The 275045-nt window shown below is 41.9% G+C and overlaps 6 protein-coding genes and 1 non-coding gene across 8 annotated transcripts; 4 read left to right on the forward strand and 3 right to left on the reverse strand.

Annotated features, from left to right (window-relative positions):
• Nucleotides 1–10203: 10203 nt before the first annotated feature.
• Nucleotides 10204–10367, reverse strand: LOC140543456 (U1 spliceosomal RNA). Its single transcript, XR_011978181.1, has one exon. It is a non-coding gene; the product is annotated as a U1 spliceosomal RNA (small nuclear RNA).
• A 2305-nt stretch (nucleotides 10368–12672) lies between these two features.
• On the forward strand, nucleotides 12673–32252 carry nucks1a (nuclear casein kinase and cyclin-dependent kinase substrate 1a). The gene is made up of 8 exons (XM_072666201.1): nucleotides 12673–12981; nucleotides 16703–16752; nucleotides 18860–18953; nucleotides 19236–19282; nucleotides 19391–19540; nucleotides 21889–22041; nucleotides 24388–24540; nucleotides 25024–32252. The coding sequence occupies exons 1-8, from the start codon at nucleotides 12965–12967 to the stop codon at nucleotides 25263–25265; spliced, it is 906 nt and encodes a 301-aa protein (XP_072522302.1). The 5' UTR covers nucleotides 12673–12964; the 3' UTR covers nucleotides 25266–32252.
• A 6258-nt stretch (nucleotides 32253–38510) lies between these two features.
• slc45a3 (solute carrier family 45 member 3) lies at nucleotides 38511–54224 on the forward strand. The gene is made up of 5 exons (XM_072666143.1): nucleotides 38511–38679; nucleotides 45736–46056; nucleotides 49704–50516; nucleotides 52156–52421; nucleotides 53762–54224. The coding sequence occupies exons 2-5, from the start codon at nucleotides 45915–45917 to the stop codon at nucleotides 54215–54217; spliced, it is 1677 nt and encodes a 558-aa protein (XP_072522244.1). The 5' UTR covers nucleotides 38511–38679; nucleotides 45736–45914; the 3' UTR covers nucleotides 54218–54224.
• Nucleotides 54225–59546: 5322 nt separating this feature from the next.
• Nucleotides 59547–67758, forward strand: LOC140543259 (Krueppel-like factor 15). Its single transcript, XM_072666318.1, has 3 exons — nucleotides 59547–59670; nucleotides 61166–62216; nucleotides 63469–67758. Exons 2-3 carry the CDS (start codon nucleotides 61252–61254, stop codon nucleotides 63635–63637), a joined length of 1134 nt encoding a protein of 377 aa, XP_072522419.1. The 5' UTR covers nucleotides 59547–59670; nucleotides 61166–61251; the 3' UTR covers nucleotides 63638–67758.
• Nucleotides 67759–69698: 1940 nt separating this feature from the next.
• elk4 (ETS transcription factor ELK4) lies at nucleotides 69699–110835 on the forward strand. Of its 2 annotated transcripts, XM_072665730.1 has the most exons (7): nucleotides 69699–69833; nucleotides 92942–93156; nucleotides 96668–97375; nucleotides 98073–98282; nucleotides 102989–103105; nucleotides 103243–103368; nucleotides 108714–110835. In XM_072665730.1, exons 2-6 carry the CDS (start codon nucleotides 92950–92952, stop codon nucleotides 103342–103344), a joined length of 1344 nt encoding a protein of 447 aa, XP_072521831.1. In that variant the 5' UTR covers nucleotides 69699–69833; nucleotides 92942–92949; the 3' UTR covers nucleotides 103345–103368; nucleotides 108714–110835. The 2 variants fall into 2 exon arrangements, with proteins under 2 accessions (XP_072521831.1, XP_072521830.1); XM_072665729.1 differs by having other exon boundaries at nucleotides 103243–110835.
• A 1458-nt stretch (nucleotides 110836–112293) lies between these two features.
• Nucleotides 112294–132803, reverse strand: mfsd4aa (major facilitator superfamily domain containing 4Aa). Its single transcript, XM_072666009.1, has 10 exons — nucleotides 132462–132803; nucleotides 129099–129297; nucleotides 128548–128787; nucleotides 123961–124132; nucleotides 121777–121892; nucleotides 121494–121667; nucleotides 117803–117950; nucleotides 114059–114129; nucleotides 113866–113986; nucleotides 112294–113771 (listed from the first exon to the last, which is right to left on the reverse strand). The coding sequence occupies exons 1-10, from the start codon at nucleotides 132731–132733 to the stop codon at nucleotides 113713–113715; spliced, it is 1572 nt and encodes a 523-aa protein (XP_072522110.1). The 5' UTR covers nucleotides 132734–132803; the 3' UTR covers nucleotides 112294–113712.
• A 5660-nt stretch (nucleotides 132804–138463) lies between these two features.
• On the reverse strand, nucleotides 138464–207043 carry cdk18 (cyclin dependent kinase 18). Its single transcript, XM_072665668.1, has 16 exons — nucleotides 206651–207043; nucleotides 176297–176433; nucleotides 158720–158853; nucleotides 157252–157377; nucleotides 156005–156061; nucleotides 154282–154396; nucleotides 152298–152392; nucleotides 152073–152135; nucleotides 151795–151918; nucleotides 151457–151577; nucleotides 150122–150219; nucleotides 149305–149410; nucleotides 149043–149085; nucleotides 141830–141920; nucleotides 141659–141736; nucleotides 138464–140701 (listed from the first exon to the last, which is right to left on the reverse strand). The coding sequence occupies exons 2-16, from the start codon at nucleotides 176412–176414 to the stop codon at nucleotides 140667–140669; spliced, it is 1404 nt and encodes a 467-aa protein (XP_072521769.1). The 5' UTR covers nucleotides 176415–176433; nucleotides 206651–207043; the 3' UTR covers nucleotides 138464–140666.
• Between the last annotated feature and the right edge of the window lie 68002 nt (nucleotides 207044–275045).

The raw sequence follows: 275045 nt of genomic DNA on the forward strand, positions 1-275045 counted from the left end.
ACACCTTTTGAAAGCAACTCCATGGTTTTAAGACAATCTGTCGTGATCAGTCATTTTTACATTTGGGACAGAGTTAACTGCAGCTCAGTCATTTGGATTCAACTATAGATTCTTTATAAACAGGGTCTGCATGTCAGTAAATTATATAGATGTGAAAGACACATACAAAAGTGTCATACAACGTACAGTTAGTTTGTTAAATGTGGATTGAAAAAAACACACCATTCTCAAACAGAATCAGTGGTTAATACTAGATGATAAAACGAAGTGTACATTAATAAGTTGCATAAGAAAGTCTGTGAACCCGTGGTTAAGGACTGTATTTCCTTCATAGAGCTGTCTAACGCTGGCTTAAGCAGTGCTGTAGTGACCTCTTATGGCCATCAAGTGCTACTGAAGTTAATACTGTTCCTCTATATGCATGTCGCATCACATTTTACTTCCAATTCATTAAAATATACTCAGAAAATGTTTAAACTAATGAAATGAGGTGAGCCATTAAGCAGAGGGCAAACTCTGACCTCAGAGGAGTTATAAGATCTATATGATGAAAAAACTAAATTCTCATCACTTTACTAAAATAAGATACACTACAACATGCTGCTGATACACTAAACGTACTATTTAGTCCATATGCCCCTATATTGCCCCTTTGTCGAACAGTGCGCAACACATGACAGCCAATCAGAACAGAGCTAATTTACATACACTATATGTTCAAAAGTTTGTAGACACCTGCTCGTCCAGCATTTATTTTAGGGTTTCTTCAAGGGTATGAAAAGGAGACTCCCTGCCTTTTCTTTTGGGAAGGCTTTACAATAGATGACTGTAAGAATCTGATTGTAATCAGCTACTGGTGAGGTCAGGTATTGGTGTTTTATGACTAGGTCTGGATCACAAACATCACTCAAAACCTCATAAACATCACTGATCAAACATAACTCATTCCAAAATTATTGGATGGCGCTCCATCACTCGAGAGAAGTGATCCATACAAGCTGTGGGGCACCCGTATCAGCAATGGGGGCCCTAACAGGTTCTGAATGTACTCATTAGAGGGAGCACTTCTGTGACTGTGAATGTGAGATATGAGTTCCAAATCTGAAAGTATGAGAACTAAGTTTTGTACTTCAGAGTTGGTAGAAGAATGAGCCTAGTTTCTTATAAAGTAGTTATTCTACAGATTTCTAATTTAAAAAACAGTGTAACTGTGTTACCACCCTGTTATGCACATTATTGAGCATTATTGATTTATTACCAATACGTGTTATTCGTCTGTAATTGGCAGCAGTTTGATTCATTGTGGGTTTTATGTAGTTTAAAGTGTATTGCTTTATGTGAGTTCATTGTGGAGTTAAATAGATATGAATCCAAAAGGATTTAAAATACTTATCACTGAGTAGAGACTAAAAAGCACTAAATACGTATTTAATGAGTCAATTTGTGACACACTTTCAGCATCTAATTATGTCCCTTTTTTAAGTTTATCAGTATTTGGTGGTCAAATATGGTCTAAAATTAACATCTGCCCAGTTTGCAGGGTGAGTAATAGATATTTGAGGTGCTATGGGTTATCCTCATCACTAATGACTGGCAAAACAGCACTAAATAACTTGCATAACAGGGTGATAAACAAAGTGTTTATTGTGCGTTATTGCAACTAATAACCAAAAAAATTGTGTTTTTCACACAACAAACTGATTTAAGCTTTACTGAACTGTAAACAACTGATTTATTTAGAACTAGACCTTAATAAGCTTAACATTTGTATTACCCAAAATTTAACATAGGCCTCTATTCATTATAATTAACATTATAATAAAACATTAACCTTATTATAGTTAGAATAAAATCTATATCTAGAATGCTTTGTGTTTCCAAAGTAATGATCTAATGTCGAGGCAGAAAACTTGACAAGTGACCATTAAAATGTAATGTGCATAAATGTATACAGTTGCACTGTAAATTATTCAACCCCCAGTGCAAATTAGATTTAATAGCACACATTCATTCAGATGATTGCAATACAACCAATCAAACAATTGTTTGTTGATAGCTCAACACAGCTAATAACAATGCCATTTTAATGACAACTGCAGTCTCAGACTAATTCACCCCTGAACAGAATCGCTAATAAAACCACACATTTTCAAATCAGGTGGGAAATCAAGTTGCATCAGGTGTGCTTGAGATAAAACACTTGAAATACCTGGACTGGCTGGGGGTTTGCTGACTTTGACGTTTAACTGCATGTTAGAAGTGCTGTCACCAGAGTTGTCCAAAATGTTCAGAGAAGAGATAACTTCCATCACAAACAAGGAAAAGGATACAAAAAGAGAGCAAAGGCACTAAATGTTCCTAGAGATACAGCTGGAAGCATAGTTCACAAGCTCAAAGTTGAAGGGACACTGGCTATGCTATTTGGATGTAGCAGAAAGAGGAAGCTATCACCAGCTGCCAACAGATTCCTGAAGAGCCATGTGTCCAAAAGCATACGCTAAAAAAGAGCACCCTGCCTACAGTGAAGCATGGCGGAGGCTTGTGATGTTTTGGGGCTGCTATGCTTCCTCTGGCACTGGAAACTTGCAGTGTGCGGAGAGCAAGATGGACTGAAGCTTGGGCGTGATTGGAACGTTCAACAGTACAATGATCCCAAGCGTACCTCTAAGTCCACCAAAGCTTGGCTTCAGAAGAAGTCCTGGAAGAATATGGATTCGCCTTCACAGTCACCTGATTTGAACTCCACAGAAAACCTTTGGTGGGATTTGAAGAAGGTGTCTGCAGCACGCAATCCCAAAAATATTAGTGAATTGGAGGCCACTGCCCATGAGGGGAATAGGCTGCCAGAAGCTGGTGTCTGGCTATGAGTCACGTTTGTCATAACAGGTCCTAACAGCTAAAGGGTGCTTTACTAAGTACTAAGAATGCTTGTCATGAAAGGGTCGAATAATTCAACAGTCAACTGCAGTCGTCATTAGAAATGGCATTTCATGTTGAATTTGGAGAAAGCACTTGTTCTATTAGTTGTATTAAGCTATTTCAATTGGTTTACTGCAAACTGTGCTAATAAGCCTACTTCGCCAATCTTCTGGTGAATAGTTTATCATACTTATATATATATTGTGCCCGTTTTAATGTGTACTCAAGAAAAAAGTATTAATACAGCAACCGATTCCATACTTTTGAACAGAACACTTGAACTGGTTGCACTGGTTCTAAAGGTTATTTGACTTATAACAATAGCAGAACCCTATTTTGGAGTCTGTAAGGAATTGTTCTATTGTTCTTAAAAGAGCTGGATACAATAAATGTGGCATTCATCTCAAGCATGAGTTTTATTGAAGGCTTACATACGTTACATACTGCCTACTGCATCATATGACACCCTGAGTTGGTTAGAGGATGTTCATTTCATCCCGTATCAGATTTCTAATTTCCCTTGACTGTCTTCTGCTCAAACTGTTTAGAGCCACCATGCTCTCTTGGAGTATAATTACCTGTGGACGAAGAGCTGTCGCAAAGCATTATTGAGGGGGTCTGATGTCCAGCGCTGGTGTACAGATGCTGTCCTCCATGTTTCTAGGTGCTAAAGAACAAATAACACAGAACACAGTTCTGACCTCCATGTCCAAGACAATGAATTAAAGGCAAGGGCTCATCTCAATCAGTACAGTATGTATATGCAAGCTAAGCTGCCAAAGCTGACTGTACACCACCCCACTGGATGAAACAATATATGTGAAGACTTTTAGCTTCAATTCAATTAAAGAATTACAGCCATTATATAGACCCTCCATTTCTACAGGCTCTAAAGGAATGGGAGAAACCAACAATTATAAATATAAGGATTTATATTATGAGTTGTACTTGGATGCAAATCATCTGCATTCACTGACTGCCTGATGTCTAGAACCCATGGGCATCAAATTATGCTCAGTTTCCTCCCTTGAGATGCTTTGCCAGACATTTCCTGCAGCCACTTTCATTGGCTGCTTGTTTGTGGATCTTCATGCCTTTAGTCTGTCTTCAGTAAGTGAAAAGCTGCTCAGTAATGTTGAAGTAAGGTGACTGACTCCATTTAAAAACACTGCAATTCACTGCAATTTAAAGAGGCTTTTGGGGACTTCTATCTGCAGTCATATCAACAATCAACACACATGATCCAGTTCCACTGGCAGCCATACATGCCCATGCCATAACACTGCCTCCACCATGTTTGCCAGATGATCAGATGGTACGGTTTAGATCATGAGTAGTTTCTTTCTATCTCTCTACTCTTCTCTTCCTAAGCTAATCTTGGTTTAGTCGAAAGATACTTTCTAACAAAGTCTGGTCTGGCCTTTCAGTTCTCGAGTGTACCAGTGGTATTACCAGAGGTTAACCCGTCGTATTGACATTCCCAACGAAGGCATCTCCAGGTTGTAGACATTGACAATTACATGCCTACCGCCCTCTCTGCCCTCTCTGATTGGTTTGCTTTGTATTTTCAATCTAATGATGGCCTTCTTCATTTGCATTAATGTCTCTTTGGACCACCTATTGCCCTGTTCCCATGAACAGCTACAGAATGCAAATTTAATACTTGGAATCAGGTGGGCCCCACCACCCCACTGCCCCAGTCCATGCCAACCCTGAAACGTAACAATGTGCATACAGTGGACTTCACTATCTAATGCAACAGTGCACTAGTGGATAACTTCTAAAAGAGTGAAATCAACTTGTATATGTGGCAAAGTCTAAAGTAGCTAGATCGCACCTTACAACACTCAAGAGGCTCTAGATGTTTTTTTTTATTTAAACATTTTTTAAATAGTTGTAATGTTTTAAATAAAATATTATATAAATAATGAAAGTTTAAACAGTTTAATACAGTGTGTGCAGAATTATTAGGTAAGTTGTATTTGAGAGGATTCTTTTTATTATTGAACAACAACTATGTTCTCAATCAACCCAAAAGACTCAAAGCTTAATATTTTTGGAAGTTGGAGTGGGTTTTTTGGCTTGGCTATCTTGGGAGAATATCTGTATGTGCAGGTAACTATTACTGTGCAGAATTATTAGGCAACTTAATAAAAACTAATATATACCCATCTCACTTGTTCATTTTCACCAGGTAAACCAATATAACACCACAAAATTTAGAAATAAACATTTCTGACATTCAAAAACAAAACCAAAAACAAATCAGTGACCAATATAGCCATCTTTCTTTACGATGACACTCAAAAGCCTTCCATCCATAGATTCTGTTGCTTGATCTGTTTACGATCAACATTGCGTGCAGCAGACACCACAGCCTCCCAGACACTGTTCAGAGAGGTGTACTGTTTTCCCTCCCTGTAGATCTCACATTTTATGAGGGACCAAAGGTTTTCTATGGGGTTCAGATCAGGTGAACAAGGGGGCCATGTCATCATTTATTACTGGCCAGCCACACTGTGGAGTATTTGGATGCATGTGATGGAGCATTGTCCTGCATGAAAATCATGTTTTTCTTGAACGATACCAACTTCTTTCTGTACCACTGCTTGAAGAAGGCGTCTTCCAGAAACTGGCAGTAGGTCTGGGAGTTGAGCTTCACTCCATCCTCAACCCGAAAAGGTCCCACAAGTTCATCTTTGATGATACCAGCCCATACCAGTACCCCACCTCCACCTTGCTGGCGTCTGAGTCGGAGTGGAGCTCTCTGCCCTTTACTGATCCAGCCTCGGGCCCATCCATCTGGCCCTTCAAGAGTCACTCGCATTTCATCAGTCCATAAAACCTTAGAAAAATCAGTCTTAAGATATTTCTTGGCCCAGTCTTGACGTTTTATCTTATGTTTCTTGTTCAAAGGTGGTCGTTTTTCAGCCTTCCTTACCATGGCCATGTCCCTGAGCATCACACACCTTGTGCTTTTTGATACTCCAGTAACGTTGCAGCTCTGAAATATGGCAAAACTGGTGGCAAATGGCATCTTGGCAGCTTCACGCTTGATTTTCCTCAATTCATGGGCAATTATTTTACGCCTTTTTTTTTTCAATGCGTTTCTTGCGACCCTGTTGGCTATTTGCCATGAAACGCTTGATTGTTTGGTGATCACGCTTCAAAAGTTTGGCAATTTCAAGATTGCTGCATCCCTCTGCAAGACATCTCACAATTTTTGACTTTTCAGAGTCCGTCAAATCTCTCTTTTGACCCATTTTGCCAAAGGATAGGAAGTTGCCTAATAATTAAGCACACCATTGATTGTTGATGTCATTAGACCACACCCCTTCTCATTACGGAGATGCACTGATTTACTTGATTGGTAGTTGGCTTTCAAGCCTATAGAGCTTGGAGCAGGACAACATGTATAAAAAGGATCATGTGATCAAAACACTCATTTGCCTAATAATTCTGCACACAGTGTATTGAATGTTTTTAAATATTCTAACACATTTTAGGGCTTGTCAGTCACAGGCCCTTATAATCGTCCCCCAATTTGACAGGAAATTTTATTTCCTTAAGTTGCTATGAAAAACCAAGGCAACAGGTCACACTTGCCCATGAAACTGCTTATTGGAGGCCATATCCAAAAAATGGCTTTGATTCCTAAACAATAAATGCAATATTTTTGTTAAACCCCTTGAATCAAAGCTGGATGTCTAGACTTCAATCACCTCATTTCATGTTAAAAAAAAGCCTCATTTGAAATCCAATGAGGTGGTGTACAGAAGCAAAATTACAAACACTGTGTCACTGTCCAAATACTTATGGACCTAACTGTATATATACTCTTATATTACCACTTGCATTAAATGTATAAGGAGCCTTTCAACCTAGACTGCTCTTTAAATGAGGTACAGTACACGACAGCCAATCAGGACACACATTGTCCTGAAAAAAGAAAAAAAAAGGTAATAATATTTGTTATTTGATTATATTATTTCTTCCAGCCAAAATGACAGCACTCCCAACACACATTCCTGCGTTCCTGCAAATGTCATAAGTGGACCTCAGGCAAAAACTAAAATGCAAGAAAAATCCAAGATACGGCCCCTTTGTTAAAGGAACGATTCGCTGATGAGACTGTTGACAGTCTACTGTCATTGTATGTCATTGTATGTCATTGTATGTTATCTAACCAAACATGTCTTGTTTGTGTTAAGTGACTTAAGCGAGTTTGGAAAATCATTGATTTTGGGGGGAAATACCATACAAGAATGATAATATAGGAAAAATATAGGATATGGCCCCTTTAACAACCAGGACAGGCTGTGTAACTGACACGACATGGAAATTCTAGTTCTCAGGTGTAGTGGAAACACCAGTTTCCACTGCCTGTTAGCCTTCGTCTTACCATCTCAAAATTCAAGAATTTATTGTCATTTGAAGATTTTGCTGATGTTCTCAATCAGTACAAATGATGAAGTCTCAGTTCGATGTGGTGTGACACTGAGCACAGCTTCGCCAAATATTCTCTGCTTGAACCGCAAACAGCAAGCAGCCACAGTGGAAAGGCTTCAAGAGAACATCGCCAAAGGTGTCTTTCACCAAGCCCCAGGAATATAAATATCACTTCAATGAGCGAAATTGAATTCACTGTGAAATCTACTGTGCCTGTAGATTGAGTTAGGGCAGGATGTTCATATTCCCAACCTCCTGCTCCCGTGACACTACGGGTCTTAGTGGTCAGTGTGAAGCATGTGTAGTCTTTAGAAGCCTACGATTTCCTAGCCGTAGATCTGCAGCAATGCTCTGTTTGAAGGTTATGGAAGGTTAAAGAAATGCAAACAACACACAGATTGAAAAAGAAAATAGGAGAGAGGCAGGCAGGGATGGAGGGAGAGAGGGAGAGAGAGAGAGATTGAGCACTGCCTCACCTGGTTGCCATAGAGACGTTCCCTCTCCTCACTTCAATACCCGCAAAGCAAAGTGGGTTCCCCAGCCTGAGAGAATCTGAGAGCCTAGCAGCGACGAGAAACATCAATTTTTAGCCCTGCCCCGGTGGTATGCTGAAAGAATGAAGGGGGGAAAAATACCAAGCTGAAAAACAATGTAAATGCAAGAATCTGATCAATGAAAGTACACAAAAACAGTAAACACCCCTCACTGCCCTCCATTCACATGAAACATAGGTTTCCAATCCAGATTCGCCTAGATCTGACTCTGTCAAGCTGATTTCTCCCTTATAAGATCCAGAGAATTCGGTCTTTCCTATCTAGAGAGGCAACCCAGGTGCATCTTAAAAGTTCAGCCATGTTCAACTCCTCTGCTGCGTTCTCTTCACTAGCTTCCTGTAGCTGCTGCCTGCATCAGATTCCCTGACGTTGGCCTACAAAGCCAAGACTGGACCAGCCCCTCCGTACTTGATGGCACTGGTCAAAAATCGATCTGCACCAAGAGGCCTTCGAGCTTCAAGTACGGCTCGGCTCGACCCGCCATCCTTTAAGATCCACAGAGGACAAGCGTCCAGACTGTTTTCTGTCCTGGGAATGAACTTCCCCCGGGTGTCCAAACAGCAGAGTCGCTCGCTGTCTTTAAACGGCGTCTGAAGACCCACCTCTTCCGAGAGTACTTGGGTGAATTGCAGTGTAGAGTATCATGGTCTCCATACTGACTTTTGTGTTTAGTAGTATGGAAGCTTAGAGGGATCTTTTGGATTCTAGTATTTTCTGAGTGAACAATAAAGCATTTTGGGAAGTCGCTCTACAGAAGAACGTATGCTAAATGCCTTCAATTTAAATGCATCAGAAGGTAATCTATGACTGCAGGCATGGTCTGCTCCATTAGCATCAAGCTAACAGTGGTGAATTTAGCTGGTTTATTGCTAAATGACCTGATCTACAGCTATTTTTACACAGAAACCTTGTACTTCACTTCAAAAACAGCTTCCATCTTATAGCCTATATCCTTACTAGCCTGGTTTGCCTGTTGCACTGGCATCAAACTTAATCAAAGTTTTCCATTTTAGAGTAACTCTAGCAGATATCTGTGGGGAAAAAAAGACATAGGGCCCTATTTTAGCAATCTTTAGGCGAGCCGTCAATGGCGCCGCTTGATTTAGGGCATCAGTGTGTCTTTGCCATCATAATGACGGGAAAAAAAAGTACACCTTGCGCTGCTCCAAACGCTCAAAAGGCCTGTACTAAGTCTCTTAATTAATCATTGGTGTGTTTTGGGTGTAACTTGCAGTAAACCAATCAGCGTGTTACTTGCCAATTCTCTTTAAGAGCCAGGTGCTGTCTGATTTTGGTGGATTGCTATTTCAATGGCGCATCGCGCACGGTCTGGGAGGGCGTGCTGACGTGGTGGAGCACCTCGCCTCCAGAAAAATTCAATTCAATTCTGTATTCTGTTTATTATTGATGTAAAACTGGCACACGCTATGGGTTTTTACACTGCTGCGTGTCCATGTGTACGTGGCCACGCAATTCACTGTCAAGATAGCAATGAACTGACTTTTGACGTCTGCCTAGGGTGTTTTCAGTCGGTGGCGCTACTGTGGCGAAATTGACCTGAACACACTTCATTTCGAGACCACCACACCCATCGGGAGAATAGACTGTTAGGGGGGTATGTGGTAGCAATGAGCTTTATGACATGGCTTGCGCAGGGTGTAAGATAGGGGGCATATTCTTTAGTGGTAACAGTTTTGAAGCACTGTACCTTGAGTGCAGATTTAAACTCTGTCTCTGAATATTACTACAGTCTGTTAGCTAGCTAGCTTAGCTGCATGCCCAACTTACTACGGACAGAATATGGTCCAATCGTCCCTCAGGCAGCCTTTTAGCGTCAACGACAAAGAATCTCCCAAATCCTAAATGAGTATTTACACAGAAATGTAATGTTTGTGATTTGCCTGTAGAACTGCATGTCTTTTGTGAATTGGAAATCTGCCAAAATGGCAATATTTTTTCAGATACTACAACAATATTCTGAGATTCTATGACAAATAAAGGTAAAGGTGCACATATTTGTCACTGTACAGCGAAATGTGTCCTCCGCATTTAACCCATCTGTGGTAGTGAACGCACACACACACACACACACTAGTGAACTAGGGGCAGTGAGTACACACACACACACCCAGAGCGGTGGGCAGCCAACTCCAGCGCCCGGGGAGCAGAGAGGGTAAAGGGCTTTGCTAAAAGGCCCAACAGTGGCAGCTTCGAACCCACAACCCTGTTATCGATAGCCCGGTGCTCTAACCGCTGAGCCACCACTGTCCCACTAAAAAATCAGGGGAGAGCGTGAATGTAGTCCCCCATTACCAGAAATTATGCAGTCGAGATTCCCACATTTGGGGAATTCGCAGGGGTCAGCACAACCGGAGTGCAATGGCTGAGCCTCACCCTGGGTGAACCACCTTCTTGATCATGGTATCTCCCCTGCCAGGTAAGTAATACTGTATTTGACTATAAAAATTCATTCTTTTTTTTCTTCACAGTTTTGAATAATTAAGTTGGTCATACCAGTGGCTTCAACTAGACGCTTCGTATGAATTCACGAGCTAAATGTAAGACTTTCTGATAACTGTGGCTTTTTATATAGAGCTTTAGGAAATAGGTCAAAGAAAGTTCAATTATGTCCTCAGTGTGTTTTTGATTACACCAGTGACACGGCTTCAGGGGACCACGTCTATTATGACATTAATATCATATATTTGATAGTCGTTTCTAACCTCACAATATGGCACTTGAACTCTACACATGTCTATGAGGACTGTGGGGAGAATTTTATTGAATTAATTAAAAAACAAATATTGCCAAACTAAAGGCTGAATAGAGTATAATTGTTTAAATCACATGGTTTATATAATATATATTTTTGTGTAACTCTAAATAGTTTTTAAGTGGTATGTTTTCAGGATCTGGAGCCGTTGAACACCAGTGCTACAAGTCCCCTTCTACCTCAGCTGTAACCTAGCCTTTGGGACGGAGCTAGTGTTTAGGCTATTTAGGCCATCTCTGTTTTGTATCTCCAAAATAGTAATTTTACAGAGAATAAAACACAGTTAACTTGCAATAAAAGTCAATGTAACAAGATCTTTTCCCAAGTGCTACACTCAGGAAAAACATCCAAAGAGACATTAGCATGTATTTATGGCACTGGAAGTGCTTTTTTGTGCCACTGATCCATTAGGTTCTTTTACCTTGCCAATGTATGCTGATAAATAATACACCCGTTTAGAACAGCAGATTCAATAATCAATCAGAATGAACGATCAATAAACCACCAAGCTAGCAGTGGTTTATATTTGATAGCAGTCTCTCTACTGTTGGAGCTGATCTGCCTATTAGCTGCCTGCCAGGTTATCAACCTGTTCCATTGATGGCAGAAAATATTCAGTTACAAAGAAACGTACAGAACATGTAGGACAATTCAAAAGCATGATAAAGTAGAGGACATATAACCTCGCTTCATTCGCAGGTGTCAAACTCAGATTAGATCAGATCAATTCAGTTGACAGGGTGTTTGGGGCGTGCAACTGTGGACACTTGGCCTAAGTCGGACTGCATGCTTTTAAGAGCCCATAGCAGACGAATGATGGCTTGAACGCCCGCGCACACACCTTTAAGATATATCCCCAGACAATTTGCTAGATTTGCTACCTCTGATAAGGAAAGTCAGTCATTCCACTTCTGTTGGCAAAGTTCACAGGCGTCTTTGCAAGGTCAAATGACTGGAAAGGGCCTATGGCGTGGTGCTTCCATTCATCGATATGTTATCATGATATGTGAATACAATGTAAAGAGTAACTGGAGTTTTCCAATTATGTGAATAAGCAAGAAAGTGTAGATACAGGGTTAATTTGTGAATGTGCACCAGCCAGCTTCTTTCGCCCACTGTGGCATCACAGCAAAAACCGTGGATTTGTGCTCTCCGTCTGAACAGAGCCATAATGTTCAACAGGACACGTGTGGATGTTGACGCCCTTCTGCATAACATATATATGGATATTTAGTCTTAGCTTTGTCATAAAGACCTAACCTGTAGTGTCTCTATGGTTAATTGTGGCCATGTGTTAAGCTCTGCAACAAAAAGTCCCCAGGATGATGGGAAAACATGAACAGGCTGATACTGTGGGGAATTCAAGCTGCACCCATGAACAAAAATGCCTCTCTGTAATAAAAACAAAGCTTTTTATATAAAAGGTAAAAGAGCCAGACTCCTAGCTGTTGGGTGTCTTTTGTTACAGTAAGACTTAGGTGGGGTTAGGTGTAGCAGCAGCACAGCAGCGTTTAGCTTTAGTAAGACACGTCCCACCAAGACAGGAATACAAGCATGTGTGTGTCTGTGTGTGTGGCCTTCTACATATGACCTGTTCAAACAAGCTATGGCTGCTGGGTCTTTGGCCACCATTTTTAGGCGGAACACATTGCAAAATAAAACAAAAAGCTTCACTGAATAGCCTTTCAGCCCAGCAGATGACTAAAATGAACAACTGTGCCTAATCTTACCAGAAAAAAATGTCATTTTTGCCCGTAAACTGGGCCACTTCGCCTCCACTCAGGGCCTCTTTTTGTTTTCTAAGCAGTGACTCCTCAACCTACCCGCCTAAAGGGGGGAGGGGGGAGGACGAGAATCGCTTTAACGGACAGAGAAGTTGACCAATCGGAAAGCAAAACGCGCGTTCAAACCGCCCAACCGCGTGCTGCCGATGGCAAGAGTGGGCGGTGCTTTGGCCCAAAGCCTCGCCCACTGGCCGACGGGGTTTGGTTGCGCGAGGGCTGCAGTTTCAGTTTGTTTTATTCACCATTTTGAGTAGCTGAAGGTAAAAAAATAAATTAAATTAACGCCAAATCCTTCAGCAGCACGGAGACATTTTACTCTTTTAGTTTTACGACTGGGAGAGGGGGTCGGTTTTTTAAAAAAAGCGACGTCGCATTGAGGTTGCCCGTTTGCTGAAAACCCCCTTTTTTGCTTTTTATTTTCTTGATTATTTTGCTCTTTTAGCTACCGATTTAAGCTTCACAGTGTTCCTGCAAAAAAGCAAAAAATGTCAAGACCAGTGAGGTACGTGTGTTTCATCTGTCCTCCTCCCTGAGGGGCTGCATTGCATGCAACTCTTTTGAGTTTGTTTGGCTTCACGCGTGTGTGCATTATGCTCAGCTTTTTTTTCCTCCCTTCCTGCACAATAACCTGCATGTTATTTCAGTGGTCCTACACGTTCAATCCTTTGTGCATTTTTGCATGCAGTAAGTTCTCTCTTTCCCCCCTCTGTGGTGGTCGCCAGGTTTCTGGATGCGTTTTGAAAAATCGGTTGTGCTTTTTAAGGCATTTTTGCGCGCGCTTCTTATCTCGCGTCGCCGCGTGCAATCTGTTGTCCCGCTTTGTGGGCCGTTCAGCACCCCTTGCACCCTAAACACGATGCACATGTGTGTGGAAATGCATGTAGATGTATAAACGTCGGGCAATTAAACGTAATCCGCTTCAGTGTTTCGCTCAGTGGCGAAATCAAGTAAGAGAATATGGCCTCCCCATTCATCCTGGCAAGGCGGTGATAGAAAACCCACGGCTGGAGCTGCTTCCCCATTGGCTCGCCGATGGGACTTATTTATTTATTTATTTATTACGGCTATATTTATTTATTTCTTTATTTTTGGGGGGCCTGTATCACAATGTGCTTGCAAAATGCCCACCCAGGCGTGTGCACAGGCGCTCTCGCTGCGTTTTTCGATGCTATAGCAGAAACAATGGAGTGTGTGCTGATCAACGGGGGCCGGCTAGGGTTTTTTTTTTAACCCCCTTTTGCTTACAACAAAAAACGCGTTGGAGAAAATCTCTGCTGCGTCTTCTACGTTAACATTCGCGGCGTGACGTCAGAGGGGGCGGGACAGCGACATAAGGTGCCACACCCCCTTTTTTTTTTTTGCATTCGCATCTTTTAAAGACTTCAGCAGAGAAGAATAGCGCGAGGTTCGGTTTCAGTGGGTGGATAAAGCTCCAGGTCCGGTCAGCTGTAGATGACTTAACAAGATGTTACAGAAAAGCAGGAGGTCGCTCCATCGAGAAGCAGTGGTCACCAGCCCCCTGCCTGGAGATCTGCCGTCCTGCAGGCTTCACCTCCAACCCCAATGGAACCCCTCAGACCTTCCAGGCTGGATCAGGGTGGGCTTGATTAGGGGTGAAGCTATAGACTGACTGCAGGACAGTAGATCTCCATGTGTAGAGGTGTTGGTGACCACTCTGAATTTTATGTAGGGGTAGCAATTATTATGGTCATATTGGTCATCATGGCAAGGTATATAATTTAATAATGGTTTGCATCAGATGGATGTTTAGAATGTCCAGGCAATGTTGGACCACTGCACTAAGCATCTGGTATTAATTTAACATTGTGATGTTAAATCTATGCCATACCACACCATGTCAGAAATAGTCAATTCATCTGATTGGGCAGACAGTAATCTGCTGCTGGTATATTTGGGTTATTTTTAGTTTTGTTTTGTGTTTTCCTTTAAAAAAAATATTATAAATGATTTTCATATGCACTACACTAAATTCAGCCACTCCTTAATTTTGCTGTTTTGAAACATGTCTCAAATCCGCACCCCGCTGTTCCATACTTAACTAAATTATGAATTTTTGTATGTTACACCTTTAACATACATTTATTTAAAGTGTAACGGCTAAAGTGTAAATTTACTCCTGTGCGGTAGAAAAACCAGTAAAAAAAAACAGTAAAAAATCTAATATATAATATAGATTCTAATCATTATAATATAGATATTTTAGTGTAGTAACCCAGCATTGCCTTGACATTCTGCTCTGTTCATTAAACACATTTGAAATATCAGTCAAATCTAAGCATCTGTCCGATTTTGTAAATTTGTAAAGCATAATTGAAAGATTGGTGCATTAATCATTAGTAATTTTTCACATATTTACTATATTAAAAATATAGAATTGAGACATTACGGAAAACTGGATTTTGAAATTTGAGTCTATAGTATATTGTTGAGTTTATATTGAGCTTTTCTTACATCCTTATAAAATATATCCTAAAATTAGCGGTTTGTCATTAAATGTAACATTTATTTGTATGCATGTTTCAATTTGCGATGCCTACGTCCAATTCCACTCTTTTTTTTATTTATTTATTTGATTGTTGTTGGGGTTTTTTGGGGGCCTAAATCCACCGGATCAACATACAGAGAAGTTTAACGCTTTTGTTAAGGGTTAAAATACAATCAAGTGAATAAATGCAGATATTTCACCACAGTGGCCCATGTCACCTATATCTAAACATCTCCCAGTTTAGTCATTTTAAGCGGTTGTCGGATAATAACCGTTCATATTACATAGATTTTTATTTAAAATTAGCTACACTCCTCTCAGTCAAACAGGACTAATCAGCTTTTTGTAATGCACCCTAAAGATATCCACAAGAAAAAGCACCTTATGTATGATCAAATTGATCACAATACCATATAATCAGTCATATTGCCCACCCCTAATGCCTAACTAGTGTTCCATTCACCTGTAGACAGTACAGTAATAGTAAAAAATGCATGTAATCATCTCTAAACCTGACGATTCTTTATGCATTTTTATGGCCAGAATGGGACCGGTGGGCCTAGAGAAAATCTTTTCTTGGGGACGATTGGTGAATGAGGCCAAATGCATTCAACGCAGGTCATTTTTTGGCAGCACCCGTTCACTCAATGCGAGTCCCATTGCGCTGCTCTTTCTCCAGCTGGGATTTCGCGTCTCACATCGTTTTTACATCAACAAGGCAGAAACAAACCGTGTAGTGGTGTTGCCCGAGGAGATCACAGTGGAAGAGGACAGTGGCACCAGTGGCACTATCCTTTTTCTTTTTCCTGTAATATAACCCCCAACCCCCTCCTTGTTAAAGGGTTTTATTGCGGCGGCTCCGCTAACATTTCACCTTTATTAGGCCGGACGTGGCGCGACTTAATTACTCCAGCAAGGCCAAAGCAGTTGCGGTCAGATGCTTAGCACTCGCTCTTTATCTCGATACATGTGCTCCGGTGGCCCAAGGAATTGGACGGAACAAGGAAAACCGAGGACTCTGGCAATGATCAGGAGGGCAACATCCCTCAGTTTGCTTAAACAGGGCGCGTAGTTTAGGTTACAGCTAGCCGGCTCCTGTGTTGTCTACTGTAAATGAAGCAGATTTTATTCGTCCATATAAGCACATGTAGTGACGAGACCTGGAAATTAAGAAAATGTTTCTTTTTTTTTTTTTCAGTGAGTTGGTAATCTATTTGTTTGAAAATGTGGGAAAGCAGGTCTGAATAAGGCGCAACCCCCCACCCCCGGTATCCCATCAGGAATGTAGTTGTTCAGGGGAGGGGGAAGGATTTCGTAAACAAATGTTAGAAAGCTCCGATAATGTTTGTTCCCTGGGACTTGATTCGTTAATGGTTCTGATTGAATTCTGGCCCACAGTTCCTCTGACTTTCTCCTTCAAGGCCTAATATCTCTCCTGCCTAAGTAGCTTGTGTCTAATCGTGCATGTTGAAAGGCCTTGTTTGGCAAGAACGGCTAAATAGGGCACAGCTTAACTTTTAATGAAACCCCATTGAAATGGTAATTGAAGAGCTTGTTTTGATAGTCATTAATTAAGCTAATGGTACGTAGGTATGTTAAATGGTCTCTTGTAGTCTTGACAGGGTGCTGCTGTACTACTTCATTGACTTGTGAGCTCTGAGCTACCATTGCTTCCAGTTTACTGGTCTAACCGTGGTCCATTTTGTTTACTCCACAGGAACCGGAAGGTGGTGAATTATTCACAGTTCAATGAATCTGATGATGGAGGTAATGTCCCATTTGAGACTTCATTTCTTAAGATTGAGACAGATCTTGGGCGACTCTGTCCTGCTTTAAAACAGGAATGTTTGTAGCACTGAGTTAACTGGAATTAAAGGCCCAATATCATGGGGAAATAGTGTGTAAATGCTGTTAAATGATCAAAGAGACATTTACACCTAGACCATCCAGGTCAAGCTGTAAAACATGCCTTTTTGAATTCGCTGGTGTTGTGACGTCATGAAATCCAGTGCATTTACATGTCTCCTGCAGTTTAGCCCCACCCGTTCATGTTACCATTATAAAGGGTGTTCAAGCTCTTTTTAAATGAGGCGTGATACTGGGTAGGCCTTAAGAATAGAGCTCATTTGCACATATCTGCCTTAAAGGTGCAGCAGTAACAAAAACAGCATGTTTAATTAAGATATTGAATTATTGTAATTACATAAATAAAATATTAAGAAAATGTAAGTAAATTTAGATACTGGCATAATAGGATGACATTCAGTCAGATACTTGTTACTATACAGACTATGGGGTTTCTATACCATTAGGGGGGGAAAGGGGGTCCAGACATTTTTAACAGATCGGTGATTGGTTTTTAAAGCCTGATCCACTCCCGTTTCTTGATTTGGTTGTAGCAGAGCGCCCTCTGTCGTCTTCTAGGCGCCATTAATGGACACGATTCTTAGCAGCAGCAGTGAGGAACACCCTAAACGTTTATTTATGACCTTATTTTAGCAAACAAAACAAAAATATATATTAGCTGATAAGTGCTGCGACATTACTAGTTAGCAGCCAAAACAAGGCTGAATTTGTCCTCTAACTCAAATTTGCGTTCCACCTTAAGTAACGCAGTGAATAATAATAATAAATGTCTGCTGTTAAAATGGAATGGAGAGTTAAAAAAGCGCACCACTTATCAGTCAAAGTAAAGCTCTGGCTTTTGTTTTGTTTACCAAAGTTTAGGGTAGTTTTTTGGCAAGGTGGAACGGAAAGTTTGGGTAAAACTTTAGCTTAGCTCTGAGTCTTGTTGTAAACAGGATGCAGCAGCAGATTTGACTGCAGTGTTTGAAATGAACTGGGAGCTGAATGGTCAGGTAGTTTGGCCAAACTGGGTAACAAAACATTATACACACAAGTTTAAAACGGTCAATTAAAAAGTTGCTACCAAGCAAAATTAATGAGTTTAGAATCTCATTATAGAAACTTAAATATTAACAATATTGATTTTACTGGTGATTAGTAGTGTTTATTAACAGCACATCTTAACTAAGTTGTAGGGCTGTGTTATTTATAGAAACCCAAAGATCAGATCTGATCAATATCGGCTGACCGTCAGCATAAAGGTTACTCTGAACAGAGCGGAGGCAGTAAAACATAATCGGGACATCCCCGTACACTTTAAGCAAGAAAGGGTTTATATAGTACATGGACTCATTACAGTGGAACACCTTTGGCTGCTATAAAGAACCATCTACAAGAGGATTTACCTGGATTTGAAGCTGTAGGTATGTAAATGGTTCTTTGGGTTGTCATGTTTCTGAACAGAACCATTGCATTTACTAAAGAATCAAATTGTTGTAATTGGTCTAAATCTGTCAAGTTTTGTGATTAATAAATTGAGAACTTACTGATGGAGTACTTACTAAAAAAAAAGGGAGGGGGGATTCTTGAGTGGTTCTTTAGTAAAGGCAGTGGTTCTGTAGAGAACCATGCAGTTATTTAATTTATTTTTGTTTAATTGACAGTTTTGATCATGTACAAGGAAAGCCTCTTGTAGATGGTTCTATATAGCACCTAAAGGGGTTCTGTTATTGTTAGTGGTCAGCAAATTCTTTTTCAGTGCTCAGACTGTACAAAAATACTGACAATGCCCATGGTATACTCAGTGTACCTAATGTAATTCATCATGATGATTTTTATTCCTCCCACTTAAGAGCGTTTCAGACCCTACCTAGCTTGTACTGCAGTCTCTGAATAGTAGTTGATTGCAACAAGCTTTGGTCCAGTAAGAGAGACTCATTTAACAGATTAATGAGGAGCTGAGCTTCTCAGGTTTGGTCATGTGTCTTTTGCAGATTCAAGTTAAACGTTTTCCTTGTCTATCTTCCAGAGGAGTACGAGAGAGGCTCTGAAAAGCCCAAGAAGGTGCGTGCACCACCACGTGAAATCAAGCACAAGAAGACCAAGAACTCCAAGGAAGAGAGGTAGCGCCCCCCCCCCCTTTCCTCTTAATACCGTGGTATTTACTGATAATGGTGCTTAAGCCCATCATTTTAATTGTTCCCTCATTATGGGAGTAGTTTAATGCCTGCTTGAGCAGACCGTATTGCCAGTGCTAATTCTGTTAATGGAGTGCAGGATTATGAGTGTTTAAAATCCACATCCTGCATCTGACCCACATAAGTGGTTGCTAATTCGAACTGTACAGTCTGCACAAGTTTTTGTTCATTCGTTACTCTACACGCCTAAGGATTTTTCTTTTTCAGTGAGGACTCAGATGAAAAACTGTCCAAATCCAAAAATGATTCAGCCGGTAAGTTTTTTTTTTTTGTTTGTTTGTTTGTTTTTTAAAATATGTATATAGCTTTGGTTTTAAATCTGCTGTGCAGTAACTGCAGTTTTCTTGTCTGCTGCCTGTCAGATGACTTTGGTAGTGATGAAGACAATGACTTTGGAGAAGAGGAGGAAGAAGATGGCGGAAGCGATTATGAAGCTAAAAAGGGCAAAAAGGGAAAGAAAGGCAAGGTGGAGAAGCCCGGCAAAAGATCACTGAAGAGGAAACGAGACTCTGGTAGGTGCCTGATGTGTCCTTTATGGTCTTTCAGGAACCCTGAAAGGGTACTATTAACATAGGTTTATACATCAAATGACACAATATATACAGTTGCAAGCAAAAGTTTGGGCACCCCTGGTCAAATGTTGTTGTTATGAACAGCTAAGTAAGTAGAAGATGAACTGATTTCCAAAAGACAGAGTTAAACATGACAAAAAAACACAGATTTTTAACATGTTAACAGTTGTTTTTCTTTTTTGTAAAACTCCATCATACTCCACCATACACATCTGGGCACCCCAACAACTCGAAAATGACTTTTTACAAGGTCTTGGGCCTTATTCTGATAGGACAGTCTGTTAGGACTGTGGCTTGTCATGAAAAATCATTGTTGGGAAAAGCCAAATGCAGATGCAAGTTTCAAAGCTTTATAAATAGCAAGCCGCAGCCATGGCCTCCTAATCAGCTGGCGAGCAGTCTGAACATTACAATAGCTGATTTTATTTATTTATTTTTTTAGGTAGCTTTTTTTCAGTTTATAATGTTAAGAAACGTGTTTTAACAGGGATGCTAATAGTCACGTTGAGATCTGGAACACCAAGAAAACTTTGAGAAGACTGCTCCTTAACAGAGAACCTTTAGAAATATTTAGCAGACTCTGGAGTGGTGGTGCACTATTCTACTGTTCAGCAATGCCTGCACAAGTATGACCTGCATGGAATAATCATCCATCCTAACCACAAAGGAATATCTATGCAAGCATTTTTGCTTTTGGATGAAGCAAAAGTATGAAGCAGAATTTAATGAAAAGGGCATCTGTTAAACACAGCATGGACAGATTGTGCTTTGGGGTTATGTTGCAGCCAGTTGCACTGGGCAAACATATCACTGATGGAATGGATTCAGTTGAATACAAACAAATTCTGGAAGTGAAAAAAGGCAGACAATGGCTTCTGCAGCAAGATAATGTTACTAAACCCACCTCAGAATCCACAATGATATACCATAAGAGGTGCAAACTGAGGGTTTTACCATGACCTTTACAGTCCTCTAACCTAAACAAAAATCCATGCATAGACCTCAGAAGAACAGTGTCCATAAGATGGCCCAAAAGCTCTCAAAACTAGGACCCTTTGGAAGGAAGAATGGGTCAGAATCTTCCAGTTTTATGTGTCAGGAAATAACATCTGGTCCTCAGAAGGTCTTGAAATTGGTTAAATACAAGCTCAATTCCACGGTCATTATTTATTTAACACAAATGTAGCCAAAATGGAAAATCTGTGTGTGGAAAACTAAGTACACCCCATGAATCAATAACCTCTCAATTACCCCTTAACCACCATTCTTAAAAGTTGGTATGAGGTCTTTGTGCTGATATGTTGTTTGTTTTTTGCCAAACGTGGTGCATTTCTGCAAACGTAAGCCATTCTGTCATGTTCTTTCTATAAAGAAGAGGCTATCTCCTGACATGCCTTCCAAACAAACCATACATGTTCAGTCTTTTTCTAATTGTACTGTCACAAATTTGAACATTTAACATAACTCGGGCCTATAGTGTCTAAGATGTAGCTTTTGGGTTGTTGCAGTTTCTCTGAGCTTTGCACGGCCTGACCTCTGGGTGAATTTGGTGGGCCAAAACTTCTGCTTTTATAAAGTGCTCACACTTGCTGCAGATCGGTTGATCAGGGGCATTAAATTAGCAGCACATTGCCTAGAAAGGATGTACTTAGTTTTTCACATGGCTTTTCCCATTTTGGCTTTATTTTTGTTGAATAAATAATATGGCATCATTTTTGGTGTTGTGTAGTGGGGTTCAACTGTGGTTGTATTTACCTCATTTTAAGACCTGCTAAAGACCCGATGTTCATGTCCTGATACATGAAACCATAGAATTCAAAGAGGATGTACTTTCTTTTTCCCATGGCTATATATGGAACTTCCATCTGGATTATACTTAATATTTCATTAGCTTTAGTATTTTACATTATGCCATAATTGGACATGTGCACTCATTTTAAGACGTACACGTATTAACAGTAAGTTGCATTTAATGACCTGTGCATTGACACTTGTGTTATTTACTGCACTGTGAAGCTGGATTGTTGCAAATACTGTAGCTTATTGAAACGACACAGATTGGAAGTGATTAGGGATGCACCAATATGGGGAGTGTGGGCTGATTCTGATTATACATATACATTTGCAGATACTAATTTACTAATACAGTTTACTCGTTAGGCTGAATAGGATTTTAGCAGTTGGACAAAAAGGCATTTGTGGGCAAAGCACATGTTTAAATACAGTAGAAAATGCCAGTAGAAACTTGAAGACCCTTGACCATGCGTTTGTGTATTTGCCCTACACAGATGACAGTGATGAGGACAAAGGGGTGAGCAGGAAGCCAAGACAGGTGAGGCAAGCTGCCTCTAAGGCTGCATCCAAACAGAGAGAGATCCTGCTGGGAGGTGGAGGAAGTGAGGATGAGGAAAAGGACGAAGAGGAGCAGGCCTTCATGGACCGTAAGTTTGCCATGTTAATGATGTGAGGTGGCATGGGTGACTTTCTCTGGCATTGAGCATTGATGGCCAACTCTAACCTGGAGCCAGTAGAGACAACACTCTGCTACTGGACCAGTCTGTTAATTTTCTACACATTTGGCAGGATGTTGGGAGGGGTTTCCACACTGATAAAACGCTGACAATGAAACACGATCCAAGAACACACTCTTAAAAACAACAGTGCAGTAAAAGGTCTTTTGCATAATGCCATAGAAGAACCACTTTTGGTTCTATAGGAAACCAGGTTTGTGAAAGAGGTGAAGGTTCACCTTCACTTAATGTCAAGTGTCTGTACCAATTTAAAGGTTCTGCACACTTTCCGTCAAACCTATAGTTGAAGTGTTTGTTTTTCATCAGCGCTTCATGTGTTTAAAACTAGCGTTTTGGAGTAGCGGGAACACTGCTCTGTTGGGTGAAAAACTAGTTTAAGTGGAAGAATAACAACTCGAACCTTTTTCTGTGTTGCTACTGGAGTAAGAGTGTTTGGAGTCCAAATATTGAGAATGTGTGAATGTGTGATTCATTGGCGTGAACAGGAGCTGTCAGTATTTGCTTTACACATGCAATTCCCTTCATTCTGGCAGGCTTTTCTGTTCAGCTTTCCAAAATTACTGCAGCGTAATGATCATGATGAAATGGAGAGAGTTTACATAGCAGTGCTGTGAAGATTCATTGTGCTGTAACGGTTTGGAAACCTGGCGCTTACTGTTCCCGTCTCCTTTCTGAGACTGAGTGAAGTGGCTCCGTTCATAAAACCATATGCCAAATTTACTCAAAGTGTCCTATAATGCCAGTAATAATCATAATAAATCATTTTAAAAGAGGGAGGCTTCCTCTCCTTGCCATGTTCTTTTACAGTATTAGCCTTTATTGAAAACAAATAAGAATCTGTTGGGACTTAATGTGGGAGCAGATCAGTGAAGGCTTCATGATAATTTTTTTACTCTACAGTAGACATTCTAACTAATGTATATTAACTATTCATTCAGTTTTTTTCATCCCGTAGCTTGATTAATTGTCTTGAAACCACCTGCATCTCTGTGTCAAGGTTAAACTAGTCATGTACATTTAAAATTTATTTACAAGCTGCTTTTATATTTATATATATTTTTTGTAGTATGACAATCTCGTCCACAGTAAGTAGATATTTAAGACATTTAGTTAGTTAAAAGTAAAAGTGAGAGGTTTTCCAATTCTTGTAGTTGAATTAAAATGAAAATGTCCTACTTTGTTTGGAACATGACATACTCATATGTCTCTTCTATGCTGTATCAGCCAAGTAACTGCTTAGCAAAAAGCAGGTGGCTGCAGATGTTCGTTTAACTGGTCTAGGTGTTCAATATAGGCCAAAGAGTGGATTTTTTATTATTTTTCAAAAATGTGTTAATGGGTTTCCATGTGTCCTGAAAATTCTTGTTCCAGTTATGAAGACACCTGGAAAAGTTTGAGTGTGGTCATGTATGAAAGGCATGGGAAACCTTTTTTTTTTTTTTTTGTTCACAATTTGTAATATTTTGCCAACAAAGACTCAGCTGCTCAAGTTCAGTCTCAAAAATCATTAAAAGGCTGCCCAAAAAAAATACATCCCCAGCTGGGCAGTAATGTCCCTTAAAACGCAGATTCAAATATGCCTGGGCAAAGATTTAGTACTGAGCTGTACTGTGCTGAAGGGAAAAGTAGTACCGCTTACTCAAAATACCTGCCTTGCCTTCAGCTTCGTTCAGCTTCATTTTTGTGTTCATAGACTGAAGTATGTCATATTGTGTTCAAAACCAAAGAGATGTGTCTGTACCTAAGACACAGGCTGTAGTTTAGAATCATTACAGGGGTGTCTGCAGTAAGAGATCATCAGAATAATTGCATGGTTTTTGCTGTTCTCTTAATATAAATCCTTCTAATTTAATTGTTTGTTTACTTGAAATTTGCATTTCTTAAACTCGGACAACTGACAGTCAGTTTATCAGCTACCCCTTAATTAGTATTGTTATCCCCCCCCCCCCCCACACACACACACAGGAAAGTGCTTTTTGGTTGCATTATTCTCATGCCAAAAATTCTGATGACCCTTTTTTGTTATTTTAGTGAAGGTTGTGTTTCATGTTCAACACTTGTTTGGCTCCTAAGGGATGTGACCATCTATCTTTCTATATACAACATCAGCAGGAGATTGTGAGTTTGAATTTCAGCAATGGCACGACAAAAAAGTTGTAAGACCGCTGTTGTATTGGCCTCAGAACAGAAACAGACATGGGGGCCCTAAGGAGACATGCTTGCCGTTTACCAAGACACTTCTCTTTCATTTTGCAGAAGAATCTGGCAGCGATGAAGATTTCATGGTGGATGATGACGATGACAGCGACTACGGCCGTTCCAAAAAGAAGGGCAAGAAGGTGGCCCCAAGAGGGAGGAAAGTGGAGAAGAAGGAGAAAAAGTCCCCCAAGCCCAGGCTAAAGGCTACAGGTAGACATTAATTTTTGTTATAGACCTGTAATTGTGGAGTGGTGGTGAAGGGTTTTTGCTCATTAGCTTGTAGTTTGGTTGTCGTTTCACCAGTTTTGGCCACTTAGAAAATTGTAAAATTAAAACTTTTTTAAAGCAGTAATAGTAGCTTATGTCCACCAGGTGGTGGTAAAGAAACTGGACAAAATTCAGGGTTAGTTTTTAATGCGATAGTGAGGTCAGGTAGTGATGTTGGGTGATTACTTCTGGATTACTAACGTATTGGATGAAGCTTCATCGCTCCAGAAAACACAGTCTGATCTCCCCACAGCCCAAATACTAAGAGCTTTATACCTTTCTAGCTGACGCTTGGCCTTGGGCATGGTGACCTTAGGCTCATGTGTGGCTTCTCTTGAGCATCCCATTCTTTTTGGTGGGACAGTGTATTTTGACTTTGCTCCCTTGATCCATTAAAATTCCTCTAACCTTCCTATATTCTCCCAGTCACCCCAAGTCCCATGAAGGGCAAGGGCAAGGGTCGCCCGAGCGCGGCTAAGGCCCTTGAGAAATCCTCGCCCAAAGAAGAGGAGGAGCCCGAGAGCCCTGTGGAGGACGAAGAGGAGGACGAGGTGGAGAAGAAGGACTCTCCGCCCCCCGCCAAGAAGAAGGACGACGCCCCCGACGATGAGGAAGATGATGAAGAGGAGGACGGTTCAGAAGAAGATGCTCCGTCTGGGGAAGACTAGCCAGGTTCTGAATGGCAGCCCCACATCTCACTTTTCTCTCTTCTCCTCTTTCCCTCATCTCTCTTTCTCACTCTCTCTCTCTCTCTCTCGTTCTCCCCCACCCTTGTCTTTCTTTCTCTCTTTCTCTTTCTTGTTATCTCTCTCTTCTCCTCCCTCCTTTTTCTGTTGCTTTATTCTCTTCTTCTGAGGGTTTTGTTTTCGGAGTCTGTGGTGACCTGGCTCAATGGTTTGAACTGTTGAATTGTTTGTTTTTTGTTGTTTTTTTTTTAACCTATAAATTCCATATCACAAACTGCATTGTCCCAGGATGCATTAGACTTAACGGCATTTATGTATGTGCAGGAGAATGTGACTGAATTGGTTTTATTTATCCATGTAAAACTGAGGATTCCCCCACGTTTCAGCTAATACACTTAAGATTATGATGATTTGCTGCTTAAGAAGGTTATTTTGCTTACGGTTACAATTCTTACGGTTTTCTACTAAAGTACGACCCCTTTACACATGCTCAGCCTTACTAGGGTCTGCCCCCACATTCACTACAGTGAATTTCTCAGTCTTGGTTTCGGAGTAACCACCGGATTTTTCATTGTTTTCCTTGACCTGGCCGTTAAAGGGGAAAAATTACTGCCAATCCCTACCCCCAGCACCCTCCGCCCCCAATTTCTGCTGGTTTCAATTGTTGCAATGTAAATAAAATCGTGCCGAGTGGGTTGATGTAAAATTGTTCGTCGTGGGGAAACTTTACATTTCTTTACACTGGTGGTGCTGAGAACCAGGGTTTGCTAATGTAGTCCTTGTTGCTTTCTATCCGGGTTGACCAGCCAACCCACACAGCTTTCTTTGGGGACTATTTTGCCTTAGAACACCATGCATGTATCTCCTCACCCTGAACGTTTTTCTTGCTTTAAAAATACATTTTACATCCTAAACTATTCTTGAAACTAGCGCAAAGCAATGTCTCGAGCGTCAGTCAGCAAATCCACAACCCTTTTATGTAATAATAACTAGCTGCAGGGGAGCTTTTAGAAGCTATTGCCGCTTTAGACCTCTGGTTCCCATCACTACCATTTGTGTTCTTTCTTCGAACTTTTCAGAAAAAAACAGAGCTTTTCTCATTAGACCATTCTGAATATGACTCTTTATACCTTAGTTATGCCATTGTGCAGGGATTTTGTCTTGGGTGGAATTCCCCTTTAAATCCAGTAGATTAGCAGGGAAAACACTTACAGTATGAGGGAACATGAAGGTCAGCATTAGGAAACATTGGTGAGGCTCATTTGGTTGTGAAGTGACCTCTGGAGAACTCACAGTTATTACACACACACTATCTTAGCTTTATTCCTTGTTTTGTTTTCGTTTTATTGTTATTTTGACCATATGATCAGTGACAGAATTTCTTAGATCAGTGACTCATGTTATTGACCTATTTCTTAGTCAGTCAACCCCCTATGTCCGATTAGTTTCTGATAATACAGCAAGCCTGGGTCTCGTTCTCCTCACAGGTGAGGTTTTGGATTGTTCTTGTGTTGAGGTTGCTTATGGCAAGGTACTGTCGCTTTAGTCCCTCCTCAAAGGCTTTTTTTTATTTTACAATTTTTTTTTATTATTATTTTTTTTTTTTAAGAAAACTGTCACTTTTTTTTTTTAAATAAACTGAACTGTTTAAGGTTTTAACTGAAAATGTCAATGAATTCCTTTTGTCATTTCTTAATTATTATTATTTTTTTCATTATTCCCCCCCATCCACCAAGTCATCTAATGTTGGGACTGCAGTATAAAGTTCTGATGTGCATCGCATGAGTGCGTTTGTGTGTTTGTGCGCGCTCGGACAGAGCCTTAAGCAGTGAACTATATGGGAAGCATTTAAATGAAGGTTTTATGCGCCGTGCTTGCCTTGCAAAGACTTGTTTGTTTCTGTTTTTGTTTATTTGGGAGTATTGCCATGCTGAATGGAGCCCGTGCAAGCTTTGCCATGTCCTGGTTTGAGCCGGAGTTGATAAATGGTGATAAACGGTTGTGAAAGTTGACACTCAAGCAAAGTACACTAGAACTGAAGGTAGATAGGCCTGAATTGACATCATACGTGTCTAGAACGCTAAACAAATGGCAATTCCCGAATGAATACATCAAAGGTTCTCTACCGCTAGCATCAACCAGTTTGGAAAGTTTATGGAGCTTGATGTCCCTGTGGATGTGTATCATGCATCAGTAGAGTTTTGCATTCGGATTCGAGTTACTTAACTATGTGTTGTTCATTTCTTTGGTGTGTTCACTCCTGGATCTTTCCATTAGCTGCTTTGTCCAGCTTCAGTGGGTGCTTTAGGATTGCCTACATGTTTGTGTGAGGAGTTCCTGATTTCACTGAAGTGTACTGGACGCACAGGGCTTCGCTTTTCATATGCATGAACAAACACCTTAAGGCAAAACTAGAAAACTAGCATCCTGACATGGTTCAGTCTTTTGTGCCAGGCATCATAAGTTACCCCCCCCCCCCCTTTTTCTCCCAGTGTGTTGTCTCTATTGGTTTTGAATCCACAAATGGTGTAACAAAAAAAAAAAGTTTGTTTTTTTGGTTTTGTTTTTTGTCATTCTCCTCAGATTTTTTTGTAATTTGTTTTTTAAGAAAAGAAATAAAAATGTATCTTGATTTTAAAGAGAAAATGAACTTATCTATGTCTTTTACTGGTACAAAAAAACAATTTAACAAGGTGATTTGAGTGCCTCTTATACCCCAGCTGAATTCAGTAGCCCTCATTTATATAACTCTTAGCATCGGAAGTGGTCCCACTGTGGCGTATCACTGATTGTACGTTATTGTAGGTCTCGTTTCAGCTTTAGAAGCGGCCGATAATGTTCATATTTAAAAGGCCACTTCTTTCGATTGGTGTACCAATCTCTGTCTTGAGCTAATAAGCTTCTAAGTTTTATTTTCTTTTTTTTCTTTTTTGGCAACTGCTTGTCTGATTTATTTATAAATATTAGGGATGCATCAATATGGGAATTATGGGCCGATACTAATATTCAAAATTTTATGTATACATCTGCTGATGCCACTACGTCAGTACAGTAGTGTAGTGGAGCATTTACGCAAGTCTATAAGCATTTGACTTGCCCTAAACCCATGTAAACGTAAAGTCAGAGATGGGCCTTTTATTATTTTGCGCTTGATTATGATTTAGATTTTGAGCATGAAGAGCAAAGACGTTCCATTGGTCCAGTCACGAGTAGCAGAGCCAGCTCACCTTTAGTACTTTAGAGATTGTGTCTCGTCTGGTGGCCGTCTGAATCCACATGCTAGTCAGCTCTTCTAATAAGTCCATGAGGTGAAGATCTGGTATAAGCACAAAAAGCAGACCGGAGAAGTGGGTTCCATGTTAGCTTCTAGATACAGATGTTCTGCTGTGGTTCTTTTTCATAACATGCTAAACAGCCTCAGATGATACTCTGTAATGTAATGCTGGCTAGCTAACATGGAGGTCGGGTCCCTGGAAGCCACGGCATACCCACTTATCCAGATATCTCTACACAAATGCATAAGCATTAAACATTCATTTAAATGTAGGAATGGGGCTTAATGTACCTGGTTTAGAACAATATAGAAATGTGATGTTTATTTCTATTAAGCAACATGCTGTAAAAAGAGTAAAACATGCAGTTTACCTGGTGGTGTGCTCACAGCCACTGAGAACGCTGAGAAATATAGCTAGCTTTAGCGAACACTTGCTAGGTTGAAGGTGCCCTAGAATGCATTTATTCAGTGTTAAGTTATTTAATGTGTAAATATTAGCCAAGTATACTTTCACGTTAGGATTCGCAAGCATATTTACATCCATTAATTTGGTCTTTGATTAAAACTCACTTTTTAAAATTTTTTATGGTGAGCTACAGGTCGTAGTAGCCTCATAGGCTAGCTTAGCCTAGCCTAGTTTAGCACTGTAGCTGACGAGAACAAATAAACGTTTTAGTATGGAGTTCCGAGTCTTCCTGAAGACCGTTTCTGTCCTCTTGGTGTCCTCTCGGCGTGGTGTGGGATTAGTGCTAGCTAGCTGAAGAGCTTGTAGTCAGTCAGCTGAGTTGCAGTTTTAGCTGCTCCCTCAACTTTTTCCAGTCAGCCTAGCGTTAGCTTTTAGCCTTTCCCCCCTCATTCTCAAGTAGTTGTTGCGTTTAGTCTCAAAAGGTTTTTACCTCTAGACATCATTGTTAAATAACACATATGGGGTTTTGGAATTGTCTGCTTTGGCTGTGCTGGGTTTTCTTTAGCGTTTGAGGTTCATGGTTTATCACTTCCGTGTACCAAACTTTCCCCTCCACTTTTTTCCCCAGCAATGTCAAGATAAGTAGTTAGCTAGCACTAGCTAATGTAGCTGGGTTAAAGGTGCCATAGAATGCATTTATTCAGTATTTGTAGTATTTGATGTGTAAATAGTAGCTAAGTATACTTTCACTTTAGGATTTACGAGCCTATTTACATCTATTTATTTTGCCTCAGAATAAAACTCTACAGATACAGATCATAGTAACCTCATAGTACAGCTTAGCCTAGCCTAGCACTGTAGCTAACAAGAACAAATAACCTTTGGTATTTCGTCTTGAGTCTTACTGAAGACTGTTGCTGTGGTGTGGGGTTTTAATACTAGCTAGCTGAAGAGGTTGTAGCTAGTGAGTCAGCTGAGTTAGCTAACTGCTCCCTCAACATTTAACGTTTTTAGATGCGCTAGATTACAGCGTTGTTAGCGATGTTTGTTTAAATATTGGGTTCAGATTTGATTTTTTTTTTGCAAGAACAATTAAAGTTAAAATGCCTTTAAGGTGGGAGCCTTACTTTTTAGAGTTTTTTAGAGAGCGGGCGAAAATCTGCAATACGCGGAAATGGGCGATATTGGGGCGGCCATTGTTAACAGCTAGCTAGCACTAGCTAGGCTAGGTTGAAGGTGCCGTTGAATGCATTTATTCAGTATTTTAAGTTACAAATAACTTAACTGTACTCTTAGTGTCCTCTTAGCATGGTGTGGGATTAGTATTCGCTAGTTTAAGAGCTTGTAGCCAGCCAGTTGGCTGAGTTAGCCCTTTTAGCTGCCTCCCTTCAACGTTTTCCAGTCGCCTAGCGTTAGCTTTTAGCCTTTTTTCCCCCAGCCTTTTCTATAGTTTCCAGAAGCAGCTGTTGCATTTAGTCTCAAAAGGTCTTTACCACTAGTAAAGAAGTTCACCGTTTATCACTTCCATGTAACGAACTCTTTTGTTAAATATATATATATGTAAAGTTCACAAAATAAAGTTGCTGATGTTGGGGAAGGCCGTTGTTAGGGGACTAACTGCTATCTAGCGCTAGCTAAGTAACTGAAGTTTTCCATTCTAGGGCACTTTTAACACATCATTTGAATCTGTGGAATAAAGACAGCAATGACTTTGACTCCTTTTCAGTCCAGCAATTCTGATTTCAGATCGTTCTTTAATTATTTGGAAAACCTTTACATTAGAAACACTTAGAATATCTTTTACTGTATTGTTTATGTTGACATGCTGTATATAGACAAGACTGTAGGTCCCCAGATTTAGAACTCAAGGCGCAGCCAGACACCAATACACCACTGCTACATCCACAACATCCTACATTTATGTGAGAATTAAATGTCGTAAAATGAATAAAATAATTTCACCACCTAAACATCTGTGGGTCAAAACTATACATCCGTCTGATGCGGTTATGTTTGTTTGTTTTTCGGGTTTTTATTGAGTAATTATTAGCCGATTCTGATATGATTCCGATATCATCATGCATCCCTAATAAACATATATATGTAGAAGCCATATAAAGGTTGAAAGAAATGTGTGTGTGTGTCTGTGTGTGTATATATATATATACATATATATATTGCAGGTAGGTGTCCAAAGTAAAGGCCTAGATTAACCAGACTTTACTGGTACCATATGTTTGTTTGAATTTAGCCCAGTAGTTACTAGCTCTTGAGTTCCAATTTGATAACGACAATGGATTTTTGTGGACGTGTACGTTTGAGTATCTTTAATGTTAAGAGTTAAATGACTGCAGTGTGTAAAGTAATTGTTGTGGTTGGAAAGCCGATTCTACCAGCTGCACTGCGCTGTTGCAACTTTGAACTGCTCCTCAAACGCCGGCCGTTTGGTCAGAATCGTGAAAAGAAATGTAGTCTGTGGAGCATTTTTTTGTTGTTACAGTTCGGCCTATTGTGTTCTCTGTTCACTTCGTCTGAATGGCAAACCGCGGTCTTTCCGTTTTTTTTGTAGTCCTCTGCAGCTCTGCAGGGTCAGCTCTCGAACAGGACCGAAGATATGGCTACAACTTCTTGTACATTTTATATTAAGAAGCGAGGCGAAGATTTTTAAATCGCTGGGTTACACCGTTATTGATCGTGATGACAAAAAAAACGGCTGAGGGCCCATCAGCTTCACGAAGCCATTTCTCCTCAGCAGCGCCGTCTGACTGGGACTGTACATAAAACAATGTTTTTAAACTACTCATTTTCTTTTTTCTTTAAAAGCATTTTAAATGGACGCATGCGCATCAAGTGGACATCCTCTGGAGAATTTTCACTGTATATTACTTAATGGCTATTTTCTTTTTTTTCCCTTTTTTTTTATATTGTCCAAACCTGGTGAATCCAGTATGCTAATGTGAGTCTTGGGCTAAGTCTGTGTCTGTGTGGATAGAAAAAAAAATGGCTAGCTTGTCACAGTTCATTTTTCTTTTCTGGTTTCTTTCTTTTGTTCACTCTGTTCACTTTCAGTCGAATCCTGGAGTCGCCCATAGGACGCGTTGCAGTAGGAAATGTACATACGAATAAGAAAATGTCCCTGTTGGTTAAAGCTGAGAGCCTTTGTCAACAGAAGGGCTGTGCATGCTGGGAACTCAAATGTATGACAGCGGCAATAACGTGATCTGTACACTGAAGTGACAAAGATGAAGAGTATGATTCCTGGTCTGTAATAAAAGCAACATCATTTTTATACCGTTTTAACTAGTTGTTTGTGATTCTCAATTGTGTATGCTGTTAAAAGAGACCGCCCCCCAGAATAAGGCACTATGACCAGAGGATCGCCGGTTCGAATCCCCGGTCATGCTGCTAGCAATGGGCAGCCAGGGCCCGAGACAGCACATTTGGTCTTGCTTTTGCTCTCTCCAGGGTGGGTAGATGGCGCTCTCTCCCCACATCACTCCAGTGCGGTGCGTTTGCTGGCGCCGGTGTCATGACACATCCTATCCCCCGACTGCTCCATTGGTTAAAATCGTGCATGTGATCACTTGCCCTTAAATTTGAATATGTGCCGGATTAAAATTGATCTAAAGATAAGTACTAATCCTGACTGAGAAGTTTTTATCTCAATAAAGCATTGCTATTTAACTATGAGTCACATATTAGCAAGTTCAACAATATAATATTGTTGTTGCTACGCTGGCATATAAAGCTGATACCAACAGGTAAAGCTAGTTATCGTGCACTTGCTATCCGCTATCGAGCTAACTTTGTGCAAGATCAGCAGATAATTGAGATCCAAATAAAATAATAAAAAATAATCGGCTGGCTAATCAGTAGCATGCTAGTCTAGCTAATACAATCGAAAGGGGATCAGCTTGACTGACTAACTAGTAGTATGATACCTAATACAGTCGAGGGAGTGGATCAGCATGCTATCTACATTGGCTGGCTAACGTATCGGGTCCTAAATGGTCCTTCTGTAAGATGACGTCAGAGGGGATAGGACACCAGGTCATGACACCGGGTAATGTGGCACTGCCCTCCAGGCATGTTGGATGCCCGGTGATGTTGCATCGGCGGCCTGTTCAAAAAAGAGGCGTCGCCTAGCACACATGTCTATAAGGGGCGAGTGTCGGGAGCACCGCATGCGACAGGGGGCTGGGTAATGGGCTAGTTAGCGGCAAGTAAACCGCCCAACATTCAACATTTGTTAGCCTCATAGCTGCAGCACTGAAGCAAACCTCAGACACCAAACATGACTTAGCAGTGTAAATTTGTGTGTAAATATGATTTTTGGCCAGTCCATGGCTTTAAAATTTGGTAACACTGGAATCAGCTAAACTAATTTACTTAAGTTGGCCAAAATTGTTACGTTTGGTAACACTGGAATACGTGAGTGACGCTCTTAAAGAACAAGTTTGGAGATCATTTGCCAACAGCGTATCAACTCACACAAGCGTCCACTTCCTAATACACTAATTCACTGCATTACTTTCAGCTCAAGCTGTTGTAGACTGTACCTATCATGTTCAATGCACATGCCTTATTTTCCTTCCAGTGGAGAATAACAGCAGGCATCTGATAAAGCTTTCAACATATTTGACCACCTTATACCTTGTCATATACAATAAACTTGAATCCCTGACTGGTCATTCACAACACACTGGCCTGCATGTCCAAATGTCTGTAGACGCATGTTCGTCCAACATTTCTTCTAAAATCAAGGTTATTAATTACTTTTACTTTAGCTACTTTAGCAAGTAGCACCTTGGCCAGACGTGTTTGGCAGCCAACAATCTTCTGGCAGAATTGGTTGGATATTTGACCGCTCTTCTGTGCAGGATTGGTTCATTTAAGTCAATTAGTTGGTTTTCTGGTAGGTTTCCTGGTTGGTTTCCTGACTTTCCTGATCTTTTTAATAGGGCTGAGATGAGGACTATGAGAAGGCCATCCAGAAAGCTTAATGCTAGCCTGCTTTATTCATTCCACAACCACCTTCGATGTGTTCTGGAGGTTAATGCTCTGTTGAAACACCCAGCTGTGTCCAAGTTGCAACCATCTAGCTGATGGTTTGAGATTTTGCTGGTGGATTCTGAGGTATACAGCCGTAAATAAAGCTTGGGTACGTATCTCTCCAGTGAAAGATTTCACAGCAGTCTGAATGACTTTATTTTTTAATCAGTGATTAAATTCTGCAGCTATTTAGAGAGGTAAAATGTCAGAATTCCTCTTAAAGACATAAGACCTTTGGGTTCTTCTGGAAGGTAGCTTTGTCATGCTGTCTGAGCTAATCCCAGTAACTTAACAGTAGTAAATACAGTGGAACTAAACTGACCAAAATGATTTACATTAAACAGAAGAAGGTTGTAATGGCCTAAAATTAATGTGAGGAAAATGTAGATTCTTCCAAAATATACACGACCTGAGCAGAAGTACCATAATTCAAATGTAACATTAATTGTGTAAGTAACATTAATTCCACCTGTCTAATACTGAGAGGGTCCCCCTTGTGCCATCACAACAGATCTGACCATTCAAGGCATGGACTCCACAAGACCTCTGAAGGTGTCCTGTGGAATCTGGCACCAAGACGTTAGCAGCAGATACATTAAGTCCTGTAGGTTGTGAGGTGGGGCCTCCATGGATCACATCAGTCCATGACCCTGTTGTTGCTTCACTGGTTGTGGTTGTCTGTTCTTAATCCACTTTTGGTAGGTACTGACCACTGCATGCCAGAAAAACTTCACAAGATCTGCCTGGTGTTTTGGAGATGTTCTGACCCTGTCGTCTTTAGGGGCTCAGATTTTTATGCTTGTCCATTTTATTTCTGCTTTTCAGACAGTGCCACAGATTCTGGACTGGATGAAGATCTGCACTTGAACTTTAACCAAGAACATGCACCTTTGCCTTGTTGTCCTCTCGTCTTGTGTCTCGTGTCAGAATATTATTGTCCTGCTGACAGGTTTTCTCCCAAGCTTTAGTTTTAAGCAGACGAAAGCAGGTTGTATTGCTGTATCCCCTATTTAGCTAGATTCCTCCTAAATATACACTACCTGAGCAGAGGTACCATAATTCAAATGTATTCAGGAAAGTACTAATCCAACCACAGGTAGGTAGAGTAGCCAGACGGGTTCAAGCATTTAACACCAGCAAACACTATTACCCAACAGCTCACATACTGCTATCTTACACATGGAATGTTTTAACACATATCTCACTTTTTTCTCCACGGTTTTCACAGCAGATAACTTTGTATTTGACCATTTCTTTGCAGAAAGAAACATATCCAATCAGACTTTGCTTTGCAACATGTTTTTTTTTTCCAGCTTCCCCATCCTTTGTTAAATATGTCACATCTGACTCCTTTACACCTCAAAACGATTGTGAAACTCAAAGAAGAAAAGGCTGTACTGCTGAACTCGCTCACACTGTGTAAAGTGTTTATTCATACAGTATTTTACAGTAATACCACCCCCTTAGTTTTTCTTAAAGGGAAAATGTTTCCATTTAGACCCAGCTAACATGCTTTTGTGGGGCTCACATGGGTAAAATGTGGCGTTTGAGGCGGGAATGGGCTTTGAGTGGGTTTGAGTGGAATTTACAGTCTTGTTCTGGTCTTGTGTTGGATATCATTGTCCTGCTGAAAGGTAACGTTTCTCTCAAGCTTTAGTTTTTAGCAGACTGGAACAGGTGCTTCATTGTTGGGGTGGTATTTTCACAGGTAAAGACCATTCTAACCAGTTGCGTCCATTCAATATCAATATCTTTCATCTGTGTAAACTTGGAGCTTTCACAGCACAGAGACTGAAGTTATTTTTTGACTCACTTTTCTTTCCAGAACGTCTTTAATTCAGATATATTTAAAGGCTTCCAGTCTATATTTGTTTGAGGCCCTGTCACAACACCTCTATTGAATTCAAATAGAAGGAGTAAAGGCAATCTCATTATAACCTGAGAGTTTAGACGACGTAGGAACTAACGTAACAGATGTTCATTCACAGCAGAATTACCAGGACATCATGTTTCCTTTTATGATGAATTACAACACCTACCAGGATGTCTGTCTGGGTTTAACTGCATCTGTATTGACCAACGCCAATCTGCTGACTGTGAACAACGTCATCTTATAAAGGCGAGGTGGCTTTAACATGGGATTAACTCGTTGATGTGTCTCAAGCTACTTTTTCTTGTAGGCTTTGGTCTCGCTGTGTTTAGACACAATGTCAAACAAGACTGGCTACACTGTTATTCATTTAAATATAATTTCTAAATATACATTTTATTCTATTGCAGAGCAAAACTACAGGATCCGGCCACATTAGCTACAGGTTCTGCATTTCCCATAATGCCCACAGGCCTTTCCAGACGCTTTCACTCAGAGCTTTATTTCGTTTTTTTGAGCAGTTTAGTTTTCTTTAATAAAAGAAAGTCAGTCACAGAGCAGACAAGGTAATGATAGCCCATAGCTATATGTTATAGTTAAGGCCACTTATAACCTTATAACCTACAGAAATACATATTAGGCCACTAAAGTGAAGGCATCAGTGATGTTAGCATAGGCTTTATTTATGCTAGCTAGCTGGTAACAGGGGCATCATAACACAAGCTTGCAAATGAGCATCGAAATATAGCCAATATAACTAACCTGTGAGTTCTAGCTATAGTTCACATATAGTTATATGCAGCAAAGGAAATATTTCATGCATGTGTGTGACACTACTATTACTAATATAATATAATTATTAGTAGTAATATTTATTATTATTATTAATTATCATAATAATATAATAATAATAGTAATAATAATAATAACAACTAATATGTCTACTATTATGGTTACTAATTATGTCATTATTATTATTAGTAGTAGTAGTAGTATTAATATTATTATTATTTGGCCAACAGTTCAGTAGAGTTGTGCCCCTCTAAATACTAAGTGTACCCCAGTACAACAAGTAGTCCTTGGTTCTTTGGTCGAGGCACTAGTACGTGGTAACCGGTGGTTGGTGTGGCGCAACAGATAACACCACTACCTGCCACTGAGCTCAAACTCCATGTGGGAGATTGGGGTTCAATTCCCGCTCTGGGTGACTTTGCTGCGCCACACCAATAAGAGTCTTTGGGCCAGACTCCTAACACTACACTGACCCCCCTCTGTAATACGAGTAACCCTGAAAGTCACTCTGGATAAGAGCGTCAGCTAAATGCCCTAAATGTAAATGGTAACCGCTCACTGTGGGTCCGAAGCCTACCAGGAGTCACTGAGGCAGGAATACCCTCCTGGACAGGGCACCAGTCCATTTAAGTCCAACGCTTAGGCAGTTGTGCCACTTTTAAACAAATCATTTTAAATAAATCTGCCTGTTATTAAATAAAATTTCTACTTAGTAAATTTTTTTTTGTGGCTGACCTGAAGTTTTTCATTTAATGAAATATTAAATAAGTTATTTCATTTTAAAATATTGATGGCCACAGACATTTAAGTAACATGGCCCCCCAAGTGGCACAACTGCCTAAGCGTTTACCCCATCATCAGGAGATTGGTGAGTACAAACCCCAGGGATACCTGAGCCAGCAGAGAGGTTCAAAGATGACTAAATATTCTACATTATTTAGATCTGGTTATAGAAGAACAGTTTTTGGGAGGAGGAACATGCCTGAAGCCCCTCCTCCCTAATCTAGCGTCTTATAAATTGCATCTCTACTTTGATCACCTGTCTACGACAGGTCTGCACAACCCATCACCTCCCTTTTAACCCTGTCATCTATCACATCTGGCTCCACATATATTGGGGGAGGGGGACTGGCTTCCTACCACACAGCAGAAGCCAACCGAGCTCAAGCTCAAAACTTTTGAATCCCAAACCCCACCCCACCCCACCCTCCCCTCTCTCTTACAGTCTTCTCCCAAATATCATAATCTGAAGGCATGGTCCGAACAAGCTGAATGTGAGCTAGTTTTGACCAAAGAAGTTCCAGTTGAGTAAACTGGTGCCCTCAAGTTGAGGGAACTAAGGCAATCTGTGGTGCCAGTCCTTGGCACTGCCATTTGAGGGTGAAAACTGAGCATATTACCATGACGGAAAGGAAAGGGAACTGCTCTGTGTTCTTTACCCACCCTTGTTTTTTCCTCCTCATCCTTTAGGGATTGTTTTTTGTTTGTTTGTTTGTTTAAATACGTGAAGACTTGTGGTCATTATGGTAGAGCCCCAGTGTGATCAATGCTCACATGTGTCTTCTGAGAGACTCCGATTTCCCCCTTATCTGCTGAAACCTTCACCAATTCACTTCACCTCAGGCTTTAAGCATATAACACTAAACAAACTACTGGAGGAATTCCAAGCCCAACGTGATGAAAGAGGGGAGGAACACAGCCTTCCTGCTGATGTGTGAGGTTTTGGGACTGGTTTGTGTGACGTGTGGTCGTGGCGTAACTGCTGCACGCACTAATACAGCTGAATATCAAGTTCTGGAGTGAGTGGTTTCCCTGCAGTCGTGAGTCGTCTCATTACAGGTCCTCTCATTTCCTGCTTCTTCAGACTCCTCCTATCTGGCTTGATTCTTGCCATGCAGTTTGTACTCACAGTTGCGTGGGGATAGGTACAGCTGTCTTTTACGAGGAGGACTGGAGACAAGGGGAACATCACAGACCAGCCAGCCAGCCAGGAACCTGCAATGTAGGTATCTTCAGGTTTGTCCACTCTTACCCAAAGTGGAGTTACTGAATATTGGTATTTTTTGAGAACTTTGAGAAGCAGTTTAAAAGTAATGATGATAAAGTATATTTAATGCCTCAACACTCCAAGGCTTCTTACACCTTTAAGGCTTACTACTCAGTAACTACAGGGACTTCTGTACAAACTGATAGGGCTATTCTTTGGTAACAGAACACTGTAATAACTTTAGGCCCGCCAGTGATCCATTGGTTGTTTTAAGAGTTACTGAATAGCTTCTATTACAGAAACTTGATAAATGTTCACATCAATATATTGTTTTTCAATACGTTTGGTCTAAATACAAAATTTCATTGACACAGACTGGTTCAATGCCTACTTTTTTTTGCTCAGTGTGTTTAATGTACATAAATAAGCCTTGATCTATGAAAATAACAGTGTGTATACACATTTAGGAAGATTTATGAAGGTTTTAGCATAACATTGCCATTAGAATAACAACAAGCATACATTTTCATTGTAACATCTGTAATATTAGTGCACACATCATAAGACTACAATGACATTACATTATAACAACACATTTCCCCTGCAGGAAATGTCATTAGCGCCCCATGTGCTGACTCTAAAGTTACATGTCAAAACCAGCCTCAGATTTGAAGGCCTCTCCATGTCAGCGCTGTTGTTTTCACACTTAGCCCAGTTAATATTTACGCTTATTTAATGAGGGTAAGCCTGAGGTTACATGTTCAGCTCTCCGCCAAATGAAAGAGTGTCACGCCTAGCTTTGCAAATAGACTATAAAACACAGCTGTCCTGCACCGTATCACTTTCAGACCTCTTAGCAACATGCTTTAATTTCTATCCGCACAGCCTTTACCCTACTTGTGTAGTTTGGAGGCTTGGATCGAATAACCACATGGCGCAAACGAAGGAGAGAACTAGCCGATTCAATAAAATCACCATACTTTATAGGAAGGCCTGAAAACCAGTGGGACCAAAGGCCAACTGGACATTTTGGGAATTGACCACCCTACGCTGCACCCACTGACAAAAATCCTATTCAACCCAATAAGAGAATGTTGCACACTTTACTTCACTACTACTTTTAACCCCTTAAACAGACTATGGCCCAAAGTGTTATTACAGTGTTCTATTACTAAAGAACTGTCCCATTAGTTTGTACAGAAGTCCCTGTAGTTTCTGAGTAATACGCCTTAGTTTGTAATAAGTCTTGGAGTGTTAAAGGGTTAAGTGCTACACTATTGAGCTAGACAACAGCCCATAAAGACCACACATGAGGGTGGTGCACGTAAGCCCTTAGTGCACACTTTGACAAGGACTGTTTTTAGTGCATATTAAGTTACTCTGCTTTCAAGTGGTCTTAGTTTTATTGGACAAAACAAGCAAAAAAAGGGTTCCACTCTCAAATAACCTGTGTTGCTTAGAGTGTACAATTAACCCACATTTTATTTAGATTTTGTTTGTGTTCAAAACACCAGTAAAGTAGGTCAAAGCCAACAGAGGCCTGCTAGCTAATAAACTTAAAAAAAAAAAAAAAACATTAACATTTCTCATCGGACAAGACTACAGTCCAGCTTACACTTGAAAGCACGGAGGCCCACTGGTGCCATCCCTTCTTTATAGAAAGGAAGCAGCAGACATTCATTAAAGGTGCACGTATTTGTCACTGTACAGTGTACACTGTACAGCGAAATGTGTCCTCCGCATTTAACCCACACACACCCAGAGCGGTGGGCAGCCAACTCCAGCGCCCGGGGAGCAGAGAGGGTAAAGGGCCTTGCCCAAGGGCCCAACAGTGGCAGCTTGCCGAGCCCGGGTATCGAACCCACAACCCTGTTATCAATAGCCCGGCACTCTAACTGCTGAGCCACCACTGCCTCTTTATTCTTTATTCTTTTTATTAATTAATCTAAAAAAAGTAGGTTCTGCAATGGCCACTGGCTCAAAATTTCAAACGCAAGCAGACTGGGTGGGTTTGTTTACAATGGTCTGCTTGAGTGTACAGCAGTTTACCTGAATAGTTAGCACCCTTTAGAAGGTGACCAGGCATTGAGTTTTAGCAATGAGGCTAAGAAGATACTGAAGTGAGGCTCATAATAAACATCTTTAATAATTTACCTTTCCATTGAGGGTCATTAATATTTAATGCATGTCATCTGGACTGGGCCACTGAAAATCAACTAGGTAACAGCCGGTTTATCCTCATAATGGGATCTTTCAAATGCACACATTTACATTTTGCATGGCATTCATGGCATTTAGCTGGCGCTCTAATCCAGAGCCACTTCCAAGGCTACTCATTATTTCATTCATTATCTGCATTTAGCTGACGATCTTATCCAGAGCGACTTACAAGGTTATTGGTATTACAGAGTCTTGCCCAAGGACTCTTATTGGTGTAGCGCAGCACAGCCATCCAGACTGGGAACCGAAACCCAGTCTCCCACGTGATGTGAAAGCTCAGTGGCAGGTAGTGGTGTTATCTGTTGCGCCACACCAACCACCCCACACCAGCTACTCGTATTATGGAGGTGGGCTAATGTAGTGTAGCACAGCACCCAGACCGGGAGTCGCTCATTAGCTCTCTGACAGCCAACCACACTAAAAATATCACTTTAATTTAAACGTGGAAGCACAGTGATATCGGAATCACAAAAAAAAACTTGGTATTAAAGTGTATGTGACTTTGGTTGGGGTGAAAAATGCTCAGATGCGGCTTAACAAGCCCCTTTACAACCCTGTTATTTTGCCTCAGATTGAAACGCTGATTTTTCTTTTATAGTGGGGGTATAAAAAATAGCTGATTTTTATAGCTTTTATATATCTGCTTTTATTAGCTGGTTTATGTAACTGCAACAGATCCCCGTAGATACATCATCCCACAGCATAGCCTGGCCTAGCCTAGATTAAACTGTAAAAAAAAAATATATATATATATATTTTTGGTAAATATTCCATACAGGACAACCGGACAATGTTGCTGTCCTCTCCGTGTCCTCACAGCATGGTGCATGGTCAGCTATCTGAAGAGATTAGTGTTAGCTTTTAGCTGTTTAGCCTTTTTCACCACTTTTTTAAGCCTTTTTAGCTGCTTCCCTGGGTTCCACTGTGAAGCAGTCCAACAGCTTCTGGATACCTATCAGTTTTCCCTTTCCCAGATGGCCTAGCATCATCGTTTAGCCTTTTTGGCCTAGCTTTCATATTCTCCCAAAGAAGACGCTGTGTTTAGCCTCAAAAGCCTAAACTTTAGAATTGACTGAACTCAGAAAATGCTGAAGTGCAGACTGTTTAGCTGTCGCTAGGCTACTGCACTGAAATACCCACAGAAATAAATGTTACAATGACTAAAGTCAGTTTGTCATTAGGGCTGAAGGACATTTTCAGGGTTCTGTGATGACTTTATTTGTGCATGGAGTAACATTCTGCTATTCTGTTGTAAAATTCTAGTTCACAAACCACACATATCTAGATGATGGTAGCTGGTTTCTAAGTGGTCTAAGCTGGTCTTTGATGGTAAAAGCTTGGTCATCCAGGGAAAAAGATTCCCTGCCAGCTGGATGACCAGCTTTAATTGGAAAATCTTGGCTGTAGCTGGTTTCCAGTGGTCTAATTCTTGACTGGCTGGTAACTGGTTTCCAGTGGTCTAATTCTTGACTGGCTGGTAACTGGTTTCCAGTGGTCTAATTCTTGACTGGCTGGTAACTGGTTTCCAATGGTCCTAATTCTTGACTGGCTGGTAGCTGGTTTCCAGTGGTCTAAGTCTTGACTGGCTGGTAACTGGTTTCCAGTGGTCTAAGTCTTGACTGGCTGGTAACTGGTTTCCAGTGGTCTTATTCTTGACTGGCTGGTAGCTGGTTTCCAGTGGTCTAAGTCTTGACTGGCTGGTAACTGGTTTCCAGTGGTCCAAGTCTTGACTGGCTGGTAACTGGTTTCCAGTGGTCTTATTCTTGACTGGTTGGTAGCTGGTTTCCAGTGGTCTTATTCTTGACTTGCTGGTAGCTGGTTTCCAGTGGTCTAATTCTTGACTGGCTGGTAGCTGGTTTCCAGTGGTCTAATGCTTGACTGGCTGGTAACTGGTTTCCAGTGGGCCAAATTCTTGACTGGCTGGAAGCTGGTTTCCAGTGGTCTAAGTCTTGGCTGGCTGGTAGCTGGTTTCCAGTGGTCCAAATTCTTGACTGGCTGGTAGCTGGTTTCCAGTGGTCTAATTCTTGACTGGCTGGTAGCTGGTTTCCAATTGTCTAAGTCTTGGCTGGCTGATAACTGGTTTCCAGTGGTCTAATTCTTAACTGGCTGGTAGCTGGTTTCCAGTGGTCTAATTCTTGACTGGCTGGTAACTGGTTTCCAGTGGTCTAATTCTTGACTGGCTGGTAGCTGGTTTCCAGTTGTCTAAGTCTTGACTGGGTGGTAAATGGTTTCCAGTAAATGTAAACAGCTGTCAGATCTTCTAATACAGAGATATAATGATGTATCCTTAAGACATATAATTTGTGCTGGTTATGTTTATAGTTCTGGTAGACTAACTGGAATGAAACAGACCAGTCCAAACAGAGGTAAATGTCTCATCAGTATCTTTTGAGCAATATGTACATTGCCTCTTTCATGATGGTCCACACTCTTTGGTGTGTGTGTGTGTTAGCTGCAGTGTTTGCACAGTGTGTACACGTGTGACTTGGCCAGCCGCAGCAAGTTGACTAAATGGGTGGCGAAGTTATCTGTGGCAGTTATACACTTCAGCTTCCTGCTTTTTGCCCTTTTTCTTGAAGCCTAGTGTGGATTTTGTAGTCTTAACAAAATATTTCCAGTATTCCCCACCCCCTGTTTTTGTGCTGGAGCTATGAGGCTAATTTAACAAGTAATGGAAACTCACATCTCACCACTTACCGTTGTGTAATCACCTGAAATTGCAGTGAGTTGTGAAATATTAATGGGTGGTTTCTGACACTGCAAAACTGTTATCTACAAAAAATTGGCTAAAGGTTTGAGATGCTGTTCCTGACGCTAGCGTTTTTAGCTGGGCAACATACTTTTGTCTGTTTAAAGATAGACAAAGTGTGAGACACAGTGTGAGAAAAAACTTAAGCATGTCTATTTTAGATCACTCAGCAACTCGAGGCAAGTGTGATGAATCAGGCCTCCAGTTTGCACAATGCTAATTAATGAGTAGAAACACCCATTGCTTGTTAGCAACTGAAGAAGCAATGAGACACAGACACCCAACATGTCTCGACTGACTGTAATTGGGGTAAGGAGCAAGGTTAAGAACATTGCATTTTTGCCAAGCTATCACTGTCAGTCTGTAAGTTACCACGCTTCCATTCAGAGCTAGTTTTAGATTTCATTTGCCTGAGGGGACTTTATTTACAAATTTTATTCACTTAATCCACCTGGGCTGGGTTTCCCAAACAACACTGGTATAAAAATCATCCTTCAAGGGCCAAACAAGAATCATACTGAATATTAAAAGGTCTGTACTCTCAAATTTGATCATAAAATGAATGTATGCAAATTCCACCAACAGTTTTGTAATTTATTTATCTTCTTTGAGAAAAATTGTGTATTTGTACACCTAAACTCTTGTCTGGTTAGAGTGTAAATGTTAGCTTTACAAAACTTAAAAATGCTTGATTTTCAGTCAAATAACCAATATTATTAACAATATAAGAAAAAATGTATCCAAAAAATATAAAATTAAAATAATTTCTGCTAAAAAAAAAAAAAAAAAAAAAAAAACTCAGCTAGCAAAAAACATCATGGAAATGTTTAGTAATGTTTTTAAAAGGTTCCTGAAAGGTTAGCCTGTAATGTTACAGGAATTATTAGAACATTATTAGAATGTTTTTCATATTTAGAACATTCCCACTTGGACCAAAATTATTATCATTATAGAAAAAAACTAAAATATGAATATATAGAAAACTAAAAATACAAAAAATAAAATACAACACAAACACTGATCAAACAGATACATAATTGATGCCAAACAGATGTTAATAGTTACAATAGTTAATGAATGTGTCATAAAAGTTTTTTTTTAAATGTAAGAATTGAACATTTATTTAAACATTGAGCATTTTTTAAATTCATTTTAATTCACACTGCTAACAAAAATTGTAAAAGATGAACTTGCATTACATTTTGGAAAAATACCTAAAAAAAATCCATATTCAATTGTGAAAATAAATGCATAAACATAAAAAAGTTGTTAACCTGGTAGATTTAACGTTAGGAGAACCAGTATGTATCACGTATTATGTTCTACAAACCAAAAAAATCTACATTAATAAAGCTTGGTAATTCAGGTGAAGACATTCCCTGCCAGCTGGGTGACCATCCTGATTCTTGACTTGCTGGTAGCTGGTTGCCAATGGTCTAAGCTGGTCTTTCATGGTGAAAAAGCTGGTCATCCAGGTAACAGCTGGTTAAGCTGGTTGACCAGCTGGTTGAGCATCTTAACTCTTGACCAGCATAGCTAATGGTTTCATCTGAGTTTGTTGGACTAGCTGGTGTATCTGCATAACCAACTTGACCACAAATGCTAAACACAGGTTACTTACTGCAGTATGCAGCTTAGTATTTTAACGGACAGGTCTAAATTAACTCAGCCTTACATGAGCTGATGTGAATCAGGTGTGTTAAATGAGGTCAAAAATCTGACCCTAGAGTTGGAGGTTCGAACATTATCTGGGCCCTCGCCTGGATACGGACTCCTAAATTTGTAGAAGATCATTAGAAATAATTTTGCAGATAAAAATAGATGTGCAATTATTAGTCAGTGTCAGCAAGCAAGCAGGAAAGGTTAATTAATCACATGTGTGACAAGTCCAAAGCTAAAGATTCTAAAGATCCAGCTTTTGGAGACTTGAGGGGAGAGCGGAGATGAAGATAAATTGACAGCCATGAGCTATCCTGCATAATTAAAGGATAATATTGAGGAAAATAATCAGCGTCTCTCAGTTCTTCCCTCCACGCCTCTCTACACAGAGTTACATGTTTAGAAATGGATCATAACTGCTGTTCCTTTTGTTGTTCCTCCAGGCAACATGAAGCAAACATGGTAGAGGACGAACTTCTCAAGCCTTCAGTTCTTCTGCCAGCTTCTCAAATCAGCATTCGCAAGAGTCTTCTCTTGTAGTATAGCCAAAGAATCAGGTTCAGAGAAGCAGCATTAATTCAAGCAGGAGGGAGGGAGAAGTGGAAGAGTTGAGGTTCTGGACATGCGTAGCAGGCTCTCTGACCTGTTCCTGGTCAATGTACTGACATGTGGGCTGGAGATATGCATGGCAACCGGGACCATCTACATTCCTTCTATGCTGCTGGAGGCCGGAGTGCAGGAGCACTTCATGACCATGGTGCTGGGTGAGCAAGTTCTCGTAGCGTAAGGAATGATCTTGGTAATCATGCAGCTTTGGTAGTTCGCAAAGCAGGAGCTAGTTGTTGGGTGGAAAATCCCACTAGCCCGAATGGAGTCGAGCAGCCAGAACAATGAATAACGAGGCTAGAGGAGCTAACAAGCAATGGAAGCTTAAAGCACACCAGTTAGCATTGTGCAAACTGCAGGCTTACACCATCACACACTTCATTCACAACATGTTAAGGTGTAATTTTAGATTTCTGAGTATCATTTAATACTTTTTGTCCATGTACCACTTGTGTGGATAATTAATTGTCACATGATCATTTTCCAACCTTTCTTTATTTATTCAATAATTTGTCAGTTTTGCTCCACTTAGTTCTGCCAATTAACCCACCCCTTCGTAGCTCCCCTAGCACTAGCAACCCCTCCGATACCTGCAAAGCTAGCCACTGCCTCTTTTAGAACTCCTCTGTCAGTCCAGGCCAACATCGCTTTTAAGAGTGATTAGGGCGAGAGAGCGCCATCTACCCACCCGGAGAGAGCGTGGCCAATTGTGCTTTCTCAGACTCTGGCTGCTGATGGCAAAGCGGCATGACTCGTGATTCGAGCTCGTGCCCCCCAGGCCATAGTGGAAGCTAATATAACTGCTGAGCCACTGCTGGAGCTCCCTTCTAACCCTTCTTTAACTACTTAAATTAAACAGTACAGTTTTTACTGTGGTTTTAAGCCCAAATTTATGTAATTGACATCATTTGATTGCCTGTACCAAAAGTATATGCACCCCAGGTCAAATTATGTGTTGTTTTGAGACAGACATGCATGTATGCAGTGCTCTTAATTGTGTAGTAAGTGTTTAGGATTTGTTTGCTTGCAATATGTTCACTTCGACAAACAACAGACCGACAGACAATGGCCAAACTTTTGAATATGATTTGAAATGCATTCATGACATACAAAAACATACAAAACACAATGAATTTGTTACTTTGCATCTTATTTTTTTGTGTTTTTGTTTCCAAAATAAATCGGCGCTGTCATGCAAAAAACACATATCTCCAAAACAGCAACTTTTACAGGAGAAGGATAAAAGCATCTTTATTTTTAATGGAAGTCAATGTAAAAATATTGGATTCTAAGGTCTTTTTAGAGCATTTCTATTGGTCCATTCATCATGCTATTTCCATACGATGTCAGAAACAACTGCCAGATTAAAAAATACATAAATAAAATAATATAAAATAATAAAGAAAAAACATCCAGTGAACAAGGTCACCAGAGAACGGCCAGACTGGTACGAGTGGACAGAAAGTCCACAGTTGCTCTGATAACCGCTGTGTACAACTGTGGTGAGAAGCAAAGCATCTCAGAATGGACAACACATCCAACATTGAGGTGGATGGGCTACAACAGCAGAAGTCCACGCCAAAGAATGGAGGCTATTGTGAGAGCAAATGGAGGTCCTGCCCAGTATTAGTATAGTGTTCCTAACAAAGTACTCGATGAGTGTATAAGTGAGCCGGTACATAAACAGCCCCTCCTCTTACCAGGACACTGTTGTTGACTTGTAATGTTTACTTGAAAACTTGCTGGAAATTCAAGCCGTTCAATAATACGTGAACCGGAAAGAAAGGTCTGTAGTGTGTGTGTGTAATTGTAACTGCTGTTTGTTAGCATCTGGGGCTGTGACTGGTCCAGTGTACTACAACACTGCCTTAGGGGGCAGTGGTGGTTAGAGCACCAGGCAATTGATGACAGGGTTGTGGGTTTGACAGCCGGGCTCAAAGCCCTTCACTTTCCCTGCTCCCCAAGCACCATGTGTGTGTTTGATCACTAGTGTGTATGTATGTTTGTGTTCACTGCACAAATGGGGGCCAAATTCAATCTGTGTCCAACACTAAACTAGTCTTGTCACTATAATTTGAGAATCGCTGGTTCGAATCTCGGGTCGTTCTGCTTGCCAGCCAGCATCACAGAGCAAGGCCAGTCGTGCTCTCTATGGCTCCGGCTGCATGACTGTGATCCTTGGGTCACAGCACCTTAGTCCCCTGGACCACTTCGGGGGGGTGGGGGGCTGAGGGGGGCCCTCAGCACAATGATATTATTCAACATCGCCACACTATGTCCAATTAAACTAGACTGATTACCCTCCTTGTACTAAATTGTGTAGCTGCTCATGGTTATTTAAGGAATGACAAAACTTTGCCTAAATTTGCTGCCATGACAAAATGTATCATAACCATAATAATAAAATATCATCACATTGCCCAGCTCTATAGTGTCGGGTAGAAGCATTAGACTCGGATGTTAAATGTTTAAATATTATACTGGACATTCAGATGTCTTATTGGTATTGGTATGACAATACGCACTGTGCTGTCATCCGCATAATATTTACGTGTCTTATTTACTGCACATTATGTTTATGTATCTGTACATATATACACATCTGTTTATGTATCTGTACATATATGGGAGGATCTTTTGCTTTTTACTGTGCTTTGTTCTTGTTTGCTTTTCACTGTACTTCTGTAATTCTGCACTTCTATCTGTCTAGACACTTTAGACATCTGGCATCACCACCACTGTGACAGTTCTGACAACAGTTCTGAATGTCTCTGCACTGACACATTTCACATAAAACCATTTGCAATGACTATGAATGTTCTTAATCTCAGTTTAAATGTAAAGATCTACACTTTTAAAAATGAAGGTGCTTCAAATAGTACTTTGAGGGATGCCATAGAAGAGCACCTTTGGTTCCATAGAGAAGCATGTTTGTAAAAGAGATGTGTGAGTGTGAAGAACCTTTTATAGAAAGGTTTGTTGACCTGGTCTTTGACATATTTTCTTTGAACTCATACTCTACTACTACAAACTACATTCTATATAATAATAGTAAGCAGAAGATGATGAAGAAGAAGTTGTTCAGCTTATACAGTGCCTCTCACAAACCCAGGGACGCTTGACTTAGGGAAAAAAAGACTACAAGGGATAAAGAGCAGAAAAAAGAATTCAAGTTTTGAACAGAGATTTGAATGCAGACAGTATGAGGAAGAGAGCAGTGTGAAAGATCAGCGCCACCCATAGTAGAATGTCGGACTGAAGGAATAGTAAGGAGTCCAGAGTTAGAAGATGTTACGATCAGAGAGACCTGAAGGAGCTGGACCATGCTCCAGGACGTTTCTACGTTTGGACCTATAGGAAGTACCTATAGGAAGCCAGTGTAATTGCTGGAGAACAGGAGTAATGTGAGCTGAGCGCCTGGCTGCTGAGTTTTGGATGGACTGGAGAAGATTGAGCGTTTTGACAGGTAGACCATGGAAAAGTGAGTTACAGTTGTCAATATGAGAGAAGATAAAAGCGCTAATCAACAATTTAGACTCACTATCACTATGCATATTACATAACTATGACATGTTATGCAGATAATGAAACACACTTTTGGTGACTGACTTAACAGTAGGCTCAAACGCGAGTGATGAGCCAAGGACATGGACTGGCTTGATTAAACCAATAATTCTTCTATGGCGTCACTCAAAGAACCAGTTGTAGAACCTTAATATATAAGAAGTTTCCACAGGTAACAAGTAACATTTCCTTCCATGATAACCACCGAACAATAATTCATACTTTTTGACTTGCCTTACAGGTGTGGGGCCTGTACTGGGGTTACTCTTCGTCCCACCTCTTGGCTCAGCGAGCGACGGCTGGAGTAGCCGCTATGGACGCCGGCGTCCTTTCATCTGGGCCTTGTGTGTTGGTGTGATGCTGGGACTTGTGGTCATCCCCCACACTCCTCAGATCGCTGCTCTTTTCTCTAAACAGCACCACCAATGGCTGGAGGTCCCTCTGTTGGTCATAGCCATCTGCCTCATGCAGTTCTGCGGGCAGGCCTGCTTCACCCCTCTGGAGGCCCTGGTGTCGGACCTCTACCCCGGAGAAGAGGAGAGCCGTAGGGCGTTCTCCGTCTACTCCCTGATGCTCAGCCTGGGCGGCTGCGTGGGCTACCTGCTGCCTGCGGTAGACTGGAGCACCCTGGGTGCCACTGCCTACTTGGGAGGCCAAGAGGCCTTTATTTATACTCTCCTTATCGTTATTTTCCTCATCTGCCTGATGACCACAGCCTTCATCTCCGAGGAACAGACCGCAGGACTGGGAGGAAGTGGACTAGAGGGTTCCAGGAGAGTTCAAACTTTGTCCTGCAGTTGGCCACACGGATTGTTCTCAGTGAGTCAAGTCCTGCAGCGGACCCTGGCCAGCCTCCTGTCGGTGGTAATAAGGCTGTATTCGCTGTGCAGCAGCATGCCCAAGGTCATTAGCAGGCTGTTCGTGGCTGAGCTGTGCAGCTGGATGGCTCTTATGACTTTTGTGCTGTTTTATACTGACTTTGTCGGCGAGGGCTTGTATGGTGGGGTGCCGAATGCCAAGCCGGGGTCCCTGGAGAGGCTCCGCTATGAAGAAGGTATCAGCTCATGCTCTTTTTCAGTATTATGGTGATATTGTACCAGGGTTTCTCAGCCCACTCCTCTGGTCTACCAGATAGTCTGACACGTCTACATTTAAATTATTTTTTTTTATATTAAATATTCCCAACAAAATGTTCAACATGAAGGAAGTCTCTTCCTTTTGGCAAAGTTCCTCATTGTTGTCCTCTTGTGCTGTATGAGTCAGTGCTATATAGGTTCCTTTTTGCTTGGAGCAAGGGTGGGCAACGGGTCCAGCACAGTGTCCCAATTTCCCTGCTCTAACAGACCTACTAATGCTACCAATTAGCAGGTGAGTTGAATCAGGTGTGCTTGAGCAGGAAAAACAAAAAACTGTGCCGTAATCCGGCCCTCCAGGCCCTCAATTTGTTGCTATCGTAACAGCCCTAGCTCCTACGGTGGCCCTTTTGCAGCAACTGTATACCTACGGAATGCACCTACAGTCAGGTCCATACAAACTTAGACAGTGACAGAATTTTTGACATTTTGCCAACTGTACACAACCTCAGTGGATAAAGCAAATCAAGGTGTGATTGAAGAGTAAAAAAAACTCTTCGCAACATCACACAAGCCAAGTCATGAATAATGTTAAGAAGAGTATTCACTGGCATATCACTGTGGAAGCCTGTCTAAGCTTGCGGATGAAGAGGGAGATAAAGGTTCTGTAATTGGAAGCATATTACATTGTCTGTCAAACATGGTGGAGGCACTGTTCTGGCATGGGCATGTATGGCTGCCTATAGAACTAGCTCACTGGTGTTTATTGATGATGTGACCGCTGATAGAAGGAGCAGGATGAATTCTGAAGTCTATAGAGCAGTACTGTCTGCTATGATTTAGTCAAATAATGCAAAATGGATAGGATGTCACTTAACAGTACACATGGATAATGACCCACAAATGACTTGGGCGAATAGCAGAGTGGTCACCTTATTGACTTGTGTTTAGTAGTGTCTTAACTTGGAGGTATCTTTGAATTTTAGCCTATTCAAACTAGTTGAGGTTATTCTTAAGTAAATAGCAAAGCACTTTTGTAAGTCGTCGCTCTGGATAAGCTAAAGTCTGCTAAATGCTGTAAATGTAAATGTAAATGACCCAGACATGCCATGAAAGCAACCTAAAAGCTACTAAAGTCAGGGAAATTGAAAGTTCTTAAATCACCAACCAGAAAGTCTCTCAAACAGTCAGCAACTCTGAAGGCGGCTGCAGTAAAGGCCTGACAAAGCATCTCGATAAAGGAAACTTAGCATTTAGTAGGGCCAGGGGTTCCAGACCTCAGCACATTTTTGTTAATTGTCTTAAATTAAAGCCATTAAATTAAATCAGTTTTGGTACTGTACTTTCTAAAACATCCTTAATTCTCATATGATGTGGCCAATGACAAATTGTAATACCCTCCCGGAAGTATAGGGGGCGATATGGCTTTATATGGTTCGTTGCACCAAAATAATAAATTGCAGAAATTGACCAACTGAATGATGGCAGTGCTGTGTGGAAACTAAAGAAGCCAAACCTTCTGGATTAATTATTATTAGTTGATAGATTAATAAGTTATAATAGTTACTTGCAGCATGAATCACTGCAGACCCTTTGTGCTCTTATTGCTGTCACCCCCAGGTGTACGGATGGCCAGTCTAGGCCTGTTCCTACAGTGCGTGGCGTCAGTGGGCTTCTCTCTGCTGATGGAGCGCATGGTGGCATGTGTGGGTGCGCGGGCGCTCTACATGAGCAGTGTGGCACTGCTTGCGATGACCACGGCAGTGATGACCATGTCTCATAACATTGTTCTGGTCACCATGATGGCTGCTGCCACAGGATTCACCTTCTGCACTCTACAAGTCCTGCCTTACACACTCACCTGCCTCTACCACTCCGACAAGCAGGTCAATTACGGGTTTATTTTGTCTTCTTTTTAAAGTCAACCTTATATAGAAATTAAAAATCATATTTCAAAAGTATTGAAAAGTAAAATTAACATGTCAAAGAACTCTCTTTCAGTACGTGAATACATAGATCCCTTTTAGGCGGCACTGTATATACGGATTTTGGATACCGTACAGTGATTTGATGTATATTGGTCCTTGCATAGTAGTGACACTGTGTCCAAAACCTATGTCTTGCATAGACAGTAAAGGAACTCTAATAAATAGATGGACGGATATCTAAAACTTTCGATTCTGAAAGAAATAATCTGATCCTCTGGATTCTGATCCTTCTGGAGATCAACCTTCCTCCATGTTTCAACTCCAACCCAAACCTCATCCACCTAATTTAGCTACTCAAAGACTTCTGAAGGCCGTTTCTAGTTGAGGTGATCAGTTGAGGCTGATCAGGGTCGGATCCAAAGTCTGCAGAAGCAGGGTTGGAGACCATTGATCAAATACAGGGTTGCACAACTGCAGTTCTGGAAGGCTGGTCTCAAGCAGGTAGTTTCCCTACTCAAACACACCTGATTGAATTCATTAGTTAATTACCAAGCAAAAGGGGGTGTGTTTGAGTACCAAACTTAGGCAACTACCAAACTTTGATTGAGAATGGCACCTCCAGGACTGGAGGTTTACACCCTGATCTAATCTGTTTACATTAGAACTGCAGTTTAGTGCAGGATGAGGTTGAAATTTTGAGCACTTTTGAAAAATTAAGAATTCTGGCTATTCATTTTTTATCCAACTCTGATCCTGGAGAGCCAGATTCCATTGATAAAATACTCTTGATTCACCTTAAAGGATAACTGGCAGCAAATTTCGGGATTGTTGCTGACCGGTGATCTAGGACTAGGGATCTAGGAGTTTGGGCAGCTAAGTTCTATACAAGTGTATAAGTTCTGTACATCAATCTGGACATAAAATGTCATTATCAAAGCTTCATACTAATAATCTGAAACCTGAAAACGGAAAACGGAACAGCTGAATTATTTTCATTAATATTGAAAACATTTGATTCTACCTAGGACCCTATTACATGATGCTACCAGCCCTCGAAAGAATGAAGGCTAGCATGTTCTTGTCCGCTGCCAATACAGCTTCATTGTTCAGGAGAGCAGCAACTGTCTGTTACGTTACGTCAGCTGGCATTGTGGAAGTGCCTGGAAGGCCACTAGTGCTCTCTGGAACTCTCAATTACGTATGGCTGTGGCATCCCTAGGGATCAACGCTAAGATCTCCTGATGATAATGTAAAGCATGTTTAAAATTGTGTCTTAACACTTGACTCTCTTTTTGTAGGTGTTCTTCTCCAGCAGTAGAGTCAAGCTCCCATCCAGCTGGGATGAGCAGGAAGTAATGAAGTCATCTCAAATGCAGTCGTCCACCAAGTACCGAAGCACTAATGGGTTTGTCAATGGACACTCTGTAAATATAGGCCTATCTAGTAGCAAACCTACTCTAAACAAACCTGCTGTTTCAACATCACCTAATCTCCATGTGTCTCTTCCTGTGGACACACCCACTGCATCCTCCCCGCCACCCAGGGGCATGTGCCTGGACATAGCCATACTGGACAGTGCCTATCTGCTCTCACAAGTGGTGCCTTCTCTTTTCATGGGATCCATAGTGCAGCTCTTCCACAGTGTGACCTCCTACATGGCCTGCGCGTCGGTCCTCAGCCTGCTGGCTGTGTATTTCTCAAGCAAGATTGTCTTTGACAGGGCAGACATGGAGATTCTGAAGTCTGGACGCTAGAGGTGTGGCTGATGGAGATTAGATCGAAAAATGCTTGAGTTTCTAAGAGTTTATAGGAGCCTGCAGATACCAATTCTGGGTATGGGGGCAGAATTTGTTGAAGGTTTTTCAATATTTTTTATAAAAAATATGTTTGTCAAATATATTTGAAGTGTCATAACTGTGAAAAACAAGCTGGCGTTTGTAAGAGCAAAAGAGGAAGGACAAAAGATGGACTAGAGTGGAAAACTAGCCTAAATAAGGGGCAGTGGTGACTCAGCAGTAGCGCTCCGGGCTATTGATGACAAGGTTGTGGGCTCGATACCCGGGCTTGGCAAGCTGCCAACTGTAACGCTATTTGTTGATAATAATAAAAAATACTGATTATGAGGCACTGTGGGGTGAAGACGAAAAGGAAATTCTCACTAGTGATGAGCTTCTTCATCACATGCTCCAGTGTTTGCTAGAAATGGGATGTAAAATTGTCTTTTGGACCAATTATTATTATTAATAATATCATTTTCCCATTTATCTGAAAGAAAATAGGCCTAATGTGGGACTTTCTATCTTTCAATCAAATCAACATTATGCTGCATAAGAAAGATCAGTCAAATGAAGAGTATGTTTATCAAATATACCACATCATAAGCAAAATTTCATACAACCTGGAGGTTGAGGAGAATGTTAAAAAGGTATTTAACATTTTATTTGTAAATGCTTGTCCGATTATGGTTCAGTAGGTCTCAGTAAGCTACCCTGGAAACCACTACACTGGAAACATTTTTGAAAATAATAATCAAAAATAAATAAAGGAAATGTAATGCTTATCATTTTAGAATGTACAGATTGTTTATGGGAAAAATGTCAACAACCCTGTTATTTATTGGTTGTGCAGTTGTAACACTGCCTTACTGATATGTGATTTTCTCTATTTTCTGTTTAAATTTATTTGCATGTTATTTATTTGTTTATTTGGTCTTCTGTTCCATGTTCGACTGTGGTTCTTCAGTCACTAAAGTCACTACAGTCACTACAGTCACCAAGTCAATGTGTCTTGATCCAAAGATCTACCCAGATGTTAACACTGTAATGTATATTATCAATGAACTGTGATGGTTCTGGGTTTCTGTGCCTGTGTCTGTCTGTTAACATTTTCTGATTTATGGCAGAAAGTTGTTTAATGAGATTTACACAGACTCATCATGGACAACACTATCATGGCAATATTGGACATTCAATGATTTATTTGAACTGTTCGATTCTGGGGCAGAATGAGTTGGAAACCTACATCTATAATAGAAACAAACAAGAATTTGGTGCCCAGGTTTTCATTTTGGGGTTGGGTTGGCGGTGGAGAGGTTCAGGGTCAGTAAAATACTTATATACGTTAGTAAAATATTAATAGGCCAAAGAGAAGGGTCTGGCCAAGGGAATGGGGATAGACTGTGAGATGTGGGTATATAAAGGGGTTGAAGACCTGAAGGAAGGGTTAAGGGTGTGGTCCTTCTCTCACATGATAAGGGATCATTATTGACTACAGCTGGCAGATTCTTTGGTGTCCACATAAAAAAGGTTTGTTTGGAATCACTCATATTATTGACCAGCACACAGTACAATGAGAAAGTCGAAGGAACAGTGCAGATCTGAGAAGATCTGATTTCTACAAGTTATTGGAGGATGTGACCACTTTGCTGAGGTCTGGAAGAAGACCCAAACGGTCACCCTCAGCTGAGCGGAACCTGGCTCATAGTCGTGGTCATGAACAACCAAAGAGCTGCCAAGACACAGGCCAGCCTTGAACTGGAGGCTGCTGGAACACAGGGCCTGTCAATCCACCAGAGAGTGAAGGCTAGGATCTGCTGCTACTGTATTGGTGCCAGATACCACAGCGTTCCTTCAGAGGTTTTGTGAAGTCCAAGCATATATATATATATATATATATATATATATATATATATATATATATATATATATATATATATATATATATAATTAGAGGTGTGTATCTGTATATAGTGGCTTTTGTGGCTTAAATAAGATAAGATAAGATAAGATAAGATAGTCCTTTATTAGTCCCGCAGTGGGGAAATTCACAGTGTAACAGCAGAAAGGGATAGCAGGACACTCAGTTACAAAAATTTAGATAAATAAATAATTTACACTATATACACACAATATAGATAAGAATTTAAAAAAGCAATAAACAATATTATTTACAGTAAAAGACTCTTAATTGCACATGGGGGTGGGATATTGAACATAGTATACCCTGAACATGAACATGTGTGTGTAGTTAAGTGTGTGTGTATGTGGTTAAGTGTGTGTGTATGTGGTCCGCTGGGAGCAGTGCTGGTTGTGTAGTCTGACGGCAGCAGGAAGGAAGGACCTGCGATACCGCTCCTTCACACACTTGGGGTGAAGCAGCCTGTCGCTAAAGGAGCTGCCCAGTGCTGCTAGAGTCTCATGCATGGGGTGGGAGCTGTTCTCCAGCATGGATGCCAGCTTGGTTGTCATCCTCCTGTCTCCCACCACCTGCACTGGGTCTAAGAAGCACCCCAGGACAGAGCCGGCCCTCTTTATAAGTTTGTCCAGTCTCTTCTTATCTGCCGTCGAGATGCTACTGCCCCAGCAGACCACTCCATAAAAGATGGCAGATGCCACCACTGTGTCGAAGAACGTCCTCAGGAGCGCTCCCTGCACTCCAAAGGACCTCAATCTCCTCAGCAGGTAGAGTCTGCTCTGGCCTTTCTTGTAGAGAGCTGCAGTGTTGACTGACCAGTCCAGTTTGTTGTTCAGATGAACACCCAGGTATTTATAAGAGTCCACACTCTCAATGTTCATACCGCGGATGTTCACTGATGGAGAGGGGTGTCTGCACCTGCGGAAATCCACCACCAGTTCTTTGGTTTTTCCAGCGTTTATCTGCAGATGGTTCTGCAGACACCAGTCCACAAAGTCCTGAATAAGTTCTCTGTACTCGCTGTCCTCCTCATTGGATATGAGGCCGACGATCGCTGAGTCATCAGAGAACTTCTGGAGGTGACAGGTCGGTGAGCTGTACATGAAATCAGCAGTGTACAGGGTGAAGAGGAACGGTGCCAAGACCTTGAGGGGCTCCTGTGCTGCTGACCACCAAGTCAGAGACACAGTCCCGTGCCCTCACATACTGGGGTCGGTTGGTGAGGTAGTCCAGTATCCAGTTTGACAGGTGACTGTCCACTCCACAATGTCCCAACTTGTCCTTTAGAAGCCCTGGCTGTATGGTGTTAAAAGCACTGGAGAAATCGAAGAAGGTGATCCTCACAGTGCTGCCGGGCTTCTCCAGGTGAGAAAGAGCTCTGTGTAGAAGATAGATGACAGCATCATCCACCCCGACACCAGGCTGGTAGGCGAACTGAAGAGGGTCCATGGATGGGCTCACCAGAGGGCGGATGTGGTTGAGGACCAGCCTCTCCAGTGACTTCATCAGATGGGAAGTCAGTGCCACCGGCCTGTAGCTGTTTAGGTCCTTTGGGTGCTGTGTTTTGGGCACAGGTACCACACAAGATGTTTTCCACAGCTGTGGTACTCTTCCCAGTTTCAGGCTCAGGTTGAACATATGCTCAACTACCCTGCACAGCTGATCAGCGCAGGACTTGAGGAGCCTGGCACTGATTCCATCAGGACCTGTAGCTTTCTTAGGCTTGGGAGTTGGACTTTGTGTGGCCAGAGATGGTTTGAAGGCCTTTCCACACTCCCCTGATGTTGTTCTGCTGCAACTGTTCCTCCAGCTTCCTCTTGTAGCTGGCTTTCCCCTCCCTGATCTTCCTTCTCAGTTCCCTCTGCACAGCTTTCAGCTCATCCTTGTCACCAGATCTGAAGGCCCTCTTTTTCGCTTTTAGGAGAGCCTTTATATCTGGATTAATCCATGGCTTGTTGTTGGAGAAACACCGAACAGTCTTGGTGGGCACGGTGTTATCCACACAGAAGTTGACGTAGTCCGTAATGCAGTGAGTGAGATTTTCAATGTCCTCCCCATTAGGATCATACAGTTCTTCCCACACCGTTGTTTCGAAGCAGTCCTTCAGAGCCTCCTCAGACTCCTTAGACCATTTCTTCACTGTACGGGTGACAGCTGGTTCCCTATGTACAATGGGTTTGTACACAGGCAGAAGATGAACCAGACAGTGATCAGATCTTCCAAGGGGAGGGAGAGGTGATGAGTTGTATGCCTCCTTTGTGTTGGCAAAAAACAGGTCCAGTGTTTTCATGTCTCTGGTGTGGCAGGTTACATACTGGGTGAAGGTGGACAGAGTGGAGGATGGAGAAGCATGGTTGAAGTCTCCGGAGATAAGGAGGAGGGCCTGCGGGTGCTGTGTCTGCAGCCTGCACACAGCTGAGTGCAGGACATCACAGGCCGAGTCAGCGTTAGCAGAGGGGGGGAATGTTTAATGTTTAAAAAGTAGCCCTACTTTTTGCAGTAAAAAAAAAAAAAAAGTAAAATAAATATAGAACTATAGAAAACAAAATTGCATTAGTAAAGTGAAATCTTGAAACCCTGATAGGCCTAAACGGTCATAAAAACCCTCCCCTAACCTGTCCAGCAGTTTGCTAGCACTCAACAATGGGTTCTTCTAAGCATCTGGCTGCGGATCTGAAGATCAGGCTAACTATAAGACTATAAAAGACATCTAACTGCTTCCAGAAATGGCAGTTAAGGGGAGCTGTGGAAGTCCAGGCAAGATCTGGAGGATCAGAAAGCCAAGCAAAACCCACACACGCCAGCAAAGGAGATGCTCGACGCTTTGTACGGTTCTCTGCAGCCACTTCTGTTCTACTGCCACCTGCAGGTGCGTGTGTGCATGTGCAGTCAACTTGGGCCGCTGTAAAGCAGATGAACAGGTGGAACCACTAGGGGTCTCATATCACTCCGCCACTCGTTTGATCTCTCTGAATGAACTCATATTTTCACTTTTCTGTCTGTAACCTCCTTTAAGAACTCGAACAGTGCGCGTGCGAACATCACACCGCTCTTTACCTAGCTCGCTTCCTCTCTACGCGACGACTTCATGGCTGTAGTGTTTGTTTCTAGACCACCGAGATAATGTTTCCACCGAGCTGTTTGGCACAGAAAGCTCCTTTTGTCGCTCTGCTCTCTCCATGTGGCGCTCTCTCTCTCCCAGCGAGGGAGGGCAGGGGAAGAAGAGACAGGCTGCTCAACATAAATAATTCACGAGCCGTGGCGGGCCAGCCAATCCGAGCAGCGCTTTTAGGTCGAGCCTCCGTGCGGGCAGCCAATCAGCGCGCAGGAATCGGATCCCCTGCCTTGGCGTGCATTGCAATGCGCGTCATGTGATGGGGCCTCCGAGAAAACGCCAACATGGAGCCGAGGCGAGGAGGGCACCGTCCCAGACAATAACACGAAAAAAGAGCCGTGGGGAGAGGCCACTTACCGCGCATCCACCCGCGGGGAGTTTAATCAGCCCGGATTGAAGGTAATGTGATATAATCTGTCATGTTTCGGGGCGTTTGGCGCAGCACGCCGCCGCTGGGAAAGGGCAGCCTGTGGATGACCCTGCTATCAGCACTCGAGGATAGTGGGGCAGATCGGAGGCTTTATTTACCTGACATGTGCTCTGCCACGAGACACGTGTAGTTTGACGCTGGGGAAAGGTTAAAACGCTGGGGTGGAAGTGGGGTGTCGGGTGGGAGCAGGTAGCAGAGCTGCACAGGCCTGCTGCTCTTTAGTGTTGACGCACTTTTCAATAACATGGCAACGTTACTGTGGCAGCTTTAGGCGTGCGAGCCACGGGACCTACTGAACCCGTTTCGGGCAGCGTGGACGTGACGAAGACGTCGCTTCTGTTTACATGTTTACATCACCAAAAAAGCCCTGAAAATACAGCTGATTTCCATTAAATTTAAATAAAATAAAAAAAAGAATATATACACTAGTGTTCAAAAGTTGTGTTCCATTATTATTATTATTATTATTATTGTTATTATTATTGTTATTGTTATTGTTGTTGTTATTATTATAGTTAAGTGTGGACTATTTTCCAAAACCCGTTTTTACATTAAATATTTTAATACTTTAAATAATAATAATTTTAGTATTTACAATTATTATACTAAAAATAATAGTTTTTTTTCAGTTAGGGTTAGGTTAGGGGTTAGGTTAGGGTTAGGGGTTAGGTTAGGGTTTAGGGTTAGGGTTTAGGGTTAGGGGTTAGGGTTAGGTTAGGGGTTAGGTGTTAGGGTTAGGGTTTAGGGTTAGGTTGGGGGTTAGGTTAGGTGTTAGGGTTTAGGGTTAAGTTAGGGGTTAGGGTTAGGTTGGGGGTTAGGGTTAGGTTAGGGTTTAGGGTTAGGTTAGGGTTAGGGTTTAGGGTTAGGGTTAGCTGTGTTTTCTGCCTAAGATGGTGTTACTAAGTACTGAATTGTATCATATCCAAACCTTTGCACAGGCAAAAAGCTTTTTAAAATATTGTTATAATATAATTTATTATAATAATTTAGACAATAATAAGACAGTAGTTCTGCTACGTCTAAAAAGAAGGAAAAAAAGTGTAATTTGGCAAATTTGCATAAGACTGATATATACTATGATACTATTATTATCTTTAATACTATTATACTATGAAACTGTTATTTTATGGATCTTTTTAATGTATTTGATGTGTTTTTATGCTACAAGTTTTCCAAAAAATTGATGAAAAAATGCAATATATCGCTTGGCTTACAGTATCATAATATCGCAATATTTTGAATAATTCTGAATCAATGTTTTGAAGCTAGTTATTAGAAAATGGGCTTAGTGAGCTAGTTTTCCTCAGTGCCCCAGCCAGCACAGCGAGTTGTTCAGATGTCTATATGTTTAGGTATTTTAAAGCATTTTCTATTGTTTTTTGTTTCCACAATTGGCTTTATTATATATGTTATTCTAAGCCTTTCTGTTTTTTTTTTTTTAACCTTTCTCTTCCCCCCTTTCAGTGGTATCAAACTGTGGCCTTGTGGTGATCCACTTTCCTGCTTCCTCAACCCACCTTAAAAAAAAAAAAAAATCTGGACAGCAATAAATGGTCTCCATAAGTGATAAAGCAGTGACCACTGCTAATGATTCACTTGCGGACCAGGTGATGGCCACCTTGCCTTTTATCGACGTAGGGGGCAGCGAAGGAAGCAGCTCAGCCTCCTGCTCCAGCCCGGAAATGGGGGACGCTGGCACTTACCTTGGCTGCAGCACGGGGGAGGAAGAGGAGGAGGAAGATTTGAACTCTGCTCTGGGTGCTGAGGAGGCTCTGGGTGCTGAGGAGGCTCTGGGTGCAGCACAGCATCCCAGGTTGCCTGATTTTATCTCTCCAGTTTCTAGCACCTTCTCCCCGACTCTTGAGGACATCGAGGAGTTCCTGATGGAGAAGATGGAGCTGTTCCAGGAGGGTCACATGAGTCTTGAGGAGAAGTCTGTGGAGGTTGTTTCTAAAGAGCAGCCATCTTCCCCAAGTGAGCTAAGCAATACGGAAGCCAAGTCTTCCACAGTGACCCCTGTGGGCCAGAATAATAATGCTGCAGCTAGCTCTGCTCCAGTGCTGGTTGGTGCTCCGCTGGTTCTGCAGATTCAGCCCATGCAGCTCAGCGATCCACTTCCCCAACCCAACCCCCAGGCTGGGCCGGGCAATGGGCTACGGGTGGCCCACCTGGTGCTGGGCGTCCAGGGTGGGCAGAACATCACCCTCCTTTCACCACAGGTGCCCTCTGCAACCCTCCTACCCATCTTAGGTGAGGCAGGTGGCCAAGATCAAAAATATGTGAAAATTGCCCCTTTGCCAATCACAGTAAGGGCAGTCGGCATAACGGGCACCAGCTTGGTCAAAGCAATCCCTCCACGCCCACCCAGACCCTCCACAGAGACTCTGCGGGTGCACAAATGCTCTCATCCAGGGTGTGAGAAGATGTACACCAAAAGCAGCCACCTGAAAGCCCACTTTCGTAGACACACGGGCGAGAAGCCATACTTGTGCAGCTGGCCGGACTGCGGCTGGAGGTAAAATTATTTATTTATTTATTTATTTATTTATTTATTTAAGCATTGCTTGCAAGTCATCATAAGGCATCATAGATCGTGTTATTACTCTCAATTTTATATTGACAGGTTCACGCCTTCAATGCTTGTTTAGAGTTCAAGAAATGATAGAGATTTTCCCCAAAAAATAAAAATGATTTAAATTAAAATTAAAAAGTAAGTTTAACACAATTTAAACTTTAGTCTGCGCAACAAATAATTGTTTCTAATATGGGGCATTAAAACAATCTAAGCTATAGCGCCCCCCCTACACTTCCTGTAGTATATTGCAATTTGTCAGAACACTGAAGTCCTCAATTATTCTGTAGTCTGTGTCATGCTCATATTAGAAACTTCAGGTCTAATGGGGAAAAATGCATGGCGTTTTCATAAATCACAACTATTACACCTTGTGCTAAACAGAAATGTTCTAAAATGGATATGTATGTTTGGGTTTACATCCATATCCTTGCTGACATAAAAACCTTTACCATCACCAAAACGACAACTTTGCAGGAGAGGGAAAAACCTTCTGAACTTTCAATGGAAGTCAAAGTAAAAGGTCACTTTTAAAGGTCACAAATTTTGATAAGTTACCCTGCATGTTAGCTATCACTGACATCATAAGCTTGATAGCCTCACCGAAATACCCCGCATAAGCTGCCCAATGTTGTCAGGTGTGGTGGCTAAGTTGCTTTGGCAGTAATAAAGAACAGTTTCAATAGCTGGAGTTTGTGCTTATTTATTTCCTCCCCAATTTAGTAAATCCCAATTTCCTTAAAACCAGGAGCCCTTGCTGACAGGGTCATTTTTAGGGCTGAAATTTGTCATTTGTCATAAGCGTTAGCTTGCCATGTAGCATGTGTATAACCGTATTTATTTTTGAAAGCTAAGTGGCCTCATAATTCAGAAGATTCAGTGGCATTCAATTGGAAATTGTACACAGGACAAAACCCCTATATTTAGTTTGGAATATTTTTGCTCACCAAAATGACATTCATTCAGATAGAGAGAAAACCAGCTTCAATCTGCAGTTTCTCATGACGCCGGCTACAGGATGGTGTATGAGTGTGTATGAGTGTGTCATTTCAATACAGTCATTTTAATGTTCAAGTAATCCACTTTAATCAACTTTAATGTTTAGCTACAAATTTAAACAACCGATTTTTCCAAGGTTTTCATAGATTAAGTGCTTATGTCATTATCTTCTTGTCTCACTGCCATAAAACTGTAGGTTCTCGCGTTCAGACGAACTGTCCCGCCACCGTCGGTCTCACTCTGGAGTCAAGCCTTACGAGTGCACAATGTGCGACAAGAAGTTCGCCAGGAGCGACCACTTATCCAAACACACCAAGGTGCACAGGAGCCCGCGCACAAGCAGACTAATCAGAACCAACTTCTAAAGCGCCAGGACCCCACAACCCCCCCCCCAACAGCACACCCATCCATCTACCCACACCAAACCTGGAGCTTGGAGGCTAACAGGCAGAGTTAGAAAATCTATACAGACTGCAGTCTTCCTTCATTTTCCTTTGCTCCACCTCCTCCTCCCTTTTTTTTAATAGTTTATCCAGATGTTTGCTTTTCTTGGTGCTACACTAAGCTAACTCGAATCTCAGGGATGTGATTGTTCAGCTCAAAGCAGATTTCTGCTGATCCGCTGGGCTCAGTCCCAACCTCAGCCCAGCTGATTGCTCCATTCTCCTTTCAGTGGTGTAAAACTGTAGCTTTTGTAATGGAAGCTAATGTAGGTCAGCTGAGATTTGTTTTGTCTTGACTTTCAGCTCAAGTTCAAGAGAGATTAGGAGGGTTTGGAAGGCACTCCAATGCAAAATCAAATGAGAGCATGAGTACGGTGCTAAATGTCTGTATTTTGTGAGTAGTCCCTTGTAGGTCTAATTTAGATGGGGGAAGTATATAAAGTAGGTAAAGTCTCATTTATGGTTTATGTAGCCAGAGGCTTTTGGGCTCGTCTCAAGGCTGAACAAAGTGTTTGCCAGCTGGTAGAAAGAGATGTTTCCCGCTGAAGCCAGGATGATCCCTGTTCTTTTAAATTGTGGCAATATGCACTAATTATGTGAACTTCGAAAATGCAAAAATATCTCGACTGTCATTGAATAGTATCAGTTTCTTAGCACTTAGCGTACTCTTCAGAGTACCGCCCTCTGAAGTTCAATCAAGACAAGGTCCAGAGTGATCGTTTTTACTGCTGTGTGTTACTTAACAGCAGGTTCCTCTCATTGACTTTTTGTACAGAAGTAGGATGTACCTGAAAAATGCTACTAATCTAATGTAACAGTCAGGTATTTTCTTTCTTGGCCCAATCACATCCCTGATTGAACCAGAAGATATTTTCATGTTAAGTATCTTCCAACCTTTTTTCCTGTGCCTCATATTTACACACACACACACACACACACACACATATAAAATGTGTGTGTGTGTGTATGTCTCTCAGTCGGTTGAGAGAGGCTATGCCAAACTAACCAGAGCTCCCTTATTATCTCTGGGACTTTGGGTGACTTCACTACGTTCATGGACGTAACTGCTCATATACACACGTACTGTATTACAAACCTATAAGCTAGAAGCAGTTTCTTTTACTCCATGTAAAGTATCGTTTCCTTTGAAGAAAGCTGCTTCCTTACGTTATTATAGTGTGCTTTGCTTCTGATCAATGCATTACTTCATACATGGTGCACTTGATGTGTAATAAGCTATGTTCACGAGGACAGCTGGACAGTTTGGATTCAGAAGGGGGCAGCTGATTGTTTCTTGTCGATATGAAGCTATTGGTCACGATGTAAGAAGATGAATCATCATAGACTTGTACTCTTTATCCAGATGACTGTCCTTGAGTTTTCCTTCGGTGGGGGAGGGCTTGTTCATTCAGAAAGTAGGAGCGTGGTTAATGGTTTGTGCAGCTGAATGATTTGTACTCCTGTCCTTCTTTTTTCTCTTTGAAAGATTTCTGCCATCATGCCTTTTTTGTTTTGTTTTATAGCTGGGTTTATCTACGTAAAGCTTCTCAGAGTGGAGGTACTGATCTAGGATTTCAGTCCCTTTATTTCCAATTGGGACTAGGACTCCTGATCACATTCAAGAGAGATTAGGAGGCAAAATGAAATGAGAGCATTTACTGATACATGGGAGGTCAGCCAAGGCCAATGCAGCATTACTAGGCAGCCATTGGCCTCGGAGGAAAGCGCCGGATCCCCACAGGTGTCAGCCAGCATCTAAATGGCAGTGATGAGTGGAGAGAGCTCACACATCCATTCTCCCAGAGAGAGCGTGGCCAGTTGGGCTCTCTCCAGCACTGGCTGCTGATGGCGAAGCAGCATGACCCGGGTTTCGCCAGTGTCAGCATTTGTCCTTTCTTACTCACAGTAATATGTAGGTTCAGCACCTATGTGCTCAAGTGTAAAGAAGGAAATTCAACCTATTGTGTTAATACACAGTAACTGTATTGGCTTCCAGTTTTAAAGTCTCATAGTTGAATCAACTTGTTAGACCGAACACTCAGCAACCATTGGCTCCTCTAAGCAGGATCTGTAAATGAAGATGACTGGTGCCACTACATCAGCCCGCAATTTCCACCGTCCAAACTGTCAAGAAGACATTGCACTTAATAAGAGTGACTGCAAAGTTAGAGGCAGGACCAAGGAAACTCCCAGATAGAGATTAGAAAGACAGCCCAAAGACCTGAGTGATGGTTTAGCTGAAACAGGAGTGGTTGTGCACATTTCTACTGTATAGCATTGGAGGAGGTGCCAGAAGAAAACCTTCCCTGCGACCTTCTCATAAAAGTCAGGGTCTGAAGGAGACAAAACATCTAGCTTGGCCACCTCACCAGCTAACAGACGCCTGTGCCGGCCAACATCGCGTAATACAAGAGTAATAGGGGGAGAGAGCACGACCAGTTGTGCTCTCTTTGACTCTGGCTGCTGATGGCAAAGCGACATTGTTTAGGGTTTTAAACTCATGATTGCTCTTTGACTCAATCAGTAACAGTAGCAAAAACATATTGGTGCTATGTATAACACAATTTTAAGGTTCGGAGGACATCAACATTTACACAGACTGCTTAACCAGGCAAAGAACCATTCAAGAATTCCACAGTTTGTTTGTTTTTTGAGTCTTTAAATGTCTTTTCCAAGGAACCCTTGAAAGAGTGTGCTACAAGTCGCTCAAACTGTGGCATGCCAATTTAGAATGACCTTCACAGTCCCCTGACTTCAACATCAGTGAAAAATCTGTGGGTGGACATTACAACGTGCTGTGCTGCACGACGGCCTAAAAATACTGAGGAACTGTAAGCGTTCGGCAAGGACGCGTGGGTGAAACGTCCTAGAACAAGGACAGCGTTGTTACAAAGTACTGACTTGGAGCATCTAAACCTTTGCAGATGCCACAGTATTCATATACAGCTCTGGAAATAATTAAGAGACCACTTCATTTTTTTTCTTAAATATGCATGTCTGTGTATGGCAGCAATTTTATTCCAAATATTTCATCAAACAAAGCTGAGTGACCTGAATTTGCAGACTGTGAATGGCATAAAGTCGCTCAACAACAATGTGAAAGACTAGTGGAGAGCCTGCCAAGACATGAACGCTGTGATTGGCAGTCGAGGTTATTTCACCGTAGTGATTTTTGAATGCTCTCAAAGTTTAAATATTAGTACTGTGTTTAAATTATTAACTTCTTTGCATTAGAATTATGATAATAATGTCTTTGCATTATTTGAGCAGTAGTTTTTGAGCAGTTGTCAATTCTGCATATAAATGCTCTAAATAGTAATATTTGTATTTGGAATTTAGGGGAAATGTTGTCCATAGTTTATGAAATACAACGCAAATGTTCATTTCCCCTAAACACATTGCCTAGAAATGGTAAAACCAGAGAAACTGATCATGTAGGGTGGCCTCTTCAAATTTTTTTTTTCCAGAGCTGTATTGTCATAAAAGTTTGATGCAGACGTTACAACTGTACCTGACTATGACTTAACTGTCAAGATCCCATATCAGCATTCACACTCTGAGAAGCTTACGGAACAACGGCCCTTGTCTTAAACTGTACCTTTTCTTTTTGACAATTCAGTCACTCTGGATCTGTGGAAAAACGCTGTTCCCCCTCCTTGTTCTTTCGCCAACTTCACCTGTTACATGGGAACCGGCATATGAAGTGGGTCATCTGTCACAAGGTGTCACAACACTGATGTAAAGGTGCTTATGTTGGTCTCAATGTGCCTCCCCCCCCCCCCCCCCTCCTTGTTTTCTCTTCTTTTTGGAAGATATGTGTGCTGAACAGAGATTCATCTTCAAGACCCCCTTGCCCCCCCTCCGCCCTTCCCCAGCATAATTTGCCTTACCAGAAACCCATTAACATATTAATACTTTTCAATTTTTCGAAGCCATCCAGTGTAGCTGCTCAACTGTATAGCTGGAGACGTGTAGGTTATATTTTTGAATAACTGAGAAAATAAAATGCTATTTTCCTATGTACAATAAAACAAGTAAAACAACTGGCTGAGAAGCTAACTTGGCATCCATGATCTTGTTTTGACAAACCTAAAGGCATCGCAAATCTCATCTTTCACACAACCCCAGCATTGTTCCACGGATGAACAGGTTTTTGTCACCGAACCGAGACGGCAAGCATGAGCTAATTTTAAGAAAAATACAGTCCCCAGTTTACAAGCCTACGCTGGGTTTGGTCCGCCTCTGTTGTTTAGGAGGCCTTCCTGAAGTGCAGGGTCAGAAATGTGGGTATGAAGCATGTGGGAAAAGGAATCTTAGCATGGCTTATTGAATGTGGGCCGCCTGTACGACAGGAATGTCTGGCTCTCTGTGGTGGATTTTTGAGTACTGGCGAGGGTTTGGAAGGCGTGTCGGGAGTATAACTGGCAGGTTGGGAATTCAGAGGTTACAGGAGAATGCGTTAAAGGAGCGGTCTTTCATTTTTCCACAAAAAAACTGAAAGTGAAAGAAAAAAAAATGCCATTTGAAACTCTACACTGTAAATTAAATGCTACATGAGTTTTCATTAAAAAGAAAACCTCACCTCACTTTTTTTCTAACTGATGTTAGCTTTAGGTAGAAGTTACTTCTTGTACTCTATAAATTCTAATGTTCAGAATCAAACGTTAATATTTCTAAATTTGCTTAATCATTGAATGTTTTTGGAAATGTATATTAGATGAAATTAGTTCATTTAGGAATAAGAAAAGTCAAAGCTGCCACATAATGTATTTATTCAGTATTTTAACTTAAGTTGATGTATATGTGCAAAAAAACTGCCCAGGCGCAGTTTTACAAGCCTATTTACAACCCTGTTATCTTACCTCAAATTGAAATGTGCTGTTTTTCAAAGCAAAGCCTAGTCTGGCGCTAGTCTAAAAACGTTTTGTAGTTATTCCCAAGTTTTACCGGATAGTGTATCAATCCACTCTGGGTCCAGCAGGCACGGTGTGCCTCCAGCCCTGTCTCTAGCTGAAGAGATCGTTATAGGGTCTGGTAGGGGTAGCTTTTAGCCTAGTACTAAACGTAGGTGACTTAAATTAGTACAGCTAGCAAGACCCTTAGTGCTCACCTGCTCCACAGGTGCCGCAGCGATGGCTGCCCATTGCTCTTGGGGGTCATGCCCTTGAGCAAGGCCATTCACCCTACACCTGCTTCACCGGTGCCGCAGCGATTGCTGCCTGCCCACAGTATCTACTATCACTGTATTGTATGTGTTTGATCACTAGTATGTATATATATATATATATATATATATATAGAGAGAGAGAGAGAGAGAGGTTTTCTTTAGCCAACTCTAGTCTTTCTCTGCTGGTGTTTTAGGATCACTGGAGACTTGCGGTCTCTCCTGGGCTGAACTTGCTAGGATGACCTGACCTGACCATGTTGGCAGTTCGTTCACTTGTACATTATTTCAGGGACATTGGAACGCCTGATTTCTCATTGTTCTGACATCTTTTTCAAGCCTCACCCAGACTCATCTGCACCTACAGCCTTCTTTCTGAAGGCCTTATAGAGCTCTGTGGATCTGGCCATGGCGAGCGTCACCACTCACTTCGACAATCAAGAGCAAACCAGACGAAAGGGTTAAATGTGCTGCATCTGATTCTAACTTGGGGAATTTCATGTAGTAATAAATGTAAATTATTATATTATCAATATTGTTAAAATGAAGATCAAATGAAAATGCACCATGTTTAATGGGGTGTACAGCTTTGACATCCCTTGACTGTACGTACACCCACTGAGCCTTCATATTTAACCCAAATTAGTGCTTTTGTTGCCCAGCTCTCTATGCAAATATGCCAATTTTTTCATAGAATATTTATAAGAAGGCTGACAATAAGGGTCTACAGGGCCCCAAACCCCCCAATCAACTAAAGCAGAGTAACGTGGATTACAGCAGACACACGGGCAGACAGTTTAACTTCCTGTTTTGCAGCCCAAAACATTGGGGTGGGATTAGCAACAACTCTCCTCGTTTCGAGTGCTGTTGTCCAGTCTACATGACTGACCAGCTCCTTTTTGACGCGTCGAGGCGCGAAAAGTTAGGTTTTTGTGGATGGATCTAATCTGGAAGGTAAGCCTGTATGACTGACCGCAATATTGCCAACTACCGCACTGCTAGCTGGATAGCAAGGTGGCTAGCGGTAGCTAGCAAGCAAGCAAGCTAGCTAGCTAACCTTCTTTCGAAATGGTGTAGCTAGTTTGCTTGTTGGGTTTTTTTTTTTGTGCTGGTTTTGTTCGAAATGTCTTCAGGGTTCTGCCTTTAAAAACATAGCCAGACAATCAGGTACGTTGACGCAGATGAGCAAACGAGCGTATAGTTGGTAGCTAATGGCCAGTGGTGGCACAGTCAGGTCCGGAGAGTCAAAATCCGCTCCGGGATTTGGTTCCAACTGCCGGGGCGGCTGTGCTGCAGCTGAGCTGTCCGTGCAGTGGGTGGGAAATCCTGGAGTGGATTCTTACTTTTCTGAACCCTGGATTTGGCATCAGTAAAGTAATAGCTGGGCTTGTAGCTATCTAGCTATCTAGCTAGCCAGGGTTTGCTGCTTTCTATAGAATGGAGTTGTCGGTTGGCTAAGCTGGCTAAAAATGTCGACACGGAAATGTGAGTTTATTGGACTTTCGGTGCTTGATTCTGTACATTTATTTAGTCTGCATTGAGTCGGTATTATTGCTAAATATTTTTGCAACATATTTTTTTTAAACATCACATTCTCCTCCAGGTGTGTCTGTTAGTGTAAAAACTGCAGGTAGGAAAGGTTAAAAAAAATAAATAAATAATAAAATAAAAAAAAAAATCCCCTAGTCAAGACAAGTGTTTCACACCTCCAGTCCTCCTGCACTTGTGGCCCATCATTCTCAGACTATGAAGACCCCCTGGAGCGGGATGAAGTGCGCTCAGGCAGGACAACACGACCCTGTGCAGAGTAGGAGGACATGCAGGGGCTGGGAACAGTGGTGTAGCTGTCCCTTGCTTTTAGGGTTTAGTCAAAATGAAAGGACTCCAAGTGTCTGCTTTCACTAAGCCTGTACAGACAGCTAGTGAACTTTGGTCTGCTGGCACATTTTGTCACAGCAGTCTGCCTGGACTGAGGACGTGTGTGTGTGTGTGTGTGTGTGTGTGTGTATGTGTATGTATATATATATATATATATATATATATATATATATATATATATATATATCTCCATCCATCTGCTCTGTCGGAGGGAAGGGGAAGGAGATACTACCCTCCTTTCTGCTGCCTGGATAGAATTTCAGATCAGTCATATTTAGGATTTACATGCATTTTCGTCTTTGATGAAATCCACCAATGTCATTGGAAGTTTGTCAGAAGCTGCAGATCTACAGATTCCACGTTTACCGATACCACGTTTTCCTTTCCGATATCGATACTAGATTTTGAGGTATCTGCCGATACTGGGACCAACTCCGACTTAAACACTCGATTAGATTCCTATAAATTCAGATATTTAGTGTTCAACTTTTTATAGATTGTGTTTTTTTTATATTGTATCCCAACCATGTTATAATAAGTTGAAAGAACAGCATTTACTGCACAAACTTTCAGAGCTATGGAAAAATAAAAATTGCATTAACATTGCAAGTATAATCTGGACTAACCAGCCTTTTAATTGGTGTTTTAAAATGTCAAATCTGAGCAGTAAAAAACTCCTTTCACATTCAGGAACACGCCTCGATGTAAAAAGGTTCTAAACTTCAATGTGGCCTATAAACAAGTTGCTTAAGCTCTGAAACCTTAATAATAATGAAGTAAGTAATTTAATAATACTTAATAATAAGTAATAACTATTTATGACTGACTTTTAAAAAACTTTCAAAACTGTGACGTTGGCCTACAAAGCCAAGACTGGACCAGCCCCTCCGTACTCGATGGCACTGGTCAAAAGCTGATCTGCAGGCTTTAGGCACGGCTCGACCCGATCCGCCATCCTGTAAGGTCCACGGAAGACAAGCGTCCAGGCTTTTTTCTGTCCTGCACCGAAGTGGTGGAATGAACTTCCCCTGAGAGTCCCTAACTGTCTTCAAACAGCGTCTGAAGACCCACCTTTTTCTTCGTTTGCAGATGATGGCTTTCACTGTGGTTCCCTGAAATCCCAGAGCCTTAGCAATGTCTTCGCAACCCTTTCCAGACTGGCCTTTGTTTCGCATCTGTATTCGAGTCTCTTCAGACTGTGGCACCATGTGCTGCTTTTGTAGACTTTCTGGCCTGGTTCCCGTTGCCAGACAGGTTTTTAGGAATCCAACTGTATTAAAATTGGTAGGTAACAAGGCAATGGCTTTGATATGATAGTCAAAGGTTTTTAATTAATTTTCAATAGTAAATAATCATTGTACTAGTGTTGCCTTTACTGTATATTAAAGTGAGCTGGATGATCTGAAACATTTATATGTTACTAAAAGTGTAGTGTTGAGTATTGTGGTCTCTTTATACTGACTGTTGTGTTTAGTAGTATCTTATCTATCTATAAGCTTGACGGGATCTTTTAGATCTTAGTCTATACTAACTAACTAAGAGTATTTTCTGAGTAAACAGTGAAGCGACTGGATAAGAGCTTCTGCTGAAAGCCTTAAATGTAAATGTGGGTTATTAAACGTCTGGTTTCATAAGGTATGCAAACAAAAATGTTTGACGTAAGGAGAAAAAAAAGTAGGTCAACAGTAAGCTTTATGGTATTGGTGCTCTCTATACTGCCAATACCGATATTGTGTGTGTGTGTGTGTGTGTGTGTGTGTGTGTGTGTGTGTGTGTGTGTGTGTGGGTGTAACACTCCTATTCAGCTACAGCGGATAAGAGTATTTCTCATGCAAAACCGTTTCTATTCTTTTTCTACTAGTTTCTGTTATTTTTGCGAAATAAAACAAGATCAAATTAAAAACATCAAAAATGTTTTTGATAATTTTCATTATCAACTGATACAAACTAAAAATTAAGATATAATAAGTAAGAGGAGAAAAACATAATAATAATAAATTAATAGGCATAAATGACATAAATAAAACCAAAACTAATGGGAACGGGTAAAATCAGCTATAGAATCAATAGGTTTATGTAGGTTTTGAAACAACCAAACAAAATAACAAATCTAGTTTGATAAATGTTATGAAATTAGCTATTCAATGTCATTAAAACGATTCACCAAATGGTCTTGGTGTTGCTAAGGCAGTAGCACAGGTTGCTGGGTGGTACCGTAGACATTTTTGTAATTAAAGTAACTAATTAAATGTTACTTTATAGCTGTCCCAGTGTTCAGTACGTTGTCGGACGATGTTGGATTTGTGTCGGTATCACAAGATGATTCTTTAAAAAAATTGTACCAGACAGAGGCTTAGATTTGGCTGCTATTTTTAAACAAAAGTTTGATATTTAATGAAACATTTATCCACATGGTGTTCGTTTACTGCTTACAGATATTAATGTTTGCCAAACTTTCGCCATGCTAATCCAGGTGGATGTTCCCAATCCCAGTTTCTGCTTTTTGTAACTGTTTATTTGTGGGCAGTGGCAGATACAGTGCTGTGAACATGTATTTTAAGTAGCTGGTGTGGTGGATGACCTTATTATGGTGGAATGTGGTGTTTGCTCTATGCCAGATGTAACAAGACCCACGTCCACCAAGACATTCCTCCGTTGACTCGTCAATCCGCAGAACAGATGTGCAATGGTTTGCACCTTGCAACTCTCCCGTAGATGCTGATTTTGCAGGGTGTTCTTCTTAATGTGTAATCATGTACATTCACTTTAACCGAGCCGAGTGAGGCCTGCAGTTCTTTAGATGTCCGTCTGGGTTCTTTTGTGACCTCCTGGACGCGTCGTCGATGCACTTTCGGTGAAATTTTGGCTCTCTGGCCACTTCTGGGAAGGTTTGCCACACTTCCATGTTTCTTCATTTGCAGATGATGGCTTTCACTGTGGTTCGCTGGAGTCCCTGAGCCTTAGCAGTGGCTTTGTAACTCTTTCCAGACTGGCCTTTGTTTCGCATCTGTATTTGAATCTCTTCAGACCGTGGCACCGTGTGCTGCTTTTTGAGACTTTCTGGCCAGGTTCCCGTTGCCAGACAGGTTGTATGTACAGGTCTGGCAGTGATCATGCCTGGGTGTGGCTGGTGAAATTGAACCCAACTGTCTATTGAATTTGGTAGCTAAGGAGGCAATGGCTTTGACATGAGTGATAGTTTTCAACAGTAAATAATACATTTATTAATGTTGCCTTTACTGTATATTAAAATGAGCTGGATGATCTGAAAATAGAACACTGTCAGAATACTTGGGAATAATCACCTCTGTAATACAAGTAACCATGTACGTCGCTCTGGATAAGAGCATCAGCCAAATGCATGAAATGTAAATGTAAAATGACCAAACAAAATTATGAAATTTTAAACAAATGAAATGTGATGTAATTCTTAATTAATGGACATTAAAATCATTAATTAAACAGGCTTGGTGTTGCTAAGGTAGTATTAAAGGTCCCTGGGCGGTACAGTATATGGATTTAAAAAAAAAAAAGATATATAAAATCTTATATATAATTTGCTTTATAGCTGTCCTGATGTTCAATCCACAGACAGTGTTTAGGGTTGTGTCTGTATCTCCAGATAATTCTTTTTTTCTTTTTTAAATGGTACCACACAGATGCTTAGATTTGATTGGTAAAAATGCTAAAAGAAATTGGGAATATTATTTTTTGACAGTATCATACATACATATAAGACTTCTGCATTCGTCTCAGTGCCTCCCTATTGCTCAGTATCTCACTGGTGTTCAGTAGAGGGTTATATTTTGGGACCATTCTGTCAGCTTTCCACCTCAGTCGTGTACTGTTGTGTCTCAGGCTCAGCATTGCTATTTTTATGTGTTATATCTCCGTCAGACTGTGTGTGGGAGACTTTATCTTTTTGTGTGCGGCTTCCAGCTGAGCGTATGGGACGAGTCCAGGCCGATTTTGTTTTCATTTAAGCCGCTTACTCGCACAGACATGGCAACAAGGCTGCGAGCCTCCACCGCATCCACAGGATTTGGCTGAAGTCAATACAGTTTGGGATTTTAATGTGGCATGGAGTTCTTATTCTTTGTACAGCAGGTCAGTTTGGATACAAACCCTTCTTTTTAACATGTTGGACTGATCAGAGCGGGCCTGCACTTAGTTAGTTCGGTTGTTTAGCCTCTATCTCACTTTGCCTTCATTATTCTGGCATCAGGGTGCTCGTTTTTAGTAGGCCGTAGCTGAGTGATGGGACTTGATGGGAATGATGCGTTTTTGTGATGTTCAGCAGACACTTTTATCCAGACAAATTTAATCATGTTCCAGGGGTTGAGGAATGTAGCTTTGGGAGTCTTGCTAAGACACAGCTATTGGTACAGCTTTGTGTGCTTGTTTGGTCAGAAAACCGGACATGACGAGAGCTCAGACTGACTTGGGATCAGGGGCTGATCCAGGCATTTTCAATTCTGAATTCTGATCCACTTTCGATTCTTAGGTTTGCTGTAGCTGTGCCATCTCATGTCTATAAGTGGCGCTTGGAGAACATGATCTTCAGGTGCTGCAGACGATTTTCTCCAGTTTTAGCTGTGCACCAACGACAGATATTTTATACCGTTATCTGCATTTGGGAAGATCTAACCTTCCTCCCGTCCACTCTTTACTCTTGAATTCCACCTGGTTAGAAACCAAAAGCTATAGTGGAAATGCTCTGTTCTACCAGTGAGAGAACCACAATCCTTTCTTTGGTTCTAAACCAACTCAGAACTGTGCGTTCATAATCAAAGAGGATGCGAATGCTAATGCACACACACTAAGTGATTAGACTGCAGAGATGTAACGGAACTGGGAGATGAGTGGTCTGGTAGGTCAGTCAGACTGGACTGTATGATATTAAACACTATAGAGTTTAAAACAGTCGTTTAAAAAGTTGCTCCAAACAAAGTCAATCCGATTAGAATTTAGTCTGATTATAGAAACTGTTACTAAAAATTGTGAATTTACTGCTGTTTACTGCTGTTTTGTGTATTAGCACATCTTAACCAACAGAGAGAGATATAGGAGGCACTTTTCATCAAACTAGTTTTGACAGGTCGTCTCGACCAATCAGATCATGCCACGTCATCAAGCCACGCCCCCTGCATGTCCCTCCCTCGACCAATCAGAAGCGTGCATTTTCACCGGAAGTCCCGCCTTCTGGATATCCCTCCTTCCGGAAGTCCCGCCTATTGTGTTGCCGTCCAATGGGATAGCTGGGCACTTTTCATCAAACTTTTTTGACAGGTCTGTTATCTATTCTCACATACCAATGCCTAGCCGGGGTCAAAAGGTCTGAACGAACCTAGACCCTGATTCATTATCTGTACTTATCTGACTTATGAGTAACTCATCTGTTACTCAAACACCCCACCCCACCCCACACCTGTGCCCATGTGTATGTGTATGTGTTTGTGTGTAAACAAGGGAAGCCTAGCCGGTGTCAAAAGGTCCGAACGAACCTAGACCCTGATTCATTATCTGAACTTATCTGAGTTATGAGTAACTCATCTGTTACTCAAGCACCCCACCCCACCCCACACCTGTGCCCATGCCCATGTGTATGTGTTTGTGTATGTGTGTGTGTGTGTGTGTGTGTGTGTGTGTGTGTAAACAAGGGAAGCCTAGCCGGGGTCAAAAGGTCCGAACGAACCTAGACCCTGATTCAGCAAAATATAGATATCCCTTCGGACATCTGTTACCCATTGCCAAACCCATCCTGTGCCACGTGAGAGAGACGGAGAGAGAGTTGATCAGAGATCTATAGACTTTTATTTACGAGTCAATTACGTATTACACGCAATGATTCGGTAACATCATTTAAAAAAGGCGCCCAATCAGGTGACCGAGATACATACGATCGAGCAAATCAGAGTATGCAACGTCATAAGTCTCCACCCATTCATTCAACAGGCCCTGTAGGCCGAAGGATTTAAAGGGTCAGTGTTTGTGCGGCGGTTAGGGTTAGAAGATAGCCGTAATAATCATGGCTTCTGTCACAGATGCACCCAAAAAAATACGCCCGATCTTAGCAAGAACAAAAATGCGCTTGAAAGACACAGACACGATTCATGCGTGGCGTTTGTCTAAAGGTGGTTATTTCGGGTTCTATTTTGATCAAGAAAATGACAGAGTTGTGTTGTACAGCGGGCCGACATCAAGTTTTGCGGATGCCTCTGAACTTTTTTCCTTGCATCGCTATGACTGGGGTAATTTCAAGAAGCGCACCGTTGAATTGAACAATTTTGTGAAAAACGGACCTAAGGGTTCTAATCCTGTATTTAAAATACTCATAACACCCTGGAAACCATCAGACCAAGCATCGTCGTACACTTTTGGCTTACAAGCTTTCGGCGATGATGACGGATCCAACGTCATATGTCTGTCTACCTTGCACAACCGCAAGCGCTCAGCGAGCGGCGTTTTGCTTGAAAAAAAAAACTACCACGTGACGGTACAGTGGGATGACTGGAAAGAGATATATGAAGATTTTGTCGGAAACGTCGAACAATTGTTTAATGAGCTGGAACGAATCAAAGGTATGGAGAGATTAAAAATGAGACTGAATGATCATTTTGATTCCGACATCAGCTATCCGTTTGTAAAGGTTCACGATCTGGAAATCGATCGTGTGTTTGTGAAAGAGGTTGGGGGTGGAGTCAGAGTTGTGACTCACACCCCAGAACGCAGAGTATAAAGTCAGATCCTTGTACCGGTCATCAAGGAGTCACAAGGTTTTCATTTTTCCCTACACACAGTGACGGGGCCTCATTGGCAATGGCTCAAGAACTCTTAAACTTGTATTCCTACGTTCCTAACACGGAAAACATTTCCTCTGATTTACCCCAGACTGAAACGATGGTAGAAATCGACGGTTGTGTAAGTTCGGCTGTGCTTTCCATCATCCGTGCTGTGACGGGTGATCTGATGGACAAAATCATTGAAAGTGATATGCGTGAAAACTGCAACGGATGCGCCATCGACCATCCCAGCCAATTACAACACACCTGCTTGTTTGAGCCTGAAGATCTGTACCTACACTTTAACGCTAAAAGGCTGTTGAAAAAACTTTTTAGGCCTTGGCTGAAATACACCTTAGCCAGGGCTCTAAAGTTGTGCGGAATCTCGAACGTGCCGACTTTGGAAAAACTCCAAGCTGTTGCTGAAACGGTCGTGTGCGAATTACGAGATGAACGTGACTTCAAGACATCTCTGCAAGAGATCAAGGACAAAACTGTATCTGTTTACAACGATGGAGTGAAAGAAGATATTATCGACTATTGGAATTTTCATTGCTCTCTGGAACCCCTTGAGCCGTCTCTGACATGGGTAACATCGTCTCTTCCGCAAAATCCTTCTCCAAGAAATGCCTGAGGAACCGGGGTGAATCTCTCCTCCGCAAAATGATTGAACTGAGAGTCGATGAAGAAACATGCCTGAGACAGATATCCGCGGGTGACGCTTTATCAAAATTATACAGAAAAATGGAAGTAGTGCGATCTTCATCCTCGAATTGGAACAGTTTAATTTCTGTTGCGGCAAATAGTTCATACCCCTTACACGAATATATGCATCACGTTTTGTCTCATATGTTTGAAATATTGACCGAATATAACTCCGGTCACTTACTATGTATCTTTACCTATGTAACCGACGTGTGTGTTTTGAAAATGTTAAACAAGGAAAATGTTGATGTTGAAAAAACAATTGACTCTTTGTTATCTTTTTTAACGGAACATAATGTAAATATCTTTCATATTGCGAGACTTTTGTAAGAATAAATGTTGATTACACAATCGTTTTTGACCATTATTGCAGAGACACGGCGATATGTCTGAGAGGTTGTTGAAGAATATATATTATAATCCCTCAAATCCAGGGTCTTATGGAGGGATTGAGAGTTTACAAAGAGCCGTTGTTGAAAAACTAGGTAAAAGGGCAAACGACAACGATGTTAAAAATTGGTTAGCGTCTCAGGATGCGTATACTCTTCACAAACCCATTTCTGTGAAATTTAAAAGAAACAGAGTTTTTGTGAAAGATGTTGATGAACAATGGCAAGCCGATTTAGTGGATATGACGAATGTGTCGGATAGTAACGACGGTATGAAATTTATGTTGACGTGTATCGATATTTTATCTAAATATGCTTGGGTACGTGTATTACGAAACAAGACCGGAGCTGAGGTGAGCAAAGCTTTTGATTCCATTCTAAAGGAAGGGCGAGTTCCGAGAAAACTACAAACCGATCAAGGAAAGGAGTTTTTTAACAAAATCTTTCAAGGCTTAATGAAAAAGCACAACATTACTCACTTTGCTACGGGTACAGGACTGAAAGCTTCCGTCTGCGAGCGGTTTAACAAGACGCTCAGGAATAAAATGTGGAAATATTTTACGGCCTTTAATACAAGAAAATACTCTGATGTAGTTCAGGATTTGGTTGACGCCTACAACCACAACTACCACAGCAGTATAAAAATGAAACCCACAGAGGTCAATGAAACAAACTCTTTCAAAGTATTTAAAACCTTGTACGGATTGTTTCCTTCAAGAGCAAAGAAACTACGGTTTAAGTTTAAGGTCGGTGACGTTGTTAGGATTTCACGTTTAAAAAGTCAGTTTGAAAAAGGTTACGAGCAAAACTACACGGATGAATATTTCACAATTTCCGAACAGATACCGAGAGAGCCTCCGGTATACAAACTGCAAGACGCCGATGGTGAAAAGATAGAGGGTACGTTTTATGAACAAGAACTGCAAAAGATTATAGTCGGAAAAGATAAATCATTTAAAATTGAAAAAATATTGGATGAAAAGGTACAAAATGGTAAAAAGATGTGTTTAGTGAAATGGTTGGGGTGGCCCGATAAATTTAACTCTTGGATTCCGTCCAAGGATATTGTTAAAGTTTAAATCGTTGGGGCGATATACGAATGAAAATCATAATCGGTGCACCATGGAAGAGAGTGGGTTCTTTGTGACTCTACCGAGCAACTCATCCATCGACGTTTATCCTAACAATAAGATTTCGAATTACACTACTAAATTTGCTAAACCCATCGAGTTGGTTGGCGATTGGGAGGTGGCACTTACAGAAGTGCAATATCCCCATACATGGTACTCTTTGAGGAATTGGGAAAGTCTATTTTTTGTACGTTATGACAACGGCGTTACCATAGATTATCATACCTGTCAAATGAGCCAGGGGTATTACCGTGACCTGGAAGAATTGGTTAACGAAATGAACAGGGTTTTAAAACTTTTAGGCCTTGAGGTAAGAATTAAATACAACCCCCAGACCAACAAAATCCGTTTGGACACAAAGAAGTCCTATTCCCTAAGTACATACGGAAAACTGGCGCATGTGCTGGGTCTGGAAGAAAAAAAAGAACTCACGCGTGAAAACCCAGAGGCTCCCTATCCTTCCGACATTTACGGGGGATTTTACACAATGTTTGTGTATACAGATATTATTCATTATCAAAGAGTAGGGGATAGTTTTGTACCTTTGTTGAGGTGTGTACATATAAGCGGTAAAAACAACGAAATTGTCACATTAACCTACAACAAGCCACACTACGTACCTGTGAGTAAGAATCTGATAAGCGATATAATCATCGAAGTCAAAACTGACCAAGATCTGCATGTTCCTTTTCTCTACGGGAAATTTGTGGCTAAACTTCACTTTAGACCCGCAAAACATTCTTTTCGTGATTAAACGATGATTCGCCCAAGGTACGCGGACCCTCAGGTCTACGTGGACTACTATCAGCAGCAAGCCGGACATGGTCTACCGGGGTATCACGGAAGTCCGACCATGTATGGGTCGGGGTTAGGCGGAATCTTTAAAGCGCTTTTTAGGATGGCCGTTCCTATTATAAAAAGGGGATTCACTATCGCAAAACCTCATTTAAAATCCGCAGCAAAAGGAATCGTAAGCGATGTGGTGAGTAACATCGTCACAAACAGAACTGAAAAACAGGAGGGATCAGGACTCGCTACGATAGCCTACAAAAACGCTAGGTGGCCTCCTGGAAGGAGGTACGTCATTCCGAATAAAAAACGCAAGATCACGCAAGGTAAAGTCAGAGTAAAAAAGACCAAACGAAGAGGAAACAAGCGTTCTACCTCATCATCATCATCATCCGTCAAACAGAGAAAGGTGAACATTTTTTAAAGCCATGGCTTTCTTGCACAGTCTATCGTCAGAATGCACCAAGTCGGAATTAGATATTTTTACGCTACCGTACACCCAAACGAGCATTGAAAAGTACGTTTACATCGAAATACCGCCGCTTTCAGCCGTAACGGATAACGGACCCTTGGAGTTTTTCGTGGCGGGCAATGGTGAAGACTATCTAGACTTGAACAACACTTTTTTACATCTCCGGTGTAAAATCACAAACACAGACGGCACCGACATAGCTAACGATGCTAAGGTCGGAGTAGTTAACTACCCTATAGCGTCTCTCTTTTCTCAAGTAGACGTTATGTTGGGAGATCGTCTCATAAGTCAGTCGAGTAATACGTACCCCTACAGAGCAATTATGGAATTGATTTTAAATTTTAGCAAAACTGCTTTGGAAACGCAATATTCTGCGGGTCTATTTTACAAAGACACCGCCGGACATATGGACGTGACGGACCCACAAGGCCGTAACAACGGATTCAGAAACAGAGCCCTTTTTAGTTCCGAAAGCAAAACCTTTGACTTGATCGGTCATATTCACTCCGATATATTTTTTCAGGATAAACTGTTACTGAACGGTGTTGATTTAAAAATTAAAATGGTTCGAAGTAAAGATGAATTTTGTCTCATGAAAGAAGGAGTCAGGGATTACAATCTTAAATTACTTTCGGCGTCTCTGTTTGTGAAAAAAGTAACGGTGTCTCCGGCTGTAAAGTTGGGACACGCGCAGGCGTTACTCAACTCCACAGCCAAATACCCGATCGAAAGAGTAAGCATGAAGACCTTCAGTCTACCGGCAGGGAGCCGTATATGCACCCAAGAGAATCTATTCCTGGGGCCTCTCCCTAAAACCGTCATTTTCGGAATGGTTGACAACGATGCTTTCAGCGGAGTGACGGATAAGAACCCCTTCCATTTTAAACATTACGATACAGAATTTGTTGCTCTTTACGTTGACGGAACACAGTATCCGGCAAAACCATTTCAGCCTAATTTTGAATCAGGAAACGTCGTTCGTGAATTTCATTCGTTAATTTTAGCGTCCGGAAAACATCTTAAGGATCAAGGGTTGTCGATAAACAGACAAGATTATGCGCAAGGCTACACCCTGATCGCGTTCAATCTGAGTCCCGATGATGACTGCGGACAACATCTATCGTTAATAAAGTCTGGAAATATGAGACTGGAGCTAAGATTTCGAAACCCTCTTCCGAGAACCGTTAACCTAATCGTTTACGCTAGTTTTGATTCGATTCTGGAAATCAATAATCGGCGAAACATTCTCATCGATTATCAGTAAACATGGATACCGGAGAACTTTTGGGTGTGATGAGAAGTTGCCCCGCTGTAAAAAAGATATTCAGAGGCGTCTTTGCCTGCGATGAACTACCCGAGAACACCGTGACACAATTTCCTGCGCTTTTCATCGTAAACACTCACCCGAGTTACATGCCAGGGGAACACTGGTTGGCTTTAAGCCTAAATGACGAAGCCTCCGGAGAATTTTTTGACTCGTACGGAAACCCACCGACTTATGAACTCTTTCCTAAATCTATTTATTCATTTTTAAAAAAGAACTGCTTTAAAATAAGTCACAACTCAAAGCAAGTTCAGAGGTTTGAATCGGTTTGTTGCGGACAACACTGTATATTCTTTTTATGTCACAGAGCTAAAGGATATTCATTTAATCATATTATGTCTATGTATACCGGTGATTTGAAAAGAAACGATAATGCGGTTGTATCTTTCGTCAAACAAATGTATCCTAGAGTAAATAAAACTTGCCTCATGAAATGTGTTCAATGCGTTGACTGCGGTGAAAAATTTAGAATGTAATGCATAGTGAAATAACGCAGGAAACGAGAAAAAAATGTATGCACCGTTTATTCAAATAAAGAACAACTTACAAGATTATACAACTTTACATCGTCTCATCATTTATTTATATCAACACGACAATACACGTCATTAAAAATTTATCCAGCTTGACGAAGTAAAACTGGGGGATTTTAAAACAGGTTCAAGGGTACCGTGACTAGATGAGTCAGAATCGCTTCTTTTATGATCCGAGCTGTTTGAAACTACCCGAGAATACAATGACTTGGTTTTCTTCACATCGGATATTTTACGCCGAACCCCAGCGTTAGAAATGGTTGATAAGGGAATGTTTAAGTCGGCTACGGTTTGTAGCATTTCGGACCATCCTAGGGGTCTCCGGTCATCGGATACTTTTAGAGGCGCAGTTAGATTTTTAACCAAGTCCAACATGTGCGATCCTTTGATCGCTTTACCTTTGAAAATAAACTCTCCTTTGTCGTTCCATGAAGCAACGCCGCTAGACTTTGAGATTTTCTCCATGATGTAGGAAGCATTTTTTCTGGTTCTGGACGGTACATTATCAATGACCTCTTTGACAATTTCATCTTCGGTCAAACTACCGTCCTCTTCCGAACCGGTAACTGTTTTATTTTGAGATTCAAGGGGAAGCGAAAGCGTTAGTTGAGCGGTTTCTTCATCCCCTCTTTTGACTAGGTTTAGAAATCTTTGCAAGGTAACGGCGTAAAGTTTTGCCTTTTCATAAGGATTCAAGTCGGTCCTAGTCAGAATATGACGCATCTCTTCATCTATACCGTTTTCTACAGTCTTTCTAACATTTTCTTGACCGCTCAAGTTTTTAAGTTTTTCGAGTTGGTGGTGAGGTACCAAATACATTTTTTCGGCAGTTTCCATGTTATTTCTGACGCGATGCTATTAAACTACTTATGAAGGGTACAGCAACGCTTAACAAAGGTAAAAGAAACCCCCCGGTTTGTTTAATAGACTTTCTTTTAGCTTCCACAGACTTTCGTTTATCTGCAAAAAGTTTAATCGATTTTTTCCGTTTTTTCAGTTGCTGATACTGATGAGTCGTTAAAGGAATGCGTCCTCTCAGTAGATTTAGAGCTATTTCGCAGATGGCGAGTATGAGATCCTCAGGGGCGTTACATAATATAAGCTTCCTTTCTCGAGGAGTAGCTTGATATAGAGCCCTTAACACGTGTAAATTTCTCTTGAGTCGGGCAGATGTCATTTCAGTTTTTGTTTTGGTTTTTTCGGTACATACACTACCGGATTCTCCCAGGAAAACAGTCCTGACCTGAGACGAAGTTCTTCTGGCGTTGATGCTTTCAAGTCTACAAATAAATATCCGTAAGGCCTAGAGGTAGCGTCCTGGAAACTTTCTAAAAAGTACTTGCTGTTACCCGGATACATTTGACGTGCCAGCACGCTAATCTGTAACTTGTCCCTAGGATTTTTAAAAAGAACCATGTAGTTGGTGTTTAAGTTGATGGTTCTGCTGCTTCTCCCTTGAAAAAACAGATTTTGAACCAGATAGATAACGCTCAGATTTCTATGATGAGTATATTTTGTAAAGGCTTTTTCTACTTCCTCATTCTTGCTAGCCGTTTCCATTAAATCGTCAATCACCAATAAATTAGTTTTGTGGGGAGGAAATAGTTCATCATCACACAAAGAGTCGGGTATACCTTCAACAAATCGAACGTTTATATTTTTCATCAGATCATCGTACATAGGCTGCCAACAGGTATAACACCAAACAATCTGATCTGGAATTTTTGACATGACATTCTTACAATTTTCAAGCAACATTTTGATAAAAAAAGATTTCCCGCTATTGCTGGGACCACAAACGATGCAAGAAAAAGGGAGCTGAAGCCTAGCATCAAACCATTTTTTACCGTCCATTATTTTTTTTATTTGTTGACAAATGAAAACTCGATTAATACCCGTAAGGTAAGGTTGTAAAGTCCGGGAATAGAACGCGTTTATCGTACACGACTCTGAACCTTTTCATCTGAGCTTTGTTTTTCAAGTGAAAGCCTCTTTTATCTCTGACAATTTGATTGTGGGAGGTCATTATTTCATCGTTATGATAGGGGGTTTTCACACTTTTGTCAACCAGTTCTGTCAAGGATTCCAAATTTACAACTTTAGTATTAGCATAGTTTAAAGTAATGCCTTTGACTTTCATCGTAGTCTTACCCTTGAAAGTTCTGTAACCGTAGGTTTTTGGTCCGCCACTTACAAATTCTACAATATGATCACCCGGGTCCAGTTCACTTGTGAGACAACCCAAGTAATCACCCAGAGGCGGCATCCAGTCACCCGGTTTACTTTTGAAGATGACGCTGTCGGTATCTGTGTACAAACACCTCTGTTGCAGACGATCAACAACGCTGTACAGTTCGAGTCTAGCATAGGCCGTAGTGAAAATACCGATAAAGACATTAGCTTTACCCGGTTTAAGAAACATATCGTCCGCGTACCTCCACTGCACCATAGCTACCTCATCGTTTAAAAATGAGAAATGACTCACGTCGTACATATCTGAGAACATGTATTGTAAAAACTCACTAGGGTCTTTGATTAGGGAAGTGTTTGACCTGTCGGGTCTCTGACACATCTTACCCCACAAAGAATTTAAAGCCAGTTTAGCCACAGATCTCTTGGCCGGATTTACGGCGATGCGAGATTCGTCTAGCTTGACCCCTTCGTTCTCCAGATACTTTTCAACGTATTCCCTTTTACCAAACTCATCAACTGCCCAGGAGGGATAACCTGAGCTCTCCTGTTTCGTCTTAAGAAACATTTTGATGTAGTCTGCAAACAACTCATTTGTCTGATTGGGGAAATGCCAGATTTCAAACACCTTCATTACTCTGTACCCCTTCTCGAGGGCTTTCATCACCTCCACGCTACACCAGGTACCCGTCAGAGCCCTCTCCTCCTCCCCGTGGTTGCAACTTTTCAGTTGCAGGTCTGCGCATGTTCGACATAAAGGAAACACAAGCTTGTTTTTCACCCGATAGGGAAGGACGGGAGCCCATAACCCCCTAGGAGGCAGAATTTTTATTCTGACGAGACCAAAGTAATTTTCCAAAGGTTTAAAATTGCGAAAGATGATGGTGGGGTGTCCCACCGGATAGCTCTTTGTCTTGTTCACGTACGGGTAGAGAGATGTGAAATCATAGTAATCTATTCTCTCACCTGGTTGAGCTACGTAGTGAAGGTGTAAAGCGTTTGTCCGACCGCCGAACAAAGCGTCTCGCGGTTTCAAACGTTCTGGAAAGTCAAAGCGATCAAGAAACCGTTTCACATCCTGATTTGATCTTTTCATCTCGTTCCACACATGTTCCCACATCGTTGTTACATGCAAGTTGTGGGTGCTTCGTAATACCTGAATTTTTTCCAAACTCTGTTGGCGAATGTCACCAAAGGAATGTGATTCCTTACTCAGAGGATGGATCATGTTTGAAGGATAGCATTTATCACATCCGTGATAAAAACATCCTAAAAACTCGAAAGCTTTTCTGACGCTACAGTCTTCAAAGTATCCGTCTACATAGTAGTTTCCGAACTTGACTTCGCCTTCATTAAGGGCGTGTCGAATGGGAATCTTGTCTCTTTCAGAGATGTACTCTAACCATTGAATGGCGGGTGTGGAAAACGATTTCTGTCTGTTGATGTAATTATCTAAAGGCGGGATAGCTAGTGTGTTTTCAGGAAGAAAGTTGGTTCTGAAAATTTTCAAACAAACGCTCGCGATGGTAATACACTTGAAGGGGTCTACCCCTGTGCTGTTTAGTATTTCACTCCTGAATGCCAGACACCCCATCCTCAGAATACGAACGTCATTTTCACAGTATTCAGCCATCTCTTTCCTAAAGTCAAACACCTTTCCTGCGAGTGTGCTGTACCAATCAAAAAATTCATCTCTCTCTTTGCTCATCATGGTGTCTACACCATAGAACTTTGGTTGAGGATAAGGCCCTACGTAGTTTTGATTTTCAAGGGTATTCCAGAAATGTGGAAAATAACCTTTCTTTTCCGACGTGAACCCCATAGCCTTTGGAATTGCACTGAGTCTCATAGGAAGAAAAGAAAGGCTGTCGATGTATCTCTGATTACATTTTTCATCTTCAAAACACAAGATTTTACCGCCTTGTGCTATGATTCTAGGAGTGATTCCTTCCTTTACCAAATGGTTCAACAAAATGTAGGAATCATACCCCCGGGCATTGTGCGCTATGAAAGTATAGCCTTTGTATTTCTTCCTGCGAAACCGGTTAAAAAATGCCGCTACACATTCAACGCCTTCCGCAGACCACACATTACCTTTAAAATCCATGCAACATACATAATTTGCCAAATGAAAACCTGTCTTCTGATTTGTCTCAAAATCATAAAAGATGTACTTTTCATCTGCCCGCTCTATTTTTAATGGTTCCATAACGCATTCGTGCTCAATTTCAGAATTAACTTTGACGCCGCAGTGTTTACAGAGACTTTTTTTATGACAACGATGCTTTTTGGATCCTTTAATTCTATCTTGCATAGTGTTACACTCAGGACAGTAGTACCTTAAATTACACGGTGGGCAACTTCTACCTTCTTTAGATTTATGTTTTGCGTAGCAATATGCCGATCTACAAATCCTTAGGCAATCTTTACATTGCACAGATTCTTTAGGATGACCGGGGCATTCACTGTCAAGACAAACGTTGCAATGGAAATCACAATTATGATGATTCATATTGTTAAATCCTGCGTAGCAGTAAGGGCATACGTAGGACGTGCCTAATAGAGCTTTGAGGTTTTTCACACCGTAATAATGATTTTCGTGTAGGAACAAGAACAAGGTTTTGTCATGCGGCATCTTGCTATTTTGAAAATAAGAGTACCCGTTTTTGTTTCCGTCACAGGACATCACTACAATTTTACAGTTCAGCAGCTGTTCAAAATGCGCTACGTCAGCCAGACTGACTGCATCATTTACAGATAATCCCGCATTGTGTTGCAATTGTGTCGCGAGTTGTTTGATTTCAAAATCATTTTTGTCAGGGTTCAATAATCGGGAAACGCATAAGGCAAAACACAGGTTATCTTTGTTTTGAAAAACATACAAGTGTTTCATCTTTTTCTGAACAATGTCCGAGTTGAACAAGTGTGATAGCTTAATACGTCCTCCACCACGGGGTGCGTGTACGATTCGAATCACCAGTTGCAAAGTTTCGTCGGAAAGTATTTCAAATTTACTCTGAACAGCGTTTTCAATCATCTTTAGAATTGATTCTAAATCTACAACCCCGTTTCTTACCTGAACAGGGGATGAAACATTCAGAGTATTACCTTGAATTTCAACGTGAACAACGTCACGTGGGCCCACTACCTCATTAGCGACAGTGAGCATTTGATTTATGAGTTCTAGTACATAATTGTAAAACTCTGCAAAACTGTCAACATTTCCTAATGATGCAAAGTTTACCCGCCTTCTAATTTCTGTGGTATGGAATCTTTTAAGACGATTGATTACAATATTCGGATCTATGCCATATCCCATTTGATCATCGTCACTGTCGGACGAAAGGTTAATAGAATCTTCCAAAGGGAAATTATTTGGGTTATGTGTTGGGTTACTTGTTTCATTATTGTGAACAGAACTGTTTGACGAAATGTGTGATGCCTGACTTAAATTTTCCAGATTATCGTTTAATCTCGATAGACTTTCAATCAGATCAGAGAAAAAATCTTGAGGAGTTGGGTCATACGCTTCGCTATTGTCGGGAGATGATACAGAATCTATATGAGAATTGTGATCGCAGGGTTGCGACAAAGATTCATTGAGTCGATTCACCGCTTCTAACAGGAAAGGGTTTATTGCGGTAATCGGATCTTGTTCGTTCAGCACATTTTGCAATCTTGACAGACTTTGGTTTAGTTCATTAAAGACGTGTTGAACGTCTGATGGGTTTTCTGAGTTAATGACTGAGTGTGACAACTGTGTATTTGGGTTATGTTCCTGAGAGAAAGATACACTTTGATTAAGATTATTCACAGCTTCTAAGAGGAAAGGGTTCAGAGCCGCACACGTATCGTGTTCATTTAGAGTATTTTGCAATCTTGACAGACATTGGTTTAGTTCGGTCAAAAAATCCTGAGGTGTTTCATTCGCTACATTAATTTCGGGAGATGATACAGAATCTATATCGGGATTGTGTTCACAGGGTTGAGCCAATCTTTGGTTAAGCTCATTTATAGCATCTGTTAAAAATGGGGTGATGTTAGGCTTCTTAGCATCAATGTTTAGAGGATCACTGTTGGGGCGTTTCTGAGACATGACTAAACAGAATATTACAATGAGTAATAAGAAGATTCACTCTGGTTTTAAATGTGGAAAAAGCGGATGCAATATCGCTACTTGACCCGTGCGTAGTCATAAACTCCAGTCGTCGATGAGATATTTCCACCGCTCTTGACAGATATCGGAAGTCGTAGAGATGATCCAATGTTTCGTCCCGATATATATCGACGCCAGAATCTGAAACAATCAAATAAAATAAATAAAAATTAATAATAATTAAAATAAATAAATGTATATATATATACATTCTATAAATTACTCAAAATCTACACACCGAATGGATGGGTGTCAGAGAAGCGGTCTGCTGATCCTTCATCTATTTGAGGTCCTATTAAAGGTATTAAATATGTAATTAAGTAAAGAAATATAAATAATTTTCGGACAAAATAAATGTGTTTAACATCACTTACTTGGAGAAGTTGGTTGATAGAGATGATCGGATTGGTTGTCGAAATCTGAAAGCGAGGGATCTTATAAATAAGTATAACTTGTATTTAAATAATGTATTTACTTTAAATGAAATATAATTAACTGACCGGATGGTGTGTTAGATCTCTGATCGCTATTTTCCTCTAGAAAATCACTCTCTTCAGATTTGTAACCTAAACAAATAATACAATAAGTAAATGCATTCATTCTAAAAACTGAATGAAAACTGGATGAAAAAAACATTGTTGTATTCAATTGACTTACTTGGTGGATTGTATTGTTGAACAAATATAACGTCGTCAGATTGTTCATACGAATCCTGATCTATGAATAAAATATATAATTTTATGTCACAAGGTTATATCGCACAGAATACTAATCATCATCATTTTAGCTAAAAAGTTACTTACTTGATGCGTTTGACAATGTTCTTCCGGAAGCTGATCAAATAAAAAAAAAAAAAACTATTACAAATTCTGCGTATCTTAATTTGTGTTTAAAATTACTTCATAATTCTCATTTGTAGATCACCAGGAAGCATGCAATACATATAACTTTAAAATATTACTTACATTACTTGTGATCAAAAGTGTATTAAACCTTAAGAAGATAGATAAAAACATGCATTGACTTCATTTCTAACGTTATACTTTACCTATTTTCTAATAAATGCATCGTATGTAGTAAAAGACAAAGTTTTCTTACCTTGAGAGTATTCCATTTTGCTGAGGATTTCTCCAAAAAGAGAGACGCTTTCAAAATGAACTTCCAATTCGACCAAGCTGTTGCTTAAATGCAGTTTTGAAACAAAGGGGTTTGGGATAGTGGTCGTAAAAGGTAATACCCCCCAATTTCCTAAGGGGCCATCAGGCAAGGAATCGGTGCCGCATAGTTTTGTCTTCAAGAGTTTTAAGGAATGAAATATGCAATGGTCGATTTTATATGTATATATGTGACAGTGTAAAGAATTATTACAAAAATAAATTCCAAAAAGAAATGATAAAAAAAAAATAATAATAAAATAAAAAAAAAGATTCTGAAGTCACTCTTGTTTTCTATGTTTTTACACTACTGAATGCGCCGTCAATTTTTGCAAAATATTCGAGAATCATCTTTTGAAAATCTTTCCATGTAAAGACAATCTGAAAGTCTTTTTCATCAGATTCTTCCTCAAACGCGCAACATCTGATCATGTAAATTATGGTGAGACATACTTCAAACTTTTCTTCACTCCTTTTCGGACAGAGACTGAATGTTCGCAGCGACTTGCAAGGTTTCCATGTTAGATTAAAAATCTCGTCGTATTCTTCTTTGCAATCCGAATATCTAAATTTAATATAAGTATACATACAACCAAAATGTCTTTTGAAAGTATGCCATTCATCGCGTTGCAAGGAAAAAAGTTCAGAGGCATCCGCAAAACTTGATGTCGGCCCGCTGTACAACACAACTCTGTCATTTTCTTGATCAAAATAGAACCCGAAATAATAGCCGTTAGACAAACGCCACGCATAAATCGTGTCTGTGTCTTTCAAGCGCAATCGTCTTTTAGCCAGAGTCAGTTTCATCTTTTTGGGAGTATCGGACGCCATGATTATTACGGCTATCTTCTAACCCTAACCGCCGCACAAACACTGACCCTTTAAATCCTTCGGCCTACAGGGCCTGTTGAATGAATGGGTGGAGACTTATGACGTTGCATACTCTGATTTGCTCGATCGTATGTATCTCGGTCACCTGATTGGGCGCCTTTTTTAAATGATGTTACCGAATCATTGCGTGTAATACGTAATTGACTCGTAAATAAAAGTCTATAGATCTCTGATCAACTCTCTCTCCGTCTCTCTCACGTGGCACAGGATGGGTTTGGCAATGGGTAACAGATGTCCGAAGGGATATCTATATTTTGCTGAATCAGGGTCTAGGTTCGTTCGGACCTTTTGACCCCGGCTAGGCTTCCCTTGTTTACACACACACACACACACACACACACACACACACATACACAAACACATACACATGGGCATGGGCACAGGTGTGGGGTGGGGTGGGGTGCTTGAGTAACAGATGAGTTACTCATAACTCAGATAAGTTCAGATAATGAATCAGGGTCTAGGTTCGTTCGGACCTTTTGACACCGGCTAGGCTTCCCTTGTTTACACACAAACACATACACATGGGCACAGGTGTGGGGTGGGGTGGAGTGGGGTGTTTGAGTAACAGATGAGTTACTCATAAGTCAGATAAGTTCAGATAATGAATCAGGGTCTAGGTTCGTTCAGACCTTTTGACCCCGGCTAGGCATTGGTATGTGAGAATAGATAACAGACCTGTCAAAAAAGTTTGATGAAAAGTGCCCAGCTATCCCATTGGACGGCAACACAATAGGCGGGACTTCCGGAAGGAGGGATATCCAGAAGGCGGGACTTCCGGTGATAATGCACGCTTCTGATTGGTCGAGGGAGGGACATGCAGGGGGCGTGGCTTAATGACGTGGCATGATCTGATTGGTCGAAACGACCTGTCAAAACTAGTTTGATGAAAAGTGCCTCCTATATCTCTCTCTACCAACTTGCGGGGCTCTGTTATTTATAGAAACGCACAGATCGACCAACGACCCACGGTATCGACCAATAGTCAGCATTAAGAGCCTCTGGGGTAAAAAATAAACGCTACTTGGGACATCCCTAGTTGTCCATGTAAAGTACAAAAAATAAAACAGGACTTGTTGGACCACAAATTCTTCTACCATATTTACAATGTCCAGTTGCAGCGGCTGTATCTCCATTGTTGATGCTTCCGATGGTGGACAGGGGTTAGAATGGGTACTCTGGTCTGGTAGTGTTTGTTGGTATACTGTCTGTATCCTGTACTAATGTAACACGTCAACATTGGCTTATAGCCATAGACTCTACAAGACCTATGAAGGTGCCATCTGTGTTATCAGACATCAAGACGTTCCAGCAGATCCTTTGAAAGTCCTGTAAGTTGCGGGGTGGGGCTGCCACAGGTTGGACCTGTTCCAGCACATTCCACAAGTAAACAGCACACACGTACCTGAATGTCCTCGTTGGACCACACAACTTTCTTCCAACACCCCAAGGTCCAGTTTCAACTCATTAGAGATGAGTGTGTCCATTGTATGTGATTTGATGGTTGACAGGGGTGAGCATGGGCACATCGTCATGCCTGCCCTTTTCTCAAACATCCACGAAGGTGTTGAATGCAAGAACTAACTGCTCAGTTACGAGGTAATCAACCTTATAGTGATCATGTTTTGGCTCCTTGTGTAATGCAGTGTTTTTCTTTTGGGTCTTCTAGAGGAGAGCATGGACAGCTCAGTGACCCTGTGGCAGTTCCTGCTGCAACTCCTCTTGGACCCCAGCAACGACCAGCTCATCTGCTGGACCAATGAGGATGGGGAGTTCAAGCTGCTGCAGGCGGAGGAGGTGGCCAAGCTGTGGGGCGCTCGCAAAAACAAACCCAGCATGAACTATGACAAACTGAGCCGGGCCCTGCGCTACTACTATGACAAGGTTGGCCTTTTGTTATGGGTCTATATCCTGTACTAGCACTACACGCTGATGCTAGGTTCTAGCCATAGCAGTGTTGATGAAAGTTATAGTTTTATTAGCATGAATATTTGTTAATAGCACAAATAACACACATGGGCACTTTATTAGGAAGGCATTTCATCTACTCATTCATGCAGTTATTTAATCAACTAATCATGTGGCAGCAGTGGAATGCGAAAAGTCATGCGGATATGGACCAGCGGCTTCAGATAGTGTTCACATCAACCATCAAAATGGGGGAAAATGTGATCTTTGGGGGGGGGGGGGGGGGGGGGAGAAAGAGAGAAAGACAGTAGCTCAGATAACCACTCTGAATTATGGTGGGCAGAAAAGCTACAACAGCAGAAGACCTAATAAAGCGCTTAGTGAGGTATAAGCAAGAGTCTGATAGTCACTTAACTTTAAAAAATAATAATAAAATAAAAACTAAAAAAGATTAGCACCGTAGGCCTAGATCTTTTTATTTGGCAATGGTGTGTACCTGTTTTTTGGCAGTTTTCCAACTCTGTTTTATGTAGCCGTACCGTGAAGTTAAATGGTTTTTTGTTTTATTTTGTTTTGTGTTTCTTCTTTACATTTGAGAGCAGCTTAACAGCTACAGTACAGTAAGAACACTCTTCACGGGTTATTTTTCAGTCAGAGGGGCCATACTGAGTGTAGGTTATTTCTGATGAGATTCTGAGAAGTTGATCTACATGCATTAGTCCAAAAAAAAAATAATTAAACACTGTAAGTAAGATGATACTGATTGATGGTTATGGGAAAAAATAGTGAAATGTTAAACCGGGAACTCTTTCTCCACATATATATACAAATACAGTAATTCTCTTCACATTTCACCTGAAGCCAGTGATCCAACATGTTATGATATTAATAATGCACTCCATGTATCAAAGACTGGAGTAAAATAAATGCTATTGGGCAGATATAATAAGATATGTCATGGAGAAGGAGAGCAGTGCATATCAAGTCTCACCCCAGATAGCGAGCATATATCAGTCCACTTGCTTGATAAGGTCGGCACCCCGCTGACCATTTGCCACTGCTGGTCCACCATGGGACATGTGTACAGAATCTAACTGGTTTTTAATCTTCACAAACCGATATTAAATTCACAGAGACTTTCATTTTAGAAAGTATAACAAAAGGAAGAACTGAGGGGAAAACTGCATTAAAAAGTAAATTGGACTGTTGATGGAAAAGTGGCATTTTGTCTAATACTCTGCTTAACTACTGGTGGGTGGCCCTGAAAACGCTAAGCAAAACGCCAGTGGACCGCCAGCTTTGCTGTTAGCGGACCAACAGTGGCTTACACAACTCGACACTCGTTATCAATCACTATGGATTACATGGGCGACTGCTGAAAACATTAATGCACTGTGTGTGTGTGTTTAGTGTACATCCCCCATGCTCTGGTGAAAGTCTGAGCATCATTAAGTAGCTACTGGCACCGCTGTTTGTGGTTTGCAGTGGTAAGTAGATGGTGTTTGAGAGAGTGCTGTGTTGGAGGAGACAGTTTTTGTCCTCTGTCATTTTGCTAAGGTAATTAAATGTATTCTTTAGATGTGAGAAGGGGTAATTGCCCCCTCTAGTAAACAACTTAATTATAGGGATAATTAAGAGACAGCTGTTGGTCTACTTCAGTAATCAGGTGCAATTTGGATCAGTTCTGCTCTGTTCAAGTTTGACTTTGTCTCTTATCTTTTGGAGTTTGCAATTTGGAGGAACGTCTTGCTTGAACAATGAACTTCTGAGAGGGAGATTAGAATGAGTTCAGCAGTCCACACCACACCGTAGAACATCTCGAATGCTGAAGGCATAAAAAACAAGGGTTTCGATTTGAAACCTGGGAATTAAAGCAGCATTATGTGAAGATTGTGTTTCTAAAGGATGTGCATTACATGCATTTCTGGACAAGCCGAGAGTTACAGAACTGGTAACATAAGTGCGTACACATGCTTTTTTCAGGGTTATCTGAGGAATCTAAGACACACTGACGAGAACCAAACTGTGGTGGCTGGGCGAGAGGGTCAGAGCACATCTAAAACATGGTTTTGTTTTCCTGTATGCAGTGGTCAGTACCTACCAAAAGTGATCCAAGGAAGGACAACCACTGAACTGGGTGACAGGGTCATGGACGAAGTTCTACATCACAATATTTAGGACCGCAGTGACCAAGTTAGATTATATAACACGTGCGCAGTTTAAGAGTTATCCAATGAAAACGGCAGTAGCGTAGTGTTGTACTCGGCCATGCCAAATTATTTCCCACTCTACTAAAAGTGCCCAAACTATATCATTATTATTGTTATTATTTATTATTTTATGGAAAAAGTGTCCCTTGAACCTAACTGACCAATCAAGTTAGATTATATAACACATACACAGTTTAAGAGTGATCCAATGAACAATGGCAGTAGCGTAGTGTTGTACTCGGCCATGCCAAATTACTTTCCACTCTACTAAAAGTGGCAAAACTCATTCCTGACCAGCTCAGAACCTACTGTCATTAACAACTGGCCTGTGAAACATAAACAAGATTACTTTCACTCCCAGAGTTGTGTGTAAAACACGACCCTCAATACTACAAAGGTTTTTTAGGTTAAGGTGACTGTTCTTATAGTATGTGATTCATGGCTTGCCCCAAATGCAGCCGATCAGCAAAGACATGTCTGATATCTGACGTGATTTTTTTTTAGTTTACAATTTCTAGACTAGACAAATGCTAGACCAAAAAAAAAAAAAAACAAGACTTGGACTGTCCCCAGTCTTGTTCAGGTTTATTTTTTTTTTTTTTTCGGGTACTACTACCACCACCACTCTTGACTCCGCTAAACCTTTCTTAAGGGCCCTGGCAGTCATGTAGGAGCTTTGATTCTGCTTTTGTATGGGCATATCAGCAGTTGTGGGAGTTTTTGTTGTAGTTCAGATCTCGGCTTGACTTCCACATTTCCCCTGAACGGTCAGTTCTTAATAATAATAGTTCACACTATTGAAACCATGAGCTGAAAATGTGTGGATGTTTCTTATAGCCTTCCCCTGCCTTGTTGGAATCCATTACTAGTTATGTTATTAGTTACCAGATCTTTAGACATTCAAGTGCAGACGGTTAACTAGTAAAACCAACTTCACTCAGCTGACTGTTCCTAAATCCTAACGGTCACATGCCTCAAGCTACTTGCTAATCAAGCGCTATGAAATCAGGGCCTTTGCAATGCTTTTGGTGTCCAAACTTGAACAGGCCGCACTGATTTTGCATTTATTAATTTATTTATTTATTATTATTTTAGATACATTTAGGATTTCATGTTGTTGACTTCTCAGTTGAAAAAAGGAGGTCATTTGGGTGCTTATACTTTTGCATATGACTGTGTAAGCATCAGTCTGCCAGATTTTATGAATTAATGAATCAAACAGCTATAGTGATTCTTTAGTGATGACTCTGATGAATCTGTGTCTCTTTTGTTCCCAGAACATCATTAAGAAAGTAAATGGCCAGAAGTTTGTGTACCGCTTTGTCTCCTACCCTGACATTCTAAAAGGCGACATCATGGCTAAGGCAGATGGGGCTGGTGAGGGGGGCATGGGGAGCTCCTCCCTCCCACTGCCCGACAAAGCCACCAGCACCATGAGGGACAACAAAGACAGCAAAGCAGCAGGAGAGCGAGGCAACGGAGCTCTTGTCCAGGCAAAACCATCTAGTCGAAATGATTACATCCACTCAGGTCTGTACACCTCCTTCACCCTGACCTCTCTGCAGTCCGGAACACAGCTCTTCAAGTCCATCAAGATGGAAAATCCCGGAGAGAAGCTGGCCGAGAAGAAAGCTGGCCAGGAGGCTTTTCCCCAGCCGCCCTCCGTCATCAAATTCGGCACTGCTCCTCCAAGTAGACTCCTTCAGCAAGCCTCAGAGAAGCCGTCCCTGCTCATGCATCCCCTTCAAGCCCCGTTCCCGACGTCCGAGTCTGAGAACAAGCAGTCGGCCGGCCAGCACGTGCTGTGTTCGCTCGAGGTGGTCGCTGGAACGGAGGCGGCCCCGGCAGCTCTCCGCCTTTCAGGGATCTCCCCTCCGCTGCTCTGCCGCTCGCCTTCTCCCAGCACGCCGGCAGACTCGCAGGAGCTGGTGATTGACACTGACATCGAGTCCATCTCCTCCCAGCCCTCTGAGCTTCGGCTGCAGGTGAAAACTGAAAGCAGTCATTCACAGCAGAAAAGGAAACGTTGGGCCTTCTTCACAAACCAGCCATTCTTTAAAACATTCACACACGTCTTAACTGGGATTTGCTGAGTTTATGAGGACAGTGGGATTCATCCTTGTAAGAGCAGAGCTGTGAACAATTCTGCACTTTAAAGTCACATGATGGATTTTTTTTTTCCAAACATGTAAGACAGTTCTTAGAACGATATTGATGAGTAAGGCCCATTGTTCAAAACGCACTTGCTTTCTTCACTATTTTGGCAAGTAAAAAAAAATATATATATTGGTCCCTTGGCAGTTAATTTAGCTTAAGAGAGACGACTCTTGAAACTAACTAAATGATTTGCTAGAAAACAAGACAATTTCAGTAGTATAAATAAAAAAAAGTATAAAAATCTGTCTATAAATAAATATATAATATAAATAATCATAATATTTCTAAAACATTTTTAGATATATTGACTAGAATTAATCAGTAATTCTTGTTCAGCTGAGATTCTGTCATCCGGCTAATTGCATTTATATATTTATGCATTTTCACATTGGTTGATATTTCTGTAAAAAATATTTCTGCAAAATACCAATTAATCAACTTCTTATTGAAAATATTAGTAGAACAGTCAAATACCTAGGCTGGAGCTCTGAGTGCTAACCTTAATCTGAATGTTTCTGTGCTCAGGTCCAGCCCTCCTCAGTGTCTAGCGACACTATTCAGACCTCGGAGTCAGAGATGTCACTGTCTCCAGCCCGCAGCCAGAGCGGCAAGTCGAAAAAGCCCAAAGTCCTGGAGCTGATGCCCACACTGCTGGTGACCAGCTCGGACATGAGCCCCCTCAACCTGTCTAGTCCCTCGCTGCCCACAGCCTCCCTCACCCCAGCCTTCCTTCAGGTCAGTATGCTCGTTCTGTCCCAGCCAGGGCTTTTCCACTATATACAAATGTAACTTTAGCATATACTTCATTGTAAGCACTGAATAATTTATAGTAGTTACTGAATAAAAAGTGGGAACTATTAGCCTGCAGTTTAAGGGGTTGGTTCAGTCTGGATTGTAGATGTTGAGGAACACCTGTGCTTTAATGAGGCGTTTAGTTTTATGGCGGAGTCATCATGTCTTCAGACACTAGATGGCAGTAACGTACCAGCTATGGAATTTTGTTTTGCTTCTGGATTTGAAAGCCCCCTGTGGATGGGTACTTACATAGATGGGGTCATATGATGAAATTTGGCTGAATGTAACTTTGATGGATGACCTCATTAAGGCCGAATAATGCCTGCTTTTATGAGCAGCTATACGCTCAGCTACGGAGGATGATCCTCGGCTGTCTTTCAGCCATTTCTCCAGTTCGATGACGGATGAGGGACTGTATTGTCTTTGATTTTTGCATTGTCATGATGCGAGGCGTCCTTAACTTTGAGAAGAGCTTGTGTAGACTTTCTGTTCTTCAAAACTTGTTCACTAATCATTATCTTAACGCTTTTGTTTTGTGTCTTTTTCTTTTGTTTCTTGTTTGTGGTCATATATTACGTTCCCTGCTAAGAGGTATAAGAACTGACAGCTTTGAATAAATAGGTTTATGCTCTTATGTCAGTTTCTAGAGAGCAGGAAATGAGGAATAGTTGTTATTGTTATTATTATTATTATATGGCAGTCATATTTTCTTAATGTGACTAGTATGTTTGCTTGGGTCTAACAAATGAGCTTGTTAGATCAGGACAATCCAAAGAACAACTTTTGTCTCAAACACTGTACTTATAATGTTGAATGCCTATTAATCTGTTCATGGAAGCAATAGCATTAGATTTGTTTTCAGTCACTCCTTATCACAGCTGTATTGAAGACTTCATGGTACACGATACAATATAGTGTTTGATGAAGCCATTGGCTAATGCAACAACAATATCCTAGTCTCTCAAGTAGTATCACAGTCCTTCTAGGAAAGCCTGTTCACTTGGCAGCAATCTTTGCAACTCCACCAGGCCGTTATTTCCAGTCACATGAGACCAGCCTTCCATCTCTTGGAATAGGGAAAGCCCAAAATACTGGAAGATTTATTTTAAATTAAAGATGATACAAATCTGACTAAAAGCCCATGAGTAGGTTATAGGGTCTGCTTAATAAAGCACAAAAACGTGATCATTTTTTATATATGTCTGTATAATATTATGATATATTTATTTTAGCTACTACCCTTGTGCATATCTCAACATAGAGGGAAACTTTCCACCATAAAACTAAACGCCTCATTAAAGCACAGGTGTTCCTCAACACCTACAATCCAGACTGAACTAATCCCTTAAACTACAGGCTAATAGTTCCTACTTTTTATTCAGTAACTACTATAAATTATTCAGTGCTTACAATGAAGTATATGCTAAAGTTATATTTGTCTATATAATATTATTATATATTTATTTTATTTGTTCTAGCTACTGCCCTTGTGCATATCTCAGCATCGAGGGAAACTTTTCCCCATTAGCTCGTCAACCCTCCTCTGCTCGTGGCATAGACAGCAAGCTGATTGGCTCTTTTTGTTGAAGTGAGCCTTTATTCATTATAAGAGACGCCATGTTGAGTGTTCTGAGAATTCCCATTCATATTTCAACCAGTGACACCGGTGTCATTATAACATTATAAATGAGGAGCCCTCAGGTTTGCTCGGTTATAACATGTCTGGTAATGTTTAAATAGTGTCTCAGAATGGATAACTTGTTTCCTTTTAAGACCTAAATTGAAGGAAAACACAAGCAATTTTGAACAAAAGAACACAGTCAGCGCTAAATATCTTTATATATATCACATACATACATACCTTACCTAGACGCCGCGTTGTCTGGTGTTCTCTATCTGAGGCAATACGTCTGCAAATACATGTGTGCTTGGATGTGATGAGTTCTCATGATTAAATCGGTTTTCACCACAATTATTTTGTTAGTCCTCAGACATGTTGTTGATTTATTTCTGCATATGATTTATAAACATATATTTCAGGCTTATATGAATCGTCAAAGCTGAAATAGATTAAAACAGCATTGATGACAGCTATATACAACATGGCTGGGTAAGCTACATATTTAGAATTACACACATTTAAAAGAAGTAAAATACAACCCTAAGCCTCATACAGTGGACAAAGGCCTGCTGGCTACCTTTGGTACATTTATCTTTATATGAATAAATAAACAACAACTGTTGGGTGCTCTATCAAGCACGAGGTAAAAATCTATATACAAAACAAATCACAAACAAATATTAATCACTACATGCTGCTGGTTACAAGTTGCAGTCGAAATGATTCAACCCTCACTGCAAATTAGATTTGTTATAGCAAATTCTACAAACATTCATCAGTTTGCAATAAATAGCTCAGTACAACATGTCTGCAAACCTCTCCTCGGGTACTAGTTGAGCCAGAAGTTGCACGGTTTTGTGGCATTGTACAATCAGAAGTCAGCACTTCAATCTGCACATCCTTAAAAGTTCAAGATGGCCATCCTAAGATGCCGGTGCTGTTGACCTGCCTTGCAGGACCAAACACGCCAGCTAGGTATGTATATCTGTGTGTAAGACGAGCTACGACTAAGCTAGGGTCAATGGTTGAGCAAAGGATAGATGTAAACAAGGGCAAAATATCGTAGCTTGATTTGTCACCAATGTCACCAATTACCCCTTAATTTATATGGCATGTAGTTGTCATCTATACCGCTGTCGTATCAAATGGAATCATTAATTGTGTGGAAATGGCAAACTCCTATACCAAACTCCTATACCAGTTGTTATTGATGATCTGCGGATCACAGTAATTTCAGCCAGTAAAGTGCAGGTTCAAACTTTTGGAAGTTAAATTTTGACCATGTTGAATGATATCAGCAAATAATATCCGTTATCCAAATTTTTTTAGCTCCTTAATCCTTAGAGCCCCGAGCCATTCCCAGGCTTATTTTTTTTCTCCCTTCACATTTAAACTGACAGCAGTGGCGGTGTTGCACGTCTGGGGAATTGGCAGAATCTAAACTAGATGCCAGAGAAGGGAGCATAGACACTTTGTGCAGCGGTATAAGACAGTGTTTGGAGGCAGAATGTAAGAACAAACACAAACTGATTCATACTATTACAAAACACAAGCTTTGTTCAGCTTCAGACACAGCATGTAAAAGTACCAACAGTGCTTATGAAGGCCTGACATGAAGGCCTGAGCTTACAGATGTCAGACATTTTCCAGGTTATGTGTATGTTTTAGTATACTCCTCATAGCGTCTCTAGTAGGGCTGGGCGATATGGTAAAAATACTATATCACAATATTTTATTTAATATTTTATTTTATTTGACATTTTTCACAATACATGTTATTTATCACAATGTATGTAATCACAGACTAAATACTTCAGTAGTAGAGCTGGGTAATATGACTATTTTATCGTATCGTGATTAAATTTTGTTGTCGTGGTACACAATATGCTTTTATGAGTGTATTGTGGATATCATCAGTGCTTAAAGAGGACTGATTATCTGCACTGTTTCCTTACAAAGAGTGTTGTGGGTCTTATTTAATTCAATGGAGTGAAGCATATTTTTTTGTAAAAATCACAGTACTCAGTATGTAAGAGTATTTGGATACCAGCTTTTTTGTTTGTTTTTTATTTACGCTGTTACAGCATTTTGTCTACATGAAAATTTATTTTGTAAAAAAATGTATTTAAATATCATGATATTTTTTCCCATATCTAATCAGTAGGGGCAGATTCCTAAAAGCTATTTAGATACTCTCCCGTACTAAATACAGTGATTTATTTTTTTCAACATCTGCTGCGCTTCATCTTATTAAAGCAGTCTAATTACACTGTTTGTAATGAAACCTGCAACTGATTAGTGTTTATTAAGCACTAACATTATCTTCTATATGCTTAGAAAAGCATATTGTGTATCACGATGACACAATTTATCACAATATGATAAAATATTGTGATATTGCCCATCCCTAGTCTGTAAGCCTTCCAGTTTTCCATCTGACGTACAACCAGACTTTCTATAAAGCCATTACTTCACTTTTTACCAAAAATAACACTAGTCTGTCCATCCCCACGGGTCTCTCTGAAACCAGTGCACCTTATATTTTGGAAATCATTCAAGGATTTACTGAGGGATGTGCATCTTATGCCAGGCTTATACTGCACTGCCTTCAGAGTGGGCAGATCGTTGTACTTTTCACACTACACAAGCTGCTGTCTTGTTTTTGGGAATGTTTTAGTTGTGTAATATTTTGGTTGGGGTTTGCACAACAGAGCCAATCAGCTTGCTGTCTTACACTGATTAGCGACACGGGGTCATGAATTACCAGATCTTTTACCAAGAGGAGCCTGCAATGTATCTGTCTGCTATCCAGCAACATGTTTTGTCACAAAAACACATGAGCATGCTGATTTGCATGCTTGTTGAGGTATAGCTCCACCCTCTGCTTTCTCCTCTCTGTGTTTTGCTCCTATCATTAAATTCTGATATTCTGGAATATGTTTGCTTATAAAGGGTGGGGAAACCCTGAGTACACCTTAGTATTGACCAGAATAACTGATCTGAAGGTGTGTTCTTTTCCTCCTAGACACCCCTGCTGCTCACGCCCAGCCCTCTTCTCTCCAACATTCACTTCTGGAGCACGCTCAGTCCTGTCGCCCCTCTCAGCCCTGCCCGTCGCCAGGGGGCACACACCCTCTTTCAGGTGAGTTCATTCTTATTATTCTTCTGAGTGCCAATCTGCTGTCTTCCTCTTCCACCCACCCCCTTCCTCCGTGTCATTGATCATCTGTTTTTATGTCCTCTTATCTCATTGTGGATTTTTGTTTTCCTTTTTTTCAGTTCCCCTCTGTCCTGAGCTCCACCCAGATATCCATGCCAGTCCACAGTCTAGACGGCACCAACACGCCAGGCCCTCTGTCTCCAGACCCACAGAAAACCTAGAAGAAAAAAAGACTGCTGGTGTTGGTGGGTTTGCCTCTACACAAACCGAACGTGTATCCTTCGTCCCCAGCCCCATGTTCTTCTACATTAAGGTGCAGATGCCACCTTAGCCTTTTGACCAAATTTGCCCCGCTTGTGGTAAGAAGGACAAGTACTCAAGATGTTCATTGGCACCATTGGTGGGTGGTTCTACAGATGGAAGGTTCTTCTGTGTCCGGGGCGGACATATATATTTTCACAGCATCCTCAAAAGACTATCAAAATATCAAGCGTCATTTGGAGACATGCCATCCAAGGGATTACCATGACCGCCGTCTGTCTTGTGTGGTTGTGTTTGGTTGAGGTATCTTCACGAGAGCCGAGTTTGGCTTTCAGGGAATCGCCTGAATCACTAACTGGCTGATCACGTTGTGTTGTAGTTGAGATACTTTATAAGACTTTATGGTTCCTTTTTACTTTCTCTCTTTCTAATAAGGGTATTCGCCAAGCCTCATTGTTCAAAGACATTGCAACGCTGAATCGGGATACTGACAGAATATCCTCATTGTGGCGGAAGGCAGTTATTCGTATGTATTATACTGATTCACTGATTCATGACCATGGTAGTTTTACATGATGAGGTATCGAGGGGGTAAAAACTAGGTTTAATCTCTTATCTGTTCCAGCCATTTAACCAATTTTCGTCGTGTCTTTTGCCAAGCCAACCCTCTCCTCCTTTGCCTTCTTACTTCGGGTGAATGTGAACAAACCTTTCCTTACGTCGGACCCGTTGCCATATATTTATAAGCACCTTGACATTTCTGCCAGAGAGCTCGGATCAGTCAGGCGAAGACGCACATAGACACAAAATAGCTGCACTAACATCATCTCAAGGACTCTTAGAAATCTCTCCAGAATGCCTAGAGATTATAGCCTGTAGTTTAGATGTGGGGGGGTGGGGGAAGAGGCCATGATGACTCTAAAGGTTTAGATGCTTATTTTTATATCTTCAGAAGTGCTTTCAAGACTGTTCAAATGGAATATATATATATAGGAATCATGAAACTCTTAGGATTAACAAGCTAAATGAATGTGGGCATCCAAAGTGGAAAAATGGATAACAGACAAAAAAAACAAACAAAAAAAAAAACATAAAAACTGTTAGTAATTTAAACTACAGAATTAAAACAGAAAGGAAAACAAAGCCTTACTATGTAAAATGTTAAATACCTAAATCTACAGAACGTTTGTTTGGTGCTTTTACTAGAACACATCAAGAACAACATGCTTTTTTTGTTTGTTTAGCAGCTTGCAGCAGATCAGCTGCATCTGTTTAGCTAAGATTAGTGCAGTGTTGTTGTTCTTTTGCTAAAATAATTATTTTCCAGTTGGTAAGCAAGCAAATGCCATTCATTATACTCCTCTGGCATATGATCAAGTACAGGAAATTGATATGTAGTTGTTGCACAATGCAAAGTCCTACCTCTGAAACTCGCAATTAGGATCTCAGCAAGCCATGATTAAAACTGACAGCACTTACTACCAAATGCAGAACTGGATAAAGGCTACAAACAGCCATGACAAAACACCAGTGTTGTTCATTAGTTTGCAGAAAAGCAGCACTTAGGGAGAGGCTCAACTTGCCGCAGTCCTCCGTTGTTGTATGGCTTACAGTGCAGTGGCGAATGCGGGAAGGAAAGAGGAGTGGAAATCATTCAGCATCTCAACGACTGGTCTCAGGTATTTTAAATGCTTTGCCATTGCACTTAGCTAAGCTATAGGGCCTGTGGGGCAGTTTTAGACTTTTGAACCCTGGTGTTTTTGCCTTCTTAGTTTGGCTGGGCAGGTGCGAACACATTGAGGCACGAATCGAAATGTGGGCCGTGTCTCAAATTGACCCCTATTTAGTTCCCATGTCTGGAAGACAAGTGAGTGACTACAATAGGGAGATTAGACATACTGGGCTGCTGGGAAAAGCCTGTGTTGTATGTTTGGTAGTCGACTGACCGCATGTTGTCAAAATTGAGATGAACTTTTTAATGAAGATGGAATATCATCCATTATTATCAAATTTCGGGCTAATACAGATTTTGATATTGAAGAAGAAAAAAACATCAAATCTAGCCTGAAGCAGCACTTTGTATTTGTAACCCTCTACAAATAAGTGATAGTGTTTCTCTTAAATGATGATAATTAAGGTGGATTTACATTTTACAAATATTAATGTAGCCACATCAGTGCCGACATCAGCTCACAATTGATGCATCAATGCATCCCGAGTTTGAGGCACGCCCATGGTCTCAGAGATGCTTCCCCAGCTGTATTTAAAAGTGTGAACTGCACTTTCATGAAGTAGCATTACAGAAAGCAAGACGTAGTGGTGAGAAGGTGGATCTGGCAACTCATTTTATGTGCTACACTTGGGCTGCGCTCAGACGGTGCGTTCTACAAGTGATCCTTGTCTAAGATGTGAGCGTTCTGTCAAGTTTTCAAGGTACAGAGAGGAGAGAGGATCAACATCACCTATTAAACTATCAAACTTTATCAAACTAAATGAATAGATAAAAAAAGAAATTCAGCATCTATTACCCTGTTTTTGGAGAAGAAAGTAGAGCAGTTAGAGCAATGCAGGTAATTATCTGAACTGAATATTATTAACTGAATATTAATATTCAGTATATTAATATAGTTATATCAGAATGTTAACTTAGAAATAATGTGAGCAAAACTAGACTGTTCGATGGACATCATATTTTCTCGTATTTTCTCATTCACCATTATCTCATGATCACATTTTTTTTCTCATAATTTTGAGATAATAAGGTGATTTGTAAGGTGATACTACATACATGTGGTTATTTGTTTCTTTAAGATTACCTGTTTTTGCAATCACAACAACACAACAGCAATCTTCTCATCATCCCGAGAAAACAACATTACTATCTTAAGAAAACACCTATTTGTTATACCAACAAATCAGTTTCTTATCTTGAGATTAGGGGAAAAACAAATTGAGCTCATTAGAAACCTATGACCTTCCTGGATTTCTGTAGGACGTTCCTTATCCTGGGCCTGCCTGTTAAATTTTACCCTGCTTCCTTATTTGATTGGCCTCCTCATGAAACGTGCCGGTGATGAGGGCAGCAGAGCCTGTAGACATAGTGCCACTTGAGTGGAAAGTTCTCCACCGTCTGAACGTAGCCTTAAGCCAGAGTGTGCCCACTTTGCGCCATAAATCTTTTCTTTTATCCTCTTCCCGTTAAAGAGCCTGAAAAAGGCCTGTATTTAGCACATTGTGTGGGTTGATTTCTAACCAAAACTCAAACTAGGTCTGAAAATGCCCTTATACCAGGCTTCCGCTGTACAAATGGACATTCGGATGGATGTCCACCATCGCGTTGGACAGTTTGGCTTTGCAAATGCATATTGTATAGTTTAGGATAAGCATTAACATTAATCAACACAGAACTAAGAGCCATGCAGATTTTTTTTTTTTTTTTAAAGACTAGATATTGGAAACTACCTTCCTGGAAATGTTGTATTAATGTGGTTAAATTATCCAAGACAACTTTTTGTAAGTAATAACTTCAGACACTCTTATAAAGCACTTTTTTTGTAAATTTCAAATGCAGCTAAAAGTGAAGAAAAGACTTTTTATAACAAAGAATGGTCAGACACAATGAAAGGAAAAAATACATACATGTAATTCTAAAGCATAAAAAAAGTCATAAAAAAGAAAAGTGAATGGAAAAAAACTAAGAAAAGCCAGAACAAATCACCCAAGCAGAAAATCCTACAGAACTAATAAAGAAAATATTGAGCTTCTCTTGAAAACGTTTGTGAGGGAATGTGTGTAAAGGAAGCGGGTCCCAAGTGGTGTCTTGTTCGACTTTCTGAAGTCTGAAACTCTCAACCATGCGAATGTGGTGCCTTAACTGAATCAGCTTTTTGCTGCCAAATAAAGTCAGGCGAGGGAAAGTAACGTAAAGACGGTTTCTTGGCCTTGGTGTTCACGAGAGCCAAGAACTAAAATACATAGTTGCATGCAAAAGTTTGGGCACCTCAGTTCTAATGACCTGTTTTATTTATTTCTTTTTAAATCCTATATGGAAAATAAATGAATGTGGCAGTGACCTAAAATGGGCCATAACCTTTGCCACACATGCCACAGCTGGTTATTTAATTAAATGTGCTGTATTATGCATTTCTATAGTATTTTTAATTGTTCTATGATGTCTGCATACACTATATGGACCAAATGCTGGGACACCCACACATTACACCTACAGTAGCATTTATGACATCCCATTTTCTAAATCCAAATCCAAGAGTTGGCCTCCATATTAACTAGTGTCAGCGTTGGAGGCTTTTATGCACTACGCTCCTGAGCGCTCAGCGACCCCGTTCCTAAAGACTTCCCCTTTTCAATAAATAATACCCCTCACAGTTGATGGTAAAATATCTAGGAGTACCATTCCTTCATTAATTTTATACACCTGAGTCAGTGAGACTGAATAAAACACCTGAATTCGGTGCTTAACAGGTGTGTCCCAATACTTTTGTCCATATGGTGTAGAAGCTAAGTGACTTTGGTCTCTAGAATGAAACAGTGATTTTGCTCTTATGATGGGCTTATGAAAAATCTGATGGGGCCAAAAGTGACCGTTAACCCTGCTAACCCTAGCAGACCCTACGCCAGTCTCTTCACCAAGTTAAGTATCCAGAGAGGACCGCAATACTATGCTATGTGGTTGTGGGTTGTTGCAGTAATGTAAACCAGCTTAAGAAAAGCAGAGAGAATCAGCCAATCAAAATCAGTGTTTAAAAATAAAAAATAAAAAAAATATAAAAAAAATTTAAAATAAAATAACAGGGTTGTAAATATGCTTGTAAAACCACAACTGAGCGCTGATCACCCCAGCCAAAGTCACCTGCTGCATGCTAAGTACAATTTAATATAGCCTTAACTTAAAACCACGCAGATCATTTGACCCGAGGGTGGCCAAACGTTTGTATGCGACTATGACGTGAACTGACCCGTAGAGTTGGAACATTGATGGACGTTTTGAACATACGCTAACTCTTCTGTTGAAGGTCGTCTGTGGATGAAGCAGGATGGTGAAAAATAGTCGTGTATTAAGTAACTTAATGCAGTTCTGGATTTTCAGTTTCAGGGTCATCAGAATCTGAAGTCCATATTTTGGTTGAAATCGGCACTTCTCCCGTTACGTTTACTTTGGGATATCTTTCTGCCTCCTTTTTGTTGTTGTTGTTGTTCATGTCTTTAGCTTTTATATAGAAACCGCATCGCGAGTGGACGTAGCACGTGACCATAGTCTAATATTAGCTGCACTCTCTCTCTGTCTCTCTCTCTCACTGATCTGCTCCAGTGTTCCAGAAGCCTGATCACAGAATAAGCATTCCTAAAGCAGCACCTCGTTCAGCACATGATGATGTCTGTGTGCAGGGCACCAAGTGCCGTTCTTCATGCAAATGTCAAGTTGCTCAGTGCCCTGTGAATGTTAACTATTTTTTGTGCCCGTGAGTGTGTGCGTGTGTGTGTGTGTGGTGTGCAGTGGGAAATGATCAGGGTATTTGCCTCTGTATTGCTGTTAACTGCTCAGCCAGCCACGTCATACTTTTGTGATAGAAAAAAATGACCCACCTTCTGTCAAAAAAAAAAAAAGGACAAAAATAAGTGGACAGCCCGTTCAACATGTTTACGTATTGTTTTTTTTCTACTCTTTTTGAAACTCACTAGTTAGTCATTTTGTCCTGTAAATAATTTTACTGTACTTTTGTTGCTCAGTGGTCTGATATTACATTCAGTCTTTCTGAACCCTCTTACCCCATCCCTTCCTTCCTTACATCTTTCTTTTTCCTGATTTAATCTGATTTAACTGACCTTTTGTAGCATTGCCAAATGTATGTCATTTTTGTGTTTGTAAAGCTTGATATTTTCGATGTTCTGTTTCCTCTAATAGCACTTATTTCTTTTTTGGAATCATTGAATTTATCAGCCTATTCCTATGTAAGACTGGATACCTCCATTTCCCGACTAGGACGAACCAATTAGGATAGTGGTTCTCAAACAAGTGCTCAGGGACCCCCAGACGGACCAGGTTTTTGTGACCAAGCGGTGCAAATCCAATTTCATTTGCCTTAAAGCAACATTATGTAGCATTTTTTACCTTTAAATACGAGCTACGAAATGATTGTGTTGCTTTACTAACTTGTAAGAAGGAGAATAGTGTTTCTCTCATTCCCACTCCAGGCTTGGCCCGCTTTTAACTGCACTATGTAACGTTTTTGACACACGTTTGTGTAATATCCTGTAATATTACCCTTTCAGTGACGGTTCTGTCTCTCTCAGCTCGTTCAGAAAAGCAAGTGTAAAGTGTGGCCTTTAGGGATGGCACAGAGCATCAATTGCACTTCCCAACTGTAGGGGAAGCCCAAGAGCAAGAAATATCCATTCTCCATAATGCTGCTTTAATGCGACTCATTTTCATTTTCTAGAGCTATGTGAACACACCAGTCTGATTATTCTTCTTCTTATATATATATATATATATATATATATTTTTTTTATAGCACGAGACCCTATTATATGTGGTCCTGGCCATGGGATAGCATGGATGTTGGCACCAATATCGAGTGTATTATGCGATTGTACCACTGGTCTGGTAGTACGCATATATTGATTCGATTTTCAGCAAGATTAACAAGCAAGTTTACTCCCATCCGGGAAGAAAAATAGATCCGATCAGTAAGCGAGCGCTACGGTCACCCATAGAGGGTAATAACCATGTTCTGATGAAAGATGTCTGCCATCACTTCAGTGTTTTTGTTGACAATCAAATCAAAAGACAGCAGATTACAGGGAGGAATATAGGGCTAGAGTAATAAACTGTGGAGCACCTGGGGGTCCATGAGGGCCGATTTTGAAAGCCACTGAGCCATTGCATTAGGAAACTATGCACCTAGTACTTTTACTGCACAGCTGAAAGATTTTACCAAGTGTTTTTTATATAGAGGAGGTGTTTTTTCAGAGATGTACCTATATTTTATGGTTCTTGTCTCCTAAAGCAAGTCAAAGTGTCTATTTTTCTCCTAAGAATGACATTTTATTCTTAATAAAATAGTTTTACAAGAATGCCCTATATTTTACTGCAGTAACGATACTGCCCCCTGATGGATGTGCAAGTTTAACAGGTTTAAATATAGTTGTGTTTTTTTTTTTGTTTTTTGGACTTAATAACTGCCTCTAGGACTAGGCCTAAACATATCACTTTAGAATAGGTTGGCCTGTATTAATATAAAACAAACAAAACAAGGTACATTAATTTGACACATACGCTTTTTTTCCCAGCTTATGTGTTTTGTCTAGCAGTCTAAAAATTGTGACTAGCCGCGCAAACGTTTACAAACTGTCGATTGGCATACCTGTTGTACATCTTGTGAATGTTGAAGAGGAGGAAAACTATTAAAGAAGAATCTCTCTCTCTCTTGCACCAGTGTCTGTGTTTCTGTATCCTCTCCTCGTTATTTTGTCTCAAACGTGACATTAAAAAAGGTCACCAAGCCGATTGTGTTAACGTTAGCAGCTTTCACACCTGTAAAAACCAGACCGGCCCGACCAAGCAGCCATATCATCTGAGACCGAGAGCCAAGATGAATCTGCTGACGCCGCAAAGTCCAGCTAGCGAGTTTGCCCAGCTCTGCTCCGTAGCCATGGGTCAAGGACGTGGACAGTGGGGGGGCGGTGGGGGTCAGTAGACCTGAAGCCCTGCAGCCCTGCAGCACAATGTGAGGAAGCTTTTTCAGGAAGCTAGTAGGATGTCTATTTTATGACCTCCTGCACTCCGCTCAAATGTGCTGTGAGGCCGCAGAATACCTGGGGGGGATTAGGGGAACTCTCCATTTTGTGTGGCGAGACTGGATGAGATGGGAGCTGCTCTTCGAGTACGCTGGCGGTCAGATGACACGCTGATGTTTAGCAAATGTGTCCTCCTTTCTAATGGAGAACCACAACACAATGCAAGGTGCTACACTTGCTAATCAAGGGATGGAGTGGGTTGAGGAGTGAGGAGAACTTGTGGGATTGTGCTGGAGAAATCCACTACATAACCACTATAGGAAGTTCTGTGGACCACTGTAGTTTAGATATTTAGATGATCATGAAGACCAGAGGTGGGCCAGAGTTGGACAACATACTGAAAGGTGACCACTGACACATGCTAGGTGAATTGGCTATGCTAAATTGATCGTGGATGTGAATGGCTGCATGTGTGGCACCCTGCAAAGGATTGGCCTCCTGTCCAGGGGGTATTCTTTCCTAGCGCCCAATGGTTCTGGGTAGGATCCAGTCCTGGCACGACCCTGGCCAGGAAGAAGCGAATAAGATGAATGAATTATTAAGCCAGTGAAAACAGCATCTGAAATAACAGACCAGCTTTTGCACACTGTAATGGGCTCTGAAGGATGCCCAACTTCCACAGTAGTAGTTCTTGGCTTGCGTACATGGTTCTATTGCAATGATAAAGATTCTTCAGTAGGTTCATCATGTTCTTGTCTTTCTTACAACACTGGAATCAGAACCATCCTGATGATCACTGCAATAATCCAACCACAGCCAGCTAGTCAGACAGTAATGGCACAAAGACATTGCTTACCTCAGCTTTTAGCGTTAGCTACAGCCAGTCAGCCAAAATAACATGGCTAGCATGCGTTTTTCAAATACTTACACTTCGTCCAGGCAACTGATCCTTCTTTTGGGAATAGTTTCACTGTCGGTCCTGCATTGCATTGACCCAGAGAGGTTAGCGAACTGTGTGTGGGGGACATTGCTAGCCATGCAGTCAGTGGATTGGAACACCAGAGGCTCAAAAACCAGAAAAATGTGGGACATGGGGCCTTAAAATGAGCGAGCAAGAATGAAGTAGATATGAGAGGTATACAGTTTGCACATATGAGAGTTTAATCACTGCACTGGTATGTGTTCATACTGATATTTGGGCTTTATAATGAATTATGAAAGTTTTTTTTTTGTTTTTTTGTTTTTTTAACAAGCAGCTGATATGATTTTACATCCATTTCTCAAACACACTGAAGTACAAAAATAAATATCTGGTGCAAAATCTCACTCAGAAAACTGTCCGTTGCTCCGTTCCTCGAGTGACACTCGTCCCGTGAGGGGTTTGAAAGAGCAAAGTGCAGACGCTTTTCAATTCAGACGCTCGTCAATGGTTAACATCAAATGAGCTTCCTTAAAGGAGTAGTTTGGCGAAAAGTCAGATTAACAAGATTCGTCAACGACCCCAAATGCAGCCAGTCAAACAGCCAAGACCTGTTTGGGATCTGAAGTTTGCTTCTTTGGATTTAAACAGGCAAGGGGAGGCTAACGTCGCGAAGAAACACTGGACTGAGACTGTCACCAATCTCAATTCTGCAAATACACGCCGACAAGCAGCTTAACACACTCAAAATATATCCGGATCTTAAACTGATGTGGTTTAGAACATGGTATGACTTATTTAACGCTCCTAAAAATGAAGGTGTGTGAACTGTTCTATGAGTGATGCTATAGAAGTCAGTTTTAAGAGTAGTCTAAAACTTCTCAGCAGGGCTCAATAGTGGGGCAATTCCAGTTTTACCTTAATTTAGTAAGACTTACTGAATAATTAATAGTTTTTAAAGCAAATAAATGAAGATTTTATCAAGTTTTTACAGAAACGCGATTGGTCATAGTCCAAGTCCAGTGTCTGTTAGCACCATTAGCATAGCAGCTCCTGTTAAAAGCTAAAGAAGCACACATCAGATGTTATGACTGATCGACTGCATCTGGGATCAGTAATCAACAACGTTCAACTGATGGTCACTAAACTATTCCTGTAACTGAAACATGATACTGTAGCTATACTGTCCAGTTGGCTCAAACCGGACCTTGCAAAGCTCTTAGTCGAGCCCAGCGCACTGACCTCGCCAAAACAGGACGAGTACAGTAGTGTCTTGTGGTTTAAATCAGTGAATGAATGAAAGCAAAGACCAAACAAGCAAAGCTGATCATGCAGGTCCAAAACACACGCTGGCTTTGCGTTGACCTCCCTGACAACAAGTCAGTGACAGAACGAGGATGCGAAAGCCTGAGGCAGACTTGAGCACAATCAGCGCGGAATGATTTTCGTTTGATCTGTTTCCTTTAAATAATTTCCCCAACGTTTGATCATTTTGACATCCGGGGCCTTGAGCACAGTCTCCTCACACGGGCCTCCAGCAAGCGATTCCAGTCATAGTCCCATCTACGTTCCTCCTCCCTCTGCAGAGCTGCAGTCTGCGAGGTTAGAATGACTTTGCTTCCTCTGGTCCAGCTTCAGCACCGTCCCACCATCAGTGCTTGGCCCCGTTAGCCCTGGGCTTCTCGGCTATTGAGGCTGTATTGGTGATCGCTGTTCAGAAACACAGATCCCCATTCAGAATGAGCTTTTTATTATTTTTTTTTTTTCACAGTGAAAGAATAACGTAGTTAATAAAGGCAAATACCTGTCATGTACTTTTTGTGTATATGGTAAACCACCAGCAGCACCAGAAAGATCGTGAAGCCCATGCAGCCAAAGATCATGCCACACACCAAGAAGCTATAGCTGCCATGAGAGTTGATGACCTGATGGACAGAGGAGTATTAGCTGTACGCATTAGGTTGCGGTCATGTTCTACACATGGGAACTTTCCTTACCGATCCTACGAGCAACTGCAGCAACATTTCCCCCATCCCAGCGAAGGTCACAAGCACCGTAGTGGCACAACCTGGGAGAGGGAAAAAATAAATAAAAATTTAACAATAGTTTCAATTTGTGTCGTTTAAAGAGTTTGTAAAACTGCAAAAAAAAAAAACATTTGAGAACCCTACATTTTTCATAGGCCACTGTTAGTGCTGCGAGTATAGCTGTGAGGATTTAATGCATTCAGTAAGAAGTGAGGGCAGGATGCTAGATGATCACCACCCCACCCCATCTCCAACTCCCCAACTCATCCCAAAAGTATTGGATGGAGCACCACCTTTCATTCCAGAGAACACAGTAGCTCCACTGCTCCACAGCTCAATGCTGGGGGGCTTTATACCCCTCTAGCCCACGCCTTGCATTAGACATGGTGCTCTTAGATTCAGGTTTATCTGCTCCAGAGAGTCCTATTCTATTTGCAGGGACTTCTCTACAGGGACCCGTCAGCAACAATGCATTCATTAGAAGCGGTGTCCACAAACATTTGGACATACAGTGACGACAAGATAAGACAAGACATCCATAGACACCATTTGTGACATTTTTTTGAGACACAGACAGACTTTGGCTTTGCTCAAGGGTCCGAAGGCAGCAGCTTAGTGGACCTGGGCATCGAATCCACAACCCTATGATCAAACCACTAAGCCACCATCCTCTTACACTCCAAGTGCTATCTAGAGTATCAGGGATCTACCAGACAGCCTAAAAAGAGACACAAGGACTCCAGAAACGAATGAAGGCTGCTGTGGCGTTACACAATGACATTCAGAAAGCCATCTGAGAACCAACTCTTTACGGCTATTACAAACACCCTCAGAGCACTGAATACATGAATGCACACGTATTATCTATAGTAATATAGAGATACAGGGCTAGGAAACTATGCTGCACATTCCTATTACGCAATTCCCAAAGATACATCTGAGCTGCTAGGACATGCTTTTATTGCTTCATTAGTTTTGCACTGGAGCTATAAGGACAAGCTACTATTCATATATGGGGTTAGTTCTACATGAAGAGAAGGAGTAATGTCATTATACCACATGTAATGTTTATTCACACGACATATGAAATCTCATATCAGTGACAGAGAAGGGAGCGGCTATTTGTTTTACGAAATGCTGCCACACCAAAACAAACGTAGAAATTGGCACTTTTGAGGACCTTGAGTTTGGGCAAAATTCTGTACTCTAAATTCCAAAGCAAACCTACTTATACAGGGTTCAAACACTTTAGCCAAAATCAATTTCAAGGACTTTCCAGGACTTTTCAAGTACCAAAAAACTAAACTCCAGGACCAAAAATGTTCCCATAATTTGTTTTCGGGAACGTTTAGCTTCAGGAAAGACTGTCCAGGCGAGCTTGTGTTTTATTATATTTTAATATTCAATGACAACAGGAGCTCATTACAATATTTTCCATGACTTGTAAGTACTTTTTTCAAATTTTGTTATTTTTCAGGGACTGGATTTTGGCATTTTCCTGGTTTTCCAGGACCCATATGAACCCTGTTATAGTAATAATACCTGGGGTTTGAGAATAAGCAGGGTACATGCTCATAATTACAGCCTTAAAAAGGGGGGGTGGGTTCTCTATAGAGTGGTTCTGTTCCTGGCTCACTATGATGGAGAACCTCTGGTAAACACTGATCAGCCATAACCTCAGCACCACCTGTCCAATACGGAGTAGGGTCCCCTTGTGCCACCACAATAGATCTGACCAATTAGCATGGACTTTACCATACCTCCTCAATATAAGGCCAGTGACCAGTGCTATCTGCCACCAAGATTTGCAGTAGAGCAGTTAGCAGTACATCCTTAAGTAATTTTGGGAGAAAGACTACGCCCGTAACCCCTCCTTATCTAGGTCTTCATCACTTTTATATACCCACACCTCACAGTCTATCCTCGTTTGAACAAACTTCACAACCACCACTCCAACAGTGGACCAGCCTTCACACACAGACCATGGCAAGCTGATCCAGACTCCTGGCCAAAAACAACAAACTCAAACACGCTCTCCCGTTTCACCTCAGATTTCTGATTGCTCAAAACCTGCAAGGTCTAATGAAAATGTAACAAATGTAGAGGGACCTCATGCCTCCATTTCCACCTGCCAAAACAACCACCACCACTACCAAGTGGTGCAGCCATCACCAAGGCAACGTTTACATAGCGTTTACATAACCACTGTAGACGGTGGGTGGTTGGCTAGTCATAAGCAGTGGCTACCACTGACCTGGCTGTAGCAGTGAAGTTAAAAAGGTTGTGCCTTAGACTAGGGCTGGACAATATGGTAAAAATACCAGATCACGATATTTAAAGGCTTTTTTTTCTCATCAGTAGCATCAGTAGCAACAGATCCTTAAAAATTACCAGACTAAATACAGTGATTTTTATTCCACATTTGCTGCAACATCTTCATATAATTAAACCAGTCTAATTACACTGAAACCTGCAGCTGATCAGAGTTTATTAATGGTAACGATAAATGCAATACAATACAACAGCATTTATCATGATACAATAAAATATTGTCATATTGCCCAGCTCTACCTTAGACTTCTATTCCTCGTGCTGTATAAGGTAGGACCCTGGTGAGTTTTTCTCTAGCATGCTGAATTGGTAGCTGATGAAGTCTCCAGGCATGTTAGTGTGAGGTCAGTAATTACATATTGTATAATTCAACTGTGGAAAATACAATGACGTAGGCCAGTTGGCTAGGTAGTGGTTATCACCTCACTATATTAATGCCTGTTGGACAAGTTCTCCCTAGCTTGCCTAGTCAACCTGTTTAAAAAATAAAAAAATAGGCAGAGGCCAAATTCCATCTCTGTCCAAAATACACAGCTGGTGCATATGGTTGTCTTGTCTTGTTTAATAGAAATGTGTGACTGTGAAGAACCTTTAAATTGGTAATGAATCATCACATCAAATGATGGTTCTTCAGCTCTCTAAAGGGTCCCTTACACATATGCGTTTCTATGGAATCAGATGTGGCTCTTCTATGGCATCCCTCAAAGAACCCTTAGAAGCACCTTCATTTTTAAGAGTGTGTCTGGAATACATGCACATATTTTAGTACCAGAACATTTCTAAGGGAGTGATTTAGGGTGACGTCATATTTAATAGAAGAGGACTTAGATTAATTGGACAAAGAGGGAGCGCGGTGTAGCCGTAGAGAATGAACTAATGCTGCTTTAATTTTTCTCCACCGGATCAGAGATTATTCAGCCACCCAGACTAATACGGCTTGCATTTGGCAGGTCCAGTAATATCATTCAAAATTTAGCAGCGCAGAACCCTCCTAATTCTTCAGACGTCTGATGAGATCAATTATCACCCGCTTGAATACTGATTGAGCGGCTGAGCTTGGAAGTGCCGTCCCCGTACGAGGACCGACTAGATGAATTGTGAATTAAAAGACCTGTCAGTCTCACCGCATGCTTAAGACCTGTCAGTCCAGGGCACTCACGCTGGGAGGCCAAATCTAAAGCAGTGAAGGTGTGATAGCACTTGGCAGGAGCGATCGGTTTCAGGGATCGACGTTCCAAATGAGGGCATTTCCTTTAACTGTATCCTTGACCTTAGTACTAAACCTCCAGCACACGCCGCTGTAATCACTCGCTGTCTGGCAATAACAGCAACCAGAGGCATTAATGAAAAAGGGCTTGTAGGGACAACTGCTGCTGTAAATACCTTTGTAGTCCAGGATGTCTTCGGTGAACGCCAGCATGCAGGGGTAGATACTGCTGATAAAGAGACCCAGAAAGCAGGTGCCAATGAACAGGAACACACTGTTTGTGTAGAGTATGAGCAGAAGGAACAGGGTGATTATCACACCGACCTGGAGGGAGAGGAAATCACAAAACAACAAAAAGGTTATAGTGCCAGGAAGCATCTTAAAATCATCAGAAAAAATGAATGCTGCTTTTTAAAGTAGTTCTTATTATTTTTATATATCAGTTGATGCCTCTAGAACACCACTAATGTTAATAATAATAATAATTATAGCAACTTTATAAATCAGCATTGTTACTAAGGCTTGTGGGTCACGAGTTCGAATCCCAAGCCATGCTGCTTTGCCATCAGCATCCGAAGTCAGAGAGAGCACAATTGGCCGTGCTTTCTCCGGGTGGGTAGATGGCATTCTCTCCCCTCATCACACACACATAGCTGTTAGCTGGTGTGGGGAAGCTAGGGACCTAGTTGGGTCCCAAGTGGGTCAGTTGCCCGGCAATGTCGCATTGGTAGAATCTCGAAAAAAGGTGTTACCTCCTCTCTTAAGCACCTGAGGCCGTCTGAAACTGCCCATTTCACCTAACATAGCAGAGCTGTGATCTGTGTTTCTTCCAAGACCTAAAACTGCTTAGTCAGACATCTGATCTTGTGGTCGTGTTCTTAGAATTTTCTTTGAAAATGTCGAAAGTACCATGTAGATATTTGTACAGGCATGATATTTGTCTGCAGCACCCGCACAGCTCAAAATCTGCATTTCTAAAAATAATCTAACCTCTTAGGTACAGTGAATGTTAATGCAGGTCATCAGTTCACCCAGCATGTCAAAGTCCAGTTATGTATTTGTGTGGGAATACTAATGCCTGCTTTGGTCTGCATTAAATAAATGAATACATAAATAAACGGCAGGTTTTAAACTGGTGGTAAATACATTTTTACCGCCACTGCTGGCTGTTACCACCATAACTTGGTTAAGCCTCATCTGGCCTGGTCTGGTCATTATTATAAGTTCTTTATAAATTCTCATCCATGGTAATTAAACATCAGAAAACATTCAGAGGCAGGGACACATCAGTTAAATCAGTAATAAAGATTACAAACGCTTTTAAATGACGTATCAGAAATCATGCTTAATAAGACTATGGCCATGAACTAATACAGTAAACAGTTCATTTTAATTTCATGTTTTTAAGTATAGGGCTGCAATTAAAAATACATCATTCAAAGGTTAATAATGGCTGACACTAAAGGTTTTAATATGGGAAAAGAAAAGGTGACATTCTAGCTCCAAACAAAAACTTATAGCTACCAGGTTAGCAATGCGCTCGCACACTTACACACTCACACACAGTGATCTAGTGACCCTAGTGATCAAACACACAGTGACTGAGCACACGTGCCCGGAGCGGTGGGCACCCCTTGTTGCAGCGCCCGGGAGCAGAGAGGGTAAAGGGCTTTGCTCAAGGGCCCCAAAAGTGGCAGCTTGCTGACTCCTGGGTATCGATCCCACAACCCTGTCATCGTATTTGGTCTCTATAGGATATAAATGGTTTTTTTTTGTTGTTTTTTTTATAAAAAAAAATAAATAAATACAAATGTATGACATGGCCTACAACAGCTAATAGTAACAGTAGCAGCCATCTATTGGTTGAAGACTGAATCTTATGCACACTTTTGTCATACAGAAGGTCATACAGTGTCCAACATAGGTCCACATTGGTTTAACAGTTGGATACAAGTGTGTGGTTATTTAGGCCTGCAGTTAGCACTGAGCTAACCTGGTTAGATTATGTATTAGCAGTCTGCACAATGTTAACTGGCACCAAAAGCTTCCATTACGGTGGGACTTACACAAAAACTATTCCTTAAACTATTTCTTAAAATGAAAGTTAAGTTTTTTGTTTACGCATAAATACTAAAACTACGTTGCGAGGTGAAAACCATGTCTGAGCTCCAACACATCAACCTTTTTTCCACCGTAACAGCAGTCAGAGCACAGTTGGCGTCCTTATTTCACTCATTCCGTCACCCCCAGACACAGTTTATGACCACGACACAGCGTTGGAGAAACAAGTAACACTGGTAAACTCTAGTCATTGCCTGTTCATTTGGCCCTGAACCAGTTAAGCCCCAGTCAGCCCTGCTGTGCACAAATGAACCAATCCCGGCCAAACCTGTGGTGTTACAAACATCTCAGCACAAACGATCCAATTAACACGGGCCTCGGCACTGTCAATATCGCATTCAGACATCTCCCATTTGCCAAGTGGTTGTGGCACAGCAGGAACAAGGATGTGTATTTTCAGTCCTGTCCTTTGTTCATTTATGGCTTGTTCTCTTTTATGGCTTGAATGACTTTGCAAACTGACCCATGTGAGCCGGTGTCACCCATTTGTTTCCAAACAAAAGTTACAGAGCCAGTAAAACGGAGTCGTGATATTTATTAGTAGAACAGTCTGGGGGAGTATATAAAAGTACATTGGATAAACATGGTCAGTTTGACAGAGCAAGTATTAGAACAAGGAAACTGTTGGATATTTTGATCATTTTTATTGTGTTATTTGTTGATGTTTTGTTGAGGCTTGCCATTAATATTACTGCTGCATTTACGAACTAAAATAATGAATGATAATAAAACAGTATTTCCTTCAAAGAAGCATAAAACAATTAGTGTCTAGTAAATCCAGAGAGTATACGGTAGAGAATGCGAAGGAGTTAGTAAATAAATAAATAAATAAATAAATAAAGGAAATATATCCCCCCATATCAGTGAAATCTAGTTAAACAGCTTAAAGCTAAACATTAGATTTGGATTAGATTTATGGCATTTAGCTGACGTTCTTATACAGAGCGACTTACAAGGTTACTCATATTACATAAGTGGGCTAAATGTACCTCTTTCCTCTCATTACTCTTAGAGCAATGTTGGTCGGCACAGGTGTTACGCCATCACCCCCCTCTCCAATCTCCACTACGCCCCGTTACGCCATCACCCCCCAAATCTCCACTACGCCCCGTTACGCCATCACCCCTCCTCCAATCTCCTCTACGCCCCGTTACGCCATCACCCCTCCTCCAATCTCCTCTACGCCCCGTTACGCCATCACCCCTCCTCCAATCTCCTCTACGCCCCGTTACGCCATCACCCCTCCTCCAATCTCCTCTACGCCCCGTTACGCCATCACCCCTCCTCCAATCTCCTCTACGCCCCGTTACGCCATCACCCCTCCTCCAATCTCCTCTACGCCCCGTTACGCCATCACCCCTCCTCCAATCACCTGAACGCCATTTTATGCCATCACCACCCCTCCAATCACCTGAACGCCCTTTTATGCCATCACCCCCCCCCTCCACTCACCTCAACGCCCTGTTACGCCATCACCCCCCTCTCCAATCTCCTCTACGCCCCTTCACGCCATCACCCCCCTCCTCCTATCACCTCAATGCCAGGTTACGCCATCACCCCCTAATCTCCTCAACACCATCACCCTCCCTCTCCAATCTCCTCTATGCCCCGTTACGCCATCACCCCCCCCCTCCAATCACCTCAACGCCCCGTTACGCCATCACCCACCAATATCCTCAACACCAGTATTCCCCCTGTTATACTGCTATGAGTTAAATTAGCTGTAGAACTGCTGACCACCCTTACCTGGTTGAACGTGAGCAGGCGAACAGGTTTGATGCGGTACGACAGGGGTATGGAGGCCAGACGTCCCACAGTGATAGACGCCCAGAAGACGCTAGTCAGGTAGCCGGCCATCTTGTGAGGCAGGCTCATGGGTGGAGCCACAGCGTAGGTGTAAACAAAGCCTGTGTATGACCCCTGAGGTGCACAGGAGAAAGATTCAGATGAGAAGCTCCTCAAGCATCCCACAATTATCTACAATTCAGTTTGTGAAGCGCTTCTAGCTAATATGGCTGGTCTCGCTTACCACAATGCCATCTGAAAAGAAAAGCACCATCCCTCCAAAAACATGGAGCCCAAAGAAGGAGAGAGGAAGTTCCTTTAGTTTGCTGAGGTGGCAGCAGTTCATCATGTTTGTGTGGCCTGTAGAGGAAACACAAAGGTTCTTGGTCACCCTTGAATTCAGTACAACTGGCTTTCTTTGCCATGTTGGCTGGACAAACCCTAGCAAATATAACAAGAGCTTACAGCTGGCTTTAGGCTCAAGTCATGACTAAGTGACTAAGACGGCAAGCCCATTTTTATTCCTGACACATGCAAAACTTCACTGTCAGGCAAAAACCTTGTATCTCCAACTGCCAACTTTACAGAAGAAGGAATAAAGTCATATTTCCATTTTAGAGCATTTCTATTGGTCCATTCATCATGAAGTTGCACCAAAATATAAAGAACAACTGCCAGGTTCATATTTGTTCATAGGACAAAAAGTCAAAAAATTGCAAAATATTGAGAATATGGAAGGTTTTAGTGTGACAGCAATGAGAAGTAATATCTTCAGGGCTTCTGCAGCCATGTTTAGCCATGGTACGCCTGTACTGTCCTTCCAATGTTTGTAGCCACCTTGCCTTCTCTAGAATTATTTGTTCTTCCCTATTACTCATGATTGTATTTCATGATTAATGTTCTTCTGGCTCAAAGGTGGTTTGAACACCTGGAAGGTTTGAGTGCAGACACCACAGCAAGGGGATAAAATGTGTGGGCTTTGGCTTTAATCTCAGGGAACAGGTTTTATCAGATGCTCCTGCAGTTCTGCAGTTTTTGCAAATAGAAATATCAAAATCCTAAAAGAACTATAAAAGACAGCACGGCAGGGTGAAAAATGAGTGAAACACGCCAGACATAATACGTGTCGCAGTTCACCAAGTATATACACAGACACAGACAGACACAGACTTAAAAATAAAAATGCTACAAAGGGTTTTTTAAGTAATGCCACAGAACCATGAAAGACTTGGTTTCATAGAAAAACATTTTTGGCAAAGAGAAGCAAGTGTAAAGAACCTTTTCAATTCTAAAAGAAGTCAAGGGTCTTGAAGGTTATTTACCAAATCCTTTATAAAATGGTATGTAATGAAACTGAAAATGGTTCTTCTATGGCAGTAATCCAGGGAACCATTTGTAGCATTATTTTTAATAATAAATAGTGTATGGTGACACTTTGACAAGGAGGGCAGGGAGGTTTCCTATTCGCTTGACTGTTGGACATACTAAAAGCAATACACACATCAAATGCTGACATTGCCAGTTAGACAAATCATCATTTTGGTTCTCTAAGGGTGACCACAGACAACTATGGAGGAGTTCAGGTTCAGTTCAAGTTCAGGTTGGTCTTATTTGAAGAACAATCCTACAAATACTGTGTCTGACCAAGCAATGGTCTGCACCAATGGCCATAGAAAACGTGGACACCGTGATTCCATTGTCTTCAATTCTATAGAAACGAAGCCAAAACTGAACAAAGGTGGAGCCAGATTCGTCTACTCATTTGACAGAGCCACCCCACATTTTCCCAAGCATGTCTCAGACCACCTTCTTTGAGTGTCCAGCGCAGAAGCAGAGTGGAAATCCCCCCCTGAATTTCCAGTTTGCCCAGTAAGTTGAATTATACAACAGTATAAGTACAGCCTATGCAAGTTCCACTACAACTCAGCTACTCCATGTAACGAACAGAAAGGGCGCCTTGCAGGTCCTGCAGAAAACCGGTCTCATCCAGCCAAAGCTGTCAAAGTATATCCTCGCCTTTTTACTATAAAGCAAAGTACATGTTTAAAAACTTCTAATTTCTGAGGGAATATAAAAAAATGGGCCAATATTAGCACAATGGAAACTGTTGGAATTAAGACGCTGGAGATGGAAGGACAGTTTAGAGGGGAAAAGTGATATTAAAACATGGGAAGGGGCGGAGCTACACATCATACTGCAACCAGCCAGCAGAGGCACTAGAGCTGTGGTTGCTTCACTTAGGAGACGTTGCGCTGTCCATGTTTTCTACAGTCATCTGTCTGCACTACTTCTAGCACCAAACGCTAATCTGCTAAATGTCTCCAAAACCACCAAGAGGTACTATGCATAAACCCTGTTCCAGGAACAAACAGTGCAATAGTGCATGAATGACAAAAGTAAGCAGACGTCGCTTCTGGTAGACTCTTGCCTGTCGGTTCAGGAGGTCCCTGTGAGGACACGTCCATCTGTTCGAAACCTCTCTGCGACTTCACCGTGCACATGCGTGTGTCCCCATCCAGGAGACGTGGACTGCGTTCAGAGCAGCAGGTCAGTACCCGCTCCCGATACATCAGAACCATCACAGCGATGGGCACAGGCAGCTAGACAGGACAGAAAGAGGCGATTACTGTTATTTAGGTCAAGTCAAGTCAAGCTTTATGGTCATTTCTTCACATCATAGCAATATGTTGAGCGAGAAAAGATATACACAGTTCCTCTTGGAAGCGGCCATGCCTTAAAAACAGCAGCAGATAAGAAGACAACAGCAGAGTCAATAAATACAATCAATGCATAAAATAAGTGACCTGGTACACCGTATAATGAAGTAAATAAATACAGTGCTCAGTACAGGACAACAGACAGAGAATCAAATGTTTAGCTCCTAAAGCAATCACTATTAGGACCCCCTATATATTAGATATGCTAAGGTGCAGGTGATTTTCTGCATGTGAACAGACCAAACCCAAGACACTTCTAATTCCTGCTTAAATGGTGTTCTCTAGACATTTAGAGGGACTATGTTGAGGGGCTCAGTGACAAAATCTAAAAGATTTGGGCCCCTTTTACTGAACAGCTCAGTAGTATTTTACCAGAATTTGGCTTTCGCTACACTAAATGAAAAATAAAAAAAAGTATTGGGACACCTGCTTATTCATGGTTTCAAAATCAAGGGTATTCACAAAAAAAGGGTGTTGGAGTGACTGTCTCTACTGTCCTAGATTTTCCTATAGCATTGCAGTGAAAATTTGATTGCATTCTGCAACAAGAGTGTTCCTCACATGTCAAGTAATGTAAAGTCATGTCATCCTGAGTATTGGATGGAGATCCATCAATCATTCCAGAGAACACAGTTCCACTGCTCCACAGCTCAATGCTGGCGGGCTTTATACCCCTCTAATCCACACCTGGCATTAGGCATGGGGCCAATAGGTTCATGTTTATCTGCTCCAGAGAGTCCTATTCTATCAGCAGTATAGTGCAAACAACTGAAACTGCTGTAGTGTGCTCAATTTGTTACCATATTAAATTCTAAGTGTCTCTAAGTATCTCAGTATCCTTATATCCCAACATTTATGATCTCAGATATTTAAATAAGAATTCATTTTTTGTAACAATAAAATAAAAATCTTCATATTGGTCAGGAACGTTGTTCCACAGCCAACACTGCCAACAGTGCAGCACATGTACAGTCTTGTGCACATGTACTGGTGACGGAACATGATTATGAATTGACTTAAGATTTAGTTCTCTCAAGTAAAGTGACCCGAGCCAAAGGCAGACTGCAATACATAACAATGAGGAGCAGGGTGGAGGTAGTAGCTCAGGCTGAAAGTGCTTCATTAAGCTTTTTGAAGCCCAAGTTACTTATACCCTTACTCCTGGGCTCCCATCGCACGGCCCGATTTAGTTGTTTTCTTTGCTCAAGGGCAGATTGAACACAACGGTTCGCTAGACAGGCTTCTATCTTAATTCTACATTCTAGTGCACCAACGCATGCCAGTCTAAACCCATTCCATTCAGTTTGAGGGCATACTGGTGAATGAGTGACAGACTAAGGGGGAAACATTTAAAAGAGTGGGACCAGCTCTATAAAACATGAGCACATGCTTCCCCTTCCCTTTCCAAACCAAACGCGCTGAAGCAAAACTGTTCAGGCAGAGCAGAAATGCCTCCTTTGTGTTTCCACTGACCTCCTGTTAGTCCCTTTATGAATTATTCTTTAATGCCCACCGTTACACCCCCCCAATAATCTCCCCAACTATACCCATCTCCTTAACCCCATTACCCCACCCCCAATCTCCTCAACCGCCCGTTACGCCGCCACCCCCATCTCTTCAAGCCCCTGTTACGCCACCCCAGTGATCTCCTCAACACCCCCTCACTCTACCCCCATTTCTTCAACCCTGTTACACCACCCCTCCATCTCTTCAACCCCATTATGCCACCCCTAATCGTCTTCTCAACACCCCCCTCTTCCTCAACCCCGTTACACCACCCCATCTCTTCAACCCCGTTACACCACCCCAATCGTCTCCAACACTGTTATGCCACCCCCATCTTTTCAACCCCCTGTTATGCCACCTCATCATCTTCTCAACACCCCCTCACTCCACCCCCACCTCTCCAACCCCATTATGCCATCCCCCCATCATCTTCTAAACACCCTCTCACTCTACCCCCCCATCTCTTCAACACTGTTATGCCACCCCCATCTTTTCAACCCCCTGTTATGCCACCCCATCATCTTCTCAACACCCCCTCACTCCACCCCCCACCTCTCCAACTCCATTACACCTCCCCCATCTCGTTAACCCCGTTATGCCACCCCCAATCATCTTCTCAACACCCCCTCACTCTACCCCCATCTCTTCAAACCCGTTATGCCATCCCCCCATCATCTTCTAAACACCCTCTTACTCTACCCCCCCCCCCCATCTCTTCAACCCTGTTACGCCCAACCCCATCTCTTCAACCCCCTATAATGCCCCACCCTCATCTCTTCAACGGCCCATTCCGCCACTGTAAAGCTGCTTTGTGACCACATTTATATAAATACATTTGAACTGAACTGCATTTTAGAGCCGTGCCTTGTGTTCATGACTGGATCTTGACTAAAGTTCAGAGTTAGGAGCTAACTTATATAGCTGCAAAATATCCTGTTATCAATTCACTGGTTTTGTGATGCAATAAAAACTAACGGTTTAATTCTATGGGATGAGGAGAACGCTCAGGCTCTGGCTGCTACATAAACCCGCACAAATGTAACAAGTGGGCCTACAGTGAACAAACGTAGGCTATAGGCACTTTGACACAGCAGGTCTTAAAGAGACCATCAGGTCATCAAAGAGAGCGTTTCAAAGACAAAGCCTCATTTCTTGAGTCAGCACTTTAAGGCTTTTGAGTTTATCCTTTAGGCCGCTCTCTCCGGCCAGATTTAGATGAATCATCAGGCGACTTTAGGGAAAGGACTCTGATGTAGGCTGAGGTTTAGCTGGTTCTTGGAAACTAGCATCAGGTTTCAAACCCAGCTCCTCAAGTGTTCCAACCTCTTCAAGAAGACAATGTAGTCTTTCTGGTGGACCTTCTATCAATCAGCCCTGTTCTGAGTATAATTACACACTATCCTCTCCAAACAGCTTTTGTATTGTAAAGAGCTTCCTGCACCACTTAGATTCCACTAATGGTGGAATTCAGGTCCAGGGTGTATCAAGTTCCCAGGGTGTATGCAAAAGGTCAGAGCCGTACTAATACCGTTGTCAAGGATACAACCATTACCTTGTTCTAATATTCAAATACCATCACAAATAAGCTACGTTTATCTTAGGACTGGTAGAGTGGACAGTGTGGTGGTATGATAGCAGCTCTGCCAGCTGGGTCAACACCGAGCCAAGGATACTGACGCACTGTCTACTGCAATACTGTAACTACCAGCACAGCACTTAAAGGAACAGCTCAGTGAAAAATCCAAAATGACCCAAAAAAGACCCAAAAATGGAGTTGTCATGTCTAAGGTGTGCTTCTTCTTTATTTGCACTGGAGCTAAAAGGCTAATAGATCAATGGAGTGGAAACTGATACCGCACCCACATCTAACATTATGCAAACCACATGCCTAAATTATCTGTTGCCTCAAACTGATCACCAAACTGAGTTGTTGGGTTATCTCTAGCAGACTTGCTTATGTGCCTTTTCACATTTCACTGTTACCTATAAAAGTGCAGAAATGAGAACAGTAGTATCAGTAAGGTTAGGCGGTAGAATGGCGCTGTGCTAAGTTCGATTAAAAGGCAAGAGCAAGCAAACCTGGGAAAAAGCTACTCTCTGTCTTCTTAAAGTCAAAGATACAACACTGACTGTGAATTATGAGCAATAGTTTAACCAGGATTCAGCCATTTGTTAGAAATGGAAAACGCGCTCCTAACCTGCCATGTACAGGGTATGTTATGGTCTTTCACAAGCTTAAAATGTCTTTGTTGAAAACAGCCAAAATATGTTCTAGATAGGGGTGGGCAATGAAACAATATTTAATCATATTGTGATCAATTTTGTTATTGTTATTGTGAAATATTCTTTTCGAAGCATATGAAGGATATCATCAATGCTTGAAGAACACTGATTAACTGCACGCTTCATTGTTTGTATATCACAGTTAATATCACGTATTGTGAAAATGTCTTTAAATATCGTGATGTAATATTTTTACCATATCGCCCACCTCTAGTTCTAGAGCACCGTCATCATCTAAGCACCAACATACCACTAGAATATAGCAGATATTAGCATTTAATGCAGGTAATTTGACCTTATTTGTTGAGTTGAGTTTTGACATTTATGACTCTGAACCAAAGGCCTAGACCTAAAGGCCCTATGGTCATCGTTGCACAGGTTCCAGGATTCCAGGATCTGCTTCATCCATTGCTAATCCAGCATACTCTGCTGAGATCAGCCCGATGCACACCAATACGCCACTTTACATTTGTGATTTTACATGACTGATCCAAAGAGAATGGCCTTACATTGATGAGTGCCATGATCCAGAAGGCATAGGAGACATTGGTAACCACTTCGCCCTGAGTATGGAGCTGGATGTGGGATACATTGTACACATGTCTGCCAGCTAGTTTGTTCCTCAAATGCCTCATTGTTGATGTGGAGTTGATGGTGCTGTTTCCTAAAACACAGTCAGTCTCAGACAGAAAGGGGTCAGCGATGAGAGGACTCAACAACGCCCCAAGACCTACAAAGAAGTGAAGAGCCTGGGGGATGGGGGGAAACACAGGAGACGTTGTTATTCAACCAGTTCATAGTGTAACAATTTGGAGGTTTCTAGATCAACAGGATCATGGACAGATTTCAAAGGGAAGCTTTCAAAGACATGGCCTGAAGCCAAAGACTTAAGCCAGCTCTTGAAAGTCATGAGTTTATCCTTTTGAGCCGCTTACTTTGGCCAGATTAGGATGAAACATCAACTGACTCAAGCCTCTGCTGTAGGGCTAGGTCTAACTAGTTCTCCGAACCCAGCATCAAACTCCCAACCTCATGAGGGGGTGAAAAATGGTGTCCCAACCTGCAGGAAGACCGTGGAGTCCTTCTGGTAGATCTTCACCAACTGCAGGTTGGAGATGGTATCGATGATGCCCATGGCCATACCGGTAATAGCCATGGCGACAGCCAGCATGGGTAAATTTCTGCATATGGGGATGAAGGCGAACACCACAGAGATGATGAAGGTGGACGCAGCAAGGGATGACAAGGAGCAGGCGAGCCTGGAGAAGAGGGAAGGATGGGCATTTTTGAGAAGATACAGTGTAGCGTTATCAATGGTTCAGACAAATCTAGCCTTCGGTAGCTCAAACTCCACAGCTCCACTTTCTGATACAATACTGTTAACTATGAGCTTCTACCAGAGGGTTAGCAGTGCAAATAGTTTGGGCATGACTTTGCGATCACCTTGGCCTTACTCATTTGTTAGCTTACGGGTGCTAGCTTATCAAGTATTGTGACTGGAACAGCATTACAGGGTCCCCTGCCAACTTCTCATGAAAACTGGTTGTTTTGTGTTAAAATGAATCTTGCACTCACAGAAAGAGCCCATCAACCAGACAACTGGCTTAAGCACATTATAAAATGATACATAGTAAATACATTTAATGCTAATCGTTTTTATATAAACAGCTGCCACCTTGAAACGCAATGCAAATAGGGTCCTTTATCTACAGTGCATCAACGCAAAGCACTGCAAACACAATTCTGCTCTCATGACTTTCCAAATTAAACTGGCTAAAGGATATTTGGGGGTCAGAGAGTGACTAATTGAGCGCAAACAAGAGGAGAGCTTTGAATACATTATGAACCCTGGGAGCTAATATGGCTATCTTTATGCTCCCCTGCTGTGTAATGCTGACCATTTACAAGTGCTTTCTGGAAAGTTCCTTTGCCCTAGGCCATATCTTAATTTCCAGGCAAGTTCAAGGCATAGCACACAGTCTTCTAAAAGGGTTTAAAAGGGGTTGGCCATTTTGGAATGCAACAAGGAGCTCAGGGAACAAACTAAAGCAGGCTAGAATGTTAATAGGTTCCTAAATTTAGTTGAATAGGTTCAAGCTAAATGTGCTGTTGGTCACCTTCTTGTATTTCCATGGCAAACTTGGATGCAAATTGGCCCAGCAACGGGACAGGTTACTCTCCAGATTCACATGAAAGCAGCTTTTTCCCCCCATTACTGATTCAAAAAGAAGGCCTCTTATTAATTAGAAAGCAAGAGCTCTCATCATAAGTGTGTGTTTTTTTTTTTAATTTATAATCTCCCCAATTTGGACTGCCAATTACCCAACCTGTATGTAATCTCCCCGACACCAGTGAGGGCGGCTAGCACATGTGCACAGTCAAGACGCCCATTTTTCAAACTGTTTTTGCATTTTAGCCTCAAATGCTCTGTTCTACCAGCAAGAGAACCACACTCATTTCTTTGGTTCTAAATCAGCTCAGAACGGTGCATTGAGAACCGAGGAGGAGGCTAATGCTAATGCACACGCACTAAGTGAATGGACTGCAGAGTGATAAAGGAGCTGGGAGCTGAATGGTCAGGTAGGTCATTCAGACTGGACTGTAAGATAACTATACAATAAAAACTATAGCAGTATAAAACGTTGCTCTAAACCAATCTGATTATCCAATCAGATTAGAATTTAGTCTGATTATAGAAACGGTTGCCAAAAATACAGTGAATTTACTGATGTTTACTATTGTGGATAAGCACATCTTACTCAGGGTCTGGGGCTGCATTCTTTATAGAAACACTAAAATCGGATCAGAATCGGACAATAGTCAGCATTAAGACTCGGATCGGGGGTATAAAAAGCCTCGATCGGGGACAGTGTCTTCTGCTGTTGTGTGTGGAACTGTTCTGCATAGCTCCCTCAACAACACACAGCTAAATCAGACGTTCCTGCCTGTACAGCAAGTCACATCACAGTAAATAAAACCTGGAAAACGGAACCAGCTCGGTCCACCTGCCTTGTGAGGGACACCGATCTCCTTCATAGAAGGCCAGCAGAGCAGGCTGCACGGAACGGGGGTTAAACAAAGCTGCTTTGCTAATCAGATCTTTTAGCTCTCCTGGAGAGGAGAAAGCAAACAGAGAGGCACTGATAGGAGAGCGCGTGCCGTCCTCGACTGTGTCCTTGCTCAATAGGCTTTACAGAGGGCGAGGGACATTAATGAACACATGACATTAATGGACAGACAAACAGGGGTTTCCAGCAACAAAACAAGACCCAAACAGAGGTTACTGCTAGGGTAGGGCATGTGCTTGTGCTGGTGCTGGAGAGAAACACTCGCAAACTGACCACTCGTACACAGGCAGTAGCTGGGTTTCGCAAAGTTAGCCACTTCTCAAGGCTTTCTGGAAGTGCACAGAAACTTAGCTCTGGGCCAGGAGCCCATCAACTGGCTTCTAAGGGAAATGTCACCAGATTTTTCAAATTTCAGAGGCCTTGAAGCCTCCATGTGAACCATGTCACCTCTCTCTCTCTCTTTTTTTATTCTTATTTATAGCAAATTTGAGCTAAACCTAAGCAAATGTCTCAGTTTCTTCATGGTCAGAAAACATCCTACATGTACATTTCCACAATCAACGGTTTAGAAAATGAGATTTTAGGCCAAAACATCTCAAAACATTGAGAAAACCATCAGTCTTGTTCTGATGACCATCACTGTGAACAATTCTGACGCTGTAAGTTTGTCCAGAACGCACAACTAAGCCACGCCAAAATCAATGGCGCTCCCCTTTACCACAGTTCTACCATAAGGCTGCATAGGAAGCCTTATAAGAAAAACAAAGGAGCATTTATCCCTTTATCCCTATATGTCTTGTGAATAAAATTAGGGCTGTTTACTGTTCAGTCTCCCGGATGTGAAGCCCCATTAAAAGAAAAAGTGCCATGAGGAAATCTGGCTCTTCCAGGATTTTGGACAACACTTCTAAACAGGGAATCTCCACATTTCCACCAGCATTAAGCATTATATAAATAATCTGGTATTAATTCCACTCATTTTTCAACATTTCAGCATAATAAATAAGATTATTCAGAGTGCTTTGGTGTGAAATGCTCAGTTCTTTAAATCACCTAGAGGCAGGAATCTCTCAACCTATGGATGTGATAGGAAACCAGGCCTCATGGCGGAAAGATACATGGTAGGCACTGAGACAAAATAGTACCTACAAGAAATGTTAGGTTTTTTCTCAGGTTGGAGGTTTTCTGAGGTTGGAGGTTTTCTGAGGTTGGAGGTTCCTCAGTAAGTATCTCCAGACTAAACCCCTCAGCCTGGCTTTGCTTACATCTGAATGATGCAGTTTGGAAACACACCTAAGCAACAGGTGTTGGTCATGTATCCCTTCACCTGAGGAGAAACTGAAGAGGCTACTTACGACTTGCTGAAGAACCCGCCGACCGAGCTGCCCACGAAGAGGCAGAACTGCTGAGCGAAGAAGACCAGGGTGATGCCCTGCAGGGTCGCCTGGGTCTGGCAGCGCAGGTCCAGCACGGTTGGCCCCAGCAGGGCCAGGCACAGGCCGAAGCTGAAGAAGCCGCTCCAGTAGGTCAGCGTGTGCTGCCAGTGGCTCCTGAACAAAGCCCACATGCGTTCGTCCACCACCTTCAAGATGATGTTGCAGTTGCGGTCGAGCAGCCGGCGGTTCATGGTGACTTAGGCCCGGAATTCAGTCGCTCAGAGCGGAGAGAGCAGGGACGAGTGATCCCGCATGCTTTTAGGAAGCCGTGGATATGAGATGAGATGAGGCGTGGCGCCCAGCAGTTCAGCTCAACAGCCGCACCATCAGCTCGGTCCACCCACTGCGTCCTCCCCCTGAGCGCTCCAGCCGCACTGGTCAGCGGCGAGGTCACCACACGGAAAGTCCACCAGGCTTCAGACAAAAAGTTCTATAAAACTCTTAGAAAAAGCTCGGCCCGGATTTTAAAACGTTACCTTATAAAAGCAGCTAAGAAATCGTCTCACTGTTAAATAAATAAATAAATAAATATAAAAAAATAATAAATTCAATTTTTGGAATCCGTTCTCTGAATTTAATACATTATTTTGTATTTAAAATGTGTTTTATTACTGAGATAGTTTAACACTCCCTCCCCCAATTTAATAACTCATTCCTTAGTTTATCAACCCCTTCCCCTAATTTAATAAATAGTTAAGGAATGAGTTATTAAATTAGGGGAAGGGGTTGTTAAACTAAGGAATGATTTATTAAATTAGGGGAAGGGGTTGATAAACTAAGGGGAATGATTTATCAAATTAGGGGAAGGGGTTGATAAACTAAGGGGAATGAGTTATTAAATTGGGGAGGGAGTGTTAAACTAAGGAATGATTTATTAAATTAGGGGAAGGGGTTGATAAACTAAGGTGAATGAGTTATTAAATTGGGGGAAGGGGTTGTTAAACTAAGGAATGATTTATTAAATTAGGGGAAGGGGTTGATAAACTAAGGAATGAGTTATTAAATTGGGGGAGGGAGTGTTAAACTAAGGGGAATGATTTATTAAATTAGGGTAAGGGGTTGTTAAACTAAGGGGAATGATTTATTAAATTAGGGGAAGGGGTTGTTAAACTAAGGGGAATGATTCATTAAATTAGGGGAAGGGGTTGTTAAACTAAGGGGAATGATTCATTAAATTAGGGGAAGGGGTTGATAAACTAAGGAATGAGTTATTAAATTGGGGGAGGGAGTGTTAAACTAAGGAATGATTTATTAAATTAGGGGAAGGGGTTGTTAAACTAAGGGGAATGATTTATTAAATTAGGGGAAGGGGTTGTTAAACTAAGGGGAATGATTTATTAAATTAGGGGAAGGGGTTGTTAAACTCAGGGGAATGATTTATTAAATTGGGGGAAGGGGTTGTTAAACTAAGGGGAATGATTTATTAAATTAGGGGAAGGGGTTGATAAACTAAGGGGAATGAGTTATTAAATTGGGGAGGGAGTGTTAAACTAAGGAATGATTTATTAAATTAGGGGAAGGGGTTGATAAACTAGGGAACAATTTAATAAATTAAAAGGAAAGGGTTGTTAAACTGAGGGAACAGGCAATAGGAATGAGTTATTAAATTAAAAGGAAGTAATTGTTAAACTGATGGCTGTTACCCAGTTAAACTGAGGGAACAATTTATTTAAGTAAGGGGAAGGAATTGTTGGTAATCACCTTGGTCATGCTGGTCATGCTAGTCAACCACCTTGGTCATGCTGATCAGCAAGCTTGGTTAAAAAAAAGAAGCATTGCTTATACTGGTCAAGACCTAAACTGGCTAACCGGTTGGTTAGGGTATTTTTAGCAGGGATATAACAAATATTTAAACAGAATATTTAAAACCTTTCATTAATAAGCATTTTCAGTATTTATGCATTTAAGCTCTGGTTCTTTCCTTGGCCAATCAAAAAGACAACTTACAAGGTTAATCTAAGATCCTGCTAATCGTAGCAATAGCTTGTGTTGATGTGTTGGGCGTTCACGCTGTGTCTTGTTTGTAACGTTTAATAATGCTGCTGTTCAGTCAGTGGCTCCCCATGGATTAGATGGATTAGATTACTTCAGTTTTATTTAAACCAGTGAAACTGTACAATCAGACTCTCACTTCATCTGGAGTAGTAGTGAGTGTATGAACAGCACCTGCTCGCTTCTGCTCATCTCAGAATGAGTGTAGCCCATTGACCTACGACTTTTAAAGGATATTAATCTATGATTACACTCATAGTTAACAAACATCCGTAGCAATAAATTGCAGGCTCCATGTGTTCTTTAATCACACAGCAAGAGCACCATATGGCTTTGTGTAATGTGGGATACACGCTACTCTGATATTAGACCGGAAATTAAATGTGGAGCCTCTTGGATGTCTGGTGAGTGCAGCTCCTTAAAAAAAATAATAGACCAAATAAAACTGTGATTTTACTGATACATATTTCTAATTGCTACAGAAATATCACTGTGAAGCTATCTTTCATGAAGCTTGGGTTTCACACTTTAGAAGACATACTGAAGCCTGTTAGTATACATTCTGGATAGCTCACCTTTCTTCTTCTTCTTCTTCACATTAGGCCCAGAACTCAGCATAATAGTCATCATTATTCATATTTTAATCAGTTTGCTTTTTGTGGCCGTATATGTGGTCCTGAGCTGTACAATCAAAGGTAAAGGTGCATGTATTTGTACAGCAAAATGCATCCTCCACATTTAACCCATCTGTGGTAGTGAACAAACACACACACACACAGCGGTGGGCAGCCAACTCCAGCGCCCAGGGAGCAACTCAAGGGCCCAGCAGTGGCAGTGTGCCAAGCCCGGGAATCAAACCCACAACCCTGTTATTGATAGCCTGGCACTCTAACCGCTGAGCCACCACTGCCACCACTGCCCCCTCGGAGGCCATGTCCCAATTGCGTACAACTCACTATTACTATAAGGCATGAACTATATATTAATCTTAAGTGAGAGGTTTGGCTGGTTAGTAAACAAAATATTAAAATACTAAGCCGTTAGTATGTTAATATCTACTAACAGGAAGTGATGAAGCGTTGCCTTGCCAATGTACGTCACTTCAAGTTCTCCAGGCCTTCCTTCCTTTCCGTTTCGCATTGCATTGTGGGATAACAGTGACCATTGCAACTGCCCATTCTGAGTGTGTACCTTGAATATTTGAGTATACTCAACGTTGGCGCTTTTATCTATACTTCATACTTCACACTCAAAAACTAGCTAGTATTGGTAAGTCGAATGCAATTAGGACAAATCCAGAGTTTCAGACTGTGTGTGTATATGTTTAGCTCACGGAGGAGGCCAATCATCTCCAGGATTATGTAAAACATACGTTTCAAACAAAAGTCCTCAAAGGTTTCACGTCACTGCATCAAGCCATATAGAATCAATTAAAGAACCCCAAAAAAGATGAGCAGCATGAGTGTTGGTGGGGTTGAGCTTATCTTACTTCTAATTTATCTGTACAACAATCACAACAGTTTGAGAAGTCTGAGTCATGCCAAAAATAATTATTATTGTAGGGGATAAATTGCAACTTGTCAGAAAATGGTGTGAGCAAAAACACATGGCAGGGGTCTACACGATTTCCTGATTACTCAAGGCAGGTCAAATATTAAGGCAGGACAGCTTGTGGTGACTGTTTGCGTTTCCATGCATTTTGCCCAGCTTCATTCACCATTTATCGATTCCCACTCGATCGATGCTAGACCTTACCCTATCACACTATACCACCAGTGCTGGGAGGGTAAGGGGTTCTGTGTGGTTCCTCAGAGACACATGAAGCACCCCACCATAAAATAAAAAAAACCCACGTTACCTAAAACTCTGACAAAATGTTACCTTGTAAAAGAAGCTAAGAAATCACCCCTTAAAAAAATAAATAAATAATAAATAAATAAATATATGTATATATATATATATATATATATATATATATATATATATATATATATATATATATATATATATATATATATATATATATATGAGTGTGTGTGTGTATGTTACATCAGCAAACAGGCGCCCCCACACCAGCTAGCTTCATGCTGAATGGGGGCAAGGCTTGTTGGCTCTCTTGGACTTCCAGCCATGCACAGGGAAAATGGTCTAATCCACTGTTGTGTCACATTGAATCTGGCCAGTTGCATCGTTTGTTGAGAACCTAGAGTCTGCATGCTCAATGGTTACTTTCCCACATACGGATTAAGCCTAGTCTTGGATTTAAATGAATTTTCTATGGTGATTCACCATAACACCTGCAATTTATTCCAAGCATAGGCTTAATCCATGCCTGGGAAACCAAGCCAATTGTTACTAATCACTAATCCATGGATTAGTTTGCAATGATGCAGGATCAGATGCTAGAGAGTATAGACCAGAGCAGTACTTTCATACAGATTCATAATGTGATGTTTGTGTAAATATCTTAATGTGTCTTGATGGCTGTGTCACTCTGCTTTGTCATAATGTTTTCTTAAAAGGAGCAGCTTCTCACACATTCTTCACTGCTATCCTCCCACCTCCTATAGTGGTTGGCTTTTTCTTCTCCACACATGTCCCAGCACAGTCTCACAAATTCTTCATTTCTTAAATCTGCTGATTGTGTTGTTTATGACATAACCTGAATATCACCTAACCCTCAAACCCTGGTGTGGATTTGGCATTGCCTTGGTGACAGAGCGAGGCACTTTGTGTGGTTCTCCAAAAGAGAAAATAGGAGGTAGAGCCTTCAAGAACTTGTGAACATCAAAGCTACCTGTCTGATATTATGTAGGTCTCCCATGTGCTGCCAAAACTGCCTTACCCGTCAAAGCCACTCTGAAGGTCCTTTACGGCCTGTAAGATGTGAGGTGGGGCCGCCAGAGGGGTCAAGTAACGAAGTACAAATACTTTGTTACCTTACTTAAGTAGAAATGTTGGTTATCTATAGTTTACTGGAGTAATTCTTTTTCAGCCAACTGTGGTGCACAATAGACCCCTGTGGCGAGGCCTAAGCTGTTGGCCTGCCTCTGTTTTCCTTACATTACTTTTACGTTTCTACTTTAAGTAGTTTTGAAACCAGTACTTTTACACTTTTACTTGAGTAAAAAGCTTAAGTTGATACTTCAGCTTCTATAGAAGTCTTTTTAAACCCTAGTATCTCCACTTCTACCTGAGGAATGGATGTGACACCTTTGGAGGCCGCCATGGGTCACATCAATGAGCCTTAGGTGCCCACGACTCTGTCACCCAGTTGTCCTTCCTTGAAGCACTTTTGGTAGGTCCTGACCACTGCATACCAGGAACACCCCGCAAGACCTTCATGATGTTTCGGAGGTGCTCTGATGCTCTGTCATCTAGCCATAACAATTTGGCCCTTGTCAGAGGGTATCAGATTATTAAGCCCATATTTGATGTCCTAGGTTAGCATTGTTAGCGATACCAGTTGATGACAACTTGCATCTAAACATCATAGAAACACGTCCACAGATAAAAGTTGAACAGTACTCTATGTACAACTGATTTAATGAGAAATAAATGGATAGAAGTGCTAATACACTGCTGACACCCCTGCTTTTACCACTGCTGTGTGGTGCAACCATCTTGGATTTTGAACTCTGGGTTGGTGAGGCTCTTCACTTGGAACTCGGAAATTCCGACATCCCAGTTGAAGAGGAACGCAACATAAGGCCTTTGGTCTCCAGTGTAATACAGAAACACACAAAGTTCACGCCCAGTGACTTGCAATATGGAGATTTATCATTTATTTAGTTATTAATTATTCAATCACTTTTGGCTTCTTTTTTCACAATACATTCAGCTTCAGTATATCGAAATAGAATAGACATATCACACAAAATATTTAATATCACATTTCATACAAAAATCTAAATCTTTTATAAAACATTTAGACATAATCTAAAGTCATTTAATACAGTCATCTCAATTTGTCTGGCAAAAATTCACTGAGAATAAAGAAGACACTTGTTAAAATACATATATTTATATTTATATATATATATATTAATTCTGTCCAATACATTATTTAAAATACTTTTTTATTTTTTAATTTACCACAAAACTCACATATAAGAGAACTGGAGCTTCTGCAACTTCTATTGCAGTGATGCTAAAACTAAACAAACTAAAAGGGGGTGAAGTGTCTAATAGTACACAATTGGCAGCTCTCTCTCTCTCTCTATTCTCTCTCTTTTCACGCACACTCTTCACCTCACACACTTGTTTTCATGTTAGTTTAACCTTTTGCTGCTTTCTGCCTCCTGGTGGCTGTAGAAATACAGTGCATTCACGTTTGCTGTTGTTCAACTCATACAACTCCAACGACAACACCACTACGACTCTCTGCGGTCAATGGCTTTCACTAGAAACATGGTGCTTTTAGTATGGGCCCAAGGTAGGGCTTATGTGAAGGTGGGGTTGGGGTTTTTGGGCGGGGCAGGTAAACAACACAAGGACAAAATGAAGTAAGGAGCTCAAGAGGACACTTGGATACAATGTGCAAAAACAGTAGAGCACTTCATCAAGCCAAACAGTAGATTGTGTGCAATCACTCGCGAGGGATGAAATATTCTTCATCACTAAGAATATCAGAACAGTGTAGTTAGTTTTCAGAAACGTAACGTTGGACCCATCACCATGTCTGATTTACAAGGCACCTTTAGATGCTTGAGGAAAATATTCATCTCTGAGGTAAAATCACAAAGTGACAGTGTTCAGATAATACTACCTTTAAAATAATGGCTCACAACCTGACTTCAGCGCAACGTCTGATCTGGAGGAGTGTCAAAACCTGGTGTTCATTTTCACAAATGATCAGATCAGATCAGATCAATAATGCTGGACGGATGGTGTCTAGAGCACGTATCACGGATGTACTCTGTACTCTTTAAGGAATTATTGTACATCAAGAAACAAGGACAGAGTTGCAGCATCTCCCATACAAACATACACTGATCAGCCGTAACATTAAAACCAACCAATCTAATTGCCTCTATTAATTGCCTTACTGCCTCTCGTTAAGGAGACCACTGAAGGTGCCCTGTAGCATCTAGAACCTAGATTAGATCCTGTAAGTCGTAAAGTGAAGCCTCCATGGATCACATCAATGTGCCTTGGGTGTCCATCACCCTGTCACGAGTTCATTGGTTGTCCTTTCCTTGGAGCACCTTTTGTAGGTACTGACCACTGCATACTGGGAAAACCCCACAAGACCTGCCTGATGTTTTGGAGATGTTGTGACCCGGTCTTGGTGCAGATTCTTACACTTGCCTGTTTTTCCTGCTTCCAGCACATCAACTTGAACCAAATAATTAATGTATAGATAATTCACTTCATCAGGCAGTGGTTTTAATATTATGGCTGATCAGTGTACACTCACAATTAGGCTGTAATTAGAAGCATAGAACCTGAAAGAACTACATTAAGAAAAAGACTAGATAAAGCCAGTCATCCCTGTCTACAATATTTCTATGGGACAAACCTTTTGGTCATAACACTGTAGTAGTTGTAGTTGTTATTATTAATATTGTGTAATACCATATTGTATTTGATGCAGCTTTTCAGAGCTACTTCATCTACAGTTTTGCCAGATTAGGAGTACTGATCTAGGCCCATCTTGGTGTTCAGATCATCTTAACTGGTAAAGCTTGTTCTACTATTTAAGAACAATCCTTTGCCAAGATGCTTATGGAAAAGCCGGCCCAGTTCTAAAATCAGTGCCTGGATAAATATGGATCAGAGTGTTTGGTCTGTACTGTTGATAAACCAGAAGACGAGACAACAGAGCCTGGAGGACAGGGAACACTGGGACCAGGAGAGTCAGGAATTTTTGAGGAAGTCAAGAACGTTTCCCTCTGTTTAGGTAACGTTAGGTAAGTGAGCCTAATTAAATGTGGCAGTGCTGAAAACAGTTGACCTCAGTGTGTACGATTTCCAGTTCCCTGTCCTTCAGCTGGGTGTAGCACTGAGACGAGGTTTCAGGAGACGGACAGGCAGGTCGGACATGGAAGGGTCAGGTACAGTCATTTGCTTCATAGCGATGTTGTTCTTGTGATGTGCACCCTCCTCTTTAGGTGGCCACTGTATCAGCCTTTAGAATATACTCTGTCTGCGATTCTTGCCCCGACCTGAAATTAAGAGGAAGTAACAGACTGTACTTAAACACTGTAGACTGTTAAACACTGTACTTAAAAAATATATTTAAACCAACTGTATATCAAGTAAAAGAGCGTTGATTATTTGCTGCAGCAGTAAAACAAAAAAGACAGAGCATGATTTATAAAACTCCCTGCTAAATTTACGATAACATTGACAATGGCATAATGAGCACTGTGATGGCCATTAACATCATCAACTCCATGTAGTGCACCCATGTAGTCTGTGGTAAGTAGTGGAAATGCCTGTATATCTGGATGCCTTTTCTTTCACTTTCTATTGTTTTGTATTGGTGCCACTTTTGACCACATGGAAGTTATTGATACAGTTCAGACCAAACTGATACAGTTGCAAGAAAAAGTATGTGAACCTTTTGGATGAGGCTGGATTTCTGCATTGATTACTAATAAAATGTGGTCTGATCTTTATCTAAGTCATTAATATAGACAAACTCAATTAAAATAAATTAACAAATAACACACAAACAGTTGTTCTTTTATTAAAATATTCTTATGTAAATCTTTTATAACAAAGCTTCTGTAAAGACCCACATTTCCAGCCCCATCCTACATAACTGAAACACCTTTTTGTCAATTAGCGCTTGGAGAAGCCATTAAGAGATTCACTTACTTTTTCTAGCCTGCTCTGTGGAGGTTTACTCAATGTGCTCAGTAGCAGACATGAACAGTACTCAGAGGTGATTCAGAGGTTTCTTTCGCCCATTTCTTTAGCCCTGAAAAGGGGCTGAGCACTGGTAATTAGTAATCATTAGCTTTTTAACTTGCCAATTTTGATCGGTTGTTACTGAGGCTGTTCTACATTACACTGCACATTCTGCCTAGCCTAGCCTAGCGTTTTATGATGCACCTAACACCCCTGTATAAAAAAAGCGTATGATGATGGGTGAGGCCGACGCATTAGAAACGTACCTGGGGGCTGAAAGACAGAGCTGCGATGGCCAGGGTCTTTCTGCAGCTGCACCTCCTTTAGCGAGAACACAGACGATGCTACAGACAGAGGAAGGTCAGAGAGGAGACGGTGAGACCCAATCAAGACACTGCTAAGTGACCTCTGTTTAAACGCAGGTGTGATGCACTCACTGTCAGGCAGGGAGTGGATGTTCTCCCCCAGGCTGAGGAAGTACGCGTGTCTCAGAGACGCCTCGGCTGAGATCCTTTTCTTGGTGTCGTACTAAAAGCAAACAGTTGGAGATAATGGATCAGGTAGTATTATTATATATTGTCAGTCATGCAGTATTAATTAAATAAGGACATAGGTGGAACCAAAGGAAACAAAACAGAGCTGAGGATCAGTTCCAGCCCTGGGCTGCACATGGTTGTGGTATTAAATTTTTTTTTAATTGGTCTTGCACAGCTGATTCAACTCATCAGCTCATTACCGAGGCCCTTCAGGAGATGTGTCAGGTGTGTTTGAACAGGGAAAGCCTGAAATGCTGCAGAAAATGAAGAACCACAGACTGGGACTGAACTAGGCCTGAGCAATAGCTCAAAATAATTGGCACAATATTAAAAAAAAACAACAACAAAAAAACATGATTATTTATTATTTTCCCCTCCAAGACAATCAGGGGGGCCGTTAGGATATAAAGTTAGGATGCTTCTAGGGGCCTGTGACTAACAGGGGGCCTGAAACATGTATTAATTGAGTATTTTTGGCAGAATTATTCATAGCTGTGGGGCCCTGTATGATATGTTATGATATATTTTTTATATTTGAAAATATATCATACAGGGCCCCACAGGGCCATACATGCATTAGACCACCGTAGTAATTTTAGTTTATGGTTGTTTTTTTTTGCATATAATATATTTAATCAAATATATATTTAATATTATTAATAAATAACTAAATAGTAGAATATTGAGTAACTTTGTTGGTAATACACTTTCTCCGCTCTCATATTAAAATCTGTAACTGTAAACACGTGTCTTTAAGAGATGCTTTTGTCTTCAGGTTTCATCAATGACCCATCTTCCTAATTCTTTCAAGGTGGTTATTCTCTGTCCTGGCACCAAAGTGGTGAAACCAACTCCCCCTGAGCAGCCGAACAGCAGAATCATTTGCTATCTTCAAACATCATCTGAAGACCCACCTCTTTTGAGAGCGCTTAATAAAGCACTTCTATCTATTAAAGGTGTTTAATTGACACTCAGGTTCTAGGAATTGTGTATTGCCTGCAAATACATGGAACCAAAGGAAGCAACACATAAGTGATGATTTTGGCAGAATTCATAGATAGATAAGTCGCCCTGGATAAGAGTGTCTGATAAATGTCATTCATGTTCATGTAAATGTTAGGCTGACAGGTATGATAGAGGATTTCCAGACCCAACTCATCTAAACCACAGGGACACTTTAACTATGCTGCATATATATATATATATATATATATATATATATGCAGCATAGTTGGTGAAATATTGACGCTATTGTAGCCTTAATATAGTATTGAATCCTCCATAATCCTCCAGTGTTTAAACAATAAATGGTGCAAAATATTACATGTATGTATTATTTAATGTATTGCTTTTTTTTCTATTATTGTTATTTATTATTCATTTATTTGTAGTTTATTACTTATTTTATCTTCTTATCCACTTTTGTTTCACAAGGAAGGACTAGCCGCCTGGGTACCAATCCACGGCAGGATACCAAACGCACCCACTCATTCAGACCTAGGGGGTGATTAAAGTGATTATTATTATTATTATTATTATTATTATTATGTAAACTCCATTTTCTTATATACGCAGGCGAATTTTCAAACCAAACAATGTGATGGATTATGGGTATTCCACGTCTGCTAAGCGTACATCGTTTGTAGGCTATTTACTAGCATTCTAGGATTATACCAAATTGATTATCCTAGTATTATAGCCTAGTATAAACAACCACCCACAGCATGTTTACTTATCTACTCAAATTCACTTGATTCTAAATGACCTCACTACATTAATGCAGCCGCATATACACCAAGGCACATTAACAGTATATGTGGGAGGCACTATCTGTTTGCCCACTTGTGGGTGTGTGTCTCAACGTTAGCATCAGTGAGCTTCGGCTATAACCTCCCAATTCCCAAATGAAGCAGCACATCACACAGAGCGTCCCGTTTGTCACGGTCTAAAGCCGGCTGCGATTACTCAGTGTGGCTCCTGATGTGAAACAGGTGCGCGGCCCGCGCTCATTAAGCGCGCTGTCGCCAGTAACAGATCACCCTGCTCCTTCATCAGGCTGACGGGTTACCCGTCATGCTCGCACTGCGGGACAGAAGCGTATCTGCAGACAGGCATGCATACCTGCACTAATGCGGAACTGAAAAACAATGCAGCATTATTCTGCAACAATAATATATATCATACATCATAATAATGATATTAATACAGAAAACAACAGCGATGACTATAAATAATTATATATTGTTATATATAGGCTGTCAGCAAATTTCAGGTGCCATATCATGGTCTTTTAGATGACCAACACAATGACCCTGACACTAGTGAGGGTGGACCAACACATGCCCCCTACAAACAGTGCTCAGTCAAGTCTCTCATTTTTTGTGATGTGAAACATCACTGGGCAACCAATGCACCTGGAGAGAAGTGCCGCATACACGGCTACGACGCACCAGCCCGCAGATGCCAGCAAACGCAGCAAAGTGATGTGGCGGGAGAGCGCCATCTACCCACCCTGGAGAGAGCAAGGCCTCAGCTGCCAATGGCTAGCAGCATGATGAGTGACAGTGCCTTAGTCCACTGGACCACTTGGGGCCCAAACTGTAGACATTTTAAGATGAAATTTACCACCCCGTCACAGACCATCCTATTCTGATTGTGGCTCTCAAGTCTGAACAAAAGTAATAACATTATTAAAAAATTAGAAAAAGGATGCCTGAGGTTTTTTTCAATTGTTGAATATCCACATACCCTCATCATGGACATAAATGCCATGGCAATATTAGAATTTCAATGATTTCTTTGAACAGAAATCAGCACATTATGCACACAGGTTCAATATACATACACCCCTTAAAATGAATCATTAATGCACTGAGAATTCCCAATAGTCCCAAAAACTACACATTTCAAGCTTGACTGAAGTTGGCAGCTGAGCACATGGACAAAGACTAAACTTTGTGGTAGAAAGTCTAATGGCAGGCGAGACACAAATTGAGTTGTTTGGCCACAATGACCAGCAGAATGTTTGGAGGAGTAAAGGTGAGGTATTCAACCCAGAGAACAATATACAATCTGTTAAGCATGGTGGTGGTAGCATCATGCTCTGGGGCTGCAGAAGGGGGAATAGCTCAGAATTCTTCAGCATAACCTCAAACCATCAGCTAGATGGTTGAAGAGGACAATGACCCCAAGTACACAATTAGGCTAGTTGTGGAGTAGATATAGCAGGCTAATGTTGAGCTTTTGGAATGTCGCCTTCAAAGTCCTGACCTCAATCTATAGAAAATATGTGGAGAGTGTTTAAAAGTCGGGGTCTGTGGCAAAAAATAACAAAAGTATCTGAAGTCTACCAATTCCATCAAGAAGAGTGAACAAATATCCAACCAGAAATCTGCCAGATGCTTGTCAATGGCAACCAAAAGCACCGGATCAAGGGGCAACTTGCTGAGGACATTTAACCGGATATTAGGCGTGTTGTTTGTATATTTATGCACATATTTGTATACTTTGGAGCCTGTGTGACTTCAGAACCCTCCTCAAAAATGTCATTTATTGTTTTTCCCCATTAAAGATGTATGTTGTAGACTCATTCTACCCCAGAAATGCCTAAAAGCCAAGCATTGCCATGACATTAATGTCCATATCAAGTAAATAAGTAAAGTAATAATAGAAAAAACTCTTCGGTAACACTTTTCTTTCTAAACAACAGTATTCTCCCTCTGTTTGTGCACGCAGGGGTTCCTCTGCACTAACAGCTCTTCCTCCTTTGCCTCCTTCAGCTTGACTGAAGCAGAATTTAGCAGTGTCAGCTTGCCTTTGTTTACCTGTGGTTTCATAGCGCTATAAACCTCTCAGCCTGACACTTCCTGCCGCTTACTCTAATTGGACTTTGAGAAGCAGGCAGCCGGTGAAGAGCCCGCTGCAGATGCCTTCATCAGCCACCCGCAACTCAGCCAAACTCTACTACTGAGCCCTCGACAGGATCCTGTTTTTTGCTGGACAGCTTGGCGAGTCTGCCAGGAATAGTCAATGAGTGTGTCTACATGACCACAAGAGTTGCCCAAAACCAGCCTTGAGTAAAAGTGCTGTTGCTTCAGTGCAATCATGACTCGAGCAGAAGTAAAAGCAGCTACCAGCAAACAACGCTAGGTCTCTCAATCGAACTGCAGTGGAATGGTTTAGTGCATCCCCAATCTGTTGGCATACCAAGATGGCAAACAGCCCTTACCTAGTTCTGGGCTTAACTTGCTACTTTTATATGGTCCACATAAAGTCATGGAGTGACCTGGGTGCTGGAAAACAGCCACAGCTGGCTGCAGTTGGGCCAGTTTTGGGCCAGAATAAAAAATGCTGTACAAAATGTGGACACCATATTTAATTCATTTTTAAGAAATATGGACTAGTCTATTTTTGATCTTCTTTCAAGCTATATTTAAAGATAATGTTGCATCTTCTTTGTATAAAAAACAATGAAAATTTTACTCTGTTCTCTGTTCATTTATTTAACAAACAAATATGATAAATATGAGGAAACATTTATGACATCTTAGGCCATAATAGCTGGTATTTCCTGGCATTCCCCCCTTTGACTGAAACAACCATTTTCTTCAACCCTCTATCAACTAGGAGAAGGTATTTCCCATTCCTCGGTGCATAATTATTTTAGCTGTGTGATGAGGTGGGGTTTGAATGGTTTCTTGCATGCACAGCTAATTTCCAATCACCACACTGCACCTCAATAGGATTAAGATTTTATTTGACCCTGCCAGGTCTTGCTTTTGAGATATTTCTTTGCAGGAAAGGTGTGGGTCATTGTCATTTTGCATGGCCCACTTCCTCTTCAGCTCCATTTTTTAACTCACATGTTTCTCTCAAATACCCAATCAAAAGCAAACCAAACTAAATGTCTAAGTTATAAATAACATGACAGGCTCCTCCAACATCCCCTCTAACCCTGTTCGCATCATCTGCTGCTGATGTGCTGCATCGGATTCTAATTGTAGGCTCTTTAAGTAGTCATAAATGTGGGGGTGTGCTAATTGTTCGCCATGAGCATTGTATTATTTATGTTTCACTTGAATGTGTTTAGTTATATTATCTCCATCAGATTGGCTGTTCATGCCAAATTGACTGATACAAGCTGGGCAAGTATTTCTGCCTGCAATATACTTGCAATTGCCATAACTGACCTGTCAATACCTCAAAAGGGTCATGTTTGGCCCAGAATCATCTTAAATGTAATTATCTTACATTAGGAAGGTGAATCTGTATTATTATATAAATCTGTACATACATGCTATTAAGAAAAAGGACTGAATAATAATAATGATAACAGTGAGAGGGTACGTATGAGGCGATTTCTCTCCCATGGTTGTCAACTAGTGCTCCCCTCATTATCTCAGAGAGGGATTTTTATCGCTGTGAATCCCAAATATAGATTTTTAGCAAAACATTCATCTCCAGACATAGCTTTGCCTCCAGGATATCTATAAAGCTTAGATGTTGGCTGAGAGGAACATTCAGGGGGAAATCACAGTTGTTGTGGTAGTGTGGCAGGGTATATGGAATCTATGTCTAGGTTACTGGTAACACTGTAGCATAGAGTAGTAAACGGCCAAAGCCAGTACTACTCAAAGGTAGCACCCAAGGGTAGAGCTTTTATTAGAACCTGACACGGCAGCCAGAAAATGAGGGGGAAAGATAATCTCTTTATGCCTCTTGTGCAGACTTACACACCCACAAAACAGCTCCGGGGTAAAGAATACGAATCTGAACCTAAATTATGGTGACTTCCCATCATCCAACAAAATGGCTTAAATATAATCATAAACTCATAAACAGCTTCACCATTACCAACACATACTAGAACTGTTTTATAAGCTACAATACAACGCTTGCTAAGCCTTTAGAGGGCATCACACTGACGAAATGAAATCTTATGTGACCGCTGACCCAGATTTTGTTTCAAGCCATTTTAAAGCATTTCTATAGGTCCATTCATCATGACATCTTGACAGAATGTAAAGACTGGCAACTGGCTGATTCAAATTATGCCACATAATCAAGAATATTGTGGGACAGCGATAATTTGCATTGTTACAAACTGCACAAACAGAGCATACAACTTGTTTTATTAACCCCTTAAACAGTCTGTGGACCACCGGCGGGCCGAAAGTGTTGTTACAAACTTCTATTACCAAAAAATAGCCCCGGCAGTTTATACAGAAGTCCCTGTAGTTACTGAATAATATGCATTAAAGGGTAAAGGTGAATATTGCTAGCGGGATACTTCAGCTTGATACCCAGATAACATGCCCATGAGGGGCCTGTATGAGTAGACCAACTGGGAACCAGAAAGTTTTCTCCATGAGTTTCATGTTGGTCCCACATATGGATGCCCATTAGGGTCCCAACAGGGAGTGATGAGACCAGGATGGGTCACATGAGCCCCTTCTGGGTTGTACATTGCATTTTGGGCCTTTATTTTGTTTTGCTATACTCATTCAAAAGAGGCACAGGATGCTTAATCAAATACATTGTCCAGTTTCTCAGATTACACAATACAAATATTTTAGGTTGCAAATTTCTGAGGATGCCCAAATGTGAGCCATAATAATGCATGTATGTATATTAAGTTGTTATGATATGTCCACTAAACTGTCCATGTTATCAAGTAATAATTCTGAAAGAACCACTTCTGAAAAGGTCCTTTAACCATTTAAACCCTAAATGAATAATTCAGTTATTAATCCTAGAGAGAAAGAAAACTATTATTCAGCCACTTAGCTTACCAGAGTTTGTGGAGTCCCACAGGGATCTATTTTAAGGCCTATAAAACTGATGTAAATGATGACAGTAATGAAGTGTGGGCTTACATACATAGTTAAAAAGGGGGGTTAAACCATATAGCATATACACATCAAATATGTCCCATCATTTGTCCACCTTTCAACCAGGCAAACCAGCCAACAACAATTGTTTGGTTCTTTTTAGTTCCCATGGTTCTATAATAAACACTTGTTTTTCTCTAAAGAAACCTTAAAGAACCCCCTTTTAAATGAATGAACTAGCAAAATGTCAACTATTCATGCATTTTTATGATATTCACGCTTACCAGTAGAAGAGCTGAAAGGAGATCAATACCCTCTGTGTCCAGCCTGCAATCATACGTTGGAAGGAAGGTGATAAGTCACAGCTATTTGCATTTGTGTAGTAAAATATGCAGGATTACGTTTGACTGTTTGCATTCCAAGCAATAATGGTTGCCTCTCTTTTCTGGAATTTTCTGGAAGGTTTGTAGGTTATTCGCTTAATTGAGATCTTCTTGATTTGGCAAATACAGAAACAGGCTAAAGGCTGTGTTGTACTTCTGTTACCTGGGAACGTGGTTTATAAGAGCCTGGGCTTTATACTGCGGGAACAGGTAGGACTTGAACTCCTCATTAGCTGCAATCCCAGGCCAGGTCTCCTCAGTCGGAGACCCTGGTTGAAAAGAGATAGAACAGATTGATTTGTACCCTGAATAGATGATGATAGTATTGTATATAATATAATATAATATAATATAATATAATATATAATATTGACTTGGGTTTAGTAGAGTCTTAACCTAAAGAGGTATCTTTGAATTTTAGCCTATTCAAACTAGCTGAGGTTATTCTTAAGCAAATAGCAAAGCACTTTTGTAAGTTGCTCTGGATAAGAGTGTCTGCTAAATGCCTTAAATGTAAATATCATCTACAGTGAAGCAGATTGAACTTTCAGGATTATCAGGATCAGAAGTAATCAGAAGTATCAGGATTATATCTGGAGATGGCCCATTTGAAGACCCATTAGATCCATGGTATAGCAGTGTAAACGCCTCCAACTCTCCATGATGCCATCAACAACCAAAACCCCTCCCAGTAAAAACGAAACACCAGTAACAACTGCTGCATAATTAGCGTATTTGCATAATCCGTCCCACAAAGCAATCAGATTTTAGTCTGAATAACCACAAACACGTTTGACTACCCAGTGTAAATGCATGTGGCTAAAGTAAAAGTTTCTTTGAAGATCTTGATGGAGTGTTCCTTTAGCTCCCTGAACATCCTGACGAGCCTCAGTGCACAAAGCAAGGTATTTAGAAAAATACATACAAATGAGTCTAGTTGCAATGACACAACACTGGAAGTTGTCAAAGGTTAACCGTACCCATGAGGCGAAAGACCAGGTGCAGCTCCTCCTTTACAGTCGAGCCAGGAAACATGGGCCTCCCCGTCGCCATTTCGTAAAGGATGCACCCCACGCCCCTGAACCCAAACAAGGAACCGTCACTTTGAAGCACAATGCCACGCTCTGCTTAATTCCATTATATTCCAGGAAAAAAAAGATGCATTCATTCCAAACTAAACTAATAAATCTTGACATTTACACGCAGCAGGGATAATTTGCACGAAAGACTGGATTCTAATAGATTTTCTGGCTTTGGTTAAGGTGAATTCAAGGATGGTTTTTTGCACCATGCTGTGATTTCTAGTCATTTGGAAGGTGGCCATGGGAAGTCTGTGAGCTGTAGATATCAGGAAGAGACATGTGGCTGCCGTCACACATGGACTGATTAGGCTACTGGCCTAATCCCAGAGATTACTGAAACACACAGGGTTTTTTATTGAACACTGGAGTCAAAAAAAGAAACCTTGCTACTCAGTCAACAACCCAACTTACCTGAGGAATAAACGAGTCTGAAAAAACACTGTTCGTTTAGATCCCTTCTAGTTAAGACTCACGGTTTGTACAAACTGAATAAAGGCCATAGTGTGTTTCATGGCGTGAGAGTTTGGAAGCTCTATGCCATCACAATCGCGAACAATCAGAGACCCCCCTTCTTTTCTTTCTTATCCAGGCAAAAAGGCCACACATTATTCATTTCAGGAGATATTTCTGAGAAGACGTTACATAAGAAAGGAGACAACAAGTGACAAAATGAACTGGAAACTGGAATTTCCAAAACTGGAGTTCAAAATATGACTCAAAGATAGCCATGCAAGACTTGGTAGAACGGCACATAAAGCCTCGCAGCAGTGCCAGATATCACGCAAATGGGGATCCTAGGTTATGAATAAACAAACATATTACTGTGAAGCTATTTCAAGTTAGTGTCATTGATCTTGAGAGAGCAGAACATCGATCCCCACTCTCAATCCACAGGTGTTTCTGTCCATCCCTTCCCTGTGAGAAGACAGCTTAACACTGTGGATCTGAAAGGATGCAGGGCAGATCAAGAAGCCCTTACTGAAGCTGCTTCTCAGAACAATGGCCCGACCACACCAGTTCTGACCTCAACATCATTGAATGTATTTTCCAGGGATTATTAGGATCAACTTCTAAGACTGAACTGATTCTACTAAAAAGAATGGAATACGGTACAGGGGACATTTGTCGTAGTTGTGCACAGTACTGTGTAGTATAGAGGCCTTTCCTTTTAATGACTGTGTACTGGGTAGAGTGTGGTGGAAGCCGGTTCGCAAAGGATCAGCAAGTCCTCACCACATGTCTATAGGTGTGGAGTACTCCGTAGAACCCAGAAGAACGTCAGGGGGCCGGTACCACAAAGTCACCACCTCGTTGGAGTAGGTTTTCGTCGGGACGGATTTTGCTCTCGCCAGGCCTAACGAGCCAGAGAGGGATATGAAACATTCTTCAGCCGAGAAACAAATGCTGCTTGGTAACCCAGTAATTGGCCCAGTGTCATCTGGAGATTTATGTTGTATGAAACTTCTAAAGCATGCTGTTGCTGAGGGGAATAGATTAAGGATCACTGCTATTCCGTGTGAAACCAGGCACAGCAAAGCTGTGCTGGTGTAATCTGCTGAAAGAGGTCTCACCAAAGTCGGCTAGCTTGAGCTCTCCCTTTTCATTGATGAGCAGGTTCTGTGGCTTGAGGTCCCTGTGTAGAATCTTCCTCTTATGGCAGTAGGATAAACCGCGGAGAAGCTGGAACATAAATATCTAGAGAGAGAGAGAGAGAGAAGGGGAAAGGGAAGAGAGAGAGAGAGAGAGAGAGAGAGAGAGAGAGAGAGAGAGAGAGAGAGAGAGAGGAGATTCATGTGGAAATTGCTTTTGTTTTAGCCATGGGAAAGGATTAGATGGAGGTCTATGGCACCTTCACATTGTGTATGCTCATGAGGTTTCCACAGTTGTCTAGGTACTGCTTCAGATCACTGTCCTGGAGGGGAAATAAAGAATACATTCAGAAAACAATGCCTGAATGACGAATGCCGCTGGTACTGTAAGCACTGATTTATTTAGCATCCTTTTAAAAAAAACAAAACTATTTTGCATTTTGTGAAAAACAACTGTCTGTGCAGGAGATGAAAGCAAGTCTTACCAAATATTCAAACACCAGAGTGAGACAGCGGTCAGTGTGAATGATGTCATGCAGAGTAACGATGTTGGCGTGCTTCAGGTTCTTCAGCAGCGACACTACGGCAACAAAGGGACAAGTGTAAATTTGCTAATTCTCAATCCTCTCCATTCCACCAAGGGCTTAGGAACTGGGGGGACGAGGGGACTCGGCCTACTCAATGTTCAGTGATACATCTAATACTAAGTTTGAATTAATATCTATAACAGAGTTAACTATAATGCTACCTACTGATTGTGTCATGTTGAAAATGACTTGGTAACTGCAAGTGAGAAGCCTGTTAGTTAGCTAGTTTTGGACAGCTAGCCATTAGCAACACCATTAAAAACAATTCTTCAAGAGTTCTTTAGTAACGACAATGGTCCAATATAGAACCATTCAGGGGTGCTGTATGTGGTGTTAGGTGAAAGGGTCTCTGAATGACAGGGGCCCTAAAACATGTACTGATTGAGTATTTCGAAGAATTCACAGAATTATTAGAGTTGTGGGGCCCAGTATGATATCTTTTCATGGGTCCCAAAATCCCTGGAATCATTACAAGTTTAAAACAGACCCAACTAACTCGACTTAGTTTGGTCCAAATATTCTCCTCACATTTTTTACTCCTGCATCTCAGTTTGCCCTTTAATATATATTCCCAGACTGGGGGTCTTTAGACAACGAGTCCTTGCTGGAATCTCAGTTTATGATCTCCTCACGTTTGATGAGCAGCAGTTAGACCGTAGGGCCTGTCCAGAGCTGTGAAATTACACTACATAATAACACAGTAAATTGAACTTTCCCTACTTTCTTGGATACAGAAATGTACATGGTTCCACAGCTCTAGAGTGGCACAACTGTCTAGCTGCCTGCTTGTCATCATTTTAAGTTTTTTTACAGGGTAGTTTCTGCATAAGGTCTGCCGATCAGCCATAACATTAGACCACCAATGAAACATTGATTATCTTCATCTACAGTGGCACCTATGAAGGGCTGGGATAATAGTAGGCAGCAAGTGAACAGTCAGTTCTTGTAGGTGATGTGATAAAAGTAGGAAAAAATAAGCAAGCATACGAATCTGAGACACTTTAAGGTGTAACAGGTGACAAGGTCTTGGGCACCCAAGACTCACTGATACAATCCATGAAGGCCCTACCCTTACATCTTAAAGGACAAGATAACATCTTGGAGCCAGATAACACAGGACACCTTTAGAGGTCTTGTGGAGTCCATGGCTCGAATAGTCAGATCTGTTGTGGTGGCACAAGGTGGACCTACTCCATATTAGGCAGATGGTACTAATGTTATGGCTGGTTGGTGTACATGTATAAGAAATATCTGCTGTGTATTTTTTTTAAATGGTTTATGTAGCAAAGGGTTCTACTAGTGTGTTGTAGAGTCTGACTTTTACTGAACCTGGAGTTTACTACCAGGTCGATTAGCCCTTTTTATTGAGAATCTTTACTTTCCATAATACAGTCACCACGCTGAGTGCCCCCATTCATATTTCAATCAATGAACTGTCTCCTCCTTTTATAATGTCTCCGTACTCAGTTATTCGGTTCATTTACTCCACCTCCCCACCCAAAAATATCCATCTCTCTCTCCTACACCCTTGCATTTCACTACTACTCCACGCTGCATTACAATACGTCATCCCAGTCTTTCAGCTATATTGCTCTTCTGTGGCGCAACAGCACAAGACCTCCTTTTCCCAGTGGCACCCAGTTCACAACATGTCCACTGGGTGGCAGCCTTGTTTCATGTTGAGATCCCTCTTCAACGATTCCTCTCACGTCCACATTCTCTCATTTAGAGGGAGAGATTCAGGCCCAGGGGGAGAGGAAGCCTGCAGCTCGCTAGTCTAGGATTTGTACTCCTGGCTACAATCTGAAGTTTTAACAACCGAGGAGCTTAAAAAATCGGCTGCTATTCTGGGCTAGAGAAGCGTCTCGGAGAGGGGCGCTACCTTCCCTGATGGCCGTGCACGGGGCTCCTTCCTCATGCTCCAGCCGGATCTCTTTCAGGGCCACCAGATTTTCAGTCAGCTTGCTGCGCCCCTTGAATACAGTGGCATAAGTGCCCTGTTATAGAGATAAAAAGAGAACGTCATAGCTTTGCCACTGAGATTCGGTAAGATGACATGACAGATACACTTCATTTGCAATTGAAGTGTACTGGCAACACATTCAAATGCAATGTTAGTGGTCAGGTCAGTTCTTTATAAAGAAATATGGACATCTCAATATTTGATCTTCTCTCAAACAATATCTATTATAATTGGAATGTGGTTTAATTGCATTACCTTTTGCAAAAACAAAAGAAATGTCACTATCACTGTTTAACAAAAAAAGGTTAGGACCCCTTTGAAGGCCCCCCTTTGGGTGAAATAACCTCAATTAGACATTTCCTACACCCATAAACCAGTCTCTGACATCAACTGGGCAAACGTTTTTCCCACTCCTCCAAGCAGAAATCTTTCAGCTGTGTGATCTTTGGGGTTTCTAGCATTGTTTCAGCTTGTTTTAAAATCACCTCACATCATCTCAATAGGATTAAGATTCAGGCTTTGACCTGGCCATTCCAGAACTCTCCATTTCTTTCCTTTTAACTGATTTCTTAGTGGACTTAGTAAAATGTTGTGGGTCAATGTCATGCTGCATGGTCCATCTCCGCTACAGCTTGAGTTTTTGGACAGATCAAGTCTCACATTTTCCTCAAGCACCCTCTGATACAATAAAGGGCTTGTCTTTACACAATAAAGGCCCTGCTGCAGCAAAGCAGCCCCAAACCATGACACCTCCACCCCTATGCTTCACAGTTGGTTTATGCAAAAAAAAAATGCATTTCTATTGATTAGATATTAGAAAGGAGTAACTCCACGAGTTCAGTTTTCTTCAGATTTATTGGTTTAGTCATATTACCTCCATCTCTCAATATTGTTCATTCAAAGATCAAAGGTCAATATATTTAAAATATGCTAAAAAAAAAAAAAAAAACACTAACGGGGTGTCTTAATTTTTTCACATGACTGTATGTCTATATCTTTATATGTGTGGAACGGAAAGATAGCGAGAAGAGGAGATGGATGAGGTAGTTAGGAGAAAAGGGCAGATTAATTCTCATTAATTCCATTCATTTGGGTTTTCAGCAGGCGTGTGACGCTTCGCCAAAAGCGAAAGCGCGAAAGGTTTCATTAAAAAATAAACGTATAATACATTAAAGCCCTCGCTCAGATTTGCTATTCACTTTGGTACGCTTCGGCTTGTTATCAGCTGTGTGAGGCTGCCCATGTCTGATTTTCCAGACAATCCTTTTTTTAGTAAAGCAACCATGAACGAGGGTATTCCTGCAGGCTGCGAGCAGGACATTATTTTTCATGCTTCATAGTGTGTATGTTTTCTCGCTACTAATGGAAAATTGACAGATTCGGTGTAGCACAGCTCAGAGAATATCAGAGATTGATGAGCTTTCTTGGTACTGAAGTGCTTCGCATTAAAGCCAAGCCAGAATCGGCGTCGCACCATAACAATAACAGTGCCGCTATTTGCTGTAATCAATGCTGCGTGGATTGACACTTTAGTATTCTTTGATACTGCGTGCATAAATAAACGTGATTGCTTCATGTTAGAAAAAGCCTGAAGACTGAAATCATACGATGCACTGCAGCCTAGCATCGAATGAGCACTCACCTCTCCCAGCTTGCCTAGTTTCACATAGGTCTCCAGTTTCCCAAACCCGATGTCAGACTGAAAATGAAGGACACACATTGGTGTACTTAATATAAGTTCAGTAAAGCTTGACAACTAATTATTATGCTTAATGTCTGTGCATTTTGTTTAAAGGCCTTGGAAATACATGGAAATCCCAAAATTGGCCATCAGTAGACAAATTAGAATGTTTAAAAACATACAGATTTGCCCTATTTCCAGGTGGATGGCTCACATTGGCATTCTAGGCTCAGTAATAGGTGCTGGTAATTCCAGTACTGCAACAATGTACTCTGTCTCAGGAGTAAAATGACCAGTACGAGCCTCAGAGGCCACGCAGTTCTTTCTCTATGCCAACGGATCCCACATAACACTTAGTGGGAAAATGGTTAAATATTGTTGAAAATGAGACTGTAATGCCACATTTACTCCAGAACAAAACTTCCAGATTCCAAAAAGCAACAGAGCTGCTGTAGTAATAATGCTCAGGAAAAGGGAAAGCACAAGATTTAGCAATATCAACAACTGTGACATGAGGACCATCTATTTTGTCAAACTGGGAATATTAGAAGTATTCTCTCTCTCTCTCAGTATATTATAATTTGCTTACAGAATCACAAAACATTCTTTTTTTCCCAATATCTTCCATAAATAACTCCCAAATAACTCTCAAATAAAGATTGGTAAAGAATTCTTAATAAAGAAATCCTATTGTATCAATGCAGCGCTAACAGGGTTACCCATCTTTAAGTAAGTTTACTGTTGATTACAACGATTCGTCCTATAAGAAATTTTATTTTTACCTTTTTTTTTACCCAATGGCAGTTCCCAGCCACTTGCTAGGGCCCCCCGCAAATCACATGGTGCTAGCATCTTCCTCTAAGCCATGAAAAGCCAGCCTGCCTCATCTTTTCAAACTGCTGCTAATCCAAAACATCACTGGACAGCTCAACAGGCTTGGAGAAGAACACTAACTGCCAATTCTGTTACATTAGCTAAAAGATACTCACGTTGGATAGCATTACACTAGGCAATGGCTTAGGGCCTAGGGCCTAGGACCTTCCAACCCACCCAGACCCTAGCATGAACCCAGTTAAGCTTTTTAACCAGAGTTAGGTGCATTTGTGGATGGCTCTCTAATCGGCTGCCCACCCTATATAACTGTAGGGGAAACACTGCTGTTGTGTGTGTGTGTGAGCATGTTTATATGTGTGTGACAAGTGACTGACCAGTGAGGCTCGTCTAGACATACGGCTAAGTGGCTTGCAGGGCTGCGGGCTCTCCATCTGCAGCTTCTTCAGAAACTCTGGTGGCAGGCGAATGTCCATAGGCAAAGACATCCGCTTGCTGACATCCTACGCATGGAAACACACATACAGAGTACACATGTAGACAGCTAAACATGCCACAGAGGCTTCAGGCATTCAGTGCAGAATATCAAGGTGATTTTGACAGCTTTGAACACTGGAATATGCGGACCTCCTGCATACCGAGTTGAGCTTTATGGTTAGATCTAACTTGCCCTTCAACAGTAAACGTATAGTAGAGCCTGCCCTATTTTCAAGGGCACAACTCAGTGTGGAAAATTGCTTGAATGAGTACTTTTGAATGATATCTCAAAATACTGACAATGGCATACTCTACGCAAATTTAGCCCACTCGCAAGCCTATAAGTTGGAGGAACCAATTCATTCGCACTGAGCGAGGAGCTGTATTCCAAGGATTTCCACCCTTCTGCCTCTTAAGGAGGTTTACATGGTGGCACAATAAAACTATCTAGCAATTTGAAGGAAAGCAAGGCCTCCTCCACTCGCTCCCCTCCTCCGCCCCTACCGCCCTTTTCAGTCCAGCCACTGTGACTGAAATAAGGGTGCAGAGTGCAGATAAAAGGTTCGAGAGAGCAGAAAGGAACCCAATGGATTTGAAAATGGAGAGGGCATTCACTCCAATTTCCCTCCTTGAGATACATGACTGCCGAACACAAGAGCTGACAGCGGGACTTGGGAGGACTTTGAACGCCAAGGCTCTACTGCGATATGGGGCCCGACTTAAAAATAACCCGTCGGCTGCATTTAGCCAAAGCCTCCATCTTTTTCGCCAGGCCCCCGGCAAAAGTGACACAGAGGAGAGGGCCGTAATGCGAGGCCGGTATTTGTCCTTCACACACAATCAGGGCTTAGGGGACAGGCGAGTAATGGTGGGTTGGGAGCGAGGGGAAGACGAGGTGGAGGAAGACGCCGATGATGATGGCGGCTGCCACTGCTGAGGGTGCCTTTGATTAATCTGTTATTCCCCTTCAGGGGTCTATTTTGTGGGAGGTTTGTTTGGGTTTGTTTGTTTTCAGCAAGATGAAAGTCACCTCCAGAAGCAGGCTGGCATTTACGACACAACTCCTGGACTATCTTTCTCGTTTCATGTCTGTAATGAACAATTCCAACTCATGGTTGTGTTTTGGCCTCATTCGCACAGCAGAGTTACTATTGGTTCTTGCTTTGTGCTTCTTGATGGAACACTGTTTTATGCCGCCCAGGTCAGTTCACCCACATTATGCGCCTAGGCATCTATTGTTCCTCAGACTCGCTTCCATTAAGACCCATGCATTACACATCAGTGCTATTCCTGACACCCTTATACATACACATATACATGGAGCACACAGGCAAGGAGTAGTTGTAGTAGAGATGCAGTGCTACTGACCTCCATGGAGAAGCGACGGTGCTGAACTTTGTTGCGGTAGTGGAGCTGAGTAGGAGACTGGGCCTGAGGGTCTGAGGCCACTGGACTAGCCTCTGGGTGTAAGCTGTGCAGGCCCAGGCTGTTTGGGACCATATCTGTGGAATAAACACAATCTTTTATATGCATTGGCTCATACCTTTATGTAGGTTTTCCACTTTTTACCCCTAAACAGGCGGATCTAATATTTGAAGGACTGGGGGATTAGACACCGTCTCAATCTTCAAATCTAGGCTGAAAACTCATCTGATTAGTTTAGCTTTTGGTAATTAATGTTTCCCCTTAGATAAAGGTTGTAGGTTCAGGGCTTTACAGACACAGGGAATTGAAGTATAGTGAGATGCTGGAGCTGTCGTCTTGCTGCTTACTGTGATCACTCCGATTTGTGGGCAGTGGAGCAGATGGACAGATCCATCTCCAACTGTACATCTTATGTCTTCTGATTGCAATAAGCAAGTTAATCAATATATTTACCAGTTGACATCAAGATAGTTTGAAATAGAACTGTGACGATAGCTAGGAAAACACCTGCAGAGCAAAATGAACAAACTTGAGAAGAACCGAGACTCAAAAGTGGAACCTATCCACCTCTGGTTGACACCAGGCAGCACAATAAGGAATACTTAAAAGCAAGTTTGATTACAGGAAAGAAATGAGGTTCAAAAGTAGAGTAATGGTAAGATATTGAGACTGGGTGTTAGTGCAGGACACCCTGGCGAAATGTCGGCATCATTGCTTCACCAAAAACTGGCCTTGCAGGCAGGCAAGCTTTAATTCAGCCTGGATTTTATGATAAAATCCAAAAGTACAACCCTGTGCATCTGACTTTTACCAACCAACACTGTGGAGGGTGTCTTCACTAATGATGTGGAATCATTCTTAGATGTTCGAAGTTATATCCATGATGAGGAAAGATGTAAAGACTTCAGAATCTCAGCAGTCCAGTTTAATCCAGCCCAAATTGAGCAGATGACATCCCCACCCCTCTCAGATTGGCCGGCTAACTCAATAAATATGAGGTCAACGTTGCCATATGCTGGCGACGGGAGCTGCCATTAATCAAGCGCGCCACAATTACACGACTCAACGCAATTAGTCCTCACCGCACCGAGTTTCACGCATTTATGATGTGGCTATCTAAATACATGTCAATCCAAGGCACCCCAATTAATACATTCTGTGTCAACAGACTGTCAGCACAAATCTAATTACGCCCCTATAAACCACACCTGATGCGTACCACCGACAGTGCGTCCGACCTCTGTGCGAGTGCCCGCCAAAGCCAGCCGCCAGCCTGGTGTTCTCGCTGGCTGGCCTGTGCCTGGTCCCGCTTGCATTTTTTTTTTTTTGCAGGTGAGAGCGAAAATCAAATGGCTTTTCTGCTCCATCAGTTCAATTTGGACAAGGGGGCTTGAAGGGCCTCGAGAGGCACCGTGGCGGGAGCCCCCGGTCCATTTCACAGCAGTGGAGCAGCATAATTGAGATCCACCTCATTATCGGGGCGAGGCCGGCTGCTGAATTAGAATTGGCCACCGAGCACATCTTTTCTCATCTGCTGGGTTCATCTTCCTCAGGCCCCAGAGTAGAAATCTCTATCTGGACTGTTTGGGGTGGAACGGAGCGAAGGGCCCCAGCTGTTCGAGAAGGTCATCAACGCCAGCCTCACCCTGAGTTTAGTTTGAGTATGAGCAATGATCACAACACCTGTTTAGAGAGCCCACTGATCTCAGTGGGTCATTGATGCTATCACCAGATTACTTGACACCACCAGAATGTACTGCAGATCACCCAAAGTGGCCTGTTTACATGGAAAACTAGGATAATTATTATATTATTAATCCTGTTATTGATGTAGGAACTACTATGAATTATTTGGTAACAATTTTGTGGGGTCCTACAGGATCTATGAATGTTAATTATAAGAGTAATGCAATTTTGAAGGTAAGGAACTGATGCATGGGTCCGTGTACAGGGTTTAAGGAGTTAACCCAAAAGACTGATGCACTGAATCTCGATTGATTTCTTGTTGTCTCTGGGTTTTTGCTGAAGGACTGAGGAGCAAAATGGATTTTCAAATTGAGAATATTGGAGAGAAAGGGTCAGAAACCTGATTTTCTTGACCATCTCAGAATCCCGCTGCACATCAAAGCCAATCCCATCTGATGTAGGATGCATCAGAGTGACCTCTGGAGCCTTCGTCGCACTGTGTCTCTTAAGCTCTACCTAACGGCTGTGATGAAAGGTAGAGATGACCACCTGCACTGGGCTCAAATGGCCGTGCTCACCAGGGCCACAGTACCATGCTCTGGCTGGGCACAGGAAGCCGAGGGATGGATCCGACGTGTCTTTGATATCTTCAAAGCTGAAACTGTAGTGGGAAATGTTCATTACGGACAATGAGTGGGCGAGCGTAAAAGAGAAAGAGAGAGTGGGAGACGGTGGATCACGGTTGGGTCACAGGGGGGAGGTTTGGGGTGAAATGGGCTGAAGGTTCGTGACGAAGAGGAACACTTTTGCCAAGGTCTGTGAGGTCTGTGAGGTCTGTAAGACCCTTGCATTTTCTTGATGCAGAACTTCCAGGTACCAGGAGAGAAGAACATCAGCTCATACAAAGGCTATTTCAGAATCGACCACATTCTGTCTAGTTCTGGCCCCTTAATACTCCTATTAGGGGACAATGTGGGTATGAAAGTCCGACTTTGAGATGTTTTGACAGGAAAAATCTTTAAAACCCTTTCACAGTAGGCACTTTACAACACTGACCACCAGTACGTGACTGGCAAAATGAATCCACCAGTGTAATCCACCAGAACGCAAGTTCTAATTCCACTAGAAAACCAGCGGGGGAACACACCTTTATTGCCTTTCTTTGTTTTTGCAGTTTCTCTCTTTCATCATCTTCTTTTTCTGCTTCGATGCTTTTCGTCAAATACGAGCACAAAGGATCACTAATGCCTCTTTATTTTATTTCACCAAGAGCCTTGAAAGCATGACGAGACCTCGCTGTCTGATCAAAAGGCTTCCATCGCCCCCTCTCTCCATGCTTAATATGACTAATACTCGGCCCTGCAGAGCTCTTTATTTGGTAATATTGAGGATCCCCATTAAGCGGCCAATTTGTGCAGATGATTCACCGATTCTCTCCAGCGATATTTGACGGTTCAGGTATTAAGCTTAGCCTAGCCTCCACATACTCCAAAACTCCCTTTATTTAAGTGATTTTTCTTTATTTGAGGTTGTGAGTAATAGGATTATAACTGCACGGCTTCTCTAGTCAGTCAAACAGAGCAGTAGTCACACAGTGCAACAACGAGCCCCTAGAATAGGATGTAGAGGGTGCAGGCTCAGGAATGGTGGCGTCTGTGCATGTTTCTCTACAGTGCTGTGCCCTGTGCATGATTTCTTACTTACCTTACCTTCAATATCTTAGTCACTCAATCAACCAATGACCAAACCTAGTTTATAACTGGGATCAACTAAAGTAGGCTTGATTTTGTTCCAACGACCCTGTTGTCTGTCCCGGCATCCAGACACTAAATTCTGCGGTGAAGCCGAGAGGTGTGAGGGATGATGGGACACGAAGAAAGATGAAGCTCACGCCAGATTTAGCTTTAGCTTTAGCTCTCTTAGGTTGCTCAGACTCTAAGACAAGGTGGAGCCATGTCAGCTTTGTGATTGGTCAGGGTTATGCTGACATAAGCATGACCACTTTTAGGATTGCATCGAAAGGAGAGAAATACTGGTCAAATGTAACAGACATTTTTAGACTTTGGGTAAATATTCATAAGTCATACTTTGTACACTGGGGGCCCCGAGAAGCCAGATTAACTTAATTAGTAAGAAAACTCAGATTTAGGTCCCAAGGGTCTTTAAATATGATCTTTTGAGTAATATGAAGTAGGCTAATTAGTCCCCCCAAAGAAAAGATGCAAGAAAGAAAGTTTTGAAATATATACGTTTAAAGCTCTGGGACTACAGCAAACCACAGGGAGAGACATAATGTCCAAATGAAGAAAACATGGGACTTAGAACTTCTTAGAAGGTCTACCACTATCTAGCATCAAGGACTTATCCACAAAAGAACACCGACAAACACCAAAGGAACTGCAAGCTTGTTTCAGATAAGGTCAGCATCAAGGTGACATCATTGGACAGAGACTAGACATAAAATGGCATCCATGAAAGAACTGTAAGGCAAAAAACGCTGCTTACTAAGAGGTGGGATACTCATATTTACCATATTAACCAAAAAACACCTTAATGGCCTTTTAGAAAAGATTCTGTGGGCTGATAAGTCAAAAGTGTAACTTCTTGGAAGATCCGGTTTCATCTGACGTAAAGCTAACCCAGCATTACACAATAACAATGTTAGACCAACCGTCAAAAATGGTGGTGGTAGTATGATGTTGCAGGGTTACTTCAGCTGCTTCAGGGCCTGGGGTCCAAGGGGCCCAGGGCCAATTTGCCATAAATACTGCTCTCTACCAGAAATGCATTCTGCAGGAGAATGCCTGCTCATCAGTACCTCATCTGAAGCTCATGTGCAGTTGGGTTATGCAGCAGGACAATGATCCGAAGCACAAGAGCTAAAAAAACAAAACAAAACAAGAGTTTTGGAGTGGCTTAGTCGAAGTCCTGACTTGAACCACATTGAGATTTTGTGGCAGGACCTGAATTGGGCAGTTTATGCTCTAAAGCCTTCCACTATAGCTGAATTTCAGCAATTCTGAATAGAAGAGTATATCAACATATCAACAGAGCAGTGTGAAGGACTGATCCCCAGATCTTCCGTAGCTTTTCTAGCAGAAGGTGGTTGTCAAGTTATCAAGTTTAGTGGCCAATAACCTTTTCACACCAGGTTTTGTGTTTTCTTGTGTTCTCCTTGTCCTCACGCTGTCTGAGAATCTGAAGATCTAAAGACTCAAACAACAAATATGCAAAAACAGAGGAAAGCAGAAGGGGCAAATACTTTTTTCATGGCACTGCAGATACTATTCTATGGTGTTGTTGGATCTCCACTGAATGAGCGTTGAGCTCTGTGCTGTATCTGATGCTAAACCTGATGCTGTGTCCAGGGACTTTGAAGGCGATCATCTCAGTACAGGAAGCTGCAGCTGTGCTTGATCTGATTCGGTATTTATTTCCAGGAGGGCTTTCGGCTTTCCCTCTGATCATCGACAGCGGAGTTCTTTTTCCACCACTGGCCGTCACGGATCCCAACGTGTCGTCGATGTGAAAATGCATTCTGCCATTTAATTGCTAGTTGCCATGGTGACACGGAGCGTTAACAAAGGCAACAGAGGGATGTAGATAACAAGAGAGTTTTTCAGTCTCTCAGGTAGCCATCTGAATCATCAATATTTATATCTCTTCCTCCCTTTCATTAGATTTGTAATTCAACACCACCCCCCTCACACACACAAGCACTGTCACACACTCACATGTATGCACCCGCACACCCGCCGTGTCTTATTCTAGCTCCTTGCACGGTGTGTCTCTTCATTGATCTATCTATCTATCTTATCTCTTGCACACATTCGTCTGACCTTTCAGTCTCTCTAAACCAGGCAGAACATTGTTCAGCTCACTCAGACAATCCAAACCGAGAAAAGGCACTTGTTCCCTGGCCCTCACATCTTAATGGTGAGAGGAGAGAGCAAAAAAGAGAGAGAAAGAGAGAGAGAGAGAGAGAGAGGGAGAGCCTGGGAGGGTTGCATAGCATTCAGTCTCATTATTATTCTGAGGTAGACGAGGGAGAGCTGTAGATCTGCTCTTTTTCATGCATGGCATAAAGGAGAGAGGCAGAGAGGGTGTGTGCGAGAGAGAGCGAGCGAGAGGAGAAAGACAGAGGGAGAGAGACAGGCGAGGGAGGGTGGGCTTCATCTCCTTCATTTGCCGATATGAAAAGCGGAGGCCCTATCCAGGCTCATCATTTAAATATCACAGCAGCCGCGAGCACTTTGATCTCCCTGGCGGTAATTGGGGTCATCACAGGCAAGTCATCTATCTCTCTCACTCTAGCTCTTCCTCTCTCACAATTTCACTCTCACTCTCTCTCTCTCTTGTCTCTCTTTCAGCTGCAAATTGTCACGTCTCCTTTAACTTCACACCTCTGTTCCTGACACCCCCACCCCTGGTTTGTTTGTTTAACCCCTTAAAACCCCTATGGACCACCGGCGGGACAAAAGTCTCATTATGAACTTCTATTAGCAAAGAACAGGCCCACTTGTTTGTAGAGAAGTCCCTGTAGTTATCTTACTGTGTAATAAGCCTTGCTGCATTAAGGGGTTAAGCGCAAGCATGGACACGAACACAGACATGCAAAAGTGTGATTTAGTGGAATGATCTCACATCTAGTCAACATCTTTTCTGAAGAAGGAGAAAAGCTAATCCATCTACTAATAACCTAAAGCTTGCAGACAAGCTAGGGCTAGCTAATTTATATCAGAATAAAGGGATTTTACAGAATCAGGATGCCAAAAAACTAACAAACCAGTAACTCTAATCTGTTACAGCTAAAGAGAAGTAATTCAATGAAATGTACGCCTTAAAAATATGGAAATTACTAGCAGTTGCATTACAGTCGAAAACGTTACAGTTACAGTGAAAAAGTAAGTAAATCAAGTAGAAGTACATTTCAAAATAGGGGGATTTACTAGCAAGATTACATTACAGCCTAAAAAGTTAGAGTTACAGTGAAAAAGGAAGTAATCTGATTAAAAGTATAAAAAAAAAAAGTCAGTACATGATAGGTGGATAATGTTTTTAGTCAGTGATGGGCACAGCGGGGTCTACAGCACCACCTGCATGTTGAAGAGCCTGTTTCGGTCATTTCTCCCCATTTCAGTGGCGCTGTTTTCCTTAGCTGGTCTGCATTGCAGGCTGAGATTCTTGGACAGAGGGATGTCAATCAGAGGTGCTCCTTGGACAATTAGGGCCAGCATATATAGAGTTCTCAGATAGGACTGGTCAGCATTTTTAAGCAGTATTTTATAACATATTTGGGGTATTTTTTTTTATCCAAGGATGGTGATTAACTCAGTTTTACTATAATACAAATATCTGTAATAGTTTATACTCTGTTCACTGCACTCGATTCTTCTCACAATAAGTAATATTACATACATTGATTAGATTTTATTTTCAGAGGACACAGCCAGCAGCACCGTGCTTCCCGCTGATTTCCCCTGCCTTGTTTTTGCAGAGAAAATCTGAACAAAAGCACTGTTCTATGGCCAGCTCCCTCTTGACTGTGATAATAACGATCTGAAAGGCAAACACTGATCCTAGATCAGCGCTCTTCTTCCAAGTGTGATGGGCATGACCCAGTGTGTACAATATCTTGCTGTGAGCGGCAAAACACCTTGGTGGAGCCTACTCGGAAAAGGACAATCCAATAACTGGGCCACAGAGAGTCAATTCGTCTTTTTTTTATATGTCTTGGCCCCGAGGTAAGAGAGGGGCCAGGGGAGAGGACCGTGCTGAGGAGAGACGGGCCTCCTTTTATGAGTTATAAATGTGAAGCTAATATCTGTGATTTAAAAAGTTCAATCACTGCAGTAACAAACTGCTGCCTGTGGTTGAAGGAAACACAAAGCTTACATTCAGATAAAGACAGAACCGTGTCTGACTGTGGTATTGTGCAAAGACGCCAGAGGACCTAAAGAAGGATTAGTCAAGTTTCTCTCCCTTTTCTCAAGAAATGAAAACTCTGGAATATGCAAATGATTATGTAATTAACCCAGCAATGGAAGCTGCACATGTATACTAGGTACCTGGGAAACACATTGACATGGGCTGGCTTCTTGTCTGTGTTTGCACTGATCTCCTGTCAGTCACTTTATGAGACGCTCCTCAACGCCCCATTACTCCAACCACATTTCCTCAATGCCCCATTACTCCACCCCATCTCCTCAACATCCATTACTCAACCCACAACTCCTTACTGCCCCATTACTCCACTCAATCTCCTCAACACCCCAATTCTTCCCTCATTATTTCAATGCCCTTTATTTCACCCCATCTCGTCAACACCCCTTTACTACACCCGATCTCCCCAACGTCTATTACTCAGCCCACATGTCCTTATTGTCCCATTGCTCCACCCCATCTCAACACCCCAATTCTTCCTCTGATCTTCTCAATGCTCCTTCATTTCACCCCATCTCCTCAATGCCCTCTTTTCCACCCCATCTCCTCAACATCCCATTACTCCACTCGCATCTCCTCAATTCCCCCTTTACTCCACTTCCATCTCCTCAATGCCCCATTGCAGCACCCATCTCCGCAATGCACCCCTACTCCACTCCCGTCTCCTCAATGCCCCATTGCTCCACCCATCTCCTCAATGCTTCCTTATTCTACTTCATCTCCTCAATGCTCTCTTACTCCACTCCCACCTCCTCAATGGCTTCTTACTTCACTCACATTATCCCAACACCCACTTACTCCACTCCCATCTCCTTAATACCCCATTGCTTCACCCATCTCCTCAATGCCCCCTAATTCCACCCCATCTTCTCAATGCTCCTTTATTCCACTTCATCTTTTCAATACCCCATTGCTCCACCCATCTCCTCCATACCTCTTTTACTCCACCCCACCTCCCATCAATGCCCCCTCAATTCACTGACATTTCCTCAATGCCCCCTTACTCCACCCCATCTCCTCAAAGCACCATTACTTCAATCTCCATCTGTTCAGCTAGAACTAAAGATATTTAGCATTGGAAGTGTTTTTTCAAAATGAAGATAATTACTACATATGAGGGGGATGAAGTTGGTCACAGAATTAGTGATGTTTGTCCTGGACAGGTTTGTAAACACTGTATCTAATCTGTATAATGTGTTGTTCGGTTTGAGTGACAGACTTCACATCATGAATGGAGTAGATAAATCTTTACCACTTAGAGAAATATAATACTGGTTGGCTGCAGCTAATGATCGTAATGCTAACACAGGTAGTGACTGGTAAACTAATGGGAGCTCATTACAAAGAACCTAGGGGACGGAAAATACACTTAGCTTAACAAACACACTTAGCGAAAAATCACAGTAGCTACTAATTACAAAGCCAATTATAAGTGTTTACATGTTTAGAATTTCATTATCAGGAAGATAAATGTCGTAGTGGGAAACTACAGCTGAAATATCAGGCTGAAATGCTAACACCATCACACCCATCAGACGCTGTGCCTGTACCAAGAAAAGTACCTGTGTAGCATGATGAAATATTAAAAGTCATGGTGTACTTTGTGATAATGAAGAGAATGAAAAGCAGATACGAGGGAAACAATGGTTCCAGTGTTGTCATGTTTACCATCTTTTAACATCTAGAGGTTTCCTGAATCTTGACAAATGCCCCTTTAGCGAACTAATAGAGTAAACACATACTGTCGAATCTATGAAGTTGTAAAAATGGTAAAAATAGTGTGTTGATGAAAGAGAACTCCATGTAGAGGGGGACCATTGTCAGCTCTTCACTGCCTCCAAGCCTGTGTGTGGCCTATTTATAGCCACCCTGGGACCTGGACCTGTTCTCGGCTTGGGCCATTTACCATCATTTATCTCTCCTAGCATAAGGCAATAGAGACAAACCCTGCCTTTACATCCAATATAAATATTCTCATCCTTCTGACTCTATAGACGTTAATCCACTTCAGCCTGCTGGAGTAATACAGTTTGAGCCTCTTGTTAGCAGAGCTAGCCTTTGATGTTCTGTGGGTGGTACGTGCGGGTTTCATATCGCAGACTGAAAGCCCTTCAATGGAGACTTGAGTCGAGCCATGAACCAGCGGCCGCAGAATGACTTTGATGTTGGAGTGAGTACGAGGCAGAAGGAAGGAATCCCTGGGGAAGTGAACAGGGAGCTCCATTGTGCCCCCTCCGATTGCCTGGTCCGTACTTACTGACGAAGCATCTCCCTTCGGGAATTCGAAACCACTATATGGTAACAATATTAGGAAATCCCTCTGGCGTGGAGCAAAGTGATAATTAGAGTCTTTGCGCTGCTACAGGTGATGTAGGCCCCCCATAGAGTAATCCTGCATCGATTCGGGCTGTCTCCCTGGGAATGGTCCTGTCAGACACAGGGCTAAGTTGATGAGCTGTGTGTCTCGACGGGTTCTGCCCTCTGGGCCGCAATTGATTAGTTAGGTAGTTAAGCTATCAATGTTCCTTAAGGATTCTATTAGTGTTGGAACATGGTTGGCTAAATATATACAGTACATAGTCCGGGGTCACATTGCCTTTTCTGATGAGATGTGTGTTACCCCTTTTTTTGGCCAATCTTGTCAAGACGTTTGAATGTAGTTATTGTTCAGGATTAGAACTGTTAAAAACAAAAGTTTTATATATCTGATTACTGGCATGAATAAAAAAATGATCAATATTTGTCAAAGAAAGCATTTTGTTCTATTGAAATAAACAAATTAATATTTCAGTAAACTAAATTAAATTAAATTTCTTATAATTTAAAGTGAAAAAAAGGCTCTTCATAAATGACAGTAAAATTAAATATATCTTGCAATGTTCTTGTGAGGCTGTCAGGTAAGACGTTCTATCTAAGAGCCCCACAAGAGCCCACCTGATGCATGCGCTTCATAACTAAGCCATTTCTCAGGGGAAGGATGTTCTGGTGTTGGTTTCCCCTCCACGTGTATATTTAGCACCTTTAACCATAAACACAGGTCCTCTTCTTTGGAAGGCTGGGGTACAGGTATAACGGGGCCTTTTGTAACGGGGTTGTAATCTATACCAATGGATCAGCTGACGTCTCACAGTTTCCACTACAAAGTAAAAAAAGATGCCCCTGCTTTGCTGTAATGGAAAATAAGGCAAATAGTAAAGGAAGGAGTTTTTTCTTGTAACCACTAATATAAATGATTCATTTCTAATTTTACCCCATTTCCTACCCTATTTGGAAGGCCAATTACCCAATGCCCCTTCATATGAACTCCCTCTATCACTAGAAATGCAGTATAAAAAAATTATGAGGGTGAAGATCTCTTTTTCCGAACTGTTGCTGATGCAGCATTGCTAGACAGCCAGCATGCTCGGAAGACAGGGATCCCCAGCTATGATACAACAGCTAACAAGATGCCTGTGCTGACCAACATCACACCAGGAGAGATGTTGGGAGGATGTGTCATCAACCCACCCCAAGAGAGCAAGGCCAATTGTGCTCACTTAGACTCCAGCTGCTGATGGCAAGCCATAGTCCACTGGACCAATGGGAGCCCCTTGTAACCACTACTTAATATTCTTGTGGCTTTTATGTTGCTACTTTTGTTTTCCTGGATTAAAAAAAGAGAATAATTCGCTGACAGTGTTTGTCAAGGCCGTAGGCATGAATTGGACATAATTCACCATGTGGGAGACCAGCTTTCGATTCTCAGTCTAAGCGTGCTACACCAATAAGAGTCCTTGGGCAAGACTCCTAACACTGCATTGGCCCACCTCTGTAATATGAGTAACCATGTAAGTCGCTCTGGATAAGAGCGTGAGCTAAATGCCCTAAATGTCAATGTAAATTAACTGGGTCGGGCGGCAGTGGAAAAGGTCAAAACTGATATCACAGAACTACAGAAATGGACTGGACAAACTTTTTTTGAACATAAGAAATAACAGGATTTTATCTTATTAATCATGTTATATTAATGTTAAAAATGAATTCATTCTTTTTCCTGTAGTCTTTCTGTTCTTTTTTATAAAGAGTGAGAAGCTGTAAGAACCTTTAACTTAGTAAATAACATTTACACTGACTTTCTTTAAAAGGTTCTTTACACACACACTAGAAGTGTCAAGTAACGAAGTACAAATACTTACTTACATAGAAACTTTGGTTTCTATACTTTACTGGAGAAATTATTTTTCAGCCGACTTTTTACTCCTTACATTTTCACGCAATTATCTGAACTTTCTACTTCATAGACTTTAAAAATAGCCTTGTTACTCCTGTTTCATTCCGGCTTCACCATTCAAAAAACCAAAAAGAAAAAAGAAAAAAACCTATCCAGATAAATCACACCATCTGAAAAGTGTGCCATAGCAGACGTATGTAGCCTAGTATAAAGATGTCTCTGGCAGAGACTCAAGAGAACTCGAGTGAAATGGTTATTGATAACATGCCTCTGAAGTTTGACTTTTTGCACCATTACAATACTTATAGGCAGCTACTCATTATATTTTCCCTCCATGAAAAACGTTAATGCTCTTTATTGCACAGGGATGCTCCTTTAATAGATCTGATATCACTAAAATGCTTTATTTTCAATGGGCAGATCTGCAGCTGAAACAGGAAGCCTAGTGCATCCCCACATATTAATAACAATTAACAATTTAATATAAGATTTTAGTCATTATGGCTTTTAGAAAAAATGTTGTGGGCTATTGCACTATTGACCCCTGTGGCGGCTTTTTAGCAATTTACCAAACATTGTACTGTCATAAAGAGTGCCTTTTCATGCAAGTCAGAGACGCTGGCTAGCTAACAAGATTTTGCTACGGTAAAGTACTGGTACAGTGGTACAGTCTTCCAGTAATATGTCCCATCAACAACAGATGGAAACACTAACGGATCCTAACATTGGCCTAAACCTATGAGTTGAGTAATTCTTTTTAATTTGTACATCAGTATATTGGGGGGGGGGTGCATTTTGAGCATCTGATAATTGGAGGGGTGTCCCTTCCAAAATATATATTGTGACTAAGGCATTCGATAGTCGATATTATTGATGGATGTCGAATATTTGTTTCTGCTCTAGTTAAGATGTATATAATGTGTTTATTTGTATCTATTGGTTCCTCATTTGTATTCAGATCTCCTCAGTCTCAATCTTTGGCTGGAAATGTAAGCACATTTCATTCACGCTTGGCCGAAAGGCTTGATGGCGCTATACAACAGCTGGTAATTACTGCTGTGTGGGAGAGAGATATATAAAATGAGGTGCTCTTGCAGCTTTTTTTATTTATTTATTTTGCTAGTAAAGAATGAGGGCTCCTGGGCTCGGGGAATTGGTCACTCAGCCCTGGTGTTCTCATAAAGAACTCATGACTTTGTTTAAGAGTGTGTGTGTGTTAGTGTGTTTGTGTGCAAATAAAGTTATTTCTTTGTGGAATCTCCCTCCCTGTCATAAAGTAAGAGCTTTTTCGGTGGCATTACCATTAAACATGGCTTGCATGTTTCTGGGGATCAGAAAACACTTGTTAACAAAGTAATGGGCTGCAGCATTTGCATGATTGCTCAATCATGAGTTTTGCTCTATAGAGAATTGCTATGTAGTGACATGAATTGGCAGTGCATCACCAATATAATGAGAATTAAAGCAGACACTCAGGCAGGCCGACTAATATAAAACATCAGTCCCTAAAATGAATCTAGCCGCTACCCAAATCTGAACGTGGCGTTAACCCCGCTGTAATTGAGTTGTGATAATCGACGGTATTGGCGAACAAATTGAATGGATACATCTCTAGCAGCTCGGGTCACTTTCCGGCATCTGCTTTCCTCCTGACCCGGCCGCCACAGACTTTTCCCGCAGCATGCCTGGCTTGGACCTTCGTTTCCAGCTCGGGGGGTAGGAAAGAATATTAATATGGAGAAGCAACGGAGGTAGAAGCCCTCCCTCTCCTTCCCCTGTTCCTCTTCCACCGCCCAGCCCCTGTCCTCTTCCAGCTGTCTCCATCAGCGTCTCCCCTCTGGGGGGTGTGGAGGCAGGCGCGTGCCACCTCCAGCAGCCAATCGGAGTGGCGCTTCATCATTGGGGGGAAACTCGTGCCCTGCAGAAGCAGCTGCCGCTGGCTGACAGCTGAGGAATCTGAACGCTCCCCAAACAAATGTTCCGTTCACATCATGCGCTCGGGCCCAAATCCCATTCCAATTCCAAACCGTGGCTTGGGGAATTGAGGAGACATACGCATGCTTGGTATTGCTACCCGGTCTGATCCGTGCTGAATGCTCATCTCGGAATTCTCTGGCCCCGTGGTATACATTCTGTCTCGATTTGTGTTGTGTTGCAGAACTAGAGAATGAAAGAAATCATATTTTTTTCTGGTGGGGGCACACTTTTTCCAGTCATATAGCCCCCTCTAGAAGTTTCCTAGGTCCATACGTCGCGAGAGACCAGCACAGAGGAGAACGATGCTGTGAAAATTCAATCAAAGGCTCCAAACCCCGACCACAGTGGTAGCGAGCAGCAGCCTCAGTCTGCATTCACTTATATTTTCACTATAATTGTTAATGTCTGGGTTGCTCTCTCAGTGCTCCTAAACTGATCTGATGAACTGGGCACAAGCCTCCAGATCAATACGCTCATTTCGCTGGACTGCTTTGTTGAATTTCAAACCAAAGCTGAGGTGGGAACATTTCGGAAGCAGACTGTCCAGGCAGAAAAGACTGAACACAGAAGTCAGTTGAAAAAAATCAATTTCCTTGTAAGCATCAGGGATGTGTGTGGCTACTCAAGGAATAGGAATTCCTTATTCAGGTTTATTCAGAACATGTACAGGCCAAAAGCTTTGCAGTCTGTACAATCTGAAGCCTCTGCTTGCATTATTATTATTGCATTATTCAACTTTGCTACTCTTACAGGCGCCCTGTTATTTGTAACAGTTAATATTTACGCCCTCAAAACGTACATACACCAAGCCCACTAGGCTAAATGCAACACCTACTTCAGGAAAATATAGATGCAGGGCTGAGAAGGCTAAAAGAGAAGGCTAGGTCGGCTGGAGAAGTGTGAATGGCAAAACAAAGCAAGTACCACCGGGGTTATCCTCAGCAAAGGACTATGCAGGAGCACGCAGGGGGGCGCTAAAAGCTGGCCCTGACGATCGGCTACAATCTCTTTAGCTAGCTTACTGCACACCGTGTCAACAGGGCATCGAGAGGACACAGAGAGGACCCTGAGAGGACAGCAATACTATCCAGTAAGACCATTCATTACAAAAAATGGTTGTTTTTATTCGTTTGTTACAGTTCTAAGCTGTGCTAGGCTAGGCTAGGCAACTGTGTGCCATCTAGCTGAGGATAAACCAGCCGATAAAAGCGGTTTACGTTAAGAGGTTCGTAAGAGTTTTTTTTTTTATATACAGTGGAAGTCACATGAGTGGACATACATCTTCAGGGCTACATACAGTAGGCTATATGCTACACACATACACACAGCTTGTCTAGTCCTTGTAGAGAAGTACTGCCAATAAAGTAGGACTCTCTGGAGCTGATGAACATGAATCGATTGGCACCATGCACACTGCCAGGCGTGCACTGAGCTGTGGAGCAGTGGAACTGTGTTCTCTGAAATGATGGATGGTGCTCCATCCAATACTTTTGGGATGAGTTGGGGAGTTGGGGATGAGGTGTGATGGTAATCATCCAACATCCTGACCTAACTAACACTTTTATCGCTGAATGCAATCAAATCCTCACAGCAGTGTTACAGCAAAAGTAGTAGTAGAAAGCCTTTCCTGCACAGCAGAGATCATACAGAGTATATATTGTCTATATATACTGCCTGACTGGTGTTAGCTAGGCCCAGAAACAATAAAAAGGCATTTCTGTGCCAATGTAAGTTTGAAGAGAAATGTCCTTTCATTGTTTCTTGGCTGGGACTAATCATCCACTGACAAGAAAAGACCATGTGTAGAAGACGACGAGTTCTCATTGGAATCAGATGGTGTAGCTCGAGTTTAGCTCATTAGCTCCTCTGAGGCTGCCTCCTTTACCCATCCTACATAAGAACCCAGCTTTACCAAATCCCCTTGGCTATTTCTGCATACAGAACACATTTTCAAAGGTATTCTTCTGTGTTCTGGAAAATCTTTGTGACTCTGTTTTTCCAGCTTCTTTAAAACCAGTGATATTACATACAAAGATAACCTTAAGCCAACAAACCCAAAAATGGCCAAAGACCATTTTTGTTGTTTATGTTGCCTAGAAAACCAAAGAATGAGACAGAATGCATATCCTTAGTCATCCCTATGCATTGCTATAATATAATCAAGTAATTTTAATGGAGCAGTTTAAAATAAAATGTAGGGTTTGTGTGCATTCCTCAGTTTGACTTACCAACCCATCACACTAACGTGTTTACATTTGCAGCATTAAGCTGACGCTCTTATCCAGAGCGATTAAAACCATATTACAGACGTTGGCCAATGTAGTGTTAGGAGTCTTGCCCAAGGACTCTTATTGCTGTAGCACAGCATAGCCACCCAAACCAGGAACCAACCTCCAGCCTCCCACATGGTGGTAAATACCGGTGTTGTCCGTTGCACCACACCAAACTGTTCTGTCCATAAATAATGTACTGTTGCTTTAATTGACATCACAAAGAGGATGTGATGTCATTATTGTATTAAATCTTTACATCATTAATGCAAAGAAAATAATTCTAATCTATTCTAATTCTAAATCTAATTCTGATTGGCATGTGTCCAAGGTAAGGATATCCATGCATACCATTCCATCACATACCACCCCGTCACGTTTTATTGTGAATATGGCTTTCATGTCTGTCATGTCTGAATAAAAAATTATAATATTAATAAGAGTTTTCTGCTTAAGGTGGGAAAATGTTTTGGATCCAGTTGATGTAGCCTTTCAGAAACAAGGACCTTGGTGGGTAAAATTGTAAAATTGGCTAACAAGCAAGTCAGTTTTTGCAGCTGCCTTTAATACTTCCGGAAATGTCCCAACTTTTCGGCTTTCAAACCAGCAGCCATGTGAAATAAGTGCATGATACATCGTAGACCAGCCAGTGGATTTGAATGCAAATTGATAATTTCATTCTTCCACTAGGCACTGATTCTCCTTTGAAATAACTGTATTTAATGCTGACTGAATGAATGTAAGTGGATGGCAGGAGCAGATGGCACCCTGCGACTGCACTATTACCTCTGCATTAATAATGCAGACGCTGAGCCAGTGAACCTTGCCTCCAGGTTGACAGAGGGAAGATTCGGTGAGGAGAGGCAGACGGCATCCTGCTTCTGTGGGGGGTCAAGCATTTGTTCCCTCATCATTTCCTCCAGAACAGCTCTGACCCCTCATGTCTACTGAGACTGGCCAAAATGCCAGCTCAGCACGAGTTCCTCTTCTGCAGCACTTTTCCATCTCTCTAAAAGATTAACAAACTGGCTTAGGCCTCCACTTTCTCTGATCTCCTCTCTGTTAGGAATAGAGCGAGAACAACGGCTCTAACCCCCATGCGCCCAACGGTGTAAGCCCCTGGCCTAGATAAATTATTACATATTAAATCCAGAAACCTCTTTTTTTTTTTTAACTAAAAAGGATCGCAACAGTGGTTGCACACTGTAAGCCCAGGCCATAATTATATGGGCCATTAGTTGCATTAGAAATTAGAATTGGGATTTCTGTACAAATGGAGCGGGGAAGGGAGGGTGATCTTCGAACTACCATAGTATGAAATGACCATGTACAAAGGCAGTTTTGACACAGTGGGATTAGGCTGCTAAAGCTAGCATATTTAGGGCTGTGATTCTGGACCCGGCCAGCACCACTGGGATGTGGCGGTGCTCTTACCCTCGTTCCGTCTAATGTTGAGCTGATTTATCTGCTCCGTGAACTCGTTCTCCTCTATCGTCTCTGTTCTTGGCACAGACAGCGAGAAGCGGCGCTTGAAGTTCTTCATTTTGTTCATTTCGCCAGGCCCCGAGTTCCTGAGGATGTGAGAGAAAGTCAGTCGGTTGGTTGCGTTCACTGTTTTAAGCCAGGCAAACATGAAATGATGCAGTAACTGATTACGGAGCGTTTTTTCACTCAGCTCAACTCATATTTTGTAGTTCAGCATCTCAGTTTGTTCAACAATACATTTTACATTGAGTCTATCACATGATGTCCCAGATTTGAAAGAAGCGCTGAGCTCTTGCTGGTATTTGAACTTATTTAATCTGATCTTCTCACACTTGATGAGCAGTTAGACTGTAGGGCCACCCCAGAGCTGTGAAATGACACTACCAAAAACCCAGTTCTGAATAATATTCCCTTTCTGTTCTTTCTTAGACACAGATCTGTACATGGGTTCACAGCTCTAGAGTGGTGCAACTATGCCTGCTTGTCAAAAGGCAGGAGATCATAGGTTCGAAGTCTGAGAGTCTGAGAATAGGAAGGCCTTTCCCTCATATGATAGTGGGATTTTTAATTTGCAGATGGGAATAAAAAGTAAACAGACTAAACATCTTACACCATGTTGAATCAATTTCAGCTGCAGCTCATTTATTACTGTTTTTGAGGCTCAACTTATGAGGCTATCCATACACTAGAAGACTTGGGAAAGACTGAAAATACTAAAGACTAAAGTCTAACACTCCCTCACATCTAAAGACCATTTGATATTACTCACACAGTGCTTTTAGTCCATGATTTGGCAAAGACTGAGAATCTTGTAGGGTCACTATTTACAACTTTTTATTTCCCATCATGCTACTGGTGGAAATTTACAAGAAGGAAAGCATTGTTTGACATCAGCTGCCCTTGTGTGCACAGTAGCTTGTTTGAAAAAAAAAACAAAAAACGGTTGAACGGTTTGGTGCCGGTATAACCGATTGGTTATTCATAATGACCACATCACAATTAGCATAAGCCAAGATTAAACACTTGTGATGATATGAAACATGGTTGACTTCATAAACATCAAAACAAGAAAAAGACGGGGGAGATTTTCCCCATTCTGACTGGTTGTAGATTCAGACTGAGGGGTTTATGTGTACACGCTACTCGATGATCTTATGAAAATCTCAGTTTCTGTGCACACTACAGGTACTCCAATCCAAAATGATGCACCTGTGTAGAGCACCACTTAATGTACATGTTACCAAGACAACAAGCATTATGTGAGTTTTCAATTGGTGTGTGTGTGTTTTTAAAATGACTTTAAAATGACAGCGGACTCAGACTCAGACTTCATGTTCCGTTATTAAAGAAGGGGCAACATTCAGAAGAACATCCAAAGAGCTATCCAGTCCCATCCCCGGATGCACAAACCCTGTGTATTAAAGTGTGCTACCAGTACAGTCCTACCAATGATAGGATTTGCAAATTTTAACTCCTTATACAACCTATGGCCTGCGTCAGTTACCAAAGAATAGCCCCACCAGCTTCTACTGAAGTCCCTGTAATCACTGAGTAATTGGAGTGTTACAGGGTTATGCAGAAGCTACATTTCTGTATGACGAAGCAAAATGAATGATTTTTTGAAAGATTGTCTCGCCACGGCAGAACCATACCATAACAGTAAAGGTCCACTGCAAAAAATTCTCTGCAGTCTTCCTTCGCCAACGTATCTCTGATTGAAGCGCATGGACTGCAGTGGGCACGTATTACTGTTAACAGTATATGTTCCTTGATAAACTTTTAGGGGTTCTTCAATTTGAAACTGTAGAGGAACCTCTTAATGTGCTTTGATGAACCTTCAAGGAACCTTTTTCTTAAAAAGATTGCATATGCATAGAAAGTACTTATGCTTTCCGATTGGGAATGTAATCAGATACAGGTGTTTACATGGCTATCTTTTTTTAGAGATTACTCACATTAGAAATTGTATTTAGAACGGCCTCATTTGGCCTAGTCTTTTCCGATTGAGTTGCATACATGGACGTATTCTATTCTGCTTGAGGTATTGGGTTACTATTGGGCATTTATGATAAATCCTATTCTTGTTGTGTCTAAAAAAAGAGAAAAACTTCTCTCAGAATTCAACTGAAGAGGAGAAAAGAATGGAGAAGGCTTTTCATTACTACTAGTCGTGAGGCGCTTTCAGCTGGAGGTCAAACCTCGCCATTGCCTTGCATTGCCTTGCCGGAAGCAGTGTTAGTCATGAAGAAAAGCGTACTATCTATGGACATACATGCGTCCAGTGACACTGTGCTAAAGAGGGGGCAGACAGACGCTACACCTTTGCTGCGGCCAGGCGGATCTAAAATGGAGGTGAAGAATCTTTTCGCGTTCCGCCTCTCCCTCCGCTTCTCTCTTGGTCTTTTTCTCTCTTAAGTGGCATGTTGCTGAGCAGCAGCGGAGGCCGATTTGCCTGGTTGCTAGGGGTCTCCATACTGTCTGTTTAATTCTGAGCACGAGCCAAGCTGTCTGCTTAAGTAATTATTCTGAAATCAAACCGGGAAGCAGAGGCAATGCCCTTTATTGCCAATTAGTGTCACATAACTGCAGTAAAGTATGTGGCATAACTCTTGCTTCAAATTACTGCTCTTCCTCCAATTACTCCCTGAAAGGAATAAAACACAACAGCGCAATATAATGTGCATCTCTCCCCACCACCCTCCTCTCTCTCTCTCTCTCTCTCTCTCTCTCGATCTCTTTCAAAGCCTCTGCCTTTCTTTCCCTGTCTCAACTAGGGGTGTAAAACTGTCAATGATATGGCTGCATCAATTTACAAGCCTACATCCAAAAAAAAGAGTGTGTCTGAGAGAGAGAGAGAGAGAGAGAGAGAGAGAGAGAGAGAGAGAGAGAGAGAGCGAGAGAGCGCTAAAAAAGCCACAGGTAAAGGCTAGCATTAGCAGTTATTTCCAGGGCTTCATACCCCACTGAAGTTAGTAACTGAAGTTAGTGAAACATACACTGTGCCGTTTGCTTTCAGTGAAGCCACAACCCAGGAATCAGGCAAAATCATGTAGAGAAGATTGGCTTAACCCCTTAAACAGCCTAGGGCCTGCCGCCGGGCCTACATTTTTTTTTTTAAACTGCTATAACCAAAGAACAGCCCCACCAATTGGTACAGGTGTCCTCATAGTTCCTGAATAATCCACCTTAGTGTGTAATAAGCCTTGGGGTGTTAAAGGGGTTAAATTGCTTGTACTACTGTAACTGTCTTCTATTATAATATAACTTCAGTACTCTACATGTCTCCTGATTGAACAACTGCATTGTTGTAGTACAGTACAGAGTACAGAGTAAAACTGCAGTACAAATGGTTTTGCAGAAATAAATACTGTAGTACAGACAGTATTATTGCAGTATACACAGTATAACTGTTATTACAGAGAGTATTATGGTAGTTCAGAGGGTATTGTTGTAGTCCAGAGAGTAATACTGCAGTGGAGAGGGAATTGATGTAGTAAAAGGGAAAGTAATGTAGCATAGGTATAATTATTGTAGTACTATGAGAACTGCTGTATTACAGAGGGAGCTGTTGCAGTACAGATAGGATAACTGTAGTATAGAGGGGTTTATTGCAGTACACAAATTCTTATTTTGGAATGAATGTAGTTAAAAAGTACTGCTATTGTAGTGCAGAGAGCAGAGTAAAAAACATTGCTGCAGTAAAGAGAACATCAATGAAGTACAGAGGGAATGACTGTAGTACAGAGGGTGTTAATGGAGTATAGAGAGAATTATCACAACACAAAGGGAATTAATGTAGAATAGAAATATTTGCTGAGGCTTTTGCAGTACAGAGAGTAGCACAGATGGAAATGAATATACAGTATAAAAAATAACTGAAGTACAGATAGTATTCATGTAGTATAGAAAGGAAGACTGTAGCACAGTATTATGGTACTACAGAGGGTATTGTTGCAGTCCAGAGAGTATTGCTGTAGCACAACGAGTAGTATTGTAGCACAGAGGAAACTGATCTAGTAAAAAAGAAATTACTATAGTAAACCATGAATTACTGCAGCACACAGTATTATGGAAGTACAGAGGGTATTGTTGTAGCCCAGAGAGAATACCATAGTACAGAGAGTAGTATTGTAGTACAGAAGGAATTGATGCAGTAAACAGGGAATTACTGTAGTACAGAGAGAGCTGACTCAGAGAGCATTATCGGAGTACATAGGAACCTGATGTAGTAAAAAGGAAATAACTAGAGTAAACTATGTAAAACACACAGTATTATGGAAGTACAGAGGGTTTTGTTGTAGTCCAGAAAGCAGTACTGTAGTACAGAGGAAACTGATGCAGTAAACCGGGAATTACTGTAGTACAGAGGGTATTGTTGTAGTCCAGAAAGTATTACTTTAGCACATAGAGTAGTACTGTAGTACAGAGGAAACTGATGTAGTAAACAGGGAATTACTGTAGTACAGAGGGTACTGTTGTAGTCAAGAGAGTATTACTGTAGACATAGAGAGTATTACTGTAGTACAGAGGGTACTGTTGTAGTCCAGAGAGTATTACTGTAGCACAGAGAGTATTACTGTAGTACAGAGGGTACTGTTGTAGTCCAGAAAGTATTACTTTAGCAAAGAGAGTATTACTGTAGTACAGAGGGTACTGTTGTAGTCCAGAGAGTATTACTGTAGCACAGAGGGAACTGAAGTAGTAAAAACTGAATTATGGGAGTAAAAGAGCATTATTGGAGTACAGAAAATTATCGTAGTACAGTGACAATCACAGTATAATAGTAGGAACTATTATTGAGATACAGAGAGTATTAATGTATTACAGAGGTGATTATTATAGTATAGAGGGAATGATGGTAGTCCAGAGAACATTTCTGCAGTACACAGAATATTATTTTGGTACAAAGAGATTTACCATAGAACATACTACTGTTGAATACTACATACTACTACTGCTGAATGTAACTGAACTGAATCATATTTGACTAGGCCTGAATCAAATTGTATCTGCACAAAACTGAATCATCATTAGCAGTAGTGAATCAAAGTATATGGAATCATTACTTACCACCATATTGCAGCCTATATATTAAGCTGCATATGATATTATCTGAAAGAAAGTGATTCACATCCTTTGTTTTAATGTATCTATATATTACAGCAATCCTATGATAACAGCAATAATAGCCTATTGTAATCACATGCATTTGCTTTCATCAATACATTGTACCAATACGCAGATTCCTAATAGGCTGTGCAGTCTAAATGCTGTCTGCTTCTGGGAGGACGAACAATGCTCTCTAATGGATTTTCTCCAAAGGATGCAGTGAAGTGATGATGTTTTTATTTTGTTAATGAACAAGAACATTTAATGAGACATTACAGCTTGAATATCAATACCGGATTAGCATGTCTGAGAAAGCATTGGGCTTATATAAATGCCCACAGTGTTTTATAGATTTGTTCCCTTCTGTGAGAAAGCCTGACCGAGAGTGTACTCCAGTGCGTTAAGTCTGACAGCAATGAATGTCCCATCCCACCCACAAGTCTCATCCCACTTGTCAGTGCACATGTGTCATTATGTGAGAACTCTACTGGGACTACCTAAAGCCGTAGGAGTGCTGAAAGCACGCTGACTGAATCACAAGAGAAAGTCAGCATCTGTACATTTACAGTCTCTGGCAGTCCGAGCCTGGAACACTATGTCTTGCCGTCAAATATGACGAATGACACGACTACTCGACATCACGTTTCTGAGATTTTACTGTAAGCCCGAAGTGGTCGTTTGCTAATGGCCACGGCCGACAGATGTGCTCTGAGAAAACTGCAGCCTTTGGAGGGTTAAAGCTCGGCCACAATTTACGCGGCTGTCCTCTCGTTCCTTGGCATTTGCATTCGTCGCCGTGAAAGCCTCCACTCCTGGCAGGATCACGGCGGCCCGAAATAGAAGCGAGGCGCTCATCTCCATCCACCGATATGAGCGCCTCCAGACGGGTTCGAGGCAACGGAGGCAAAGTGACTCAGCAAGCACGCTGCGCGCCGCGCCTTGAGGGAGATGACTTCTCAATGACAGGGGATCTATTAATAAGGCTTGTTGTGAGCGCAGTGGACTGGTGGCATATGGAGGATGACTGAGTGTGTTCTCGGAGCGGGATGCTATGATTCGAGACAAACGGAAAGGCCAGGCTCCCGAGACTGAGCATTAACTGAATTCGGTGTCGCAAAAGCCAGCAAATCTGAAAACTAATCCAAGAAGAACTTGTGCCTAACACATTTTTGCCGAACATCTCCTTACGCCAGACCATGTGTCTTCTCTGAGTGGTCTAGGAAATTTAATTTCTGATGCCAAGTACGCTTGTTTGGAACAGTGAGCTGAATGAATGGTGGTGAATAAATCGCTGTACGTGTTAATTCTTGAAGCCAAAGCCCATGCTTTTGACTGGGTGCTCAATCCCTTTAGGAACCTTGACATGAACAGTATGGCTGAAAAGCATGGGCTTTGAAATGATGACCACTCAGATGAAACGAATAACGTTGATAATCTAGTAAAAGCAAGGCATGTCAAAGTCTGGGATCTGTGCTAGATGTTCACCAAAAAGTAATTTCTCAACATGTTGGCTGCTGGAGAAAGGGGCATGGTCAGAGGACCTGGTGACAGTGGCCTGAGAGAGGGATAAACCAGTGACAGGGTGTTGGGCAGCCTAGGCCTGTCGATGTGTGACGGTAACAACGGCTTTCTCATCTGGGTCCAGCAGAACAGAACAGTCTACTGTGTGCCTACAATGGACATAGGAGTAATGGAAGAAGGTCTCCTGATTTAATGAGTCCTGCTTTTTTGACATGTCAATGATGTCGACATGTGAACTGTGGATCTACTGTAACATCTTAGTACCAGATATGACAGGACACCTTCTGATGGCTTGTAGAGTGAGCTGTTTTGGTACTACGTAGAGCACAGACAGCATACTAGTTGATTGCTCTGTACCACTCGCTGGAGTCGACATAGATGACCTCCTTGGGGCACCATTGTTATGTCGTTGGGAGGAACTCATGGTCCATTCTTGGTAAACCTTCTGTACGGTGGCTCTAGAACATTTCCAAGATGGTACCATCCTTCACCTGGTACCCTATTATCATGCCCTGTTGGACTTGAGTCCTTCGCCCATGACAGACATTTTGGACGGTTCTACAACTGACTGGTGTGCTTGCTTATTTATGCATGCAGCAAAACCTGTCATGTGGCATCTGTGACGTCCCAGGCCGACTTCCTCCCAAACCAGAGGTGGTTACCCATTGAAATCGGTTACCTCGGCAACTTCCTGGGATGTTACAGAGCTGCCATAGTGAAGATGTATGACAATGGACTTGCATACTGAGTGCCTTCCAACAGCACAACAATGGAGCCAAACTGGCCATTGATGCCAGAGGGAAAATGGCGACTCTGGCGAGTGGCACAAAGCAATCAACGTACCACTGTGGAGCAGTTACCCTCTATAATGAACACCTTCCTTCACCCAATACAGTCCATGCCACGACAGTCTCGCTAGTGTCATCCAAGCCAAGGGTGGTTATTCTCACTGTTAGGTAGGTGGTCATAATATTCTGATATGACCATGTATATACACACCGATCAGTCATAACATTAGTACCACTGACAGGCGAAGTGGAAATATTGTCTAAGTGGCATCTGTCAAGATCTGGTCAAAAGTATTGGGACACCTGTTTGTTCGTTGTTACTTGTGAAATCAACAGTATTAAAAAAAGATTATTCTTTTATTGGAGTGACTCTCTACTACAGGGGTAAAGCCTTCTTCTAGATTTTGGAGCATTGTTGTGAGTATAATATTGCATTCAGCGACAAGAGTGTTAGTGAGGATAGAACATTGGAGGAACATCACCTTACCTCATCTCTAACTCCCAGACTCTTCCCAAAAGAATTGGATGGAGCACTAACCATCATTCCAAAGAACACAGTAGTTCTCCTACTCTACAGCTCATTGCTACGTGGGGGGGGGCGTTATTCCCCTGGCGGTAGGAATGGTGCCAGTAGGTTCATGTTTACCTGGTCCAGAGAGTCTTATTTGATTTGATGGCAATACTTCTCTTCAGGGACATGTCCAACTGTGTCAGCGATGGGTGCAACCTGAATTATGCATTCATCAGAAGGTGTCCACAAACATTTGGACATATAGTGTATATTAGGCAGCGAGTAAGAAGTCAGATCTTGAAGGTGGTGTGTTGTTAAAAGCAGGAAAAATGGGCAAGCGTAAAGATCTGAGCCACTTTGACATGGGCCAGATGGGGATGGCTAGATGATTAGGTCAGAACATCTCCAAAACATCAGACAGGTCTTGTGAGAGTTTTACTGGTAAGCAGTGGTCAGTAGTACCTACCAAAAAGTTCTCCAAGAGAGGACAAACCAGCGACAGAGATATGGGCCTCTAAGGCTCCCTGATGTAATTCATGGAGGCCCCACCTCACAACTAACAGGAGTTTTAAAGCATCTTCAGAGGTCTTGTGAAATTTATTTACACTGATTCCCACTGAAAGTTTAAATACTTCAATACAGCTGAAATATATGTCCCATATTTAAAATTGGCCAATGATATATGTCATATCTATTTCAATATGTGATATTTCAATATATGCCATATATTTAAAATCTAAACATTGCCATTTCTCATTTCTGTGTGGTGAAGTAGCTTTTAATCCTCCAGACAGGCAAAAAGGATACAGATGTCTGCTTGTTTAGCAGACAGTGGTGGTTAACAGCAAACACCCTGTATTGCGGCCCTAACACTGCCGCAGATCACAGAGTTTGCTGACCAGATACCAGATCCTTACAGAAACAGAAATAATGGCCAGATTAACCAGCATCTTTCAAACCATGCTAAGCTCACTGAAGGAGCAGTGTTGTTATTTTCTGAACCCATCTAGGTTATTCCACATTTGTGCATGTTTTATGCATACTGCTCATAATCTCTTAACAAGTGTAATTTGAGTCTCCTCTCTTAAGCTGCTCCTGCAACTAAAATGTCTTGACTGCTCAAAAGGTCTACTCTCTGATTCAGCACTTAATAGAGTGATATGGGATATTAGCCTACATAGGTGTGAGCCCAGTGCCGTTATCAGCATTTAATAAGACATGGCTGCTTTTTTCCCTTCCCATTTTCACTGGACCAGTTTTCACCAAGTGCCCTGCAGAAACAGCCTGTTAGCCAATTGTGAGGGAGGGGGAAACTATAACTCAAAGCTGGATCTGAGAATTCGCTTGGCGTTTTCCTGAGGCGCCACCGCCTGAACAGTGATCGCAAAGAGATGAAAAGGAAATCTGCTGAGCGCAACAGAACACAGCATTTCTATTCAGCGTCTGACTGTTCTTTCTCTCGGGGCCAATGTTTACGAGGACTGCTGAAGCAATAGGAGACACACTCAGTCCAGAATCCTGCTGCATCTCTTCCTCACGCTCATCTTCACCCCTCCTATACTGTCCATAGCAGCACCTCTTTTATGTCACTGAAGTGTTTCAGGTGCTTCATATGGTCTTTTAGGTGGTTGCTAAGATGTTTCAAGTGGTTGCTATGGAGGTTGCTGTGGTATTTTTGGTGGTTGTTAAGGTGTTTCTTGGTGGTTGCTGTTGTGGTTGCTATGGTATTTCGGTGGCCCAGGTGGCCGCTAAGGTGTTGTTAAATGGGTGCTATAGTGTAGCTAATGTTTTTCATGGCCTTTGCTATGGTGGTTGCTATGGTGTTTCGGGTGACTGCTAAGGTGCTCCTGGTGAATGAAAAGGTTATTAAATGGGTGCTATAGTGATGCTAAAGTGTTAGGTGGTTACTAAGATGTTTCAAGTGATTGCTATGGAGGTTGCTGTGGTATTTTCGGTGGTTGTTAAGGTGGCAGCTAAGTTGTGGTTAAGTGTGTGCTACAGTTTTGATGAGGTGGTTCTTGGCAGCTGCTATGGCATTTCATGCTTGCTAAGGTGCTCCTGGTGATTGCTAAGGTGTTGTTAAGTGGGTGCTATAGTGTTGCTAAGGTGTTTTTGGTGGTTTGTGGTATTTCCGGTGGATGTTACGGTGCCCCATGTGGTTGCTTAGTAGTGTGCTAGAGTGATGCTAAGGGGTTTCTTGGTGAGTGCTTTGGTCCATTAGATTGTTTTCTTTGGATGTTTAGATGTTTAGAAGTTGTTGCTATGCTGGTTGCTATGGTATTTATATTTATTTGTTTGGTTGTTAAGTGGGTACTATAGTATATAAGGTGCTTCTTGGTGGTTGCTAGGGTGGCTGCTAAGATCTTTCAAGTGGTGGCTATGGTATTTCAGGTAATTGCTAAGATGCCCCTGGTGGTTGATGAGTGTGTTGTTAAGTGGCTGCTATAATATTGCTAAGGTGTTTTTGGTGGTTGCTAGAGTGGTTGTGTAATTGGCATTATATTTCTGGTGATTCTGGTGATTCTGGTGCCCCTGGTTGTTGTTCCAGTGTTTCTTGTTGGGTGCTCTGGTCATTTAGGTGGTTGCTAATATGTTTAAATGGTTGCTATGGTATTTGTGGTGGTTGGTAAGGTGTTGTTAAGTGCTGTTAATTCAGAATCTCGCGCTATCCCTTCCTTTTGTTAATCTCCATTCCTTCTTTATGAGAACTGACACTGGGGGACTGAGTTGTCATGAAAGGCTTATGCAGGCATCATGTAGCTTTATAAATGATGTCATTCAGAAGTGTTAATCACAGTTTAGTTCACTCTATTACAAAACAGTATCAACTGCCATGTCCATGCTAAGCAATACCATCCTAGCCTTTAACAGAGCAACAATAAGGTAGGTAATGAAAAGCTAAATTTAGCCTTCCACTGTTGGCATAGCACAAACATTGGTCTACGGTAATGAGGTACTGACCTATAAATGTGGCAATGGGGAGAGAGAGAGAAGGCAGAGGAAGTCCTCTGGGCCCAAACACAGCTGTGCTCCTTTCTTTTTCTCCAGCACTAAAAGGGCCCCTGCTGCTACCTACCTATTTTCATCTCCTCTGGCTAGTCGCTTAGATCAAAGATCACATTAACGTGGCCAAAGATGCATAAAGACATTGGGGACCGTTTAATCTCCAAGTGTGTGTTTGGAATCAAAAAGACGTCTAAAAAAGAAGCCAGATCTGCAAGTTTAGATTTAGGGCCTCATCATAAAACATTCATACACATGGATTAGATCTTGGCGTGAAAATTCCCGTTTGAGTAATGATTTAAAAAGCGGGAAAGTGGCGTAAAAATGTGAGTAGGTTTGCGATTTCCAACCTGATGCCTGAAGTTTGCTAAAGTGTTTATTGGTAGTGCTAGGGAGGTTGCTGTGGTATTTCAGATGGTTGCTATGGTATTTCAGGTGGTTGCTAGGGTGCCTCAGATGGTTGCTAAGGTGTTGTTAAGTGAGTGCTATAACATTGCTGAAGTGTTTATTGTTGGTGCTAGGGAGGTTGCTGTAGAATTTCAGGTGGTTGCTAAGGTGTCCCAGCTGGTTGGTAGGGCATTGCCAAGTGGTTGCTGTGGTATGTATTTGTATTTGCTATGGTGTTTCAGGTGGTTGCTATGATGTTCTAGGTGGTTGCTAAGGAGTTGTTAAGTGGATTTTATGGTGTTGCTAAAGTGTTCCTATGTGGTTGCTATAGCATACCAAGTCATTGCTCAGGTCATTTGTTAAGGTATTTTAGGTGCCTTCTATGGCATTGCTATGATTGCTAAAGTGGCGCTAATTCTATGATATAGTGTTGCTAAGGTCTTGATGGTTGCTATGGTACTTCAGGCATTTGCTATGGTGTCCCGGGTGGTTGCTATGGTATTTCAGATGGTTGCTAAGGTGTTGTTGAGAGGGTGCTAAAGTGTTTATTGGTAGTGCCAGGAGGTGGCTGAAGCATTTCAGATGGTTGCTATGATATTTCATCTGGTTGCTAAGGTGCCCTAGATGTTTGCTAAGGTGTTGTTATGAGCTAAGGTGAGTGCTATAACATTAGTGGTGCTACAGAGGTTGCTGTAGAAGTTCAGGTGGTTGCTAAGGTGTCCCAGCTGGTTGGTAGGGCATTGCCAAGTGGTTGCTGTGGTATGTATTTGTATCATAGCAGCATCAAAAAAGTGCACAAATCTTTAAACCTCATTCATTCATATAGGGAAAAAATCTGGAAACCATTGGTCTGATTGCAAAGCTGTATACAGGCCCAAACTGCACGAGCAGTCCAAACTATCTGGAGCTGCTGATATATATATATATTTTAATAACTATATTGTTCTCAGATATATATTTTTCTTATATATATATATATATATATATATATATATATATATATATATATATATATATATATATATAAGAAGAATATACATCTGAGAACAATATAGTTATTAAAAATAAAGCCTTATTAGCCTGATTAGTTATTAATTTATTAGAAAATGAACTATCTGCATCAAATGAATGTCTGGTGAAATGCATGATACAGAATCTGGCTTATATCATTAAAGACATGGATACTCCGCTGAAAACGACACATTTTTTTGGAATCATTTCTGGAGTATAAAAAAGGCTTGTTCACATGCTTTCTTTCACATCTTTATAAATAAGGCCTCTTTGATTCGGTTGCCCAAGGTGAGCGAACAAAACAGGGGGCTGGTTTTATCAGCTCTGGCTTCATTTTTTTATTCCTTATTCCTCCTTTTTATCACCTGCTTTTTTCTCCAAAGCGGCTTAATTGCTCATTGCCAGGAACACATTCCAAATCAGGATGCGCCCCATTTGTCTTGTTTACCGACTACAGATCCGGCTCAGCGAGGAGCAAAGAGCATACTGGGGCATTGTTCCACCAGCCAAAAGGCCAACATCCATGCAGGGCAGCGAAAAGAACCCTGCATGCAGGGCAAAGACTTTCTGGCTCCGCCAGACGCCAACACCTTTCAGTAAAAGAAAGCTTCACCAAAACTAAGGCCATTCTAATGCTGTTTACTTCACAAGCTGTGGGCCCACCACGCTGCGGGACGAGGCCACGTTGATTGTGAACACGACACGCCACATGAAAAGGATCGGGAAAAATAATGAGAAGATTCTGATCTTACTGACAATGCCCGGCTCCCTCCCCCCCCGTATCTCTGGCTCTCCGTCATCAAATGGCATCTGCTCTCCTTCTGCTGCCAGCCCAGCTTGGCCCAGGGCTGCGGCAGGGAAAACCCACAGTTTGGCACTGGGAAGCCCTTGATGGTGCAACAGTGATGTCTCAAGCTGCTTTTCCACGCTAACGTCTCCGAGTCATTTGTGTCCCCCAACACCCGCCCCCTCCTTGCTCTCTGTTCATCAAAGTTTCGGACGAAGGCAGAATGGAGATTTCGGACGACTCTGCTCATTAAATTCTCCTCTGCGAGGCGAGCGAGCGAGCAGATTGTGTCTGATGTCTGTTTGACCCCTTCACCCTGGTGTGGTTGATAAACAGCTCTGCCGCCTCTCCGAAAAACTATCCTCACACTTGCAGGATCGCCGGCACAAAGCAGTCGTTGTTCAAAGGCTGGGGAGGGACTATGGAACGATAAAAAATTGTGACCAAATTAATATCATGTCATCTGGGCATCACGACCCAACTGCTCAAGCTGTCTGGGAGCTCTTTAGGACGCCTAATTACGCGAGCCGTCGTTGACACAAAGGGCTTTTTTCTTTCCGATGGTTCCATTTGGCCCAGCACAAGCCGCTGCTCGAGCTTTGTTGAGAGGTTCTGCCCCAGAAGCGTTTTATGGACAGATGTCCTCTGAAGCTCAGAGCTAGAAGTCCATTTGGCTGACAATTAGGAATGGCCACGACATTTGCCCCCGCCGCTCATGGCTGTGCCCTCCAGCAGGGCGGCTCCTGCGTCCTGCAGGGAATGAGTACACAGCTCAATCGCACACGCCGTTCCTTTTTCGGTGTCATTGCTACCACGAGATGCAGGGGCTCGTTTAATTCAGTACAGCAGTTGCTCAAGTGCTAGTTTTTGTCCAAGCTGGCCGGCATGCCGAGCATGTGGCAGGGAGACCCCTGAAGTGAACCAGCGTGACATGCAGTTGTTCTTCTCCTGCACAAAATGGTGCACAGTTAGGTGCAAAGGTAGTCGAGCCTCCCACACATGAGTCATGATTGCTGACCTACTGAAGGTAACACTTGGGGAACTGTGAAACTCGCAATCTCTCAGTGATAGATGGTGAGACAGCTAAGACGGATGCTGTCCACTGTTTCCTTAAATACATTTAGGGAGGCCCAGTTGTAGTCTTATTGTAGCATTATGAGCTGTATTCTTAGGACATTATCCAGTACAGGCTTTATGCTCTTGTGTCAAAGGTCTAGTTTTCATCTACACGATGAGTATAACTGTAGGTGCTCCTGCGAGATGTATTGTAGGTTGGCTGGGAACTGCACAGACAGTTCTTGTAGATGGGGAAATGGGCAGGGGTGAAGATGCTGTTTGAGTCTTAATTCCTCTCAGTGTTTCTTCTTCATACCCATAGGGGGTTTTCCTTTTGAATCTTGGTCCCCTCAGTGTTCTTTCCTCGTGCCCTTAGCAATTTTCTCCTTTTGAGTCTTGGTTCCTAATAATGTTTCTTACTAATGCCCAAAGGTAGTTTTACTATTTCTAATCTTGGTGTTTCTTCCTTGTACCTTTTGAAAGAGTCTCCTTTTGAATTTTAGTCCCTGCAGTGTTCTTTCCTCCTTCCCTTAGCAATTTTCTCCTTTTGAGTCTTGGTTCCTCTCAGTGTTCCTTCCTCATGGCCACAGGGAGTTTTTCTGTTCAAGTCTGGGTTGTCTTATTGGTTCCCGCTCATGCTCTTAGAGTTTCTCCCTTTGAATCTTGGTCCGCTCAATGTTCCTTTGTAATACCTTTAGAGAATTTCTCATTTTGAGTCTTGGTTCCCCTCAGTTTTCCGTCTTCAAATCTTTAAGAGTTTCTCCTTTTAAATCTTGGTTTATCTCACTGGTTCCTCCTCATGCTCCTAGAGAGTTTTCCCCTTTGAATCTAGGTTCCTCTTAATGCTTCATTATGCCCATACTGGATTTTTCCTTTTGAATCTTGGTCTCCTAAGTGTTCTTTCCTCGTTTCCTTAGCAGATTTCATTCTTAGAATCTTGGTTCTTCTCAGTTTTCCTTCTTCAAACCTTTGAGAGTCTCCTTTTGAGTCTTGGTTTTTCTCAATGTTCTTTCCTTGTACTCTTAAAGAGTTTCTCTTATTACATCTTGGTGCATCTCAGTGGCCCTAGTTTGTACCCAAGAGAGTTTTGAGACTCTTGTCAGTGTTTTTTATACCCTTTCGAGTCTTTTTTTCTGACACTGTCTCCACTTGGAGTCACTCACTGGGGGGTGCGCCTGCATTCCAGTTAAGCTCTTTAGGTACACTGACTGTTGTAGAAATCTCTGTTCTTATACTGTGAATTTAAATGGAACTGGCCACTGTGTCTTTGTGAATGTTGTTGGATGTGCAACTGGTTCATCAAACCTCCAAAGTTCTCTGTTCTCTTTCTCCAACCATGCTTCCCATTGACCAGTGTAATAGAAAAGTTATTTTCAGGAAGGGACTGGAAAGTGTGTGAGTACACACATGTGTCTTCTCTAGACAGTGGATGAGACATGTGGTGAGGCGCATGTGGAAATTTAGCTGTGGAGTCTGTCCAGGCCACTTCAGTTCTCTCACTGTTTATGCAGTGAACACTGCTGTGATGTAGGGAGGTGTTGATGGAAGACCAAAATGGCAAACAGGGTGAAGTTGATTTTATTTATTTATTTGTTTGTTTGTTTGTTTTATTTTTTCTCCTTCGTTGTTTACTGTGACACTGAAAATGCACAAAGCTGTTAAAGGCAGGAGTGTGATTTCACATCAGTGTGTAATGTATTCCTACAAGCATCTATTCATTTGATGGTATGTGCTGTATATGAAACAGAGGTGTGCAGCAAGACACTTTAAACATCCGGGGCTTGGCCAAATCTTCAGGACCATGCTCACCTTGGAGGATTCAGGCTTCACTATTCTTCTTTTAAATATACTGTACATACATAGCTAACATAATATTTACATTTACACAAAAACACCATGGTCCCTATTGTAGCGACCTTTTGGGCACCGCAAAGCGTGATTTAGGGCGCGTCAGTGTGTCTTTGTTATTGTAACGATAGGAAAAACGCAACTTGCACGGCTCAAAATGCTCAAAAGGCATGTACTACGTCTCAACATGCAATCAGCGTGTCACTCGTCGCTTAAGAGCCAGGTGTGGTCTGACTTTGGCTCTGACAGGCGTTGGGCTGCACACGCCTGTGTTGACAATTCACTGCCAAAATAGCAATGAAAGTCTGACGTCTGCATAGGTTGTGTTCAGTCAGTAGCACACCTCTGTTTTCCGTTGCCATAATAGCAATACACCAGAAATTTACCTGAACACACCTTATTTCAAGACTGCCAAGCTCATCGGCATAGAGGTACCTACTAGCAAGCTTGCTCACTAAGGTGACAACCTTAACCCTAACCCTAACCCTAACTGAATGGGGATAGACCTCATGAATAGTTTTCAGCATTCGACTCAATAATGCACCAAAAAATGTAATTATTTGGCTTGTTTGGCTTTTCCCACTAGCACCTTAACCCTCAATTGCTCGTAGCGTAACCAGCAAGCTGCTATTTGTTTAATTGGTCATTTTTTCTGAAGGTTAAAAAACTACAAGAGCATATTTTAACCAGTGACCAGTCTCCTCATTTATAACATCACAAATGACATCCAGGGCTTGAGCCCCATGAGCCACCCCAAAAGCATGGGCTTCTTTAGAATGTAGAACTTGCTTGACTGTAGCTCTGGTGTTTCAGCAGCTTCTAGTACATGGCAGGCTTGTGCCTTGGTGGTTCTTGGGTTGTTCCTGACCATTTAAACCAGTTTGCTCCCAAGCATTATTCCCCTAATCCTAATTTCCCAGTTTATAACCTTTAGTCTTATTTAAGTTGACAGTTTTTTTGGTTTGATATAGAGATATTACATTTGCTTAACCTCATATTAACACCACAGGGAAACAGGAAGTGGGTGTAGCCAGCAATGTGTCAGAGATTTTTTTTTTTTGCACATTTCTTTTGGGGTGCATTTGAAGCATCATGTATTGGTTATTTTATGATTGTTTTTGAAGTTCTTTAAAGGGGGGGCAATCATTCTGGAAGTGACGGTATCTCTTTTGAAAACAAATGTGGGGGAAAAAAAACAGAAATCCAAAAACAACATGTCAAGTCTGAGCAAAAATCATGACATGCCCTGGTCCCAAAACAGAGTGACCTAGATCTCAGAGGTGCCCAAGGGACTGACCAAGTCATTCGGCTGGAAGCTGCCTCCATATAAAGGACGAGCACAGAGCACAAACACATTCTAATGTCAGGGGTGCTTGCTGGCACCAACAGTGCATCTCCGGCAACTGCCCGAAAGGCTCTCAGGCTTAGATATTAGAGAAACTAACATATGGTTAGATACCACCTGCTATGGTGCCTCACTGAAGCATGCAGAACTATATACAGAATGAAGCTATATAAGATGCCAGCAAGATGCCAGTTATTCTTTAAACGATGCCACAGAACAACCAGAACAGTTCGTTTATGGCATAGCAGTTAATCTAATATCTAAGATTTTAGAATATGGGAACTCTTAAACTGCCAGTTATGTAAATTTCATTTCACTATTAGGAATTTTGGAGTTGACATGTGTAAATACCCTTAACCAACAACCTTCGTCAAAATTCTTGCCCTCGGCAAACCGCACACAAGCAGCAAAACCCAGTCTGTTGCCCTCAAGCCATCCAACAAGCAGAGCAAAACAAGCAGACATCAGGAACTCGTGTCTTCTTTTGGCCGCTTAACTGAGAACTGATGTACAAAATCTGCTGTGTTCAGGAACCGCATGGTGGTTAGAGAAAATAAGGGCCTGCGAATTACCGCAGGGAATGCACGGACACAGCCTTGAAGACATTGTTTCACACTTCGGCGAGTCTCCAAAGCTGGTGTGAGCTCTGCGGATAAATAACAGTAGCCAAATTTCGAAAGGCTACAACTTAACCGGTGTCCTTGTCATAAATAATACAAAATGGACCACAGAAAAAACAAAAAAAGTGACTGTAACAAATGGCAAGTTTAAGCTGAAAGATGCGATCAATAAAGGAAATGCATGGCTGCATTCAAATGTATTAGTTATGAGTTTGAAGCTGCTTCGGTGAGACTGGGAAAGCAGAAATAGAGGGGAGTGACTAACCAGACACTTGTGTTTAAGGGGAAAACACAAGTCTCTCTCGCTCTCTGAAGCTGCTCTGGGCCATGTGGAGAGGGCAAAGTGGATGTGGAATAAACGAGAGCAGTCAGAGGTCTAGACAGATTAACGAGCATGAGAGTCACCTTCTCCTGGCCTCTCCGCCCTTCCCTGACCCACGATAGGAAGATTAAAAGGCTGCTTTACTCTCTGACTGCATACTGGCTAATGGATCATACACAGCCTTACACTGTGCTTATTTACTCAATGTTAAAATATCAGGAAGCCAGCTGTGACCCCCAGTCTGGATATTCTTCAGCAGTCCAGAGAACTCAGGGTTTGATTGTGAACTGTCATTGTAATGCTGTGGCATCCTGACTATAAGAACAGCTGCTTATGGTACAATTACTGAGTACATTTTTCAGAATGTTTATGCTCGCATCATTTCAAGGTGAATTATGAGTAGAGCTTTACTCAGACTCAAATGCCTGCTTAATTAGCTTGTTGCTCAATTGTTGCTGCTATCAGTAGACCATTGAGAAACAAAGTAAACACTGAAATGTCTAATTATCAGCTCTCCAAAGTGAAGTTTAAGTTGTTTATTTGTCACTCGTTGGCTTCAAAACAACCTCCTAAACGTTTTTAGTGGGGATAAGCTTCATACAGGCTAAAACGGTGTTGTCATTCACCGTAAAAAACCCCAGTGACCTTCATAAATCCAAAAACAACATGCCAGGTTTGAGCAAAAATCATGCCTTGCCTTTGTCCCAAAACAGAGTTTGATGACCTAGATCCCAGAGGTGACCAAGGAACTGACCAAGTCATTGGCTGGAAGCACCATCCTAAAAGTTTTTACTCTGGATAAACTTCATACAGGCCAAGACGTCGTCATGTTGTCATTCACCAAAAACACAAGTGACTCCTGAATGCCAGGTTTAAGGGGTTGGACAGGAAACCTGGCCACCAAAAAGACCTTCAGAAATCCAAAAACAACATGCAAGGTATGAGCAAAAATCAAGACTTGCTTTGGTCTCAAAATGGAGGCCGGTGACCTGCTACAGTTAGTACGCTAACTGGCAATGTTAGCTAACTTGCCAACCATAAACAGCAAAAACACAAAGTAACCAATTCTTTTCGATGACTTATATATGATACTGGTGAAAGCTCAGCACGGCACTCGGGTTGGATATTTGAATGGAGCTGAGCTTATATTGGAGCTTACTTAGTATTTAGCAGACTGGCAGGCTAACGCATAAGAGTAAAAACACAAAAGTGAACATAATAATTAAGCCATCCTATTATATAGTCACCACATACACTATATGTCCAAATATTTGTGGACACCCCTTCTAATAAATGCATTCAGCCACTTACACAGATGTGCAAATGCACACACAACTAGTCCAGTCCCTGTAGAGAAGTATTGCCAATAGAATAGGACTCTCTGGAGCAGATAAACATGAACCTATTGGCACCATGTTGCATAATGCCAGGCATGGGCTAGAGGGGTATAAAGCCCCCCTCATTCCAAAAATGGTGTTTTTTGGAATAATGGATGGTGCTCCATCCAGTACTTTTGAGATGAGCTGAGGAGTTGGGGATGAAGTGGGGTGGTGATCTTCCAACATCCTGACCTCACTAACACTCTTGCCACTGAATGCAATCAAGCAGAAGTCTTTTTACAGTAGACACAGTAGATACAGTAGAGACAGTTACTTTAGCAAAAGCAGGATACACTCTTTCTTAATACCCTCGATTTCAGAAGAAACAATGTATGAGCAGGTGTCCCAAAACTTTTTTCTAAAAGGTGTACTTGGACCTCACTGTAAGCACTTTGAACAGCTCTTGGATTTTGAAAAAAATAAATAAATAAATATTGTTCAGGATTTTTTTAGGATCACAGAGGTAGTTTTAAAGCTGCCCTAGTATGAAAAACTGTATTCACCTTGGCATAGTTGCATGATGAGAGTCTGGTACATGGAAGCAACAAACTGGAAACCTCAGGCACTGCTGAAGAAAACCCACCAGAACCAAAACAGAGATCAATTTCAAAAGCCCAGACCTGTTACATAACTGACTTATTAATATTTACACCGAGTATCAAAAGCCCTTCCTGTCTAGTCCTAGTCAAAGCTGCAACGTAGTAAAACACAACAGACACTTTGGGAAAATACGATGTTTTTTTGTGCTTGTAGTCTAGTTTTTTAACCATGACCATCTATAACACTAAAGAGCTGCACGTCCCTGCCAGACTCTGCTAGATATTGGAAAATGGGATGCTATGCGAACCAGGCCTCATGATTACGACTTTCCCTGAGGCCTAATCTGGGGAAGGTGTTAAAAGCAGGGTGCCAGGGAAGCAAGACGGTATCTGTGCTAGGCTAAAAGCTAACCCTGGCTGACTAGCTTCTTCAGCTAGGCCATATCCTCAGCTAGCCAGGATAGCAGCAGTATCCGGGAAGCATAATTACAATGTACAGCATTTCAGTGATACAGTTCAATTAAGTAAGTACTATGCTATGCTATACTAAACGGTTTCTGTGCCGTTGAATCAATTATTCATTAGCCAACCATAAAAGGCAAAGGGGTTTGATTGAAAGGCCAAAACACTGGGTTGTAAAACAGCTTGTAAAAGCACATCTGGGCATTTTTCACCCTGACCAAAGTCACATAGCTTCAGTGTAGACATCAGAGAACATTTTAAAATATTAAATAAAGGCACTCTATGGCACCTTAAAGGTTTGCAGTCTAGTTGCCAAGCTTATAAAAGAAGGGAAGGACAGCAGAAGGGCAATGTGGGAAATAGTAAAGAAGTAAATTTTGGGTTCTTTGCATCTGTTCGCATTTGAGAAACCTGAAGGCGAAATGTTGTCCGAGTCTGACCTCAATAGTCGAGTCCCGTTGGGTTTGGGCAAATATTTCAAGCTCTAATTATGAGCAAAAAGGATGCCGCTGATGCATGGGCCTGTGGTCAGATGAGTTTCCATCTCGCTGGTTCACACGCTAGGCAGGGCCGCTCATTCATGCACCCGCTTGCTCTGGCCAGGGGCGAGCGCTCTCAGCGTGGACGACCTTGTTGCTTTCCTTCAGCACACGGCAAGAAGCCAGCACTGTGCTTCTTAGAACAAGTCGCTCGTAGGTCCTCCTTCGTGCTTTTCCGCCTGTATGTGTTTGATTAAGTGTGAATTATCAGTGTGTCGGGGGTGTGGGATAATGATGCCTTTACAGCACATTAGCGGAGACTCAGGTGGCATCTTCGCCTAATGCGTTGTAGGGTAACTGACCTAGTGCTGTATTCCACAGAAGCCCAATAGCTGGAAAATTGAGATGTCTCCACAAGATGGATGGTCATTCTCACTTGAATGTTCCCTCAATACAATATTCCCGGGCCTGTCAGATCGCGATTCGCACAAGTAAACCAAGACAAACGAGCAGCACGCACACGAGAACAACTTAATATTAGGCCCGGCTACAAATGACAGAGTGGGAAGGCTATTTGTCATTTCTGTCGTCTCAATGTATGTGTGTGGCGGACACAAATAAACATGCATATTGCCTGCACTGAGATATTAGTCGGTTTTTATGGAGAGGCATGATTGTGGATGATGCCTTCTGCATTACAGTGTGTGTGTGTATTTGTGGTTATGTCATTTCTACCCTTATTTTCATTTTTATTTCCAGCAGATCTGGTCATGTGTGTGACAGCAAAACATACATGCCGTGCAAACAGTGGGGAGCAGCATACAGTTCTGTGAAAAAAGTAATTGCAACTTACCCAATTTCTTCTATTTTTGCATATGTCACTTTTTAATGTTTCAGATCATCCAGTTCATTTTAATACAAGATAAAGACTTTTAATGATCATTCCAGTTTTTGAAGATAAAGATTTATTCAAAACCTATATGAGCAATGGGAAACTGCCCTTCTAACCCAATAACTGGTTGTGCCACAGCTGCAATCATACATCAAGTAATTTTGGCCCACTCTTCTTTGTAAAATTGTTTTAATTCAGCTACATTAGAGAGATTTCCAGCATGAACTGCCTGTTTAAGGCCTTGCCACAGCATCTCAAAGGGATTCAGGTCAGGACTTTGACTTGGCCACTTCAAAACCTTCATTTTGTTTCTTTTGAGCCATTCAGAGGTAGAGGTGCTTATGTGCTTTGAATCATTGTCCTTCTGCATAACCCAACTGCGCTTGAGCCTTAGGTCACAAACTCATGGGTAGAGCAGTAATTTATGGTTCCCTCATTTCTGACAGTTGTGTCGTCCAGGTCCTGCAGAAGCAAAGCAGCCCAGGTCCATCACACTATCATCATTACTACGCCAGATGTAATAGGGGCCAGTGTCTTCCAAAAGCTCATCCTTTGACTCATCGGTCCACAGAATATTATCTTAAAAGTTGTGTGTCATTTAGATGTTTTTTGGTATATTCTTTTTGGTCAGCAGTAGTTTGCAATATATAACTCTCCATTGAATGGAATAATAATTTAGAAGCTGCATTGTTTGTTTACTGGTTATTAAATGATGTATTGCAGTTAGTTGCATACTCTAAAACATGTAAATATGACAAAAACAGAAGAAACTGGGACTTTTTTTGTCCCTGTACTGTACATTATTAGTAAGCAGTCAGCGCGTTGGTGTCTGCATCACCCCCTCCATCGTCAACACGAGGCAATAAACATGACCTTTTGTTTCATACCCTCTTTCTATCCTATGGCCAGTGGCGGAGATGTCTCACGCCACAACAAGAAGCTCTTTCTTTGCTTGTGTGAACGTCAAAAACCTTCTGTCTTGTGTTCATCATGCTCCAACAACAACCCCAGTGTTTAAAGAGAAACATTATGGAACATGACCAGAGTCTGCTGCTAGGGTCAAGCAAAGTATGTGTGCTCTCTCACCAAGCTCACCAAGAGCAGTTTTGAGACTTGGGGCCACTTACATTCTCACATTGTAATTTTAGGGCCCTTGAGACTAGCAGAGTGGGTATGGAGTGTTAAGGACTGAAGGTTTGTCACCGAAACAGCAGCTAAACACGGCTCAACACTCATTTAAAGCGGAACTCTACTTCGATATTTCTGCATAATTCAGCGGTTTAGATGTAAACAAAGTCATTCAGAGTGGTTTGCTATGAAATACTTTGCTCTAGAGAAACTTACTGAATCATTTTCCTTTACAGTGGTGTTGTTAGGAAGAAAGGGTCATGATGTTTACACAAATATAGCCTTTTTATTTACTATCCACAACCACTAGTAACCTATATGTGTTGTGTGATGTTTATATCTAACGTTAAGATATTACATTTCATGTAAAAATATATTATGTGATGCAGCTTTTAGAGGTTTAAATAAAGTGAATGTCTGAGTTTACATTTTACAGCTTTAACTCCAAACCAATTGTGGTGGTATGGGTGACGTGGGTGATAAAATGGAAGTATTCCCCTTTGAAAAAAAGACTTCCATGAAGTTCCTGACCTCCAAACTGGCTTTGCAAGAACTGTTGGAAAGCAGATGTCAAAGCCATGAGCTTTATTTACTACAAACAGAGCTCACCAGCTAAGGTAAACATTACCTGGGCGGAACTGCAACTGAGATAACCATTTCTGGTAAAGGTGGCAGTGAGTTATCTCCTCCATTAACCCCTTAAACCCTAGGGCTAATGGTTCAGTTATTAATCCTAATGTGAAAACTGCTGTATGGCTGTTTATCTTGCTAGATCTTTTGGAGTCCCACAGGGTTATGTTTTAGGGCCTATGAAACTGATGTAAGTTATGACTGTAAGGAGGTGTGGGCTTACATACAGAGTTTAAGGGGGTTAAATGCATTTAAATGAATGCGTTTAGACAGTTAGGATAATTTAATAACTGGAACTGAAGCCATGCTTTTGCCAGAACTGACCACAATATCAGAGACTACGGAATATTATTATTTTTTATCATCTTTTCATTTCTCATCACTGCTTTGTTACTTTCCATTACGTTGGCCATTAATAACAATGTTTATTCAGTGTAGCGATAGGTCAGTTTTCTTCCTTTCAACTAATCATCATCTTTTTAGCTGAGTAGCTCCTGAGCCAGCAATTATTTGACTGGGCCTTTAAACTTTACTGCCCATTTGCAGCGAGTCTGAATACATTTAGAGTCTGATGCTAGTGTAGTGATGCCATAAAATCACCAAATACATCAAATACGCTGTATATTTTCCGCAGAGCGCATAGGCAGTATGTTCTCTGCTGAAAGCGCTGGTCTCTTGCTGACAGGCTAGAGGCCACGTACCAATTTTATGACCTATAAACGGCCTCAACGAGATATGATTTAGTGAAACACAATTGTGTTGACAGTTTAACGACCGGCACCACTGCTCCATGTACGGCTCTGTTTGCACTGGGGTGTGACTTTTAGCACATATTCCCCTTGACGTCCTCGAACGGTCTCAGAGGCACCAGCTTTTTCCTGCTGACCTGAGAACGGTTTCAAGGGCTCTGTTTGAGACGTGGAACGGTGGAGTTCGGGCTATGATAAGCCGCGCCCAGATCAGGGACTTAATGGACCAGCCATCGGTGCTACATTAAAAGCAACAATATGCATTACGCCGAATCATTATGGGCTCCCATGACTCACACTCTCGCTGATGATTCGTCATTAACTCCAGAGGTGCTTGTTTTTAATAACCTCGCTTACCTTTAGGATCACAACACTACTGCAAAAAGCCAGTCCCTTTAAAAGCAGAGCACATACACGAGAACACTAGAATGAACAGAAAGAAATTAGGCTGTGAGTGGCTCACATTTACATACAGGGTTCCTAGATTTATTTATTTATGCCTGACTATGTGAGGGACGACAGAAAGAGCTAGGGAAAAAAATAATAATTGGCCCTAGTGTTTTTCCATAAATCTGCAAGATTAGTATTTCACCTCTAGTAGACTGTTTAAATGTGAGGGGGAGAAAAAAAAAAGCACAAAGACGTCTTGTATTTTGGTTCATTTGGCAGGAGCCACGCTAAAGCTGGTGTTTTGAATAAGCTGCTATAGAAACAACAGGATCTACAGTGAGAAACGCCAGTTAGTGCTATTATTTCAACCAATTCAGCATTCATTTAATGAGATGTTTCATTCAGCAGACAGTTTTACAAGTACATGCTCCCTTTCTCCTAAATTCACCACAGGTCAGTCTGAAGAAAATAACGAGCATTGGCCTCCTCCTCTGAAACACAGCTAGTAAGCTAAATGCTGAGGCTTATTTTTCTCGTGGATTAAGGTGTTCATGGTTTCCTACTCTTCACAGTTGTCTCCGTGGCTGAGCTGGACCACATCCTCTCCTCACTAGATGGTCTACTGAGTGTTTAGCTAAGCTAACAGGCTCCAGTAGTTTAAATGTTTACTGAAGGGAGTCGACGCGCAAACTCTAACGCCCAAAAGAGCTGAAAATGTTACTCATACGTCGTAGTTATTCTGGAGAGCTGCTATAAAAGGCCTAAATTAAACATTGTAAGCTTGATGCTACAGTAACAGGCAAATCCCTGTTAGTCTAGCGGAAATTAGCTTCTCAGCAGGGCCAACACGTGAAACAAAAGCTACTTTTGAAGGTTTCTGTGTTAAACGTGGCTGTGTAATGAAATGCTTGGCTGGCTCGTGCTCATGATTTGGTGTATTTGTATCTGCCAGTGAGGTAACAACTGGGAGGAAGCTTGACGCTAACTTCTTATTTCCCAGCTTTTTATTCACACTTTTCATTCCAACTTTAATGGTGGAATCAGAAGTGCTCACCTATTCACCCCTCAACACAGCAAGACTTATTACACACTAAGGACTTCTGTACAAGCTGCAATTTTTTGGTAACAGAAAACTGTAATAACACTTCCGGCCCACCGGCGGTCCATAGCTTTTTTAAGGGGGTAAAGTGGAACGATTAAAAATGTCCTTCTTATAAATAGCCAGTGAATAAGCAGCCAAATTGAGCCTCAAGAAGAAATGAACAATTGTATACCTTTAATGAATGTAAGTAGATGTATTTGGGCCCTATTTTAGCAATTTTGTCAGTGTATGAGTGTGTCTTTGCTACCGTAACAACAGGAAAAGTGCAAAAGGCCTGTACTAAGTATCTTAATTGATCATGGGTGTGTTTGGGCGTAACGTGCAATAAACCAATCAGCATGTCTCTCGCCATTCCATTAGGAGTCAGGTGTGGTCTGACTTTGGCGAATTGGTATTTCAATGGCGCAAAGCGGGTGTGTACATGCGTTGGGCTGTATGCGCCTGTGTTAACAATTACTACCAAGACAGCAACAAACGTCTGACTGTTGACGTCTGCCTAGGTTGTTTTTGGTCAGTGGTGCACTTGTGTTTTTCGTTGCCAAGATAGCAATACGGCAGAAATTGACCTGAACACACCTCATTTCGAGACCTCCCGATATATTCCTTGCTATTTAAACGATGCAGGCGGAAGACATGAAAATAGACTGTTGGCGGTGTGTAAGGTAGGGCCTTTTGTATAAATATGTGTGTAATAAACTATGACGCACAGTAGCACTAGCTGGAAAGCAAATTGGACATGAAGAACTCACCTGACCACTCTGACATACAGCTAGTTCGCTAACTGCTGTAGGTTATTTTCCTCTGTCAGGAAATCCCTATGTGGATTAAGGTGTTGTTACTAGAACTATAGAACACAATACAGCAACCACTAAAACAGGACACATGTCAGATGCTAGTCTTGAGGCAGTTTTAACATATTCATAATTTCTTGTCTTGATCTAAACCCCTGACAAACAGCTTCAAGACTGAAGACTATGGCAGAAGTCAACAATGGTAAGACTGTTGCAGTGGCAGAATTACACGACACATATCAACAAACTCTCATAGATCATATTTTAACCCTTTTCCTACATGTCCACAAACAATAAGGTAGCCTGTTGTTTTGGATGGCATGACAGACTGAAAGCCACACTTCTGTGAGATACAGTGTTACGGTGAAGGGGTGGGATGTACATATGAGGCTAAAAGTGAACAGTCAGTTTTTGAAGATGATGTGTTGGAAGCAGGAAAATGGGCAAGCATAAGGATCTGAAACACTTCGACAAGAGGCAATCTGTGAGCGCTAGACGACTGGAGGCTGGCAGGTCCTGTGGTGTTTCTCTGGTACGCAGTGATCAACAGCTACATCTACCAAACATGCACCAAAGAAGGATAACTGGGGAAGTGGCAACATGGTCATGGGCACCCAATGCTCATTGATGTGATCCATCGAGGCCCCACCTCACAACTTACAGAACTTCAAGGATCTGCTGCTAGTGTCTTTCGTGCCAGATACCACAGGACACCTTTTGGAGGCTTATGCTTCGATGCACGAGAGCTATTTTCACGGCCCGAAGACTGCTCTGTTTTCTTTGCTGAATCTGTAGGTCCCATGCAGAGCCCCAAAATGCCATAATAACATTCAGCTGATCGATAAGTGATGTGAATGTGTTGAACGTACAGCATAGAATTCTGAAGAATCGCCAGCCATGCTTCCTAAGCAAACATTTACCAACACCGCTTCCAAGAAGCATTATCAAAAGTAAAGCACGGAAGGGCTGTGTATGTGAATCTTATTCCCAGCAATGGATCCACAGTGACCTTTTTCCTGCTTTGATATTGACCGTTCGTTCATTGACGAGCAGCCGCTAGCCTTGTGGTTTTTTCATGTACTGTAGGTCGAAACAGCTCTAATTTCTGTGGCTCTGTGTATAGATAAACCACTCATAGGTTACTCATTGGGCGGTCTTTCAGTAGTCGAAGTTGCAGTCCATGTCATTAAAGGCCCTGTCGCAAATGAACACACTTGTTAGCATTGATGAGCACACAGTGCTGTGAGTTTGCGCTGAATGTCAACCAGTGGTTCGCTGGCGACAGCACTGAGCGCTAGCATTGTGCACCAGTGAAAAAGGGGCCATTAGTGTACAGGGCCGCGAGCAGTGATGTCAGTGAAGCGCGAGAGGACACGCCGGGGCCAGATGGTGACGAGGGCGGGCTGAGAGATGCTCACCACCTCTGGCCTGGACACTGATTTCCACATTGGTTTGACCTTATTTCGAGCCCCATGGTGGGCTCTGAGTTAGGAAAGCAGTGGGTAGGGGACTATGTAGAGACTCTCTGTTCACTCTCTGGACCCTCTGTACCTCGTTGAACACCACAATAACACTTTTTTAAACTAAACTTATTCTAATCATCCTTGCATCTTCAGTTCTCAATCATCTCTTTCCCCACAGAGACACTAAGATCAACATTGACCAAACACACTGTCTGTGCTCAGGCTGCCTCCCACCAGTTGACTTTCCAGCTACACCTCACAACCCACAGTCTTTTAAATAGCTTTTTCATTTAGGAATTTGCCCATTTCATTCCTCCGAGGTAATTTCTCCCACTCTCCTCAGCTGGCTAAGGACGAGGTGCAATTTGTTTCCAATAAGCAATAAAGCCCCCTATTTGTCACTGTTCACTGAGACTCAACTGTGCAATTATCTGCAATCACCTTCTCAAAGAGCTTCAACACAGCTATGGAGCAGAACTGCATGAGGTAGAGGCAAAGGCGAGTACCAAAGTCATTTCGGCTGCCTCCCTCATGCGATATCTAGCAAATGAGACTAGTCTAGACCTGGGTTCTGATATCTTATGGCTGGTAGATATGTAGGGCTACACTTTCCTGTCTTGGGAAGCCATTTAAAATGTAGTTAGCCTGCAGTATATATATCACTAAAAAGGGCTATAGTGGTCCTATATAGAATTTCTTTAAGAGAACCATATAAAGCACAAGAGTTTTTACTTGTATGTGAAGACCTATTTAACCAAGCAAAGAATCACTTTCAAACAGTTCTTTGAGTTTAACCAAAGTTTAAACTAGGACCCCTCAAGCCATTGCCATCACAAAAGTACCACCTTGTGCCACCTGTCTTAAGGGTGTACTTTAGAAAGTTCATTCGAGGACAACTGACTCAGCTGTTCCTCCAAAGAAGTCTGTGGAGATGAATGTAGATAACTTCAAACGCCACTGCCGAGTAGATGAAGAGTCAAGTCGGAAGGCTTCCTCAGATTTGTATTCCACATATTCTACTTGTTTTGCAGTAACCTTCCCCACCTCACCCCAGCAATTTCTGCTCTGGGAAACATGAGAAGTTTGGCAGTGGGAGCGCACTTCCCCGGTTGTCAAGTTGGGGACGAGTGTGTGTATGTGTGTATCTGTGTGTGTCGGTGTGTGACTGTGCCCGGAGCTAGCTAGCTTTGTTTGTTCTCACTGTGTCTCGCGTTTGATGATGATGATGCTGGTTTATTTATAGCTGTACTCTTTTGGCTAATTAGGTAGAGCCTGAAGCCTATTGTTCGGCCCATGCCGCCGCTCTCTTGCTCGCCCATTAACGTGATTAACCGACGCTGTGTGTACAGGCTTTTGAGAGAGAAGTTCATTCAGACTGTCAGTCAGGTTGGCAGAGGCTGGCAAACTATGTCAACAGCCCTTTCTTTCATGTCTAGTAGCTGTAGTTGATGAAAGTTCAGAGTATAACATTCAGCACACAACAAAACTATACTATAACTGTAGCACAACAGTGCACAGTAGAATAGTGCACCCAGGCTTAGAGTCTGATGGTAAACACAGGACACATGCTGCTATATTATGGTATATATTAATAAATATACACACATATATGCATACATACATATACATACATATATTTATATACATGGACACACATATCTCAACAAAGTCAACAACCCCCCCCCCCAAAAAAAAACAAAACAAAAAAACACAACAACACCTTCCCCGTCTTGACGTGTCTGCTCCAACAACCGCCGTCCACCTCCTCTTATCACACTTAACACAATAATGGCTATTCCTGTTCCTCCACAGACAGCTCATTGAATTAGTCAACAGTCAGCAGACTAAACACGCAGCCTGCCTCACATCATGAGCCCCCCCCCCCCCACCTCAAAAGCGTGACTCGCTCCCTCAGATAAAAGTACCAAGTTCCTCTCATCAACGGCGGCACAGACAATCCAGGTTGTGAGTGTGAGTGAGTTCATACTTACAGTAGTGGAGAGGACTGCGGGAGAGAAGCAGGAGCCCGTCTCTCGCTGCACTGCTGCCAGTGAGAGAGAGAGAGAGAGGGAGAGGCAGAGGGAGAGGGAGAGGCGGGCGCGGGTGGTGGTGGGGGGGTGGGGGCCTCCAGCTCTGTGGCAGCAGACGCAGATAATCCACAACTGGACGCGTCTTATTTAGAAGGCGTGAAGTGGACACGGGCTCACACTCACTTGTCCACACACACACCCCTCCACCACACACGTCTCCACAGGCTGCTCCTTCTCTCCTGCTTTTCATACAAGATCCACACTCCCCCCACCTCCTATTTCCTCCTGTCAGGAGAAGAGACACAGGGAGACACTGAGAGAGAAACAGAGAAACAACAGAAAATGCACAAGAAAAAAAAAAGAAAAGCTAAAACAGGAAGCAAATGTGTCTTTCTAAAGGATTTTATAATCAGGCTCAGGCTCCGCCTCCATTTGGCTGTCTCCCCTCCCCTATTGTTATAGCAACGGCCAATCGCAGCGCCTCGTCGCACGAGCCTTCTCTGCCTGCAGCGAGGCTGTGATTCTCTCACACCAGCTAATGCAATATGGCTGTGTGTATGTATATATGAAGTGTGTGTGTGTGTGTGTATGCATGTGTGGGGGTGTGTGTGTGGCTGCTTTAAATAGCAAATATGACCAGCGCCGGCTAAAGCGACTACTGAGCTGCTGCAGGCTCTGAATGCACTTTCTCTCTGTCCTCACATCATCACATGCACACACACACTGAGCACCCCACCACCACCACCACCAACCACCACCTTTCCCCCCTAAGGGCTTTTACTTGAATAGAGGCATGTAATTACACGAAAAGAGACCATATTAGATATAATAGCTCACTGAGCACTGAAACACATTATATGAATGCTAGTTCTATCAAAAGTTATCATTACTTTCCGAGTTATGGAACTATGGGAAAAAAAACATCTCATCCCAGATTATCGTCACTGATAATTAGACAAAACATTTTATAGCCTATTAGTTCCGAGTACAAAGCAGAGTGTCTCATTACGAGAGATAATCATATTTCCTCCGGGCTCCTGCGAAGCGTCACATGAAAGTGTTCTGAAGCAGCCTAAGACATCGCAACGGACAATAAACCCTCCCTTCCGGAAACTACAAGAGTGCACACATGACACAATAAGAGGCAAGTGCTTACATAAGCTCTTAATGAACGCAGCAGCATAAAACGGCACAAACACGGCGCTGAGAAACGACTCGCACCTGCAGTACAGTGTTAACCCTTCTAAAGCCTATAAACCGCCACTAGTGTTATTACAAGCCTCTATTAGCAGAGAATAGACCCACCAGTTTCTACAGAAGTAAGTAATACACCTCAGTGCATAACAAGCCTTGGAGTGTTAAAGGGTTAGAGGAAGATGTGAGGCTTTTGAGCTTCTGTCGACTACCTCACTGAAGATGTGGAAATGAAGACATGCCCCCAGAATACACAAGAAGTCCCTACACCCTTCAAAACGAGGAGGTCTCCAAGGGTCCTTTAGTAAAGGGAAAGGCAGGGGTTCTGTACAGAACATTGTTCAACGTTCAAATGGTTCTTGGCCTGGTTAAGTGGTTCCGCACTAGGATTCATAAAGCATGTCATGCCAAAACAATGCATCTTCAAAACAGCAGGAGAAGAAATAAAACATCTGAATTTCCAATGTAGGTCAATGTAAAAATATTTTTATCCAAGCATTTCTATTGGTCCATTCATCATTAAAAACTGGAGACGATGTAAAGCACAGATGAATAATAATGTCAAGAAGTGAACATCATCAAAATTAGGCCTACAAGGGTTTTGGGTGACCGTGACGATGTGCTATTTTAAAAGTCGGGATGCCCCAAACAGCTTAGTGTGATGCCCCAGGTCTCTTAATGCTGAGTATCAGACGACACTGATCTGATCTTTGTGTTTGTTTAGATAATCCAGCCTGTTGCTGTTGTTTGTCAACTACTGATTTGAAATAGCTGGTTTATAGTGGGTGAATGCGCTGTGATTTGGGTTTCTATTGCTTGTGTTTATTAGCATTAGCATTAGCATTATTCTGTTCGGTTCTGAACTTGCTCCTCAGCGCTGGTGTAAAAACAGAAAGGTGTGCGGTTCTCCCGCTGGTAAAACAGAGCATTCCAGTGATAGTTTTATTAAGATTCAGATATTATGGTTTCACTGTAAAATAGCTCCACACTGCAGACTCTTAACATCTATTATTTACCTTCTGAGAACGTCCACACCGCTGCCGGCTGGGCGATAATGTCCGTTAAAGGCGCTCTGAACACCATGCTTAAAACAAATACTCGGAACTGGATTGGGGTTCAATTAGCCGATAATCGACCCATTAAAACATGTCTGGATTAGCCCCAGTTTCACTGCTGTGGGCTGTGAAGTTTTACTTCAGTACTATACTGCTATATTTAGGACTGAAATGAGTTCTTAGACTCATTAGTGGAACTCATTTTGGCACAAACCATTTCTGAAAGATAAATAAATAAATAAACATAAACACATGCTGCTGTGCGTCTCAATATTACACAAGTCCATATGGCAGTCTGACATTATATGTCGGTAATTAAAATAGTCTCTTTTACAGATTTTTAAATGTTCCCAAATGGGGAAAAACTATGAAGGAATGGACAAATGTTTGTACTGAATGGCCAAATCTAATCTGACTGAGTCAGGTAAAACCTGTAAGCATCCAAATGGTTTTTAGAGTGTTCACCGTTCTAGAGCTTATAGAACCATTGCTTTTACTGAAGAAGCCTTAGAGTGGCAGAAAATGAGCCTTACGTTATTATTTATTTATTACTTACGTAATTATTTTATTTTATTATTTATTTTTTTGGCCCCTGATTTGAACCAAATATCTTAATGCTAAAGTAGCGACTTATCAATATCTGATCAGATCGATTTTTATGAACTCTCTATGGTATTACTTATTATTTGATAATTTTGGCTGCTTGGACTGTATATGTTATATGATATATATGATTTAATTTGTCCCCCACCCCTATAACAGAAGTTAGTTTGTTGCCCGAAAGCAACAACAATTTAGTGCCATCTACTAAATACACATGACATAAATGACAATTACTGATTGACAATCAATCAATCAATTAATCAATCAAAATCAACAGTCTGTGACAGTCTGAGCACCTGTCTTTAATCACCAAAAACAATCTGAACTGAACTTAGAAAGGTTATCTTTCTTCTTCAGAACACACACACACATCCTTGTCTCTGGAAGGACGGGTGATTGCATCAGTGTACTTAGTAAGTGCTAAGCGCACAGTGCTTTGTGGCCGCTCTTAAAAGCTTTAAACACAGTGCAGGCCAGTGCTGCGAGGATTGTGACCTGTCTAGGCGCAGCATAGGTGGGAAGCCAGCACTCTAATAAGGGACTGAGGCAGCCAAGCATGCCCAAAGAGAAAGAAGAACTAGTTGGTAGAGAGAAGACAGAGGGAGTCAGCCGTCCCCTTTCACCCTGTGGACAGCGCAGAGGGCCTAATTGAGGCTGGAACTCCTGCTGGCTGAAGGTTTGGGTGGCTCAAGGGGGGTGAGGAGGAGGTCGAGCAGGAGGTGATGCATGTCCTTGGTGCTGCGAGGGCAGCCATTAGAGCAAGGTAACAAGTTTGCTCCAAGCTGCAATGCTCTAAATGCTCTGAGGAAACATCAGTGTGGTTGTTGGCAATTGTTATTTTTTTGGTCCTGTAAGCAATTAGGATATTCACATTTTCCCCTGCAGATATTAGAATTTTTAATAAAAATGGTTGTTTAGTGGCAATATTTTAATCAGAATTCAGTAAACTCTACAGGGAAATATCAATTAAAAGTTATTACTTTCTGTGATATTATTATGCATTTGTAATTAAGCAGTATTTCGCTGCCCTTTCACAAAAACGTTGTATCTCCAAAATGTCAACATTACAGGAGGACTTTCAGTGGAAGTCAGTGTACAAAGATTTTATTCCAAGTCATTTTAAAGCTTTCCTATTGAGATGAAATATAAGAAATATATCATTATAGTGTCGCATAGAACTTTTTCTAAAAGGTGTTATAAAAGACTACATACAAGACTATATTCAAGTTTGTCATATTTTCACAAGATCCATTAGGGACCATTAAGCATCCAAATGTTTTTGGAATGTTCCCAAAAGAAAAATGTGATAAAATATAGGACATTTTTAACAGTATTATCACAATACAGGTATTTACTGTATAATTAACTGACTGTAAACAGTCAAATGTAACAGTATTTCCCCACTTTTCTGAAAAACAGCTCTTTACTCTGAAATGGAGGAGTGTGCAGATGCAGAGGACTCTCTGGGAAGAAAGATCTACCTACTGTAAATCCAGTGTTAAGCTAGTTATAGTTTACAAACACAAAATCATTCTCTCAATCAACTTTTGCCATTTGTTTTGCTGCCAGAAACAGACAAAATATGAGAAAATCATGAGGGGTGATTTTCCGTACACAGATGTCTGGGTATCAAGCACTGTGGATAAGACAAAATATTATAAGTGGCTAGGAGGGTATGTAGTCCATGCATTATTAAAAGCTGTGCTAACAGGCCAAGTCCAGAAGCACATACAGAAAATTATTCAAAAATAAAGGTGAATCACCTTGTTTTAGTGGTAAAAGTATTTAATATTGGCACGGCAGGTCATGTGGTAGCACCACATCCCATTTTTTAGCAAAAAGGTATTGCACAAATTATATTAAGGCAGTCTCTATGTGGTGCTACCACATTACCTGTCGTGCTAAAACAGGGTATTTCAGAAACGAGATACAGGGATTCGCAGACTGGAGGGTTATCTCTAATGCCTGGTTGAACTTCGCAATGGTCTGCAAGGTTAAAATGACATCACGCATCCAGACATGCCCCACACGAGTGGGCGCTCACTATGTGGCGGTGGTGATGGGGACACCTAGCAGGATAATAGAGACTTTTGAATGACCATTTTTGAAAATAGCACCACAAGTGAGTGAGGAAATTACAGTCCAGCCTTCAGCGTGTCTGGTTCTTTCCTGCTGAAGGGGTTCATGACGAGTTAGCTTAACTAACTAGCTAGCTGACATCTGTTTGAACAGGCTAGCCGGTTAGCCTGTCTCTGTAAGCCTTGACTGACATGAGATTTCCACAGATTTTACCGTCCAGACTAATAAAAAGCTCCTAAAAATACATTGTCATGCTATTAACACCCATGTCCAACATGTGGCAGGCCAGTTAGTCCTGGAAATCCGTTTTTACCAAAACAGTCACATTAAAGCCCTTTAAAAAATGTTCATCACGTGGCCACATGATCTCACTGCATTTGTAACATGGCATATTCTCCTCTTGATAATGATCTCCTTGGTAGAGTATGGAGTTGTAGTTGTGCCGTTCAGACCAAGTAAATGGTTGACTGGCTCTACCGAAGCATTGGTTTTCATGTATAAGTGAGTTATCAGACCGCTGCTGAGTTCAGGGTGAAACAGCAGGTGAATCGGCCTGTAATTTTACATTTATAGGGCTTTACCCACATCTTCTAAATGCCTTGGACGTCACTGGAGCTGTAATATAAAGTATGTATTATTGTACTTATGGGTATTATGTGTCATTACACCTATGCGTTATTTATTTTACATAACAAGTTGAAAGTATAGACTAAATAACAACTAAATAGTGCATCACCGATGATTGTACACAGCAAGAATAAGGCAATAATGATGCAATTGCTAAAATATTGAATGAACTGCTTTATGCAGTTGTCACGTCTCTGGAGAATCATGCACTCCACCATGCAACTCTAATCTACAAATCTGCAACCAGTCGCATAAAGATTTCACCTTGTAAAGCCAGCCTACGGGCTACAAAAGAGGTACCCAGTGACCTGCTCTCTGAGCCATTCGCCATCCTGTCTCAAACTTCAGGGTGATTAGCTACTGTTGTCATGTGGCTCGCCCAAAGTTCACCTTCACGTGAGCTAGGCCGAGGCTTTGCGTATGGCGACATGCTGATCTGCTTGCTCCAGAGCACAGGACAGATAAGTATCATGTGATGGGGTCGATTTAGCTGAAAATACCTATTCATCTTTGTTTCAAGACAGATGGACGGAGCCAAGGAAGGCAGAGGTCTTTGTGTTAAGCTGGTTATATAAATGCTGAAAGCCTGTTGAAGTTGAACACCCCTCCTCCCCTCCTCATAATCATGGCTCATAATCAGGAAACAGGGTTGTAAATTTCTGATGATCATTGGATTAATTACTCTCAAATGGAGTCGAAACAAATCACCCTTTGTGGGCTTTTCCCTCATTTCAGAAAGCAAATGAATCAAAGAACACAGGTCACTGAGGGCGTGTGGAGTGAAAGTACAGCAGAGTTGTAACAATTCCCACGGGAGCTAAAAAGGTCCCCATCAGTGTTAAAGAAAGAGCTGCTTCAAGGACATTAAATAAACTCCCTTGGTGAAGATGAAAAAGTGGCCATCATTCAACTGGAACAACCCCATCACATTAAGTAAAAGAGTTACTGGGTTAGACCAGAGGATCGCTGGTTCCAATCCCAGGTTAAGCTGCCCGCTATCAGCAGCTGGAGCCCGAGAGAGCACAACTGGCCTTGCTCTCTCTGGACATCACTTCAGTGTGATGTTGGCTGGGTACTGGGACTGCTACCACTGCTCCGGGTGTGTTGGTTGTCCGCTGACGCTGCATCGGGGTGGGCTAGAGGGGTATAACGCTCCCAGCAATGAGCTGTGGAGCAGTGGAACAGTGTTCTCTGGAATGATGGATGGAGCTTCATTCAATACTTTTGGGATGAGTTGAGGAGTTGGAGATGAGGTGGGGTGATATAAACCCTATGTTTTAGCTTTATAGTGATTTGGCCCCAGCATGAAGAAGGCTGTTTTCCCATATTTATGGTGGGCTAATGAATAATTGAATGAGCTCTTCTCTGACTGGCTTTTTGTAATTTATTAACACCATTTGTTGTAAGCGTAACCACACAGCTCACCACTGCAAGTCTCACCAGCTGCTATCCTGTCGGCAAGGCAAGTGGTTACCCTGGCTGGCTGAACGACCTCATGTGGAATGCTGTAATGAAGCCATGTTTGCATAAAGACAAAAACACAGCATGTTTTACATTATGTAGTTAGGTGTAGTCTGACGTAGTCCAGATTGTTTTTGAGAGAGCAGACGCTGAAGAGGTGAAGACATGATGAAGCCGATTGGCTGGGGTTATCTTTTCACTTCCTCACGCGTTGCTTTGCCGTTTCCTCAGTCAGAAGGGCTGATTCGCATAGCAACCTGTTCATCCCATGTCTAGCTTTTCCCTCATGCAAGACAGCAGTGTTTAGAGTGTGTCACTTCCGTGTACTGAACTATCGTTATTAACTTTGCCAAGGTAACTACAGTTTCCTTTCTATGGTACCCTTATTGGCTAACCACTGATGTGGTTTGAAATAAGTAGCTCCATCAATACAATGCTTTCTAAGGTATTGGCAAGGGAGAAAGCAGTGCAAGGCATCAAGGCAGCTGGTTTCAGTTTTGGACACATCCAGTATTAATACCAGCCCTTGGTTTGCTGGTATCCTTGTAGCCACTGCACTGTGTTTCAAGTTGCCCTGTACATTTTGCACAGATGAACACAGCTTATTCATCTGATCAGGTGAGTCTCAAGTCCTTCAGGAGAACATTAATATGAACATCAGTGGTGTAATATTAGTCTAATATGAGTAATATTAGAGGTATAGCACAAGAGCTAGAGCTAGTCTAAGTTATGATCATGTACACAGCATTGTGTCATAGCACCAAAACAAAGCTACCAGTTCTAGGTATGTAGCTGCCTTCAGTTTGCTTTTATTGATGCAACATCATTGGACACCTCAAAATGCTTGGAGGAGAACACTAACTGTCCGGGTCTACATTAGCTCCCATTCACCTATGCTGGCTAGCATCACATTGAGTGGTGGCGAAAAAGGAGGGCCATCCTACCCATTCAGAGAGAGTGAGGCCAATTAGGCTCTCAACTCCTGGTCATGGATGGCTGTGGCACCTCTAGCATTGAACTCGCCAATGCTTAGGCAGTTACAGCACTTTATTATGTGTCTTGGAAAACATCCACTTGTTACTCAGAGCTGTGTCACAATCACATTATAGAAGTGGCCACTCTTGGCAGAAGGGGCGGAGGGAACAGTAAGGAATGAATTTTCCATTCAGAAACATTGAGTTAAAAAAGGCAAAAGATACCACCAATGGATAATATATGTTGTTTAAATACACATACAATACACAGAGATCTCTTCACAGAGATCCAGGTCCGAGCCTCTTTTTAACAAGCTAATGGCAACAGGGGCAAGGAAAAACTCCCTCGGGTCAAGAGGAAGAAACCTTGAGAGGAACCAAGACTCCAAAGGGGAACCCATCCTCCTCAGGTCGACACCGGATCATAATAATACAAATCAAAACAGGAATAAAGACAACAATAAAACATAACTGAATTAAGAAAAAAAATGGTAAATGAGGCGTCAAGCCATACATTATCCAGTCAGATTAGTGTTTTAAACAGCTCTTGTAAACTTATTCAGTCCAGTTTCTTAGACAGACTAAAGTCCTGATCAGGGTCTGAACCAAGGTTCATGTTTTTGTTACATTATCTACATTTGATCGAGTTAGTTTTTGTTATATCTTCCAAAATAACAAGTGCACTAAAGAACTTTGCATAATTGAAACTTATACTTGAAACTGATTGGTCTGTAGATTGGCATGTTGTTAATTTTCAAGGGAAAAATAAATGAACAGATCTGTTGTGTTTCATTACACTACTGATGAAGTTTCAAGCGCATAACTCAAGAATGGTTCCAATTCACCAAGTGAACGAGCTCGTCCTACAACAATAACATCATCACATCATTGACAGATACAATCCTCCCCATGTGTCCCCGCCACTCATTTGTACTTATTTGTACTTATTAAGGTTGCTGTTAAGTTGGTCATGGTTATGGTGGTTGGTGTGGTTGGTGTGGCGCAACAGATAACACCACTACCTGCCACTGAGCTGCCACACCATGTGGGAGACTGGGGTTCGATTCCCGGTCTGGGTGACTATGCTGCGCTACACCAATGAGAGTCCTTAAGCAGGACTCCTAACACTACACGGAGTAACCCTGGAAGTTGCTCTGGATAAGAGCATCCGCTATGTGCTATAAATGTAAATGTAATGTAGTCTGACAACTTCTTGTAATTGGTCAGAAAGTTCAAAACAAGAAACACTGTTTTCACACTGCAAACGATCCAAATCGAGACCACCTCTCCTGGTCGGACCAAATTATGATGCCTTTTTGAGGCGTCCATCACAACTGAGAAGTCTGAAGGCCCGGATCAAACGATGGTAGGTGTGAAAGCACCCTGAGAACTCAGTCAGGCAATTGTGTGCACATATACATACTCATTGATCCATGTTATAAGCTATCCTGGACCCTCAGATTGGTCTATTGCGGAGACTGTTTTACATCAGAATCAGTAAACGGAGGTCCGTGTTTTTTTTTTTCTCCTACAAACAGCTAATTTGCATGAATTCTACGCATTACCGCCTTTTCATTCAACAGCATCAGTGAACTGCAAATAAACAGAGTAGGTAACTTAGAACCTCTGTGAATAATCATGATAGCATAAATAAAGAGCTGAAAAGGGTCAGTCATGACCTTGAGGAGCGGTGGCTGGAGAGCCGAAAAATGAGCAGAAAATTGAGAGAAAGCGTGTGTGCAAGAGAGCGGGTGAGAGAGGGAGACAACAACGTTGAGAAAGTGAGTGAAAAAAAAAGTTCTCTCTCCAGGCAACAGGGCGAGATCTGATTAGATCAGTAATGCCCTTCAGCGTGGACCGGGGGCCGAGCGGGGCCGAACAAACGTTCCAGAAAATGAAAATCTATTTCAGGAGGGTGCTGGCACCGCACGGCCGGGTTAATATTTAATGAACAAACAGGAATGTGATGTGGAGGCAGGCTTTAGTGGCCCACCATGTTTACACAGGAGCAATCTGCAGCTTTTTAAAGAGCCGGTTTGATTTATGGTACAGAGAGAGCGAGAGAGGGAGGACGCGAGAGAGACAGAGAGAGATAGAGAGAGAGAGGGAGAAGAGGAAGGGACACCCTGGGATAGGGACATCTCTGATGGAGCTCTTTGCTGCAGAAATGAGGAGTCAGCACATTGACTGGATAACAAGACACTTCATCAAGCTCTCCCCTGCGAGAGAGCTTGTTTCAGTGCTTCCGTATCGATTCCATCCCATCCTTCTCACATGCGGCGGTGGTGTCGTTTGTGGTGGTGTGAGCAGTTTTAAGAGGCACCATATGGAGAGGAAGGTGTATTACCAACTCCTTTGGAAACCGGTTTATCTGGGCAGGGCAAGGAAGGCCAGGGTTTAGCTAATCGATCCTACAGTAAGGTAAATCAGGTGAGCTACTGGTGGAACTGAATAAATCCATGCGGTGGCTGAGGTTCGCAGAGAAGGCAGAAGAAAATATTCTGTAGGATTGATTATGGGAAAATTTGTTAAACAATTACTTAATTAGAAATACTTGTACACCTGTACACCTGCTCATTCTTTAGTATCTAATCAGCCAATCACATGGCAGCAGTGCAATGCATAAAACCACCCAGCTAACCTGTATGGGTAACTCAACTGGGAACCAGAAAGATTTGTCCTCGGGTTCCATGTTGGCCCCACATATGGATGCCCAGTGATGGAACCAGGAGGGGTTAAGCAAGGGCCCCTTCTGGGTTGCACACTGCACATGGTGCCTAGATGGGCCCAATGTGAGATTAAGGTTGGCTGTGCGATGGGGCCCATTAAGTCCATCTTTGTTTCCAGTAACCCCTGGAACCCCACCTAGCCCACGTTCCAGCCATGTAAGCCCCACATGAGCATGCTGGCTGGGCATGAAGAATTTCCAGCCCAGTAGCTTTAGTTAATGTTCAGCCTTCAGAATGATGAAAAATGTGAGCTCAGTGATTTTCAGCTTGGCATGATTGTTGGTGCCAGATGAGCTGGTTTGAGTATTTTTATTACTGGTGATCTCCTGGGACTTTCAAAACAACCGTCTCTAAAGTTCTACAGATTCTCTTGTTGAAGAGAGAGGTCAAAAAAGAATGACCAGACTTGTTGGAGCTGACAGAAAGGCCACAGTTATTTAGATAACCAGAAGACAGACATTGTAAGCAGAAAAGAATCTCAGCATGCTCAAGATGCTCAACTTAGAGGTAGATGGGCTACAACAGCAGAAGACCATGTTGGGTTCCTCTTCTGTCAGCCAGGAACAGAAAGATGAGGCTGCAGTGGAGTTTTGGTGAACAGGCTCACCAAAACTGGACAGTTGAAGACTGAAACCAATGAATTTTGATTTCTGCTGAGGTACACAGATGGCAGGGTCAGTATTTGGTGTTAGCATGAACTAATAGAGCCAACCTGCCTTGTGTCAACAGTCCAAACTGAGGGTGGTGTAATGGATAGGGAATGATTTCTTGGCACTCTTTGAAATTAATAATTGTTTCAATGCCACACTCCTTTTGAGTATTGTTGCTGACCATGTGCATCACTTCACTTAATTTTCCTTCCATCTTCTAATGGCTTCTTCCAGCATGACACCGTGTCTCAAACTGGATTCATGAGCATGACAATTAAGGTCAGTGTTCTTCGTTGGCCTTCGGTCTTCAGATGTGAATCTAATAGAACACCTTTGGAATGTGGTAAAACAGGAAATCCACAGCATGAAAGTGCTCCTGAAAAATGCTGGAATGGCACTATGGTAGTAAGTTCAAATCCCGAGCCATGCCGCTTTGCCATCAGCAGCTAGAGTCCAAGAGGGCACAATTGGCCATGCTGTCTCTGGATGGGTATACAGCGCTCTCTGCCATTGTCACTCTTAAAGCCGTGTTGGCCGCACAAGCGTTGGGACTGGGGATCAAGCGTGTTAGCTTGCCCGGAAAAGGCAGTGTCTAGCTTGGCAGTACCAAATTGGGAGAACAAAGGAAAAATTTGCCAAAAAAAAAACAAGGCTGGAATTTGGTGATACAATCATGTCGGAAACTCATATGACTGTTTATCAAAAATTTTTTCAATCCGTACCACGAAAAACTGAGAGCAAAAAGATCTTCTAACAAAGTGCTTGGTGAGTTTATACATCTATTGGTTTACTGATCATCTAAATGACTTCGTTCCAGGAACCTAAACTCGAAACACTCGCCCACTGCGGCTCTGAAAACCCCTCAGGTGAATAAATTCACTTCGCAGTACGACCTTATATAACATAATCATACTGTGGGTTAGAAAAAGGAGCCCACCAAATGCTTATTCTCGTGTTGGAAATTCCATCTGAACCCAACTGTGAGGTGAGCAACTAAGAACGCAGCAAAAGCAAGCTCTTGAGGTTGGTTTGCGTCCATTTTGGCAGCGGGAATCTGGGTGAGTAGAAAGTCAGCAGGCGTACGTAGTTCAATGAAGGCCAATTTCTTATGCCTCTGTGTTCCCTCTGATGACCTTGGAGCCAATAAAAGGGCCTTTATCGCACCGTGATGTCATCGTTCGGTTATACTGCGTGAGACTGATAGATTGTCGCACTCCGCAACAATGGGGATTTCACACTCGGAGCAGCGGGTGACCTCCGCATTTGGGAAATAAAGCAGAGTTTAGTCACCCTTTCTCTTAGGGAGAAGGAAAGCAAAACCAACAAATGAATACAGCACACATTTTAGATAATAGCTATTTAACCTTTCATAAACCACAAGGCCCTCTTTAGCCCGAGGCCTCCAAAATACGTGTTCTGCGAGGGTTTCTGAAGGTGGTTTAAAACGAAAGTCTTCATTAAATATCAGAGACCTCTAAACTGCTTGCCTCAGACAACCTGGAAGGAGGCAGCGGAAGACGAAACGAGGCACTCCCGTCTTTCCACCTCTGTCTCCTTCCTTTTCATGAGGTAAAAAAAAAATCCTTCTCATCTTTATTGTGACAACAGATGGCACAATCTGAAAGTTAGAACAGTGCAGAGCTCCCAATCTGCCTCCTAAGGCGTTTGTTCCTTAATCTCTATCGTGACTTCTCAGCTCACGCGACGTCGCTCTGTTCTTCAGTGACAGCTCGCCAAGGCTGCCGGATAAAAGGTAGTAGTTCTGGCAAGCTCCTTCGAACAAAGGCGTCAGCTGTGCTTTGAATTATGTACGTTCAAGCCTTAATAAAGGAGTGCTGAATCGATTTAAGACGAAAAAAGGCCCAAAAAAAAAAAAAAGACAAAGGACAAAGGAGATGAAAGAGAGTGCCGCCCCAGTGAAGACAGAGGTCTATTCATAGGCCAATCCGCCATTAACACTGTAGTTTTCATCCAGAGAGGTGGCTTAACTGATTAATCAAAGTGCACGTAGCGCAGTGTTGCTCACACTAGCACAGTTAAGAACCTCAGTGTGGTGTTCCTTAACTGAAGTCCTGGAAACCCTGCTTCTCTAAAGTCTTGGGAACACTACAGGCCTTTTAAAGTCATAGCAGGTTACAAAATCAGGTTTCGCTGATTTTTACAACTAGGGATCACGACTGCACAAATCTGTTGCTGGGCCGAACCGAACCTAACACACTCTAAAACACAGGTCCCTCGCGTTACCGAGGAGATGCAGATTGGTGCCACCATTTGTGACCTACAACGACAGAAACATGAAAAATGCCTTTGGATGAGGTTGCGGATGGGAAGACAGAGTCAGCATGGTCTGTACAGACTGCAGAGAGAGTTGGAGGTGAGTAGCACAGCACATACTGGAGGCTACCCTACATAGCCTAACCTACTCTTTCCCCAAGTCTTCTCACGATAGAGAAGACAAGCGTCCAGGCTTTTTTCTGTCCTGGCCTCGAAGTGGTGGAACGAACTTTCCCTGGGTGTCCGAACAGCAGAGTCGCTCGCCGTCTTCAAATGCAGACTGAAGATCCTCCTCGAGAGAATACTTGGGCAAAGATTAGAGTACTATGGTCTTCTTATTGATTTGTGTTTAGCAGTTTCTAAGTGTAGAGGTCTTTGATCTTCTCATATTTTTAGTCTATTCAAACTAGCTGAGGTTATTCTTGAGTAAATAGCAAAACACTTTTGCAAGTCGCTCTGGATAAGAGCGTCTGCTAAATGCTGTAAATGTAAATGTAAATGTACGAGGCAGATGTTGGCTTCTTATACGAATTTGCATTCCACCTAAATGGTGCTGCAGTATCGGACATGTACTTGCATCAGAGTGCAGCTACTGCAACATTTAAGGTGGACCATAAAATTAAAATTTGCCTAATAACTACCTGAAAAGTGCACTTTTGATGCTCAGTTTTTATTGCCTATTGACGGGACCCGTTCAGAGACGTTGACCAGTATACACTACCTGATTAGGTTTAGAGTCGGGTCGAAAAAATCAAGCATGTGGTCTGAAACTTGATTGAAAGGCCAAAAATCAAAGCCTGCACTCCTCACACACTACTTAATTTGCTCTCCAACTCTCAACTGCTGCTGACAAAAAATCTGCAGACTAGAGCCAACCATCACAGACTTAGCCAGACTGACTGGCTTAAGGGTGCATCTACTTCCAAATGGCACTCTAAGCCCTTGACATCCTCCTCAAAATCAATGTGACATAACTTTTAGTGACATAAATGAACAGATCTTTAGGGCAACAGGCATAAAGGGCCAGTAGTTTAAACGTATTCGGAACAAACTCCAGCAATGTCCATTTTGCAGTGATATGGTCATCATCGAAGACTAGAGTAATGGTGCATAGAAGGTGCTGGAGAGCACCCCTTTTGATTCCTTAACTCCGGAGATCGAGCTGCTCTAAGGGTGCGTTCCCTCCCAAAGTTCCACAGGGCAGCAAATGTCAAGGACACTTTATTTGAACATGCATTTGGGATAAACTCAAGCAATGTCCAGACCCAATTGACACAATTCTGACCACAAGCAGAATGCAGGTCAATGACCAATTAAATGAATAAACAAGTGCTGTGGCCAGACAGCTGTAAACACCCCCCCCAATTCCTATCTGGTCCTATCTTGGGCTACTGAGTTTGCATTGATGCAGTCCTCAGCAGAGGCTACATTGGGGTACACAGAGGGTGCACATGAGAAATTGGACATCCTGCCTGTGGACTGATTACAGGGCAAAACATGCAGCTGTTGGGTTAAAAGACCTACATGCCCTCTTTACTGTTTTTCAGATGCTGATGTTCCTTTTTCCCCCTCCCTGCTGTTACCAGTTTGATCCCACCAGTTTGCCTAGAAGATTGGCTCCGCACGTGACTTGCATACACAGCAGAATATGCGAGGGTGTAGCTGTTACAAGACCTGGGTCAAAAACAGGTCCTACACCACTTTTAGATGTCAATCACTGATTGCTGGACGAACCTCATTGGCAGTGGCGAATTAAGGAATAGGTATTATGGGCAGTTACAGGGCAACTGTTTTTTTTTTTTTTTACACAGGGCACCATATAGGCTAGAAGCACCACTAGGCATAGGTGTATATGTATGTACCTGACTTAAAAAAATAAAAAAATTACTTGGTAAAAAGTCTGACCAATCCTAACCCAGTACTAACCCAGGACTAACCCAGTCCTAGTTAACATGTTCACCTCAGGGTAACACAGGTTAACCTTAGCTAACATGGGTCACAGTGAGTGTGTTTACTTTCACACCAATACAACAGTCGTTAATGTGACTATTAGAGAGGTATTAGGGGTAGTGGCGGCTCAGTGGTTAGAGCTCCAGGCTCGGCAAGCTGCTACTGTTGGGCCCTTAAGCAAGGCCCTTCACCCTCTCTGCTCTCCGGGCTGCCCACCGCTCCGGGCACGTGTGCTCACAGTCACTGTGTGTGTTTGAACACTAGTGTGTATATGTGTGTGTGTCCAACACAAATGTTGAATATGGTTGTCTTGTCTTGGTAGACCATACTCTTGATTTCTTAGAACGGATTAAGGTCACTCTAATTTTGTTAGTTTTTTCACAACCAGATTAAGACCATTTTTTCAGGAGACAGTAAAACACCAAATGCCAATTTCAACACTACAATTATATTATGGTGACAAATAACCACAGTTGTTCAATTGGCAGCAATATATCCACTCCAAAAAAACAATATGTAATTATGGTAAAAAAAGTTGTCATTTTTTTGTCAAAGGCAGCACTTTGGCAATTTAATTGGTGGGTTGCTTAGCAACGGGAAAGGTGCACGCTTTATATTTGGAAAGAAATCTGATTATTGAGTGACTCATGTAGAGTTTTTTTCATGATCGGATTACTGAAGTGTGCTTGTAAATGTGCTGAATAGATTATCGTGAAAATCTGATTGTCTGCAGTTTATTGCAGATTATTATGTGCATGTAAACGCACTTATTGTAGCAGAGTGCGAAATCTGCCTGAGGGTCCTTGGGAAGTGAGAGCAGGACAGGGATATGAGATTGGGTTTTACATCGGTCCAGAGCACAAAACTATTGGTGCATTGTAGTTCTGGTTTGTTAGCAATTATTAAAAGACATAAACAAAAGTCACATTGGTAGGGAATTGCTACTTTTTAGGCAGATTTCATGAGGTCCGACGCCACTGTGAACAGGCTGTGTTACAAGGATACAAGCTGTACAGGGCTAGGATAGTAACGCTAACGCTAACTGAAATAGACTAGCCTTAGCATTTGTTTATTTACCAAAAGACTGGCTGCCTTATAAAATCCCATATGAGCTACCCTGGCTTTCTCTGGCCTTGACATGGCTTTTACTTAGTGCAGTACTGCCAAAATGCTGCGTAGCGCGTTTCAACCAGGTGTGTCCAAACTTTTGACTTTTACTATACTGTATGCTCTATATTTATAATCCCCTTTATTAATAATTCCTCATTGAAATGTAATTTCTGTGTATTTCTGTATGCTTGAAGTATGTACCCCCTTATTTTTTTTGTCTGTACCAAGGAAGGTCTGCAGAGAAGAATGAGTGTCCCACCGCACCAGGGGGTCTCTGTCCGCTTGTTTGGTGAGCACCAGTGTTCGCAAGCCAGATCACAGTAACAGAGCAGTCGCACCAGGATTTGCTTTAATTGAACCAAACCTGCCCAGGCTGAACACACCCTGATGCATCTTGTTCAACTCAAAGAGGACTTGGTCATGAGCTAATGATGCGATACAGCTGCAGGAAAACCTGGAACTCTGCAGAGTTGAAGAACAGAAGCCGAGACCGTTCCTGCAGTCCTGATACGCCTGTACATGTTGCTCTAAGTGGAATCTTCCGTCACATTCCGAGGTTACGAGAGGAGCAAATATCAAATATGACTTATTTTCCATCCATTTCCAGTGAACTTAGGATCCACTGAGATGTAATAAAGCACAGTTTACTGCTGTGAGAAGAGCCTTCTCCTGTCACGCATGAGGCGCTCTGTTGACTTCCACAGGGAAAATGCCCATGGCCCAGCCCCAGAGGCCTGTTATGCATCTCATGATGACCGGGAGCGAAACTAGGATTAAAGGCGGTGGGTGAGCAGCAGCCCATAACGAACCAAATACATTTGTGCTAGTACAAACCACTACCCTGAAATGCTTCACTGTCATTTACTTTAAAGGAGCCCTAGACCTCAGCCTAGGTGAATAATAAGAGTTTGGTACATGGAACTGACAACCTTGTGTAAACTGTGTGAACCTCACACTCACTGGAGAGCAGTACTTCACCTCCAGACTCGGCCTTATCTGTGCCAGTGTCCGAAGAAGAGGAGCTCAAAGCCAGAGAGAGCAAATTGAGATCTTTGCTACGCTAAAAGCTAGCACTAGCTGACACATCTTTCCATCGTTCACTCCCTTAAAAACAGACGTTAGCTCATTTTTTTACTGGTAAGACTTGAAAAAAAAAAAACATCACAACCATCGCAAAGCTGCAACGAAAATATTTATACTGTGTTAAAATTATACTATAATATGCTTGATGTGAGCTGTTGGCAGTGCCATTAACCTGTCTATCAAAGCAGAGCCTAGTGTTTTTTTTAGAAGTCCACCTTAAAAGGAAAATCAGTGTGTTCAATTCAGAAGTAATATAACAGGGTGGTAAATTGGATTGTTAAATGACACCTGAGCATTTTTCAGCCCAACTAAAGTGTCATTCTTACTATTTATATGTCAAATAACAACTTAAAAGCATCCTATGCCACCTGTAAGAGGGTAATAGTTATGTGCATCCCCATCTTCTAGGTCCCCAAGTGTTATACACTTTTTGTTAAATTCCGGTGAAAGAGTATATTATGTTGTTATCGATTATTAATTTTTACTAGGTTTGGTCATGATTTTCAAATGTAGTTCAACCTACAAATAGGTTTATATAAGGAATCACATTGCAATTCATCTGGAATGTCACTGTGTTCAGATTAGCTTTTCCCCCAACAGTAACCTTTTCGGATCACATACTGGAATTTCTTTCTTATTATTTGCACAGTAAAGTCTAAAGTAGTGGCTTTTAAGCTCTATTTATTTTGTAATTAAGCTCTGTTCATCAGGTCTTATATTACTGCACAAGTTGATGCTATTTTAATTACTAATTGCTAATAATTGCACTATTAAAACACCATTAAGGCACTGATATGCAAATTATTCAGTATTATCACCTGAATTCACATCTTTTTCATTCAGAATTTGCAGTATTTGATTTATATGGGCTGTGAGTATTGTCATATTAAAACAATAACAACAAAAAAAATTGCTTACCCACTGTAGCGTCACATTTGAGAGCCCCTTCCTAACAACAATAATGAAACTGAAAAGTGAGCACTTAAATATTAAAATGTTGTATGCCATTACTTACCTGCTATAGCAAGCAATACTGAAGAACCAGTTGCTATGGCATCACTCTTAGCATGGTGCTTGTGTAATACTGCAAATCCTATAAGGCACCTTCAGAAAATTGGCATTAGTGTAGTGATGTAAAGAGAATAAATAGAATAAATAGAGGCATCTTGTGAAATTAAACATTTCTACATTAAACATTACACATCACATAATGACATAAGTTACTCACGTGATGTGGAATCCCACATAGGCTATGTGTGTCTGCAGCCTGGGCTAGAAGTAAATATTAGCCCATTTATTAGTTTTGGTGGCCCTATTGCTCTTGGCTCCACAGAGGCCCCACATTTTTTTGTGTTTTTAGCCTCACCAGCCCATATATACAAGCCATCAAGTACTCAAGTAGATTGAGTTTATTACGGTAGTTTATTACTTTTTTATTAACGATTTAATAAGTTAGTTATACATTAAGATATTTTCCATCTTCTAAAGTAGACGTTTCAATAATAATCAATAATTAAAGTCAAAAAAGTGTTTAACAAGACAAATTGCATCTTATATGATGAAAAGGCTGATATGATGAAAAGTAAACTTTGACAGATTTTTCTGACTCTTAAGTAATAAACTCTAGAAGACATTAAACTCCTAGAAATGATTTAATAAAAATGCTTCCAATTACACATTACAATTCCAATTATACATCAGGCATGTAATTAGATTTAACAAAGTGGGTTCCATCAGAATTAACCCTTGTTCTCAGGTTTAGACCCACTTATTTTAATTAGGCCAGTTTCTCAGACAGCAATTAAGCCTAAACCAACACTAAATTAGATTTTTAATGGTGAAACTTATTGATCTTGCAGTTTAGTCTAAGACAGGAAGGAAACTACTTTATATCCAGGAAACCAGTCCACTATCATTACTTACATTGACCAACTGACACACATCAAGAGCGTCCTACAAAACATGGGCTTCACCTCTTTAAGTCGAAGACTAGGCGCAAATCTAGACACTATCAGTTCTCACCAATCCCTTCCTCATTTAGCACAATGCTAGGTAGCACAGGCAGGTAACATGGGTTAGCAGTATTATGTAGTCTAGTATTAGCTAGTGTGTGGGGATGGGAAATGACAAAATTGGGTGAAATTAGGGGGAAAAGCAATAAATATCTGGATAGTGTATATTAATGCCTAATGAAATAACGCTGCACATAACATAAAAAATAATGCATATACCCTCACCAATAATTAGAAATCGTTGAAACCCCCTACAGTGTACCTTCACCTAGCTGGTGTACAGTTACAGGCAGTAGTTTTCAGTCATGTTCATATTTCACTTGACTGCATGAAAAGTCAAACTCTCCCTGGACGCATTGGGACTGAATCAAATCAATTGACCACAATACAAGAGAAAATGGAATGTGTGTCTTCTGAGTGCTGACTAACAGCTGAGAGGATACTGGACAGTGAATTAGAAGAAAACATAGATAAAAGATTCAGTTCTGAATTGAGTCTTTAATCAAAGCAAGAAGCTCAATGCCCAAACGCCTAGCTTCTGCCCCAGCTTCTGATCAATGAGCCAATGTTGTCTGTTACACTCATACCAGCAACACACACCACCATGCTGCTGCCATGTCAATGTCAACTGACCAGCATAGGATGGGGTAGAGCAGGTAGTAAAAGCGTAGGACACCTTAAGCCTAACAGCTGATATTTCCTCATTTGGCTAAAATGACCTCAATTAGACGTTTCCTATAACTGTCTACCAGTCTCTGACATGGACTACGAGAAAGTGTTCCCCACTCCTCCATGCAGAATTCTTTCAGCTGTGTAATGTTTAAGAGGGTTTGTGCATGCCCAGACCTTCTCCAGAGAATCGCCTTCTTACATAACTGTCTGGTGATTCTCAACAATGTTAGGGTCCAGATTAGCTAAGGTTTAGGTTGAGTTTTAAAATGAGGTTAAGTAAAAGTGAATTTAATAGGCATTTAGGTGAATGTAGTCTGAAGTATACTATAAAGTTTACTATCCAAGTATCAACATTTTCACTGACATTTCCTATTGCCAGTGCCCCTGGCTACATTTGTCATTTGGCCATTAATAATGCAGAGCCTGTGTCTCAAGCACTCATTTGCCATGCCATGTTTTTGGCATGGCGAATTTAGTTCTGTATCATTAACATTATCACTGCTAATATGACAGCAGCTTCTTTCTTGAAGTTTTTTTTTTTTTTGTAGCCTGCCATCAGGACTGGGTTATTAAAATATAAATACTCTCTGTGGCAGTGCTGATAATAAAAAGTCAGATAACAATGATGAGTAGGAAAAAAAGCAAATTAGAAAGTCAAGTGAAAGTAAGAGTTTGTGGGGCTAGGGTCTGATTTTGAGAAGGATGTGATGTTCTGTCAAGAATGATGTTTTTACTTCAGATACTTTAGAACCTTATGATTTCATTCTTTAAGAATAGCTTGTTTAAAAAACTTACTAGACCAGACTTATAAAAAGCACTGCCAGATTCACTACAGCATCACATCCTTAGCTACTCTGCACAGTTGGGTTGCATTGAATTGAATTGAAGTGGGTTCCATTAGAATTAACCCTTGTTCTCAGGTTTGGACCCAATTATTTTAATTAGGCCAGTTTCTCAGACAGCAATTAAGCCTAAACCAACACTAAATTAGATTTTTGATGGTGAAACTTATTGATCTTGCAGTTTAGTCTAAGACAGGAAGGAAACTACTTCATATCCAGGAAACCAGTCCACTATCATTACTTACATTGACCAACTGACACACATCAAGAGCGTCCTACAAAACATGGGCTTCACCTCTTTAAGTCGAAGACTAGGCGCAAATCTAGACACTATCAGTTCTCACCAATCCCTTCCTCATTTAGCACAATGCTAGGTAGCACAGGCAGGTAACATGGGTTAGCAGTATTATGGCACGTAGCGTTCTCAGTGATGTTGCGTTAGCTAAACAACATAATCCCAGCAATAGGAGCATTGCGTGACGAGGGAGTCCTAGCTAGTGTGTGGGGATTGGAAATGACAAAATTGGGTGAAATTAGGGGGAAAGCAATAAATATCTGGACAGTGTTAATGGTAATACCTAATGAAATAACGCTGCACATAACATAAAAAATAATGCATATACCCCTTACCAATAATTAGAAATCGTTGAAACCCCCTACAGTGTACCTTCACCTAGCTAGTGTACAGTTACAGGCAGTTTACAACATCATTTTCAGTGATGTTCATATTTCACTTGACTGCATTTCATAACACCACACCACCACACAAAAACATTCCACTTGAAAGAGTCTGATGCCAACTTTCCTGGTAAAAAGCTGAAATGGCAAGTATTGAAGCATCAACTTAGCATGTCAAGCACTGAAACTAACTTGTGCTTTTTCTTTCCTTTTTTGTTGTCTTGCCACCGCTTTTGACAGTGGATAAACATAATAGTAATACCAAATTATAGTGTTTTTTCTTTTAATGTAGTTTTTTACTTACTTAAAGCTGCCAACTTGGCTCAAAAATTACATTTGAAAATTTTCATTTGGACTTTTCTGCAGTGTAACAAACCAATGGTTGTCTAAAAAAAGGTACACAGACTTATTCCTACATATTATTGAAAGGATTTATATATAAAACCCTGGCCAGTAAATGAAAGAAGAATATGCTTTTTTAAGCTAACTAAACTAGTATAGACATTGCACGCTTATTAGCATACTGCTCTTCTGTGTGTTTAAGTCGAAGACTAGGCGCAAATCTAGACACTATCAGTTCTCACCAATCCCTTCCTCATTTAGCACAATGCTAGGTAGCACAGGCAGGTAACATGGGTTAGCAGTATTATGTAGTCTAGTATTAGCTAGTGTGTGGGGATGGGAAATGACAAAATTGGGTGAAATTAGGGGGAAAAGCAATAAATATCTGGATAGTGTATATTAATGCCTAATGAAATAACGCTGCACATAACATAAAAAATAATGCATATACCCTCACCAATAATTAGAAATCGTTGAAACCCCCTACAGTGTACCTTCACCTAGCTGGTGTACAGTTACAGGCAGTAGTTTTCAGTCATGTTCATATTTCACTTGACTGCATGAAAAGTCAAACTCTCCCTGGACGCATTGGGACTGAATCAAATCAATTGACCACAATACAAGAGAAAATGGAATGTGTGTCTTCTGAGTGCTGACTAACAGCTGAGAGGATACTGGACAGTGAATTAGAAGAAAACATAGATAAAAGATTCAGTTCTGAATTGAGTCTTTAATCAAAGCAAGAAGCTCAATGCCCAAACGCCTAGCTTCTGCCCCAGCTTCTGATCAATGAGCCAATGTTGTCTTTTACACTCATACCAGCAACACACACCACCATGCTGCTGCCATGTCAATGTCAACTGACCAGCATAGGATGGGGTAGAGCAGGTAGTAAAAGCGTAGGACACCTTAAGCCTAACAGCTGATATTTCCTCATTTGGCTAAAATGACCTCAATTAGACGTTTCCTATAACTGTCTACCAGTCTCTGACATGGACTACGAGAAAGTGTTCCCCACTCCTCCATGCAGAATTCTTTCAGCTGTGTAATGTTTAAGAGGGTTTGTGCATGCCCAGACCTTCTCCAGAGAATTGCCTTCTTACATAACTTCTTCTGTGTGTTGGGCTATTAGCTGTTAGCTGTTATGCTATGCAGCTGTTGTTTACAATTTACTTCTCTAAGCTAACTAGACTATATAATATGAATATCAGCTCAATGCTCTAGTTTGTCAGTATAGAATTTGAATCTGAAGCAACCTGTAGAGAAGTCTTGTAAAGTTTACATACCTAATTACAGCCAAATTGATTGCTTTTTTTATTTACGCAGTTGTGGTTTTTCCAACACAACTGCGTAAATAAAAAAAGCAATCAATTTGGCTGTAATTAGGTATGTAAACTTTACAAGACTTCTCTACAGTGGCCGAACTAGTTACAGTAGCAGTTTTAAACATTCGAATGGACGTTTTCTGGATTCCAGACTGCATTTTTCAGCCTACCAACTTTATTTTAACGCTGTAAAAGCCTTTGCTACGCTGCAGTTGTTTACCTGATGTAGCACTGAAAGTTGGCTCCTTGCTGATTGAAGGTTTAAGGTTTAAGTGTTGCTTTCTGCATAGTTTTGACTGCGCAACCTGGTTTCCACCACTTAGCCAAACAGCTACACTAACTACAGTATGCTTTTCTAAGGTAACTAGACTAAATAATATGAGTATTAGCTCAATGTGCTAGTTTGTCAAAACTGGCTTTCAATCTGAAGCAACCTGTAGAGAAGTCTTGTAAATTTTACATACCTAATAACAGCTAAATGGATTGGCATTTAGCATACAGCACTAGCCCTAGCGTGTATTTGGTAGCAGTTGTGTTGGAAAAACCAGACCGAAAATATTTCAATGGATGTTTTCTAGAATCCATCCTGCCTTTTTAGCCCACCAATTTTATTTTCACAGTTTCCAAGTGTTGCTTTCTGCGCAGTTTAGCGCTAGCGTGCATTTGGTAGCAGTTGTGTTGGAAAAACCAGGCCGAACTAGTTACAGAAGCAGTTTTAAACTCTTGAACGGATGTTTTCTGTCTTTTTAGCCAACCAATTTTATTTTCACAGTTTCCAAGTGTTGCTTTCTGTGCAGTTTCGACTGCGCAACCTGGTTTCCACCACTTAGCCAAACAGCTACACTAACTACAGTATGCTTTTCTAAGGTAACTAGACTATATAATATGAATATTAGCTCAATGCGCTAGTTTGTCAAAACTGGCTTTCAATCTGAAGCAACCTGTAGAGAAGTCTTGTAATCTAATAACAGCTAAATGGATTGGCATTTAGCATACAGCACTAGCACTAGCATGCATTTGGTAGCAGTTGTGTTGGAAAAACCAGGCCGAACTAGTTACAGAAGCAGTTTTAAACATTTGAATGGACATTTTCTAGATTCCAAACTGCATTTTTCCGACAGCTAATTCTAAAAGCCACCGCTACGCTGCTGTTGTTTACTCTCCGCAGTGCTAAAAGCTACCTATCTGACTTGTGCAGCCTGATTGAAGGTTTGAGATCCTATCTTCCAAGTGTGGCTGTCTGGGTTTGCCTGCGTTGGCGGTAGTTCTAATTAAACCGAGAGAAATCACGGCTTATTATAGCGTGTGTACAGCCCCGTGCCTGCTCCTGTGTGTGTGTGTGAATGGTCTGAACGGTGAGATAATTATTGCCAGCTTCACTGGAACGTTCCTTTTACAGTTTTTCTCCTTTTAGCGGTGGAAAGGAAGATGAAACGCCTCCCCCAGAGACTCCGAGGCATTTAGTTCTTTCTGTAGAAAGTTTATAATCTACTGTGTTCTGAACTTCGCCGCATGGCGGTGGGGAGAATTGCATGACGTGGGAGGTTCAATTCAGGATCCGAAATCGAATTCCGTTGCGTAAGCGCACCTCCAGCACAAACCGTGCGAGGCTGCGCCGAAGCCAACGGTGTTCTTTAAAGTCTCGCTCCCATATGAACGGCAGCGCGGAGATGCAGCTGTGCTTGTATCTCATTAGAGCCTAATTATATTGTATGCAGGACGTCTTCATTCTTTCTGGAAACCGCTTTAAGCGCGTCGGTGAGTTCTTTCATCTCCCTTTACGGGCTACAGGTTACAGGCTACAGTGCTCTTTGAAATACACATGTTTCTTCATGTCTGGAGGCACCTTTTTTTCTATTGGACGAGGAATTAGGGACGCATTATGCATGCAACTCCAGGCTCGCTCCAGTTTACGTGGAACATCTAGCGAGGAACGCTTCAATGAAGGAGAACGGAGGGCGCCTGGTTGCACCGAACACCTTCCCGCTCTTAAATACGTCTCCCTACGTCTTTCATGCATCAGTAGCCTTTGAGCTCTTCCTCTCTCTCTCTCTGTTTTCCCTCGCACACACACTCTCTCTCTCTCTCTCTCTCTCTCTCTCTCTCTCTCCCTTCATTTCTCCCCCGCTACCCTTTCTCTCTCTCTCTCTGTCTCTCCTATGTACCTCAAACCCAATCAACAGCTCTGGCTGCGAGCCTGCTAGCAAAATGGCTGACCTCAGAGCATGAAAGAGAGAAAGTGGGAAAGTGAGAGAGTGAGGGATAGCGAGGTAGAAGGGAGGGATGAATGACAGAAAAGAGGGAAGGGGGTCAGAGGGCTCGGTTGAGATGAAGCAAGAAAGGAGCGAGCGCAATGAAGAGTTTAGGGAAATGAAACAGGTATTACTCCGGGGAGGAATGCTGCCGGAAACCAGAAAGGACAGAGGGCTCCATAAATACAAGGGCTTGAGCTGAAGCATTAGATGGGGGGTGCTGCGTAAATAGCCACGCCGGCGGCATGTTTGTTAGGACTTAGGGAGCGACCAAAGGGTTGAGGCGTAAACACTGGCGCGCCAATCCAGGCGGCTTCATTTCATCAGTCCCATTATCCGTCTGTCATAACGAGATCAGGGATTTTCAGGGCAGGTATCAATTTCAATTTGCAGCTCCCACAATATGGTGCCGTCTTTGTCATGCCACAACTTGAGCACATATGGAGAAACGCCTTCAGAAGTAATGTGGCCATGACACATGGAATATGTGATCCCCCTATTTGCATCTGGTTGTAATTTTAGAATTTTGTCATTTTATTAAAAAAATAAAAAATAAATAAAAGGCAGATTCTCCTCTTCTGCTGAAGCCTTTTAACTGCGGCTCGTCATATGGATAGCTTTTTTTCCATTTTTTTTTCCAGCTCTGATACAATCACACGTGCACCTGCATCCTTCTCCTCGTTTCATCTTACCACGTATCGCCTTTCAAAGTTCAAGCAGCGAATTCCATTTCCACAATTCCCCCAAGAAAGGCCTGTCCCTACGGGGAATTGAATCTTTTCATGGTGCCTTTGTGCAGTGTAACACTGGCATCATCACCTTACTTCTGCAACAAAACGCTTCTTTGTGCTTGGAAGCGACAGCTGGCGCAGGAGTCCTCCACTAGATGGCATACCGGTGTCGCATCCCTCCTCTCTGGGAACAACTCCAGCACCTGCCTTGGAAGAGCTCATACTACAAACATCACATGAAGCCAAGTGATACAAAACACAGCAAATAATGCGGTGCGCAGGGATGTTGGGACTTGTGAAATTTTCGACATTTCCTGAAATCAGCCAGTGCTTTTCTTACTTGGTGGTTCGGAAAAGCGTCCGGTTTCCAGCACAGTATAGAAGGGGTTCAGGCAGGAAGGCAGGTCTCAGTTGTCAGTTAAAGGTTTCCAGTGTATTTATCACAGTGCCTGCTTTCAGTCTCAGAGAGCAACAGGAATCCCCGTTCACGATCCAGTGGATCAGGACTGAGGCGGATCATGGCATATTTGAGTGGATCAGGTATCGGTTTTTCGGTCCCTCCAGGCAATGTTGCAATTGCATGAATTCATGCTAATTCAACAAGTCCTCACAATATTTGCCAGGGTTCGCAATTTTGTCCAATCACTGCATTATTACCGTGCTAAACATATAAATCTGTGAAACGCTTTCACAATTAAGAGTCCTACACGCCAGGGAAGCATAGGCCAAAAACCACAGAATGCTATACTAGGCATATTATGAAGAATTTTACACACTATTTCGCATGGTTGTATGCAAGATTGGGCATAGCCATGGTCTCAGCTTCATATGCTCTGTCTAAGCTAAGCTGCCACAACTTCTATGCCTCTGAGTGCCTACACTCTTCAAAAAATTAAGGTGTGAGTCTGAAGAACCTTTACTTGATTACAAACTATTACAAACATGGTTCTTGATGGAAACCTAAGTGGGTTGTCTATGGCATTGCTCAAAGAACCACCTTAAACATGAAGCACCTGTATTTAGAAGAGTGTACCTGCACACCTGTGTGAACACTTCTTCTACTTCTGACACTTGTTTGTATATCCTACAAATTTTAGGAGGTCGTACATCTTCATTTTCTGGAGGTTTTTGGACTGTGTCGGTGCACATTAGCTGGATTATCTGATTATATTGATGTTCCAGGTACTTTATTCGTGTAACACATTGCCTCAGATTTCCTGAACATTCCAAAGTGGGGGTGGGCAATATGGCGTCTATAATACTTTTTGCTATCGTGATAGAAGTGAGTGCATCATGGATATCGCCATTGCTTAAAGAACTTAAAGAGAGTGTAATTAGTGCTGTTTAATTGGATGAAGTGCAGCAGATTTGGACTATAAATCACTCTACTCAGCATGAGAGAGTACTTGAATAGCAGTTTTTAAGAATCTGTTGCTACTGATGCATTTTATCTGCGAATCTAAAAAGGTGTGATAAATATATCATGATGTATGTATCGTAAAATCGTCCTACAATATTGGGATATAATATCTTTACCATAACGCCCGCCCCTATTGTGAAGTTTATTTAAAAAACCTGTTCATTAATGACATCATTTTAATGTTGCTATTCAACAACACTATTTGTAAAACTACTAAACTTCAGTCGTTGATTTGAAAGTTAGTGAAATATCCGACTCAAAATATTACTTAAAACTATGAAGCAATCTATTCATCCATCCATATTCTTATCTGCTTCTGGTTTCTGGTCAGGGTCATGTTGAGTTCGGAGCCTACCGAGAATCACTGGGCGCAAAGCAGGAATAGCCAGTGGACAAGGCGCCAGTCCATTGCAGAATTTTGAGAAATGCCTCTTGAAAAATTAATCATTTTATGTGGCAATAATCACAAAAATGAATCACCATTAAAAGCTTTTGACAAGTGGTGATGCCTGTTGGCCAGTTCCGAATGTTACATTATACAAAATGTAGTTTTCCTTCAGATTGAATCAATATTGGCCAATGCTGATCATCAGCGTATTCTGGGTCAGATCAGGAGGCAGAAAACTGCATCAGCAGTCTGCTGCACCAATTGAACCCAAGTTCGATCGCATCATACTGTGTAAAGTCTATCCTTAACCACATGTTGAAGGAAGTTAGTTTAAACCTAGCGGTGTGCAGTGGCTGTTGCACCACAGAGACTTACGTTATGTCTTAGCTAGTACTGTGCAAAGTGACAGCAGATCAAAATAATGTACTGTAATTTAACAGTAATTTATTAACGGATAATATGACCGAACGGTGGCGAAGGGGTTGCTAACTAAAACGGTAAAGGTATAAGGTACTTGAGAAACTTTTGGAGGTTCTTCAGTTTGAAACTGTTCAGGAACCTCTTAAGGTGCTTAGAGGAACATTCAAGAAAAGGTTTTTAGAAGAAAAGGGTTCCTTGAAGGTGAACTGACCCTCTAAAAGTTTCTCAAGGAGCTTACACTTTTAACAGTGAATGGAAAAGTAACATTATGATATGAAGGTTGCAATTTTTGTAATATGTAAGCTAATGATCTTCATCTATGTCCTACTGAAGCTGGTAATATAAACAAAAATTACAAAGTTTACTTGCCAACATGATAATAATAAATTTTTTATAGCGGACGTTATACCAATTATGAGATAATTGTAAGTTTTACATTTAACTTAGACATACGTTGAAGCTAGTTTGCTTGGTGCAACCGATAACATTTTAGTAGCTCGTAAACTCAAACATACGTTTACATTCAAACTAGGCTGTGATCAGAATTGCGTTCAGCTGGTGCAGCTGCCTACAGGACATTTGAACATTTTCTATCATGAAATCACATTCTGTATTATTAATTGCTCCATGCCTGATACACATTGCACAAATTGCTCAGTGCAGCTTAGAACTGTGTGTAACCCCATTCCAGAGAGTACAGGGGTCAGTGTACGGCGAGCAGTCCTCCAACAATAGTCTTTTGATACAAAGAATGTAAACAGTCAAATATGAGATGTGCTAAGTACCACGCCTTCCTCCTTTTTCCACAGCCGTAACAATTCTGAACTGTCCGTTTGAATAATTTCAGAGGTGCAGCATCTTGCTAAAGGCTATTTAATTTCACAGCTTATTCTCTGGTTGAAATTGATTCTGGAGAGGACCCGATCTGTGTGTCGGAATACAAATTCAGGCTTTCCACCGCTGTCAATAGAGTGCCAGCCTAATTTGAGATGAGCTATTTCATTAAAATGAGAAATTTAAAAAGCCTGGCACTTAATTCTTAGAATCTGCTGAGGCTTGTTGTGGGATTATTAGTGAAGGGTTGTGAATTAAGTGTGCCGAAGCACGGCGATGGTGATGCCTGTGGTTGTTACAATGCCAAGCAAAGACTAGCTTTCACCATGATTGATTATATTTTTGGCTTAGAAAAATGTTGTTTGTGGGATGCTTGAAGGTTGGTCGTCTCATTAATACCATGTACTGCCACCATTCAAAAAGTCCCCTCCTAATCTCTTCATATCCATCACAGTTAATTGTTTTAAGATCTTGACATCAAATTTATTAAGATAACTTTAGTAAAATACAGTTTTGAAATGGCCATTTTATTTACTGAAGGTAAAAGGCGACTGGAAAATTCCACCAATGGCGACTGGAAAACGCCACCTTAGTGACTCAATCAACCAATTAACCCAATTTAGACACATCCAGACTTGATTACTGCCAGCCTTGTTGAAGCAAAGCGTCACTTAAACCGACCATTCCCTGAAAACCGAAAGAGCCTAAAAGGTCTTAACATTCAGAACATTGTGTTCCAATTACAAAAAATTCAGTTGAAAGTTATTAAAAATTCTGGAAAGGGTTGCAAAGCCTCTAGGACTATGGTAGACCACAGTGAAAAAGCCATTATATCTTCTGCTGAAGAAAACCCTCCTCCAAGAAGTAGATGGCCTACCAAACCTTAACCAAGAGTGCAACAAAGACTGATCCACAAAGTCATGTAAGAACCCAGACGAACATTAGGTCTTGCAGGTCTTGCTCTTCTAACATACAATCAGCGTCCAAGATTCAACCATTAGTAAAAGAAATGGTATTCATCCATAAGTGCAGGAGGAAAACCAACTTTATAACCACCAATACTTTTGGAACATAGTACTGTGGACAGATAAAGCCAACACAGAGTTCAACAGTACGAACAACAGGCCAACTGTCAAACATGGTGACGGTAGTGTAACAGTATTAGAATGCTTTGCTGCTTTAGTGCATGGTCAACTTATCACAATTGATGAAACCATGAATTCTGCTGTCTACCAGAATATCCTGCTGGAGAATCTCATTAAGCTCATAAAGTACAGTTGGGTTACGCAGCAAGACAATGGGCCAAAGCACAAAAACACATCCATCTGGCTTCAAAAGTAACAAAATTAAGGTTGTGGAGGGCCATGTCAAATTCCTGATTTCAATCAAAATGCTGTGGCAGGATGTTAAATGGACAGTTTGTGCTTGAAAGTCTTTCAATTTGACTGATTTAAGCAAATTGGCAAAGAAGAGAAGATTTTCAGTTATAGGCAACATTTATGAGTTGTTGCTGTTAATAGTGGCAGAATCAGACTGCAAGTGTAAGGCAAAATGTCATTTTACCAGAGGTGAATAAGGAGTAAACGAAATGGTCTAAAAAATGTCATCACAATGCTGTATATCCACTAGACTGAATCTGATACACAGGTTATCTGCCATTTCTCAGTGACGAGTCTGTACTAATGGTTCTACAACATTGTAAGGGACTGTCAAACAAGTCACCTGTGGCATATCTCTGAAGACATATCTATAACTTTGGAGTCTACACACACAGCCTCGCCTCTGGAGTCTCGCCCACGCAAACACACACACACCAACGCACGCAAGTACACTTGCGGCAACACGAAGCCCACAAAACTGGCCCCATCTTTTTATCCTCTGAAAGCTGGTGACATTTGGGGCTGGTGGCCACGTCATTAACTGATCGACCTCTGTGGGAGCAGGTGGGGGAGTGGGGGTGGGGGTGGAGGACCGAGGAGGAAGAGGAGATGAGTGCGGGTCTGAGTCACACTGTCAGGGGCACTACTGCGGCGAGAATTTTAATAAAGCAACTCCTCAATGTGTCAGCGGCCCTCCTCCCCATCGTCTCGCTCTCTAAAAGACGATGACACACGAAGACCACGTCCAAAATGTCCCTGTCTGGGGTTGTCATTCACACCCTGCCATCCGCCCCAGCAGCCACCACCACTACCACCACCACCGCCACAAGCGCTTTGTCCGTCCTCTGAGGAATTGGTGAACTATTATTTTTTTTCATTTACATATTTATTTATTTATTTATTTTTTAACAAAGCTTCACTTGCAACCCAGTCACACTCCTGTCCAAGACCCGGTGCGTCGCGCTCTCCATTTTTCAAGAGCTCGAGTTCAAGTGAAAGGAGTCGATGCGCTGAATTACAAGTGAGTCGTCGGGGTCGTGTCAAGCGAGATCTGTCATGTCTGAGCTAGTCAGTTCAACTTAATACTGATTAATGCCACCCTGTCGCGTGGCAGGTTCGATCAACTTGCGCACGATGGGAAGAGAATAAATGAGAACTTTCGGCGTGCGCTAGCAGGAGCATAAAGGGAGGGAGTACTGTTACTGTTGCCTTGGCTTCCATTAGCAATATGATTGATTAAAAATCATTATGGAGCCCTGTGGGAGGTCTTCCAGGCCTCTTAAATAATGCATCATAGAACAATGCTACACTGTCTCCTGAAAACAAACCGATGTTCGCTTCAGGATGATATAGTATTTTTCACAAGGCTTTTATATTCGGTATGCCCCGGGTCCCTTAATGCTGAGAATCAGCTAATACCAATCCAGTACGGTCCTTGCATTTTCATAGATAATACAGGACCGCAATTGAAGAAAGATACGCTGTCAATTAATATTGAAGCAGAATATCTTTTATTTTTTAATAATGTGACCTTCTGAACTGATACATGTTATTTTAATGGCCCTTTCACAAAGTAACATTTTAGTAATTAATAAGATAGATGTCCTCACAGTTTCGCAAATGCCTCGTATCTCCATTTTTGCAATTTTCTCACTTTTTGAAATTTTTTAAATATAGCCATTGTTTTTTACATTTCATCCAAATGTCAGGATGAATGAACCAATAGAAATGCTCCAAAATAACTTGAATGATTTTTGTTTTAGACTGATTTCTATTGACAGTTCCATTGGCAGATTTTTTCCTTTTCCTGTAAAGTTGACATTTTGGATATATAAAGTTTTAGTCTCTGACTCTGATGATATATATCATCATTGTCCAAAGAAAAACATGGATCAAAGGATCAAAAAACCTCCTTCACTTTCGAAGAAAGTCAATGTAAGAAGATTTTAGAGTAAATTTAGAGCATTTCTATTGGTCCATTCATCCAGAAGTATTTACACAGGGTGCGGGGCAGCTACAGGGTTCAAACCCTGGAGAAAGCTAACATTTTAAAAGATTTTGACCATGTAGCACATTAGCCATTACCTTTCTGCTAGTTTTAGTTTCTGGGAAAACAAGAAGCATTTCCGCAATAGCTTCATTTTTTTGCCATAACTCAAGAGTGAAAGTAGTGGTGGCAGTGTATTACTCACATGGATCTATCTGGGTGGCCAAAACAGCAGAAAAGACACATTTTACATTTACATTTTAAAAACGCGTTCACTGTTAAATAGTTCCACACTAAACTGCTTTGTTGACTTCTGCTAACGCTCCTCTCATCCTTCTGCATTTCACAGATTTTTTCATAATCATTTCATAATGAAATGGCTTAGGATGTAAACAAATTCCTTCAGAGTGGTTTGGTGTGACGCTCTGTTCTAGGCAAACTTACAGAGTCAGAATTGTTCACAGTGGTAAGGACCGAAACCAGCCTTGAGCAGCTACATCAGACAAAAAGGTATTGCATGGATTGGTTATGAATCCACTTCCTAATGCCCGAGACACTTTTTAACATTTCACTTTTTTCAACATATTGCAGGGTATGGCAAAACAGTACCAAAAAAAATCACATCATTATTATTACCATTTCACTATTATAAACATTAGATACAAAAATGTAGACGACACCTGGGAGTTCACTGGTGGTTTCAAGCAGCAAATGATTATATATACATTTTCAACACTTACGCACAAAATTGGCAAACTTGGTGGAATTGCCCTTTAGCCTCACTTTTATGTTGTCTTTATCTCAAAAGTAGAAATACTGCTTAGGCAGGATGTAGCAATACAGTTTTGGGCCTGGTTTGCCAGACATTAATTAAGCCTAATTGTAGACTAAATTGAAGTGGCAATGGTAAATCACCTACAAGAATACAGGTCCTATGAAAAAATCTCAAAAATGAAGGCACTACAAAGGGTTCTTAGAGTACTGATATAGAAGAACCATTTCCATATATCACCCTGTTTGTAATAGAGATGTATGAGTGTGAAAAACCTTTAAGTTAGTAAAGAAGAGTCTTGGGCCTCTCCTCCACTGCATGGCTAAAAATGGTTAATAAGGACGTGCCGTACCATTCCGCACTGGTCTCATAATAATTATGGTGCAGTTTCGTAGTGCTAAATTAAATAACTAAACTGTTGCATAATTATTATGAGACCAGTGCGGAAACAACACCAAAGCCAGTGTAGCTAGCTAATGCTAGTTAACTTGCTTAAGTCGTAATTCATCTGTTAGAATTGTGTAATCTGCTTGCGCAAATCAGACTCGTCTCAAACCATGCCAAGGAGGCCTTTTTATAGTGCCAAATAATGTTGGAATTTACATAAACATAATTAAATGGTTTAGCAGTTAGCCCTATGCTAGTGGATAGCTATAGCCGTTGTCCTGATATTAAAGCTAATATCCAGTCAGGAAATCATGAACTTAATCCAGCACAGCTGTTATTAAAAGTGTTTGCCTCATGAAGGTAATGCTAGCTTCCACTAAGCAAGCCGGGCTGTGCTAACCCTGCAGTAGCGATGTTGGGCGAGCCCGGCAGCTGTTGTACTACTGCAACAGTAGTGGTGTAGGACGAGGCAAGTAACCAGCATCCTAATGCTGCGGTAGCAATGCTGGACAAAGCCTGTGTCCATCGTGTTAATGCCGCTGTAGCGATGCTGGACAAGGCCCATAGCCGACTCAAGTATGCTAAACTTTTTTATGCTACAGTCCACTAAAGTGTATCTGTCGCCACACTAATGATGCAGTGCACTTGAAGAATGTACCGGATTTTGCGGCACAAAGGTGCCGCTAATATGGAGCCAGTTAACGGATCCCTGCATCATTAAGCCCTGTCGCTGAGTGGTTCTGTAGCCCCAAATACGGTCAGCTAACCATGCCGAACTGTGTCGATGTAGAAAACCACTGTAACAGTTACCCTGCATGCTCAGAACTGTCCTCCCTTGCAGTGGACAAGAGGTCTTAGGGTCTTTGCCCCTGTTCTGTGGAATAAACAGCTAAATCTACTTTTTGGCATTGTGCCCTAACTAAGAAGCAGCTTGCAGGTTAGCCAAGTAGATTGTGATAGAAAAATTTGTGGACAGATGTGTTTGGTTAAGTAGTTCTCTTTTAACCACAATCAGCCTACTTTTCAAATTTACTACCTCATTTCGTTAAGTGCATATTTTTATCTGCTTAATTAATAATTTTATAACGCTTCCAATAATAACGTCCTAATAAATAAGTGTACATTTAGTTGCTGCAACATCATTACATAGCAACCTTTTTTAAACAGCAGGAATTTGCACTGACCTAAACTGAATGCTGCAAGGAATTACAGCCAAACAATTAGATATATTATATTTATATAACAGCTTTTTAAAAACAGCACAGAAAATAAACACTGAGTTTCCAGTTGTGCTCATGAACAATGTGAATATTCCAAACACTCCCACACTATAAAAGTTTCCATTTAAAAAAGTTTGGGTTTGAGTTGGGATTCAGTTTGTCGTTTTGTGATGAAATGAGTACCGTTCTGATGGACACTCAAACCCAGTTCTTTAAATAGACAAGAGTCAAGCGGTCACACACAGTTCTGCTACAGTCAGAATAAGTAAGTGAGATGACAGAGGGTGTCGAACAAGTCCACATCTGCCACATGATGGCTTGTGTGTGTGTGTGTGTGTGTGTGTGTGTGTGCGCAAGTGTGTGTGTGTAGTAGACTCAGACTGGTCACGTCTCTCTGAATGTCATTTCACAGAACCAAAGGACGTATGTTTTCACACCTTCTGTCCCTCACACCCCCATTCAACAAATCAAACCTTGCGAAGCTCACCGGCACGGCCAAGAAACTAGTCATACATTCATGTGCCACGCATGACTGTAAATGAGCATTTTTGATGATCTAGTTTAGAGGAAAAAAGGACACTGCACACCAACACCTTAACCTCATCCCAAAATGGTGGCATACTGGTATGGTGCTGCTCTGCTGTCTCAAGGCCAGGTCACCTTGCAGTTGTTGAGGGTACAATGAATTTAAAGCAATGTTTCAAAACATTTTACAGGAAAAGCTAAAGGCATCAGTCCTTGACTTTAAGCTGAGGTGCAAGCAGCGTTGGGTGATGCAACAAGACAATGACCCAAAGCACACAAGTACATTAACTAAGGTATGGTTGAAAAAGAGGACAATTTGTGTTTTGAAATGTCTGTGTTTCTCAGAAATGTCTGAGTTTTGTCCTAAACCCTATCCAGATGCTCTGACAAGAATTGTGACCTTAACCATATCATGATGCTATGGAATGACCTATGGAGGGTTGTGCATGCAAGGCATGCTAGAAATATAGAGATATAGAGATATTTGCAGGGAGGAATGGTCCAGAAAATGTTGTTGGGCAGATCTTATTTCCAGAAATATATACAGAATTACAGAAAAAGGTTTAGTGGAGGTGATTGCTGCTAAAGGAAGATTTAGGATATTAAAGTCAAGGAATCACTAACTTCATAAAACTTAATACTTACTAATATATACTAATACTAATACTTAATAATTACTTAATAAAAGATAGGGGGAGAAAGGACACTACACTCTAACACGAGACCTTATTCCAACTGCGAAGTATGGTTTAGAGAGCATCATGGTTTAGGGCTGCTTTGCTGTCTTAGGGCCTGGACGCCCTGCGTTTATTGAGGAAACAATGAATTCATATGTGTATTAAAACATTTTACAGGAGAAGATAATGGCAGTAGTCCTAGACTTTAACATCCTAATGCAGATTGGCTTAATACACACAAGGTGTATTACTCACTAACTACAGGGACTTCTATATAAACTGGTGGGGCTATTCTTTGGTAATAGAAGTTCGGCCTGCCAGCAGATCAGGCTGTTTAAGGGGTTAAGCTGAAGAGATGTTGGGTGATGCAACAAGACAATGACCCAAAGCACACAAGTAAATGGTTGAAACAGATCAAATTGAGATGTTGTCGCTAAATGAAACATTTGATATAGGTTAGAACAGGAACTAAATTAATATAATTAATATAGTCAAGAGTTCACTTACTTTTTCTAGCCTGAACTGTGGATTCACAAGGTTCACAAGGTTCTCAATCGAAGACATAAACAGTAAAAACGGTTTGTTATTAGTTTAGCTAGATTGTATTTGTCTACAGTTTGGATCTAGAGAATGAGACCACATTTTATTAATCCAGATACTTCCTTTTATTGGAAAAACAAAGTGGAAAAAAATGTTTATCTCAGAAAGCTTTTAACCTACATCCTGTCACAGCTTCAGTGGTTGCCAACCGTCTCTCTCTCCAGTCCCTACTCCCTTAGCAGCTGAAGCAGCGCCTCCCTCAGGTCCTAGCACACTGCTATCTCTGTACATTCTGAATTCGTATGCTTTCCCACCTTCTGTTCCTCGCCTCGCCATACAACTAACCGAACCTCGCAAAGCCCACTGACACAGTATAGAAATCCGAAGTCCATTCATACCCGCTTATCATCGTTACTCCACACATGATTGTAAATGAGTATTTCTGATGATCCAGTTTTAAACAGCTTAGCGCTTGTCTATACATCCCACTTCTTCTATGAAGTCGGAGGTCCATGGAGAGAGAGAGAGAACTTGGCAGAAACTGTCTGGCTTTTGCAGACATGGAAGTGGATGAGGGAGATAGAAAAAGAGAACCAGAGAGAGAGAGAGAGAGAGATGAGGAGTGAGGGAACAGATGGAGGCAGAGATACAGAGAGAAGATGGCTCTCTCCCTCCCTCTGTCCACCAGAGAGAGAGAATGATTATGGGGAGCTGAAAAGGGGAGCGAGACGAAGCGATACGAGAGGTTTGAAAGAGAGAGAGCGTGTGTGGGGGAGAGATAGCAGGAGACGGTGATGCGGCTGAGATGGATGGAGATAAGAATGGAGAGATAGCGAGGGGGGGGCGGCGGACAGCAACAGCAGGAGGAGCATGGACACTTGCTGGAACCTGTCCAGAGGCCACACTCTTAAAAATAAAGGCTTTGAAACGGCTGGACTGGACATATTGTTCTAGGACAGAGCTTTAAAGCCCTGGTCATATGGAAACCCAGGGGCATTGCTAGAGATTTATGGATAGGGATGGCAAGCTTTTACTGGGGGTATTCTCCCCAAGGTAAATAAAAATGAGGGGTTTAGAATCCATTAAAAATGTGGGTATTTGGTGAGGCTGTTACACAGAGATGTGGTTGTTAGTATAAGACAAAGTTGTGCATCAATTTCCAACATGCACAGATCATCCAAAGGCACCGACGTCAATCTGTGGTCTCTATTTTTTTCTTAAACAGTTCAAGGTCCTAGAAGGTCTTTCAAATACAGACTATAGACTACCATGCTGTTTTTGTATTATTATTATTATTATATATCAAACTCAGATGTACAACAGCGTTACATCAATTAAATTGTAGATAGGTATTTTCACTCAGAAGCTATTACCGTTTCACCCTCTATATGATGATGAAAAAAGGCTAATCTCTTTTCTCAGTAATCACTTAGCCTACATCCTGTCACAGCATTAGCGGTTGTTAACTTTCTCTCCAGTCTCCGCTCTCTCAGCAGCAGAGGCAGTGCTCGATTAGCACAGTAAAAGTGCTTTCTCAGATCAGAATTGTCCTTGCCATCTCCACATACTTTGACTTGAAGACATGATGGCACAGTTTAATAATAAAGAATAATAACAGTGTACACATATTTGGGTTGTGGGAGGGCTGAAGCTCCCATAACTCTAGTCTCACGACACCACTATATAAAGATCACAGGTAGTGATGGGATCCCTCTTCCACACACAGAACAGACCATGTACCCACTCCTGTGCCCACTCACATCTTCACAACTCGCGTCTTGCTTTCACATTAGCCATAGTTCCTCATTATCTCACCACCAGTTTTTCTTCCTACTGTTTAGTTACCTGTTATGGTATCTGACGTCGACCAAAGGACGATGGGTTCTCCATTTAAGCCTTGGTTTCTCTCAAGGTGTCGCACAAGGTGATCTGAGGGAGTTTTTCCTTGCCACTGTCAAATACATCATGTTTAGGATGTAGATAAAACAAGAAAACAAGACAAAAATAGGCAAGCCTTAGAAGTATCTGCCCTTTGTTATGTTTCATGTACCTTTTCCTGTGCCCCTCTCTCATAAACGACTCAAGAGCCTTAAGCTGTAGGCCACATATTTACCAGTTTTTAGAATTGAAGAGCCCAGGACCTCATGAACATGGCTTGTGACTAAATCTACAGTAGCGATGCTGGGTGAGGCTCGGCAAGACTGGCAGCCTGCACAATAGTGATGCTAACACACCTGTACCAGCGCAGTAGTGATGTTGGGCAAAACGCTCAGCCAGCACGGTAGCGATGCTTATGCATTGTTTGTGCTGCTGTGCAATACTGGGCAAGGCCGATACACTAATACAGAGGTAGTGATGCTGGACAAGGCCAGTGGCCACATGGTAGCATTAGTAATGCACAGAAGTGTACTGGATGAGGCCGACATGCTGCTAATGCTGCAGTAGCACTGTCGAGTCAACATGCTATTAATATACATGCTTTGAAAACACATTAATGCCACAGTATGTTTTCGGACTACTTCCTTCACCCAACCTCAGCTTACCTAAGATTACATCTCTTCATGGCTGCACAGATAGACAGATTGTCTATATAAGAAAAATGTCTCTTCTACAAACAAGAGGAAGTCCTTGCGTATTTCAACAAGGTTTGTCAGTCAGTCACCCAGCAAGTCAGTAAGCTAAATTGTTTCTAAGCCAGCCTACTAGGCCTAGAATGAATGACTCTATTTGCCGTGCCTCCAGAGCCCTTGTCCAGAGTTATTGTCTGTATGTGCAAAGAACCTTTTTACAATAAAGAACTTTCTTATACGTGCAATGATCGATTTAAGGTGGTTCTCCTAGAGCCACACATGCCATCCATCCAAGAGTGTGGTTAAGTTTAGTCCGTGCTTTCGCTCTGCCCCTGACTGGAATCAGGAATCAGAAAGTATTTGTGCTGTAGGTAGGAGCAGATCTGATCCCTTTCATCCTTCCTAACCTCTCCGGCTCTCTCCTGCTCCCAGCGGACAGCCAATCAATACTTTATCAGTGGCCAGACAGCCCGAGCTAGGCGCTCCACCACAGAAGCAATTAGTCGCTCTAACAAAGACGGACGCATGTCTTAAACCCAAACAAAAGCAAGCGGCCGGCACGAGAGAACAAACTCCACATCAAGGTGTTTTTGTCACTTTGCATTTGGATGCTGAGCACTCGACACCGGCCCCTAATGGATATTGAATAGACAGCCACACATTAGGAAAAGCAACAAACAGACAAATGGGCCTTATCAGTCCAAGCTATTCATTAGGAAAGCAACGCAGAAATCCCTGAAGGGAGGTGTGCAACGTGGGTGGAGCGTGTACGCCGGAGTCTATGTGCCACACATCGTTTTTCCTCAGAGCATTCGCCGCTGTTATTTTCCCACGATGATCATTCAAAGCTAATTGGGTGACAAGGCCTTCACACGAAGGAGGAAAAATATATATACACTTTATTTTTATATATATATATTTTAGAGCACAATTCTGTGAATAAACAACAGTGACAGTTCCCTGTTTCCTCTCAGGCGTTCAACGACTGGGCCGTTAATTAAGACGCATGATGAAATATGGTACGCTAGCCGGCTACATGTTCTAAATTCAGCCGCCTGGAGAGATATAGAGATGGGTTCTTTGTATGTTGGTGTCAGCGGCATAATTGACGCCAGCCCTTGCCGGAGATCTAAGAGCTAGCCTCATTCACATCTGTCCAAGAAGACACGACTCCTTCATTCATTGCTGACACACTCTCACTAGACAGCGTAACTAGGCCTAAGGGAGAACACAGCATACACTCTGCAAAGAGCATAACAGACACATGCCCACATTCTTTTTCAGGGAATAGGTTTTTTATTATTTCATGAAACAATGATACCAGCACAGGGCAAACAAGATAGCGTTCGTAAGGTTACAAGAGACACACATAAGACTTTCATGAGAACTGGCATTAACCTACATAGATATTCATAAGGGCTCATTGCAGCTAACTTCAGCTGTCATAACACTTGTTGGGGTGAAATGACATCAAAATGAACAAAAGCAGTCTTAATGGAATCAGACTTTATATGTAGGTTTATGTCAGTTGTCATGAAAGGCATATGTGCAAGGACGTCACTAGACCCAATTTACTGAGGCACGTGTCCCAGTAAAGTGTTGAACTACAGGCATAAATAGACAGAGAAGCCAGTCTCTCAGAAGCGGCAAAACCAATCAATTCAGCTGGGGGCAGAACAACAGACAATCAGACCAGTGGCAAAACCAATCAGAATCTCCATTTCAGATGGTGGCGGGATAACAGTCAAAATCAGTGGCAGAACCAACCAGAATCTTCATTTAATCTTGGGATGGAACCACAGACAGTCAACCCCAGTGGCCGAACCAATCAGAAACTCCATTACAGCTGGGAGGTTGGACAACATTCAAAATCAGTGGCAGGAACAATCAGAATCTCCATTTCAGTTTTGGGCCTAAAACACAGTCAAAACCAAGCAGAATCTTCATTGTAGCTTGGGGTGGAACAACAGATAGTCAAACCCAGTGGCCAAACCAATCAGAAATCGGCTGGAGGTGGGGCAACAATTGGCAGGACCAATTAGAACCTCTCAGTCAGGATCAGTAGCAGAACCAATCAGGATCTTTGTTTCAGTTTTGGGAAGCAATAGACAGTCAAGCCTAGTTGCTGGTTGGAGGTTGGTTGCTAAAGTTGCTAATGTTGCTGTAATATGTCAGTATATATATATATATATATTACTGTCACCTTGCTAAGGTGTTGAACTGTGAAGTTATCTATCTGAACAGAATCCACTGAGCCCAGCAGTGTCGAAAACAAACACTGGCACTGTTCATGACAACATTTATTGGGACATAAAGCTCTGTTAGAGGCTGTATGTTGTGCTGAACATTTATTTTAGTTAGTGGAACAGCTATCTTTTATCAGGTGGAGAAAGTTGTCATTTGTCAGCCCGTCAGAGATGGAATAGAAGTCGTAGAAGTAGTGAAAGGAGACTCAGAACAGGGTGAAGGACTGGAGCCTTTTTTTTTAAATGTTCTAAAAATGAGTGGGCAAACAAGGATATGTGTCTAAAGCAAACTCAAAAGATTTTAACTCTCAATAGTTTGAGAGCTTTTCTTGGTATTCAGTCAAAAACAAGCTCAACAGACTGCTAGGCCACTGGCAAGAGAGTGTGCCCAGCTTAATTCTGTTCCCACTGGATTTTGTAATGTCACAAAATTTCAGTACATTTATATAGGACCTCCTCTCCAGCTCTGCCCATTCATGCAAAGTGTTTCAGCCTATTATATATATACTTTTACCCTGTTTTCTACCCAAATTTGGAAGGTTACCTCCCCCTATCACTAGGAATGCCCCCAACACTAGGAGGGTGAAGGCCAGCACATGTCTCCTCCGACACATATGCAGCCAGCTACCACCTCTTTTCGAACCAACGCTTAACGCAGCCAGCGCGCTCAGATGAAAGTGCGGCTTCCTAGCTTCGTTACAACAGATGCCTGTGCTGACCAACACCACACTAGGAGTGATGCCATCAATCAACCCCTGAGTGAGCAAGGACAATTGTGCTCTCTCAGACTCCGGTTGCTGATGGCAGGCAGCATGACCTGGAATTTTACCGGGCAGCCATTAGGAACAGAGGTAATTTAAGTATATTAGCTTCGAGGATGCTTTCACACCTACTTTGCTTGGTACAGACTATTTGTTGTTGTTCAAACCATAATAGCAGGTGTTAAATGTGCCACAAACCAGTTTTAGTCCGACCAAAATAAGTGGTTTTGGTCTGGTTAATGACTGAGGCCCTTTTCTAAATACACCAATAATTCAACCAAACACACTGACCAGAGTTTCTACTCATGTTCAACTTCAGCTGAAAAACACATGCAGGGTCACAAATTCTTTGCAACGCACTTCGGCCAAGACAGTCTAGCCTTTCTTCCATATTGAAGGAACTTCTAGACATGTTAACTGCCCTCCTGTTGGCTGTGCTCTGTTAGAGCGAGAGCTCTGTTAAACAGTACAGGCGGAAGTTTGATAACGCCACTATTCAGAGCCGGAAGTGACGACGACACAATGACGTCTGTAGGACACCCATCTACAAACGAATCAATGTCAAGTTCTTTAGTGTGCTTTAGAAAAGCAGCTTAACAAACAACGAAGGGGACGATCATACAAAAATGAATAACAGTTGTAATTCAAACCCATACAAATGGTACCTGTGGTTGGAAGTCCAACACAGCATAACTTGTCTCACTCTCTCTGGGTGGGCAGGACAGAAACTATTTACCCAACAAACCGTTTACCCAACACTTTGCACAGTCTGTTAGCTGACTCCATGACGTTGTGTTAGCGGCAGTTTCAAAATAATCCACACAGCAAAAACTCATTGAAAAGGCGGCTTTGCATGACGCCTTAACATTGTTGATATTTGGTCAAAAAGTGAAGGGTGAAAAGACGGCTTTTTCAGGTCGTTAAAAAAATGTCTAGAAGAAGACACCCCTTTACGTTTAGCAGTTATGTTCAGAAAAACTACTTGGGGTTGAAGTTGTACTCAACGTTTTCATGGAATTATTATGATGGCTATATTTGGGCTATATGTGGCCAGAAAAAGACGTCCACTTTGGGCTATAAGTGGACCAAATCAGTCGGACTAAACATAGCCTAATTTTCAGCGTCTCTTTTAGGGCTAAATAAAGTCCATGGTGGGCCAAACAGATTTAGCCCAAAAAACAATGTTCATGTGTCTGGTTCTGCAATGTCTGGGGCTGGGTGGGAAGTAGTTGGCTGGCCTCATGTGGCTGGAACAAAGCATATGCTAACCTTCATCTTCCCAGCTTTGCTAGCATCGTGTGATTGGGAAGTCTGCAAGGTGGGAATTGGTAATTGGGAAATGATCAACCTAGGGAGAGAACTGGGAGAAATGTCTGGTTAATTCCAGTGATGTTTCAGTAATACTCATGAACAGTTTGCTTCCGATCCTTCGAGAGGTCTTCAAATGCCAGAAGCAGCCAGAAGAACCTTATATCTGAAACGCCCTGTATCTTATCTTTTGTGAAACGCGTGAGTGTGAAAGTCTGAATGCGTAGACTCGCAAACCAGCACGAAACCATTCCTATTCCCAGGGAATATGACACCGGCTTACCTCCAGCCTCCCAGTGCTGTTGAAATGCTGGAGTGAGAGGAGCTCAGTCACTCCTGGCCCACTGGAGACATTTTGTGCCTGAATGTCCTTGCTTGACTGGCTGAGTGACACATAGCAGTGGGAGAGGGTTCTTATTTGAGCGTAGGCGGTGGGGGAGCTTTTCCCCAGTGTGTACCGCACACTGCCGCCACACACACACACACAGCCTGATGAGTAAAGCGAACAATGCCCTCGTCCGCCTGGATGAATGGATATGGGCACAGCAGCCCCCTCAGTGTGGGCACTGATGACAGAGGAGGACAAGAGGACTACAGAGCAGCAGGCGATGCTCTGTGTCCTCTTTACTGCTTCTAGTTACCCCTCTCTTGCTCTCACTCTCCCTCGCTCTCTCTTTCTCTCCCTCGCGTGCTGTCAATCATGAACTCTCTGCTCCTCCGAGCACGTTTCTTTTCATTACTTTTCAAGAGGTTGTCTTCCTCCTGTCCTCTCCACTTCTCTCTGGGAGAAGTGCCTGAGAGTGGGCTACAGTGCCACATGACTCCTGTACCACTTTCCCGACATCCGCTCTCACTAAATAGCCGACAAAATCCAAACGTTCCTCAGCAGTCTGCTGCTCCAGTAGCCTCTTACATGTAAAGGACTCGGAAGGGAGAACTACTTCCAAAAGAACCTTTCAAATGCTGGTTCTTTAAAGAAAACCCATCAAACATAAAGGTTCTGTACCAACTGGGCAGCACTTACAGTGTTTAAGAGAATACTGTAATAGCTGCACAATTGGTTTACAATGATATGCAATGGTTTGAAAGATGCTACAAAGGGTTTGGGGTTTGAGCTATGAGTGATGACATAGTAGAGCCATTTTTACTACCGTAAAGAAGAGAGGTGCATGTGAAAAACCTTTAAATTGGCAAAGATAATAATATATAATAAGAATAATAATTCTTTGTGGAACCAAACATGGTTCTTCTGCAGAATCCAGAACCCAAAAATCCAAAGAGTAGATGCAGCCAAATATTGCTTCACTTAGTCACTTCCTATGGCTATTATTTAGCAGTTAGCAATATTTTTCATAATTATTGCCAATCCACCCACTAAGCAGGACTCCATATAACGCAATGCTACCAGGGTATGAAGGCTAGCATGTGCATCCTCTGCAACCCTTGTTAAGAACTGCTGGGAATGCTGTGCTGTCAATGGACAGAGAACACTAACTGCCCATTGTGCTACAGCAACTAACAAACCCTAGCCATATTGGCTAGCATTATGCTAACTGACGGGCAAGAGGGAGAGCCCCCAACACACCTGACTTTAGGACATGGTATGCTTAATGATTCATTCATAATACATTTTTTTGCAAGTTGTGATTGTAAACTTGTATTCATTTAAAGGCAATGATTTTACAGTTGGTGTAATGGGTATTAACACCACCCTTCCTGTGGCAGTCTACAGTTCGATTCCCTGGCTGGGTAAGCACACCACGCTACACCAATAAGAGTCCTTTGGCAAGAGTCTTAACCCTGCATTCACTGCGCTACTGGATAAAAGCACCAGCCAAATGCCAAAAGGCACTCTCATTGACTTTGAGCTTGTCATGACGTTTGCTGTCATAAGGGCTGGCTTAAGTATTTCTAGAACCGCTGATTATCCAGTGAGTGGAGGTTCTGCAGACAGAATCTCCTTGCTGTGTACAGAAGCGTTTTAGATGTATAACATGTTAAACCTTGAGGCGAATGGGCTACAACAGCAGAAGATCAGGTCAGGCTCCACTTCTGTCAGTCAAGAACAGAAAGCTGAGGCTGCAGCAGGTATGGACTCAGTTGTAAGACTGGAGAAACGTAGCTTGGTCTGATGAAAATATCTGCTGAGACACAGAGATGGTAGAGTCAGGATTTGACACCAATAACATGAATCCATGAACTCAACCTGCCTTGTGTCAACAGTCCAGGCTGGTGGAGGTTGTGTAATACTGTGGGGAAAGTTTTCTTTGTATACTTTGGGCGTGTTAATGCCACAGCCTATTTGAGTATTGTTGCTGTTGTTGGCCACAACTGACCCTTGATCTTCTAATGGCTACTTGACTACTTGGCATGGATGTCATCTCAAATGTCTGTTCAGTCATCTCTTCAGTTCTTCAATGGCCTTCCTAGTCACTGCATCTGAATTTAATATAACAAACATTTGGACCAGAATCTCAACGAGACATTTCCAACATTTTGTAGAATCCATGCCATGATGACTTGAGGTTTAAGAATTCAGGTTTTGTGAGCAAAAGGAGGCCTTACCTGGTATTAGTAGAATCTTCCTAATAAATAGCTCAGTTAGTGCTTGTGCTTCAGTGCTTTAAGTAAAAGCAGTTGTGCAGTTGTCCTGGAAGTACAAGACCTTTAACCAGCTCCAAACTTTTGGTCACTATTAAATTGTGTCGGCCAAGATAATACGATTCGACCTAATAGGGCAAAGAGTTTTAGATTGCTTCTGTAGTGTCACCACAGAGCTAGAACACCAGGGTCGTGACATGAGCAATAGAGAAATTTCAGATCTTTGTCTCTCTTTTTTCTATCCATATATAAAACCCAAGAGGGGACCAAAACACACGGCATGCCTTTAAACCAATCTTCAGCTTTTCTGCGTTTATTCTTTGCCCTTTTTGCCCTTATCCAGAGCATTTTCCTCTCTCGCCACATGGTCAGACCTCTCTATACTCCCGGACCTAAGAATATCTGCTGCTGTTAAGGCGGAGGGGGGGAAGGTGGCAGGCTTCATCACAGTGTGGAAGACAGGAGCACAGCAGGATCTGGCTTTGAGCACAGAGGGGGGACAACACGACCAGACCAAAGCCCACCTAACAGGACTTGATAGCCACACACAACAGATCTGCACACACACGCATGGCTCGCGTCTTGCCCGCCCTCCATAGGGAGAGCAGGGGCCGGGGGAAGTGATTGTAGGGATGGATATTTCTTTTATTTATGTGCCGGTGTTGGGGTCAGGCAGAGTTAGTGTTAGCGGCTGACATTAGCGCGGGAGCGGCCGCGCCAGCCGATTGTTTGTCGGAGAGCAACGGCGGTCACTGGCATTTGTCTAAGCTCTGAGTCAAGGAGCGGCGTGACGTTCGCGTTGCCAGGGGGATAGGGTGACCTTAGTAAGCCCATACATCAACTGTAATGGGGAAACAGTGGTCACGGAGGCACATCATAAACATCTTAAAAGAGCAAGTTATTTTATCACAAACAACCAAATGCTGTCTTCTTGGTAGTCTGCATTGTCTCACAGTAAATTCTCTGGTCTTTATTACTGGTAATGAACGTAGGAACAGATCTCCAGGTAATTGTCGTTAACAGTAATAGCATTTTTCACTAGCTGTAAAAAATAGATTATGATTAGTGCGTTATAAGTTGAAACTGTTGTAACTAAATTACAGAGAAATGACCATGGATGAAAAAACATGAACATAAATACAATAAAATCCTGCTTAAAATCACTGATTGATCCTGTTTACACCTTGCATGAACATACATTTCATATCCTGATAGTATTTGGATACACTTTTGCCTGGTTCTGGTAACAGTTATCCACTGTTTACACTAAAATACATCCCCAATGTGACTAAATCAGGTCTGAGTTTTCCTTCCTAAGTAAAAAAACATCACATGTACATCCTTTCCATTAAATTCTTGTAACAGATGGTTACTCAGAAAAGTGGCCCAGCTCCAGAAGACAGTGACTTATTTTATGAAACTGTAAGGGTTCCACAACATTGATGGAACCTCATTCCTGTAATGACAAGTACTGACAAGAAAATGGCAAGTACTATTTAAACCACAAAGGAATGCACCCTGTAATACCTACTATCATAGCTTTCATCACAGTAGAGTCTATGAGGGTCATGCTGCCTGCCATCAGCAGCCGGAGCCCGAGAGAGCACAATTGGCCTGTGGATGGCCTGTAGATGGTAGATGGCTCTCACTCTGCCCACATCCCTTTAGTGTGATGCTGAGCATCTACTAGTCAGTGCTTTAAAGCTGGGTAACCAGCACTTTACTCCGAGCTCGTTGGTTGCCCAGTGACGTTGCATCAGCAGCAGGTTGAAAAGAGGTAGTGGCTGGTTGTGCATGTGTCGGAGGAGGCATGTGTCAGCACTCACCCTGCCAGTGTCGAGAGCATTACATGTGATGGGGGAGAGTACCAACAAGTGGGTTAGGTAATTGGCTATCTAAAATTGGGGAGGAACATTGTAAGGGAAAAATGCAGAGTCTATGAAATGAGTGCCATTTGTGTCTGTAGTGTCTGATGCGACATATTAAGCACAAACAATGAGCCAAGGCATGTTTCAAAAGCTTAAATTTATTCATTAAAGTGATCTCTTTAACCTGACATTTGGGAAAATACTATTTTGGATGTGCAACATACTATTTATTTAGAAATACATTTAGAAATTAGAATACATTTAGTCTCTGGTTACATAACATATGCTTAGAAAGTCCTTGTTTTTTGTAAAAGATTTATGATGTGTGCATCACTGAGTTTGACTTCCCACCCCGTCACACTAACTAACTAACTGTTTTGCTATAAATAATGTGCTGTAGTTGTAAAAGTGATGTAATATAGAGGAAGGGTCATTAATTAAGCCTTTAGAGCAGGCCAAAACAAAAAAAGGCAAGTTCTGACATTCTTTTACATTGTTTATGTGTTGCTTTCTTAATGTTAGACTGTGCATTTTAGGATAAAATTGACCATCTTGTTACATTTTATTGTAGCTATGGCTCCCATGTCTAACATTAATCATGATTTTATGCCTGAGGTAAGTAAAGTTTTAGTTTGAAGATGATGAACATATATTTATGTTGTGGGTTTAGAAAATAAGTTTGTTTTTAATAAAAAATATCAACTATTGCAATGTGGATCTGCAACATTTCACAGACCATTATTCATTATACGAATGTCCCTGTTTACAAGATTTGCTAATTAAAAATAAAATACTTGCATTTCATAAAATATTTATGATTGTGTGTGACATCAGCTGACCCTTTGGAGTAGCTCCAATGTCCTTAATTCATAATGCTTTTAGGCCTGAGGTGGGTACATTTATTTTCAAGAAGCCAGGAACAAAACAAGACAAGTCCTGATGCAATGTTAGACAGGGTCTAACCACCCTGTCACACAAAATACACAAAAAGGGGAAATCTCTCATTTCTAAAAAAAGAGTGAAAATAATATAATATGACTCAGTTCTAAAAACTAAAACTGCAGTAAAACTCTTGACAACTTAAGATTATTAAAAACTGTAATAACTCCAAGTGATACCTAGTAAGTGCAGACAGCAGAAATACTAAGTGTATGTAGATCCCTACCTGTTAATGCACGTCGGTGTGTGTTCCCTTTCTAACAGAGGAATACATGAGTTTGAGCCCTGCAGTAAAATTAAAGAGAATGGGCAATGGAGACAGTGTGGGAGTGAAGCTTTGATGGCATTTATACACACGCAAACGCCTCTCTCACTCTATCTTTCAATCTCAATCTTTCTGGATGACATTGAGGCGTGTGCGCACACACACACACACACACACACATTGCTCCAACTCCCCTCCAAAAGTCAGAGCCCCAGTTAGAATCCCATCAGAGTAACAGGTCGAGAGGGTCAATTATTTACAGCGTCAAGCCCAGATTGCAATTACCCGCACCGAGCCAGCGAGGAGGCGGCGGCAGCAGAATGGTTTGGGATGAGCTGTGATGCGATACCCACCACCACCACCTCCACCACCCCTCCCCCCCCCAACCCCTGGCTCCCTTCCCCAGTGATTGCAATGCGCCCTAGCCTCCAGTGTGGCTAACACTTGTAGAAATTACCTGACAGAACCAATATAATGTTATTACCCAGCCACGTGCATCCAGCTGTCACGAAGAGGCGCGTTCCCCCGTGATATTGGAGCATAGCTTCCCCACCCCGAGCCCACCCCGCCCCAATTTATTTCCTCCAAATGAAAATGAATTATGCATTTTTCAGTGTCACTCTCAAATATAAACTACAGCTACACTGCGGGCCGCTTCTATTACCAGTCGAGCATATGGAGCAGAGCCTTGTGAAATGCTGTGGTTTCAAACTATGAATTTGGCACCAAGTTTTAAGGTGCTGCGCAGATGCAGCGTTGAAGGTCTTTTTCAGAGCAGTTTTTGGAACCCCTGCTTCTGCGGTTTTTACATGCATCTGTGCAGTAAAAGAACAACGCAGGCTTTTGCATTGTTTTACTAGCTATTGACACCAGTTACACTTATTTTACACAGGAAAATCAGATGACACGAGGGAGGTTGATTTGCCTGGGGAAAAGGCATTGTTTCTTTCAGCACTGTGAGATGTGGCATCCAGAGTTGTGTTATTGGGCATAAAACAATGGGCCTTATTCACCAACCAAGGACAATAGGATCCATCCTTAAAAAATCAGAGCTGTGAACAATTCTGTGATTTAAAAACACAACATGAATCTGATGTAGATATTTTGTTAGGACTTTTCTCAAGAGCAAATGAAAGTAGATTCTTAAAGTAGATGCTGCTCCGATCCATTCTTACCAAGATATTGGTAAATGAGGACCAATGCTTATGATATGCAACAAGTTGATCTTTTCTTGGTCTTCTATGTGTTCCAAAGTACAAAATGTGCCTTCAGTCTAGCATGTCGAATGAGTCAAATGAGTCATTTCTAATACCCACCTCATAGGTAGGAGTCCCCCTTTCACATAATGCTACCAGCCCCGGGTTGGGTCAAGGATACCATCTGCTTACTCCATGTCAGAGTTATTTCTTCTAACTTAGTCTACTTTCTAGCAAACCACACACAACTTTAAAATCCAGAGAGAGGATCAAGGTTACTGTGTGACACTGAGGAAAAATAGATTTACACTGTAAACAGTTATTTAACAGTTATTACTTTGATCCTTTATGTCTTACGTTATTTCTTCTTTTTGTCTGTCTTTTATTAATTACTGATTACTAATTATGTAAAGCTGCTTTGTGACGACAACAGTTATACAAGCGCTATACAAATAAACCTGACTTGACTTGCACTGTAGTTTATTTTCGACCTTTTCTCCCAATTTGGTGCTGCCAATTAGCCCACCTGTTCATAGTCCCCCCACCACTAGCAATGCTCCTGACACTAGGAGGGTAAGGACACGTCTCCTCCGATACATGCAAAGCCAGCCACCGCCTTTTTCAAACCTCCACTGATGGAGCATCACTAGGCAACACTCTCAGAAGAAAGCACTGGGTACCCAGCTCCGCTGCATCACAGCTAATAGACGCCTGTGCCCTCTCTGACTCCGGCTGATGATGGCAAAGTGACATGGCTCGTGATTCGAACTTATGATCCCCGGGCCATAGTGGTAACGCATTAGACGCCTGATCACTGTAGAATTTTAAAGTGACTGGTAGCCAGATGATCAGGGAGACAGTCAAACACAAAGATCAGATCAGTATCGATCTCTGGGGGGAGTTTACTGGACCAGGACATCCCTACACAGGTCTAAGCAGTCAACAGAAAGGGAAGTGATAATAGACTGTGTTGCTAGAGTCTACATGACATCCAGCCAAGGCTAAAAGTCTAATCAGTAGAGTGAAAGGGGCAGACAGGCGGGAGAGTAAGCTACTTTAATAATGCTTAATAAACACGCCAACATTTCCTTTAAGGGGTGCCTTTAATTCTTCATTTATTAGTTGCTGCACCAGCTGTATCCTGCAGAAGTGACCTCTGTATAATGTGTGTTTGGTTACTTTATGAGGCATTACGATGCCAATACAGACCTTTCTACGCCTATGTGAGGTACATGGAATAATGCAAAATAAATAATTACTGTAAATGCCAAAAAAACAAATGTGCCTACACTAGGGTAGTACACCAGGATCAACATTTTTAATTATAGTAATTCTGAATTAACAGTAATTGGAACAATTATCGAGGGAAACCCATCACTAATATTGAACACTATGTTTAAATGAGCACACTGGGTTGAACTAGCATCTTAGATACACTTCAAGCACACAGAGCTCAAAATGAGCAAGTGTGAGACCGGAATGACTGGCATACTTACACTGATTAACTCAGGTATCGCTGTGTTTCGGCAGTGTTTCGGCAGAGTCGCTGCTGTGTCCTATTGGAAGCAGAACTGTTATTAAAAGAACTAGTGGAATTGAAGCAATGGGGGCCAAACCATCTACACCATCTACAACCATCTTATCTTAATAAACAACTGGAAATCACATAGATATGCTAATGGAAATTAGCCTTATTGTTATGGTGGTAATTTCTACATTTAATCCTGCAATATTTAGATTTTTTTATAATGTGGCAAAATATAACATTCATGATATATATATATATATATATATATATATATATATATATATATTAGCAACAAAAGCACAGTCTAATTGAAACAAACTACAACTACATTACTTGGCTTAAAGGGGAAGATTATTTTGTCAGTATCTTTCAGTGTATCTTGAGCACTCCAGAGTTTGACTAGCATCCACAATCGGCTGATTACCTTAGGTGTTGCTATGCTTCGGCAGTGTTATAGAGACACTGTGTGCTGGGGGAAGCAGGTTTGATGAACTAGTGGAATTGAAGCTGATTGTTGAGTCACGTTCAAAGCTGAACGCTCCAATCTCAGCAATGAAACCGTACCAGGGACCAGTCATGGCAAATCCCAGTGGTCTGACCATACTTGCTAGAGGGTTAAGTGAAGGCTGATATGCGAAGGCATTTACATTTAAGGCATTTAGCAGAAGTCCTTCACTGTTTACTTAGGAAATACCCTTAGTTTGTATCAGCTAGGATGCGAAAGATACCGCTGAGCTTAGATACTCCTAAATACAGAAGTCAGTATGGAGAACACAACACTCGACATATACTACACTTTGCCTAAGCACTCTTGGAAGAGGTGGGTCTTCAGTTGGCGTTTGGCCACCCAGGGGAAGTTCGTTCCACCACTTCGGTGCCAGCACAGAATAAAAGTCTGGAAGCTTGTCTGCCATGCATCTTAAAAGATGGCGGGTCAAGCCAATCCGTACTTGAAGCTTTAAGGGTTCCTGGCACAGATCGGCTTTTGAACATTGCCATGAAGTACGGAAGGTCTGGTCCATTCTGATGACAATCATCTTACCTTTGCTGTTAGGACTGTGCTGTCAAAAACTCTGTGCTGTTTACAGGTAACACTTTTATGCTGTAATTAAGAGAAAGTTGGTAATATCCAAGTATAATTTATCCTAATAATGGTCTTTGTCTTTGCTGAGTTTGTCTAGTGAGTGCCACCAAAGATCACAAACCTAGGTAAGTTTTTATTTTTTCACCACTCACTGTAACAATACCTCCAAAATGGCGCTTCGGTGACATGAAATGTCACATTTTATAAAGGAAGAAAGTTGAGTTTTTTTTTTTTTTTTTGTAAGAGTTTTAGGAAGCCTCATAATAATAATAATCACAGTAATGCACAGCCTCTCATGGCTTACTGCTCTATTCTCTCTCACACATATATACTCACACGCGCATGAACACGCTCATTAGAACCTGTATGGCCAGCCTCATCACCCTCATCAATACGAGATGGACATGCACGTATGAATACATGATATTATTCATTATAGCCCCTCTCTGCTGCAAATGGCTGTCCTTTTCCTCATCGCAAGGTCACAGCACATCCGGCAGGCTTGTGCATTCCCGTCACATTCCCCATAATCCGAAGCATTTGAGCCTGCAATACAAACACGTTCAAGTCGGCCCGTAACAAGGCTTTTTGTAATACCCGATGGAGTGTTTAGTATTCTCCCCGACACGCGTCCTTGAATCCCTATTCCCAGCGTCTCTCTATTGTGTGCGCCACTGGATGGGCCAGGGAAATACTCACACTATAACTGGACTGTGGAAGGGGGGAGGGGGGAGGGAGGGTAGAGAAAGCAGCCACAAGAATTACTTGCTCGCTCTTTTCCAGCCGTCGCGTCGGAGGGCTATTATCTGTCTTTAAGCCGCGCGAATGGAGTGTGGCAAGCCACCAAACTGTCATAATAATAATAGATGTATGAGATGGGGCCAATGTGTGCTCAGGCAGCAAGTAGCTATTATGGCTATGGCATTTTAGCTGGGCCTTATTGAGTGTGATGCGCGCACGGCCAGGCTGGCCTAATGGGTGTCGAGTACAGGTTTTGGCATCAGGCCGGCTGACTAAAAAAGCAAGGCCGAAAAATAAAGTGGCATCGTTTAGCCGATTGGTTCTGCAGGGGCAAGACGACACACTTCAGGATGGACTGTGGCGTGTGTGTGGACAATTTGTATTCACGCGTATGCCATTTGGCTGCTGCTCCGATCCAGAGTGACTTACATTCGAATCGTGTTACACAGGTAACGGATTGTAGCATTAGGAGTGTTGCCCATGGACTCTTTGTGGTGTAGCATGGTGAAGCCAGGGAATTAAACTGAAACAGAACAGGAAGGGCAATGTTGAGAGCAATGTAGTTACCCACTACGCTACACCAACCACATCAGGGCGAGTGACATCAAGGCGAGGCCTCTTGATTTACACGGCGAAGGTGTCTTGTTCTGCGCGAGGCGTGGAGACTAGGGCCGCAGGGCGAGCCAGCGAGCAGACAGGGAAGCGCTTCGTGACAGGCGGTTTCCTCAGCACGGCGCGCAGGATGGGTTGCCTCGCGAGCGGCTGAGGTGGCGGGCGGTGCCACAGGCTATCAGAGTGTGAAATCGTGTGGAGGTTATCCCATTACGCTTCATTTAGCAGCGCCTTGCCCCATCTCTCATTTTTGACAAGTTTCTTAACCGCTGGAAACGCGCCGGGATGCTTGTCTACTCGGCCCAGGAGGGAGGAGGGGGAGCTGTTGCCTGCTGGTTGGAATGAGTGGTGGAAAGAGGTGCGGTAGAGGGTGGGGGCTGGGGGGGAGCGACGTGTGTGTATGTGTGTGTGTGTGTGTGTGGGGGGGGGGGGGGGGGGGGGTATTGGCAGGAGTGTTGTTGTGCTGCATCTGGAATGGGATTCTAATAAAGCCAGCCGCTACCATGGAAACAGGGGGAGAGACACCCCTTCCTGCTGCAAGTAGGGAAAAACCCCAAGGACCATAGTGAGCCCTCTCTCTCTCTTCTTTCTTTTCTCTCCCTCTCTCTCGTTCTGCACCCTTTGCTCTCTCTGAGCGTGGCAAATGGCCCACCACTTACGAGCCGTGAGGAAGTAGGGGCCTTGCCAGAGAAGGGGGCCAGATAAGGGTGCGTAAAATTAGCAGTGGCTTCCAGAAAAAAGACAGGGAAATGTGCAAGCTAGTCCCCCGTGAAAGGAATTTCACACAGGCCCTTCTATCGCATTCTGCCGCTCCACACACCATGACTGCCATTCCTCCGGTTAGACATGCACGGGCGCGAAGACGAAGGGGAAGGCAGGGATTGGGGGGGGGGGCAAGAACAAAAGGGGTGCCGCAGACAATTGAGCGGCAAACTGTGTCTGGGGTGTGCAGCTGTGGGAGAGAGAGAGCGGGAGACGGCGGGCCGTGGAGAGGAAGCACTGTGCACGATGGGATTGGGCGGCACCGTATCTCCCAGCTCCAACCGTCTTTCAAACCTGCTGGATTCTGGAAAGGAAAAGGCGGGAAAAAAACAGGAGCGAGTGAGCAGGGACCAGGGCTCCCTTCCACCTGCCTGAATCCTTAACGGATTACTGCCCGATTCACTTGGTTAACTCCCCGCACTGGGGTTTTTATTCATGTAGCGCATCTTCTGAAGGAAGCCCTGCTATATAGGCCTTCTTTTTCCCCCCTCCTGTAGCTGCTGCCTTTCAAGTGACACCAGGCTGATGAAAGTGGATGAAAAAAAAGGGAGGCGGCGGAGGAGGAGAAAGGCAGAGCAAAGAGAGAGTGTTGCGGAATGAAAGAGAAACTTGTCTCCCTGGAGGGGGGTTTCCCTTGGCCGGCCTGTGAAGCGAATGTCCCCGAGTGATTTATGGGAAATTTACACATTTGAGTGCAAGTGTGAAAATGCCCTTCGGCCCACATGAAAGATAGAGCTTTAATATCTGTCGAATACAACGCCTTAATGAGATCCCTTTCTTGCCTTTCCTTTCCCTATGTTTATTACAGAATTGATGAAAGAATCAGACAAAGTGAGACAGAGAGAGAGGCAAGAGTCTGCGCTCATATTTATCCAAGAATTGGTTTGAAAATTGCTTCATTGCAGATGGCTTGGTAGGGTGAAGCTTAATGCTTCCAAGGTAGGTTCACTTGCAAAGATGCAGAAAGGATGATTAAGAAGGTCTTGCATCCAATTACATAAAGCCTATACAGCATGTCAGATCATCAGCTTTACAGTAGTCTGCAAATTAAGCTCTGATCTCTGGACTCGAACAACAAATGCTTACAGTGCATGTCAGCTTTACCGTTTAACACACTTGGAGGAGAACACTAATGGTCTTTTATATTATGTCTTCTAATAGATGCCAGAACTGGCTTGCATTATGGCAAAAGATGGGAAGGGGTTGGGGGGGGGGGCATCCTAACCACTCAAAGAGAGCAATTACGCTCTCTTGGACTTCCAACTATGGATAGATGGCTGTGATGTCACCAGGAATAAAAACTTTTTCAATAATTATTATAAGCACAGAGCTGCGATCTCTTGTTCCTCTTTAAATCGGTGGTCTAAGGTTCGCCTTAGGTGGAGCTGTCCACTCCTGTGGTGCCATGTGTGGAGATGCGTGATTGGTTAATTTCTTTAATGTGACTCCTTCAACTTATCAGCTGTATGATTAAAAACCTCCTGGTTTGCAGGTGTTCCTACATGTAGAACTGCCCTGACTCCAGAAAGCACCTGTCTTCGCTGCTGCGTGTTTGTATTCAAGAACAATTAGGCAAAATCAATAAATGGATTTACCCAGGGGCAAAGAGCCCCTCCCCCTAACACTAGCAATGCTCCCAACACCAGGAAGGAAAGGACTTAACACAGGTCTCCTCCGATACATGAGAAGCCAGCCACGCCTCTGAGGAAAGCACCAGGTGCCCAGCCCCACCACACCAGCGAACAGACTCCAGTGCCGGCCAACATTGCTTAAGAGCGATGAGAGAGGAGAGCACCATCTACCCACCTGGAGAGAGCCAATTTGCCAGTTGTGCTCTCTCTGACTCTGGCTGCAGATAGCATGGAGAATTTAATTTTGGGCAAAAATAAGCTGGCTTATATGATGTCAATTGTCCAACATTACACATATCACAAGGAAACTGATTTGGATTATACTACACACATTCAGAACGTATAGTAACAGCTATACATGCTGGAATGAGCCGTTTTTGATGCTTCTATAGACAAAAGCGGTAATTTTGCTTGTACAGTGATCACACAGGAAGACTGCTGATTATGACTGCGTTATGTATTATTAAATGTGGAGGGGTGGAGCATTATTTTATTTCACACATACATACATTTTCTTTCATTTAGTAGTTTCCCTTGATTACTGACCCATCCTGAACTACCCTTGCATAGGACTTTTCCTCTATTGTCACAAAGCAGCTTTACAGGGAACCAGCCTGCAGTTATGAGGAGCAAGTGCAAGACATGGTCTGATGACAAAACTTCCAAGGGGGTCATCATTCTTGAGCGTGGTGTGGTTCAGCAGCACTATATCATGCCTTTAGGTCTGTGAGTGTAGGTAAACCTGTTATACATTAAGTCTGAAGGATGATGAAGACTCTGTCTAGGCCTGTTTTCACAGACTGTTCCCTTGTTATACCGTTGCCATTGTTTGTGCCGTGCCTCCTACTCTGGCATACTCTCCCCAGCGAGCAGCCTGGGACTGGGAGACAGCCGGACGGACAGAATGACAGTGGTTGATTGACTCTGACTCCTGCTGCGCTTTGATAATTCAAAGAAAAGGAGGCACAACAGGAAGTTGTTAAATATTCACAGTCGTCCTTCCAACACGAAAAGAAAGAGAGAGAGACACCAGGTTGCCTTGTACTGTTCAGGGAGCAATCAAGCGCTGGCTCGGCTTCAGGTGGTGGGTGGAATGTGCAACTTGGTGGCAGCGTTCAGCATTCAGCGATGTGACCATTCTAACAGATGTTTGCCTGAGATTACGCAGAAATGGCCACATTTCCAGTGTCTTCTGAAGCGCACCAAACTAGAAAAGCGTGCAGCTTGTTCATCATCATCTGCGGCTCCCCGGAAGACGGGACCTGCACGCTGAGCTTCAGAGACCCACCCACTTTTTCGCACCCGAACCTTAAAGCACAGCAGGGGCTTTGGCTCCTTTGAAGTAGAAAATGCAGGAACGTAACGCATGGCGCATCGAGACGTGCCCAAGATTCGCTGTGAAATCGGTGAGAAAGGAAATGAGTCTGAAAGCAGGAGCGCTGCATCCCAGTCTAAAGCATGTCTGACACGGGCGCACTTTTAGAACTTTAGCATCCTCCCTCTCGCAGCTGGCGTAACGTACAGCAGAGCCCAAGTCTTTCATCCCCCAATAACCTAAAGGCAGCCAGGCAAAAGGGAATACTGTATGGGCGAGAGGGGCTGCATGGGCGTCTGGAGGCGCGGCTAGTTGGCCTGGATTGCGTGGGCTGCCTCTCTGATGTGTCCTTCCTAATAATCCTCAACTGTAAGCACTCCTGTCATCTGTTCAGCCTCTGAAAGCCTCTGAATCTTTCTTTTTTTTTGGCCTATTATAAACCTGATGCAGCTGTGTCATTGAGATCCATCTGCCGACATCTGTCAGGCAATCTTGGAACAGAAAGGAAGGAGCTGGCACGCGGAGATTGCGCAGGTAGTTCAGCATGAAGTGTGCAGTATCGATGCTGCGGGAGCCTTGACACTTCAGAGATAATGGCTACTCATTGGCTTTTTCATCAGTGTGGGTTCTCTCTGCCTCACTGACCACTTTCAAGTAGTGGTGAACTGGTGTCTAGATAGGAAAGTATAGTGTGTGTTCTTCGAAACCTTTCACCCATCATATTATTTTCCTATATGATCTACGACCTGAATCTGGGATAAAAGTCTTAAAAAAGAAATAATGTACATAAAACCTCAATAATAATGTCAATATAAACATAATAATAAACAATACACTATAAGGCAATATAGCGTTCAGAAAATCACATCACGTTATCTTGCATTAGTGCACTTGGGGTGATAAAAAAAGCATAAACTGTATATGAGAACTGATTTGTTGGACTGAAGCGTGGCAGTTGCTCTTCCTGTCGTCATCATTATTCCCTAAATTCAAACAATGTCTTCTTTCCTGACATATATTATCTAGTAGCTGCCTGCCTGAGTATTATCGCTGACTGTAGAGCCTGACAGCAGGAATAAGAACGAAAAACCTCCTGCCTGCTTTCCTTGGTTTTGCCTGATCTGTTACTCATGACTTCACTGCATATTGGCTGTGGGGTTGTAGACAAGACAGAGGCCGTGAGGCAAGGCCGTGTCAAGACCTAGACACGAGTCCAAGAATTTGTAGTAGTGGGGTCCACTACTACAAATTCAAAACTAGAATCCATTAGGAAAATATATATACAATATATACATATGAGTAAATTGTATATTGGACACATACACATAATAAACAGATATATCAAATATAGAATATTAGTTAATAAATACAAGTGCGTACATATATGTAGTAAACATAGAAATGTCAAGTTAATGCCAGGTATAGTACATACATGTAATATAATGTATATATGACGCATCATACATGTATTAAAATCTTTTTTCATTGAGTTTTATCCTTTTATACTGTGATGAGTTGAGTTTTTGTGTGACAAGGAGAATTTTCTATCATATACTTAAATATGTGTTAGGCATATATGTTTGCATATTTTGATCTGTGTCTGAAAGATATGTCCCATGTTTGATGTATTTGATCTATGTATATGTCACATATATTTTAATATGCAACACAATTATGTTGAATATAAGAGAAATCCTTATATTAAAATATATGTCAAATATTTGAAATCTATATATTGCCGTTCATCAGATTTCCATATAGAGAGCGCATAGACTGTGTCAAAACCCAAACCAGATTAATATTTAAAGACCAAGACCATTCATTTGTAGTAAAAGATAGGACTTGAGTATTGGACCCTAATAGGCTTTTTGTCAGTCATATGTTTACTGTGTGTGACGTAACTGAGATTGCCATTTTGGAGGTAATGTTAATTGCAAGTAGTTGCAAGTTACAAATAGAAGCAATAAACGTACATTACATTACTTCTTACATTAATTCATTTTTGATGAGACGTAAAGTGAAGGGATATTATACCAAGACAAACTCAGCAAGGATACCAGGGAATTTTGCTTGGGTAAACTGTCATGTTTACATGTGACAGCACAGTCCTAAAAACAAGTGGAAGTAAACAATTAAACATGTGCATAACATAGCAGTTTTTACTTACATTCAATTACCATCCCATTAAAGCCAGATATAATAATTAGAGTAAAAATCTTGACAGTAATGACAAAGATATAACCCTAAAGTAAACCAGGAACACTCTGCAACTTATATAAATAAATAAACAAATGCATTTCATCATTATGAAACAAACCAATGTCTAACGTAGTCCTAAAGTACAGCATAAAGTGGACTGCATGACATTTTACAGCCTTAACAAGACCAGATTAATCCATTTCTGATGCTCTGTGTTTACTAGCGTGGCTAATCCAAAACAATGTTCAGATATAATGTTAACATAAGCTCAATTAGAAGACAGAAACACGGTCAGATCTGGTCAGACTATTTCACCTACTGTAAAAAAGAAAGTGAACAAAATCTGAGCTGACTACAGAAAAGCCCGGACCACAGAATACCTCCAAAATGGCAATTCATGCTGGTTTTACGTCATAGGTTAAAGGCTGATTACTAGCATGTTGATCCACTTAATTATCAAATCAGGCACAGACATAAAGTAACACTAGTACTATAACTAAGGATGTCCCAATCTGATCCAGTGGATCCTGATCGGGGCTGATCCAGGCACATTATGCTGTATCAGGTATCGGCTATTTGTCTTTGTTTTAACCAGTGTTCAGAGCGCCATCTGGTGTTCCCAAGACAGCATTAACGGACATAATTGCCCAGAGAGTCTGCAGTGTGGAACTATTTTACAGTGGAACATGAAAACAGATCATCTGAACATTTATATAACTATCACTGAAACACTCTGTTTTACCAGCGGGAGAACCGCACACCTTTGTCTGTTTTTTAACCAGCACTGAGGAGCACATTCAGAACCAAGTGAAGGCTAACGCTAATGCCAATACACACACACACACACACACTATAGAAACCCAAATCACAGTACATTCACCCACTAGAAACCAGCTATTTCACACCAGTCGAGAAACAACACATACCAGCCCATGATCAATATTTACGAGCAGCACATTTATTTAAACTGCGTAGCTGTATTACTTCTACAAACAAAAATCGGATCAGGTCGGCATTGGTTAATACTTTTTTTAAGACTCGGATCAGCTTACGTGGCATCCTTAACTCTTCTGGTGTTACTATTGAGAAGTGTCTCTTACTATGCTCAGCTGGCTCATATATCAAACCAGTCTCCTAAGAGAGAGAAACTCCTCTTTTCTCGAGGGGTTTGACGAGTCACTTATATGCTATATGCCACCAGAGAGCCGTATTGCGGAGGTTTGATAGAAAACCAGTATGAAACATGCTGTCTTGTTTTTCTATGATGTGCCTTCGTCGTTGCGATATCCTCTCATCAGGAACAGTTCAATATGCTGAATGATTCTAAGCTAAATCCAACTTTAATTAAATGGAAGTTGCAGAAGGGGGGCTTGGGCCTAGCTGGTAACTGTCTGTGTGTGTGTGTGTATGTTTGTGTGTGTGGCTCAATCGTTTCCTGCAGGAATCAGTGACAGGCGCGTTCCCCATATGACAGTTTTATTGCATCTCTAATCTATGTATACACAGCAACAGAAAGAGGGAGAAAGACAGAGGGGCAGACGGAAAGGGAAAGAAAATGGCTCGTCGTCACTCTACACACACATACAGCACATACACAGACATACACACACACACACACACACACACACACACACACATACAGATCTACAGGCAGTCCTGCAGGCCTGCCACCATTGTCAATCATATCTGTGAAAAGGGCACTGGCACTTATATAGTGAGCAACGCTGATTTTTTAATAATAACCACAGTCCTATGGCGGGTCACATAGGGCCACTGCTTTATTGTCTGACATTTAAGAAAAGCAAACTTTCTCATAACGCCGAAAGCGGATAACACATACCTTAGAATAGCGCTCGGTTGCCCTTTCGCAGGATTTTGTGGATTTGTTTGATGCAATGTAATTATTACCGGCTGAAATATCAGTTTCGGTCAAAGATCGAAGCAGGTTCAGCTCTAAATTAGCTTAACCAGGCAATCAGACACGCTGCCTGGACGCTAACAGCTATCTGTCGGCGCGCTAATAACTCTTTTATTTGCATAATTCACATTTCAAATTAAAATAGGAGGATTTGCGAGGGGGGGTCAGTGTTTTTGAATCAAATCTTCATTTATCATATCAGTGGTGTGCCACCGTTTCTCTCGCACAGTTGTCCATGTGACAGTGCGTTTTAACGAGAGTGCCTGGCTGCAACAGAGTCTCTTCTCATGAAGCTAGAACAGATGTCAGTGAGGAAGGCGTGTGAATGTGAATACAGTAATGACAGCTTTCAAGCATCTTAGTGTCTAAGCACAGTCTTAGTATCCACACAAATCTTCGCAGTGCAGCAGGACACGCCTTAAGATGATATACAGTGATTCTGGCTGCACATACATACCGTATGACATATGACTCGCCCTGTAATTATACACCCATATCCTCGCTGTCAGTGGCACAATAATTGGAAGGAGATGAGAATTTCCGTTAAACAACAGTGCTATAAAACACTGCCTTCCAAAGAAGATGAGGACCTGCGTCCATGGTTGAAGGCGCTACATTTAAAACATCCAGCCAAACGTCCATACATCTGCTCTTACCATTTTGTGGAGGGGGAAACCAACATCAGAACCTTCCTTACCCTGAGAAACGGCTTGGTTATGAAGCTCCGGCGAAGCAGACGCATCAGGTGCTTGAGAGGCTCTTAGGTTAGCTCTTAGGCTAAGTCCTTCCCTGACTGCCTCTCAAGCACCTGCAGACACGCTTGCTAACACAGGGCTACATAATCGAGTTTCCCTCCACAAAATGTTCAAGCGGATGTATGGACGCTTGGGTGGATCTTTTAAATATAGTGCCTTCAACCATAGACGCAGGTCCTTTTATTTAGAAGATGGTGGATATAAGTCATATGGCGCCCCACAACACTCCAGTCTTTCAGTGTCGTGACGGAAAGCTAGTTAGCTATTCTTTAAATAGCTCAAAATAACAGTAACCAGAGTAACCTACTTCGTACTGGGTTTACTTTCAATACAATACAGCCACCAAAGAAACAAAGTCTTGAACGTGGGCATGGCAAAATAAGGTGAATATAGTCAGGTGGAAAAAAATCCCATGAAAACCTGTCTTTTAAAATGCTTAAATATATGGACATTTGATCTTAATTTCAACATTATTAAGAAATGGAGGTAATACACAGCGTCCACCATCAGCCATCAGTGTGCAAGGTGAAAACATCAGGGCAAGCCTAAAGTTTGCCCTAGAACTCCTACACCAGGACTTCTGGAACAATGTGCTTTGCATTTTAGGACTGTTGGAAACCTTTTCACACATCCTCCAGTCTGTTAAAAAAGACAAAGGCTTTCTGGGGACTATATACCCACGTTGACAAAATTGTTGAAAAACCCACAATGGTCACAGAAATAACTTGAATCTGACAAAAGTAATGATGAATAAAAATTCTATGAAAATTAACAAATGGAAATCCAACATTGATTTTGAACCATTCTTCAACAGAATTATTTAAAAAAAACTCATGAAACAGGCCTGGACAAAAATGATGGTACCCCTGAAAATAATGTGACCAAAGGGACATGTTTAATCAAGGTGTGTCCACTAAGCATCACAGGTGTCTACAATCTTGTAATCAGTCAGTGGGCCTATATACAGGTAGTCACTGTGCTGTTTGATGACATGCTGTGTACCACGCTCAACATGGACCAGAGGAAGCAAAGGAAAGAGTTGTCTCAGGAGATTAGTAGACAAGCATGTTAATGGTAAAGGTTATAAGACCATCTCCAAGCAACTTGATGCTCCTGTGACAACAATTGCACATATTATTCAGAAATTTAAGATCCATGGGACTGTAGCCAACCTCCCTGGGCGTGGCCACAGGAGGAAAATTGATGACAAATCAAAGAGACAGATGATGGTAACAAAAGAGCCCAGAAAAATGCCTAGACATTAAAGGTGAACTTCAAGCTCAAGGAACATCAGTGTCAGATTGCACCATCTGTCGTTGTTTGAGCCAAAGTGGACTTCATGGGAGACGACCAAGGAGGACACCATTGTTGAAAACAAATCATAAAAAAGCCAGACTGGAATTTGCTACATGTTGACAAGCTCCAAAGCTTCTGGGAAAATGTCCTATGGACAGATAAAACTTTTTGCCAAGGCACATCAGCTCTATGTTGACAGATGGAAAAATTAAGCATATCAAGAAAAGAACATTGTCCCTACTGTGAAACATGGAGGAGGCTCTGTTATGTTCTGGGGCTGCTTTGCTGCATCTGGCACATGGTGTCTTAAGTACAATGTATGTGTCACAGAGTACAATGAAATCTCAAGACTATCAAGGGATTCTAGAGCTACCCAGTGTCAGAAAGCTTGATCTCAGTCACAGGTCATGGATCTTGCAACAGGATAATGACCCAAAACAGAACTAAAAACACCCAGAAATAGCTAAGAGGAAAACATTGGACTATTCTGAAGTGGCCTTCTATAAGCCCTGACCTAAATCCTATTGAGCATCTTTGGAAAGAGCTGAAACATGCCGTCTCGAAAAGGCACCCTTCAAACCTGAGACAACTGGAGCAGATTGCTCATGAGTAGTGGGCAAAAATACCTGCTGAGAGGTGCAGAAGTCTCATTGACATTAACAGGAATCGTTTGAATGCAGTGATTGCCTCAAAAGGTTGTCAAAATATTAAGTTAAGGGTACCACCATTTTTGTCCAGGCCTGTTTTATGAGTTTATTTTTTTTTATATAATTCTGTTGTTAAATAATTTCTATTTATTATTACTTTTGTCAGATTCAAGTTATTTCTGTGACCATTATGGGTTTTTCTTTCATTAACCGAGGGGTACCAACAATTTTGTCCACGTGTGTATAGACCTCATTCAGCCTTCAGAGCAGCATGACTTCTCCTGGGACCACTTAAGTGAATAAACTATACCCTTGAGTATAAGAACCTTGATCAGCAATGATATACAATACACTGTGCCATTCAGACATTCCTGATCTCAGGGACACTTGTTTGGTAGGAAACCATGCCCCCACACATCACTGCTGGTCACCACCTGTACTGAGTTTTAATACACTCAGTTTCACTAGAGGCATGCTTGCACGGTCCTCACTGCTAACATGGGCGTACGACATGTTCTCCAGTAGCTGTAGCCAATTAAAGCAGAGTTCCAATTGGGCTTGATTCAGGCCAGGCAGTCGCCATTCTCCCTCTCGTGCCACGACTATCATGCTACATTCACTAAGTCAGTAGGGTCAGTGGTTCTGCCAGTCCAGTGCTCGACTGAGCACTAATTGATGTTTCAATGCTGGTCTGCTGGTCTCACCGCAGGCATGTGATAAGACTTGCTGGAATGTGCAGTTTGTGTGAAGGTCGAAGTGTATACCAGAATATATCAGCCTAGGTACAGTTTCAGGGCTGGAAGTACCTTGTTGCAAGGAAGAGTATTTCAGTGTTCCAAAAAATCCTACAAAACAGAAGCGGAAAGAAGGCAAGGTGACTCTTCTCGTGTGGATAAAATAGGGAGCTTTGCTGCTTTGAAACAAAGATATTTAGGGATTTTAAAGCTCTGCTTTTCATAAAGATCCTGACAGCGGTGCCATGAGGAGATGCACTGTTGCAGTAAATTACTCACACCCGACACAGGCTCACGGCACCGATGTGATGAAGAGCAGTTGCAAAACACAGATCCTGTCCTTTTCGAAAAAAGGCTTAGCAGTGCACCCTAAACTTTGCAGATGTACTGAATGAATTTTAGAGGTTTCCTCAGGCAGGATTCTCAAATGGCTGACAAGAGCCCCATTCGGACGTGATTAGTTATACATAGGTTAGAAGTATTGTAATTGTACTATGGGACGCCTGTAAAATTTGGGACTGATTTGCACAGAGATGAAATAGCTAGCAAGCTATTGACCCCATTCACTAAGTCAGTAAGGTCAGTGGTTCTGCCAGTCCAGTGCTCATCTGAGCACTAATTGATGTTTTAATGCTGGTCTGCTGGTCTCACCGCAGGTATGTTATTTGACTTGTTGGAATGTGCAGTTTGTGTGAAAGTCGAAGTGTGTCCCAGAATATATCAGCACAGATACAGTCCCACAGCTGGAGGTACCATGTCCAAATAAGTCATACATACAAGTGGTAACCATGGGCAAGTTCTATGTGTCCTCAGTTTACCTCAACTGGGATGTCTCAACAGCCAGTATGTTCTCTGAAACCATATGGACATACAAGGTCCTACAAGCCAACGTTCATCCATCCTAGCTCAAATACATGTTGTGACTAATGTGACATGGTGACTTGTGAGATGTGAGGTAGGTGATGTGTCAGTCCTCTGGCTGTGTAGGTCTATAGGAATGCAGGGAAGGACGTCATCGCTCTACCCTTTCTCTATGTGGTACACCACCCAGTCAGAGGTCTGGTAGAGTGTGCAGTGCTTCCCCTAAGATGTGTCAGGATGCCGCCCTAGCCATTCGATGTGAGGCTCCCTGTACACACAGGTAGGTCCTTGCCCTCATCATCCCAACTTGGTTCTGCCCTCAGTCGATTGAGGGAGAAATGCTCCAGAGCTCTTAAGAATGGCCTACACCCCCCCTGTAAAGGATAGTTTTCCCTCCTGTTGCACTGTTTGGATTATTTGTTCTGTTCCCACCAGGCTGTGTGGCCCTACCTTTGAATGGGGCATTTTTCACTCAGATGAGTCCGGCTGTGTAAGAAGGGACTGAACGAACAAAGTAGAGCTCGCTCTGGAAAGGCAGGGATCTTTTTCAGACAGATGGGCATGAGCGACAGAGAGGACACCTGCTGGTCTGCTTTCGCTCCCCCCCTCAATCTCTATCCTTCTCTTTCCCTCTCTCTTTCTGTCTCTCTCTCTCTCTGTCCTGCATTAGAATTCAGTGTCTCGCTTTGCCTGGTCTCGCTGAGTGGGTTAGTGAAGCGTGTCACGGTAAGAACCAGTGAATTATAATGAACTGAACGTGTGTGTGTGTGTGTTCGCTCAAGAGACGAGAAAGAGAGAGAAGAGAGGCAAGGGAAGGGAAGGGAAGAGGGAGGGGTATGAAGAGAACCCTCAGTAAAGCACAAGCTGGTTTTCTTCTTTAGGCACAGAGAGTGAGAATGAGAGAATCACGGAGAGGAACTCAACGAAGAGAGATATAGAGACAGAGAGAGAGAGAGAGAGAGAGAGAGGCTGTCGGCTGAATCACCACCACCTCCACCACTCCATCCCTTCTTTCACTCCATCCTACACCTTTTCTCATGCACGGGGGAGTTTGTGTGGGACAGGAGACCCCGCTTGCATCCCTCTCGCCATCCCTCCCTCGTACGACGCACTTCTGCACAGATTCATTCATCCCCCCACACCCCCCACACCCCACCCTCATCTTCATGTCACCCTCTGTTTTCTTTTTTTAACATTTATTCTCTCCCCCACACCACGCTATCCCACTCGTTTTTGTCACGGCTGAGGAAAAGAAAATGAGCAACCTGAGAAGCGGAGAGACGAGAGGACGGAGGACAGTGGAAAGGGACCAGAGGGAGAGCTTTGA

Source organism: Salminus brasiliensis, chromosome 21 (genome assembly GCF_030463535.1).
Source record: "Salminus brasiliensis chromosome 21, fSalBra1.hap2, whole genome shotgun sequence".
Taxonomy (NCBI): Eukaryota; Metazoa; Chordata; class Actinopteri; order Characiformes; family Bryconidae; genus Salminus; species Salminus brasiliensis.

Excerpts from the sequence above, each read along its gene's own strand:
- nucks1a (XM_072666201.1), top strand. Across the intron at positions 18,954-19,235 it reads AAGAACTCCAAGGAAGAGAG|TGAGGACTCAGATGAAAAAC; the intron begins GTAGCGCCCCCC and ends TTTCTTTTTCAG. Across the intron at positions 22,042-24,387 it reads GGAGCAGGCCTTCATGGACC|AAGAATCTGGCAGCGATGAA; the intron begins GTAAGTTTGCCA and ends TTCATTTTGCAG.
- slc45a3 (XM_072666143.1), top strand. The coding sequence starts at position 45,915 with ATGCGTAGCAGGCTCTCTGACCTGTTCCTGGTCAATGTACTGACATGT. Across the intron at positions 50,517-52,155 it reads GAGGCTCCGCTATGAAGAAG|GTGTACGGATGGCCAGTCTA; the intron begins GTATCAGCTCAT and ends TGTCACCCCCAG. Across the intron at positions 52,422-53,761 it reads TCTACCACTCCGACAAGCAG|GTGTTCTTCTCCAGCAGTAG; the intron begins GTCAATTACGGG and ends CTCTTTTTGTAG.
- LOC140543259 (XM_072666318.1), top strand. The coding sequence starts at position 61,252 with ATGGTCTCCATAAGTGATAAAGCAGTGACCACTGCTAATGATTCACTT. Across the intron at positions 62,217-63,468 it reads TGGCCGGACTGCGGCTGGAG|GTTCTCGCGTTCAGACGAAC; the intron begins GTAAAATTATTT and ends ATAAAACTGTAG.
- elk4 (XM_072665729.1), top strand. The coding sequence starts at position 92,950 with ATGGACAGCTCAGTGACCCTGTGGCAGTTCCTGCTGCAACTCCTCTTG. Across the intron at positions 97,376-98,072 it reads CCTCTGAGCTTCGGCTGCAG|GTCCAGCCCTCCTCAGTGTC; the intron begins GTGAAAACTGAA and ends TTCTGTGCTCAG. Across the intron at positions 103,106-103,242 it reads GGGCACACACCCTCTTTCAG|TTCCCCTCTGTCCTGAGCTC; the intron begins GTGAGTTCATTC and ends CCTTTTTTTCAG.
- mfsd4aa (XM_072666009.1), bottom strand. The coding sequence starts at position 132,733 with ATGAACCGCCGGCTGCTCGACCGCAACTGCAACATCATCTTGAAGGTG. Across the intron at positions 128,788-129,098 it reads ACTCCACGGTCTTCCTGCAG|GCTCTTCACTTCTTTGTAGG; the intron begins GTTGGGACACCA and ends CCCATCCCCCAG. Across the intron at positions 113,987-114,058 it reads TGCAGTTGCTCGTAGGATCG|GTCATCAACTCTCATGGCAG; the intron begins GTAAGGAAAGTT and ends TCTGTCCATCAG.
- cdk18 (XM_072665668.1), bottom strand. The coding sequence starts at position 176,414 with ATGAACAAAATGAAGAACTTCAAGCGCCGCTTCTCGCTGTCTGTGCCA. Across the intron at positions 151,578-151,794 it reads GCTCAAGCTAGCCGACTTTG|GCCTGGCGAGAGCAAAATCC; the intron begins GTGAGACCTCTT and ends CTGGCTCGTTAG. Across the intron at positions 149,086-149,304 it reads CTTATAAACCACGTTCCCAG|GCTGGACACAGAGGGTATTG; the intron begins GTAACAGAAGTA and ends GTATGATTGCAG.